Source organism: Paralichthys olivaceus, chromosome 3 (genome assembly GCF_024713975.1).
Source record: "Paralichthys olivaceus isolate ysfri-2021 chromosome 3, ASM2471397v2, whole genome shotgun sequence".
NCBI classification, from domain to species: Eukaryota; Metazoa; Chordata; class Actinopteri; order Pleuronectiformes; family Paralichthyidae; genus Paralichthys; species Paralichthys olivaceus.
Window position 1 is genome coordinate 7069051 of NC_091095.1, and position 248864 is coordinate 7317914.

General features: G+C 41.0%; 15 protein-coding genes and 1 long non-coding RNA gene across 40 annotated transcripts; 10 read left to right on the top strand and 6 right to left on the bottom strand.

Annotated features, from left to right (window-relative positions):
- The first annotated feature begins 1663 nt into the window (after positions 1-1663).
- On the top strand, positions 1664-14490 carry mknk2b (MAPK interacting serine/threonine kinase 2b). The gene is made up of 14 exons (XM_020098381.2): positions 1664-1824; positions 2427-2648; positions 3127-3217; positions 3437-3538; positions 3669-3766; positions 5962-6041; positions 6201-6274; positions 6438-6542; positions 6816-6871; positions 7060-7155; positions 10588-10782; positions 10898-11062; positions 11168-11208; positions 11321-14490. Exons 2-14 carry the CDS (start codon positions 2598-2600, stop codon positions 11592-11594), a joined length of 1428 nt encoding a protein of 475 aa, XP_019953940.1. The 5' UTR covers positions 1664-1824; positions 2427-2597; the 3' UTR covers positions 11595-14490.
- A 1885-nt stretch (positions 14491-16375) lies between these two features.
- Positions 16376-28810, top strand: rexo1 (REX1, RNA exonuclease 1 homolog). Of its 3 annotated transcripts, none has more exons than XM_020098379.2 (17): positions 16376-16647; positions 18081-18344; positions 19614-21493; positions 21574-21675; positions 23085-23292; positions 23426-23574; positions 23661-23798; positions 24001-24124; positions 24507-24632; positions 24753-24893; positions 25380-25493; positions 25595-25668; positions 25936-26046; positions 26341-26456; positions 26566-26704; positions 27023-27143; positions 27853-28810. In XM_020098379.2, the coding sequence occupies exons 2-17, from the start codon at positions 18152-18154 to the stop codon at positions 27939-27941; spliced, it is 3825 nt and encodes a 1274-aa protein (XP_019953938.2). In that variant the 5' UTR covers positions 16376-16647; positions 18081-18151; the 3' UTR covers positions 27942-28810. The 3 variants fall into 3 exon arrangements, with proteins under 3 accessions (XP_019953938.2, XP_069377819.1, XP_069377817.1); XM_069521718.1 differs by having other exon boundaries at positions 16398-16562; XM_069521716.1 differs by lacking the exon at positions 16376-16647 and having other exon boundaries at positions 18012-18344.
- On the bottom strand, positions 16520-17614 carry LOC138407170 (uncharacterized). Its single transcript, XR_011240584.1, has 3 exons — positions 17512-17614; positions 17294-17405; positions 16520-16547 (listed from the first exon to the last, which is right to left on the bottom strand). It is a non-coding gene; the product is annotated as an uncharacterized lncRNA (long non-coding RNA).
- A 5940-nt stretch (positions 28811-34750) lies between the features above and the next one.
- dmbx2 (diencephalon/mesencephalon homeobox 2) lies at positions 34751-39014 on the top strand. The gene is made up of 4 exons (XM_020098487.2): positions 34751-34890; positions 35654-35826; positions 37082-37257; positions 38024-39014. Exons 2-4 carry the CDS (start codon positions 35661-35663, stop codon positions 38531-38533), a joined length of 852 nt encoding a protein of 283 aa, XP_019954046.2. The 5' UTR covers positions 34751-34890; positions 35654-35660; the 3' UTR covers positions 38534-39014.
- A 598-nt stretch (positions 39015-39612) lies between these two features.
- Positions 39613-72825, top strand: csnk1g2b (casein kinase 1, gamma 2b). Of its 13 annotated transcripts, none has more exons than XM_020098479.2 (12): positions 39613-39769; positions 42720-43524; positions 56706-56775; positions 64309-64457; positions 64736-64970; positions 65129-65214; positions 67370-67454; positions 67556-67704; positions 67926-68006; positions 69526-69627; positions 71105-71211; positions 71621-72825. In XM_020098479.2, exons 2-12 carry the CDS (start codon positions 43297-43299, stop codon positions 71673-71675), a joined length of 1347 nt encoding a protein of 448 aa, XP_019954038.2. In that variant the 5' UTR covers positions 39613-39769; positions 42720-43296; the 3' UTR covers positions 71676-72825. The 13 variants fall into 13 exon arrangements, with proteins under 13 accessions (XP_019954038.2, XP_019954043.2, XP_019954044.2 ...); XM_020098484.2 differs by having other exon boundaries at positions 67559-67704; XM_020098480.2 differs by lacking the exon at positions 39613-39769 and adding an exon at positions 39879-40021.
- A 2309-nt stretch (positions 72826-75134) lies between these two features.
- LOC109636600 (occludin) lies at positions 75135-91278 on the top strand. The gene is made up of 9 exons (XM_020098373.2): positions 75135-75428; positions 79909-80507; positions 80757-80948; positions 81463-81630; positions 85642-85802; positions 88118-88336; positions 88976-89147; positions 89443-89484; positions 89810-91278. Exons 2-9 carry the CDS (start codon positions 79929-79931, stop codon positions 89909-89911), a joined length of 1635 nt encoding a protein of 544 aa, XP_019953932.2. The 5' UTR covers positions 75135-75428; positions 79909-79928; the 3' UTR covers positions 89912-91278.
- A 418-nt stretch (positions 91279-91696) lies between these two features.
- LOC109636601 (nuclear receptor subfamily 2 group F member 6-like) lies at positions 91697-101554 on the bottom strand. The gene is made up of 5 exons (XM_020098374.2): positions 99711-101554; positions 98592-98686; positions 95506-95840; positions 94882-95128; positions 91697-94277 (listed from the first exon to the last, which is right to left on the bottom strand). The coding sequence occupies exons 1-5, from the start codon at positions 99977-99979 to the stop codon at positions 94003-94005; spliced, it is 1221 nt and encodes a 406-aa protein (XP_019953933.1). The 5' UTR covers positions 99980-101554; the 3' UTR covers positions 91697-94002.
- Positions 99771-124558, top strand: babam1 (BRISC and BRCA1 A complex member 1). 2 transcript variants are annotated; one of them, XM_020098376.2, is made up of 11 exons: positions 99771-99910; positions 115832-115930; positions 117544-117629; positions 121260-121705; positions 121808-121866; positions 121951-122071; positions 122195-122273; positions 122393-122417; positions 122509-122638; positions 122747-122833; positions 123495-124558. In XM_020098376.2, the coding sequence occupies exons 4-11, from the start codon at positions 121274-121276 to the stop codon at positions 123693-123695; spliced, it is 1134 nt and encodes a 377-aa protein (XP_019953935.2). In that variant the 5' UTR covers positions 99771-99910; positions 115832-115930; positions 117544-117629; positions 121260-121273; the 3' UTR covers positions 123696-124558. The 2 variants fall into 2 exon arrangements, with proteins under 2 accessions (XP_019953935.2, XP_019953934.2); XM_020098375.2 differs by lacking the exons at positions 99771-99910; positions 115832-115930; positions 117544-117629 and adding an exon at positions 120418-120557.
- On the bottom strand, positions 111421-119930 carry ushbp1 (Usher syndrome 1C binding protein 1). Of its 3 annotated transcripts, none has more exons than XM_020098372.2 (14): positions 119693-119930; positions 118698-118912; positions 118468-118604; positions 117932-118095; positions 117493-117681; positions 117091-117338; positions 116251-116391; positions 116013-116101; positions 115775-115910; positions 115294-115528; positions 114823-114981; positions 113818-113915; positions 113080-113187; positions 111421-112972 (listed from the first exon to the last, which is right to left on the bottom strand). In XM_020098372.2, exons 1-14 carry the CDS (start codon positions 119696-119698, stop codon positions 112807-112809), a joined length of 2091 nt encoding a protein of 696 aa, XP_019953931.2. In that variant the 5' UTR covers positions 119699-119930; the 3' UTR covers positions 111421-112806. The 3 variants fall into 3 exon arrangements, with proteins under 3 accessions (XP_019953931.2, XP_069377830.1, XP_069377829.1); XM_069521729.1 differs by having other exon boundaries at positions 112577-112967; positions 115775-115907; positions 119693-119833; XM_069521728.1 differs by having other exon boundaries at positions 112577-112967; positions 119693-119833.
- Positions 124559-126566: 2008 nt separating the features above from the next.
- Positions 126567-132007, top strand: plvapb (plasmalemma vesicle associated protein b). The gene is made up of 9 exons (XM_020098349.2): positions 126567-127138; positions 127325-127501; positions 127704-127794; positions 128353-128554; positions 128647-128866; positions 130397-130546; positions 130758-130877; positions 131347-131454; positions 131638-132007. Exons 1-9 carry the CDS (start codon positions 126935-126937, stop codon positions 131644-131646), a joined length of 1281 nt encoding a protein of 426 aa, XP_019953908.2. The 5' UTR covers positions 126567-126934; the 3' UTR covers positions 131647-132007.
- A 2844-nt stretch (positions 132008-134851) lies between these two features.
- Positions 134852-147215, bottom strand: gtpbp3 (GTP binding protein 3, mitochondrial). 2 transcript variants are annotated; one of them, XM_020098272.2, is made up of 11 exons: positions 146877-147215; positions 145911-146179; positions 145515-145601; positions 144685-144767; positions 144043-144162; positions 140416-140488; positions 139315-139458; positions 138108-138273; positions 136599-136729; positions 136201-136375; positions 134852-135797 (listed from the first exon to the last, which is right to left on the bottom strand). In XM_020098272.2, exons 1-11 carry the CDS (start codon positions 146933-146935, stop codon positions 135566-135568), a joined length of 1539 nt encoding a protein of 512 aa, XP_019953831.2. In that variant the 5' UTR covers positions 146936-147215; the 3' UTR covers positions 134852-135565. The 2 variants fall into 2 exon arrangements, with proteins under 2 accessions (XP_019953831.2, XP_019953830.2); XM_020098271.2 differs by having other exon boundaries at positions 145911-146182; positions 146877-147183.
- A 3038-nt stretch (positions 147216-150253) lies between these two features.
- On the top strand, positions 150254-186308 carry ano8b (anoctamin 8b). Of its 4 annotated transcripts, none has more exons than XM_069521733.1 (20): positions 150254-150641; positions 168479-168589; positions 169052-169184; positions 172941-173079; positions 173161-173257; positions 173517-173633; positions 174228-174355; positions 174463-174624; positions 174718-174870; positions 175066-175192; positions 175356-175411; positions 175500-175574; positions 175725-175859; positions 177974-178221; positions 178687-178846; positions 178980-179369; positions 180283-180474; positions 181177-181308; positions 181849-181959; positions 182638-186308. In XM_069521733.1, exons 1-20 carry the CDS (start codon positions 150464-150466, stop codon positions 183367-183369), a joined length of 3576 nt encoding a protein of 1191 aa, XP_069377834.1. In that variant the 5' UTR covers positions 150254-150463; the 3' UTR covers positions 183370-186308. The 4 variants fall into 4 exon arrangements, with proteins under 4 accessions (XP_069377834.1, XP_019954143.2, XP_069377832.1 ...); XM_069521731.1 differs by lacking the exon at positions 150254-150641 and adding an exon at positions 165494-165710; XM_020098584.2 differs by lacking the exon at positions 175725-175859.
- A 132-nt stretch (positions 186309-186440) lies between these two features.
- dda1 (DET1 and DDB1 associated 1) lies at positions 186441-190200 on the bottom strand. The gene is made up of 5 exons (XM_020098583.2): positions 189827-190200; positions 189191-189271; positions 188940-188991; positions 188542-188603; positions 186441-188371 (listed from the first exon to the last, which is right to left on the bottom strand). Exons 1-5 carry the CDS (start codon positions 189833-189835, stop codon positions 188270-188272), a joined length of 306 nt encoding a protein of 101 aa, XP_019954142.1. The 5' UTR covers positions 189836-190200; the 3' UTR covers positions 186441-188269.
- A 1196-nt stretch (positions 190201-191396) lies between these two features.
- abhd8b (abhydrolase domain containing 8b) lies at positions 191397-198240 on the top strand. 2 transcript variants are annotated; one of them, XM_069521740.1, is made up of 5 exons: positions 191397-191537; positions 195078-195884; positions 196017-196187; positions 196339-196555; positions 197824-198240. In XM_069521740.1, the coding sequence occupies exons 2-5, from the start codon at positions 195088-195090 to the stop codon at positions 198106-198108; spliced, it is 1470 nt and encodes a 489-aa protein (XP_069377841.1). In that variant the 5' UTR covers positions 191397-191537; positions 195078-195087; the 3' UTR covers positions 198109-198240. The 2 variants fall into 2 exon arrangements, with proteins under 2 accessions (XP_069377841.1, XP_069377842.1); XM_069521741.1 differs by lacking the exon at positions 191397-191537 and adding an exon at positions 194158-194218.
- A 2031-nt stretch (positions 198241-200271) lies between these two features.
- Positions 200272-218138, bottom strand: ptprc (protein tyrosine phosphatase receptor type C). Of its 2 annotated transcripts, XM_069521735.1 has the most exons (30): positions 217740-218138; positions 213829-213849; positions 212916-213092; positions 212342-212356; positions 211698-211964; positions 211383-211598; positions 211178-211291; positions 209691-209825; positions 209456-209602; positions 209057-209197; positions 208569-208789; positions 208414-208474; positions 208170-208278; positions 207883-207920; positions 207375-207484; positions 207199-207289; positions 206616-206692; positions 206381-206417; positions 206173-206270; positions 205689-205814; positions 205414-205571; positions 204914-205049; positions 204423-204572; positions 204162-204252; positions 203941-204077; positions 203292-203417; positions 203079-203201; positions 202819-202970; positions 201999-202134; positions 200272-201063 (listed from the first exon to the last, which is right to left on the bottom strand). In XM_069521735.1, exons 1-30 carry the CDS (start codon positions 217801-217803, stop codon positions 200788-200790), a joined length of 3750 nt encoding a protein of 1249 aa, XP_069377836.1. In that variant the 5' UTR covers positions 217804-218138; the 3' UTR covers positions 200272-200787. The 2 variants fall into 2 exon arrangements, with proteins under 2 accessions (XP_069377836.1, XP_069377837.1); XM_069521736.1 differs by lacking the exon at positions 212916-213092 and having other exon boundaries at positions 217740-218109.
- A 3213-nt stretch (positions 218139-221351) lies between these two features.
- On the top strand, positions 221352-230394 carry LOC138407171 (receptor-type tyrosine-protein phosphatase C-like). Of its 2 annotated transcripts, none has more exons than XM_069521738.1 (12): positions 221352-221690; positions 226236-226256; positions 226446-226460; positions 226831-227097; positions 227197-227412; positions 227504-227617; positions 228695-228829; positions 228918-229067; positions 229326-229466; positions 229735-229952; positions 230047-230107; positions 230243-230394. In XM_069521738.1, the coding sequence occupies exons 1-12, from the start codon at positions 221627-221629 to the stop codon at positions 230353-230355; spliced, it is 1515 nt and encodes a 504-aa protein (XP_069377839.1). In that variant the 5' UTR covers positions 221352-221626; the 3' UTR covers positions 230356-230394. The 2 variants fall into 2 exon arrangements, with proteins under 2 accessions (XP_069377839.1, XP_069377840.1); XM_069521739.1 differs by having other exon boundaries at positions 228918-229055.
- The last annotated feature ends 18470 nt before the right edge of the window (positions 230395-248864 follow it).

Sequence of the window (248864 nt, forward strand, 5' to 3'; positions counted from 1 at the left end):
ATCACATACAACGAAACGTGCGAATGGCTATTGGGCACATGTGGACACACCTCCTGGTTTCAGTGTCATAATAATAATATATTTTATTTCATATAGTACTTTTAAAAAATGCTGAAAGAATGAATCAGTAACACCAATGTAGTGTCATTATATGACTGAATAGGAGTGAGTCTGTCAGCAGTGAGAGTAGCCTACTTTTATTCTTTAAACTATAAATACATTTTGATGCTCAAACTCATTCACTCGAACCTAATATTACCTTGAGATACTGTTACTTCTACTGTGCAACTCATCTAAATACTTCTTCCAATTGGAAAGTCATGTCACTGCCCCTGCAGTGTGAGAGACAGACGAAGCAGGCAGTGACTCAGACGGGGATTTCTTTGAACACCCATTTGGCCACTGCCATCCATCACTGGGTGTGAAAGTAAGGTTAAGGGCATTGTAAAATGCATTGGAAATGTGACAAGGGACACAAACTAAAAATGGCTAAAATGCTTATTTATAGACTTGCATTTATTAGGTTTTTTTAAAAGATTTAAGATCTGAAAAGTAACTTCTACCTTTGAAATAAATTCATCAAGATAAAATATTTATATCAAATGAAATTCAAATTTATTTGTATCGCGCCAAATCATAATATACATTATCTCAAGGCACTTTAGAAGGTCAAGATCTTAAAAATTATAGAGGAACTCCGAGGAGCACTTTGGCGACTATGGAGAGAAAAAACTCTCATTAACTGAAGGAAACCTCTAAAACCAGACTGCTAAAGATACAGTGAAGTAGGAATGTAAAGTAGCATAAAATGGAAGTAAACCCACGTGAATATGAAAGATTTACTTATTATTATTGAATATTGAATAATATGAATAACAACCATAAATTGTATATCACAATTTTTTGTATTTCTACTATATAAATACTGATAAAAATAAATAATCAAATTATCTTAAATGAAACATTTAAACTAATTAAGGTGCACAGATCCTATATCACACAAACAGAACAACACTTATAGAGAAGAAAACCTAATTATTACACTATTGTTGTTAACAAGTAACTCAAAAGTGGTTCAGTGCATTAATGGAGTCAGTGTATTTAGTGAGGTGGTGCAGGTTATGTCTTCTTCCACTCCTTGCTTTATATAACCGGATGCTGACCAGCAGTTGTTTATGAAGGGCTCTTGTTTGTGCAGCAGCTCCACCATCACACAGTGAACTGGTGGATCTGGTCCGTCCGCATGTTGATGTATGTCTGCCTCCGCTTGCACCGACATCAGAACAGCCTGGAGCTGCTCATTGTGCCGATGAGCACGTACTCGCCATTTCGCCCCTGCACGTGTCCCCCGAAACAAAATAGAGCCCCACGTCCGCGTCCAACTCCTGCAGCCTCTACCCATCCTGTTGCGCGGGGCTTGTTCACAATTCCAATCGCTAACATATAAACCCGGTTCAGTTCAGGCTTCGATGGGTTTGGACTTTTCTTCAGCACGTTGCAGGGGGGGGGGGGGTCGCGATTTTGAACGTCGGGACGCTTCGTAAAGGAGCAAACGGAGCGAAACGGAACGCGTCCTTCTAGAATCTACGTGACGCATCCAGTGGTGGTGACGCGATCCAGAGGTGGAGCCAACGGGGGGGTGTAAGAGAAGGAGGAGTCAGGGCCGGGGAGGTTATAAAAGCCCCCACGCTGCCGCTGCTCCGCCACCTTCTTCACGCTCTTACGATCAGGCGGCTCCCTCCCCCCGGCGACCGTCCTCTGCGGCTGTTGAAGCAGCGGGTCAGACAACAACGCCAACACTGGAGCTGTAACACCAACGACGGGGTGAGTGCACGAGAGAGACACGGAGAGGGGGGAGGTGTAAAGACATAAAGTGTGGAGGGGGGAGGGGGGGGTTAATCCAGAAAGCTGTTAATGGCGATTTTCTCTTTTTTGTGTCGTCAGCCCGACGCAGCGCTATAACACGGTGACGTTACCGTTTTAACCCTCGAGCTAACGGCCGCGGTCTGACGGGTGTAAAAGTTGAACGTGTCCTAACGGTCAGCTCCAGCGTCTTACTGCTAGCTTCACAAGTGTTAGCCTTCCTGCTGCTAATGGAGTCTTCGCAGGTTTAACCAAACACGACGCAACTCTCCGTCTTTGTTTCTGTGCGTGTTTTTAACTGGTGCTCCCTGCGCTCTCTTCTTAATGTGACATTCTGAACGCTAAGCTAGCAGCTACGCTATAAGTGGTTGGTGGTGTGTTTAGCAGCTGCCCGTTGTTTTAATCACCACGGACATGTGATCTGTCACAGCGAGGAGCTCTCAGCTTGCCCGGTTGTTCATTGTAACTTTGTGTTAAGGTTCAGGTGATGTGGGTTCTGCGTGTCGGAAGTTGTGGTGTGTCGCGTTTTGTAACGCTGCGGTGTTTTTGTGTGTTGTCCACAGGGCTCCCGTTTAAAAGCTGACCAGCCAGCGCAGTGTGATCACTTGCGACTCTCTCTGAAACCACCTTCTGTTTCGGAGAAGTGCAAATTGACACCCCCCACCAAAAACCCCACTGCTGCCGCTGCCGCCCACCAGAAGACCAACCACCCCCCCACCCAAATCGAAGCCAGAATGGTGCAGAACAAGATCACCGAAGTCACTGGATTCCACCGCTCGTTCAAGGTGAGATCTGTGGCCAGGCCTCTGGGAAGAGTCTATATCAGAGCACATTTGTCCGCGTGCATGGAGGGGGGGGGGGGCTTCACCTTGCTATATATAAACACATCTGTTACTCTCTCACATCTTATGACTGATAAACACATCACGTGGCCCGCCGACACATGTATGCGCTTGCCCACTGAAGCACGATTCCAGAAGATTATAGCATTTAAAGGAAGTAAAAGATTATTTTTTTATCTCCTGCTCTGCACACACCCTGTTATGATCATTGACTTATATACCTGGTAGCTGTGCATCACACAATTTTAAAAGTTTCTGTCCCTCAGGTGTTTGTATTTTATAATGTAGTATTGTAGTAGTTTGTGGTTGCAGGGTGGGAGATAAGAGAGGCACTCTTATCTGTCATAAATAACAACTAGTGCATTCAGCATCATTGATAAGATTGCAGACCTTAACAGGCACATTTGTTGTTTCCTCCTAGGGTCAAAATCCCTTTGAATCAGACGACTTCACTAAAAATGGATCCCATCTTATTGATTCGTCCTTTAATTTTGATTCCTCCCCAAGACATGGTGAGTATTTTAACCTGCGCAGTGCAATTTAAACAGTAAATTATCTATGTCGGTTGTTGATGCAATCCATAATACATTAGTTGCAACATAGCCAATCTATTTATGCTTTCTCCAAATGAAATGTAACATTTTATCTCAACAGATGTGATTGCCCTCAAGTTGTTTGTTTTTCTTGGGTTTCTCTTGCTGATGATAATGTGGGCACTCCTGTTTTCACAGACATGCCTTCCAGCCAGCCTATTGACATCCCCGATGCCAAGAAGAGAAACAAGAAGAAGAAGCGTTGCCGGGCAACTGATAGTTTCTCTGGGCGATTTGAGGGTAAAAGCTTTTATGTCCAACTTAATATATTGCACTCATGATCAAATATTATCTGCAGCAACTTGTGACATTCTCCTTTCATCATGATTGAATTAGTCATTTTTCTAACCTAGTAAACTTTCTGCCACAGATGTCTATAGACTGCAAGATGAGGTACTAGGGGAGGGTGCTTATGCCAGAGTGCAAACGTGCATTAACCTCATCACCAACAAAGAGTACGCTGTCAAGGTAAGACATTTTTCACCATGACAAGTATTCAGTATGATGATCATATATAATTTGTAGGATCATGTTTTGAGGTCTGTGTGGCGTAATGAAATGTCTTTATACACGGAGCAACCATGTGCCTTTATATGAAGAACTAGACTGTGGGATGTGGGTCAATGTGTGCCAGCTGCCTGCTGTTCCCTGGTCATTCTTTAGAAATCTTGTCATGTGTAGTTCTGGTCCTGGGGCCGGATACTTTTCTCCCCCACTAGTTCAGCTCTCTTAGCTGGATGGCTGCAGGCTCTCATCTATGTTGTGCTTTTTCCTTTTTTCCCCTGAGTGTGCAACACTAGCTGCTGCTTACAGGCTCTTCTCCTCACTGTTTTTATAATTTTTCAGCCTATCAGAGGACTGGGAGTGATATACCCACCCCCTTTCTTTACCCAGTTTGCCTACAGAGGACGCTAGTGCTGAGAACATTGTGTACTGGCAACTGCCAAAACAAAACCCACAGTGAGGAAGGAGGGGGGTGCTGGGTGAGGGTTGTGACCCAGGGTGTTTACGTTGCTTTGTTCTCCTTGCTTGGTACATTTTTACGCTTTCCTTTCCAAATGGGGTGTGGATGCATGTCTTGACTTGTATTGACTTCCCTTTTTGCTTTAATACAGATCATGCTCAGTTCCTCATTTTTAGGAACAAAACATTGTGAGATTATTTTCTCTGTTGAAGTGCAGCAAGAGCTTTTTATACAAGTTCTTGGCCTGTGACCTTTAATTCCATTGGGACACTGGATGTAAACAGTAATCTGACTTTTCACTTCTAAATAATTCTTATTTCCTTGGGTAATTCTGCTTAAGTTTGGAACTGTGTTTAAGGCTTGTTTCCCCCCAGAGCAAGTGTCCATATCATACCAATTAATATTTCAGATGAATAGGAGACCTGATTCTGTCATGTGACCATGATCTCTTGGTAGTGTTTATCCTGGGATGCTTTGGTAGATCCCTTGGGACTTTGCAATTCTGGGGGTGGAGACACAGGGGTCTGCAGTTATTGGAGGTCATTCGGGAGTCGGAGGGGGCTCAGACTGCTCCTGCCAGATGTCCCATCTCTCCCCTCCCCCTTCAGACTGGGATGAGATGCATGTGTGGGCTCCTTGTTTTGCAATTGCAACAAAAGCATCAGCACCAAGGACTAACAGGAGGGTGTGCATTGCAAGCCCTTACTAAAGGTTGATGTTTGAGCCTGCAGTGTGGCTTAGTGACTTGTTTTGCAGCTGGCTTATCATTTTGGTAATTCATTTGCCAGCATTGTGTTGTGGATTCTTCTTTATCAGCATGACAGTATCAGTGTGGGGGGTTTGTGTTGTGATTGGGAGAAAGTGAGCTGATCAGGGGCCATTTGCTTTGCTGACTCAGACTGGAACAGTGCAGAGGCTTTGGCCTACTCACAGGCCTCTTGTCTGTGCATTAATCCTAGACATACACTGTAGCCCTGGCCCCAAAAGGCTTCAATAGCAGCTGTAATCCAGCAACCAGGAAGAGAAACACGCACTGCCTCCCAAGCAGACAATAAGCGGCAGGGCTGGAAAATTCGGGCCTTTTGCTCCGGTGTCAGCAATCTGTCTTTCTGTCTCTTTTTAACCATGCAGCTGGCCCTTCGGTGTTTATTTCCAGGCAGCATTAAGGTTATTTTTAGGAAAGCTTTTTTGATATCGTATACACGTTTAGATTAGCTGATGGGATATACTAATGACTCATTATGTGCAATTTAGATTTACACTTGATTGCTAAATATAGAGATGCTGTGACTGTTCCAATCTTATTTTGTTATATCTCTGCTTTGGCAGCAAGCACTTGAAAGTAGGTTAGGCTATCCTTGCAACTGTGTCACAGGGTGGGATAAATGTTGGCAACATGGAAAATGCAGGTCTGGTCTGGAAGGCGACCAGTTAGAGGGCACTGTATATGGAGTATGTAATCTGGGCCATACCGCCTGCTCTACAGTAAACATAGACACGGATGGGGTTTTGCGGTGCAGTGTTAGGGGGATGGCCTTCGCCCAAATATAAACTCTCACAGATGAGCTGGATTTTTCTTCAGCAGTCAAAGAGCTAACCTCATTTTCTTTCATCCAACCTCTGTGAAAAACATAGATGTTACATGTTTATGGTTTATTTTTAGAAAATGAAGCTCAGCCATTACGTTGTTCTGTTTCAGATCATTGAGAAAAGACCAGGTCACAGCCGCAGCCGTGTCTTCCGTGAGGTTGAAATGCTTTACCAGTGCCAGGGCCACAGGTAATGTCCTCTGTCATGTCCTGTTAAACATAATGCCACCTAATGATGAATGTATAGATATGGTGCGGCAGGCTGACCCAATACTGTAGAAATTGTATGAAGCTTTCCGTTAGAGGACCTGGTCACCAGTGGCTCATGGTGTTTTTTTCCACTCTAAAGTAACATCCTGGAGCTGGTGGAGTTCTTTGAAGAGGAAGACAAATTCTACCTGGTGTTTGAAAAGCTCAGAGGAGGTGAGTGAATTATAGCTGCTGCTGGATGTGTGCATCATTATCCCTTTGTTTATTTAGTAAGATTCCTGTAATGTATGTTTACTGTCTGTGTGTGGTAAGACATTCATTCTATGCTTTTCTGCTTGTAAACAAAGCTGATATCCTCTTTCATTTCCCCTGTTAGGGTCAGTCTTGGCGCACATTCACAAGAGGCAGCACTTCAGTGAGCAGGAAGCCAGTGTTGTCGTGCAGGACATTGCCAGTGCGTTAGACTTCCTGCATAACAAGGGTAAGACCATTTACACAAAATTACAAAATGGCAAGAAGTTACATTACTCCGAATGATCGCCAAATTTCCACAATCACAATCAATGGATTTAGATTTCGGATTTAGCGATGCCATTCCTTAAATTAGATAAATTGTTCACATCGTTATTTCTTGTTCACATTTACCAAGGGACACATTAGCTTATTTTTCTAAGAAAGATCTGACTTGCTTCATCCCAACAGCATGGCCAGATGTTGTTGACAAAACAATTTACTAATTGGTTCCATTTTTTAGGAATGGCACATAGAGACCTGAAACCGGAAAACATTCTCTGTGAGAGAGCGGACAAGGTGAGTTTACTGCAACATGTTTGAGTCCCAATAGTTCAAGGGGCAAATAATGTGGTGATAAGTTTGATGAGTTGCTCAAAGATTGGTGATGATAAAGGACAGTTCAAATATCTGCTCCCACAAGTTGATATTATATATACAAAATCCAGATGAAGTTGAATAATCCTGAATTTGTATGTCTTTGCCAGATTTCCCCAGTCAAGATCTGTGATTTTGACTTGGGCAGTGGGATCAAGCTGAACAGTGACAGCTCACCAATCTCCACCCCTGAGCTCCTCACTCCTGTAAGTCCAGCTGCTCATTTTCTTGTTTGCCATACAGTTTGAACAACCCTAATAAACAGGAGATAATTGCTTCTCAACGAAGCTAATCTGATATACAGTCTGAGTCACGTTTCCCAGTGCTCCTTCATGTTTGTGGATAAGAACGGTGTTTTTAGGCTGTAAAACGTCTTTATCAAGTTCAACTAGCTGGTTGTCTATTGGGCAGCCCTGGGTGGTGCCAGCTGCAGGACAGCTCGCTGATTGGAGGAGAAAAAGTTGTGTTGTGAAGTTATAGTACTTCAGTGTTTGGCTCTTTTCTCTGAAATGATGTTTAGGATTGTTTCCTGAATGTCCCTGTTTGGCAGCTTGTAACCTCCCTTATCGTACTGAAGTATCACTTGGGTATATATCCCTCAGTTTAACGTCCACGTCCTGTTGCTTACTGGAAACAAATATTTAGGCCCATGGGTTTTGGGGGGGTCATGAGTGTTTAACCCTCCTGCTGTTGTCACAACACAAACGTCCTCTTAAGGCACCCAGAAAAGCAAACTTTGCAAACTCAGAGAATTGGTAAAGTTGAACGGCAAGCTTTCTACTTGTCAACAAACGCTGTCTGTTGGTTGGTTGTTTGAGGGGGATGGGACTAGATGGAACGGAGCAGGTGAAGCATAGTGGTTTAGCCTGCATGTGTGGGGGGTTTTCAACACCGGTAACTTCATCTTCCTTTAGCAGAACTAAAGCACAGAGAGCCCATCCCTGAACTATTTGAAGGCCTCACGTGTTTAGTCTACATGGGTTTCATAGCTGAGACTGAGTTATTGTCTTTTTTGTGCAGTGTGATGCACCTTTGGGTTAGTCTACATGTTTCTGTAATTATTAAATAACCAGGGAGTTTTTGTACATAACTACAAGACTTGAACCAACAAAGCATTTCCAGTGGAACAAAAGATGATCCCTGAAATCAAGACACTATGTGGTAGCCCTGGAATGTAATAAGACTTCAGGGAACACATTTTGACTTTACAAGGACAGTCGCATGGTTTGAAAAAGTTGCAATGAAACCAAACACAAACTCCTGCTCATTTCCTTTTTCTCTGTGGTATGTGAGGAAAAAAACATCCACCCTCCCTGTTTAGTCTCCGCCCAGTGGCCCCAACCACAGCTTGTGCTGCTCTGCGCTTTCTTTATGTTCTTTATACAAAGGCTGTGCATAAGGCTTGTTCTAGAAAAATTTAGTCTCTCCCCCCATACCTAGCAACTGAGATGTGATTGGCTGTGCAGTGGGAGGGGGAGGAAAAGTGGGAGGTATGAACACCCAGTCTGCTCATGCGCTCTGACTTGTTTTCCTTGCCTTGATCACAGGGACAATGTTATCTGATTTTCATCTCACTATCGGCATTCTCACCCTCCCCCCTCCTTTGCTTACATTCCTACAGTTGTCGTTTCACAATATATAATGTAATGATACAGTTAGTGCACAAGTTTCTGATCCCACTAAGTCCACTTTATTGGCTAAAGTTTGCTGTTAAAGATTTATACGTTTTCTGTGGATGTGTTCATGCGGTCTATAAACACGAAGAACGCTGGGAAGAGGAGAAGGACTTTTCTAAGAAATAAGCTAATTATAGTTTACTGAATGCTGCACAACTGACTGCCTGCCCATGTACTTGGCATGAACCAAATCTGACTTCTCAATGTCATTGCACATGCACCGCAGCTGTGAACTGGGTGCACTACACAACTCACTCAGTCTGTAATTTGTTCTTGTGACAGTTGCAGGTACAGCTGCATGACGACAGAACAGGTCCCCTCTCTGTAAGCTTCCTCAGATAATCCTGCAGTTTACGAACAGCAGAGGTGTGAGTCATCGCTGCTGTTAATATGGTCTCATTTGTCACATGCTCGCTGGAAAGCCCCAGGTTACAATACCAAGCAACCCTGCGGCAACAGCAACTGATTATATATCTGCAGCTCACAGGGAGGTTTGAGGCGGCTGTGATTGTAAGTGCAGAAGACGTTTTCAGGAAGAATAAACCTGAGGTTAGGTTTTAGACCAAAGAGTCGCGATTGCTTATACTCCACTTGTTTTCAGCCCCTATCAGTGGCAGTGGCAGGCAGTGCTAGACTGGTTCTTTATCCTGAGTTGTCTTAGATTGGCAGTATGTCCGGGCAGGTTTTAAACAAGATTAGCCTCGATAACTGATTTCGATAGGACAGCTCTCTCATTGCCTTTCTGTTTTAGGGCACCTTGGAAGGCAAAGATGTTGTTTGTTTATGTATGTGTGGGTGGGGGCTTCGATTGGCCTCAATCCTGGAGGCTTGTCTGTGGATGCAGCCGCCCCAGACATGATTTTGTCGATGCAATCGTGGGGGTTGGGGTGTTCTCTCCTGACAAAAGCAGCTTTGTCTGACTCTAGATTCCTGTGCAGCAGATTTCATTACATAAGGTTGCAGTGGGGAGGAGGAGGAGTCAGGAGACAGCTGGGTTGTGGTACTGGGTCACAAAAGAGAGAAAGATTCAATGTAAACATGCAGATGGAAGGAAGGATACAGGATGGGGGGGGCAGGTTTGCCAGGATGCAGTTTTTAACAGATGTTTATACTGATGTGCTTGACTTTGTGCTACAGTTTCAGAAATAGCTGATGAGATATTCTCACTCTAGACCAGCAGTTGTCTATAGTAGGATCCTCTATAAATCTCAAAGAATCCAAACTCTTAATTGTAAAAATGTTTTTATTTTTAAGGATGTAAAAGTACTTGTCATGAGGTAATGGCATAAGTCTTCAATAAAACATCCTGTCCACAAATATCTGCCCTGCTGAACTACCGACCTGCTCTTTTCTGTACTCTAAGTATCAAAACAACATTTGGTGTTTCCAGGTTATGTAACCGGGGAAGGTTCAGCCCAGTCTCTGCCTCTGCAGGACAGCCAATCCTCTTTTCCCCGCTCAGTGTTTGGCCTAATTTCCTTCATAGCTACATAACAAGGCACCGTCAGAACTGAGCCCATCCTTGCCATCAGCCTGTTTAGCCTGGCTTGTATACAGTTAAATGGTCAAAGCAGTGACTCACTGCTGCTGCCTACCCACACTAACCTGCATCATTATAGCCCAGCTCTTCCCTTCTCCACCCTTTATTTGTAGCTGTAAACAATGTTTCTACATTTGTTGTCAAGACATTAAGAAAAGCTGTATAGCTCATGTTAAATGACCAGCACTACAGATAAGCATGTGACTGTCACATAGGCTGCCCCCCCTCCCTTCTCAGTTGCACAGACCAAGAGAAGGCCTCGAGCTGAAAGACTTTTTAACATGAGGTATCAGCTGAATGAAGGAATGTGCAGAGGGGCCAGTTTTTCCTTCTTTGTGCTCTTTTTCTGCTGTAGTTAGTTTTTCTTCTCATCCCTTGGGCTGACAGACGTCTTCTCTTTTGCTCCATGTGTATTTTTACAGTGTGGCTCAGCAGAGTACATGGCACCTGAGGTGGTTGAGGCCTTCAGTGAGGAGGCTACAATTTACGACAAGCGCTGTGACCTGTGGAGCCTTGGAGTCATCCTTTATATCATGCTGAGTGGCTACCCACCATTTGTAGGTCGCTGTGGTGGTGACTGTGGCTGGGAATCGGGGGAACCCTGCCACACCTGCCAGGTAAAAATCTGGTTCAGCTCATATCTTTTACAGCACATTAATGAAACTAGCTCAGTGTCATTCTTTCCCATTCAGGTTAAGTCAACTAATTGAAATTTTTTATGTCCATTTCCAGAACACTTTATTTGAAAGTATTCAGGAAGGGAAATACGAGTATCCAGAGAAAGACTGGGCTCACATCTCCTCAAGTGCCAAAGACCTTATATCCAAACTTCTGGTTCGGGACGCCAAAAACCGCCTGAGTGCCAGCCAGGTGCTGCAGCACCCCTGGGTGCAAGGGGTAAGTCTTAAACTAGGACTCCTTTTCTGCATATTTTTGACACACATTTGAATTTTTTATGCTGTGTTTCAAGGCAATAAAATCTCTTATCTTTTCCTTTTTCAGGGTGCATCTGACACTTTTCACACATCCATTTTGCATCAAAGGTGAGAGGACTTTAGAATTAAACTTTTCTACAAGATTCCTTCCTATTGACACTGATAGAAATAATTGCAGTTTTAACATAAATTTCACATTCTCTGTTCTTGTCCTTTTTAGAACCAGCAATGCCAGGGATCTGACTTTCTTTGCTGGAAAGGCCATGGCCGTGAACCGGCAGCTGGCTGAACAGGATGACATGGAAGATCAGCAGCAGCAGGAAGTCCCATTTGTTGTTACTGCCGCTGGTTCTTCTATGCACCTCTCACCTCCTTCCAACTCCAAGCTGGCCAGGCGCAGGCAGCGAGGCAGCCAGCCCAAGGGAGGACCTGTCTCTGCTGCAGAGCTCCGTCAGCTCTTGGCCCCTCTGGTTATCATGGGAGACTGTGCCTGAATGTCATCAACCCTGACCTCCGACCTTCCGTTACGATTCAGATCTAAGACTGCCCTGAAACTCTCCCTCCCCAGTTCTGGCCACTCTCTCTGATTCTAGCTGGCCTTGATTCCTCTGCCATTCAGGCTCTATTGCCTCGCTGTAAAGGAAGATGCTGCTTGCAGCTATTCCTCTAAATGCCTTCTGCCCTTCTGCAGCACTTCTGAAGCACATTAGCCCAGGGCCTGCATATAGCAAATGTGCACGTCCAGGTTGGGGAGGAGGGCCAGGTAATGGTTTGGGAGAGAGAGAGGGAGAGAAGTATTTTCTAAGTTATGTTTTGTTCTGTTTTCATACAACTCGGTTCAGAAGAAATCAGAACACTTATCTTCAAAACTAAGCTCAGACACCAAAGGACAACCTGTTGTGCTGCTCCCACATTACAACTGGATCCACTGTGAATTAAGTTATCTGGAATGTTCTCTTTGCCTGTATGTGTATGCATGAATGGCCTATACGCAGATACATACAAGCTTATGCAATATGCCAAGATGAAGGCTGTTCCTGTCTTGAAGGGATTCAGTATACGGGGCTGGGAGGGCTGAAAGTCAATGCTGTCCGTGCCTAGTGCGGTTCATTATGTGGCTGGGGACTCCTCAAAGATTTTTCTTTCCTCCTACATTTAAGATAAATTCCTTACAGCTGAGCCTCTTCTGTAAATGTCTGAGATGAAACGCGCACTCATCCGGCACTTAATGCTCTGGAAGAATGTTTTTCTGTACCCAGCCAGCTATGACTTACTGTCACCAATTCGTACAGTTTTTCATGTGACAATAAGCCAAATCATCAGGGGCCACATCGCTCAGTGTTTAAGAGACAGTCAGGCAAGTCTGATAGTATTAAATTAAAACTATTTTTCTTGGGCCATGATACTTGGCCACTGCAAATTAAAACCTCTGAGCGTGTTCTGAAGTTAACCTGGTATGTTGGTACACGCTGGTTATACAGTATGTTGAATGGCTAGACAGGTGAAAATAGGCAATTTACTCTCTCTGTAAAGACTTAGTCATTTCCCCTTGCCACAAGAACTTGTTTTTGTTATTTTGTAAGATTTTTTTTCTACAGATCAAATGATGCATTAGAATTAACCTTAGAACTTTTGGCAGTAAAGGTTAGAGCTCCTATCGGGGTTTGAAAAAGCACATTTTGGCCGATGTGACCGAGTCTCATTTGTCGATCAAATACATTTACCATCATCTTTTTTCCAGGGTTCACTGTTCTTTCTAAAAAGACCCACCCATTTCAAAACAAATGACATTTGACAAATTTCTCTTTACAAATTAAGAGGCAGAGGAGATTTCTCAAAAAAAAGAAAGCGTAAAAAAAGAAAAACATTCCATAAAAAGAAAAACAACAAAAAAAGTCTTCCAAGGACGTGTAGCTGTATTAAGTTTACTTTAATTTTCATGTTTGAAAACTCCATGTCAATGTGCCACACTGATTTACCCCCTCCCGTTTTTGTATGGCTGTTAATAAGCTTCTATTTTCTATGTGGTGGTTTTCATGCAGGTGCTGTACAGGGAAACACCAGACCTTTTTACTTTTTTTTTTTATGTTTTGTGTTTTTAAAAGTTCGGAGTATGTGGTGTATGAGGTGAGAAGATGGAGAGAGTTTATTTGATCTGGAGCGTTCATGCCCAGTGAAGGCAAGTTTTTAAGTTGTTTAAGTTTTTTTTTTGTAAGAGTTGGCAATAATCTTTTCGTTGTCGTTTGTTCAGATTAAGTTAAAGCTCATTCTGAAACTGACAGGTAATGGACTGGTGATGAGGTGGTCTCACAACACTGTAGCCATTTCACCAAAGAGGGTTCATTGAACATGTGATCCATCACCTAGCAGTGACAAGTGGGAAACTTCTGATTGTCCATGTCCTGTTGCCAGCACTGCGGCGATGGTACTCTGGAAATGGTGTCAAAGGACCCATAATGCTGATAATAGGACACTGTATTAGTTCTAAAAATACCTTTCTGCAGATGCATTGTTATGGGGTTTTATGTCTTATAATAAGACTTACTTGAATTTGTGTATGCAGCTGTTTCTTATCTATTTGGGAAACTACTTGGTTATCGGTAATCTCAAAGCATTAAGCTAATGATCAAGGCAATCTTGGGGTTTTGAAAATGCCTATACACTTCAGTATTCTGCCTTTTTCCCCTTTCGAGCAGCAGACAAGTTAGTCCCTACTTTTTTGATAGGGTTGGATACTCAGAAACGCACAGACTTTGGCCATACTCAGTAATATCCTCAATGGTATATGGGAGTTTTCTTGGTCATGACCATTTCTACTTTTTGTCAAATGGCAGTTGCTTTTTTTTTTTGCTTTTTTTTTTCTGACTGCCCCTTACTGGTGATACCGGGACAAAATGATATCCTAAAGCCTCACAATTTTTATATTGTATGTCATTTTGAAGAAGGAAGTGTTAAAATTCAGTCATTCAATTAACCAGTTCACCATCATCATCATCCACCTCCCCATAAATTGAATGTAGCCCAAAGGCAAAAGCATTTAACAATCCAGCAACACTGATCAAAAGTTTTATAAACTGTTTGTTTCATGGACGTGCTGTGGGGTTATTCTGTCTGAGTGGATCCAGTCTGCAAACATTTTTTTGGGAACTACACCTGATTTTTAACACTGTCTGAATCACCCAAAACCAATTGTGTTCATTGGGAAGAAATCTGAAATAAATACATCCTTTAAATACAAAAGATATTTTGATTTAAAATAAGCACTTTACTGTACCATCTGAATGATTGCAGTTCACTCAAGGCAACATTTATGACAGTTGCTACAGATTTTTGTATTGTTTTTCTAAAAAAAAAAAAAAAAAAAAAAGCAATAAAATGTTTTGAACTACACACTCGTCTGTTTGGTTACTGTGGTCTCCGGATATTTAGTTCAAAACCAGAAATGCTTCAGTGAAAACAACTGTACTTTCCCAGATATGAGCTCTCTGCTGTATCACTAGTTTCTTATTAACCAGCCGTCTTATCTCTTGGCCAAGGTTGAGGTTGTTTCATCTGATTCTGTGCTGTAAATCCTTCTATCAGTAACACTCCCTGATATCTGAGCTGACTATGTCACATATGTCCTTGGCAAGTATGAGATCAGTTATCTCCTCACACACACACACACTGAAATGTGACGGCCATGTCACCATCTGTTACTCATGCAGAGAAAACGCCGGTGGGAGGCGCTGCAGCCACGGGCCTCATCTGATGAGACTGATGCAACCTGCTGCAAGAGCTCCAGCTCCAGTGTGACACCTCATGATCTCCCTGGTGATACACAATGACTTCTGCTGAATAAAATAAGTTCCAGTGTAGTATTTCAAAACTAACACGAGTCAGGATGCTTCATCCTGTGGCTAAAACCAGCTGAGTACACAGAAATGATGTCTGTAGGAATTTCACTGGGATTTAAAGGGATAGTTCCCCCAAAAATGAAAAGTCACTCATTATCCACTCACCACTATGGCGATGGAGGGGTGGGTGAAATGTTTGAGTCAACAAAACACTTTTAGAGTTTCAGGGCTAAACAGTGTTACAGACAAATCCAATACAATTGAAGTAACTTCAGATGTAAAAACACAACTTGGCTCCATACTGCTCCTGCTGTGTCATGTAAGTTTCGATAAGCCCCAACATTTGGAGTTGAGCCAGAAACGGTGTCATTTTCACCACGTTTTTAGTCTAAAAGACTGTTTGAAGAATTTCCACCCCTCCATTGCTATAGTGGTGAGGAGTGAACTTTCATTTTTGGGTGAACTATCAGTTTAAAGCCGGATATATCTGTCAGCTGATTTGACCCCTTTGTGTGTGTGTGTGTGTGTGTGTGTGTGTGTAAAAGTATCACTTATTAAGATTTCTCTATTCATCCCATGAAATTTGAATTTTCGTCACTTTTTACAGAAACAAAGTTCAAGTTTCTCAACAAATCGAGAAAAGCAAAACAAAAACCTGTTTATTGCTCTTCTACTTCAGTATTGCAAAAGTCATATGGCAGCAGGAAATGAAATGAAATGACGCAACAGCAGCGTTTTCTGTGCAGCCTCCAGAGAAACTCCACAAACTCTTGTCTCCCTCTACTGGAGAGTTTTCACATCTGCATGTGTCACCACACTGACAGGATTGAAATGAAAGTGAATCATCTCTGTATTTAGTAATACATAACTTTTTGATGCAGGTGGAGGTGATTGTGTCCTTTATAAATAAATAAATAAACCCATTTTATTTTACATGTTTTTCACCAGATTACACCAAACGTCACTGTTAAATGAGAACAAATCGATCTGTGAGCCACAGATCATGGGATTTCAGGTCATGAGATTGAATTGTCAGATCTGAAGAGAGTCAAGTGAATTCTATTTCTGCACTGAAAACTGAAAACAGCAATCCTCTCTGACCCAGTTATTTTTGCAGACTGAGATGAAAATTTATCTGAAGCCCCCCCCACTATGAAACCACATTTAAATCTGCTAGAGTTGGAGTTTTATTTGGATTCACAAACTCATAGGTATCAGTCTCCTAAATATGCCTGATGTTCATCATCATTCCCTTGAAACTAAAAAAAGACTGCCCTATTTCTCTCGATGTTAAAGAAAGTGAAAAACATTTCTTAATCTGCCACTTTGTCCAGTTTAAAGGCAGAATTTAATGGGTCATTTCTTGGCCCATGTCTCATCCTTCCATGAAGTTTCATTTTTGTTTTCCTGTTGTTTTTCTGACAAACTCAAAGAGGAACAAAAGTGAAAATATAATCTCCTTGGTGAAAGTAAAAACCTGACGGTGAAGCCTGTGTGTCAAAATAACAGAAACTACATGTGGGAGGCAGAGCAGTATGTGAAGTTCACTTCTGAAAAGAAAACCTGCTTTTGGAGCCTGTTGCTGTGTCGCTGATCATCTGAGCAGAACACCTGAGGAGGATGAAGGTGATTGGATCAGATGTCTTTAATGGAGAGCACAAAAAGCCTGAGCACATGTTAGTGTGAAGTTTGAGAGGCCAACTGTGTGGAGGTAGGCGTCAAGAGGTGTTTGAGGAAGCTTTGGTAAAGGGATTTTGTGGTAGCTGTTATATTTTTAAAAAAAAGTCACTGATAACATTCAGTAACTTAGATGCTGTAATACAGATGGCAGATGTATTGTGGTAATGGTTCCTAAATGAAGTTGCAATACTAGCCTAGGTGTACATGTTTTCTGTTTGGAATTAAATGTTCTTAAGACCTTCAGTAAATGTGTTCAAGATTTAAAGAATACCAACGAATGTGTTCATCTCTAAATCCTGTAACTCCTCTAAAACATATCACTGAGTTTAGCTTGTGTTCAGGCAAAGGTGACTGAATGAATTGATCAGATTAGCATCTAAAGTAATGGTTGGACATCTGAGGAAATGTATTTATTAACTTGATAGTGGGATTCAGCTCCATATTTGATGTAAACTGAATGGTTTTGAGATTCTCAGATGCTGCTTGGGCTATTTTGCTAATAAAAGTGTTAACCTTTTAATGTTGTAACTGTTCTTTAAATGTTCAGAATTCCATGTGATTATTTGGGCCATGGAGTTTTCCAAGGGACCGGGGGGGACATTACATTGAATTTAAGCCTTCCCCTCCCCCCCTAAAATGATGGGACGTTCTAGTCTTCAATCAAACTATAAAATCACCATTGGCAGAAAGTTGGTGGTGTGGATCCTTGTTGATGGATCTCCATTCATGGTGTCATTGCAGTCTCCTGTACACAGCTGTCATAGAATTGAAGTTTCTTATTCCTTCAGTCTCAGGTTGAGCGGGGGAGGGGGGGGTACATGAAGGAACAAACAATTTCAAGAAATCAGGAATGTTTGTATATATTTGTGATTAAAAATATTTTAAAGGTTCTCACAGAATTGTTGCTGTGGAAGCCATTTTTTTTTTTGAGGGGCCCTCTCAGCTCAGGGCTCAGTCACACTTCCCTCCCTGTTGCAACGGCCCTGCCATGTTTCCCCAGCAGTCGACCTGAGGTCGAGATGAACCCCCACTGTCCTCCTGTCCAATAAAACATTTAATCAAATGTTTAATTTACTTTTGTGACAAACATCAGAGCTTTGCTACTGGAGGCACACTGGAGGCTGCTTGATAAATGTGATAAAGTGGAGAAGAAAGTTAAATCTCGAGCACCTCAATGAAAAAAACATAAATGAAAAGCAGACATTTTTATTTTCAGGAGAATATACTGACTTGTTTCTGTAGCTCACTTTTAGCAGGTTTGCTTAGCTGGACAAACCGGAAGTTAAGCTAGCGGAAGTTAACCTAGCGGTAGCCAGTTCATTGCCTGTGTGACGTCAGCAGAAAGAGACGCTAGACACCCCCCCCTTCCCCCTCCCCTCCTCGTCCTCCGACTCCTCCCACCGATCCAACATGGCGCTGTAGGGACGTTGTTATTGTTCCGTCGCTCTCTCTGGTTCTTCGCAGCTCGACGAAAACTACGCGGGCGAAACCACCCGAGCGAGTCCACGCGGGCATGAGAGCAACACCCGGAAACCATGTTACGCTCCACCGGCTTCTTTCGAGGGATCGACTGTCCGTTTTACACCGAGTCCGACGAGGGCAGCGGCGGCAGGAATGGGTGTAACAGAGCCTACTGTCACTTCAGGCACAGCCAGCAGCGGCGGCCGTCCTACGGAGCTCCGCCGGCGGATGTGAAGAAGCACAGGGAGCCGCTCTCCGCTCAGAAAGGTGCTCCTCCTTGGTTTTGCTGGTGTTTTCACTCCATACCGTGACCTCTCAGGCCGCTGGGTCGGTGGTTAAAAACTCGCGAGGACCAGACATCAGTGTTTCTCACGGTGTCAAGTGGTTTTCTGTTGTTAGCTACGTTTACATCGAGCTAAACATCTGCACTGGATTCATCTGATCCCTCCATGGATCCTGTAAACCGAGAAGTTCACTAGAAAGCACATGATTTTCTTTATTGTGTTTACCTGCCAGGGAAGTTCAAATGCATAGTGTCAAATATTTAGAATTTTTTTGCACACAAAAGAAGATGAAGACAGTTATAATGATAACTGTTTTCAACTTTAACTTGTCGTTTGATTTTTTTTTTTATTGCTTCCAACTTTCCAACCTGTCCAGGGACCATTGTTGTCGTTCATGTGATAATGATAATGATAACTCATTTGTCTAACATTAACCTAAACAAGGTTATAAAGTGCTTCATAAAAATCCAGGGCAAAAAATGAGCTAAAATAAAAGATATTCAACTCAGTTCAATTTTAAGCACCAAATCATAACATCAACATCAATTTATAGAGAAACACAGCAGTTCCCACAATGAGCAGCACTGTGGAGAGAAAAACTCCCTCATTACCAGGATGTTAAGTCGCACTGTCCCTGAAAAATATATATGTAATAGATACAGAAATTATAAAGTAAAGTACCAGATACTGTTGGCTGGCATACTCTCTGTTCTCAGTTTATTAGGTACACTTGGACAAAGCTGATTCAGTCATACTGTTCAATCAACTCCTCTTTAACACTGTTTCCTCCAAACACAACATTGAAACCTCCAAAATGGAGAAAGATCCCTCATTAGATGTTCATATAGGAAACATAACTTTTGCATTGACTCTTAAACACATCAAACATTAAGCACAGCTGGTAGTTAAGACCAAAATGAGCTAGGTGTCCCTAATAAACTGACCCCTCCTCTCTTTTAAAAAAAGACATGTTTCCAGAAATATTTTGCTGTCCCCAAAACATGTGATCGACATTTTCCTTATAAAACTTTCCATAGGTAGCATGAGCTAATTATAGTTGTGTGATGTGTTGAAAGGTTTGAGATGCTTTATTAAAACCCAGTGTGAAAGAAAAAATGTAATTGGTTTGTCTAGAGCTTTAAATCACATTTTAATGGCAGCTTGTAACTTTTATCAGAGTCAACAGAAAACTCGAATGTTAAATTAGTTTTGGTTCAGGTTTAATGCATCCATTCCCCTTGTGTCCCTGCAGAACAAGGTTATGATCCCTTCAACCCAGAAGTGGTGAGGCCCCAGGAGCAGCAGAATGGGAAATCGGCTGAGTCAGGGGACTTCAGCGGTGCCCTGGAGCTGGTCAACAGGGCCATTGAGGAGGTCCGCAGTGAGGTGGAGTGGGAGAAGAGGAAGCTCTCTCGGATTGGGGATGAACCATACAATCCCAGTGGGAGTACCAGTTCGTCTTCATCTCGTGCCACAAAAAGTAAAGCTGCATCTTCACACATGGCCTATGATCCTGGGAGTTATCAGATCACATCAGTGGGTTATAATCCCTCCCCCAGCTGCAGCAAGTACACCTTGGATTCAGACAACCAGGGGAACAACAGTAACTCTATGGAATATGTTCCTACTTCATTGAAAAAGCCTCCAACTCGAACACAAACGCATCAACTCCCTTCTCCCCCTCCCAGCCCAAAGTATTCAACCAGCGCAGTCGCCTCAAAGTGTAAATACACTGTGGACAATTCAAAACCTTCTACAGACATGGAGTACGACCCACTCTCCAACTACACAGCCGGAATCGCAGTGAAAAGCAAGAGGGCTGAAGGTGCCAGGGCTGTTAAGACGCATGGGAGCAAGACACACAAATTACCTGTGCGGGATTTATCAGATGAGGAGTACGTTGTAGCTGTGAAAAAAACACAGCAGCCAAGTGTAGACATGTCGAAATACACTTTTTCTGACTCTGAGGGTGAGAGCTCTGGAACAGAGTATCGACCCACCTCTCTTAGAAATCTCCAGCAGAGAAAAGGCAACATGGGAACAGCTGGTGTCGCTTTTGCGAAGGAGAAAAAGGAGAGAACTGAAAGTGTAATAAATGCACTGACACAAAGGAATAAAGAGGACTCTGCACAGGACTCGGATGTCCAGGAAGACATTAAACGAAAGGGCAATCCAGAGAAAAAGAAGCTGGTTAGTCGAATTAGTCATGAGAAAAGTGGCAAATCTGATCAAATCCATAAATTAGAAAAAGAGGCAAAGAAAACATCAAGTAGTAAGAGTGGTAGCAGCAGTCGTAACGACAAAGGTTCAATAAAACACACAAACCAGGAGTCTGCAAAAAAAGAGAACAAGAGTCTTGGGAAGAAAGATGATAGAAAAAACACGGTAAAGGATAAGACGAGTGATAAAATCCAGAGGGAGGGAAGGGACAAAAAGAGAAGTGATGGTAAAATCAAGGCTGGGGAAAAAATTCAAACAGACTCAAGCAAACGGGACATAGACACAGAAAATGGTGCGAGGGAAAGAAAGAAACCCAAAATATTAGACAAGGAAAAGGAACTCAGCAAGAGTAAGGACCGGCAACATAAAAATGGTAAACTTGATACGAGTAAAAGAGAAAAGGATTTGAAGAAAATGAACAAAAGCAGCTCTCATGGTGGGAGCAGTAGCAGTCACAGTAAAGGAAGTTCTGCAAACAGCAATAAGACGAAGCAAAGCATCAGCTCATCAAATGGGAAAAGGACTGAGAGCAAGCGTCAGAGTCTGAGCCACGCAGATCTGTTTGGAGACGAGAGTCCCGAAGAGGCTGAGCCGATGGAGGTGGACGACGACGACGACGACGATGATGATGATGATGTAGAGGAAGTTTTGGTGAGAAAGTCAGCTGATGCTTTAAAGAGGACGTGTCTTAACAAGAGGAAAGCCTCGGAGCTGACTCCGTCTTCCTCTGACGATGAGGGTGACGTGGAGGGAGGCAGCGCAGCTAGGGACGAAGTTGATGATCTGGAAATCGACATCTCCAGTTTCCGGGACGATTTGGACTTTGACTCAGATCCCATGGAGGAGTGTTTGCGGATCTTCAACGAATCCAAGGATGTAAAGAAGGAAGACAAGGGCAGGCAAACTAAACAGGTATCTGACAGATTCATATTTTGCTCATGCCAGTTGGTGGAATTTGATTTGAATCAACATGCTCTGTTGTGCCCTCTCAGCCCTCTAGGGATTCAGAGGAGGAGAAATGCACAGAGGGCACTTTAACCACTCTCTTCCCCGGTCAAAAGAAGAGAGTCTCACATTGTGTTGCCAAAGGAAGTGTAAGTTTTTCATCTTTCTCCATCACACAAAGACGGGCATGAGCCCTGCATCTTTAACTGTGTGGTAAAACGGTATCACAAGTTGCAGCAATTCAGAACATCCTTTTATACAAAGCATGTTTTTTATCATTGTGTATCAGTATCAGACATTTTTACTCTTTAGTATCGGTACTGGCAACGGCCCGTAAATATCCATATCGGTCAGGCTCTGCTGAATAACTTAATTTTCTAATTTGGTTGTGATGCTTAAGTAAACTGTTCGCACTGGAGGATTTGAATCCTGACTCCATACAATGTTCGAAAGCTTCAGTTCATAGTTTGACTCAAGTAAAAGTTTACACTTGAGTAAATGTTTCAGGTCAAACTTCATCAGTTTGTGTTTTTCTTTGGTCATGAGACTTTCGTACACTCAAAGTTGCTATAAGTGACTCTACAAACCTCACAGATTTCACCGAGTAGTTGTGTCACTGTTCTTTGGAGATATATGAGGCAAAGAAATGACACAGGGACTGAATTAAAAACATGCTGAGGCTGGTTACAACAAACAAGGAAGTATGATGTGAGAATATTGTGAGCTGAGGCAGAACACGGTGGTGGAAGGGGTTTTCCAGTTCATCTGTTTGTGACAGTTAACCAGCTGTTGTTGTTTCTAAAGGTGTAGTTAGCTAATCAGTCCGATGAGGATTTGGTAGTTTGATCAGTGATCGTGTGACTTTTCCGGACTTCATCATGAGAGGCTGTATGAAAGGTCTGAAGGGTTGTTGTTATATAATCAAGCTTAAATTGTATTATGAATGATAATCTGCAATATGTGTATTTCTCAGGTGATCATAATTGAAATTATAGACTTTTACTTTTACTTGTGATGTAACAAACAAGTAAACGAATGATAAATGCGTCAGCATCAGCTTGATTATTACGTGAAAGACAGATTTAACAATATATAGTAGTGAGCAAAAAAAGTAAAGTGTAGATACAGTAAAGAGAAAAAACAAAATCAGATCAGTGTTTGTGTTTCTTCATGTAATTCTAATCTGACTCCATGATGTTGCGATCGGGGCTCTGTGGACTCCTTGTTCTGCTTGTCACTGGTGATTGTTCTCTGTAAAGCTGGCTGTGTGTTTGGGGTCGTTGTAGTTCTGCAGAAATAATTCACGAACAAACAGACATCTCCCTGATGGAATATGATGGATAATAATCTGAATATTAAGTGCCTCAAACCTTAGCACACTATCATGTAAGCTGTTTAGCTTCCAGCTACTTGCTTTGTCAAAGAGGAATCGCAACAAATACTTACTAGTTGCGTTCTTATTTGCATTAGCAGACTTTCAGTCAGATGCCGCAGGAGGGTCATTTACTCTGAACGTCTTGGACATAATGAAAAAGACTTGACTGTTCCTGTTTTTCAGACTGAAGCACCTAAGACTGCAGTACGACCGTACAAGAGACCCTCAGCCCAGGAGGCCTGCTACCAGCGTATGCAGCTGGCACAGCAGCAAGCTGCTCAGCTCTCTGCTTCAGTCAAAGCTGCCTCACAGAGCTCCAGCTCCAGCTTCTCTGGAGAGAGGAAGAGGATAGCGCACCGTCCCAGCCCACAGATAACATCCTCCAAAACAAGTATGAGTGCCTCTGTCACATGTAGCAGCCTTCAGCTTTGTCTACAAGTTTGGTGTTTGCTTGTAGAAACCGGAATAGCTTGACTTCCAGAATTTGTGACATCTGTGTTTGTGTGTGTGTTTTATCCAACTAGGTCCTGCAGATGCTAAACCAGCTGTCAGTCGAGTGTTATCCCCCAGCCAGACTCATCAGACTGTCAAGACTCAAACCACAGCCGGTATTTTGTCCAAGACTATGTCCACTGTGACGGCGAGGAGGGTGGCGCACACTCCCACCATGAAGGTATCCACAGGGTTCTAAAGCCTTTAAAACAAAAACAAGTATAATCTGTCAAATCTGATGTTTTCTCTGTGCTTGCACTTTTTCAGAGTACTTCGATGAAGCGGCCCATCATCCCCACTGATTTTGGGGCCAAAGTTCCTACCAACGTCCGCCAGCGCTACCTCAACACTTTCATAGATGAATGTGTCAAATTCTGCCCATCAGAGGACGCTGCCTTTCAGATGGTATGAAAAACATCCCCATGACACTTCAAACTGGGATCTGACTAACCCACTAATTTCTTCTCTCTTGTAGCTTGTAACTATGTTTAGTTCGTAAACTGTTTGGGAGAAGATGGTTCCTACATAAAAAGTAGGGCCTCTCGATTGTTTTCCAGTAGAACAGGCTGAGGTTTGGACAGTGAGAGAGGTGTATTTCTTGTTTCAGGGCCTTGATGAAGAGAAGCTGGTGTATGAGCGCAGTAGCAGTAAGAACATCTATCTCAATGTAGCTGTCAACACCTTGAAGAAGCTTCGCAGCAAGAGCAGCTCCTGTCCATCACCTGTCACCAGTAAGTCACCTCAACATACCATGGCCTGTTGGTCAAATCCGGAGAATTGGCTCAGAGTTTACCTGCAGTTTGCCTTTCACACTTGCACAACACAGCGGGAGTATTTCTGCACAGACACATTCACAACAGCATCGAATCCTCTGCGTTACTTATGCTAGAGGTGGTGCAGCAGGAGAGGCAGGAAGCAACACATTACCTCCGCTGCGGAGATCACAGGATTTTTCTTGACAACACACAGACGCCGTCGTCAGCTCTTATCACCACAGACTCTCTTGACATCTTCGTCGGTGTCTTCGACGTGTCTGTCACCGCTTTTTCACCAGGAGATTTTTTTGCATCAGTTACACGTCATCAACCTTCAATGTTGTTTTTTTTTTTACAGAGGACCCGGGGGTACTTCCTAACAGGAAGGCTCAGTCCCATGAGGAAGTGCTCGGGGGTCGCTTGGCTGCTACAACCAGCTTCACTGTCAACAGGATGGGTAAACAGCAGGAGGAGAAACTCACAGGTGAGGGACAAATTCAGTTTTTCTCTTATACCGGGCTGAGCTAACAGCGGGCACCTTGGTCACGATGACGTGAAGGAACATGATTTCGGTGTTTACACTTTTTGCGCCGTCTCTCTGTAGGAGTCACTCTTTACAGGAAACTGAAGGCGTACATGATGACAGAGGAGCAGCTGCAGGAGCACGGATACCCAAGAATTAACCCAGAGGCTCCTGGCAAGGCAGTCGTATACAACGTCCCAGAGAAAAAGGCCGTCACAGATCGTAAGTATCTCATTATAAGAATATACAGCATGTGGTGCAGCAGTTATTTCATTTTCAGCTGAGTAGTCTCATGCACCAGATGTAGACGGCAGGTATAAGCCTGCAGTTTGCCATATGTCTCATTTAACAGTCTCCATGCATCCTGTTGCTGTTTGCTATAAGAAACAATAACATCCTCCGAGCACGAGCAGCCTCTAAGTTTTGAAGAAGATCTGAATTGTGCAGTTACACATCAGACAAAAGCCTTTTCCTGTTTTTTGTTCACATTTTCTTTTTTAAGGATAAGTGAATGTAACGACAGTGATCTCTTCCCCACTTGTTCCACCAAAATAAGTTCCTCCTTGACAATATTTTGCTGGGGCACTGAACCGGGCGTAGCGCTGCTCCAGATGATTGGAAATGTCCCCATTCCTCCAGCGCAGACTCAGAACTGCAGAGGTTCGTCTGTGTGAGACTAACTGACAAGGCTCTGTAATATTTTCCCAGCCTTCAACAAGATATGCTGTCGATGTGGAGCAGAATATAGGATCAATGTCAATGGCAACTGTGTACGGAAAGAGGAATGCAGTTTTCACTGGGGACGTCTACGGAGACACAAAGGTAGGTTTGTTTACATTCATCGTTTATTAGTGTTAATAGCTGTAAGACCAGATTTGTTTCTGATTTCTGTCTCTTCTTCTCTCTCTCTTCTTCTTCATCAGTTGCTGGAGGCTGGGAGACCAACTACAACTGCTGTGCTGCTGCGGTGGGCTCTCCAGGTTGCCAAGTGTCCAAGGTATCATGAGAACCTCACACAGTGTGAAATGACTGAGCCGTGTTTTTGTCACGCGTGTCAGTATCAGGAATACAGTTAAATAAAACTGGAAACAACTTTCCATTTAACCACTAGGGGTCAGTCTCTGTCCTTTATTTCTGTTCTTTCCAGTTGAAAATGTAAATAAACCACTTCCAGGATAAATTCTTGTTTTCATATCATGTCCAAGTTTTTTTTCTTTTAATTTAGATGTCACCCCTTGAGTTCACACGTTTCCTGTTCCCACAGCAACATGTTCAGGACGGGCGTAAAGAGTCGTTAGACGGCTACGTGTCAACGTTCAGTAAATCTCCACCACCAGATGGCAACGGAGGGGTGTTTGCTTTGGACTGTGAGATGGTGAGTGAGAGGGTTGTTTCCAAAACATGAACCTACTGAAAAACTCCAGTGTAAATACAGACTTGGCCTCGAACAAGTATTCTTGAGTTAATTTGTTGAACAGTTTTATTATTATTGGGCGTGACGAGTCATTCAATCTTTTATTTCTTCACACTATTTTTCCATCTGGTGAAATAAGATTGTGAGAAGCTATTTGTCATTTTCAGTGCACTGTTGTGTGGCTGTCTGTCCTAAGTTCACAGGTTCGGTGTCTATCTTGTGTTTTTGATCTTTTTCTCTGTCCTTGTGTCACAGTGTTACACAAAACAAGGCCTGGAGCTCACAAGGGTGACGGTCATTGACTCAGAGATGAAAGTTATCTACGACACCTTCGTCAAACCTGAAACCAAAGTGGTGGATTACAACACACGGTGGGTTTGTGCCATGACTAGTTTTACAGATAACTGTCAACTGTTGCCAGTGTTTTAAACAACAGTTCTAGAAACAGTGTTGTAAACAGAGTTTATGTGTCATACGCAGATTTTCAGGAGTGACGCAAGAGGACTTGGAGAGCGCCACCATCACCCTGAGAGATGTTCAGGCCGTGCTGCTCAGCATGTTCAGCGCTGAATCCATTCTCATCGGACACAGTCTGGAGAGCGACCTCTTCGCTCTGAAGGTGCAGTGACTCGTCATTTATTAGTTTTTCAGACACTCTATGTCACAATTTGGTTTAGTTTGCAAGTGAATGTTTGATATGATACAACTTGGAAGATGTCTCAGTGACAACCAGAGATTTTTCACCATGCCGAATGTGAATTTGAATTTTTGGAAAAACTTTAAAAAATCCCTTCACGTCATTCTTAATTAGATCCTGAACCTTTGAGAATCACTGCTTTAACATTCATTTACTTACTTTGTGGACAAATCTAAATGTACATAGGATCAACAACAACAACTTTCATCACTCCATCTCTTCCTGTCTCTCATTTTCCAGCTGATCCACAGCTCAGTGGTAGACACAGCCATCGTGTTCCCTCACCGCCTCGGCTTACCCTACAAACGTGCCTTGAGAAACCTGATGGCTGACCACCTCAAACGCATCATCCAGGACAACGGTAAGAGTTGTGTGATCATAACCCACCAGAAGGATTCAAATAGATCAATAAAAATATAAATCCAGATCAGTGATTTCCAATAAAAAAAGTCTGGTGAAAGTGAGTCGATGAAATTAAATTGAACTTCAATCAATCAAAGATTATAAATGTGGCACATTACATCTTGTGACTGCAGTGTAGCCATGTCCCCAGCAGATGTCGCTCAGCTGCTCTGTGTTGATTGTTCAGTTTGCTGAATTCCCTCATAAACCTTTCTTCATCCCTGCATATAATGTTTTTCTGAAATATCAATGTCTGTCCATAACTAATGAAAACAGTTTACAACCATTTACGGTAGTTTACAACAGTTTACTTCAGTACAACACTTCCTGAGATGCAGCAGTTCCTGTTTCATCTCTTAAAGTGATTTAGTCTCTGTGGCTGTGTTCAGACCTGGTGCCAACATCCTTCCTGAGAGACTTGATCAAGTGGTCAACTTTAATATCGTTCAGACGTTCAGACCTGTTTGTATCGCTGACCACTCGTGATCAGATCCCTCAGGAAACATGTGAATAAAAGATCTGAGCAGAGTCTGTGTCTGTTGATTTGTTGTTCTTCCATCTTTCACAACCATCATCCAGGTCATCTTTATAATTCTGATAAAAGTATCTGAACAACTATTACCTGGAAAAAGAATCATTTCTAATATAAGATGTTCCTGTGTCTCCAGTGGAGGGCCATGACTCGAGCGAAGATGCGTCCGCCTGCCTGGAGCTGATGATGTGGAAGATCAAGGAGGACGCAAAGGTCAAAAGATGACCTCTGACCCCTCTGCTCCACTTTCCGCATCATGACTTCCTGCGTTCGTTTGTTTGCAGGGAGGCAGAAGTTCAGGAGGCCTGAACCTGCTCTCAGAGAGTCTCAGAGAGTCTCAGAGAGGAGAGATCAGAACAGAGGGAAGTTTTCATCAGTAAAGTCTGATTCCTTCTGTTTCTGAAAAGTAAACTCCATCAAAGCAATAGGAGGCGGAATTGACAGTGTTTTCATTTGTTTTGTATTTCAGTTCTTAACGATGTTAGTTTAAAAGTATTTCTGTTATTTGAGTGGTTTCTTTTAAGGCCTCGAACAGTCAATGAATAAAAACCTTTCTATAGAAGAACTACTCAAACGTCAGGGCATTGTCCGCTGACCGATGACGATAAATATGATATTCATGCCGGGCTCGACCCTCAGCCGAAATTGCACTATAGAAATGCTCTTGTTGTATAGGGCCAAAGTCTTGAGTACCTCATCTGTGTTATACTGCATTCACTTCTTATGAATAACACATGACTTGTTCTTAGTTACACTTAAGTGCATTGATGTCTTAGTCTGTCAAGCATTGCTGTGTATACGCACTTTTCAAGATGCACCTCGTTTGGCGTCGCTGATGCTCTGTCCATGCAGCGGTTCTTATCAAGTTCATTTTGTTAGTTGGCTCTCAAACCTGACTAATCCTATAATACTTGATCATCAAAAAAAAAAAAATCCTCAGCAGACGTTGTAAAGTCTCTGCTGCTACCTGTTTGGTAAAGTTGATGGACGATATCACTGTATTTTATAGATCAGATGAAATACCGACTAAATCGCCACCGTCTCTGTGTCAAACGTTGCATGAGATAAAAACTTTTCCTTCATAAAGACAAAAATAGGCTCAGTGTTGAAGAATTAAACCTGGATTATGGATCACTGACAGTTATCATTTAGTGTGAATCAGCTGTTTTATGTTGAAAATGACAGAAAATTTAACCAAGTGCTGTAAATATGCATTTTCCTTTTGTATTTTTGGTTGTTCATCTTTTTCTATTAAAAGTTATTAGTAAAAAATAAGATGTCGCTCTTTGTTTATGCTCCTCTAGACGTCTGCCTTCATCCTGCTGCCATTTCCTCCAGTGTGTCACCGTGAGTTCAAAACTTTGCATGTTTGCATGTTCTCTCCGTGTCTGCATCGGTTTTCTTCAATGATTCCGACTTCCTCTCACGGTCCAAAAACCAGCAGATAGGGTGTGAATGTGAACTGTCTGTGTCTTTAAGTTGGCTCTGCAACACACGGGTGACCTGTGCCTCAGAGGATAAGCTGGAGAGATAATGGATCAATGGATGTTTTCATGGACCTGCTGTGCTGTGTCATAATGGGGTGTTTTTTTCTGCTCATCCACAAGACTCGTGTTCTTCAGTCGACCGTTTTCTACTTTTCAGGTGCTCGCCTGTTTTTAATGCCTCAGTCCCGGCAATGACGAGCAGCTGGAGACGTTATGTTGTCAGGTTGTACGTCTCTCAGTCCGACCGTTGTGCAATAAATAGTTACATCTCACTTTCATTTCTTCTTATATTGACGATCTAACTTTTTACCAACTAAAGCTGAGACTAAAATGTAGAATCCATTATTTTATATCTCATTGTACGTGGTGAAGCTCAGATCCTGAAGAATAACAAATGTTTTACTTCACTGTCAGTCTCAGAACTGAGCTGGGGAATGCTTTGTTTTTCATTATAAACAGAATCAACCATGAATTACTTCATTATTAACATGTTTCCAGTTATACACAGGCCTGCAGAGGATTTGGGCTCTTTAAGTAAAGTGAGGATGTTTTCAAAAATAATATCACATATATTTTTAAATTACCAATGAACTTCATGCAAAGTTATTTTATATATATTTAAATACATTTTAAAAAATAAAATATATTTATAGTAATTTGTTGTAACCACCTTCACCTTTAAAACAGCAGATCCTCCTCGTGCACGTCCCCTCACAGTTTTTGAAGGTACATGGAAAAATGTTGTTCTAGGCGTCTTGTAGATTATTTACTAGATCTAAAACTAAGAACTAGAAATTGTACGACACCAGTAAAACTTGTATATGAAGTTAAAGTTCACACTTAATTCCAGTCGTTAAAACTATTATAAGTGCAATCGAACAACAAACATCAGCGATTGTGTGTCTGCATCACAAATACTTTAACTCCCGATACTTAAAGTACATTTTACTGATGATGATTATTTACCTTTACTATCATTTCTTTAGTATTTCCCCACATTTTGGACTTCTACTCTTCCTGCAGTAAAAGAAAGCCGTGCACACTTCTCCCACCTCTGCTGCACAAATAGTTTTTGACAGTGTGACAGCTTTTTCTCGGTACAGTGCCGGGCCTCTTGCCGTCTATATGTCTCTTTAACAGCAGGTGCAGCGGCCGTAATTCTCCTTTCTTCAGCAGATGTGTAAATTGGAAAAAAATGGGAGAGAAATGCTAAACTGAGAGGCCCATCCTTTCTTCGGTGTGTTTGCCTATTAAGCTCGTCCCGTCACATGTCAGGATGCATTTCCCCAGGCCGGGCCGCAGACCCCAGGTATTAAAAGAGCCAGTTAGCTGGGATCAATACCTACACAATGTTCCACTGACAGGGAGGGGGGCTTCCTAGTGTTTATCGAGTGTTGCAGAGATTTTGAACATGTGGAGCAAAGCAGCTTAGAGGTCGTCTTCATTATCAAATTCGATCAGTGCCTCTCTTTCTCTGTCCCCCGTGATCACCTTTGACTGGTGGGGGTCACGAGGGGGAAGCTGCGGGCTGAGGCCTCCACACTGACCCCATGCTGGGAGATGGAGAGCTGCATTATCTCCTGTGAGAGCTTCAGCAAAGAAACATTTTACTGGGCTCATCCCAAACAGACCTGAAGCACTTCATCAATCAGTCGTTCTTCAGAGAAACTGTTGGATTATCAACTGGGCATGTTGGGATTCTGAAGACGTCACCTTGAAAACAAAACTCCAGACATTTCTCCAGACCAATCGATTGACTGAGAACTAAATCAACAGCTCGTATTATCACCGGGCTTTAAAACACCCGCAGTCTGCTTTCTCTCTGTGGTCTGAGTTAAACCCTGCACCCCAGTGTGGCCCGTGGTGGGTACCCCTGACCCCCGGGCTACCCACAGCTGCCTCTCTCTCTCTCTCTCTCTCTTTCTCTCTCTCTCTCTCTCTCTATCCCTGTCTTTAATCAATGGTACTTTCCCCAATTAAGAGTCTGATCTTTGCTCAGTACCTCAAATTGATCTGCGGGCGGAGCTGCTTATTGCTCTGCTCCCGAGGGCCGTTCCGCAGATCATAAGAACCTAATTGGAAGTTAATAAATCTCTGGGTCGTATAAAGGGGGAATGATTATAGTCCGATGCATTTCCATAAGACTCAGATCTTCATTCTAGATCATTAAAATCGCACTAGTGGTTCGGTTCCTTCACTTCAAACCTCGGCTTCTAGCTTTCCTGAAATTACATTCTCACTCAGCCTATACACACTCTGAAGCAGAGCCAACTCAGTGTGTGTTTATGTTTGAGATTTCTGTGTGTACATGTTGTGTTTGCAGCCAGGTCAATGTCACTCTAAGCCCTGAGTGTGTCACAGCCAGTGTCAGGCCTCACAGCATGATCCTGGCACTCAGAGGGGCTTAAGAAGACCGGCTGACCTGCCGCCCGCTCTGCCTGTCCCCCTCAGGTCAAAGGCCAGCCGGGCCCTATTGATGAAGAAGTCTTTAGCTTCTCCACCCGCTCTCGCTGCTCCGGCCCCCACATGCTCCCGGACTAGGCCCCGAAAAGGCCTCTCGGTTGTGTTATGCGTGCCGATCGATCCACTTGGTGTCCAAGGGGGCCTTCCTTTGAGATAACTGACAACTACAAAGGTCCCCTCCTGACAGGCCCTTGTCAATACAAATTTCTACTATTGATAAGTAATTAAAGAAAGCCTGAACATAAGGGAGCGCTGCTTTATAAAACATCTGTTAAACAGGAGACATTAACAAAAACGACTTAAGGACAAGAAGAGAAAATAGAAAAGAATGGACTCCCCCTCTGTCCTCATTCGTCTCAACAGAATCAGTTTCCATCATTGCATCTATCTTCTAAGATATAGAGTGGACTCACGCACAGAACGGACCAGTCGAGAGATGATTGACTGATTAGTCAAATGATGAAGAATAATTTTGCCAGCAACACTTTTTGAAACCAAATATGTTTCTCTGATTTCAGCCTCTCAAGTTGTACAGGTTTGTGATCACACACTGAAACTGGTTCTAGAGATTCATTATTTTTCAGTCAGTATTTCACCAGGGTCCATATCTTTAACCTAAAACCACAAAATAACAACTCTGACAGTACAAAGCTGTCAGCAGCAAAATGATAGACGGCCAAGAGCTTCCAAAAATTGGTCAGAAGTTCCAATGACCTGATGTTAAAAGATTAAAAGCAGTTTTCCTCATTGTTTACTGCAGCTTATAAGATGAGAACTTTAATAACTTCATGTTATTTGACACGGTGCAGGATAAACACTGGATGTTATGATGGTTACTATTCACGCTGCAGTGAGGTCTGTTTAATTCCCTCCACTCTGACAACGGTTATTAAACCTGTGAGAGTTTCACCTGTTTAGCGGTGAGACTGTCGTCAGTGATGTGGCTCAGCTTTTTGTCTTTTTCTCCCTTTAATCCATGCATGTGTAAGTGGATCCTCTGAGACCAGGATAAGTCCTTTCAAGCAGTTTTAAACACTACAGGAGGGACTCAAATCCAGTATCCTCTCATTTACCCCTGCACCTCAGTCCTTTAATGCAACATACTTAGAGTATATCCTGGTAATTAGACCTAATGCACCCAGGCCTGTTTCGTAACTTAACTTGAAGACTAATGGAATATGACGATAGTGTTGTTTAGAGTTGCTGTGGGGACTTTGAGGGTGAAAGTCCGTCAGCAACTTTTGGACGACTGAGAAGTGAGGAGCTAATTAAAGATTGAACCCTGCTCGTCTTGATGGGTACAGGAGGTGAACCCGGCCGAGCCCTGCTGGCCTGCAGAAGGGGAAATGATCCGGAGGGGGGGGCCGTGCAGTGATGGGGAGGGTCACACACAACCACACTCTTTGTGTGCCTCTAATCCCCCCAGCCAACACAGCTTTGGCCAGGTTTCATCATGAAAGTGCCATGAAATAACTACTTTTTTTCTCTCTTCGCAGTAAATCTCCCCTAATCCTGCGGGCTGCGGAGACAAAGGCCTCTGGGACCTAATCCTGGAGCTTTTAGTGGGGCTGAGGGGCTGGCCGACAGAGGCTCTTCTAAATGACTTATTTCTATCGGACACTAATATAGCTTGACAGCCAAGAACAGCGAAAGGAGGCGGAAAAGAAAAAAGCCAGGGGAAAAAGGAGCACAAACATTTTCACATATTTTGGGAGTCTGAGCTGTTTATTGTGTGAGTGTGAGAGGAAGAAGTGAACCATGGTTATTGGTATATACACCCTCAAGGTACACAGCAGTGGAGACGTCTCACGTATAGATTTAAAGTAATAAATACACAAATTCTTTATATGCAGTTGATGTCGGTGCAGGAATGTACCTGTAGATTCTTTCTGAGCAGGTTTGATGAGAATCTGCCTTGAAACTGAACACAGGTTAAACAGCTCCACAATTAAACAGTTGTCCTGCACTGACTGCAAAACATTTTTATACCAAATGAAATCTAGACTAGAAACATTTCACAATGGATGAAAGGTTTGTTTTCATCACTATAGCTGAAGTTCTTACAAACACATTTCTACATTAGAGGCATTCAAAATGGATTTGTATGAAAGTAAAGTCTCATTTAAGTTTTTATAAAATGCTCATCGTTCACTGGGATAAGTTTATTTTCACATTCCAAACAGTGTAATGTAATGCAATAGTAGGTTTCTCTCTTTTTTTTCCAATAAAAGGGTTTTGGAACGACTGATCATCTAAAGATGGAACCAGATGTATTTTGGGACAGACAGGTTTTTTTGCTAAATCGTTTTCTACTAAATTAACACATTTCTTAATTGCAGTTTTATTATATGACTGCGTTGAGACATTTCCCTTCTCTGTGGACAAGGCCAATTAGCTACAGGAGAAAATACTGACAGCCGCTTAATAACACAGTGGTCAAAGTATTCAGTTACTTTAAAAACTTTTGAAATATGCTGCAGTTGGAAACACTCACATTAAATAAAGAATCTGATGAAAGCTGTTGGCCCCTGTAAATCCAATGTTTTATAATAAACTGCACCTTATGGAAATGGAAATGTTGGAAACTTCTCCTCTGATGATTTATTAAAGGTTTTTCTCTTCCTGAGAAATATTTCTAATTTAGCTCGGCTGCATCTTAAGACCTTGTCCTCATTGAGCAGGCTTCAGATTAACTTCACACGGTGACAGTTTATGGGCAAAATATGGCGCCTGTTAGCAAAACAAACCCTCCGAGAAAACCCCCAGTGTATGGGAGAAAGAGGGCCGAGAGGGAGAGGACAATCAAAGGCTGTTATTTTAATCTGTGCTGCCTCGGAGATTAGCCGACCACATTGTTTTAATTGTTTTAACGGGGGAATGAAATGCTCTCTTATAGGGGAGGGGGGGGGGGGGGGGATCCTTGGCATAAATCTCTCAAGTTCAATAGTTTCAAAAACTTGAGCCCCTCGCAGCCCCCCTCTCTTCCCTCATCCCACCTAATCCCGGCTAATACCTTTCTTTCTATTGGCTAATGGCTGAGGGGAGCCTGGGTAAATGCTTCTTAAATAGTCGTGGGTGAGAATGGTTTCGGGGAATGAGATGTGTGGCTCGACAAAGAGGCGCTGCTGTGTGAGGATTTAAGGCCCAAACTGAGACTAAACACCGGACCACGACTGGACCTCTGTGCGTAAAGACGCACCAGGACCACAGCCCCCGGAGCTCAGGTAAAACAGCCGAGGACTGAAAACTGTGTCATGAGAAATGTTTTCATCTGTGGGTGAAGGGTCAGTTCTGCTGGTGCTCATCAATTGTTGTAATATCTGAGTTCAAAATGCAGTTTTTATGGCTGTTGGATGCAAAAGAGTTTGGTTTGTGGTGTGAATGTGAATTAAAACCTGTTTGAAAATGTCTTTGCCATTTTTACTTTCGTATTTTAATCCACAATTAACACAATCACTAACTGGAGGGATTAAAATGTAGGGATTGAGCCAATGCTGGTTTCTCTGCTCTTACGAACACATTTCTAAATTAGAAAGTGATGAATATGAAAGTCAACATGGTTTCATTCGAGTTTTTATAAAAATCCTCATCGTGACCTTAGTTCACTGAGAGAAGTTTATTTTCACTTTCCAGTAAATCAAATTATATTTAAGTAAACTTTACTATCACACCTTGAAACTAAAAATGACTCATCACTCAACTAAATTACTATCCAAAAGTTTTTTTAAACAACTTCTTGATTCTTCATTGTTTGTTGTGTTGCCACAATACATTTGTATTGGTCAGTAAAAGAAAACATTTAAATAAAGGGATAAAACAGAGGAAATAGTTTTAATGTGACCTGATGTTGGTTCCTGTGATCGTTATTTCTCAGTTTTACTTTTTACAAGTGGAGCCATGTAAAAATGATGTTAAAGCAAATGACACAGACTTCATGTCTCTTTCATATGGATTTAAAATGGCACCTTTCACTCTCTGGTTCTTTAGATCCACCATGAACTCGTTGAATTTCTGCGGGACATCCAGCGGTGGAGTGTTTCCTCTCCACGGTGCCAGCTCCATGCTGTTCGACCTGCACCAGCAGATGGCGGAGCAGTACCACGTTTACTCTGCAGCAGGGCCCACGGTGCACACCCTGTCTGTGGCTGAGAGGCTGGCAGGTGGGTTCCCTGGCTCCTGCTCATGTGGAATCTAAAAGTTCATTCTCTCATTCACCCACCTCATCGCTTTTAAAGAATATAATTCTATAAACTATGTAATTTACTTTGGTTTTAAAAAACCTAAGTAACTTTGGAAGTGGGGGGGTTGAGAGTTTTGAGGTCACATGTGAGGGTCACATGAGTCGTGATGGGGTGATGGGGTGTTAAGCTGCCTGTGGAGGGAACTCTGCTCGCTAACTTAAAACCCAAGAGTCGCAACAGTGGAAAGTAACTCTCCTCTGAAATAGCCCACTGTCAGCTACTTGAGATTTTAGGTATTTTTAGGATACCATCGTTACTGTAATAGAAATAACAAGTGACAGAATTTTTAAATATCATCAACAGTAAATTTAACAGTTGAAACTAGATCCACTTGAACCAACAGTAACGTGCCAGGTTTCCCTCAGTCTTAATAATCAGATAATATAATGTGTTAAGCACTTATAGATATTTTTCTGCATGAATACTTTCTATATTCACCATTCAGCAACTCTCCCTTAGGTGACACTGTCATACTTTTTCCTCCACTTCATAAGAAGAGTAAATAATTGTTGAATATGACTTTAATAACCTACAATATAAACTAATACAAATGTTGTTTTATGGGTTCTTGCCTCTGAGGACTTTCATAGAACTGTCATTCATGCGACACAGCTTCTTTTAATAGATAATAATGTGCATATGTAAAGATTGTGTCAGACAAAAAAAAGGAGGATGAAGCTTATTCATTAAAATAAAAAGCCGAAAAGTAAAATTTGTGAAAACTGAGTGGCGCTAAGTCACATTTCTATGAAGGAGTGTCATGGAAACAGTTGTAAAGCATTTCATTCATTTATAAATATATATAGACAATAAAAACTGGGGGAAAAAATAATTTCCCCAATGAATTTAAAGAAATTTACAAATGAAACATTCATCTATCTATAAATAGTCCAAATAAAAAAAGATTTTTACTTAAGTAAAAATAAATCGTTGAATTTATAAAGAAAATGCAGTTCATGAGAAATATTTATCTGAATCCACATAATGAATTAACAATACTGGTTTTATTCAGCTTTTTACTCTTTTTACTTTACTTTTTGAAGGAACAACAAAAGCTTTAAATCAAATGACCTGACATATGCTACTGACTAATTACTTAGGTGGCTCCTTGTCAACCTCAGACATTCTGCTGACTCATGTTGTGATGGTTATTTTCTTCTCCCTGTCCTATCAGAGCTGATTCTGGAGGCTCGCTATGGGAACCAGCAGAAGCAGCGTCGCAGCCGCACAGCGTTCACAGTGTCCCAGCTGCAGGCTCTGGAGAAAGCCTTCCAACAGACACAGTACCCAGACGTGGGCATGAGAGAGAGGCTGGCTGTTTGCATCAACCTTCCTGAGGCTCGTATTCAGGTGAGAGAGCAAACTCCACCCAGCAGCACCTGACTGCTAACCTGACACCAGTACTGCCAGAACATTTAGCTGGAAACCATGAAGAAAACCCTGCTGCAGTTACTGTGTGATATTAATGTTCAATGAGGTGAAGAAAGTGGATCATATGAATAATGGTTACTGCATTATATAGATATAATACAGAACAGCAAATATATATCTACATGTGTACAGGTATAGAAGTGCTGTACAGTTATTTTGAACACCTTTGCTATTTTGATGAAGCACTTTGCCATTTCTATACAAGAAAATATACAGTTCGTAATAGACTTACACTAAACAGACAATTTAATATATTTTTATTCCTGTTTTTTAACATTTTGGTGTTTTTGGGGGCTTTTATTTATTTTTACTATTTTATTTTCATTGTCATTGTCCTTTTCTCACTTATTTCAATCCTTTGTGTGTGTGTGTGTGTGTGTGTATCTTTTTTCTCTGTCAGTCTATATAAATAAATTTCTTCTAATAATGAAGTGATCGTAAAAATCAAATTTATGATCTTGTTATTTTCTGCTGCCTTCTGAAGTTTTGTTATGTTATTTATTTTCATGTCATTCATTTAGATCAGGTTATTTCCTCTGAATGTATTTATTTGCACATATTATCTTTAATTTAATCTTTGAGTTTGTTTTCCAGATTGTTTAAATGTCTGTGAAGTCCTGAAAAGTGAATTAAACTGAACAATAAAATAAACAAACTTACCGTGGTGGGTTTCTCTCTCCTCCAGGTGTGGTTCAAGAACAGGAGGGCCAAGTTTCGTAAAGATCAGAAGTGCTCATCGCTCTCCAGAGACAACAACAGTCTGGAGGAGACCCCACACCGCAGGAAGGTGGCTCAGGAAGAAGTGAGGCCTGATGACAAACAGGAAGTCATCACATCATGCACTGACAGGCACAGCTCTCCTCCTCCTCCTCTTCTTCCTCCTCCTCCACATGTCCGGGATGTTCGGCCTCCTCTCACCCCTTCAGACTCTGATATCTCACGGTGCCCCCTCCGACTACACTCCCCTCCACTGTTCCCTTTCATGACAGGGGAGCGCTACAGCCTCCCACCTCACCAGCCGGTTGTAGGAGTGCTGTCCGCCGACCTCGCCCTCCCCCCGGTGTTCTGGCCCATTATACGACAGCATAGCTCCACCCTGGGGGTTCCTCCATCATCGCTTACTAAAAACTGTAGCCTGTCCCTTCAGACTGCTTGTTCCAGTAAAGCTGTACCTCACCCTCACCTGGGGCTGTAACAGAAGTGGATGTATACACCCATATGTTTTCTCTTCTCATGGGACATCTGAAGAGATCCTATGTGGGAGACACCAGGGCAGCAAGAAGGAGAAGGCCCCTTCTTCCTTGTTTATGTGAAACTGACCACAGACAGAGCAGAGAATATGATTTTTAATTTAGATGTTGTTTCTATTGAACGCCTGTTTGTCTAAAGCAATGTAAAAGCTACAGTCACATATTCTCAGACATTATTTTAGCAGCCGAAGTCTCATCTGGGTCTGGTTTAAACATCTACACTTTGGTTGAAGTTGGCCTGTAGTGTGAGTTTGCTTGATGTTTATTCCATCACAGACAATAAGCAGTGTCAGCACCACATCTAAAGATATTCCTGTCTCCTTCAGCGTTATTCAGCTACAACGCCAACAAGCTCAGTAGTAATAATGAGAAAAGCCCCTCATTGTAAGCACTGTGAAATACAAATGTGAAATAAAATTATTTGTTGTGGAATTTTCCTTGATTTTGTGAGGATATGTAAAATACTGTATACAAGATACAAAATACATAAAACTGTTGAGTAATAATATGTGTAATAAGTTACAGATCGTACAGAGGATGTGTGATAGATCAATTCATCAAGTTGATAAACTGTCGGAAAATAGTAGAAACAAGGCCCAACAAAAGATGACCCCGTCCAATATAAATAGATAAACAGTATAAATAAAACAGATAGAATGATGTACATGGATAAACAGGATTATTCGGTGTAAATAGGAGCAAATGTCAATATATAGTGTGTTTACTTGTAAGGGTGAAGTCTTCAGTTGGAAAATATGAACAATAAAACAAACTCCTCATCAGGTTTTCAAATGGAAGAATATGTGAAGCTGTTTGTGGCCATGATAATAATCCAGCTGTCGTGTAAAGCCCCATCATTTAAATATTTTAGTGTAAATCAGTACTTTGTGGGGAATCTTGTGTGTGTGTGTGTGTGTCTTAACCTCACGTGTGGGAAAAGTTCAAATCTGATCACACTCATCGATCAGTCTGGCGCAGATGCTTCGCCCGCCCGATGTTTGGACTTATTCACCAAACCAGTTGCGTCGGCTATTCAGCGTAGCGCCAGTGACGCCGAGTCTCTCTGGGCTTAAAGAGACAACAGCGAAATCCTGGCAAGTTGAGGACGAGAGAAGCGAAATGAGACAGAATCTGCACAAACCACAACAACATGACTGCGCTTCGATAGCGGACGTTTGAAGGTAACACGCTTTGCTTTGTGGACGGACATTCAGCCGTCTGTTATCGATTATCACAGACGCCATGTATGTGGGCGCTCTCCTCGGGTGTTTCGTGTGCTAGCTTGCTAAGTGGCTAGCTACTGTGCTAAGCGGTAAGAGATACCCCGGCTGCCGCTGGCGAGCAAGTCGGTTGTTCGGGATTAAGGAGTCGCCCGGCGGCGGTCAGGGAAACGAACATAGCCGGAATCTGAAAATTACAAACCACACATTCAGGTAAAACCATTCATTGTAATGTTGCTCCAGCTGATAGCTTTAATAACGACGTCGCCAGGGACGCTGTTATTAAGCATTTACTAACTGAGCACCTAGCATAGGTAATGTCAATCAATGAATATTTCATGCTGCGTTCCGACTCAGTTTTTATTGACACTGGTTCAGTCATAGTCATCTTGGTGGTGTTGTAAACACACTGGTTAATGTTCCGTCGGGTTTTAATCAGGCGCTGATGGGGCCGAGAGGAACGCTGTGTTTGGTAGGAGCTAGCCTGGTTAGCTGTGTGACATGCCGACTGAGCTGTAGCATGAGGGCACATCTCTACTTTAGATTCATTCTCTCTGCATTGCGACGTGTTTATAAACCACAAGAAGTGAGTTCGATAGAAACGAACTGAGCTGCGATTGAACGACACCAGGCTGACGGGAGCTAGCTAACCAACGCGAGGATTGCCAGAGAACATTTGGCCTTGTCCGCCGAACCAGCTGGGGTAACGTTACCGCTACATTTTCTCTGCACGCGTATGGAGTGGACCGGCTTGTACGATTTTCACGAGCTATTTCTCACCTCGTATCAGGAAGCAAACTTTGTGCAAACACACGGAGAGAAATCAGGTACTTTGGATCCACCGAGTAACGCTTAGTGACAGCTGCCAGCCACTAGCCAGGTAGCTAGCAGCTATAGTTAGCATAAGCTCAGCATTGTAGATATTTAGCAACACGTACGAGGAATATTTGGGAATCTGGCCTCGGCACTAGTGTTTGACTTCACGTGGAGTCTTCGTATTTGATGTTGTTTTCATGTTTCAACGTCGGACGTCGTCTTGCGTCGTGTTAGTGCTAGCTAGCTGTGTTGAGGATAATTGTAGCAGGCTGTCGTTGTCTGACTCGAAACGTTCTTGTCAGGAGGTAATATTCATAGTGCTTTTGTGTCTGAGGTTCATAAAAGCCACCTTTACACTTGGCACGTATGGATGTTCACTTAAAGTGTTGTGTGCGCAAGTAGCTTGGCTGATATACCAAACAGCTGATGTGAAAATAACAATATACAACTTCCTGAAATGAGTGATTAGTAAGGTATTAATAAGTTATTGGCTTTTTACTTTACTCAGATCTTAATTAGTTTCTAGGTTCACCAATACTGCCACATAATCCAACTTGGCCATTTGGTTTTAAAAGAATTCACTGGAATTGTTTTAGGTTGGTCTCCTATGATGTCATACAGTATTTTCATGGTACAAGGAAGACATGACAGTGTAGTGATTGACTGCATACCCGGCTTATGCATGTGCTCTTCTCCTCAGGCGTGCTGGGTGCTGTAGTCAGATTACAGGCATTTTATTCTCAGTGGCTCTTTGTGGGCTGTATCATCGTTTATTTCACTCACACACTAATATGTTTGCCTCCTCAAGGAAATGTTATCTCATCCATTATTTGTGGAATAAACTTGTGATGGATTAAAATCAGCATTATACCCCAAAATGATTTGGATTAATATTGAATTGCATCAAAATAATGCTCACTCATCATTGGCAGACATATGACTGATCATTTTAGTCCTGTTGTGATTACATTATTTTCTCTGTCATATACAGCTGAGCTAGCAGTCCACTAGACTGTATGCAAATCCAACCAATAATGTGCTTCCCAATGATGAAAATGTTACGATGAGATGAGGCATTACAGCAGCAATTGATCCGTGTAAGTGCCTTTCCATAGGAAAAAGTAGCTGCTCATTGCTAGTGCCTGCATTACCTGCACTCTTCAGCACCACCAACATCTTAGCTCATGGGCATGGGGGAGTTAGGAGGGCGGCGGAGAGACATCTGCATGTGATTGTTTTCAGAAAGCTGCACAGAGATGGTCAAATTACACTCAATATCATGTTGTCAGTTGTGCCTGGCATAGCTTTTATTATAGTATAGTCTGCTTTCCTGTCACTTAGTTACCAGAGCACGTTTTGCACCGTTAAACATTCTTGTGAATAAATATTTGTATCCTGCTGTGTGCAGATCTTCATTCACTGTTCAGATTCTCTGTTCTCTCTGTTTATTTTCCACACCTGAAGAATAAGCCTGAAACTTATCCCAGTGTCTCACGGTATAAGTTGCATATGTCTCATATATTAAAACACAACTTTGTGATCTACAAAATCTCCCTGAAAAATAGCTTTAATTGCAAAAGAGATATGTTTTTTTCAAGTCTGAGTTCCACTGTTAAATTATTATGCTCATATTGATTGCTTTATTGAATTTGCCTTGTCTGGAGCAAGCTCTCATTTCAGCTGTAGTGGGGAAACAGCCACAGTCGACATAATTTGATCTTCAAGAAAAAAGAAATTCTGAAAGTTTTAATCTCCTAATGACCATAAAGTGTTATGGTGACAAATAATGATATATTTGCCTTTTTAATGTATTTTGACTCATATTGATTGCTTCACAGAAAATACATGTATAGTATTTGGCAGTGAGATTGTAGATTAGGGTAGCAACTGGAGAGGCAATCTTATTTGCAGTTAGTAAACACAACCCTTTTTTAATATTCAAACAAGCCGCAAGATATAATAGATGTAATTAATAAGGGAGGTTAGTCTGTCATGCTTAAATGTTACAAATGATCCACACTCTACATGCTTCTAAGCTACATGAAAACCAGCATCATAACAAACGGTTTGATTTCTGTGTTTTTTACTTTTTCAGATATCCATCAAATCCATCTGTTACCCGTCTTTCTCATCGCCCTGTTCTCTCAACTTCGGGTTGCCTTGTCTTTTGTGGCCCTGCAACATGGAGTCTAACCACGGTGTCACTGAAGGCTGACCAGAAGGAATGAGGCACTCCAGGAGATGTTTCCAAATCGGCGTGTGGATGCAGTAGCTGGGTTTTGGAGTGCTTTTTTATGACTAGCATTGTATGTGCATCTGTGGGCACCGCCTAGCATAACCTGCCTATTCCTCAGGCAGGGAAATGCTACTCTGAGACTGGTGCTGGAGACACGCACAAGAAAAGAGCCCCTCCAGTAAACAAGGAACACGAAGAAAAAAGGGAACCCTCAGCAAAAGAGCTGTCTTGATCGACGCACTTCAACTGTAGTTTGAGCTTGTTTTCTCAATGGTCTTGTGAACCATTGCACATTTTAGCAGCAAACACCTTTCCTCTGTCCTGTGAGATTTATCCTCCTCCCTCTCTCTAAAGTGATCTCAGTCATTGTCATTGGGATTTCTATGGTTTGCATGGCTGGAGAATAACCGTGGAGAGGCCAGGGTATCACAAGCTTATGGATTTTGACAAGAGAGGGGGCAAGGGAGAGACAGAGGAAGGGAAAAAGATGTCTAAGACAGCAGGCAGCAGGACTGGACATGGGGGCCGGAGTTCAGGGACCAATTCTGGAGTTCTTATGGTTGGTCCAAACTTCCGTGTGGGCAAAAAAATTGGCTGCGGGAACTTTGGCGAGCTGCGGCTGGGAAAAAATCTCTATACTAATGAATATGTGGCCATCAAATTGGTAAGTGCATCCTCAAGGTTGTTTTATGGACCGAGACTTCTATCTATGCACCGTACCATTGTTCTGATCCACATCCTATGAGCAGAATCATAAACCTCATATTTATAATGGTGTTTCAGCAGCTTAAGTCATGATAAATGTTTATTGTAATATGCAGCAGAATGTCTTAGACTCTTTGACCTAAGTGTGACAGGCACAGGAAGTGCATTTTCCCACAGCTTGGTCTCATGCACTGTTAATGAGTCAACCATGTTCCCCTTTTGCTTATGAAAGAGGTGAAGAACAGTTAGCTCAGATTGGCCTGAATCTTTAATTTTTCTATATTTCAAAGTAACAGCAGAAACATTTTAGTTTCGTAAATTAGATCTTAATATGTCTACTAAGACTTAAATGTTGTCCTCTAAGCTGAAATTGATGCCTTTAAGGTTTTATGTGAAACAAATTTCTTTGTTAAAACTGAATCCCTTCTTTTCTATTCCCTGTTTTCTCTAGTCAATAGAGATAACGTCAAATCATGTGGAATCTCTCCCTCTGATAAGCTCACACCAGACCCTATGAGCAATCAATAATTTACCATGTCTTTATGTTTTGTGTCAGCATGAATGCTTTTTTTCCACAGCGCCCGGTTTAGTAGCATTTAGACCGAAAAACCACATCAAATGTTGAGGCCAGTTTGTTTACCAATTTTTAGATTGTGCAGCAGCAGATCACTGCTCACTGCTCAACCATTTCCTCTGCACACAAACATTTCTCTACATATCTTTTCCTTTGCTATAAATGTGTTGCTACTTGTAGTACTTTGATCACTGGCAGTTTTTTTCTTTCTGTCGCTGGTAATGACTCAATGTAAGCAAGGCCTAACTTGGACTCGGCCATAGTGAAACTAATGGAAGCTAGGCGTCATCTCCACCACAGCTCCACTGGTCTGTGTATGATTATCCTTACATTTGTATCTCTCAGGGAGGTCATTATCTCCATACAGGCATCCATTGAAGGCCTTGCTAACCACATAGAAGGCAGAAGTTAGCAAACAGCTGTAATTGCAGTTCTCCTCTTTTCAAAATCTTTAGTTGTGCTTGCTGCCTCTCCCCCTTTGCCTGTGAACCCTCCCATCTGTTTGGGTATTTTTATCGCCATGGTGTCCAGCTATATCTGGATCTGGCATTAGGGCCATAACACAGCTCCATAGATCTTGTGGCCCACTGGTCCCAGCATTTATCTGGGTGTGCAGTGGTGAGAGGAGGAAGTGTGCTACTGGTGTAAACAAGCTCAACGAGGCCTGATTGACAGGAAACAGGTTTATTTAGGATTTAATTTTGGAACTAATCTCCGATGAAGATTTATGTTTTCTTGTTACTTTTATTTTTTGAGGTTAAATGATGACGCAAGTTTGTTCCTTTTAACAATCACAACATTTATCTCTTTTCAACAAACCAGACAGATTTGACTTTAATTGTCTAAGTGGTTTAATATGTGGGTGTTGCTGGGCCTCACATGGACAGGGCTTCTCCCTCGTCAGCTCTCAGGCTAACCCAGATTTTAGCACAGTTGTCTGTCCACATGTTTCTGTCCCTGGTCTCGCACTTCCCTGGGGTAACCCTGTGAATGTGACTGCCTGTCTAGTAGGGCATCTGTTTTGTCACAGGCTGTTATTGAGCTCCTGCTTATGGACTAAAACAAACAACAGCTCTGTCATCTTTCACCACCATGCTTGACATTTGTAGTGACTCCTTGTTGTCTGTCAGTCATTTCACTTTTAAATATTCAGATGTATAGAAACTACAATGATAGTTCATATTGTGGAAAATACAATTGATGTTGTTTATGTATTATAGTGCATTTTCAGAATCAGTCAATATTTAATCTTCATCTAAGTTTCTGATGTTGATAATAATAAGCCCTATTTGATGCCTGGTTGGTGACCAGATGACAAAATGGTCCTTGACTATACCAACGAGTCAATAAAGCAGCAGTATACTAAAATTTAACGTAATTTCAATGGTAATTTGACTTTGCTTGAAATATCTGTTGTAAATAATTGTGCCTGTTTGACTGTATACCACGGCACTAGTGTTGAGCTGGTGCCTTACGTGTTGAGTGTCTTGTGTACCGACTTGATGAGTTGGAAATATGGGTGGAGCCTGTCTGCACCTGGGATAAAGGTGAATCCCAGTGTCGCCCTGCTTTACCGCGTGATTGCAGAGAGAGAGAGAGAGAGATATGTGGCAGGCCAGGCCTCTGGGTCCTCTGGCAGTGGTCTTGAACTGCTGTGAATGTTGTTGCAAAAAGCAAGAGAGAAGTGGGAAACTGAAAGGTGGTCTTTGTTCGTAGGCCTTGTCGACACACAGTGGTTCAGTCTTTGGTTCAGCTGGGCGCTTTCTCACACTGACAAACGCCTGTGTGATGGAGGCAGGACCGTATAGCCACTGCTGTAAGTACACTGCAGACTTTACTCCCATGGGGAGATCCCAGTGCCTTAAAGAAACAGCAGCATTTAGTGTGTGCCTGCTATCACGGCTCACTTTAGAAAGTCACACCCACCATCTCCATCAATACATTCCCTGCGGTGGTGATGTAAATGTGCACTGGAAAAAAAGAGAATTCAATTCAATTCTTTGCATATTTCTGTTGTACTACACATCCTTTTATTTATTTTACTGCTCTGTTTCTCTTACTATATGATACTATCTAAAGGGTTTTGTCTTATCAAGGTCATCGTTTTTGCCTCGTTTGCAAGTCACATGCACACTCACGTCATCCATCCATTTTCACTGACATTTTCACGGGTCCACTCAGAGTTACAAACTTTACAGCTTGTATTTCATCATAGCCCCTCTTCACGTCGTTGGTCATTCAGTGACATGTAAGAGGTGCCTTTGAGACGCACCGTCTGCAAAGCTGGTATTATCAGCGACAAGTAATAAACCAGTTGGAGGCTCCTCTTTGTTGTGATGGCTATCTTTAACTGTGACAAGTGGCCATTATATTTTTCCCACAAGGGAGGAGAGCAATAAGTGAGTGTTATAGTGTTGAGACTTATTGTACAACCTAGTGCCTCCCTATAGCTCACACAGAGGGAGCTGCTATAGGAGTGACCATCTATGGAGACATACACAGCAACCACAGAGACTTATTGTACATTTGTGCCAGCCGTCTACATTCAGAACAGGGTCTTATCCTATATTGAAAGCAGGAATAGATATCTGATTCGAAATACTATTGTCTTTTGGTACCCAAATATTCATTGGCCGTCTAGGCGTCTTAGATTGATTTTTTTCCCGACTGAAATGCATTGTGGTCGTGGCGAACATTTTCTGCCAAAGCTAATTGCACAAGTTGGACAAACTAATAAATTTAATTCTTGGTTGTTGTCAGACTTGTAAATGTGTTCTTGCTGATGTCTGTACCTTTCATACCTGAGGATAAAGAACACTACTGAATATTTGGTTCATAGCATGTTTGTAGGTAGCCAGAAACTATAATATTGCTCCATTTCTCCAGGATAGCATGTTTATTAACATGCATAACAGTTAAAGACAATATAATAAATGTGTTTTCAGAGATTCCACTATATTGCTGTGAAGACATTATACCATCTTTGGTTATTTACAATGATGGATGATGTGAATTGCCAGCTTCCACGAATCGGAGACGCAACGTGTATCACAATAATCTAGCGTCTGTGCCACCACCCTGGCTCTCCCTTTTACACAGACGTCAATTCGGCTCTGTGACTCCCTCCACTGCATACATGTGTGTACCCTGTCCATTACAAGGCGGAATAAAGGTGAACATTTGTGCCTCGAATACACTGTTGTTTAGATTGTTGTGGAGTTCTGCTCCCAAGTGGAAAAAGCAATAATATGTTTTGCTTCCACAGACAACCTCCATGATATGCATTTGCAAGGTATGTTTGGTGAAGGGTGGAATGCCTCTGGCACACGTCTTATTTTTCTCTACCTGAGTCACTGATGTGGAGGCGTAAATGTAAGGGAGATCAGATGAGCAAAGCCACTCAATGCCGGTCAGTCGTGATGCTCAGAAGGAAATCTGAGGTGTTGTATCAAACTCTCTTGTCTGCCTCCCACTGTAGCTTGATAAGCATCTCTTGTTGCAGTCTTTACTCAGCAGCTTACACCAGCTTGCCATGAGGCCGTTGTCGAAGGACTGTGCAGGCACAAGAGCTCCATCAGCATGTTTGGTGAGAGTTGAAGTGACATTTTGATGATATTTAGTTCTTGACTGTTATGTTTGAGTTCTCCAGAGAGCGTGATGGGCACACAGAATGAAGAAATACTTCCAAATCAACAGTATGGTTGAGCGATCTGAAGATTTTACTTGGTGATTAACCTTGAAGAGGTCCGCAATCAACATTTCAAGTGAATCATAGGGAGCGGGATAAACAGAGTTTACATTTGCTGGAATACTGTTTGCTGGAATTATAAATGATTGTCTGTTGGATGAAAATATTGTTGGACTGTGTGTTTAGTCATGTGACTAGGTATGACTCTGGATACTAGCACAACTCAGACATATTAAAGCAAACAAATCTTTATTGTTTAAACCAATTGATGTTGTAATTACTGAAGCCAAGGCCAGCAAGACTACAGAATAGTCTAAGGCTTCTAAAGAAATGGAAAATTCACCAGCCAAAAAAGCCATAGGATGATTTCTAACCTAGTATGGCTGGAAAGTTCAAATGGTGATGACATGGAAAGGTGAAAGGAATCGACAAAATGTTCTGTGCCATTTATAGGGCAGGTAGAACAAATGGTTTTACCGAAAGGTCAGTCAGTTTAAAATCCTCTGCTCTTGCAGAACATGGTCATTGCTGTGACCGTGCACCAGCTGTTCATCCACAGATAAGTGTCATGGCACGCCACTCTGAGAAGATGATCAAGTTGAAAAACACACTCGTCACACAGCTGAAAGTTGTTTATATTTTGGCTGTCATCTCCTTTTGAAACATGTCAAGTTGTTTTTCTTTATGGCTGGAATTCTGCAATATTAACGTTGACAAGTGTTTTCGACAAGCTGCTGCAGGTTTACTGACGACAAAATATACACCTAATTGAAAGGCAAAATCCACCATCATGCAATCAGCAGGTAATGGCCGTAATATTTACTGAACAGAGATGTACTATTGTAAACTTTGTCACGGCAGATGTTTGTTCTGTCAACTGTAATATTCCGGAGCAGATTCAGGTCCCAACACGTATGGATGGATCTGAGAATTTGCTATTTCCAATCACTTATTTTTCTTCTTTTTTCACAGTTTGCTTTTTAGAACCTTGACACCATTAAGAGGATGAGACATTGATCAGAAACACTGGGTTCTGCCCCTCGGCTGGCTTCTGGAAATCAGCCAATCAGAAGAGAGTGGGTTTTTAGGGAGTGGGGCCGAAAAGAGCCCAGAGCTAATATTGCCTGTTTCAGTCAGAGGCTTAACTGAGGGGTTGTATAACAGGCAGCTTGGGATAAAAAATATTTTTTTAAACTGTGAATCAAAAAAAGCTGCTTCAGCTGAGTTCCACAATAAAAATATAGAGTTGGAAATGAGCAGGACTCCCCTTCAAGGAGTAACACTGAAACTGTACGGTGTTTGTGTTTCAGTAATAATTAACTAGTTTCTCACATTGTCTGATTACAGTATCTGCCGTTTATTTACAATAAACTACACTTCACTTAACTTCCTTTATAGCATCAAAATTGAAGAGGTAAACTGGAGCCAAAATAACCAAACCAGAATCAGATGATGGTAATTTAAAAAGGGCTGAAGCCAAATTGACCTCAGGTCTATTCTGAGTTTGCAGAGGAAGACAAAATGGCCAGGTTTCAGAATTTAAGAGTCAGAATTAAAGCAGCTTTGTACCATGTGAGAAATTAAGTGATGTTGCTGGATGACCAAAGCTTGACAGGACATTACGTCAGGACAGATGGAACTTGATAGTGACAAGTTTTTTGTGTGCATTCCAGTTTAGCATAATCACTTGAAATAAAACAATGCACCGCTCTCACAGCATACATTTTGCTGTGTGTAATTAATGCTATTGATAAGGGTTAAAGGAACCTCACTATTTTGTTCTGACAGAGCCCCATGAAATTCAGCTTTCAGTTCAGGGTGTAGCCACATCAGACCGATGGTAACACATCTCCCCCTACTACACATACATCCCATATTTTAGGGTAGCAATTTTTAGGAATCAACAGACTAAAATTTGGTTGAAAATTATCTGCCGGGCCTGTTCTCAACCCATCTTTCTTTCCTATTCTCTTCAAGAGTTTTTTGCTTCCAAACATTCTTCATCTTATTTTGGTTCGACACTCTTGATGCTGACAACTTAACCTCATTGTAAAATATAAAATTGAATATATTACGTTCAACAATAGAAATGACTGTCCTAGTGTTTAGTGTCTGTCCCGTGTCATTACTCCGAGCTGTGTCAGGACCCAGCAGAACAGTTTATATTGGGTGAAGCCTCAAAGTTAAACAAATAAGTGAGTACTCAGAACAATACATTATATTTATGCTCCGCCTCTCTCCCGTGCTAAATGACAAAGGAGACTTGCCTCTCGTGTTTATGGAACTTCCCATGACTGTGTTTGTCACTGGCATCATTGTGCTGGCGTGTTTGTCCTGTGACCATATCAACTGAGCTCAGCACATTTATTAAGAGCCAGACAAATTTTTACAGATTTGTAAAACCTGTGAATTTGACTGGTGCGTTCAAGATGGCAACTATAGTTTTTTTATTGTTGTCATGGAAATAAACATGGAGGCTTTTTAAATATCCATAATCAATACTTTTATTTATTATTTACATCAGTTTACATCAGAAGAAATTCAGTTTTTATTTACCGTGCATTACAGCTTTTAGATCCACCCAAGGTCTGACGATGATACCATAATCTAACCTTTGTGGTGGCATCTTGTCTGTACCATTTTCAGACATGAACTCTAAATCAGACACATTCACAACAACAGGAAAATGTCCAGAACTTTCAGGTGAGGAATGGCATCTTTACTGTTGAATAATTAACTTTTACCACTTTTCTACCTTGAGTTGGCTATGTCATAAACCTAGGTATAAGGTCATGATTGCCCCTCTCCAGTCTGTACAAACGTTGCTGCAGAACATACAACCGATGTCTTCTTCTGTCTAATTCTAGCAGTGACAGTAGGTTTTTGGAGGCAGCTGAGGGGCTCATCTGCGTTCATTGAATCTGAGCTGAAACTGGAGAAGTGCTGGACTCAGGCCAGCTGTTGGTCTCGGACAACTCTCCCTCCTTAACACCTCCTCCCAACCTTAGACACCTGATCATAAAGACGGCTTTGACAGAGAAACACGCACACAAAGAGTACCACCCCTGTAATCGTCTCCATTTGTCTCAATCTCACAGTAAGCGTCATTAATGCCAAATAAAGATGCACTGTGTTGACATTTGGGTTTGTTCTGTCTCGAATGAGATGAGTCACATTGCCAGTTGCATTTTGTGAAATGGTTTACTGGGAGTCAAGCAAAGGTCAGGGTCTATTCTGGTCCTTGCGCGTAATACTGGGTCTGTTGCCTTGGACATGTCACACAGGCTTACACATGCAGACGCTGAATATCACGCTTGCTTTTACTAAACAACACATATTTTTATGTTTTAGGCTATCGTATCATTTCAAACAGAGCGGAGGAGATCAGAGTCAAACAGAACTTTCATGTGCTTTCTCAATGAGATTATAATTTATACTAATAACTAATACTTTCCATGTTGGTGTGTGAACTGGATAGTTGCTGCATCATGACAGTAAGAAAAAGAAATTACTTAGGCGGCGCTGGATTGATTTGTTTCATTACATTAATATAATATCAGGAATTCATTTATTAGATTATCTTATGGACCAGGATATTGAAACACCCTATTTAATAGCAATCTATTCACTGATATTGAGTCTTTTCCAATATTTACCTTATTGTTGATTAAATATGTATCTTCTTGACACTGAAATAACAATTTTAGCCGTTGAAAGCTGACACATCATTCATCATCACAATCAGTGTATTAATTACAGTGTGAACATACTAGACTTGATGTTTCAGGGGGTATGTGGTTGTGTGCGTAGGCGAAAAGGGCTAAAAAACTGATCAGCAATATCACATTGTTGAAATGTCTTTTTGTTTTTCAATTTGAATTCATAGTCAAGGTTTTGACCAGAGATTAATTTTGGGCTGTGACTGTGGTCTACATTTGTTGGAGTGTATTTTAATTTCCACCCTTTAATGATGACTTCTTATCATTTATAATTTTCCTTTTTTCCCTCATTTTGTTTCGTGGTCATTTCCTCATCCAGTCACCAAGGTCAGTTCTGATCTTTCTCAGCTGTGTTGGGGCAGAGATCAGATTTAGATGAGATGACATCATATGCAGGGTTGGCTAATCCTAGGAAGAGTACTTTATGTGGTGCCGATGGCTCGCTCCATCCCCACAAGTCTAGGGAGGCTGCCACAGGTTGAAATACAGAAACCACCACCTAATCCACGATGACATAATCACATATTTGTACAAGCTTCAAGTGTTTAACCCTAAGCAGGGCCCTTGAAATGGCATGTAATGTTTCATCTCACACCACCCCCAGCGACAGGATTTGATCTTCCTGGAGCAGTAGCGCTTTCATCAACAAATCTGTAAGCCTTTTAGCTGTGAGCAGCAGATAGTCTGTTATCACTGTTTCCGTGTCCCTCTTGTCCATCGTCCCCACAGTCTTTGTCATCATTTCATTAATGAGCCAGCCAATGGCTACAGAAATTGTCGGATCTGTTTGGCTCAATGTTTTTTTTTTTTGGTTGCGGTGTTTCATGTTTATCAGCATATAGTTTTGCAAGTTTGACACTGATTTACATTACAGTTGAAAATGACTATAAATAGTTTAATAATAATACAACTTTCACATCTTTCACGGTACCAGAGGCTGCTTTACAAAGTTTTGAAAATAAAAAGGAAACAAACCATAGGTAAAAAAATAATAGTTGAAATGCTTGGGATAATGAAACTAGTGGCTAAAAGCCTCTGTAACTTAAACTTCTCAGATGTGTTGTCATACAAAGTGTACAGACTTCATGACAAACGTAAACTGGAATCACAGACGTGGATCATTCGATTCAACCCTAAACCTAAACAGAACATGAAGAATTCATCACAGGCTTTTATGCCTTCGTAAAATAATAATTGTAAAAGCTTTTAAGTCTGAAAATGTGGTCTGGCCTTATTATTAACTCACTTATTATTAACTCACTATTATTAACTCACTCGCAATAAGGAAGAGCTATGCAATATGGTCAAAAGTCAGGATAAAAAAATATTCTAAGCAGTCAATAAAGATAATTATGATTATAAATGTTACATCATTATTTATGAGTTTAAAGGCTGATTGTTTGCCGAGTGAAGGTTAGGGTTGTAAACTCTTCTTTATAAGCAGAGAAAGACAAACACTTGAGAAACAGAACATTTTACAAATATTAGCTAGTTTAATTGTGTTATACTTCCTCACTGTGCTGACACATTATATCAGTAATATTTTGATATAAAGTGGGCTTTTGTGATATTGAGGTGATGAAAATTATGTTGAGATAGTTATGATATTGTTTTATTTCCCAGGCCTGTGATATAATGATACAGAATACATCACAATACACAAATTAGGATACGTTATTTAATTTGCTGGTGTCGTGGCAGTACTTGATATAGGTTTATTAAAATTCCCTAAACTGAATAAGCTAGAGAAACTCAAACAATCCACTATAATACAGCATGTTAATGACAGTAGGCTCCAAGCTTCCAAGCTGTAATTAGAATTAAAATTTCCCATTCGGCGCTTGTCGTCTTATGGGTTTCACCATCGTACAAGGACAGTTTTGTTTCAGATCAAGGTAAAACAGGCAGCTGCAGTGTGGAACAGCTGAGGTGGAGAGCTTCCTGTAGCAGCAGGTCAGACAGGAGAGGGCCCTTCTAGCCTTCGGGTCAGCTGTCCTGGACACAGGCCTGCATACTTGGCAAAAAGCTGTTCTCTGCATGACACCACACAGGGAACCCACAACGTCCCCTCCACTTCAGTTATATCTTACAAACAAGATGATATTCTGAAACATGATGCCAAGGGCCAGGTAATGATAGGAATCTAGAAAAAGCTGTTCAACTCTCATTTCATCTATAAAATGTTGCAGCGCTGTGTTCAGGTTTTAATGATCTGTAGACATAGACAGTTGAAATAAACTTTAAATGCTATTCCCTTGTAGCATATTGCTTCTGCACGAGCAGCTCTGCTATGTCAGGGACGGCCCACTCGTTCTGAACATGTCATCCCAGAAAGCAGATCAGGAAATATCTGATGAGAAGTAGCTGAGAAAAAATCCTTATCATATAAAAAGATGTTACATCAGACATTTGCATCGGCCCTGGTCATTTACACAGCCATAGCTCAGCCCATCTGCTGGGAATAGAGATATCTCTTAAGTACGTAAAGCTGCCATAAGCCTCTGTTTCCTATTGTAAGCTGTTTTAAAGGGTCCTGTGGCTTGTGCCATCTGCTTTGACTCATTATTTATATATTTTATATTTTCTTCCCCTCTCCTCCCTGACATGGCCTGACTTGTGAGGGACGTGCTCATTGTCCGTGTTCAAGTGGGAGATGGATGACGCTACAGCAGTTCCCCACTCCGCCTCTCAGACCCGTCACGTGTCCTCCTCCCACTGACTCCTCTCTGCTGCCTCCTCTCTTCCACTCAGTTTCTGCCTCCTCACATACACAGTCACTCCTTACTTCCCTGGCAGGCCTTCTTGTTGGTATCTTATGGGAGCGTGATGCTGAAATAATTTTTTCCATAAATAGAAGAAAAACTTCAAAGTTTGTACTTTGTGTGTGAGATCATCATAGTATTTTGTAGGGATGTTTTGAAGTCACTTTAATTCTCTCCATTTTCCACACTGCATCATCATAATCCAGTCATTTTCACCATATGGCTGCTTTTTCTTCTTTTTGTTTGCAATCAAAATCAAACTGTCAAAATACATAGTTCCTGCACTGCTTGATAGAAACTCAGTATTATTCATAAGAAAGAACTTAAAAATGTCCAACAAGGAGGTTATGTATTCATCAGCGTTTGTCTTGTCTGTCATGAATTGTTTTCTCTTTCTTCAACATGGCATTTGGCGTTAGCTTTGGTCAAAGAATGGCTTCTCCAAGCGTCCTCTTAGTTTTACTATGTTTAAGTGGTGTTTTTAATTTTTCCTGATAACGACTCTGATACCTGGGCTTTGGATCTTGGCCATGTACTAATCTAATACCAGTGCATTAAAAAATAACAACTTGTATAACATAAACTATAACCGTTTCTAAGGCATTTCCAGTATGTGTATCGAAACATCTGTTTATGATTTACAGTCTTAACTCTGTTTAAGACACTTCTTTAAAAAAAGTGCTGAAACTGTGTGAACCACTTATAAGCGTATTACTTCATCTTTTGAGATTAGAAATGAGAAACACTTCCTTGAAAAATCTACCATTGCTCTCATGTTCAGATTTTTTTATTTTGTTCTAGGTTGTAATGTTGACTTTGTAGATTATCAGTAGATTAATACATCACAGCAAAGTACAACAGGACTGTGTTGTGGCCAGACTCCAGAGTCAATCATGCAGGCAGGACATAGCAGATAGTTATGTAAGACTACAAATCACCGGTCAGTGGAAAAATTAAGAGATGCTGAGGCTTTCTGAGTTCTTTCTTTATTGGATCAATAATTCTAATGACTTAGTCGGCTGTTATTGTTTTGTAGAAGGCAGACAGAATGAAATGAGGATTGTCTGCAGATTAAAATCCAGAGCTGTCTGAACTAAAACCACAGAAAAACCAGTATTAGACTGAGAACGGTCATCGTACCCTCATTGTGTTGAACGTGGCTCATACTGTGTGTGTTCACTCCTACACACTCATAGGGCACCAGAACTGAAAGCAATCCTGATTTGATAAAGGCCTAATGGAGTGAATGTGGGAGCTTAACAGCCTTTCGTCTATCAGTTTATGTAATTTAAAATAGAAGTGCTTTGGAATTAGATGCACATGGCAAACAGCTTTTAAGATTAAATCTTACTTCAAGCACCTCTGGAGAAGTTGCTAGGCTAAATTAAGTTTGAGGCATTTTTGCATGTATATTGGTAAGTTTAACACACACTGGGGCTAGCTTCACCTGCAATCCATTTTTTATAAAGTGGGCTGAAACTAAGCTGTGTGTGTCACCCTTGTAATTGAATGGAAATATCACCATCATTTACATTTAACTGACAACAAATGTTGCGTGTGGCTGTTTATCAATGTTGGACATTTATGTACTGAAGTAAAGCCAGTGTCTGTAGGCAGTGTGTGTGACACTGTACCTACTCACACTGTAGATTAGGGCTTTAACACAGGTTATGGCACAGCTATTGAAGATTAAGTGAAGGATTTAAGTGGGTGTGTTTGTTCCCTCCTCTTCACGTTTGTCTATAATGCCCTTGTCATCATGAGTGTGGGGCTAATCAGATTACATTTTAGGTTGTAAAGCTGAAGCTAGAGATATAATGAACAATATGTCCTGGTGGGTTGATTATCAGCCATGTCATCACTTAAGCCTGCTGTTCACCGGCTGGAACTTCTCTTTATCCTATCACATCCCACCAGTCTGACCTGAGACTTTATTAAAGTTCTGTAAGGCATGAAAATAGGGGGAAACAATCTACTGTAGGTATTTAAGTCAAGAGCAGGCCGAGGTAATCGTAGTGTTGTGTTTGCAAGGTTGTCACTCACAAACTACTTTCTTCCCTTAGGATAACGTTCTTAACACATTCATCTGTGGCACCTGTGCTGTTGTAATTAGTGCATGAAAAAGTAGTGGTTTTTCAAAATGACAAAAAATAATAATACAAATACTGTACATTGCGTTGTTTTCTTTTTACTGATTGGAAATGCAGAAATATGAATTATATAATATGTGCATTAAATATATGTACAAAAAATATCAATGAAAACCAGACAGACATACTTTGACCAGTGTGACTGTGGAATTACATTTTTATTATTATGTCTTGTGTCTACTCTAGTTTTTACTAAAGAATGTTGACGTTGTGCATTAACTTTTTCTTTTTATCTCATCTCTTTCAGGAACCTATAAAGTCGAGGGCGCCACAGCTCCATTTGGAGTATAGATTTTACAAACAGTTGGGAAATTCAGGTAAGACAGAGTGCAGCTGTAGATTGCGACTGATAAACAGCGATATAATGATGTGGATGGGTTTGTCACACTAGATTGTGAAAACATCATCCATTCTTGTTCAGATCGTTTGTGTTTTGATGGGTTGTACTTATGTTAAAAGGGCAATATTATTATTATCATCACAGTGATTTTAATGTTGGTTTTATAAACTGGCTAAAGGGTGATCTATTTCCCTGTGTACGACTGAGCAGGTCGCAGTGGTCTCTCCTTGACTTGCAAGTGTGAATATTTCTCTTGGGAGGTTACTGGTTCTGTTTGTCAAGGAATACTGGCTGCAAAGACATTGATGCTTTTTATATGTACAAGTGCTGAAATGGGAGAGAGACAGAGGATGACAAAGATTTAATCCCTAAAAAACATTGACTCTGATATGGAGGTGGCTTAATCAGTTGATTTTACTTGGCTGAGTGGATTTTTTTTAATACCTCGCCATTAGCAAAAGCGCTGGCCGCAGGCATTGTACGTTTGGGTTGCTCAACCATTTGATTCTCATGAATGGAATTGTCATTCAGGAATGCCTTGAGGAGGTTTTTCAAATTTGACACAAAAAATGTCTTGATATTACACACAAGATCAGCGATTTATTTGTTGTGCAGTTATTGATTTTGTTGTTTTAGAACAATGAATTATATTTTTACCTTTTTGTGTAGTCATTCAATTAGAACAGAACAGAATGCCTCTTCAATGCAGTGTAATGACTCTTAATCTGAAAACTGCCAGCCAGTGGATCGAAAGCAAACATGGATAACAAGGATTCATATTCAAATGTGTTTGCACAAGTGTTGACAGGTAACATCAGGCAGCAGAGAAATGATACCAGCTGTAATTTATGTGTTGTTGTTTGCAACCTCTTTCCTGAAACCACCTCCACAGTTCTGAGAGTCCTCATTCTTCCACACTGCCCAGAACATGCAAATGTGCTATGGTGCATAACTGAGGCTCTAGGGCATAACTGAGGCTCTAGGGCAGCAGATCTGTGATCTGCTCCGGCTGGTCAGCTAGTTACGGAGGAGAGAGGTGGAATGAGTCAGAGGGTTGCAGGGATAGTTCCTGGTTTGCTGTCTGTTTGAAAAGGCTCACCTGTCATCTCTGTGCATGCTTCGTAGATGCATAATTGCATAAGTTGATTTGACCAGCTTACAACACCCACGCATATTTATTAATTCAGAATCATGTGCAAACATCACAGCTACTTGGTCAAACTGACAAAAGCAAACAGTACAGCCTAATGGTTCAGTTCTTATAGAATAATCGCAGGCTTCAAGCCCCATTTTATATTACATAGTTTAGCCTAAAATACAGTTAAATGAGATTAAAGTATATACATGTTGGCATGTCTGTACTATACTTGAACCTGTTAACAGTGTCATTTTACACAACAGTAAAATTCCCAGTGGTTCAACAGTCTTCCGAAAACAGGCTGGGTTTGTTTTTTTTTTAATCAATGAAAACGTCATGGTAGACATGGAAAATGTTCAGCCCTCTAACAGGAACAAGTCTGAAGAGTGGAAGTATTTTGCTGATGGAAACTTGATTGGTGCTAATCTTGTCTGTGTAACATGCAGAAAGAAAACAAACTTTGAATGCAAGACAAGAATACCCTAACCTCAATGCACAGCATGGACATGTTGGAATAAAGAAAGTATCTTGGTTTGTCAGACCTATCTGGTCACACTGGCCACCAGTAATACTGAGAAATGAGAAATCATGCCCGATGTTAAAACATCCATAATTTGTAACTGTCCCTAGCAGGCTGGCAGAACTCGCCACCACACTGGTAGTCTCCACTTAAGCTATATGGGTTCCTGCAGTTCTCAGAAGGCAGTCAGACCTGGCTTCTGTTTGCTATGCAATCACAACAAGCCTGCGCCTATGCCTTTTTCATACTGTTTCATCTGTAGCCTGTGTATTTACTGTTTTTCTCTATCTGCTGTAAATGGCCTTATCATGTTGTTGCAGTGATCCACTCGTGTCTGCAATGGTCTGATTCAGTGACACATCCTTGTGCCAGAGCAAAAGCCCTCCACTGTTGATAAGGAGGTGGGGCAATAGGGCAGTCCTTGACTATTTATAGATGTCCCTCTTCAAGCAATTGGGCTGTTATGGTGTCTCTACTTGGACAGCTTCCCTCGCCACAGAGATCCTCTGCCTCCCTGATTGACTTTGTGCTGCCTGTGGGGATAGCAGGGAAACTCTCCAACATGCATTGCTGACAGGGTGTGGCTTAATTTGCTTTACACTGAACTTGTTTTAATCTGCTCTGTCTGATCCCTGAGCGTATCTCACACAATGCTAACCACACATTCATAAACCCAACTGTTACCTGTTTGTCATCTCCTACAGTTACTTTGATTACATTAGAGGAGTCCTCCAGTCCAGGCTTGTTCCTCTCTGCCTTTGGTTGTTGCCTCCAGTTTATTAAATATGTCCTTATCATCCTCTCTTCCATTGAGACCACTGCTGTAACTCCCCTGTCATTGTTCAAGGTCTGGGGGTTGTACCGTACATATGTGACGTAACGAGAGACAGGCAGTAATAGTGCACTAGGATAACAAAGCAAGCTAATGTGATGCCTCTATAGTGTTGATGATATAAAAGATTGACATGAGCCACTTTAGTTGCTCTGAATTTTATTAATACCATAGTCATGTACGCATTATCTTCTTTGTAAAACAATATAAATATGAAAATAGCATTTAATAGCAGAAAATTAACTCTACTGAATCCTGCACAGAATCCAGTTTGCATGTATTTACAGAATGTAAGGGCTGTACTTTCTAATCCTTACATGTACACACAGTATATGATTATCTACTGTGAATCCATTGAAGCTATAGTAAATCTGCACATCCTGTGTCACAGTAATTACATTTCATTTTAAAATATACATTAGTTTTGTTGAGACTTGTTGAGGCTACATTGACTTATGCCCACTATGTTACAGGATTTCTGTCTTCCAAAAATTGAAACATAAAGGTACAACTGCCCTCAATTTTGTAAATCTAAAATAAAACATTAAAAAATAAAAAAAATGTAAATGTACAATCACAATGTTATACATGTGATGGCAGGGCCAGAAAGAGAATCATTTTCAGTAATTTAATGAACTAGTATTTATTAAATGCACAATCAAGCCGAGAGGCCTTATCTCCTACAGATGATTTGCCACTTCATCATGATATGACAGGATAGCTCACTTGCCTGTAGAGCATGGGAGGAATCAAGGCAATAGATTAAATCTACTTATGTTGTCAACTTGGCTAAATGGAGACATGTGACCCTGTTAGTCCTGCATAACCCAGGAGCCTCAAATATGTCACGCCCAGGAGGAGCTTATCTGCACACTGTTAATTCTCTCTTGTCCTGAACACATCCCAGCTGTTGGGAATACTGCCTCTCCAAAATGTTGTGAAAACTGATAATAGACCTGACATGCTAGTGATAGAAAAGCAGGTCTTTCTTTCTCTCTGTGTGGTCTTTGTCAGCGGTAGAGCTTCAGATATATCCTCCAGCATTTATGGACCAACTGTTATATATTGTATATTAATATTTCATAGTACAACTTATCTCATGCAATCATGCATCTGTGATGCATAGATATTAGAGTAATTACCGCTCATACATTTATAAGGAGTTTTCCTCTATAAAATTATTCAGTGATGGATTTCAGTGTGACTGTGAATATTCATGAGCTGCATCAAGGCTTTTGATTGCATGATATGATTTACCAGTGACATGGGATCTATTTTGATCTTTTTATTTCATGCATATCATGGACTCTTAACCATCCCATGTGAATAATGTAAATGAAAAACTGTTGATGTGGTTACTCTAGGATAGATTGATGAGATCATTTAACAGCTAAAAGTAAGGGGCCCTCAGAAGCCACACCGAAGACATAAAACATCTTTAACCATATCTAGGCTTTACTCTGGCTGCCCAACTATAGGTAGATGAATATGCCCAGTAGTCACATAAGTGTAATAAAGCCAATTAGGTCAACAGTGGAACGTTACATGAACCATTGTGCTGCTTGATGGAGAAGGACAAACATTTTCTCATGACTAATCTTAAATACATAGTGGCAAGAATAAATTGCTTAATTGAACCTACTTCTCACTGGTTTGTACACTTGCATGAATGAGGAAAGTGCTGTGTAGCATCAGAGAAAATAAAACGACTGCCCCAGTTTTAAATCTCTAAAATCTGAAGTATTTGGTAGAATTTGGAATGCATCAAATAAGCCAATAACCATTTAAAAAAAAAAAATAAATAAATAAAAATTCCGGATAAGCATTCAACCCTGTGGCTTCTTGTGGGGTTGTTGTGCTTATATGAGCTATGTTGTGTTTGTAGCTCCAGGCTCAGTCTGTGCAAGCCCGAGCACTGATCACATTTCAGCCTTGTGAGAACATCTCCAGAGCACTGGGCCTAATGGAAGTCACTGCTCCACCTCCTCCTCCTCAATGCTCTCCACTCCATGATCTAAATCTTTAATACGCGTTCCCCCTCCTCTCCCCTCCTCTCCCCTCCCCTCCTCTCCTCTCCTCTCCCCTCCTCTCCTCTCCTCTCCTCTCCTCTCCTCTCCTCTCCTCTCCTCTCCCCTCCCCTCCCCTCCTCTCCTCTCCCCTCCTCTCCTCTCCTCTCCTCTCCTCTCCTCTCCTCGGACCTTAATGCTGACATTTCATTGTATGGCAACATTGTCTTCAGCTGCCATGATGCAGCCTTCCCTCGTATACTGTGACACTGACAGGGCCCGCCTGCCAATACAATAGGCTGGATTGTCCAAAATTGTCAAGACAGCGGGGATCAGGGCATAATTTAGTTTGGCCAGCAGGGAGAGCATTTCGCACAATGTTGAACCAGCTAAAAGATGTGTTTTGTGACTGGACTTTATTATCGCCCAACCCATGTATCAGTTGGGCAATAATATCGGTCGATGTGAGACTTTCACAGACAAAATGCTGCTGCTAGGATTATTACTGGTTTAAGAAAACATGACCATGTAACACCGGTTCTGGCCTCACTGTATTGGGCTCCTTTTTGTATCATCTTTGATTATCACATTTTAGTGCTGACTTTTAAACACCATCTTAGATCAGCTGATGGTCTTCTGGCTGTTCCCAGAGCCAGATTGGTGAAGATTGTTTTGTAGTTTTGGTTGAGTAAGTGAAAGTTGAATACATTCTTTAAAATCCTATTGTGTACAGCTATAGTGGGCAAGCTGTGTCACAGGATCAGACCAAAATCACCCCCAGAATGTGCTCTGTTGGGCGTTTTCTTTTTTCCCACCAGTCATTTCTAGACCGGTGCTTACAGCTGCTGTAAAGCACCAGTCTTTACAGATGAAAGATGATAATACACAGTCACACTATGCTCTAACCTCTTGTGATGACTATGCTTTGAATGCCCTCTAGATTTGGGCCAGGCTTTGATGAGTCAGCCTTCCAGTGATCTCTTGCCACTGCCTCATTCATCATGGGCATCATTACCAGGACAATCCTTGAGACTGAAGTGCAGATAGGTGTGTCTGGTTGCCCTGTTGGACCAATGTTTAGGGGTCATGTGGTAGATTAAATTGATAACTTCCCGTCTCCTGGTTAGCAGCTGATACACAAATAATCCAAACAGAATATTATAGATCACATAGAGCTCCAAAGTTTTGCCCTTTTGTCAGAACTAATTTATTGAATTTATCTTTCTTATACACAAGTTTAAATGTGCTTGCCCATTCTCTCGGTTTTCTTCCTTTTTCATGTCGTGTTTTATTCTTCAGACTCTCTTCCTGTCTGTGTCAATGTCTTTTTCTCTCCGCTCACACAACACGTCAGTGCTGCCACCACAGCAGGCACAGCAGTACTGATGTGGTATCCTATGGTTAGTTGGGTTTCAGGGACATGGCTGCCTTGTAGACAGTCCTACGCCTTTGGCAGCACAGAATGGTTCAATGGTCCCAGGATGACTGCCTGATGAGAGAAGCAACTCATCACGGACAGCCTGACCCAGATCCCTGTGAACCTGGGGACCGGGCCAGAAGGTGGTTCATTTATATTTTGATTGTCAGAAGTGAAAGGCTTTTTAACTTCTCTGACAGTTGATCTGAAATGCATGTTCAGGCTTCCATTTCCACTGAATTTCAATGGGGATGGGCTGACAAATAAGCCAGTCAAATGAATCACAGTTTTGCGTCTACGTAATGTGACAGCTTTTTCTGTAGTTTTCAGGGCTGGATACAACATTCAAGTTTCTATTGAAATCTGATTTATTTATTTGTATTGACTGAATGATTCAGTATCAGTCTTTGCATTTGTGCCTTTTGTTAGTAAGTCGTAGTTAGTCGGTGCATGATTGTTGTTATTATAATGTGCAAAGGTTATTTTTAGATTAAGCAATTGGGTGGTGGCAGCTTTATGAGGAACTTGGTCTTATTAACAAAGAATTATGACAGTCCACGTGGTGTAATGACTCAGCTAACTAGCTTACCTGGGCTTCTTCTAAACTGAGGTGCAGATTGCATCTATTAGATAGAAATTATCTGAACTGAAGTTGAAGAGATATTATCTCTGGCTGTGACATATGAGGTCATGGGAGTCAAACAACTGTTCTGTTTGTTCCTACCAGATAGAAAAAGATGTCAGTTGTCTGTCGTTGAAGCATCTGCTACCGTCGGTCTATGTGTGACTGCGCTTATTTTTTTCTCCTGTGAGAGGTGCAGGTTTTTTCATATTCTTGCTCATAACTAAAAAATATGATGTATCGTGTTTAGGCCAGTTCATCCTTGGTCCACATATTTATAACCAGGAAATGTGTTTACAATTCAGACGATAATGTGAACTCTACATCATTTTATATTTAAAAAATCAACAGTTTTACTCATTTATTGATGTTTATATATTTACTTTAGATGAACGTGAAGCGCTTACATTTCATAAATACATTCAAGATTTTGTGAATTGAAACCAGATTATATCAGTAAGGTTCTTGCTTATATTAAGAAGTTGTTTTTTCAGTGCTGATTTACATAAAGCAGGTAAAAGCTTTTATATATTTCTTTTGCAGAATCAGAAACACTAGTGTGTGCCTTATTGTTGCATTAGAGGACCATTTGTTTTGTCTTGTTGCACCTCAGTTGTACACTATCATTGCATCACTGTGATTTTACTGATATACTGTACATACAGTACATAGTACTGGGTAGATCCAGTAACATTCTTCAGAAGTCATACACACAACCCAGAAGTGGGTGTGGAGGTTTAAGAATCTTTACAGTTTCTGATCTTGTGTCATTCACGTTTTACTAGTGTTTTTTAAGACACCTTTAAAAGCAAAAGAAACAGTGATTCAAGATTGAAGTAACACTTCAGTGTTGTACATTTGATTCAATCAGTAATTATTAGATTCAGTAAGTGGTATTGGTAAACAACAGTAGTTATCAATGTATTTAGATTTGACAAATTCTCAAATGTTATTTGTGTTTGTGTGTCTCCACAGAGGGAATCCCTCAGGTGTATTACTTTGGTCCTTGCGGGAAATACAACGCCATGGTGCTGGAACTGCTCGGACCCAGTCTAGAGGACCTGTTTGACCTCTGCGACCGCACCTTCTCCCTCAAGACCGTCCTCATGATAGCCATACAGCTGGTGAGACCTGGAGGAGGGTGATGGCTAACTTACCTGTAGATAAGCTGGCATGTCGGATTTGAACCTGCACAGTAATTGTTGTACAGCTTTGAATTTTTGAATAGTGGAAGAAATGTTGTACTGTATGCAAAAGCAAAGGGAATCGGTGTGATTGGCGATTAAGACATAATGTAACAAAACTGGTAGAAAGTTCAATAACTGCCTGGATAACTGAGTGATTGAAATTGCCACAGGCTAATCTTGATTTTTTTTTTTTTTAAATTTCATTGCCCATGTAGATAACACGGATGGAGTTTGTCCACACCAAGAGTCTGATATACAGAGATGTGAAGCCAGAGAACTTCCTGGTTGGGCGGCCGGGAAGCAAGAGGCAGCACACCATCCACATCATCGACTTTGGTCTGGCCAAAGAGTACATAGACCCTGAGACCAAAAAACACATCCCTTACAGGGAGCACAAGAGTCTGACTGGGACGGCACGCTACATGAGCATCAACACACACCTGGGAAAAGGTAAGAAAGTCAGCCACACATGCTCTATGGATGAACTGTTGCCTTTTATACCGTACGTGATCCATTTTCCACTGCCCAGTTGCCTGTTTTCCTTCTCAGTTAGTTATAAGATGAATTTGTTTCTAGGCTAATTTTCCATCTTCTTCTGTTAATTCCAGAGCAAAGCAGAAGGGATGATTTGGAGGCGCTGGGTCACATGTTTATGTACTTCCTCCGAGGTAGCCTCCCGTGGCAGGGCCTAAAGGTACTGTAGTTTGTTTTGTGACATCCACATGTTGACACTCACTGATTAACATCAGAATGCAGAATGCTAGTATAGAGCTAGACCCTTTTCTTACTGCACTGGCCGTAGGGACAGAAAACCTGGTGTTTTCCAATTAACATTTCAAGATGATAACATTTCAACGTCTCCCCATCCATGTGCCTGTTTCTATTTAGTTTTAATTTAAAAGACTAAGAGGTTCCTTGTACAGAAAACATTCAGTATTCTTTGTGCATTTGCTGTTTTTGTATCAAACAAACCTGATATCATCTGTGGACCTTATGCACAATGTTAAGGTGTTCACACACCAATGTTTTCTCCAGGTTTTAGGATTGTTCATATCATACAATTATCATTATAATATTTGTGTTAATTTCTCACAGTACACTCAGATGTTAGCAAGAATAAAAGCAAAATGAATATGCTCACTGACAAAAGTGAAAGCTATATCCTCCAGTAAGAATCACATTTTTGTGAGTTCGCCTGCGCACCATACAAAGTATCGGTAGTAAAACAAGACTTGTATAGTAATTACATTTTAACTAAGATTTTCTCCTGTAGCCATCTGACACTTTCAATTTATAATTTCAGCATCAGATAATGTATTGATGAGATACTTACATAAGAGACCTTTTTTATTTGATGGATGTGGGTGCTACCACTGGTACACAAAAATTATCTAGAAAAATTATATCAAAATATGAAGCAAATGCTGGTGCCTGAACATCATGTAACTGCAGTAACACTAACTGTTGGGACAACTCTTGTTGACATTCCTACTTGTCTTTCCATTGACATCATAGCCACTTGCCAACTAACCTGCCATACAGTTTGTCATCAAATCAATGACGCATGTCACGCATTTGGCTACCTAAGAAACAAAGACTTAGTTCCATCCCTTTGCAAATGTCTTGGTACATAAACAGTCAGATGCCACAAAACAAACCCACCTCCACTCTTCCACTGTGCATTCATTTACTGTTTTAACACAGTTTACTGAGAAATAACTTAAAGCACTAAAACACGGGCTCGATCACGTGTTCCAGGAGGACAGTATGATCTGTTTTCTTCTTTTTGAAGGATTATAAAAGGTGTACGAAGAATAGACGAGAAGACAAGACACCTCATTCTGAACATTTGTTATGTGGGAGGAAGCTCTTGGTGGATGAATGTGAGAGATGCATGAATGTGGGGGATGTCGGGTGGCTCAGGCCAAAACAAGTTCTCATCAAAATACAATGAAGGACCAGAGACCGGATATTTATTAAACCCTGGCAGGAACATTTTCAGTGGCTACTGTTCGTGAGGGTGTAGCAAAGCTCGCATAAGAGAAATTAGATGTTGATAATGGTGGGTTCAGTCTAAACTCATCCAATCTCATCTGTTGATACAGTCAGACATGGCGACAGGAGATATATTATACTCATATTAAGGTTCATAATATTAATTTGGCTTATTACTTGTTGCATGTTTTCATGCTCTAATGGTTAGAAAACGCATCACTTTTCTCATTCTGTCTATTGCTGCAGCTCCTCTTTTCAGCCTCTGTCTTGAACACCTGGTTTTAGCTCCTGTCTTTTTAAGGCCCCCCTCCTGATGAAACCCAGTCTGCTCTGATTGGTCAGATGCCCACTCGTTTACTTGATGCTGCGTCAGACTAGCTGCTAGACGCATTATGCAAATATAGCGCTTTGTCATGCCACATGACATCATGATGATGCAGAAGTATTGGCGGGGCTACTGACAAGGCAGGTTTATTTTTCTTTACCATGGACTTTGGGCTTTTTAAGCATCATTTGTCATTATTAAGTGCATTCAGCAATCACACAGGCAGTCTGGTAACAACCACAGCTTGACAAGGCTGGAGAACCCTTCAGGAGACGTGATGAATATAAACTTTTAAACAACAGGGTTTAGGCAAAGCTTTAGGCATAATTGTTGTTGCATAGCACCATGGCAGACGAAGCTGGTTTTCATCCTCACAAGGCTCAAGTTCATCTGTGTAATGGTGACTCAGTAATTCAGAAACTAACCAAAGGATTTGCATCTGTAACATTTCATGATTATATTCAATCATTTACTCCACCAACTGCTGCTGTAAAATATTTGAGTGTAATGTTTGTATTTCTTCCTCCAGGCGGACACTTTGAAGGAGAGGTATCAGAAAATTGGCGACACCAAACGAGCGACACCAATTGAAGTGCTTTGTGAAAGCTTCCCTGGTGAGTAGAACCAGCAGGTTTCCTTTTTCACTTGGAATTCTGAATATCTCATTGGAATTCCAGTTTTCTCTCATTTGACATCATGTTCTGTTTTGTTACAGAAGAGATGGCCACCTACCTGCGCTACGTGAGGAGGCTTGACTTCTTCGAGAAGCCTGATTACGACTACTTGAGAAAGCTCTTCACTGATCTGTTCGATAGGAATGGCTACGTCTTTGACTACGAGTATGACTGGGTCGGCAAATCACTTGTGAGTGCCTCTTAGTGAATCCTCTCGTCCTCTTCCTGGTCTTTCTCGGAAATCATTTGATTGGACCATGGCTGCATGGTTGCTTCCCTGCTCTCTCTAGGCATTTGTCATCAGATCATAACTAATTATTTTTGCAAATTGCACACACAAAGATCATAAATTATTTTGTCGAATTCAAAGCTGCATTACTTTTGACACTTCCGTCTTTTCATATGTTTCAGCCCACACCGATAGGCCCCATCCCCAGTGACACGCCCCTGCAGCCCAGCAGAGACAAAGCACAACAGCAGACCAAAAACCAGGTGAGGTCTTTATCAGCATTAATAACACGACAAACACCACACCCATTCACCTGCGTGTCGGTCTGATTGACCGACCAGCAGACCGACCAACCCTGTCATTCAAGTTCCCCTGCCAGGCTACACTTGTTCTGGCGAACTGCAAGCAACATCCTGGACAAAATGGCTGCCTTTCAAATCCAGTTCTCCTTCATTCCTGTTCCTTTTCTATCTGCTTGGCAGTGAAGTTATCTTTCCCTCAAAGTCTTTGACAGATGATAAGACTTTAAAAAAAGTTGCCTCAGTAATTAGTAACTGACATGCACAGTCGTGAGGCAGACCTCCAGCTTCTGCTGTGAAACACAGCACTGGTTTGGCTTTAATTTGTTCTTCACATCTTGTCACTCTAAGCTCCAGTCATTGCATGCATGAGTTGACAATGCAAATAGCATTGTTCATACCAGTAATGACAAGCTAAATGCTTAGTGTGTGACAAATTGTAGAGTTGATTTTTTGTACTGGCATGCTATCCGAGCCTTGTGTTAGTTTTAAGAGGGTAATAATTCAAGAGTTTTATTATTCAAAAACAACAATTAAATCACTCTGACGGACAGGATCACAGTAGAAGTCATGCTGTGATGAGTCAAAGGCAGTGCATTGCATTTTATGACTGACTTATAACTGTGGACTTTCGCCTCTTTTTACTGCTCTCTATCAGGATGGGAACAACTCTCTGTACCAGGCTTATTGACTGTAAAAAAAAAAAAAAAAAAAAAACTCCAACAACAGCCTGGTCAGAAGAGTTAACCACATCAAACTAAAAAAATATCTGCACTGACCGATTATATCCCACTTATCAATGAAGCTATACATTTTTACTGTATATTTGAAGTATTGTTAAACTAGGAGGTCACTCATTGGCCACTTATAACCATATTGTATGTACTGTACATGTATTGAGATCAGATACACGCAAATCCTTATATGGATCTGCAGCAAATGTAACCTATTCATTGATATTGGCACTGTACACATGAGTTTTTGATAAAGAAATCAGCCTTATATCTGAGAAATTTGCCCATCCAAAAAAAGTCACCAAGTTTTGTGTAATCCTGCTAAATAACAAATACAGATGAAAACACTATAACCATTGTGGGCGACAGTCTTTATTTAATGCAGATACCTGCTTCCATAGACAGCGTCAGTGTATTTAATATGCAGTGTTAGCTGAGGTGATCAAGGCTGTTTTCTTTTACTCCTGCATGACGTTATTAGTGTGTTGATCTGTGCTTCACATAAAAATTTGCTTCCCTCTATTTCTCTTATTAACATAGTTTGTCTTAACAAGCCTGCTTCTGCTTGGGAGATGTCTTCTATAATTTTTTTTTTTATTCACTTCCCCTCCTCCCTCCACACCCCCCTCCCACCACATTGCCTCACCCTCGCCCCCCTGACCCCTCAACCCCTCTCCTCTTCCCTCCTCCCCCTTCTCACCACGCTGCCACCACCTGCCTCCACCCTTTTTTTTGCTCTGTGCATCAAGTCTCCCGAGCCCAAAGGAAGTGAGTCTCAGCCCACTCCCGTGACCAATAAGGAGACTCTGGGGTCGCACCTCACAGCTGAGCGGCTGGGGGGCTCTGTTCAGGTACTGCTGCTGCTGCGACTGCTGCTGCTCACATGGCTAATGCATGAAGCCACATAGTTTTGTATGTGCCCCACCCCCGTCGTCTCTCAATGGCTTCACACTGCCCGCCCCGTCAGGTGCTTTGTCTCAACTCCCGTCCTGCATCCGACTCCTTGAATCCCTGTGTGTCAGTGCTCCGCCTGTTCTGTTTGCTCTCATTCACCTCATGTGCTCTAGGCTGCTCACAGGAAGGGCCTTACAAACATGACATCCAGCAGCAACTGCAATGCAAACCCCATGAAACACAGATTCTTGTATCATTACAAAACACTACAGTAATTTACCTTTTGTTTCAGCCCAAACTGATAAACTAAAGTATATTTCCCCTTTATTTAGACAAAAAACATTTCTGTAGCATCAGGATTCAGTGGCCTTCATAGTACTAGTGGGAGTACTGTGCCACCTACTGTCTGATGATAGAATTGCAGCTTTTAAAGGAAAGGTTCACATTTTTTCTGTCTCTTAAAACAGAAAATATTATTTCCTGTTATATTTTGCTTCAAATTGGAGACTTAAATCACAGTTTTCAATACAAACATATGGAACTAGTGTAAGTATTGGCTCACCTCAGTTTTTTCAGATTATATTAAATAATTAGACACCTCAATGCTTCTGAATTCCCCAAAAATTCAGGTGGCCTCGCTCTCACTTTCCGTCCAATTCATCTCAAACCAGCTCCAGGTCTGGAGACTGTGCGGCTCCTCCATTGTGTGAAGCCACACTCCGATTCGTAATAAATAAACAGCACTACTTTAAACCACTGTAGGAATTCATTTTGTCTTCTTGCTCTTGTTTTTCAATGCCTAATTTTCTTACATTGCTGCAAGAAAGCTGTAAGTTAACAAATTTAGTGAGTGGAAAAATGGGTTTTTAAAACGTTTTATTGGTTGTGTGAATGTATCCAATCGATGAAGTTAATGTGATGGCTGTCTTCTCAACGTACAGTTTGTTTTTTAAAGCAAAATTCCATCGACATTTCCAGTTTTCGTACTGAGGTGCAGTAGAGACGGACTGTGATTTGAAAAGATACTCACTTGATGTTTCTATGCTTGTTTCAGGTTTCTGAAACTTCATATTATCTTAACTTCAGAGTGTAGATTAAGGATTAAGCATTTTGTCCCAACCTTTTCACGGGTAGCACGTTTTCAAAGGAATCTCATAAGAGCAGTACAAACAGGATGAATGATTACAGCTGGTAAATAGTATTTAAATATCCATTCGGGAAAAATACTCTGAAAAAAATGTGGACATGTCCTTTGAATATCTGTGAAGTTGCTTTAGTTGGGGCAGTCCAGGTTCAATGTTTAACATCTGACCGATGACAATAATCAAGGTTATATATTTTTATATGAATGTTCATCTCCACCCTGCTCAGTGGCTTTAAGTCTGTGTGTGTTTGTGTGTGTCAGCAGTTTTGTGTTCTTTTGTCCTCCTGCAGGTGATGAGCTCAACGAATGGCGAGCTGAACACTGACGACCCCACAGCTGGACACTCCAACGCTCCCATCACCGCTCCCACCGAGGTCGAAGTGGCTGACGAAACCAAGTACGACACAGGCGTCCAGATGCACAGAGAACATTTGTCTGTCTTTAGCAGTGCTGCTAGCTTTAGCGTTGGGACTTGTTTCTATTGAACTGGATCCAAATCCAGCTTTGAATAGGTAGCAAATGGACCTTAGCACAGGAGATGGTGAGAATAGAAACACCAATAAGAATAATCATTTAGTTAAGATACAATAAACACACAAGGACATTTAAAAATATATATAATTACAATGTTAACTAAATATTTCCAGCATGACTGCACATATATTAATAGAAACAGCTTTAAATTAGGCCGCGTGTGACCTGATATCAACAACATATATACATCAGTGTTGAATTATTCCTTCAAACACCGGTGCGTCAGTATCTCTGCTCTTATGTTGCTCTCTTGTTCTTCTGTTTTCCTGCAGGTGCTGTTGTTTCTTCAAAAGAAGAAAGAGGAAAGCCCTCCAGAGGCACAAGTGAAGAAGAGAACGGAGAGAACTTGAAACATTGTGGTCACTGTCAAGTTTTAAATGGAAGCAACTACACAGACCCCCCCCCCCCCCCCCCCCCCGCCTCTTCTCTCTTTCCAGCTTCCCTTCCTCACCTCTTTACCCCTCTCCCCTCACTCCCCCCCTGTCACTTTGTATCCCCCACCCCCCTCCCCACCATGCTCTCTCTTTCTCGTTCTCAGTGCTCCCCGGCTACCGGCGAGTTAAAGGAATGTTGCGGACTCCACAACAGACTCTGATTCCTTTTATCGACGAAAATAAACGTACCTGCATTACAACGGGGGGGGGGGCTCGAGAGAAAACGTTAAAAAAAAGCTGTAACAATGAAACTCGAATACCGTGGCGTGAATATGAAAAAAGATACTGTTTGAAACAGTTGTTGTATTCTAGATTCCATAACGGACGTGTATTGTTCCAACAGTCAGCTGTTGATCAGGGGGAATCGTTCAAGTGAAAGAAATCTGCTCCTTAGGAAAATGTATTTTCTTTTTTTCTTTTTTTTCTTCTTCCTTTGGTGTGTGTTTTGGGATCAAGGTTAAGAGGAAAGGTGAACTATGCTGATGTTAATATGAGCGACACCGGAAGCATTTCATCTACTGTATGAAACAGAATTTGGAGGATTTTTATGTAAGTTTTTTTTTTTTTTTTTCTTCTTATTTTGTAATTGAATCCTCAGTTTTCGAAGTCAAATTCCTGCATTGAAAACTTTCTTTTATGTTGTAGTGTTCTGGAGTTCAGTTCTTTTTCCTCACTCTGGCTTTCTTTTTGTCTGTCAACATGGACTTTGTAGCACAGTCACTGGCCTCAGGTACTGTGGAAGATCGAGAGAAACAGATATTAAGCTCTCTTATTATTCTTGCACTTTTGGAAAAAAAAAAGATTAAGAAAAATTACAGTGGAAAACTTTAGGTTTGAAATTAACAATTAAGAAAACAAACTTAATAAAGACTGATCTAGGAAGAGTCCTTCACAACGCTTATATCGGAGTTATGGTCGGAAAAATGTTGTTGATTTACATGAAAAGAGAAAGATATGTCTTTCGATTTTTATTTCTTACATCAAAAATAATTTACCAGGAAATCATAGTTTGTGCCTTTCTAAGTAAAATGTTTAAAGCTCAAGTGAGTGTCCCGCTATGACATTTTATCTAATCTGTCCCAAATGCTCTCTGGATTACTGTGTGTATGTCTGTTTATGTGTGCGTGGATGAAAATCCGGAGGTTTTTGTAAGTGAACTTGACTGTATGACTACACATCCCTTATTATCACCTCGTCTTATCAGAATACTGTGCGTCCTCTTCCTGAGCTGTGACAATCAACACATCTGTACAGTGGTGGTGTGTGGTTCAGAGACAGAACAGGACTGTGTGTGTGTGTGTGTGTGTGTGTGTGGCTCAGACATCCAGCAGACACGTGTCCAAATCTGTCTGAGCTACCGTTTCATTTTGTCATGAGGTCACAGACATGTTTATAAGGTACGTCGTCATGTCTGTGAAATGATTAGACTGTTTCTAAACCTTGAAAAGAGAAAAAAACAACATTCACTGGATTGGAAAAATAATATTCACTGTTTGAGTTCCTTGCTGTTGTAAACAACTGCAGCTTCATCATGTACTTTATCTTTTCAATCATTTACTTTCATGTGCGTCCTTTTTGGTGCTCTGTGTTCAGGATTGTGTGCAGCCAGTTTTAAATCTCCCCTTAAGCCTTTAGAGTCATCAACTTGTACGGCCCTAAGTTATTGAAGGGAGTACTCCAGTGATTTTTAATATTTTATTAAACGTGGGCACGAGTGCTCGTTTAAAAAAAACAGATAAAATAATGCTAATGGGTAAAATCAAGGCAGCGGGAGCCAAGATGTCCTGATTTGACTTCCTGCCGGAGACGACCTGCAGCCACAGCCAGAGTTTCACTCCTGACTCCTGTACTCACGACCCTCACTCTGTTTTTGTTGGAGCAGCCCAAGTTTCTAAAGTGTGAAATCCACATACAAATGTATATAGACAGTAAATACTTGTATTCATGGGCTGAATCAATGTTTAATGATGCATTTTGTTTGTTTCAGCCTGATTTCGTTGTGATTATCTTGGCTCGATTACTCTCTTCTTGCTCTGATTACATTCACTGTGTTATAATGCAGAATAATAATCAAATATTAGTGGCCTCAAACGTACCACGTTGACCAGCAGCCATTAATCAAGTTACTTTGCTGCAAATAAAAATAATATTTTCCAGTCATATCATCCTCAGACATAATCAACATATAGAGGCCACTGACGGCAGCTGTGCGGTGAGGTGTGCTCAGTTGTGTTACAGTAAAGGGAAGTTGTCTTCTACAAACTCAGTTCTGCACATGATGGTTACAAAAGGGAAACTCTTTAAATCAGACACCAGTTGAGTAATTTAAGAATTCATATCAGTTTAGTTACTTTAAATTTCAACACATTTCATCCAAACAAATGAAACTAAAGATAAATGTTGAAACTTTTAAGTCACATCTGTCGCAGACATTTATGTCATGTATGCAATTAATTAGTTTTATATGAAATTCACATTTTAGCTTCTTAAACTTCAAACAAACTGATCTTGAGTTTTGGAAGAAGGGCACGTGAACTGATCCCGCCTCTCTAACTTAAAGTTTGGAGCGTAAAACAAGTGATGGTGCCTCCCTGTGGAGAGGAGGAGATATTTAGACAGACAGATAAATCGCTAGCTAGCCTATGCTCCATGCTAAGTTTTTTTGAACTTGAAATACATGTTTATATACCAGTCAACATTTACATATTTGTAAAAGAACCACTGACTCACTAAGGGCTTTTATTTTGTAGTAACATTTGATTGACAGCCTACTTTCCCTGTTGAATATTCTAAACTCAGCAAAGATTCTTGGAGATGAACAACAAGAAGAACGTTTTACTGTGATTCAGCTTCTCTGGGTTTAGAACAATGAAAATATGAGACCAGACAGTAAATGAGGAAGTGACTTTCGGAGGGAATCTACCAAGAGGAAGAGAGTCAGGCCTCAAGGCCTCACCTGAAGGTAAGTCGCTTAAAAAACAGTCAGGGGTCCTACTACTGTAATGTTGGAGGGGTCTTACTACTCTAATGTTGGAGGGGTCCTACTACTCTAATGTTGGAGGGTCAGGGGTCCTACCACTTGGAGGGGTAGGGGGTCTCACTACACTAATGTTGGAGGGGTCCTACCACTCTAATGTTGGAGGGGTCCTACCACTCTAATGTTGGAGGGGTCTCACTACACTAATGTTGGAGGGGTCCTACCACTCTAATGTTGGAGGGGTCTTACTACTCTAATGTTGGAGGGGTCTTACTACACTAATGTTGGAGGGTCAGGGGTCTTACTACACTAATGTTGGAGGGTTGACCGTGTAAAGGGCGACCCCCGGCGGCGGCAGCGCGGCAGTGTGGAGGTGTTGTCCACCGGGGCCTCATCACCGCGGACAGGCGGGACAAAGCACTCGTCCGGAGCGGAAACCGTCGAGTGTGTGTTCGGAGCTTCGAGCGGAGACTCGGCTCCTCTGGTTCTCTCCTCTGGTTCTCTCCTCTGGTTCTCTCCGCTGGTTCTAAACAGAGTTCACCTCCATCTTTATTCTCCAACGGTTTTTTTTTAACTCTTCTCTTACGGACTTTTCTTTTTCCTCCGCGCAGCGACACTTTTCACGGGAAACAGGGACGAGCCGCAGTTTGAGTTTTGGATTCTTCTCAGGTAACACGAGACTTTAAGATGTTTCAGTAACTGTAAAGTCTTTTCATGTGAATTATTAAAGTCAGTGTCAGCAGCCTCACACTGAGGCTTTAATAACGGTCCGTCTCTAAGTTCACTAACAGGTGGATCTCGCGTTATTTCCCAATTGTTTCCCGATTTAATCTTACGGAGAGCAACGAGACAATCTTTAGAATCGAACAGTAATCGTCTTTTTTTTTTATCAGTGTAGCATATGATGCATCCCAGTTTCAAATTCCTAATAATGCAGCATAGATACGTTTAAATCAGATTTGAACCTGCGATCATCAACAAAGAAAAGAGAAGTTAACCCCACAGTCCAATTAAAAACACATGTTCAACATTCCCCACCTGTAATCTGCTCAGGTGTCTGGTTTGATGATGGTGTTGAAGGTAAACAAAGCGAAATCATTTCAAGTCACAATTAAGTGAAGAACAGCAGGAGTCGAGCCAAAGTGCTCCACAAGGGAAAGGGAACTCAAGCTCAGGTTAAAAGACGATGTTAGAAATGTTAGAAATACAATTTATAGATGTTCAGAAGATGAGTTTAAAACATAACATAGAAATAACTACTCTTCATCCATTAGTGTTGTTACCACTTTATATTGTATCTGTAAATGACCAGGATACATGAATGTCTCTAAAGTGCAGTTCTGTGTTTTAGCTGCTGTAAGGACTGATTCATTACACTCAGGTGTCAGTTTATTAGGAACACCCAGCCACCTCTTATACAGCAGCCCTGCAGTAAATCCAACACCCTCATGAAGGTTATAATGTTCAGCTGGCATTAGGTGGATGCAAATACTAAGGCTGCTTGATGATTTTCTGGATGAATTGTTTTATTTTAATGTTCACAATGTCTTAGTTCCATTAACAGTCCAAAACACACAGATGTGATCACTGTTGTAGGAGAGAAACAAAACCAGCAGCTTGAACAACTGAGAAGTTGGAACAGTGTTTGTTTGTTTACTTCAAGAAAATGGGCAAAAAATATGTAACATTTAATGCAGATTAATATTCTGTCGATTGACTAATTGATTAGTTGACTAATTGCTTCAGCTCTGCAAACTGTTAAAATGCATTTCAATACAAGTCAACAGCTGCACACAGCGACGTCTACAAAACAACCACAACACTTGTTTTAAACGTTTTCTGTTTCTGTGATAGTGAGTTGAGCTTTAGTTTTGTGTGATTGCATTTCACACCAACCTTTGTGTTTTATCTACAGGATTTAATGAGTTTAGTTTTTTAAGATTCATTTTTTTGTCTGTCTTGCTTTTTTTGGGGGGGGGGGCAGGAAGTCTTGGCTGACTCCTGTGTGTATGCCAGTGGGTCCAGTCAACATGGGGCAGGGGCCTAATTGTTTTTGACAGATGTGAGACATGTGACTGGAATTCCTTCATCGGCAGCCGATGATAGAGTCTCTGTGTTGTAGTTGAGCTGAGGCTGTGGCTGGTGGGTGTCTGACCTGACCTGTGACTGTCGTCCTCTCAACTCTGTGCCCAGCTTCAAAAACAGATTTGTGAGCCAGTTTTTAGACAAATACCACTGTACTACTGCCACTACTACTTCTACTACTACTACTACTACTACTATAACCACTTCTACTATTACTGCTCCTGCTGTTCTTACTGTTACGCATACTTTTGCTAATATTATTCAGCAGTCACTTTGAGTAATTATACACTAGGTTTCCCCCCCAATTAGCAAATATCCCCAATAATTCACAAGTACATTGTTCTTGTCCAGGTGATGATTTTCATTGTTATTCTGTTTATCCATACAATATTTGAAAAAGTTGAAACTGCTCATCTAACTTCCAAACACCCCAGTTTAATATCATCAGATCTCTTGTTTTGTGTAATTAATATTTCCAAAGCCAAACATATTCAGTTTCTAGTAATGTTACAACAATAAGAAGCAAGAAAACCCAGAATTCCTGAAGCTATAATATCACATGTCTCCACTTTTGCCTGATAAGTGTTTATAACAGTGTTGCAGCTCCTGCTGGTTTAAAACTGATTTCTGAGGACCTGAACAAGAGCCAGGATTGGGTTTGAAATATTTTAGATTTCCCAATGTAATAAAGTGGAAATTTACTGAAGGGAGTGTTTTACAGTGTTGTGAGGTCTTGGAAAGTAGATCCTTCTCTTCCTCACTGGAACTACTTTGCCTGGAAAGACCTTGAACCTCAGATTGTTTCCTGCCAGTCAGCGATATAATAACACTGCAGTAGTAAATAAGACCCAGTGTGTTGCGGGACCTTCTGCTGATCAACAGTAAAGGACACCTGACACCCATCCACCTGTCCTCCCCTCTCTCCGTCTCTCCCCCGTCTCCCTCCACTCTGCAGCAGCACAGAGGAGCTCTTGTTTGATCCTCCCTGGACAGTGCCCCAATTTTCCTTCTTCTTTTTTTCTACTCTTACTCCATGGCAACACTGTTCCCGTGACGAGCAGCCTTGACTTTTGCCCCTCCTGCTCCCAAAACAAAGGCAAGAAGTTATGGAGGGATGGAGAGATGGAGGGAGGGGGTTTGTGAAGGGGATGAAGGATATGGAGGAATGAGGGGAGGGAATAATGGGAAGGTGTCTAGGATGGAGGCTCTGAGGCGAGACCTCTGCTGCTGTATGTGCCAGACCCCCATAAAGAGAGAGGAGTTATTACCCAGGACTGTAGACTTGTGGGCAGTGCCAGAGACTTTCTCTGTCTTCATGTCTGAGCCTCTCAATGGTTGGGCATCTCCACCATTACCTCCCTCACAAGTCTCACAGAGCTGAAAGATGCAGAGGACAGAAAGAAGTGGCTTTGTTTAAAAAAAGACCTGTGGTGCCAGTGGTGGACAGACAGTAGAAGAGGAACTTTCGCAATGTAATTCATGAATTGACTAGACAGGAACTCAGTAGAGAGCATACCTCAGTGCTGTCAGCATACCAAGGCCCAATGGTCCACTTAAAATCAATCAAGCTGCACCAGCTTTCACAGATTCATAGATATCAGTCTCATCAAGATCCTTGAATGAATCCCTGGAAAATCAGGGAAAATTGATCTCACAATATTAAAGAAATCTAACGGCTTCTTCCCTGACAAACAAACCAACCATGCAACAAACAAACAGTCAGGGGTGAAAACACAACGTCCTTGCTCTATGTAACTACAGCTGGAGTTAGAAAAGAAGAATCTAGGGCTGCAACACTTGTTTTTTAATTTAAGCTGTCAAATTTCTCTATTAGTCATTTTGTTATTGACATTTCAATGATTCATTTTGTCCAGTCCACTATATTGAATAATAATAATATCTATATTTATATAAAACTTCTCAAAACAAAGTTACAGTGTTTCACAAATTACAAAATCCATAAAAACAAGTCATAAAAGAAAAAAATCTACAAATGTTAAGCAGAATCACTGATTACAATATTAATAACAAGAATTAGGTCAAATCAGTTCATGTTGCAGATTAAAAAAAAAGCAGCAAATGATTATTTTTTAGAAGCTTTAACTTTCGAATGTCTCAGTCAACACACTAATCGATGAATCGACTGTTCATTGCACTCTTTTCCACAGTTTTCTGACAAGTTATAGACCAAAAAATGAATAAACGATAGATTAATTATTAAAGCAATGCTTAAAGTAATGCCTGTGAATCAAGGATTCCCTGTTGTGTGGTGTATGAGCAGAGCAAGCACAGTGCTCTCACCATTGTGTTCCTATCAGGCTGAGATTACAGTAAGAAAACAAGGTAAAAGAGGCATTTAGTTCTCATTGTTTTTCCTCCACAGTAACTTTTCCCTGTTGTTTTCACTGCAACATGTAGGCAGCCCACTCCCTGTAGAGCTCTGTGTAGAAGAATGGGCATTGTTGTTAAGTTGTATCCACTGTGACCTCGGACATTTCTCTATAAGATATCTGACAGAAAGAAAACAAAATGTGTAGCAGGAGCGAGGGATTGGAAGTGTTCAAAGTCTGGCTGGACATCGTGGAGGCTGGAGAGAGAGAGAGAGAGAGAGGGAGAGACTCCTAGAGCCTGTGAAGAGGCAAAAAATGAAAGTATTGTTGTTTGGCAGCGCTCTCCGTCCTGGTACGGACATCCCCACAGTCATTCTGATTTGTCTGGTTCAGAGACCTCAATGCTAAGGTCATTCCTCTAATTCTTTTATTTACTGTTAAGCAGGTATCCGTGAGAAATCTAATTTACTTTACCTGACAGAAAGAGAAAATTGCACAAACAGCCTTAACCTCATAAATCACACTCCCCTGGAAATGGTAAAACATTTACACAGTTCTGTTACTGAGCCTCGTTACTAAAGACGGTCACGCCTAACTCTCCCGTATCTCTCTACGTAACATTATTGCTCATATCAGGGCTGCTGAAAGGCAGGCAGCTCTCCGCAGCTTCGTGCAGTGCACCTCTCTCCTGCTTGTCCACAAACCCTTCTTGTTTTGGTTGTTTCTTGTTACAGTTCCTGGGATCATTGGAGAGATGTTCGACAAGCAGCACTACGGGAGTCCGCCTGTTTACAGTCCTCCCTTCACCCCTCCATCCAACAACGGCTTTGGCCCAGCAGCCAGCTTCCATGGCCCTCAGAGCGAGTACAATGCGTACCCACCTCCACCAGGATCGTACTACATCGAGGACAAACCGCAGCACTTCTACAAATGGGTGTCGCCTCCCGGCATCATCAAGGCCATGATGGCTACGGTGATTGTGCTGTGTGTGGCCATATTTGCCTGCGTGGCTTCCACTCTCATGTGGGACATGCAGTATGGATATGGTATGGGAATGGGTTATGGTTCTGGGATGGGCTACGGCAGCGGATACGGCGGGGGCAGCTACGGTTCAGGATATGGAGGATATGGAGGTTACGGAAGCTACGGCAACCACCAAGGTTCTTACATCTCGCCTTATTCGGCCAAAGCCGCCATGATCGCCTTGGCAGCCATTAACTTCATTGGAGCACTGGCGTTCTTCATTGCCAGCTTCTCTAAATCCAACATAGTCCGCAGCAGGAAGTTCTTTCTGGCCCTCCTGATAACCAGCATCATCATGGCTGTTCTGCAGGTGAGCCACATTCAGTTGGAACAGTTTGTCAACTTAGTTTAATGATGACCTCAGATGTTTCCAGTTGATTCCATCTGATTAAAGTATTTATTACAGATCAAATGTAAAACATGAGTTAATAACATTTGTTAGTCCAAAATAAAGCTCTTTGTATTTACAGTAGGTTCACTTGTTTGATATAATGATATCATCTAATTTTTCATATTTAGAAATATAAATATGACTGTAACTGTACTGTCTCTTCCTCAGGGCATCATAAACATTGTCTACATCGTCGGAGTGAACCCCATGGCCCAGGGCTCCACCAGTATGATGTACAATCCAATGCTCATGATGTGCCAGAACCTGTACCAGAGCGGCTACTCACAGATGGGAGGAGTTGGAGGTTTCCCCATTTACAACCAGTACCTCTACCACTACTGCTTCGTGGACCCACAGGAGGTTTGTAGTTTTATGGATTTAGGATTAATCCAATACCCAGAACAATGTCATCTACATGGAGGAGTCCAACACTGACCTTATTTGATGTTGATAACATTATTTTCAATTAATTGTGCTCCAGTTGGTTATGTTTATGTTAAATGAGCCTTTATTTGCATATAACATGACCTAAATTATTTCATGTTCGGTCTTTTTCTTTTTGTTTGTATAATGTAACTCATTGGAGTAAACATGTGTAGGATTAGCTTTTGTTAGATGAATAATGAGTATTCAGTTGGTGGACAAGGTGTATTACAACCTCCTGTATTAGTAGTTGTGCACTAATTGTATCTGTCCTGAACCATTTGTTATATTTCTAGTACATTCAGAACACAAGTGGGATGTATGTTTCCCCCACTGACATCATGTGCGTTTGTGTACCTCCTGTACCAGGATAAAGCAGCTTTATCTCTGAGCTTATCTGCTTGAGAACTTTACAAATTTCATTCCAACGTTTTTTATTTTTTATTTTTAGGGAGTTGCCATGGTGTGTGGATTCCTGGTCGTAATCGCTTTGGGTGTTGCAGCTTTCTTTGCACACAAAACCAGGGGAAAGATCTGGCGCTACGGTAAACCAAACATCTACTGGGAGGAGCCTCTGGTCGGAGGGAAGGGCTCGGAGGGCAGAGATGTGGAGGAATGGGTAAGAGAGAACAAAATGATGGCCACTGTTAAATAAGACTGGGTTTATATGGGATTTACAGAGAAAAATCACATTTGCACGCACCACTTGAGGTCGAATAAACCGGGGCACAGAGGGTTTAAATCCAGCCTAAGGAAGTTTGATTGATTATAATGTCCTCGGACAGATTTGATTAGATGATGAAATGATCGACTGCAGTGTTTTTTTGTTCTTTTTGTGCACTGAAGATTCAGCCGTCTGTGACAAAATTCCGTGACAGTTTTCAAAATAGTTGCTTGGCATTTTTTATGGTGTGAAGAAGGTGAGTAGGTAGGTCATCAGTGAGTCACTTGAGTCATCAGTTGTAACGACAGGTTAGGTGATTGTGGTGATACAGATGTAGTAAATAGCCTAGCTGAGACCTGCACATTGCCATGATTGGTTTGTCTCATGGAATGCTATTTTTAAGATAAACCTACGCTCTACATTCAGATAGACTTTGAGATGTTTTGCAATAGTTTTACATCTCTCATATGTTTTCATCGACCATCTTTATGAGCTCAAAGTCCAATAAGTGTGTCATATATATATTGATCCTTATCATTTTATGGGATCCACCAGGGAAATAGTCGAACTGTCGTCGGAGCGTTTCCTCTGACTGAGTCACTTTGTTCAGGGTCAGGGCTGATAGCAGTCGGGGGTTGTTTGCTCATGGCCTACCTCCTGGTTTCACTCTGAGTAATCATTAACCACCTGAGAAGATATTAAGCACGCAGGTGGTTTCTAGAGAGGCTGCCTTTGGGTTTTCAAATGTCAACAACACTCCTGTCATATCAGGCTGTTACCTGAGATACAGGCTGTTTATTGAACTCTCTTTAAATGATGCCAGTTTTATACGTTGAGTGATAATACGTTGACATCAAAAACTTAGGTTTAACATTTAACTGATGTCATAAACAGCAAGAGATAATTAAGTTAGAAACTCAAGTTAATCTGTATCTATATAAAAATAGTTCTGAAGAGTTTGTATCTTTAAAAATGGATCATCAGTCTGAAGAGTATTTCTTTTTGTTGTGTTCATGCACATAGTCACACTTATCATTAATTCTAATTCTAACTGAAAAAAAGAGGCACCAAACAGACATGGTGTTATTTGGATTATATAGAGCTGTTTGTTTTTGTGTGGCTGTCGTCGTCTGGAACATGGCATCATGCACACAGAGGTGTACAGGCAGGGCAGAGTAGACGAGACAAGCCCAGAGTGAATCCTATGACTCGCTCTAGTGTCGTCTAATAATGGAGCCATGCTCCCTGGTGTCATCACACTTATTGTGTTACACTGCAGTAATTAACTCTACGCCTAGAAGCTCAGCACTTATAACGTAAATACAGCCGAAAAAAAATATGTTCAGGATTTAAAGGTTCAGGAAAAGATGGCTGTCATTGCAGATAGATAAACAATAGAAAAATAAAGGTTTTCATGTCAGCAAACATTAACAAGCTTTAAAAAGCTCACATCAGCTGATATTTCTGCCCTGGTTGTAGTGTGTACTATATACACTGTATGTAGTGCAGGTTGTGAAACATGTATAACTTTACTGCCTATAGGCGTGAATCTCTACAAAAGCAGGTTAGTGTGTCATTATTATATCATCATGTTAACCATAGGGCCGACATACGTGTAATATCCTTGGAACAAACAATGCTCTGAGTGGAAGGGTTGCCACCTTGCTGGGGTTATTTTTTCCATCTTCCACCTGAGTCTGTGCCACAGAATGAGTCATGGTGTTGGTTTGGCCTGTGACAGTCTCAGGCAGTGGTCGGTTTGAGATTTGACCCGTCTCTGAGCTCGGGGAGGCCTGGCTCGCTCTGATGACCTCACACACTGGCCTTATTCAGTTCACCCATGACGGGGGTTGGGGTGGTGGTGGGGTGCATTGTGTCTGCTGCATGAGGTCATCAGAGTCGGGTTCTGCAGTGCGCTGGAAACTCTGAAGTGCTGCACACATGTAAAAGCATCCTGGATTCTTTTCATAGACATTAATGTCTCTGGTTTGATTCTTGTGTTTGTTTTATGATACTTTGAAAAGGTATTGTCATACTTACAGTTATTCCATTATCATAGAGTACTTCCAGTTGTTTTTAGGAAAATATACAATAATGATTTTTATTTGTCTGACCAATAGTGCAATTGTATTTTAAACAACAATCTGACTACTGACCTGATACTGAATACAGTAATACTTAGATTATGGTGTTTACATGAGATGCTTATAGAATATAAACAGGCATGGAGCACATTCCTGTTTACCTGGTAAAGAGCATAGTGTTATTATGAAAACTACCTCATGCATCAAGCAATCATAACTGCTGTGTCGATGTCACAAAATGCTGTAAAAACTCCAATAGGATGTTAGAATATGAAACACGTACACGTCTATATAATGTGACTAACAACGGAATACTCCACTTCTTAATTCAATTATTGCTTATTGTGAGCTCGACCTTATTTGGGTTAAGGTAATCAGCATAGTCTTATTCAGACTATTGTCTTAATATTGGAATATTTGTGTCCATATAAACAAGTTTATTTCATTTCAATGTCTTAACTTCAGCAGGTTCAGGACTCTAACACGTTACCTCTGTGCCTAATACTCAGCAGCTGCTGTGCCGCACACTCAGAGGGCATTTTTGGGATTCTTACATGAACTGAGATAAATGAGGTTCTCCCGCAGCCAAACACTCCACCTACAGCGAATATTGTTTTTCAGAGGGATAGGCTGACGTTCTGATCTGCTCCTGCATCGTGAGGAATTTAGGAGAGTCTCAGTAAAGCATCATCGAAGAAAGCAGAAGAAATTATGTTTTGTCTTGGTGCGTCGTTGTCAAGCAATAAACTCTCACCTCTTACTAGTGCCCAAGAGAAACGTTTCAGTCTGTGGCCATGTGGCTTGAGCTGGATACTGATTAAGAGAAGTTACAGCAAATATCCATGCGTCCCTGTGCAAGGACAGTAGAGGTCAGATCTCCAGAGGAAAATAATCCTGCACTTTACTCCTGCACAGATTTGATGATTGATGTTTTGATGTTTTTTTGAAGAAATCACATTAAAAAAATAAAAAAATTGCATTTCATGTGCAAAGGCAGATATATTTCACCAAGAAGAGCCTCCAACTTCAAACTTTCTGCTAATATTAAACCAGTCAGCCTTCCAGGTTGCAGAGAAACAATTCAGTTTAGACTCTCCTGCTTTGTTCAGAGGTTTTGGTAAAGGAAGCTAATGATTGATAAATTTACTGCAGGAAAACAGTGACCACCCCTAACGCCTTCATTGTGAGGAATTCCCTTGTGTGGGCCGTCTGACCTCACAGGAAGGGGTTTAGGCAAAAGTATTTATCTGACGGACACCGTTTCCTTTTTGTTTGAAGGAAGAAAGGAGGAGCTCATCCGTTGCAGGTGTCCATGAAGACGTAGCATAACAAAAAGAAGTGAAAGCAAAACTCTAATCATTCTTCATCATCTTCTCTGTGTACATTATATCTTGAGGATTCATTATTTTAGGTTAGAAGGCTGTCAGAAACAGATTAAAAAAACTAAATGAAACTCTGTATATAGGAAAACATCAATGATATTTTATGATATTCTTGAAGATTTTGGTTTATTTGTGGTTCATGTATGTGCATTTTTCAGTTAGCCTTTAGTCGTCCTTTGTTTTCGTTCTCATGACCTTTTCGTGCTCTGTGAATCAAGCAGATAAGCCACATTTCAACGAGGAGTTGAACCACGCTCCAATTATATGCCTCACAGCTCTCTCCAACTTTAAGAACTAATTACCAAACTTCCATCCCAGTCGTAGAGACACTTTCTCCTTACCCCCTCAAGTTTACAACCAGGGAAATGAAGGAGATTCTAAAACAGGATGTCAGTCAGAAAACGAGCCTGTGGTGTGTGTCCTGTCTCCTTGGGAGTGTTTTCGATTGTTTGTTTGTGTTTACTGAGTCTGTTCCTCCTGTTTTTTCCTTCTTGCTGTAGGTGAACAATGTGGAGGAAAGCCGCAGTGTTCAAGACGCTCCAACCCTGCTGGTGTCTGAGAAGGGAGGCGGGCCGCTCAACGCCTCGGCCAACAGTGTCATCTCATACCCGCCGGCCAAGGCAGACAGCAGCTCCTACAATGGGGACACCTACGACAACCAGTGGGTGACACTGTCTTCTCAGCTCCTTTCTTTTTTACACATTTTCACTAGGTTTAGAACAAATCTTTCTCAAAGGTTATTCTCTTTTCCAGTTAAAGAAAAAACGCATCTCTAAATTCCTGTCAAATATATCTATCTAATAATTCCAGAAATCTCTGTCTGTCTGTATGTGGCTCTCTAATCCATCTATCACCGTCACACAACATGTGTGTTGAATTTGGTGTGATTTGGACACACAATATATTAATAAACCTTAAATAAAAAGACCACCAGCACTCTGTGGCAGCAGCCGCTGGAACTCATCAACGTAAGTGAAGATGTCGATCATGACAAAAGCGTGTTTGTGACAACGTTAAACGACACCTGATACTCCAGTTCATCGGTTCTGTGTGCGGAGTCAAACTTTGAATAAACAGGTGAACAGCTCTTTGTGCAGCAGCAGTGGTGGAGCTCCAGGGTTCTGTGGTTCTGTGATCTGAGCCCAGCAGCAGGTCTTTACTTGCCTTAATTACTGCAGGTCACTTACAGCTTCAGAAAGAAAGCTGCATCACCACAGGACAAGAAAACAGCCCATTCCACACAGGCAGGTTTAGAACAGGGACTGCACTAGTTTCCATTACCTCATAGAAAGTGGGTCATATATAAATAAATAATTCTTGGAAGATATATATATAAAGTGGAATTAACCAGTTGTGCAAATAACATTTGGTTTTATAAATCTATTATATGCGGCCCCAAGTACAAGATAACCCAACAAAAATATTCTCTCAGACAGAATAAAGGATTATAATAAACAAATTCTCCAAAACTATTTATTTGAGTTATTTGAGGTATAGACAAGAGACAACAGAACAGTTGACACAAGTATGGAGGATTAGAACCTTTACAACTTTTACTGTTAATTTACTCCATTTTCGAACATTACATTTCTATTTGTGTGAGTTCACTGTAAAGCTCCGTAAGACACCCACACACATGCAATATTTAATCACTGCTCTGTTTGAAAGCTCATGAAACATATTGTCCTGCCCACAAAAAGTGAGCTGTGTGTGACCTTTGAGCCTGTGTTGGATTAATTTGTCCATGTTTTGTTTTTTTATCATGTTCATTGAATTCTCTCAGGAGGAGAAAAAGCAACATGTTGAACTGATGTATTAACTTTCCTTCAAAGCTAGAAAGGATTTGTGGAGCACCTTATTGCTGTTGTCCTCAATATTTCAGCATGTGTGTAGTACACTGCTCTTGCTCTTTTGAAAAACAAAATCATCTCATGTCAGGAGCACAGTCAGAGAGACCATTGAACTGCTCATACAGTAAAGATAGAGAAGAATATTATTAATTTGATGATTTCCTCTTTCACAAAGTAAACAGAGCTGTCGTTTCTCATAAGCTGAAGAATGTTAGCCTGAAGACTTTTTCTAAAAACTTGTAATATCTGCTCCACTGGATTTGGAATCCTCCATAAATCCCTACAAATCTACAAAAATGAGCGCGTCTCCCCTGTTGTTATTAAAGAGCTGTACCTGCTTCCTGGTCCGAACCCTCCATATGGCACAGAGTCAAATTGTCGGGTGTGAGCAACACAATCATTAGTGGTTCAAAGTGTCTACCTTCCTCCATATGGTCTCTGTCTGGGCCATATCAGTAAATTATTGTTTTGTTGAGTCACTGTCTCATTTTATCCCAGTCCTGTACTTCCTCTTGTTATTTGGGTCATCATGTTCTTGAAGGGTTTTTTTGTTTAAATGTTAAAATCTAGCTTAATTTATTTTCAACTGTATCATACTTCATTAAAATAACTGCTACCGAAATTGAAGTAATAAAATTGGATGGTTCTAGAACATATTTAATGTTCAGACATGACAGTAGTTTCACTTCTCATTGAGATCTCTGCTAGATAGTGAAACATGTATTTCCAAAAATGTTGAACTATTCCTTCAAGACCCTTAAAGTATTTTACATGTGGATGCATAAGTAAGCAACAATCAAAGTTGAATTAAAATGTAAAAAAAAAAAGAATTATTATTATTATTGACGTTGCTGTCGTTGTTATAATCAGCTTGTCAGGACTCTGTAGAAGTGACTTTATTGTATTTGACAGTGCTGCCATCATGGATGTGAAATGTCTCATCTGTCGCCAGTTTTTGATTCAAATCAATCTCTACTTTGAAATGACCAAAACTGTGTCTATCCATTCTGTGTTCATCTCCTGCGTATCAAAAGTTTTTCACTGCCTTGTTGTTCATCATCATCTCTTAAAGTGGTGCCAGTCCAGTGTTTAATCATTTTATTGTGTGTTTGTTGCTTCCCTGCAGGTACTCGGATAAGACCACAAGCCGACCCTCAGAGGTGCTCTCCCACGGTGGAGGGAACAGCTCCAGCCCTTCAGAGGAGATGAGCGGAGGCCGCAAACCCTCAGCCAACCGGGGCAAGAGACGCAGACGTAACCCGGAGCTGGACGAGTCTCAGTACGAGACGGAGTACACAACAGGAGGAGAGACGGGCAATGAGCTTGATGAGGAAGAGTGGGAGAGGTGAGAGCTGAACACCACTGCACGGCTCTATCTCTGGATTACAGATGGAAATGTTGTTTAAAAAAAATAAAATGTCGATTACAGTCAAATACTGTGGATCCCTCAGGACCAGACCTCAATTCACTGATCTGAATGAAAATGAAAGCTCGGAAAATCAAGCTCTTGTGAGAGGGACTTGATTTAAAATGAAAGAGCAGCTGGAATATCTTTTGGTCTGAAACATGCAAGAACGGAACAGTCAAATAAACAGATGCTTAAACAACAAAGGGCGGAAAAGTCTACAGTCTGTGTATTCCTTACTCTGTCGGGGAGAGTGGTTAATCCTCTCAAGCATGCAAGTTCACATGGACTGTGCAGAAGGATAATGAGAGAATTGGGCCAAAGGTACGACACATGAGAGTTAATGTAGTTTATGAGGAAGTATTCTTATTTGTTCACAACGTTATTGAAAGCAGCACTTACAGTAACAACTCCTTGACCTCTGAAGCGTGTCATTGTGGCTCAGCAGTAAACTTGATAACCTCACTGAAAGTTCCAGTGACTGATAAGAGTTTATCTCTGACGCTAAGTCCTGTTTTTCTTTCTCTCTTCACCCAAATCTGCCTGTTTTTTGTCTCCCTCCTGTTCCTCCTCCTGCAGCATGTACCCGGTGATAACATCTGATGTGCAGCGTCATGACTACAAGAGAGAGTTTGATTCCGACCTTAGAGAGTACAAGCGCCTCTGTGCTGAGATGGACGACATCAATGATCAGTTGAACAAACTCAGCCGGCAGTTGGACGCACTGGATGACACCTCGGCCAAATACCAGGTCAGATATGCTCAGCACTCGCATCCAGAAGTCACGAGACAGACAGGGATTCATTTTCACAGTTTCATTAGGTTTCTACAAAGAAAACTCCAGTCAAACCCCTTCACCTTCCCCGTTACAGTGTCCTGAGCACGTAGCTGAGTTTACGATGTTGCTGGTGAATCGCAGTCCAATGTGTCTCCCATAAATCCTGAATCATCAAGATCTTTAGTTCACAAAAACATCCGTCAACATTCAGTTTGTAATTTATGGGAGACGTGATGATAACAAAGGTTTTTTCCTGATTTTTCCTCAGGCTGTAGCGGAGGAATATAATCAGCTTAAGGATCTGAAGCAGGTGAGGAAAGATCTCTGATGATGACATTTAATAAAGTTATCTTAATAAAGACTTAAAAAAACATATTGCTTTGTGTTCTCTTCAACTGTTGTATTATACAGTCTATCACAGAGCTTTATTACATTTTTTGTAATTGTGCAAAAACACAGTTCAGGACAACATATAGATACAGTGCAGATCATTTACACAGTAGAGGACGACCTGAGTTTAATCACTGTCTTTTAAGTTATTATTGAATAACTACTTGTGTTGTTGACAATGACTACACACGTATAGACTGTGCTGTAGGGTTAAGTAACTCATCTGTGCTCTCTCTGCTCCGCAGACACCAGACTACCGTTCTAGGAAGAAGGAGTGTCGCAGGCTAAGATACAAACTGTTCCACATCAAACGCATGGTGAAGAACTACGACAAGAACCACTCATGAATCCACTGAGTCCTGACTCAGCTCTGTGGTCGACACAGACACACACTCACAGACATGGGCCAAGATACACTCCAAAACACTGCAAAGACCCTGGGACACGCTGAGACCAAAGTTACCTTCACAGCACACACTGGATACAGAGGGACACATTTTAACACACTCACAGGGAACATAATAATAATGATCGACGCTTGTGTTCATTATGTCTGATCAGAAATGTATCAGTAACTACTTCTCGGGAAGAAAACGGAAACAGGACCGTCAGTTGTAGCCACTGCCGCAGCAAACACTGCCATTTTTAAAAGGTCCAGCTCATTGTTTGCAGAGTGCATTCACACGAGGGGTTGTTTGAAAGTCGCCTCACCTTCAGTCACCTGTGATAACACTGTGGTTGGGTTTCTGTGGCTGTTTGCTCTCCAGATTGGAAACTTTTCTTTGTTTTATCTCCACAGATAAGAGGTGGTACAGTATTGTAGAGAACGTAGTAATGGGCGCGACAGCTCACGAGGATTGATTGCAAGTAAATACAATTTCTTCCAACCGTATGCTTGACGTTATCTCTGCTCCAAATTAACTTTAGTTAGCTTTCCTCATCTTCTGCGTCAGTGTATTGTGACTAACTTCAGTGTCAGTGCATTTAACTGCTCTCTGCTGGGACCACGAGTATTTCTCTCAACTGAGATATTTATACCGATTGTCATAAAAGCGAGTGAGACCAAAAAAGGGGACAAACTGGCCAATGAGATATGTGTGATGTTGTTGTGTATATATGTTTAATGAATCTTGTTCACACTACGTACCCAGAACAAATTGTGTAGACTGTAACCGTCTGTTAGAGTCAGCAGATTGCTTAGCGTTTGTGATGTTATCTGTACATACTAAAGACCCATAGAGGCTTGTGTTTTTTTAATCAGTTGTCATTCAAAATAAGCTAAAGCTATGCAAAACGGTAAAAAACAATATGCTTTTTATACATTGTTTATCGTGTATGTTCCTCAACAAACATGTCTCACTGTTTCCGACTGTCTGTAAGCCGAGCATATCTTTTCATTTGATTATTTACCAGTGAAAAATCATCATCATTGTCATCAGTGATCTTTTATAATAATCCACTTCATGTGCAAAGTGTTACGATCTGCTGTACATTATGAAATTGTTAAGACACACTTTTGATTTGTCACTCATCTGTATTTTTATGAAGAACATTTTCATCATTTTACAAACCGTTTTGCGAGCCATTTATTTTTGTATGAATTTATTTTCTTTGATGCTATTATAAAATACCATTTTTATGCTTCCATATGGAATGATGTCTAAAAAGTATTGAATTCAGTAAGTAATAAACATTTCTAATTCTCTAAAACTTACATAGGTCTGTATCTTTCTTTAATTCTGGCTCTTGGAGATTTGCAGATGTGTGCATCTGCAGTGAGCTTCCAGCAGGGGGAGTAGGAGTACTAGTTGAACCTTTAAGGTAAGCTGTTACCGCCCTCTTTTGGTCAAAAACATTGACATCATTTTACTAAAGCTGAGAGTCATGCTACAGAGAGCCTGTATTTACTATTTAACTGTATCAGTTGATAGTAAATATAAAACCATCTGTTACTGCCTTTGACCACTTGTGAATAAAAAATTATTTTCACATTTGCTTGATCAAACCATTTAAAGTATTAAACGAGGATCAACATTGACTCATTTTCTGACCCAACTCATCTCATCTTGTAGGAACTTGAATATTAAACTTACTGGGAAAGTAACATTTAACACTGAAGTCATCCACAGAAGGAATGTACAGGATTCTTCTTTTATTTCCAATAATGCAAAAATAACCAGTCAGCTATATGAACTTCTTTTGCATTAGTTTTTTTAAGTTTTGGCATGGTCATAGAAACAAACTTCTTTTAAATGCAAAGCTAAACAGTCAAATCACTAGTTTACATTCCAACAAATAACACAGAGTGATTCAGCGAGAGCACGATGAGCTGCTTCAGGAATCATGGTCATTGATACCTTTGTTTATGACTTAAGAAAAGGTGATACAAAACTTTAAAAGCTACAATTGTCTTTCACTCAATTACTCTGGAAAGATAAAACACGTGTGACATCGAGCTGCTGTTCATGACATCAACACTCATGAACTACGCTGTACCGTACCGTTTATCTCAGTACCAACAAACAACGTTACCTTTAAACCTCAACACGCAACATGCAAGGACCTTGCGTAAGCAGGTGATATGATAGTAACCGCTGTCCAATAGGACATGCTTTTGAAAGGGGATCAAACATGTGACAAAATGAACCACCTCTGCCCTTATAAAAGCAAAATAAACAGTTTGCAGAGATTCAACAGAAAAGCATGTGAGTAATTTGATGTAGTGCAGCTCCCTGTAAGATGATACGATAAACTTCAGGTGTCCTCTTACATCAAACTTTACATTTTTAAAACATTCAAACATATTTTGGCTGAAGTCTGGAGGACAGACGGCTCTTTGAGAGAATATTATTTTTGTGGTTTCTGCGATAATGATAATTTGATCCCTTTATATATTATTAGTACATGAACAGTTCACTATAGAATCTTTGATGTATAAAACATGAGGTAATAATGTTGGACAGGGATGTGACTGAGGGAGCCAGGGTGTGTCTGAGCATATTCACCTCCACTTTTCTTTCTACTGCAAGAACTCTATCGTTACTACATCGAGGGCAAAGTTCAACATTTAGGGAAATAAAGTTGTTGGCTTTATGGTTGAGGATGAGATAAGAAGATTGATTCCACCCTCATCTCTGTAGAGTAAATATGAGGATGGAACCAGCAGCTGATTAGCTTAGCTTAGCATAAAGACTGGAAAAAAGGGGAATAGCTAGCCTCGTTTTGTTCATAGATAAAATATCCACCGGGATTGCTGCTAAAAACTCTTAATAACTCTGACAGAAACAAAAAGCGTAAAAAACATACTAGTTAATGCAGAATTATGTGGAACTACTTCGACCAGTAACCTTCTCAAAAATAGTTGCCTAGTGTAAAAAATTATTTCAGTTTCTCAGTTTTACAACCTTTTTTTTTAACAAATTGGGAAAAAAATTTGAATTGCTTGTTAGCATCAGCTAGCCATCTAGCCAGACATGAGATAAGTGTCTTTGTATCTAACCCTCAGCAAGAAAGCAAGTAAACATAATCCCCAAAATGTTTAACTCTGCCCTTAAACATATACCAGACAAAATATTTCTTGGTAGTACTCAGTGTTGCCAAATGTAAGATAATCATCATATTTCTACGATATTTGATGACACTTCAGTTTCAATCTGATCGTGAGTGTGATGTGAATCGTGGGCATGACGACAGCGCCCAGATCACTTTGTTCCCGCAGTGGGGGAAGGTACATTTAGGAGCAGTGTTTCAAAACAACAGCGTTTCAGAATCTCGTCCCATTGTTCAATAATTGTTCTCAAAATACAATCATTTTAAGCTTCTGGTACGATACTACATTTCCCATCTGGCACACTGGTAGTACTTTACAGAGTAGAACCTGCAGTACAATGCTCACACCTATCTTTGTTTTAATTCTGTGCAAGGTGATATTTTTCAGTCTTCACAGATACATTTGGTAACAACGTCTGATATTTCATCGACATATCAAACATGACACAACTTGAACGGTGTCCGTGTGACGATATAAAGCTCTGTCTGTGGAAAGTGGCTTCAGTTTGACTCAAAAACAAAGCAGAGGGAAAACACTCAGGCCTGGGTTCAAACTGAGTCACATATGAGGTGATGTGGAAGGAGGTAGTATAGGCACATGGCCTCATGTTAGAGTCTGCATTTTAATTAAAGCCCTGTTTGTCTTCTATCCAGAGTGAGACCAAGAGAGATCGGAGGAGAAAACTGTCAAGTGCCTCAAACAAAAGTACATTTTTGTGTCCCTGAAAGCAGCTTCGGTGTGACTACCACCAAACTTTACAAGGCTTATGTGAGGAAATACTGATGTCTACACTCAGTTTGTATTCATAACATTCACTTTGTACTCGTGTGTCATCTCTGTGAGCTTCCCATCTGATCTCAGTTCATCTCACTCTGGTGCCACCGGGGTTTACTGTCCCGGGACGTAGGGCCAGCTGATGGAGCTCCCTGATAGCTGCATGTCTCGGATCAGCGTCTCGATGGGTGTCTTGCCCACCAGACGCATGAAGAAGAGCTGAGAGATGAGGTTGGCCGGCACGGCGCGCAGAGCAGGGAGACGCAGCAGTAACCGGCCGAATCTCTGAGGCTGGTTGGGGTACTGCATTCTTTCATACTCTGTCAGGGCGACCTGGGCCTTCTCCTGCAGGGACTCCACATGGGCCGGGTCTGTCAGACCACATGCATCTGTAAAGCCGAGAAAAAGAGGATATTGACATTTTAATTTCCTGCTTCTCTCCTTTTGCATGTTTAGAGTTTATTTCAGAAATTTAGTCTGTTTAAAACTTTCTGTTTTATGCTTGAGTCTTCTTTTCTGCTTTGTGGGCTATATTTAGAACATTTTCATGGTAAATTCCAGAGACTGAATACAAAGATAATCGTTAACTGTAAAGTCACACATTGTTTTTATTCACACATTAAAATAGTTTAATAAGATAATGAATGTGCTTAAAAGTTAGTAGGTGGGCGTGTTTCCTTGTTTCTGGTCTATGCTGAGCTACGATTGAGCTATTAATATTTTCATGAGACTCATGGTATGACAGCAAATCAGCAGGAGAAAAAAGTTATATTAAAGCTTTTTTCTTTTCTAACCTTCTGTCAAACAGGTCAGAGATCAAAATCAAAATTCCTCTACTGGCAAGGATTTAGTCTCTTGACCTAGAAACTGACCGTGTTTAACACAGACATTTGTGTTTTGGCTTCATATATACAAGATAGTTTACAGTAAATACATCCAGTTACTGTTGTTCTAATCACTTAGATAATCTTGTGAACCATCTACCAAACCTACCAGGAGAAAACAGTGCTATGGCTTTGAGGCAGCTGTACTCAGCTGAGTCCACCTGCAGCCGGTTCAGCTTGTCCACCTGGTCCTGGAAAACCCTGACCTGGTCCATGAAGGACACCACACGCTCAGCAGACATGGGAGACGAGTGGAAACCAGCTGCGGCCAACAGAGGAGCCATGTGCAGAGGCAGAGCGGACTGAGCCGCGTTCAGGATGAAGAGCTCGCTCCAGCTCAACCTCAGCAGCGCCACCTGTAGGAACAATTGGAAGTTAGGTTACTTAAGAGTTGAGGAGGGTCTGAATAGATGTTTTCACAGCAGAAACAAGTGTTACTGATAAAGTCATTGATGTTTTATTCAAGTGACCCAGTAAACTATGACAATGTGACATGTGAACAATGTCATGACCCTGAAACGGAAGCAGCTAAATGGAATTCAGCCGTTATGCATTTTAGTACTTTGTTATGGGCCAGATCATAACTTGTAGATATAACCAGGTAGGATTTTACATTAAAATGTTGGCTATGTTGTTTGACTGTCAATTTTGCAAGTGAATTTTAATGCAATCTGCATTGAAAAGTCAAACAAAGAACAGAAAAGCAGACATCTCAACATATGTCTCATCTGACCTGCTCTGAAACAGGCAGCTCTGGGAAGTATGGGATGTTTCTGGCCCACTCAATGGTGCTAAAGAGGAGCCGGGCGGCCAGCTCACAGATGCTGTCAATGCCCATGACGGAGGCCCCACTCGCAGATGTCTGCATCTGTGCCTGGCTGTAGGGGCCCCCGTAACGGCTGCTGGGATACGGCTCAGCCCGGAGGAGCTGGGAGATGAGATCTGAAACAGGCTGCCCGTTGAAATACTCTGCCCCGAGGTGACCGGGCCCCACTCCTCCGACTCCACCTGCCAGGGAGTTTGGACTGATGCCTGAGTGAGACGGAGGGATGCGACCTCGCTGGACAGCTGCAGAGCAAGAGAGTGAGAATCTGATGAAGTGCCTGAACAACATCACATTTTTCCTTCACTCTCTACAAAGAGACATTCAGAATAAAACCACGTGTTTTTGAAGCAGGAGTGAAGTGTAACGACATATACTTAATTACTGTACTAAAGTTTGTACTGTGTCATCTGGTTCTCTTTTAGTTCAAGGACATAATAAAATCACAGCTGAAAGCCTTTAATTTGAAATGTTGTTTTTTAATTTGTGGAACATGAGTTTAAATCTTTGAAGTATCATAACTGAAAAGGGTTTTTATTTTTATCATTTACACTTTTAAAATACTTCTCACATCAGTGTTGTGTGAAATGTTATCACTGATAATATATGACAAACCTTTGATTGCATCAATACTAAAATAGTTCCAGGTATGAAATAAATTTACTTTCACCACCAATTATAATGAGGTGTAAAGAATCAGTTAAATACATGTATGGTGACACAGCTCTATTTCCTTGTAATTCTTAGTGATTCAAATCTAATGGCAATATCCCAAGGTGAGTGCTCTGTCTTGTGCCAAAAAAAGGGACTGAAGTTGTCAACGTGGCGGCTTCTCTGACAGGGTCAAAGGTGACACCGGCGTTCCAGTTAATGTGGAAACAGTGCGTCCTGCGTCATTGCCATGGTCAGCATGGTTCATTAATAACCAGGCCCAATATAACCGCTGGCACGCTGTCACCTCAGAGCACATTATGTATAGGAGTGGTTGAGGTGTCCACTGACAGACTGAAATACAAGAAGGGTTACGCTCAAACACAATTACAGACTTCACCGTCACCAGACTTCTTATAGACCTCAGCAGTAAATTCAAACACAGAAACATTTTGTGAGGTAATAATTAAGAGTTGGGTTGTTGATTGAAATGAAAATAATAACACCAGGCCCTTCAGGGTTCTTAATCAGCCCTGAGATGAAGAACATTAGAAACTGGAATTCATTTGTTATACGGCATCATCACGAGAGACAGACGGTGTGTTCTCACCAACTTGCAGCAGTTCTTTTCAGTTTTTCTATAGGTTCAGACGTGAACGCCTCCAGTTGCCCCCTCGTCCCTGAAGCACAACAGCTGCAGGGAGTCGAGCACCAGCGTGAAAACATGCTTTGGTTTACAGTATAAATATTGTGCTTGGATCAGTGGCAAATGTCAGCGGCTGTTTCTCTCAAAGAAGGTTTCTGTGTGTGTGTGGGGGGGGGGGCATATAATAATAATTGGTGATATTTAACCACTTGATACTATTTTATAACAGTTAATTCATAGTTACGATAACGTTCACTTATGTGAACGTGTTTGGAAAAATGACTGTGTTTTGAAAAATGACGTATAAATAAAGTTTAATATTATCAGCTCATGACGTGTATAATTGTATTTCTTCGGAAATGTGTATTTCATATTCACAATTTTGTATTTATATCTGTGTTATGTTTTCTTTGTAATCTTTTACAGTGACTGTATATATTTAGGTCTTATTGCATTCATATTTTTCTATATTACCTTATATTAGACTTTGCTGCTGTAATACTGTAAATTCAAATTTATATGCTTTTTTTAGGAATATAAATTGTGCATGTTGATAAGTTATTTTGTGGATTGTCTCTTTATTCATGCATGTGGACATTTTGTTTTTATGTCTTTAGTTTGAACTTGTACTGAAGCGGTTTATCTTGTTTGTACATATCACTGCTGATAAAGTTGTTTAAAGAAAAGACCTTCAGTACAATATGGGAGTTAGCTGTTAGCCGAGTTCCACTTGAAAACATGAATCTCGATAAGAAAAGTAATATGGCGCCATCAGAGCTCACCTCCGTCCTCCATCTTTCTTCCTGCCTCGCTTCCTCTACCGGAAGTTGCGCGCGCACACGCTCAAACAGGTGAGCACGCGGAGTACGGGTCGTTTATTTTGTTGCTAATAGCTAAGTCGCTAGCTTAGCTTGTTTGAACGAACGCTGCCTCCTCCTGTCACACGAATGTAAGTACACAGACAGAAGTATGACCGTGTAGAAATGGGTGTAAAAGATTTGTCTTCATTATTTGGGGACATGTCTTCGGTCCTTGAGGCAGTTCAATGATCCTGTGTGTTGTAAACGGGGAGTTTTTATATGACAATGTTCTCTGTAAACAGAATGGAATGGAACTGGTGGAGAGTGATGAGAGAAAACCAAAGCAGTTAAGTTGTGTTGTTCAAAACCAAAACTGTGAGTGGAAAGATGCTAAAAAGCTCCGTAGAGCTGAGTCAGGTGAAACTAGGACAAACAGTCCCCTTCACGTTATGATTTTAGTTTGGGAAAATGGCCAGAATCAAGACAAAACTCAAATATTAGTTTATTTCTTAGTTTAAAGATTTCTGCTCCCGAGTGAAGGTCGGGGTTTGAATCTCGTTTTCATGGCAGAGACTGACAAACAACAAACAGATTATGTGTTACACCTCCTCACTGTGCTTACACAATGTATTATATTGATATATATTGGACCTCTGTCACTTTACTATTGATGAAACATATTTTATTGCCCAGCCCTGTTTTAATTCAACTCATAGTTAATTAATAGAAATGTTGATTATTGCCGCTCTGTGTAGAATCTTAAATCTATGTCAAAGCTGGAAACCCAACACTAACCTTAGAGACTAATACGACATGATTCACTGCTTGATTTGTCTGTTAACTAATCCTGAAAAAACAATGTTAGTCTGCTGTGAACATGGGTGACAGCGATCTGATACCTTCTTTTCGCATTCCAACTCGGAAACATTTCTTCAGCCGACAGTATTGGCACTGGTTGCGGTGATGCTGGTCGATTTGGCATTCTCGATTTGATCTGCCCATAGGAAACAAAAGATAAAACACTTGAGCTGAAAAAAACCTTTAACAAGCTGTAATATTTCATGGTAGTAATTTGGAAACCAGTCATAGAGCTTTAAATTATTTCCAACATGAAAGTCTGCCCCCCTCCTCTTCACGCTGACCCCTGTGATGAGTGAACTGTGTGAGCTGAAAAGCTATCAAGGCTGTGACCTTTGTAAATCATCAGCCATACACGCCCTCGCGTTGCCATTTACAGCAGGACGAGGTCTGCCAACAAGAGAGCCCTTTTTTCCAGCCCTGGATGTGACAAAACCTCTACACAGACACCTTCCGTTCAGACAGAGCGTTATTATGTGGAAGAAATAACTGTACTCGGTAGCTGAAGGCTCTGTGTGTGAGAGCGGAGAGCAGAGTTGTGACATTGTGTTCCTGTGGTGAAGAGTAATGGGAATGTTGACCTTCTGATGCAATCCATCCTCACATGACTGTCTCTCAGGGCTTTCATTTCTTTTATTTTTTTTCTGTCCAAGGGCTGTTTGTGAGACATGTCCAAGGTTGGAACAAATCATTTGCTGTTTCCTTTGTGAATTTGAATGTCCATGAAATGGCTTGTTAAGATGTAAACTTCATAAACACGCAGTAAATTATTTATGACATAACGTATTTGTCTGCAGATTTAAGAACTTAAACATTAAGGATTTTGGGACAACTTCATCTATGAAGACATATTTTATGTTATTAAATATGTCTTTTACTTAAATATCATATATTATCCATTTTCTGTTTATATGGCAGCATCCACTTATTGTGTATTGTGTCCCCAGAATGAGTTATCATTGTTGTCAAATATATTGATTAACACTTACATGTTCTTAAAACTACAGTGTATTATTAAAAAATTACATAAAGGTCAAACTTTTGAGTCAAATGGATCCAAAAAGATGATAGATTTATTAAATGTGCCTTGTCTAACTCAATCTGAATCGTTGCATGTAAATAAAATAAGACATCGACTTCAATCTCCCAGCAGCCCCTACCTGCACGAGTAGTTGAGGTTCCGCCTGATGCTCCTCTTGAAGAAGCTCTTGCAGCCCTCGCAGGTGAACACACCGTAGTGCTTCCCACTGGACTTGTCCCCACACACCACACAGTCCACCACGCAGGACTTGTCATCGTCCCCGACGTCCACATCGCTGCTGCCGGCCTGGGGCGATCCGTCCTCTTCCTCCCTCTTCAGGTAAGCCTTCTCCCCCAGTCCATTAGTGTCCCCATTGGGGTTTCCCCATCCCCCGCTCACCATGGCCATATTCTCTGAGACGTGCAGTCCTGTGAATGGATCATTCACAGACCCGCCCTGTGCCCCCAGCTCCTAGCTACCCTCAAAGTTTAAAAATTGCTTCCACACTTGAAGATAGTGGTTCCAGGTTTGTAATTGTCCAAAAATGTGATGAAAAGTTGTCCTGGGCTCCTTCGTGTTGACCTTCCTCTCCTCTGCCGTCTGCTTAGACTGACCTGGAGGTCCTTCCCAGTGCTGTTTTCTCTCTCTCTTCTTTAATCCCCCTGCTCGCTCTGTTCTTGTCTTTCACCCCTCTGTTTTCTGCCCTGACCTCCGATCAATGGCTCCCAAGGTCTGAGAAAACTTCAGACACACATTTAGTGGTTCAGAGTTCAGGCAGGAGAAAAGGGCGCAGCCTTGCTCTTTTCACAGGAAACAATAAATTACTCCCTCTTTCTCCCTCTCACTTTCTCTCTCTGTCTCCCCCCCTAAAAGAAGTTTGAAAAAAAACTCACCTCACCTATCCATAAGCATAGCAGCGAGGGACAAAACAAGAGTCAGTGTTCAAATAAAAAAGGGTCAGCCCCTCTCTCTCAGCGCATGACTTTCTCCCAAAAGGACAAGCAAGTAGGAGGAAAATAACACAGTGCTCCTTTAGGCAGGGTTAAACTGCCCTGCCCTCTCCTCCAACTTATAAACTAGTCCAACCAGTTCCTGCCGTGCAGAGGTGTTATCTGCCGATCTGAGGCAGTTCTAGTCCAGACGCACTCTTGACTTGTCAAGGCTGTAATTGAAGTGATAGCGATGAGGAGGAAGAAATAAGATCTTATTTTATTTTGAAAATTTAATAAAATAAGTCTGGGGAGTTTTGGAATTGGATTCAGCCCTTGTCTTTGTTTTTTTGACAGGATACGAACACAGTGTGACTTTAGCGTTTATACACAAATAGCAGTTTGGCTCAGAAACACTTTTGTGCCCTGAAATGAAACATATGCAGACAATGATCCCACCTCTTGATATTTAAATCAGAAGCGTGGTGAGAAAGACAATACACTCTTTTTTTTAGTCCTGGAAAATGTGGTTTCTGCAGCAACAGAGTTCATGAAAGGACTTCGTGCTCTTCTGTTGTCTGTGGTGAAATTATGTTTTCTTGTGGCTCCTCCAACTCCCCAGAGTTTGTGGTGTCAGAGGCTCAGATGTCACAGAAAAAACAACAAGCCAAAACAAAAGCCGAGTTCAACAGTCTCCTCAGTCATAGACTCCTCTCTTCTCTCGTTTTGTCAGTGCTTGTCCATCCAGCAGTAACAACCAGAGGCCAGAACCGTTCTGCATTCCCTGTCAGCGAGTCACGGTGTTCTGTTGCACTCTTTACTATTCCGTCTGTCCTTTTTTTTCCCTGTCCGCCTTTTCTTTCTGCTGGCCCCCGCAGGAATAAATTAGGCAAACAAGCGCAGGAAAAACACCGTCACAGACCTTTTAGTGAAAGCCAGACGCTGTGGTGGAGAGATAGCCTCCTCTCCTGCTCCTCTCGATCCCCGCTCACTCGCTCTCTCTCTGCGTGTCTCTGCCTCGCTCCCTCCTTTCGAGAGAGTGAGCTGTGTCTGTGTGCTGAGGGATTTGACACTGCTATTCAAGCCCTGCCGTTGCCATGACACTGGATGCCTTATAAGGCCAGAGGAGTCAAAGAGCACAGAGTGGGCTGCAGCCACACACACACACACACACACACACACACTGGCTGCCTGTTCTCCTCCTGACCTCAGGCCAGCCCGGGACCAAGGGGTAGTTAACCTCAACACTGCCGCAAGACAAAGAGGGGTGGGGGTCCACTGGTCGACATACAGCGAGCGCATGGCACTCGCACTCATGTTCTCCACTCCACTCTAATCCTTAAGACTTCCTCCGACTTTGTTGACCCAATAATAACAGGGAGGGCCCGCTGTTGTTGAGCAACTTGTCAAAAGGTTATATGATACGCCACCGGCTCCTTTTCACACCTGCTGCACACTCTCACAGGTCAGTGTGAAAGAGGCCAGAGATCCTGGGGAACTGCAGGGTCCTGTATGGTGCTGGTTATACTTCTGATAAAAATGGTGCTTTAGAACTGTGTGTTTATAAAGTGTTTTTTTTTTTAAGAATGAGTAATATCAGTGAAGGAGAGGTCAAGATATCCTGTCTTTTTGCTCAAAATGTACGTATATTGGACAATTCTGCAATTCTTCTTGATTTATTTCCAAAATGTGGTCAGAGAAAATGCAGAAATTATGTTCTAAGACCTCTGATTAGAGGCTTGCTATAAATAATTTAATTTTTAATAACAGTAACCAAAATAGCTCCCTAACATTGACCAAATTATTTAGTTTCCTATATGTAACCAGATCTCATCTTGCTATATTTTATTTGTCATAAACAGATTCTAGGTCAGTATGCCTGTTTATACCCCTAGAATTACATCCATCCATTATCTATATACCACTCGCCCTTTGAGGGTTGCAGGGGAGGCGCCGAGGCTTGTGCCAACGTAGAAATACATGGTCCGTAAATTGTGCTGACAATAGCCCATTTACAGGAAGTTCACTTTTTGTGACTTGTTCTCACTTCTGCACATGGATGGGGTTGAAAAAACAACAAGTCACGCTGCAGAACGCGGTTTGCATCCTGAGTCAAGTTTGTGTGTTCACAGACGGTTTAACAGCTAAATCTCTTGAAGCACTAAAAACTGGTATTGATGAAATGTGAATAAGATAAGAATGTTCCTTTCATGTGCTCTAGAGTGAAGGAATCATGGTACTCAATGAACCTCAAGGATGTTTTGCAGTGCTGATTTGTTGGGGTCAGTGGCCTGGATCTGGGGAATGGGGTGGCTGGGCTGTATTTTTATGTTTTGTTATATTCATGTTTCTTTCAATTAAGTTGACATGTTTGCTAAAACAAAAACAGAAGGTTCTTTGCCACCTTTTAAGACAATGTTGAAATTTCATTCACAACTTCAACTAAATGCTTTAAGTTACATAAACACAACCACAAACAGATACATTAATATAGTAAACTGGCCTTAAAACTAGTAGCACATCCCTTTAACTTAGACTATGCATTATTCATTGTATAAACAAAAGCATTGTGTTACTGTATGTAACTCTTTCTGTTTTACAAACCCAATTATGATTCTCTGGGTAACTTATCTCTCGTCTTGGCATTAGGCACTGCTCCTGTGGAATTTCTTGCCTGCTTTGTCTGTCGTACCAACAGCACTGTCATGTGAAGGTCTTCACAAAAAGGGAGGACAAAATAAACAATCAGAGCCTGCAACCAAGGTTTCCAATAACAGCCTCCAAACGCAGGAGGGAAAAAACCCACAGAGAAGGTATTCACTGCTGCTTACAAACATGTCTGCTTAAAAGAACCTCTATGTACCAAAAAGTGTTTGCTCATCACATGGTCTTACAGGAATTCCTCCTAGATGACAAAACAGTTTGTCCCCTGGACCTTCAAATGAATATATGAAATGTACAGATGTTAAAGCAGCATAGAGTTACATAAAAAAAAACGTTAGGCAGGGTTTTTTTTTCCAGTTAGGTTAATTCAGCCTCTTTAATGTGAGCATAAGGCAACTTTAGCCCACATCCGTCACAGCGAGACTCATTGTGCATGGATAGGCCTTTTGTTTGGTTAAGAGGTTATCAGGGCCAAACTAAGCTGCTGCAAGTTGAATTACTGCTTTCCTCTAAGCCTCTGTCTATGTGTGTTTGCAGCGGTCAGACCCTGTGGAGGAGTGTTTGATATTTTCTCCTCAAACCGTAACAAACAAAAACAAGTTTTGGAAAATGAGAACAATATCTTAAAAGGAGGGATATAAAAGAATACAATATATTTATGCATAAAATATAAAAATATAAATATGTATGTTTTTATAATGTATATAGATTACAGGTACTTTGAAAAATCACCATTGTTTTCATAAGGACATTTCACAAAAACTTTGACTTTTATTGTATGATATAAAGTGGAACAAAATCAAATATGTGGTGCTCAGTATACTTGAGTGTAATATGAACAAATCTTTGACATATATATATATATATACATACACATCTTCAATATATAAAAATCTAGAGATCTTTTGATGGGATTTTGCGGAACATAATGACCAATAACATGTTGACATTCTAACCCAAGAGTACTGTAATCATTATTACATTAACACCTACATTAATTAAAATGTTATTTGGGAATGAAGTTTGGTGTTGTAATCGTGTTCCAGAGTTGGTTTAATCTCTAGGGTTAGGGTTTTGTAAACAAAAACCTTGACACAGTTAAAAGGAAAACACGATTTGCTTCTAATGTTCAGGGACATGTGGAATGATGTAATTGATCATTGTGGAGATTAGTGAAATAATCAAGTGTGATCAGTTGAAACATGCAGTGAGAGGAGGACCACATTTCTCAGAGGTCAGATCACTGACCTTTCTGTCTCCACATGTTTCTGTTGCAGGACTTTTCTTCAGGTTTGCAGTGTGAAGTCAGAACACGACTGTTCATGTTTGCAGCCCTGCAGCAGCTGCAGTGTTTGAAAGAACAGAGTCTCAGTCACACTTGTGTCTGACTGTTGTAGCCGTTACAGTTATCAGTTACAGCAGTTATACGATCCCTGTGTTTTTCATTGTGTGGTATTTTTTTTGTAAGAACATGCTGGTGCCCTTTTGCAAATGTACATATGCCTTACATACCTGGGAGTTAGTAGACGTGTGTGTGTGTGTGTGTGTTCCTTGCTCTTTGAACTGCAGGTCAGGAATGCAGCTGCTCTCAGCGTGAAGTCAACTGTGACAGAGTCTGTGCATTTTCTCAAAACAGTCAGTGCAGAGTGAAGCAGATTAATATTCAATGTACTCACCTGAACAATGAACAAACACTGTACCCACACAGAGACCTGAACGTACATCCCTGGTTAATTCACACTTTTTAATTTAGGTTTATTTCATGTAGAAACTAGAGGATTTTCACAGAATATTTAGTTTTTGATCCTGTGTTTTTCTGCAGCTACATAATGTGTTGCTTAAAATAATATATACAATCAGGACTCAACATTTACTAGTTATTGCACTGGATTATTTCCGAATAACAATGACCTCTTTGTAAGTGAATACTAGCAGGACAATTGGGTCTGAACATTTTCTTAAGTTTGCCTTTCACACATCAAATCAACTCAGACTTTATTGTCATTTTACCAGACATACAAAAGTAGTGCAGGGAGAATGAAATTACATTTTCCTGGAATCACTAAATAAGATAAGAGACCAAAACAAACCAAAAAGAAAAACACACATTGTCCTTGAGTCCCATTTATTGTTGATACAAAAGATAAGATAACATGCCCACAAGTCGATTTAAAAAATTAAAATATAAATTTCAAGGGGGCCTGAACCAGTTTAAATCCCAATGGATGCTAGTGCTGCTGCATTTTGATCACCTGTTCAGCAGAGATTTAGGTTTCTGCTTCTATAATCTTTTCAACCGAGGAGATTATAGAGGCTTGTGTCAGATGATATTCTAAGTAAACAGTGTACTCAATGAAAACTCATCCTCCCTGCTAAACTGCTTCAAAAAACGTCCTGCTGTTTTAAGACAATGCTAGAAAAGTACAGCCACTCGTATTTCATAGTTTGTTTTGTGCATTCCCCGAATTTGACCCTAGTTTGAGAGGACTGAATCAATTCTGTGTAGGTGGTGGACTGTATATTAGTCTGGTAGTGTGTTAACTGCATTAGTTAAAGTGTAGAGGAATTTGAGAACAGGGGTTAAACTTTAACTCTGAGGAGTAACTCTGAATGAACCAGCGAGAGCACATGACTCCCTGCTCCTTCCTCATTAGCCCCGCTGCCCTTTGACCCAGAAGAAAAAAATCATCTTCTCCCCTCTCACCCTCCCGTCTCTCTGTCCAACCTTCCTCTCACAACACGCTCTCCATCCTCGGGCCTTTGACCTCGAGCGAATGACGGAGCAATTTAAAATAAACAGGGCAGTGGAACCTGCCACAGAAAAACATCTGCTGGGGTGACTCCGGAGCAACACACGGTGTCCGATCAATATTTGCCCGCCTCCCCACCCAGGACCTGCTGTAGGTGGTGGGAAACTTCCCATTTGGTGCGTTTTGTTGTCATTCAAATCAGCTATCAAGTGCTCACTGTGAACGAGGTATCAGCCCATTGTATAAAGAGGAGTCAATAGACGTGTTTACTGTAACGGCAGAGAAGCCTTTTTCCATGTGTTTGCTGTAAAGATAAGAAAACACTAAATGAGGCCAATGTTAAACAGACAGAAAATAAACCGTCACTCTTATTCAACCTTGATCCCTGATATTCAGTATTGCTACATACAACATTGTTTAATACATAATCCTACTTCAGTATTACTACATGCAATATTCCTCTTTAATTTCTGCTTATTAACACGTTCTGCAGGAAAAGTAACATTTACTGACGTCACTGTTTTTCAGTTCATTTTAGCAGCTTAATCTAATTATTACTTTTCTTTTTTTTTAATATAGCCTCCTCCATTGTCACCTGGTTACTTCCACTGAAGAGGTAATTGTTTGTCAGTTAAGTTTCCACAAAACTTTGCGAAATGATGGGAAATGGGTCAAGAAAGACACCATTAAATTTTGGCATGGACCCGGACAATGAGGGGAACTTTTTCACCAATATCCCAGTGAATATTATAGGATCTTAATGAAAATAGTCAGGTATATTTAATTGATATCTGTAAGTGTGCAATTTGGTGCGGCTTGATCGATGTTGAGGGGACTGTTGGGTACTCTGGCTTCCTCCCCCAGTCCAGAGACATGTGCTGGGGTTAAGGCTCTAAATTGTCCATTGTGTGAACATTTGCATGGATGGTTGGTTGTCTCTGAATGTCAGGCCTGTAATGGACTGGCTACCTGTCTAGGGTGTGTCAGTCCCCCGCTGAGATCTTCTAAAGGATAAGCGAGATGGATGAATGTTGTATTGTTTTGTCTAAAACTTGAAATGCTGCTGTCCTGTGCAGGTTTCTCTTGAAATAAAGGTTGTTGACCTCAGTGGGATTTACCTTGTTTAATAACGTGGACTATTTTCAGCAGCTAGTCTCTTTGCAGTTTGGTGGTTTCCTTTGTATAAAAACAGGTTCCCGCTGTGTCCAGAAGTGAAGCTGATGATCGGTGAGAGTGAATTAAAACAGAACGAGCTGACACACACTGGAACCCTCACTGGGGCAGAGGGCAACCAAAGATTCGGGTGATAATGCTCTGTGGGTTCATCACTACAAGTGACACTTTTCACAGTACATGTGCCCTTCTCATTTGACCTGCTGTTCATATAAAATTACCATGTACCAGCGTTAGTTGACTCCTACGGGAAGTCCGATCTAATTTATGTGAAAGTTCAGCAAACTGCAGTTGCAAATTTTGACCTTCTGTCTTCTGTAATGTTATTGTTCCACGTTATCATATACAGTTCTAAATATCAAATGCAAATTTTCTTTGGCCGCGCACTAAGCAAAGCAGCTCATGTAACTTTTAAAGATGTTTTCCTTGATAATTGTATGGATAGAGGCAGAGGCATCATTTTTCTGCAGCGGCACAACTAGATTTTTCCATTTTGAAGGCTCCTCAAAATGTGGCTGACAAATACAGTATGTTCTTTCATCCCTCAGAAACAAAGGCTGCAACAGGTGATTCCTTCTCAGCATTGAATTCATTGCGTTTTGGTTTTTCAAAGAAGTCACAGTGCCTGCAAAAGAGACGAGACGTCTGATGCTTCACACCGAACAGCTAACCCATGCTGAAAAACCAAGGGGCATTAAAACTTTCTCGTCATGTCCAACTGCAGCTCAGTTGCTAGGCGAAAGTAGTGTGGACGGGACAAGCTGGTAATGCTGATCACATAAAGTCGCTGTAAACCATCCTTCACAGTCTATGTGCCCCATGAAGATCGTCTCCTTTGTTCTCAGCCATGGTGTATGTGTTGATAAAAAAACAAACTCAGATGGTTTGAATTGTTATTGTGTAGACAATATAGGTGTCAGCTGAAAAGGTTGAAGAGGTTATTGTTATTCAAAATAAACTTTGGAGCTAAATGTTTTCCTGTAGATGTAAAGTGATTACCATTGACTTGTTGTCAATATATTGTCAGCAGATAACCCCTTTAAAAGATGAGCTTCTTTGCATATGAGCGCCAACGAAGCCTGACATTTTCAGACAGGGCATTAACCTAACACTTTGCGCAGCCACAACAATTTGATCGAGTTCCAAATTGCCAACTTCAATCTGTTGTAAATCTGCGTCCAATCTGTTACTCCCTGATGTGCCCTCTGCTATCAGACAGACATTAGTCAACTAAGATGCTGAGGATGACAGAAAATTAACCTAATCAGCTCAGTGAAGACAACTCAAATGCTTTAACAGGATTAGGCCCAGGCCACTCCCCCAGCCGCCTTTCCTCTCTAAACACCTTATTGCTGTAATCTACCGCACACAAGCTGACGAGCTGAGTGACCTCATTAGCTCATCTGCTCTGCAGATTGTTTTTCTTGGACTGGACACTGATCTGTGTAGTGTTTGACTGCAATGAAAAACACCGGCTCACTGAAGTTGTTTTCAGTCATCAACTCAATGTCCAGAAATGGGTCTATTCTACCGGGGGGCTGGCAGGACAAGCTGCGGAAAATGTCGAGAGCAACTTACTCTGACTTTTGTTTTCTCTTATACAGCCCCTTCCGGAAAGTTTCGGGAAAAGGCTCAGACTTCAGTGCACGTCTGGAAGCAGCTTAAGATTCATTGCAGTTGAGTGGTAGGATTCAGGGGTGAATACAGGTGAACACTCATTATGTTTCATAATCATATGATGAGAAAGCCACTTTGACAAATATTTAAAAAATCAATCTCAAGCAAAATTCAAGTCTCTGCAAGTTGATTTCCGTGCAACACAAAAAACATACGTTCCTCTGAAAAGATGGATTGCCCTGGAGGTGTAAGGCACCAACTAAATACCAAATCTATTCGAAACTAAGCTGTTTTATTTTTATATTATTGTGCAGAAGAGAGAAATCAAATAATAAAAGTCTAAAAAGGATGAATGTCAGGCATTAAACAACTTATTGACAAGCATGCAATCCTATGATAGGATCTTAGGCATGAAAATCCCATTAATGGGGCTTGTTCACCAGATAACAATGATATGCAACAAGGTTTCACTCTTTATGTGGAGGCAGTGTGACGCTGAGGTGGCCTTTTGGCTTGAGCCGTTTGCCGTCATTATTTGAGTGGGTGCCAGCACAAAGCGGACGTGATAGGCCGTTTGATTGAGGTCAAATCTCTTTTTCGCGCTCGTCCAACGCTGATAGCGCCCCATCGTCCTGACCTCTACACGGGCAGACGGGGTCAGAAAGCTCAGGAGAGAGGTGTCAGGTCAGCATGTCAGCGTCCCGCCGCACAGAGCAGAGAACAGAGAGAGGTATAGACAGGAGGAGGAGATGAGAAGGGATATGGAGTGGTTGTGACAGGTGAGCTAATGGCTTTAAGAAAGAAAGGGCACAGGGATGAAGGTACAAGCTATGATCTCTTTATACAGCTTACAGAGGAACAACTTATTAAAATGAGGAACGGATGCAGAGAATAAATTAGTTGACCCTAAACCCCTAGGTCACTTACCCCCCCGCGCTTGTCCTTGTGTGTGTGATTGCTTCCACCCCCACACTGATTGACAGCCCCTGTCGTCGTTTAATAATGCTTTGGGTATTTTTCCCAGGCTAAAAACACTGCCTGACTGGCTGTTACATGTGGGGGTTGAAATGTGTCCAGAAATTTGGTGAATAGAAGTGAACATGATGACATTGTTTCAGCTCTTAAATACCAGAATCATTTAGTTCTCATGCTGTTTAACTCCCTTATCGTACTCAGTCCTTAGTGCACATTTATAAAATGTTTTCCAATGCCAATTCTTCACAGACAGTATCTGCAGTAACGTAATCATGAGGGAGATTAGATAAGACCTTTTACACTTTCATGTGGGGTCAAGGTTAAACCAAGGTTACTTTAATTCCACACAGATAATGTCAAAACATTTTTAAGTGATATTTGTGTTAGATTGATATAAAACAGCTCCAGCAATTCCAAAGGTACCACTTTACTTGAGTATTTCTACTCATGTCAGAATCATTTATTCTTAGATTAGATAAATATGTATAAGCTGTGGTTGCTAGTCACTTTTTAAATTACAATTTTGGTGAAACTGTACAATATTGTATTGTTATTGTCATAAATTAAACTTTGTGCTTTTTTCCTATTCTGTTTTTGGAAACAATAAAGAATAAAAACAACACACTTTAATATACACGATATTTAACAACTCAAAATACAGAAATTTAACATGATTCAAATTCGACCAGTTAAAAATTTAAAATGCTGCTCCCATTAATCATCAGCAGTAATATTCTAACAATATGATAGTGCTGTATATCACTCACACATATAATTGAGGTATATATTCTGACATTTTGGCAGTGTCACTGTTGAAATCAGATGGAGTAGTAATTATATATCACCTCACGTGAGGCGGTACTAAATACTTTCACTCAAGTTAGTTCTATGCTGTTCTGTCTTATTCTACCTTTTTTTGGTCCCTTTCTATACAAGAGTCCCCCTGAGGTTACAACAGTCATGTCATCTAAAAAGCTTTGATGAACTCAGAGGCTCAACACAGACCTCAGAGAGAGGAAACACAAAATGGAACGATAATTGTATCATCTGCTCTAATGGCAGCTATCACAACAATAGCGATGCTGACCTGGAGGTATGGGGGCAGTGCAGAGGACAGGCCCTGCGAGCTGACCTTTGCTCGGGAAAGGGCAAACTCAGGCAAGAGTCAGGGCGTCAGGGACTCGCCACCTCGTCTGGCACTCTGAACCTTCCATTCACAGCATAACACAACAGCCAGGCACCGTTGTGACCCTGTGGGTGTGACACTCAACCTTTGCCTTAACCTCCTGACCGCCGGTCACAGCTGCAGCTGACCGGCTTGGGTAGGTCAGGGCACAGGGTCGGCTGGAGGGGGGAGAGGGGACAGATATGAGAGATGAGCCAGGAGAGAAGATGGGGGGTGGAGGGAAATTGAGCTATCAGTGAGATGTAAAGAGAAGAAGATGGTTATGAGGAGATTGTAAGAGATAAGCCTTCAAAGGGCTGACTCAAAGGCAAACTGGTTCTAGATTCCTCTTGTGTAGATTACTAGTTTTGTGCTTGTTTTAAGCAATCTGCATCATCCAAGACCATCAAGGTGAATTCCCTTTGACATTAGTGTTGTACTACATATAACTAGAATGGCACTTAGCAGAGCACATACGCCAATTCCTTAAATTCAATTAAGCTGCATCTAATTGCACACACTCATAGAAATCAGTTATAATATGTCATAGTAATCTATAATGTGCCTCGTTTGTTTCAATTAAGATCCATGAATTATGTGGGAAATCTGTGTTTTTTTCCCCTCTTTATACATTTGACATGAAAAAGTCTTAGTTGCACTGAATTACAACTCAAAGACGTGCAACCTGTGACTAATCCATGGTCACAGGTTGATCTGGATGTCTGGATACCACGAGAGATTTTTGTATACAATTTTGTTGATCTGACCAGTGACTGGAAGCAGAGAGAACAAGATGAAGAGAACTATGAAAGTGCAAAGAAGACAAATGGGCTGGCCGTACATTTTGTGTGCACTTCAGCCATTGTCCCGGCCCCCTTCCCCCCCATTTCTCGGAGCATTGTTACGGCAGCATGGCCGGCCAGCCGAGGCTTTATTGAGTCAGCTTGTATGGGGGGAAAAAAAGGAAAGGACATGTGCGCTGTGGAGGTCAGTCCCGCGATCCTCAGTGGGCTCAGTCCTTGAGTCAGCCCAACACATTCATGCCTGCATGACAGCTATTTCTCTGAAATGAGGAATGTGTCTTGTGATGTGTGAGTCCTGTTAGACAAGTTAAGCTCTGAAATCCTTCGGTTTATTGGCAACTCTCACAAGGGGTTGAACCGGGGGAATTCACTGCGTTTCCATGTTCTACTGCCCCACATACTCTATATTTACCTCTCCAGAGCTCAACCGACTGCTTTACATGTCATCACTGTGTTGACAGATATAGGGCCAAGGAAAATAATAACTAGTTTGAGTTGGCTTTAGCTGCTTGTTTTCAACCTCACTGTGCAATCTGCATTGTAAAATAAAATAACTATTGCCTATATTCCAAAATCACAACTGGCCTCATAGGGTTTAGCGATCTGTACAAGTTGCGACATCCTCTGTCCCTAACCCTCAATCAGGGTGAGGAAGAACTTGTGGGAGAGTGACATGTGAGGGATCTCTCTCCCAGGACGGACAGAAGTGCAATAGATGCTCTGTGTAAAAGAGCACATAAACAAAATAACAAGATTTAAAACATTCCTGAGAAAAGACAGTGTCCAACATAAATAGAGGTGTGAGGTGATAGCCACAGTACTAAATGATCTCCATTTAGAAACATGTTGTTGTTGAAGTCTGGACAGATGAATATCTACACTCATTGACTGGTTTGCTAACTCCTGACTTCAGTAAGCTTCTTGATGTCATTAGCCTCAGGGGTTCACATGCTTTCTCTGCACTGTGAATGTTTGAATGCTGTTATCAACATGGACAAGAAGAATACAAAGCTCTGTGTGTTATAGTTCAAATAGATTGTGCTTGGTCATAATTATCACTTTACACACTATCAGTAGAGGGAATAAGCAGGATATATAAGGATATAAACTATATATAGTTGAGTTAGACTGTTAGACTGTATAATTTCTAAGTGAAGAATCACAGAACAGTCTCTTCCCTCCTCCACTCCACGGCCTCCACTGCAGCTTTTGAAGCTCCACTCTGGTTGTGCTGACTGTCCGTCATGGCTGCCACTTTCTGCTCCAGCCTCCATACTTGCTCCCGATACTTTCTGCGAATCTGCCGGTACGAGTTCAAAGCTTTACTGGAACAGAAAACACACACACACACAATTTGTCCTTTTTTAGATTCAGTTTGGTTGCATGAAGATGAGGATGAAATGCTTCTTTTGAATACTTTCTCTCTTTTTACCTGTGAGCCTGTGTGAGCCGGGCAAACTCTCCACTGTCTCTTCTTTCAGAGAGAGCTGTGTTTGATGAGTCATGGACTAAAGCTAATCTCTTCTTCAGGGCTTGTTCCCTGAAAGCAAATGTAAGATCAGATGCAACAGAAGAGAGGAAGTACTGTCAAGATCTTCATGTTTGCTTGAGGCACCGACGATATTTCCTCAAAGAAGAATCGTTAATGTTTTAATGGTGTGTCATTGACCTGATGGCAAGACTGAAGACTGTTTACAGCAGCAGCTTTGTTTAGAAGTATTCACAGCTCAAGATCAGATGAGAAAAATGACGCTCTATGAAGCACCTGATTGACAGAATGAATGAGAAGCTGTTTATGTCCAAGGTCTGTGTTTTTGCTGATGTTGTTTCCAAGCAACAGATCAAAACCAGCAGTGTCAGATGATTCATTTTACACTGACTACATCCATAAGCTGCATGTTTTGAATCTTAATCAGATTTGATCAGGTGACAATGTCAGAGATTCTATAGGAACTAAGTCGATTGATCCTTATAAATACAAAGCAAAATGTCTTTTAAGGTTTTTACCTTTTTGAATGTATCTCACAACTAGTTCACCCACACATCGACTGTGTTTACTATCCATCTGGTTTGTATGTACCTCCTTTTGTCTCATTTTGCGAATACACAACATATCATTAAAAGAACCTGGTTAAATTTAGGATGCAGCATTAAGGACAGAATACCTCACCTTTGTAGGACGGCCTGCAGCTCTTTCAGAATGGATCTGGTTCGAGCTTCAACAATGTCTCCGTCACTACCCAGTTTAGCTGCAGCCTCACAGAACCTCTGAAACATAACATTCAGATTATCTTAGAAGCTCAAACACATTTACATTCAATCTAACAGAGATGAGATGAACATGGTTTACACACTCATCTAAAGCAACGTTTACTCTTTTCGGTTTGTAACCATCTAAACTGCAACCTTGAACAGTTCAAATGATTTCATTCCTCATGGACCATTTATTTAAAATGTTTTTAAAGGCCTGAAGAAATTAACATAATATTTACAAAAGGAAGGCAATATATTGTCTTGTTAATCACCCTGCAACTCTATAGATTTCTCTTGCATTATCTTTGCTCAGATCTGACCCTTGGGTCAGGGACAACTGATATAAAGGTTGGAAAGGAGAGTTCACTGAGCTGATTTTAGCTAAAATAATTTTCATCTAAAGTAGGAATCAAGAAGTGTATAGGACAAGAGATCTGACCATGTGCAGATCAAACCACTTAGTTAAAAGAAAATCTAAAATAAATCTTTATGAAGAAAATAGCCAGTTGTAAGGAAATTTAGAAGCACTCCTCAAAAAACTCTGCGGCTTCCAGAAAACCAAACCTGTGCGGTGTAAGATCACAGAGAGCTTGACAGAAAGTTGTGTTAGCGTAAAGTAGCTGTTCAGATCTACGTCATTCGACAGTGACAGAGGTGCATGGTGCAAAAGAAATCTTTGCTGCAGCTGCGACAGGACAATGCAGCAGAAGACCTTGTGGAACCAAAATATCCTTCGTGGCCTGAAGGGATCCTGCTTTGGTAGACGTGTGATTTCCCACGTGGAGCACCCAGATTTGAATCGGGTCGGTCACAGTGGACCAAAGTCCTGCTCCTGCTTTCTCTTTTCACCTTGACTTTGTTTTATTTGAATAAAAAAAAAAAAAAAAAAAACCTCTGTTGCTGCTGTACGAGTGTCTCCTACCTGTTTTTCCGTCTTACGATCCTCCTGTTCCTCTCGGAGACTTTCTGGCACAAAGACTCCAGCTGCTTCCTGAGCTTTCTGGGCCATTAAACTCCACTCTAGACACCTCAGCTCCTTCTCTTTGAGGCGGATTAGAGATCTCAGATCTGACATCTCCTCCTGAAACAAAACAGTTAAACCATTAACCACAATGTATAAAGATTTTCAAAGCTGTGAAGTAGGAATGTCCAAAATGGTGGACAGATCACAAAATGTAGCCATTTTATCCAAACTAGCAGGTTTTACCTCCATTTCCGAGTCTGTTGTGAAAGTTCAAAGTCCCCACTGCATGTACTTTTGTATGATTTTGATCTCATTCCATTTTAAATATAATTCTGTATTGTGTTCATGAATTAATTTCTCCCTGTAAAATAGAATCGTGACACTTCATTAAACAAATGTAAGCACAGACCGTAAGCACACAGTTCCTACCCTGACAGAAATGAGTTCACAGAAGAGGGATGCCTTCTCTTTCTTGGCATCAAGAGGTCTGAAGTTCTCCCTGGTCACATGTCCCTCTCTCGACCCAGCTGGGTGACTGGTTTCAGGGCTCAGCTTGCTCTCTTGCTGCTGGTTCGGTTTAGGGAGGCTAATGGCTGCCCGCTCCCTCTTCAGATGCTCAATCTGCTGACGGAGAGCAGTCTCTCGATTCGGCAGCTCAGGTGTCCTGTGGAGTTACAGGTAGTGACTGATTAGACAAAAACATGGACCAGGAAATGTTCATATTTGAGTTCAATACAATCTATTATTTTCCCACTGCACTGAGCCATCTCTAATATCTTTTAGTCTATACAACGTTACTCTTTGGTGGAGGGAGAGAATGATGTGTAGAATGTTTCTAAACATTCTTTCTCTCTTTTCTAACCAATCTTATTATGTAGCTTGATTGTGTAACAGTACTTAATGAACTCACCTCTGCCCTGTGTGACTCTGTGTTTCTGTCTCCTCTGTGACCCCTGCTGTTGAGAAGGAGGTGGACAGCTCATCACTTCCCATGTTTCTCAGCTCAGACGATGGACTGTCGGCCTGCTGCCTGTCAGTGACTTCTTCTGATGAGGGGAAAAAAACTGTGAGTCCAACAGTGTGTGTGCATGACCTGCATACCTATTGTGTATGAGTGCAAGCAGTATAAAAAAGTGGTAGTCAAACACCTGCTGGGTCCGTCTGCAGAGGAATGCTCTGCTGCTTCTTGGCCTCATAAAGGGACAGTAGCTCACTGTAGGCCTCCTCACACTCCTCACTGTCAATCATGTCCACAAAAACAACAGGTCCTCACCGGATGAGAAAAAGTCCACTTAATATTTTTAGATTGATTGATAGATTTGTTATTGTGACACACATCAAACGACTTTGTAACACTGGTGTGACAGGTTTGTTTTGTGCAAGTACCAGTATTTGAGAGCTGTCTGCAGGGCAGAGCAGTCGGACTCAAGTCTGCTGAGTGTAACGCTGATCTGCTCCGACTCTCCCTTCCTCCGCTCCAGAGCTGCTGTCAGACGTTCGTTTCTGGCCTTCAGCCTCTCGATGTACCTGCACGAGAGGGAGAATGAAAATCTTAAGAGGAAGTGATGGGCCGACTTCACAAATTAATATATTTGTGATTTCACAAATAATGCAGCTGTGGAAGAAGAGACACTTACACTACTACAAGATTGGTTGAGCTAAACCTCAGAGAATCACTGGCTTCTTAGATGTTCAGGGTAATTATTCCAGCCAAATTGTATTGGCTACTTGTCAAAATAGAACAAAAAAACCCATCCATTATCTATACCACTTATCCTTTAAAGGTCACAGGGAGCTGGAGCCAATCCCAGCTGACATTGGGCGAGAGGCGGCGTATATCCTGGACAGGTTGCCAGCATATTGCAGGACAGAGACAAATCACCATTCACACTCACATTGATACCCACGGTCAATTTAGAGTCTCCAATTAACCTAATCCCAGTCTACGTCTTTAGACTGTGGGAGGAAGCCAGAGCAAACTCCACACAGAGAGGCTGCGGCCAAACCAGGATTCAAAGAACCTTCTTAATTTGAAGTGCTGACCACCGCCATGTTGTTACTTAATGTTTTGTATCAGGCTTTAAATCTACTCTGCATACTTTATGTGTAAGTACCTCTTCAGTATCTCAGGTTATTTGATGTTTTTTATAAATATAGTATTTAAAAAACATGGTGCAGTCTCAACAGCATCAAGAAACATCCCGGGCTGCTCCTCCTCACACTCACCTGTTCAGTCGCTCTGTCTCGGTCTCCAGACCGATGGGGCTGGGACAGGGGCTGCCTGAGGTGACAGAGCCCAGCGGAGAGCCGTCTCCAGCAGCAGACAGAGGTGTTAGACCTCTGGATGTTCTTCTGCGCAGTAAAGGAGAACCAGGGAAGGGAGGAGAGCCCACGTCTGGACTGAGAGATCCAGTTGTGGGCCGGTAGGAAGGAGAGCGGCTGCCTGACCTCCAGGCCTTATGGAGACTAATCAGCTGGAAGACAAGAGAAGTGGGACGGCTCATTGTCTGATGTCTACATCACTCTGACTAAACCCTCCAATCTCATCTTTCTTTCTTTCTTTCTTTCTTTTTACATTTTTAACCTTACCCTTGTCATAAAGAAAACTGAAACCAGAGTGATTCCCACCTTGTTCCTTTCCTCTTCCATCTGGCTGATGGTGCTTTGTGCTCTCCCCAGCTCCTCCTGGTGACTGTGCAAGATGCTTCTGAGAGGAGAGCCGTGTTTCTCCAGATCCAGGATGTCCCCCTGATAGAGCTCCTTTGGTAAGACAGACGGGCATGATATCCCAAACTCGTTTTCCATCTCCTCTAATATCTGCAAACAGTGAAACAAAGATACTCAAGGGGCTGATGGGAGTCTAAGGAGAACCTGAACTTTGGTGTATTTATCTTTTAAAATGAACCATTCAATTTAGACACAGCAATACCTAATTTTGGATTTTTTTTATCGAATGGCTAAAATGAATAATTCTCAGGATCAAGTTGCTTTTGCAACATTTTTAGATAATGTGGCCTAATTTCAGAGGAAATGACAGCAATTGAAACAGGTCATGATGTATCAGCACCTGAGTGGCTTTGACCCAGCTCTCCTGAGCTGCTCTCAGATGCTCTTTGTGCTTCTCGTGGTCAGAGCTGGTTATGGGGGCGGCCCAGGTTCTTCTACAGCTGATGGAGTCCTCCACTGAAGCTAACACCTCCTGCAGCTGGGTCCAGACTACACCAGTGCCCACTAGTGGAGGAAAAGTAGATGTGCAGCCAAACAAAATGAGAGGCAGTTTAATATTTTTACAGGAATAAAATCTTTCTTTCATACAGAAATATGAGAATATCTTTTGCCATTCTCATCTTACTGTGTGTTTGCTTTTTTAAAAACATAACTTATTGTACTTTACAGACTTAGAGCGAAGATTATATTTTTTTCTTCTTTCAGACTTAGAGAGAATATTTTAAAAAATGCATTAGTTGTTATCTCGGACGTAAAACTTATTTTCAGTACATTTGTCTTGTTTGGTGGGAGGTAATATCACCATAGTACAGGTGCACAGGATTTAAGGATGAGGTCTACTGAACACAAGGAAGGTTACACAGTGCTGGTGCCTACCTCTGTCAGTCAGTGGAGATTTAGATGCGGCAGCAGAAGCAGTTTGTGTCTCTGGGCTTCTTCTGACGAGCCTGTGTGACAGAAGGTCAGGAACCAAAGGCCTGGATGGTCCTGGTGGTCTCAGGTCCCTTGGTTCACTGCAGAGGAAGAGTAGAAACCGTTTTTATTAATCAAACCCTCCTAGGCTACAAGCTTTTCTCACATCTCATCAGACACTCCATTAATGTTACCTTGGGGGCTTCAGTGACCCCATCTTCTTGTTCAGTTCAGCGATGATGCTGAGCAGCGTCCCCACTTCAGCCTCACACTGAGCCAGTTCTGCTGGTGAGGGCTCAAGGTTTGCTGTGGGGTCAGAGCCCTCGACGTCAAAGGTCATGTGGTCAATCACCTCCCTGTTACACCCTGACCCAGCATCCAGACTGTCACATCTGACCAGGCTGGAGTCCTGCAGGGTGTGAGAATAACTTTTTAGATCAATCAAAGTAATCTGTTTTTAGCAGTTCATTTTTAAACAGTTCTACTCATAGGATTACTTACTGCCTGTGTGCGATCATCCAGGAAAGAGTGGCTCATGATTAAACTTAAGGAAATTCCTCAGACTGTATTCACATGAACAGTCTGTAATGCTCTTGGACCAGACATTGTTGCTGTGCTGTTTAGCAGCTATTGTTTTGAGCAGCGGAAAGGGGGGGAAACTAAAACATCCTGAGATCCAACTTCCTGCTTTGCAAATATTTGTGGACCAAATCATCTTTTGTTTTGGAGAAATGTCCACTACTTAAAAAAAAAAAAAAAGAAACAAAACCAGAACCAGAACAAAATGTTTATGCTATAAAACCATAAATATCATTTAACACATACATTTAAACAGTCTTATTATTGTTAACAGCTTATTGTAGTGTGCGCTGGGCAAAAAGAAAAGCACCTCGAATACACACCGTTGCATACAAATTTTCTTACAGACCATGTGATGAATCTACTCTGGTACCACTCGGTCAGTAATACCACTCATCAAAAACCCTGCTGCTAACTCACACCAGTCTGAAAAGCTTTAAGTGGTAGAATTCTGTTTTGTATTGCATCGGGACACATTGTGGCTTTATCTTTATTTGAACTTCTGTACAAAACCTGACTGTTTGTCAGCTTTACTTTACAGATCATGCAACACAACATTCCAGATGTTTAAATGGCATATTTTCAAGGTAAACACAGACACGTAACTTACCTCCATGCTTCTCGATCTTGATCCCAGCAGCAGTGGTTTTGCTCTTGTTGTTTTTCACTGACAACAATGAGACATAAGACACAGTGAAGGGGTCCTCTGTTCAGACAGGTTGTTCTGCTGTAATTACATTTTCCAATAGTCAGTCGTGCGAAGGTCTGCTTTCTGCACGTCTGCTCGTCTCGTGTGATCAATGAAGTAAGTGGAAAACACTTAGAAAATCATCCCCACCCATTCCCTGTCACGCAGTGTCCTTTCCTGTTTTGGCTTCCATGTTGTTTCAGTGGCAGACTATGGCTGATGCTGTGAACTCTGGACATCCTGCTAAATGCTAAATATAAAATCTATATGTAATGTCTTTAGAAACATGTTGCTGTGGGAATGAAATTTATGATCATGATTATTATTAAACTAATAATTATGACAATAAACACTGGAGTGTTTGAGTATGATATTTCTCATCTGTCCGTGTGCTGTAAATCATTATTAATCATTATTTCACCTTTTCTTAAAACCAATCTGGAGCAGATCTTTCTTTACAAAACCATGTCTGATTACAAGCAGCTATTTTTTTTAAGTGTTGTTAATGTTTTATTGTATTTTATACTGTAATTAATCCCTTGATGTAGTAATAATAAACGATATTTCAATATTGCAGAGGAGCGAAATCAGGAGTATTGCGAGTTGCTACCCCTTTAAACTCCATTACCCACAAGCCCACCAGACTGCGTAGTTCCGGGTTCGGTCATTTCCGGTTAGGAAGTCGTCCGTTCAAAACAGTTGTTAGCCCATCGTAGAAATATTTTGCGACTTTCAATGAGTTTCCCGTTAATGAAGTTCTAATAGTTTGCTGCTACCTGTTGTTAACGTAAGTCTGCGATCTTCATTCAAACCCAACACGCTTCACACGTCACAACTCGTCTGCTTCGACGTATTTTGACGTACAGCTAACTAATGCTAATGCTATGAGCTCAGATGCTACTGTCACTAACATCTCTCTGCTCCACCAGATGTAATGAATGTTTGTTAGCTTGTGGCCTCACTGTCAGTGTCTATGCGAACGTCTCTTCTATTAATGCGTAGCTTCCTACGCTAAGTACCCGCATTGTGAATCGCATCTCTATTCTGTAGCGTTACCTTTAGTAGCAGGTTCATACAAGTGCGATAATGAACTTTGCGTGGACTCAGTGTGTTGACGTCATTCCTGCAGCTTCATTGTGATCATGTCATGTGTGTTGCAGTTCAAATCGAGCTCCTGATTAGATTTAGAATTTAAAACCTTACTTTTATACTTTGTACTGTGACTGGTATTTAACTGTAAGCTGTATTTGGTTCAGCCTACAGTGCCCCCCGTGCCATTTCATATATTAATAACGTGTTTTCTGTGTAATAAAACAAATGCCAATCTGAAAAACACATTTACATTTAGGGCACTTAGCAGACGCTTTAGTCCAAAGCGACTTATAATAAGTAAATTTTTCACAAGACACATGAATTTAGACAGCCAGGGTTTGTGATGTCACAAACCTAAGAAACCAATACTGTTGATTCATCATCTCCACTTCCTTAGTAACCTCTGTATCCATGGAGACACCAGAGCCTGGGCCAGCAGATGGAGAGGAGCGTCTGGTGGAGCTGCGACCTCGGACACGCTCCAACCCTGAAGGTGCTGAGGACCGCCGCAGCAGCACAGGCAGCCTGGGCGGTAACAGTAACCCAAACATTTCCCAGCCTGCGGTGGGGAGTCGGGTGGAGGGGGAGGGGGAGGCTTCGACCAGCGACAGTCCTCCGAGTTCTACCACCACGACTGTCTCAACAGCTGCAGCTCAGACTGTAGTTCCTCCTGCAGCTGCAGTGGTGGCTGCAGCCGGTGCAGCTGTGCCCCTGTCTACTGCTACTGTTGCAGCAAAAGAGAGGCCGAAGCCCACACAGCAGCAGCCCACGCTGACAACCTCTGTCCCTCCACCAGCAGAGTACCAGCTCCGTGTCCCCCGTGTCAACTGCCCAGAGAAAGTGGTAGGCCCAAGCTACTGTTCTGATATATGATTCTCCACATCATTTTAAAACTTTTACTCAGCTTGAAGTTTATTTTGTCCTGTGCTGTCTTCCTTGTATCAGATTATCTGCTTAGACCTTTCTGAGGAGATGTCATTGCCGAAGCTAGAATCTTTTAATGGGTAGGTTAATATGAAGACTTAACACTGTGAAATATTAACTTATGTTTTGTCACCACTGCCTAATTTTACTGACTTTCCATTTAGGTCTAAAACAAATGCCCTGAACGTATGTCAGAAGATGATTGAGATGTTTGTCAGAACTAAACACAAGATCGACAAAAGGCATGAGTTTGCCCTGGTTGTTGTCAATGACGATGCCCTATGGGTGAGTCCTGGAGCTCTTTAATCTCTTCCAGATGTTTCATGTAATGTCTGTCTGATGTATATGTGAAATATGTCTCCTCTGTTTTGGTTTGTCCATTTCTATTGTCTGTTTCTTCTTGTGTAGTTGTCAGGCTTCACCTCTGACCCCAGGGAGCTGTGCAGCTGTCTCTATGATCTGGAGACTAACGTGTGCGAGACCTTCAGTATCCTTTAATCCTTAAACAATTCAAATACATTTCATGCCATGCAAAGATGCATAGGACACAAGGTCAGTAAAGGAATTATAGTTCTTCGAAGTTTTAACCTTAACTATCTTCCATAGACCTGGAGGATCTTCTTAATGTAATGTAAGTACTGTCTGAAAACAAACCTTGGTCTTATAAAACACCTGAAAAGTTACTTCACCGTGGGTCATATCTTCTGCTCTTCTTTTTCTAGCCGGCAGAAGATTGAGCTTCCGTTGATGGAGAATGTTCAGACCATCCCACCACCTTTTGTGGTGCGGACCGTGCTCATCTACAGCCGACAAGCAGGACAGCTTCAGTTCAACCCTTCTGAGGCTGTTAGTGTAAGTACAACACTACTGATCTGTGCTTCCTACCCTGATAAAGTATTTGTTTTACTGTTGGCTGCTTTGAGCTCTGACATTCTTGCTTGTTCTTGTGTCCTGCTACAGAAAATGCTACAGTCTCCATATTTTTTCTTTGATGTGGTATATCTACACAACGGGGTGGAGGAGCAGGGCGATGAGACAAGCTGGAGGGTGAGTGGAACAGCTGCTGGAGTCGGTTTTATTTGTGTACAATAGTGACATGACACAATTCAGTAGCTTGGATTAAGTTCATCAAGTCTCATTAGATTACAATATATAACATCTTGCCTGTTGGTCCTGCACTGTATTTAAACAGGGTGACCGTGGGTCCTTACACAGTGTTTAACTGTCTTTGATTCCAATTTTAAAATAAAAGACCTTAAAAAGTATTAAAATGTCATAAATTCAGATTTGATGGGTCTTGTGACGTCTCCATGAAAATGTCTCTACATCGCCAGACTGAAGAAAAACAATTATTAGTTCCTGTATGCATTGTGCCATATGTCTGGATCTAGTCAAGTTAATGTGTAAACTAAAGTCTTTCTAGTCTGAGAGCTAGTTTATTATTAATGTGGAATTGAGCATTGAATGATAGGTGAGATTGATGTGTACTTGTGGTTAAAGCGTCTGCCTGTTAAATATGTTAATATGTTTACATGGAAAAAGAATATTTTCACATTTTATTTTGTATTTGCTTGTTTGTGGTAAGTGGTGTAAAAAAGGGCATGAAGAGCTTAGTCAAATGTTTCTTGTCCATATGATCAATCTAATTAATTCCCAGGTGTATTTATTCTTCTTTGACACTCAGTGAATTTGCATTTTCTGTCTCCAGGACAACTACACCTCTTTCTGCAACCTGGACTCGAAGGGAGTGTGTTATCGCTTTGAGGTTTCCCTGAGCGGACCTGCCATCGAGCTGCACAACTGCATGGCCAAACTTCTGGCCCACCCCTTACAGAGACCCTTCCAGAGTCATGCATCGTACAGTCTGCTTGAAGGGGACGATCCCCAGGACATTGAGGCAACAGTCTAAAAACGAGACGCACTCACAAAGCACTGCTTCTCTGTGAAATGTACGCACTGTAGTTCAACAGAAAAAGGCCTGGGGGGGGGGGGGTTCCCAAATACAACTTATTACTGAGGGCTGTTTCCCATTTCCTGCGACAGAGGAATAATTCTAAAAAAGGTGACTATCAACACTATCTTTGTGTTACAGTAAATGAGTCATTTATTGTTCTATGCTGGGAAATAATAAAACGATCTGGTTGTTAGCGGAAAAAAACTGAGTTTTCTGAAGGAATCCTGGGGATAAAGTGGATGTTAGAGACTCTGGGAGATGGATACAAGTAAAAAGAGATTAGGAAAGAATAAAAAAGTAAAATAGAACGGTTAAAGCATAAAACTTTATCACACATACTCCCTTACTGTTTGTTTTCCCTCAAATCTTAGACCACGCTGATCTTGTGTTTGTCTTAAAAGAGGAAATCAAACATACTACAGTGTCGGTTACAGTTTTCCACAGCAGGTCTTTTGGAACGTTAAAGTAATCATGTGTCATGGAGGCTACAACTTTCTCCTTGTTCGTTAGTCGTTTTCCACCTTTGTTGCCTTTTTTAAAATCTATTTTGTTTTATTTTACAAAGGGTTGTTTTTAACAAGTGTTCATGTGTCACTCCTGTATGTTACACAGACAATGAAAGTGTGTACAGTAATATAAATGTGGCCTCATTTGATTTAAATCGTTTTTCGTTGACCAGGATCTCTGTGGCTTCAGCGGGTTGATTGTGAAAAAGGCCCCTCGCACTTCTAGCTGCGCTTAAAACACATTGTATAGATGAGCTTTTTGAAGCTGTTCCTGTATATTAAAAAAAGACATATGTTTCATGTTGATATTCAGTACGTGTTGAAGTGTGTGTTTGTGCTTGCTGCTGTTTTGTCAGGAGATGGCAGCAGAGTCCCTCACGAGAGAAAACCTCTGAATTCAAATGCCTCTTCAGAACACTGGTGCTCTGTGGGAGTAGGGAGGAGTTTCTTATCCATAGGTAGATATTCAATATTCTATATTGGCAGTTTTTATATAATTCATTTGCGTCGATCAGTGTTGAGGTGATTTTGTACGTTTTCTGCTTAAGTCATCACTGTCACTCATTTTGCTGAGTCCAGAGCCCGACATGACAGAATGATTAAGCAGCTATTCCATCTATTGTTGAAAATCTTATCTCTTATCCACCTATCGCACGAATATTACTTCAATGTTAACTATATATTTTCCTGTCACCCTAAAGGTCTTTGGACCTAAGAGGTGTTTTTATCTCAGGCTACTCATTAGGTTTCCTGTTTTTGTCCAGAAGTTGATCCGACATCTGTCCCGACTCCTGATAGTCACTCATCTTCTGTCACTCTAACATACCTTCATAAATTAGTTTTTTTTCCGGTGAGGACAGGTTGTCACGGGGACAATGGGGAGCAGGAAAACCCTGGGCTCCGAGGACCTTTCCCCTTTCACACCCTTCCCCAGGCAGAGTAGACTGTTCCTCACGTCATCAGTGTGGACAACAGTGCGAGGGGGGGATCCATTACATCTGTACTGCAGGGAGAATTTGTTATTCTCTCATCCACGAAGACAGGTCCCTATTGTTTTCATCCCTTCACTCCTCCACAGCCATGGCTCCTTTCCGTGCCTGCTTGGAACAGGATATGGTGGAATTTTTGGGGGGTTGGTTGGTTTTTTTTTTCTTCTTTTTACTTCGTAAATGGTTTACATTGTTCATCTGGAATTCTATAACAATCTGTAGCAGCTATATTTAAATGTGCAGTCACGGGTGATCTTTCCTGGTTTCTATCACATGCAGACTGTAGTGGAAAATAACCAGGTACATTTACTCAAGTACTGAACTTTACAACAGTTTTGTAATACTTGTTCTTTACTGGAGTTTTTACTTTTTAATTTTATGTTGTACCTCTACTCTGCCACAATTCAGAGGTCAATCATTTTTACTGTATTCTTCATTTTACTCCAATTATGTGACGTTTATAGTAACAAAATATTTTTCAAGTAAAATTTTAAGATTAACAACACGATCATCTTAAAACTAAGATTTATTATTATGGGCTGAAAAATCCAATTAACCTCTGAGATGTTCCTGTGACAGATTTTTTTGGATCTTCGTTCTATACCCAACACCCAGAGGTCAACCAGTGCTCCTGTGCTGGAACCCTGTGTGGTGCTGCACGGACACATTTTGTATTTGTATCTTAAGTTGTCTTTTTTTTTAAATCTCATATTCTCTCTTTTTTGTTACTGTACCTCCTCAACATCTCAGTGTTGTGGAGCCACACAAGACTGTAACTTAAGAAATGATCCATTTTATTTGACTAGTTACATCGTGTGAATTCTCTGAGTTGATGATGTGACCCATGTTTTTGTTCAGTTAACAGCAGACACACAAATATTGCAGCATTATAAGGATGATCAATAAGCCCAGATGTGATATAACAATCAATGTGTCTATTGTCAGATGCAGAGTCAAACTTCTGTAATAATTCCAATAATTCCATGTTAAAGATTCTGGCTTTTTCAATGAGGGAGAAGGATTAATTATAAATATATCCACCCATTATATATACCCCCTCCTTGTTGGGTTTGAGGTGGGACACACCCATGGGTACAACCAGGACAGGTCCACCAGAGACAAACAACCATTCACACACAAACAATTTAGAGTCTCCAATAAACCTTCACCTGCATGTCTTTGAAAAAGTGGAAATTATAATTAAACATTTTTTATCTTTAAGTATTGAAATTGCGAGATAGAAATGTACCAGTAACAAAGTACTACTCCATGACATCAATCTTAATTTTTCCACACAGTAGGAAAACTTGTGGAGGATTTGGAGGCTGTAACTGTGACAGAGGTCAGTGAGGGAGGGGAGGGGAGGGGAGGGAGGGGAGGTGAGGGCTGGGCCAGGATGGCCTGGAAGTGTGCCTCCAGCAGCATTTATAAACATGGCCCCCTGGCAGACCTGAGGGTCATTGTTTACATCCATCTTTATGTGCCATTTCTGGCTGTATGTCTTTCGCACCCTGACAGTGTAGCTGCAGGAGACTGTCAGGATTCTTCCTCTTCTGTTTGACAGCGTTGATCTTGAAGACTGTTCCTGTTCTGCAGGGAAGAACACATCATCGGGAAGTCTTGTGGGTTTTTGCAACCACAATAATTCCTGTTTAGATCTTCTGAATACCCAGCTGCCACAATTTCGCCTCCAACAGCCATGTACAGCTCCAGCTACTCCCAGGCCAAGTTTGGTCTGGAGGCAAGGGAGCCCCTGCACAAGTCCAGAGGAAAGAGCTGCGGCTACTACATGAGGATCGTCTTCTTCTTTTCCTCCCTGATCCAGTCTCTCATCATCGTGAGTCTGGTGCTTTTCCTCATCTATGGACAGCCAGAGAAGTCTGCAGAGGAGAAGAGGGTTGAGGTCAGTGGTTTCTTCTTCTTCAGAAAATCTGTAGAGATACGAGTAGAGAAGTCTCAGTTTTATTTCTTAAATATTAAAGATCACAAATACATTTGAAAATATTACAATCAATTACAAGCTTTTTAATCAAATGACACTTTACTGTGTGAAGTGATGATGCTGAGTGATCTGAATGTTCCTCTGAAGGAGCTGGAGCTGAACTTCAACAGGCTGAGTGAGAACAACATCCAGCTGAGGAAGGAGAAGGGCGAGCTGGGAGCTCAGCTGGCAGCTCGCACAGGCGAGAAAGCTGCTCTGGAGAAAGAGATGGCAAAGCTGAAGACCGATGCCAACAACACAGAACATCAGCTCAAGAATAAAGTGGTGAGTAGATGATTAGACAAAGACAAAACTACTGAGAAGCAGCAAGTCACAAACTATCAAGTAGTTTTTAACACTCTTATGAAATCTTCAAAACTAAAATCAAGGTTAAAAGGTTTTATTGAACAGTTTTCTTTGGCTCACCATTGTTTTAGTTATAAGTGACAAATCAAGAATAAGGTTTTTCATCTTTTTTCATGTACAGGCTGCCTGTGAGAAAATGAGTTCAACAACACTCAGCATGTTGAGGCGTCCCACTCCTCCGATCCAGTTCCCTGTCCCTGTCACTACCAGCAGTACGTGCTCCAACACCACACTAATACTTAGAGAGACAAAGTATTTCTGGCAGTATTTCATAAATTAGTATAATAATGTTTGTTGCCCTAGCAAAATGACTCTAACTGTTTCAGATACAGATAAATAAAAATGAATATAGACACAACTCTCTAAAGCTCCAGAACTTCTTATAACTTTTAATATCTTATTTATTAATGGTTTGTAAATCACCTATAAGACAATAATAAGCTTTTGAGTTTCAGGTTTGGGAAAATATTTCTTGCTGTTTTATCATTATTTATTAATGACTTATTAACATTTATAATAAAAATCAGTGGTTTATTAGAAAAAAATTAACTTTTAATTAATTTACTTTCAAAAGTAAAGTTTTTCTTATTAATCTTCTACAGCTGATCTACAAAATATTGTTGAATTATTTATTAACAATTAATATTGCCATTATTTACAACTTGTAAACCCTAAATTGTGATCTTTTAGAAACTGGCAGTGTTAATAAGGCCAGAAAATTGAATAACAGGTTTCCTGCGTTAACACTGTTGTTCTCTTCTTCTCCCCAGGTGAATTAAAAACGATGCAGAGCCTCAATGCTCAGCAGAAAGCCATGATCAATCTCATCCAGGCAAACTTCACACAGACGGTTCAGTACCTGAGCCAAGAGAGAGACAATGCCCTCAAAGACCGAGACACACACCACCAGGACGCCATCAGCCTGCGCAGGGAGAACACCATGCTGAAAGAGCAGCTCACCACCTACACAAGGTATGTGTGTTGGTATGTGTGTGTGTGTGTCTGCTCGCTGCGTGTATCTGGAAATACTACGATTAAAGTGCTTTTTATTATTCTCTTCCCAGGAAGTGCAAAGAGGACTTTGCCGGGTCTTTGGACGGGATCACGGCGGTCACCAGGGATTTCCTGAACCGCATCAACGACCTGTTCCCGCACCAGCTGACCTTTCACCTCACCTGTGACAGCCAGCAGGAGCAGATGGAGAAGATAAGAAACAGCTGCACAAACCTGTCCAGAGACGTGGAGAACAAGTTCCAGATATATCTGGACAAAGTGGGCAACAAGGTGTGTGCATGTTTTGTCATTCAAGTATGTGTGTGTGTGATCCTTGAAGTTATTATTTGAACAGATGGACGGACTAGAAACGTGTTTGGAAGAGGCAGTGAAATAGCTCAGTTTTTGTTTTAACAGAAACTAGATCAACAGGTAGAAGAGGAATTTAATGTCTGCACATGATAAAGAGCACGATAGGAAAGTTTTTTTTCTCCTGGCTGTGAAGAACAAAATAAACCACGTGAGGAGTGAAAGCAGAAAAATACCACCAACCGAAAAAGAAGAAATTAAATTCCACCATATCCTGTTTCAAACAAGCACGAGTGACTACACACTGTCCTGATATTTACTCTCCACCTCTGTTTATGTTGCTTTAACTGTTCAGAGTTGATATTTCTCTCTACGGTGAGGGTTGGTGGAATATTCCAAACAACCAACTGAATGGGAAACCGGTTTCTCCAGGGAGGAAGTCTATGTGCAGCATCATTTGTGATAAATCTAGTTAAAGAGAGACACATCCTCTGAGGTAAAGTCAGGGTCAAAGCAGAGGTGAAGTGTGTGTCTCTGCTGATACAGCAGCTGCAACACAAACACAAACCCTCAGCAAGTGTGTTTAAGCAATATTTCATGCGGGTGTGAAACTCACTGAAGGGTCCAGAGTCGCTCTTTTGTTTGCCATGACTGCAAAGTTGGGAATCTACAGGAACTTAGAACCTGGTCGATAAACATTGAATTTTTAATATGACATCAGACCTGGGCTGAGTCCTGGAAAAAAACAGGACATGACACAACCTGAGTTTTCAAACCGTACATTAAAACTTACGAAACCTTTACGTTACGTGGCTTCAGCTCCATATTTGGTCAAACGTAACGACTAGCGTCTGAGGCCGTCGACAGTTGATTCAGAGCAACATTCATATATTTTGTTCCCTCTGGGAGACAGTGAGCACAGCTTTTGTTTTTACCTCAGCTACACAGCCTGAACACCAGCATGACGTTGAGGAAACTTATTTGCATTGCCAAGATTTGGATAGAAATAGGCACATGGTCAACAAAAACAGGTACAATTATGTAAAGGCGCCATCTGGAAACCCATTTGGTACGAGAGTGTGACACATTGTTCAACTAAAGCCCATTATCTCTGTCTCTCTCTCTCTCTCTGCCATCCTCTCTGCTGACGTGTCCAACAAAGCAACTAAACACTCAGTAGAGAGCACAACTCCGCCAAGGCCCAACAGTGCCCTTGAATTCAATCATCCAAGATCGAGATCCTTGAATCATTCTCGGGGAAATCAATCCAAAGTAGAAAAATGGTTTATGTCCCAATTTTTAAGAGGGGGGGGGGGGGGGGAATCCCGGATTTGCCACCAGATCCAAACCAACGTTGAATGAATTCTCTCTTGTCCAGTTTTTTCATAATCCTGCTTACAAACAAACTAACTAGGGGCAAAAACCAAACCGCCTTGGCCCAGGTATATGTTTAAAATTGAATTCATGATGGATCAGTATTTCACATTCATTTGAATTACTTTCTTCGTCCAGGTCTCAGAGATCCAGGCCCTGTCCAGTCGTCTGGAGGTGCAGACGATACATTTGTCGACCGATCTGCAGCAGTGTGAACACAATCGCAGCAAGACCATCGCCGAGACGGCCAGGCAGCTGCAGCTCAAGCAACAGACTCATGATGACCAGGTAGATTTTGTCTGAGCTGCGATGAACACAATGTTCAGATGCGTGTGTGTGGCTGTGAAACCAGCAGGAATCAGTCTGTCCTCAGTATCTGGCTATAAAACGTACTGACGTTGTAACATTTACTGTTTGTGATAATCTCCTCCTGTTTTATATGATAAAGGGGAAAAGGAAATATGTTAATATTCCATTAACACATGAATATTTTGTTCAGATTGAAAAGTTACTGAAGGAGCAGAACAGGTTGAGGGACGAGAAGAAGCTGCTGGAAGATCGTTTGGCCCTAAAAGACCAAGAAGTCAGGACCCTGCTTTCTGCTCCAACGGCTTTTAAGGTAAAATAAACACAGATGATGTATATAAAGGATACAGAGGATATATGACCACTTTGTTATTTTGTCTGACATGAAATTAATGATGGAGAGGAAGTGCCTTGATACTCGAGACAGAAATCCATTCAAGTGTTAAACTGCTCTATCTTCACTGAGGGGATAGACGTTAGCAAACATCAGGTTAAAAAATCCACTGCTCAAACCTTCAGGCTAAATGTCCTGAAAGCACAAACCTTACTTAATATTGTGTGTTTGAGTTTTTGTGCTTGTGTTCATAAATAAGATTTTCTCCTCTGATTATACTAAACTACAAGAGTCTGCGCGCTGCAGCAGGAAAGACGGACGAGGCGAGAAAACAAAGGGAAACTAATTTTAAGTCATGAGTTCACAAAACAATCTCATCTCTGATTCCACAGTGTAGGTGTTCATGAAGAGTGTGTGTAATGTTATTTAATGTCATCTTGTCTTGCAGGCTGGTTTTCCTAAACTGGGAGGCCTTCAGGCTGCGTCACAGCTGGACAGACAGACGGTGCCTAACTGGCCGTCTATTGGTGCAAACGGCATCAACAAACCTCCAACGGTAAACTAGAATTTAAAACGTGCAAATGTACTATTTATTAAAAGGTTTTAATATTTTCCTGTTTTTTTTTGTTCACTGTAAGAATCAATTTAAACACTTTCATTCTAGTGTTTTTGATTTTGCGTGTTTTATTGTATCACCTCACTGATGGTTAATTCTGGTCGTTAATGTTTTGTCTTCCAGGGGAGATGAAAGGAAGCAGCAGAGTGTATATATGAATATCGTGATCCTGCCCAGTCCATCAAACACAACCTGTAAATACTCAGCTTCCTGTAAATGACATAGTCACTGTGGTGCATGCTTTGTTTAGCTCGACTTTAAACTGAACATTCTTTTGTGTTTCACTCGCGTTTGAGTTCATTTACTGTGAAAAGTCTTTGTATCTTTACTCTCAGGTAAATGTAAAAAAAAAAAAAAAAAAAAAGGTCAATGACACTGGTGTAAATATTTTCTCTTGTGTGTCACTCACTGTGATCGATGTAGTTTAAGAAATGACACTGGAACTTCTTTGTATTGCCGATGAATTAAAATGACATGAACTGAAACAACTCTTGTTCCGCCCCCCCCGGCCTCTTGTGTCTTTGTGACAGTATAAATACAACAATACACTCGTCCACTATAAACAGAATAATCTTAAAATAGCTGCATTTGTGTTTCCTGCCAGTTCACACGTTTGAATTTCTCCCAGATCCCGGATGACAACACACACATCCAGCGAGTCATAAACACTTCATCACAGAGTCATCAGTCATCCTAAACAATGTACAGAGGGAAAAACGAAAAGGAAGAAATGAGGCGTGAGCTGGACCGATCGTTGTGGTTTTTATTGCTAACGAAACAAAGACAAGTTCGGACTGGGAGTTTATTAATTGGCATTTTAATGGCGCATTTCAGCTCAGTAGCTGTTACATGAACTTCCCTCAAGCTTTACTACTTCCGTTCATTTTCCTTTCATAAGCACAAAGCCCTGAGCACATACAGTCGTGTAGCTGGTGTTTCCTATTGTATGAATGTGTTCAATCATAAAGTATGAAACAACAGGACACAGAATTAATATAAATGTCAAATAAAACAATTGCATATAGTTATGTGGACAAATGCTATAAATTGTCATGTTTAAGAGTTGATGTGGCCGGTAATGATTTTAGTATCTGAAAAGTTCATTATCATTTCTTATGTGAATGCTGGAGGTTTATAAAATCAAACCAAAATGTAAGTTGAAGTAAAAACCTGAAATGATGTGACCTGTTTTGAATAATTTAACTTTCAATGTTACACAGACAGCAGGACGTGCAGTAACTAGGGGTAGGTACAAAAGGTCTTATACATTTCTACATTGGTTGTTTTTCAACTTTAGATTTTATTTTATTTTATATATGTTTTATATTCCTTTCTTCTGATCAAAGACTGTACTTTGCTTTAATGAGAAAGTTTAGTTTCTTACACTCTTGGCTCCAGCCCGTCTGTGACCTCAAAGTATTTTCTGTAGACACTGCAAGAGGTGAAGCTGACGGAGGGATGTAATTTCTCACATTGTGAAACTCTGAAGTTAGAGATATTCATATTTTAGATTTGCCTCCATTGTTCATCTCAAGAACAACAGATACATGTCAATAGTGAAGATTGTGAAAGTAATATCTCTATTCTTTATTTGTTTGATCATGTTGTATTTTATTACGCCTGAGAACATCTGACGTCTCCGCTTTAAACCAAAGAATTTTCCTAAACATCAGACGGACGTGGAAAAATAATATTCTCGTTTAGACTGAACAAATATTTCAGATGCCTTCAATGTTGCATAAGAAGTCATGAGAGTAAACTCACAGGACTGAGTGTTACAGGTGAGTCTGTCTGTCTCCTCTCCTGAGGAAATCCTTTGTTTAACATCAAGTGTTTTCAGTCTCACGTGGACCTGGACACACTCTAGAGGGACATTAAGCAAAACCACAGGAAACTGACAGGACAGAAAACGAACAGCTCCGGTCATTTGTCAGCACTGAACAACCGTCTGACACAAAAATGAGTCAAGTCACGATGAGCGTCAACCCTTTATATTTTGGTTCTTTAATTTCATACGTTTAAAAGTACAAATGTATTATTTTTGTTATGAAAAATCTATATTGTGTGACTTTTTTTTAGAACTTAAATTGTTTGACATTGGATTACATTATTGATATATAGTCACACGTAGTGATTTCTAACTTATCTTTATATAAATGTTATTCCAGTTAAGTGTATTCCAGCTCTGCTGTGACAGTCAGTTACTTAATCAAGACTGAAATACAATTAATCAGTGGATTTACAAATCTTGGACAGATGTTAACTTAACTGGCTTTTCCTCTGGCAACCGTGATGCTGACATTTCATTTTACAGTGCCGTGAAGATGATCGGGTCAAAACTTCACCTGGTTCTTGAAACAAGTGGAGGGATCACCAAAAACGTTGCCGATGCTAACATGCTGATGTTTAACAGGTATGATGTTTATCATGTTAGCCATCTTAGTTTATCTAGAGTTAATCAAATCGATCCTTAAGGGATCGTAAATGTCTGTGTTTCTTTTGTCAAATCATTCAGTAGTTGTTGAGATGTTTTAGTTGGACCTGAGGTGCTGGAGTGTTACAGCCTCAGTGTTCATGAAGCTGAACGGCCATTAAGGATAAATCAGGTTAAATAACAACATTATTTTAGTAACAATGCACCAAAGGGAAAACAGTTTTGTATTGTGGTCAACAGAACAATCTTCAGGATATTACACACAAACGCCTCCTTTGAAACGAACCAGGCCCCAAAATTTACTGCCTCTAATTTGTACGACAGCAAGAAGCACTTTTAGCTTGAACTTCCCTCGTGTCGCGATCAATCAGAGAGAACATGAAAGAGGAGAAAACGGCTGACAGAGCAGTGCGGAAAGAGGAAAGGTCCGGTGACGGAGTCGAAGGAGACAAAAAGCCAGCGTGATGGGCAGCAGGGCTGGTGTACAGTACGGTGAATGTCGTCAGAGACTGGGAGGCAAGAAACCAACTGGGGAAGAAGGGTGAGGAGGTCAACAGGGAAGCATAAATATTTGATCAAGGCCAGATTGACAGGAGAACAAAGGGCACAGAGAGCATTGCCTCCTGAAGCAAACCTTTCCCACAGAGGGGACCTGGGTCTGTCTGACTGTCTCACACAGGTCTGGTATGTTTCACTTTGTGGGGGGAGAATGAAGGAGAATCGTAGCCTCTAATATATTTTATCTTTGGAGAGAACTGACTGAGATCTGTCTGCTTACAAATATTGCATCCTGTCAGATGGATGAGTAAATAGGTGAGTAACTCTTACAACTACAAGATAACATCTTAAAGTTGCCAGTCGGCCCCAAGACACATTCGATTTGTTACAAAAACACCCACAAAATTATTGTGACATCCAGAATCCACTGGAACTTTTATTATTTATTAAAACTTTCACCAATTTTAAATGGTAGAATTTTACATAATACAACAAATAGCACATGTGAAGTAAATTTCTCATCAAAATCATTCTAGGGATTTTGAGTTATCGCAACAACTACACACACACAGACACACGCCCACAAACACTCGCACACACACTCAGCTGAAATGATACCTGCTCCCCAAACAAATCCATCATTGTCCCACAGAACAAGTAAACATCCAATCATCGAGTGTATGACCTTGCTGAGGTCTGTAGCTGGCTTCACTTTAAATTATCTTGGCTGTTGTGTTGTGACCCTAGAGCCTAATACATGTATTCACATATCAAAGGGTCTGAAATTCTATTTTTAAATTACGACTCAAGACGAGCCAAACACTGGTCCGGCGTATGGGGCCTCTGAGGTACCTGTCGTCACGCTGAAACTATTTCAGTCCATTAAAAAGCATCGACAGAAAACAAACATGTTTGTGTCTTGGGAGCATTTTCTTCAGCCAAGAACAAGTTTTATTCTCTTCACTCTGGCTAAGCCGAGAAGTTTGGCACGAAGCCGAGGTTGTGCTCTTTTGTCTCGTTTTCTTTACTGGTCCAGCTGGCACAGCAGGAGAGCACAGCTTTCCTCTCCGAGCAGACTATTATCACATGTTTTCCATGTTTTCACTGCTACTCATCTGACTATTTTCCAATGCAGAAATCTTTGAAGATGATGTCCAGGATCTCCTCTGCCCCGACTCGTCCAGTGATCCGGCCCAGGCTGGTGAGAGCCAACCGGACGCCTTCGGCTGCCAGAGCGAGGTCGGTGTCGCGGTACAGCTTGTACTGAGCCAGGGCTGCCAAGCACTGCTGCAGGTGGGCCCTGTGGCGAGCCTGGGTCAGGGTGGGGGCACCAGACAGGGGATCGCCACACCTAGAGAGGAAGTTAGAGAACAAAGTGAAACAGATGAGCAATAAAACTCAGTATTTTGTTTTTGGTTTGGAAATGTTGAAAACCAGACACACACACCCCCTCTACAAAAATCGGATTTTTAAAAGGATCAATCTGAAACAGAATCATTCTGTTTCTTTAATTTTGTTTTAATTGAATGTGCCACAGAGCAGGATTGAACTTTTCTGAAACCAAATCTTAAAAACTGCACAAACATCTGTGAGGAAGATGCAGATATTGTGATCCAGATGTAAACGTATGAACGTTCAGTCATTTATCATTTGTAGTTTTAATCTTGATATAAATGTAAGAAATGAGAAGTATTGTCGATGAACCGTTGATGAATTCTTAGTCCTGACACAAGAGAATGAATATTGGTGCTTACAGAGTTTTGACAGAGCTGTGCAGCAGAGTGAGGAAGTCCTGCAGCCCTTCATCAGTGTGACACGAGATGAGACAGACAGGAGGAAGTCCAGAGACCTGTCTCAGCTCCTTGTCCAGCTTCTGTCTCTCACCTTCAGGCAGCAGGTCAGTCTTATTCAGCACCAGGAGACACCTGTCTGCAGAAAATTCTATCACAACTGAGGAAAATGATAATGACTAAAAACTTTAAGTCAAATTGTATATTTCATATATATATTATTTCCTGCAGCATTTGTTACAGTTGTTGATGTTTATGAGTTTATATATAAAGTTAAACTTATTATTTTATTCTGTTTTCTTGTGAAGAGCCTTAAAGTCTCTTTGAGAGTCTCGATAAATGAAGATGCCACAGTATGATACCTGTGTCCGTCTGCTCCTGGGCGGGCAGCACGCTCCTCAGGTGTCCCTGAAGAAAAGCTGCAGCCTGCTGAGCGTCAGTGGCGACGAGAGCACAGTCCACAACCACCAGAGTCAGATCTGCCTGCTCCACCCTGGAAACACAGAAGTAATCACAGAACATTTTCACCTTCTCACACTGAATCTCAATCATGTACTGGTATAAAGCCAGGAGAACTGATACTGACACGAGATAACCAAAGATAAATATCTTAAGTTTTTGATATCGTATGATTCTCCTTCTGTCTTCTAAAAGTTCATTTGAAGTTTTTGAAATTGATTTGTTGTTTAATATTAATATTCTTATCAAATACTCTGCAGCTCTGTCTCACTGTGACGCAGCAGCAGCAGCAGCGGATGCTTGTACTTACCATGTCCTTCCTGTAGTGACCCAGGTCACGAGCCTGTGACCTGCTCCCTGCACACAACAGTTCCCCACAGAACATAAACTGCCCACCCTTCCTACACTTAACTTAAACAAACAGCCTAAGAATTACAGAATATTTGCACTGAAAAAGACATTTTAGTCATCTGATATTCATCTGTTTATTTTTCATTGATAGTTTCCATCTGATTCTGTTACGATTCACCAAACAATATTTAAAATGAATAAAAAGCATTTTCAACAGTTTTATTTCCCATTGAAAATTGCTGTGTGATGCTTTTCAACTGGCCAGAACTGTGGAAAATATTTACCTCCACCTCACTCTTGTCCATTTGTTTGTCAGCTGGTTATTTAGCAGGATTACGGCAAAACTACTGGAGGAATTACCACGAAACTTGGTGGAAGGATGTGATTAAATGAAACTACATCCTCTGGAGCTGATCCAGGATTTTTAAATAAAAAAATCAGACATGTTTAGAGGACAGATATTTACAGTGTGAGTACATGTATGAGTCAGTGTGTACCAGGCTTCTACTGTCTGTGTATGATAAAGCCGTGATGACGAGTGCCACGAGCTCGGCTATTCTTCCTTGATGTAAACAGTGGAAGCAGCTGCTGCTAAATGGCCATATATGTCCTCTCTCTGCATCGCACATGAAGAACCTCTCAACACTGGAAAAACTCCACAACGAGGAAGGTGGCTCTTCCTTACGCAACCTCCTGAGAGTGTTTGTCCCGTGTATTTATAACTGTGGCTCAGCATAAAATAAACTCTGGAGGTTACACAGACATTACAAAAATATAGCATGATGTACAAGGGAAAACAATTGACTAAGTTCTTCCTTTCTTTGTTCCCAGTGACATATTCCACTGTTCCCCAGCCTAATTTGTTCTGTTATATTATACACATTCAAACAGCAGAGCAGTTCTCTACACATTTCTATTGTCCTGTGACGTTACGCTGCATCCTGGAGTCAAACATTCTAAATATTAGCTGTGATTTCTCAGGATTGTTGGTCGACTTCATCAAAATCCTGAAAGAAAGTTATGTAACCGATTAAAATTTTCCATTTGCTTCTGCTCCCTACCTCTCCCGAGCTCTGCGGACGCCCTCTCTCTCCACCAGGTCCGAGCTGTCTCTGAGGCCTGCCGTGTCACTCAAGAGGACGGGGAAGCCACCGATGTCCAGAGCCGTCTCCACTATGTCCCTGGTGGTCCCAGCAATGGGGGACACAATGGCAGCAGGTCTCTGGCCTGGATTAAAAAAGATGAAGGATGAGGCTAGTGATTATCTGGTTTTCTTTTTTGGATTGGACTCAAATCTTTCAAAGTTTCTTCTCACCAAATCTGTAGTTGTCAGCCCTGAGGTCAATTTACTGGAGATATGAAAGTTTCCATAAACAGTTCAAATATTTACAAATTCATGGTGAAAAAACAAAGGTCATTTCCTTTAACAGGAGTAAATAATGAGACTATTTCCATTTTACGCTTTTTATGCTCTTGTGAGTATTTCAGAGGAAAGTTAAGGTCATTGCATTTCTGTGGATCAGCCATTCATGGGCTTGCATTGTCTTCCCTGTATTAAAACGCCTCCGGACAATAGTGGCGCTCTCTAATGAAGACATTAGTCAATTGTTTAAAACCAATTGTTTTCTTGATTTTGTTGCATTAAACTGATCATTAATGAAGAAGAAAGGATCTTTTTTCTGTGATAACAGAACATTAACTCTTCTACTACTTTTTTTATGCTGAGGTTCTGTGCTATCCAAACACAACAGGGGATATTTTCTCGTCATCCTTTCCGTTTTTCTTTATTCAGGAACTCACGGGTCCAAGACTCCAATGAATCCCACATCCACTAACGCTGACAGCTCATTATTACTTGTCTGTGCCTTCTGGACACAGTGAAGAATAATCAGCACAGGAAAAGATAACAGCATTTTATCTTGAATTTGATAAATAACCCTATTATTCTGATAGGAAGCTGTGAGGAGCCCCGGCCAAGCCTCCACTCTGGATAGTTTATATAATGTGCTTCCTTATGATTTCAGGATACAATATCATAGACAAACATAACCTCACACCATAAACAACAGGGGTTTCATTATGACGACACCAACGACGACAGTGATTCTGTATCGTTTGGCCTCTATTGTCTGCTTCAACACAGATTATTATTCAAAAGTCACACATGATAACTGTGTGTGTGTGTGTGTGTGTGTGTGTGTGTGTGTGTGTGTGTGTGTGTGTGTGTGTGTGTGTGTGTATATTCACTGGTTTCCTTTGTTCTCTTACAGAGTGTGTTAAGGAGGCTACTTTTCCCCGCGTTAGTAGCTCCAGCGATGACCACCTGAACTCCACTGCGAAGCCGCTCGCCCTTCCTCTCGTCCTTTAAGTGTCGCTCCATCTCTGCTTGTAAATGGCTCACCGATCTGTCCACTGCGAGGGGCGAGTGGAGTTGGAGACAGAGGAGGGAACAGGACATGACGACAGTTTCACGTTCAACTTGACGTTTGTGGCCTTGGAAAAGGAATTTCTGTCCTTTGAAGGAAAAAAGCCTCTCGTCCTGCGTCTGACACCCTTCGTCTAGACGATAAATGGGTCATGGACGCGTCTCTTTCCCCTCTGACTGAAGCGGAAAAAGTGTGTTTGACAATGCACCGCGTCAACAATAAGTCATTTTTCTTAAAGAGAATGAATTTTACTTCTTAAAGATATAGACTTGAGATAAAACTTCAGATGTGACAGAAACCATTTGAAACGCTGTATCTTTGAAGGTGGAAATGGAAAGTATTTATGCCAGATTTTCTATTTATGTACCACAGTCTTATTAGTATTTGCTCGGAGGCATGAGCCAACATTTCGTGCCACCACAACAAACACTAGTTCCCAGGGTTTATTGTGTCACAACTTCACAGCTTGTGAGGCTCTCTGAAGAGCTGTGCCAGTGCCAGACAGTAGGCGACAGTCTCAGGGGGGACATCCCTCTTATGCACATGCACATCTACACGTATAGACACACACACGCTGCAAGCATGGTAAACCTGGCCATACAGACAACCGTTGGGCTGCAGACGATGCTGCTGGCAGCGTTGTTCCTGTGATTGGCATGGCAGCTTCCCTTTGAAGGTAAGACGAATGCTTTTACTGTCCCCCTGCTCTTCCATCCACACATCCTAAAGGAAATTGCCCTTTGAGCAGTTTGATGTCTATAGCTTCTCCCCACTGTGCAGCAAACTCACACGATGGCACATCAAGATCCAAACAGGAAGACAGCCAGGCTCGTCTCTCTTTAGAGAGAAACAGAGCCATCACACCCGCATGCCTCCCTCCAAAGCCCCAGAGACGACAGTCCTGTTATTTTTCCCCAGCACACAGGACAACGTGCACACATACCTTGGTTTAAGACCCCGTCCTCAATGAGTTCATCCTCGCTGAAGTCGATGAAGGCCTCGACATGAGCCAGACACTGTGACACAAGCAAAACAGAGACGAGACATGAGAAGAAAAAGAAATATGTCATCTATGTCATATATATTTCTTCTATTTCTAAGTTTATTTGTGTGCTGGCAGTGAACAGAAAACTAATGTAAAAAATATATGTAGCTATTGCCACAGCAGCTCAAGTGGATTTATTATAGTTAAGCAGGTTTAATTATTTATTTAAACCCAGATAAACTAATTAATTTAAGATAAAACAGTCATACTCACAGACTAATACTTTTGGCTCTCATATTTTTATTTGTAAGTGTTCACCATCACATTTATTCAGTGTAGGTACACGCTGCATTTTGACATTAGATAATAACATATAAAAGACTTCCTCTGGTCTTTTTCCAGGACTCAACTCAAATCATTGCAATTCAATTATCTGTCTGTTACTTTACATCACTTCCTGAGATTTGTGTGAATCTATATAGATAATATCTTTATGATATCTATCTATAGATCATCAGTGTATTAACCATGGCACCGCTCAGTATCTTGAGTGACATTGCTGGACAGAAACACAATAGTGGTATAGCAGCACAAAAACAGGAAGCGTCAGATTCCCATTCTTTAATCCTTTCACAGAAGTGGGAAGCCCAAAAAAGCTGCATTGTTTGGGTGTCAGATGAGGGTTTGACCCACAGCATTATACAGATGGTATACTTCCTATGCATTTCCAGAAATCTGAAAACAAAATAAAGGCCTGGTTCAGATTGCTTCTTGGAACTTTCTTAAGAAGGCTGCTGACAAGCAGCTCAACAGAGTTTCTCAGGGGAGAAGACCTGGACCACCTTTTCTGATCCGGAGCCAAAGTGTTGCAAGGTCCCTCGTCTTTATTTTCCAAACAGTCTCATAGTTGGGGAGGTTTGGCTCGAATCCACTAAGTCTAAGAGCTCATGTGTGGTCAGTGACCTGCTGCTCTGAAGTGACTCTATAAAGTAAAAGGAACCCTCACCCTCTTTCAGGAGTTGTAAACAAGAAACACCTAATGTCACTGAAGTCATCATATCAGGGTAAAGAGCAGCCTGTAGCGTAGCTGGAAGTCTTATTAAAGAAATGTGATGTAAGTTATCTAACCCAAACAGTTTATATGCAGAAAGTTCAGAACAACAAAATACAGACAGGGCTTTGACTCAAGTATCAATTGGTGCAAGACAACCATGCATCTGAGTCTGATCATTACAATGACCAGACATTATGAAGCTTTCAACAACAGTACAGTCACAAACGCCTGTTTGAAATTTTACACTTCCACCTCCACTAAACATATTGACGTCAACACTGACCAGACTCTCCCTATTCATATGTACAGTATATACAGGATACTGTGTAGATAAGGAAAACAATACTGCTGCACAGAACACATCAATATGATGATTTACTGCCTGTCTATGTGTGTGGGTGTGTGAGAGAGAGAGTGTTTGAGTGTGTGACAGTGTGTGAGAATAATTCATGGATCTTGATGATGAGCATATTTAGGGGATTGATACTCAGTTTGTGCAATTTGGTGCTGATCCAAATTAAAAATCTGGATCAAGTGAGTTTAAATGTGTTTTCATAAAGGGACTGTTGGGCTTTGGAGGAGCTATGAGCTCTACTGAGTGACATTCTAGGACCAAAATGCATTTTTCAAAGCATCTCTGCCTCCTGTGGGACTATAGACCTAAAGTTTCTATAGATACAAGAATAACTCCTCATGATATGGAAGGATAATGACATCCCACTTCTTAATGACATCATGATGACCTCATTATGATATTACATTAATTCAAACGTTAGGTTTGCCTGATTAGAGTTTGTACGGGGCACGCAGAGTACATCACCCCTCTGAGGCTTTTCATTCATCTTTGATTCATCCAAAACAATGCAAAGCCAGATGCCCAGAGGTGGAAAAAACATTTAATAGTCACTTGAGGGAAGGTGGAACAGCAGCATGGTACATTGCAGGCGATGCTTTTTTAAAACCTCTTGTTCTTTGAAAGTCAAAAATAGAGCTGAGACACTGGATTCTTACTGGTGGCTTTCCTCAGGAAAGTCCAAATTAACCCCTCGACGGGTCGATCAGCGGCTCAGATGCCAAGACAGTAAAGAGTTACACCGAACACTTGTTTGTACTCACGACAATGTTTCTAAACAGAGTCACAGTGCTGAGCAGACGTCTCTGCCATCTGACATCATCACATGATAACGTTCATGGATGAAGTTAATTTGCTCCTTCAGTCATGGAAGGAATCAAACTCTATCTTCAGGGACGTACATTTCAATATAAATGAAAACAGGTTTACTGGAAAAACTTTTCTGAAAGTTATATAAAATGTTTACACTTATATAATCACTTATATTTTACTATTCAAACCACTGTACTTAGTAATAATGGCAGCAGTAGTAATAGTATTCCATTTAATAATAAATATAAAAAATAACTTTCTTTCAATTGAATAGACTGATGTATTTGATATGAAATATATAATTTATAAAATATCATCAAGTAATTAATACGTCCTATCAGTATGTCACCTGTGTCCTCTTAACTCCAGACTGGGTTTCCTTTTGTAGAGTAAAAGTTTTTTCTTTTCTTTCTTTTCTTTGACTTTTGCTTTTGTTTTATTTGTTTACTGTTATTTTTCCAGGGCAGAAAGGGATGTAAGATAAATATCTACATGTGCAAACACATCAGTATTTTGATTCTCAGTATTGAACAGAAAACAGACGCGCTTCACGTGTTAGTCACATGAAAACAGGAAGCCTCAGAGTCCAGTAAATGAATCCATCAACAGTGTGGAGCAAGAGCAGCTGCAGAGTTACAAAAAAACCCAGAAAGCATTGTTTGGGTGTGAAAATACTGAGGCCTGACCTACAGTCATGGTACCAGACACGAACATGTCTCTCCAGGGAGAGCTCCAGGATTTTGGCTCGTTGCTGCTGAGAAGCTAACGCAGGATTGGACACATTTTAGGTTTTTTTTTTAAAAGACAACTTGTAAATCTGTCAGTTCAAAGACAACATCTGGCAGAGTCTGAGTCACGTTACAGACCAGAACACATCAAGTGTGATCACAGGTCAGAGAGAAACAGAGACATGTGATCTTCAAACATACTGAAGAACCATTAAATACACAGGTTTCTAGAGTAAATATGAAATGACTGAAAGATATCATAAGTAAAATCTCTACAAATAACAAGACGTATGTTGAATATTTTGTTGACATATCTGATATTTCCTGTGGATATTTCCTGTGGCATATGACGTATGAAGAAGGAAAAACACAGTGAGCCAATTAGCCAGTCGGCTGTTTCTTCCATCCACTGTTTGTATAGGTCACTTTTAATGGTTCACAACTATACATTTACATTTGCTGTGTAATGTGAATGAAACCAAGAGATGACCTAATCTGTGAACATGATGAGCGTCTGCGTCAGGTAGATTTTCATCAGTAATCCAAATGAAAGCATCTGTCTGCATGTCTAATTGTCCAGCATGTATAGAAACCTCTGTCTCTGTCACCAGTCTTTCGGGTACAAACGGTCGACCTACCCGTTTCAGTCTGTGGCTCCAGTCTTGGTAGAGGCGTCCCAGATCTCCTGACATCTGCCTGAGAGCCTGTCTCCTCTGGGCCTCCGTCTCAGCGTGGATCAGATCCCCGAGTCCCTCCACCTTCAAGCAGCATTATACAAGTTAACGACAGAAGTACCTGTTATACATTATTATGCTGCAATATCTAGTATATGCAAATATTTTGAATAACAAAATGACTCAAAAATCATGTTCTGGGTTATCAAAACAACTGACTGCATGGTTTTATAAAGTTGTATGTTCTTTTTGTTTTACCCAGGAAACAGTTTTCCTCTACCCAAGTCTTCCTTCCTTGATGGAATTTTAAGAAGCATTTTGATAATTTATTTGCAACTAATTTTATTCAATTGTCATAATAAAAAAAGAAACACCAACAAAAGTACTGAATAAGTAAACCTACTGTATAAACACAAGGCAATATAAAAAAATAGAGGTAATATATTCAATTTAAATAGAATATATAGAGAAATCTAAATCATAATAGTGCTAAACATTAAACATAGAATATCAACAGCCGCTTATTAACACTTAGAGCTTTACACTTGGCTGCTTTAAAATGTCCTCAGAAAAGCTCAGTGTTTTTAAGTGTTCATCTTGACCGACCTCTGTTAAACCCAGTTTCCCAGCTTGAAAGGCCCTCCGCGTGAACTCCCCAGCTTCAGCAGGCCTCATGCCAGGCACGCTTCCTGAGAAACACAAACACAGCATACAAAAAATGTATGAGGTACGAGGAGACCATGCATCTTGCACACAAAGTGGGCTTGTGCGCACACACACACACAAACAGAGGAGGATGAAACACAGGGTGTCAATCAGGGTTACCGACAGCGCAGGTTAAAAGGTTACATTTTCAGTGTTTTCTCAAACGTTTTTACAGGTCTCATCAGGGGGAGACAATGGTGAGCATAAAACCATTTGGCAAATGGAGGTCATGATCTGTTAACAACGGAAAAATATACTATTCAACATTCTGCTGGCTGGTTATAACCTCTCCAACACTGTCAAAACATTTTAGTTTAACAAAATAAGAATTATTCACAACTTGTGACATCACCTGAACAGTGAGAACCTGATATTGACTGATGGTTAACTTCTCTCATTGTACAACACTGCCATCTAGAAGGTCTGTGGGAGAACTGCAGTAAAGCTATGACTTGTCAATCACAGGAGGAGCGCTACACTTGCAAAGACAAATCTTATAAGCTTCATAGAAACAGGAATGCAAGTGTCAGACTCCTCTTTGAAGTCACAGTGATCGACGGTGACAGGATTCCACTAGAATCTGTATTTAGACGTTTTCTGCAGGTTTAGAGGTTGGGGCTATAGAGACAAATATACCATCAATGCCTTGCAAAGTAATGATGCATCATTGGAGACTGTTTGTTTGTATTACACTGGATTATATCAGACTCATTAAGACATCTGGATGTTACCTAGACCCTGTAAGACAGCGGTGATGACAGCAGAACCACCGTGGATGTGGAACTCAACACTGTCCTCTCCTGTGAAACTATGAGGAGCTGGAGTCACAAGAACACAAGAGACACAATATTATTTAGTCTTTCAAATACAGCAGCTAAAGGGAGTTTAGATGTTTAGAAATACCTCAATTAAACTACAAGTGGGTGACACTGATAAAGCTTCAGATATTCACAAGGTTAAATGATATGATTAGATAAAATAAATCAGTTCTAGCTTGTAGATTAGGGACGTTTTCTAATATACAGTAGGACAGGAAAGACAACTAACATCTAATATAAGACTCATTTTATAATCCTGTGTGTGTGTGTGTGTGTGTGTGTGTGTGTGTGTGGTCCAAGGGAACAGACCTGGGAACCAGATGACGAGTCCTCGGTCCAACACTTCTTTGCCGTGGGGGTCTGTGATGCTGCGCAGCAGGGCGGTGCGAGGAGGAGGTAGGCAGTGTGTGAGCCCAGCCATACACCGCAGTGCTGTAGCTGAGGACGGACCGCTCACTCGCACCACAGCGACCCCACACCTGCCATGACCTGACGACAGTGCAAAGATAGTCTCAGCATCAGCCAGGGCAGCTGGGGTGCTGTCGTGGGTGTTCAGGAGCCTGAACGCTGGAGCTCTTCTGCTGGAGAAGAGGAAATAATAAGAAGACGCACTGTAACCTCTGATCTCGTGTTTAAATAATAACGTAAGTCAACGTTTGTTCTTATATAAGCTTCCAAAACATCGTATGAAAATAAGAAATAAAAGGCACAAGATAATAAGTTTCAAATCAATGAAGTCTCATTAAAGGTAAAGATTAAAAAGCTTTTCTCTTTGCTAATTGATTCAAGGTTGCAGGGAAATGTTTCTTCTTACACTTCATATCTGTTAATGTTGTGATGTATTGTTGTGATTAGGACATGACAGAAAAACATCATCAATAATTATCACAGTATAATTTCCATCAATAGCAAGATAACAAAAGTTCAATCTATATCTAATGTATTGAATATGCATTGTGCAAGTTAAATGAGCCAAGATGAACCAATAAAGAAGAGTTTCAAACCACGACCTTCACTCAGGAGGAAGAATCAGTCTGTCAACTCAGGAGAAATAAGAGAAGGGACATTTGCTGTGACAGTAATTGACGTTTGATCTTTATGTGATTGTGTCTGTGTCGTCCAGCTCTAGAATGTCATCGATTATATTTTTGTCTGATGATGTTTTGACTCACATTTACAGGTTTTCATTCACTTGAACTGTAAAGATCTAGTGTCGAGCACAAGGACAACATGAATCGAGGCTTGTGAGCAGAAGTTGACCTTCAGGGCACAGACCTGGTTCTGAGTGTGTGGACGGCAGCTCTCCACATCCCACGACCGACACTTGGAAACATGACTGAACGACTGTGAGACCAGACCTTCGACCTGAGGCGGATTCTAGAGACTGAAGCAGGAAAACCAACATGGTGAACAGTTTCCTCTGTGAAGCTCAGTCTGCACAAACCCGGCAGCTGAACGGAAACTGATAAATCCCTCTACATGTGTTTAATCCTGTGAGAAGTCTTCATTTACAGACTCATGCTTCTCAAACAACTGGTTCCGTCTCCATCGTTCACTTCGCGAGTCCGTCCCTCCCCCCGCTGACTGTGATTGGCCAGCGCAACAACAACAGAGACGGTATTTAGATTTCTATTCGTCAACAACCCGTCAATCTTATCTAAGACCCGCCTTACTGTACGCAGTTGAATTTCGTCCGTGTTGCTACTGACGCTTTGTTTCTACGTTCCTATATGATTCTGCTGCACGACTGAATATAAATAAAATAAATAACATTGAACTTCATTAAAAATAACGAATAAAGATTCGTTTGGACAAAGATCAATGTTAACTTTAATTTAGTTTCTATTTTCAACTTCTTTATTTGATTATTTTTTATAATAATTAACTCTAAGTTTCTGATTTCATTATTACTATTTTCCAGTTTCTACTATTTATTGATATTGTTAATTTACTACCAAGTCAGTCATTAAACATTAAGTAAGTAATAAAGTATAATTGCTGATTAATGGATACATTAGGTTGCAAATTAAAATGACATAGTAGATCATAAAGTACAACATAAAGTCGATCTGTTCCTGTTATTATCAATTTAAAATATATATTATATTATATATATATATATATTTGGGGAATACCAAGCAAAACAATCTGCTTCTTCAAATATATAATATTTTGTCTACATGTAAATCGGTATTTGAACAAAATAAAACAAATAAAAAAACATTCAGGGGTGTTTCTGATGTTATCATATAGCAAAGAGGGTAGACTAAACATTAGAAGCATTTCTCAGTATAATACTATGAGACATCAATATCACAAAGGACAGTCTAAAATTATTAGTAACACAAAAAATGGAAATTAAAACCATAATTCAAACTATGCCGTTGTTTGACTACATTGGTTTTTACATTGTTCATTAACCTGCCACTGAGTGTTCTGTTCGTTTCAATATATCAAGTTTCATTTTTCTGCCATAACATCAATCTAAAAAAAGAGAAGGCCCCACTAATTGTTTTATTATTCATCGCTTGGATTGTGTTTTTGTTTTTTGTACAGTATAGTCTGTAGTTTTTCATGAACTGCACATCATTCAAATCACAGAATATAAGCCATGTGTACTCCACTGCAGCTTCTTGCAGCTGTCAGCCCAGAGGGTGGTGAATAAGCACAATTTCTGCTCGCATATGAGATGCTTCTGAGTCCCTGAGCCATGGGGGGAGGGCTGCCAGCCTGTCAGTGTGACTGCAAAGTGAAACACAGCATCCAGGAGGGCCAGCAGCCAACGTGATAGACTGTGTGCACTCTGAAGAGGCATGGCCTGAGGCCCGGGGAGCAATCTTTAACCTGGGATCTCAATAATTTATAGACGAAGTTCAGTGTGTGTGCACAATGCGCGACAGCTGCCACCTCACAGCTGTTGAGCACCATCAATACAAAAAGACGGTTAATCAGGCAATTGATCTGAATACAATGACAAATTCTCTTTGTTAGGAGCAAATTACCCCCACACTCCTCACACACACACACACACACACACTGTGGTCATCTATGACAGGGATGCATATATTAGTAGAGGATCATCTGACTTAGTTGACACCATCCATGTTTATTTTGAAGGATGTGAGTTTGTATAAGGTGTATTCGTACTTTGACATTAGTCGACCATTGTTTGCCCATTCTGAAAGACATATGACAACTATGATTGGACACGACAACACAGTTTGACCTTTTAAGTACAGGAAGTCGTGTGCACAGTGAGTTGATGTGGATAAATGATAAATGAATTGTTGTCTCTTTTTGAGTCAAAGTATAGCATAACATAGCATAGCATAGCATAGTATAGCATAGCGTAGTATAATATAGTCTAGTATAGTAGGCCTATAATGATAAAATAATGAAATGAAAACATATTTTATACAATAAACTCTTATTATACAGCTGCTGCATTCTGAGTGTGTCTTGTGTCCGGTGCACCGAGAGGAGACATGTTTTGTTCCTGGACCTCAGTGTAACTGAAGATATTGTGGTATGAAACACATTTTTTACATTAATAGATAAGTCATAGTCTATTTAATCTTTGAGCACATGCAGGATGAAGTGATTACTGCTTTTTGAATTACTGGGAAGAGCAAACTGTAAATCTATATGTGAGAACAAGATGTTGTTAGTGCATGGTTGGGCATGTTTCCAATTAAGAAGGTTAAAGTTATCAGTGTGTAAACCACACATTTGACTTTATTTCATATATATATGTCGCCATGTGTTGTAGTTCTACCTCAACATTACAGACATAATCAAGCTGTAATAAAACTACAAACATGGCGGTGGGGTTTTGTTTTTTGATGTGGCCACTTCTCATCTTTTAGAAGGGTTAGGGTTTATAGTAGGATTAGGTTTATGTTAGGGTTAGGGTTAGGTTTATGTTAGGTTTAGGTTTATGTTAGGGTTAGGTTTATGTTAGGGTTAGGTTTATGTTAGGTTTAGGTTTATGTTAGGGTTAGGTTTATGTTAGGGTTAAGTTTATGTTAGGTTAAGGTTTATGTTAGAGTTAGGTTTATGTTAGGGTTAGGTTTATGTTAGGGTTAGGGTTAGGTTTATGTTAGGTTTAGGTTTATGTTAGGGTTAAGTTTATGTTAGGTTTAGGTTTATGCTAGGTTTAGGTTTATGCTAGGTTTAGGTTTATGTTAGGGTTAGGGTTAGGGTTAGGTTTATGTTAGGGTTAGGTTTATGCTAGTTTTAGGTTTATGTTAGGGTTAAGTTTATGTTAGGTTTAGGTTTATGCTAGGTTTAGGTTTATGCTAGGGTTAGGTTTATGTTAGGGTTAGGGTTAGGTTTAGGTTTATGTTAGGGTTAGGTTTATGCTAGGTTTAGGTTTATGTTAGGTTTAAGTTTATGTTAGGGTTAAGTTTATGTTAGGTTTAGGTTTATGCTAGGTTTAGGTTTATGCTAGGTTTTAGGCAGTTATTTGTGATGGTTAGGATAGTGGGAATATATTATGCAAATAAGTGCCCTCATTCAAATAGAAGTATTGTACAAAGAAAAGTGTGTGTGTGTGTGTGTCAGACCCCCTCCCTCCCTCTCTTTGTCCCTCCTCTCTCTCTCCCTCCTCTCTCTCTCTCTCCCTCCCTCCCTCCCTCCCTCTCTCTCTCTCATCCTGCTCCTCAGCCCGGTCAGGATGATCCGCGGCTGCACCGTCACCACCGACGACCTCCGCCTCAACACCGCTCTCATTTAACCCCTCGCTCGGAGCTCCGCACACTGACCCCCTCCATGCGCTGCCCTTCTCCTGAGATGCACAATTGGGACACGATTTCCCGAAGCACATCTCCGTCGTGCGTCGCCCCTGCTCGCTGATAGAGAGCATGCCCGACACGGGGACCGCGGCGGCGGCGGCGGCAGCAGCTGCCAGCGGCGCGGCCACCGTCGCCGGCGACGGCCCCGGGAGCAGCCGGCACCGACACCGAGCGCAGCAGGGAGACGCGGAGAGGCCGGAGCCGGGCGCCGCCGCCGCCGCAGCACCAGCCTCCTCCGGTGTACTGGGTGAGTGGAGGTCGCCTCTTCTTTGGACGATGCGGTGTTTTTAGGGACAGACGACAGGTGAACGTGGCGCGTGCATCACACAGCACCGTTCTTTTGTTTGCACGAGGGCGTCTGAGAATTACCCACAGATCCAACTACAGGCCTGTAAATAACCACAAGTACTTTGTGTTGTGTGTTCACTGAACTGATGCTTCACAAAATAACACACGATTTTTTGTTCCATTACAAAACGCTTTGATTCGGGCTCGTCCCGGTGTCTGGGTTTGACCTTACTCTCTGTTACCGCACATCACCCTCTGTCATCCCATTGGCAGTTGTGATCATCGCTGCTATAGTTCCCCCCCCCCCAGCATCCTTATACAGGCTGCTGTGATTGGCTGTTAGTTTTTTATTAACGGGGTCCCTGTGTGAGATCTGCCAGCCTCCCCCCTGGTAACCAGATGTGTAACAACTTCATGATGTCATCCAGGGGTTTCTAAACTAGTGACTGACACAGGCTGATGTCTGCCTCCGCTTCATTGCCTCAGCAGTAGTGGTCATGCTCTTGGAGACAGGGCAGGTGCATGTTAAGTCGTTTTGATGGGGTCAAAGCATAAAGGCCTCTCTTGTACTCATGATTTGCTCCTGTGTGCGTATGTGCTGTGTGGTCACATTTAACTGTGGAATAACTAAAACGATACCTTTAGTACGCAGAGCAAACGTCTCTGTTTACTATCCATGACACCGATAGTGGATTCAACACCGACCATATCATTTGTTGGAAGAATTGCGTGAGGCTATTTTTGGACCAGACTACAATATTAGCCCGGGTAGAGCGCCTCAGCTGCCTGGATTGTTTTCCTGTGTGTGGGGTGCACACTGCACAGACGGTCCCTGTGTGCTCCCTGTGAGCTCTGCAGCAGAGTGATGCAGTGGGCTGTCAGCGGCCGAGCGCTCCTTTTCCACACTTGGCCGAGGTAACCTGAGCAGTCTGCTGCTGACTGGAAGAGCAGCCTGATGTCACCCTGTAGAGAGGGTGGCACTCAGCTCGGGGCCTTGACTGGGTGGGACGTTCAGCCAAGTGAAGGTTAGGCCTCATGGGACAAAGAGAGTGATTGGGAGTCTAAATCTGCAACTCTGGAAGAAGACAACAAACATCTATGTATGGACTTAAGACTAACAGTAGCAGTCTGTGGGTTATAGTTGTCCAAAATATCAAAATCCAATTATCTGACGTCACTACTTTCTTGTTGACTGAAATGTATCTGTATGATGAAAACTGTTGACTACAAAAATACCTGGTCAGGTACATAACCTTGTTTCCTTATTGTTTGACCAGAGAGATCAGATCCCGAAGTGAGAAGTTTGCAAATTTAATTAAGTAGGGTATCAGTATACTACTCTAAGTATTTTTTGGGTATCAGGACAGGAAATTCAGGTTTTGTCTGTGGTCTTAATTCTTCTTCTGAGGAGAGGCTGTTTTGAAAAATATTCTGGAAATGAATTCACACTTTAAGTAAAAAGTAAATATGTACCCACAGTACATGATGACGAGCATGTACGAAAAGCACATGGGTGGATAGTATACCTATATCTTCAGTATGTCAGTACTGAAAGTATTTCCATGAAAGTTGCTGTAATGATTTGTTTTTAGTTTGGGAAGAATCGATGAAATGTTGAGTGCAGATCTGCACAACGAGGTGGAGCCCGGTTTTTTTATCGCTTCCTTTAACATAGTGACAAAAGCCCTTTTAACATCATCACCATTTTCCCAGTGAACAATTCAGGGACCTTGAGGAAATATTTAGGGGCCTGATATTTGTGAGTGTGTGAAATTTGGTGCAGCCTGATTCAATTTAAGGTGACTCATGGGCCTTGGTGGAGTGAGTGCCATTCTAGTTGCAACTGTGATCATTCATTTTTTGTTTGTTGAAGTATTTTATGTCTGATGGTGACTAAGTTTACATGGAAAACAATAATATGACTGTCGACCTTATTGTAATTTTATAAAAGCTTCAACTCACCGAATGCAATGGGATTAAGAGGTGACTGTTTTGCCTTCATGGAACTTCTTGCTCCCTCTTGTCTTTATTATTTCCTTGCATGGGTTATGAGTGAGAAGAATCGGGATTGGGGCTGTCGGTGGGATTACCATGATATCACATAACCACCCTCACATGTGTCAGTGTCAGTCAGCTACAGCACAGCAGCAAGTCAGGGTGATTTTTCCATGCGGCTGAGGTTTTGGTTACAGCCTTTAAGGATTTTCCTCACGAGAGGCTTGGGTGCTCGATTGTCTCCGGGCCTCCACCATATTTTCCTAATCCCTCAACAGTAGACTGGAGTGACTCTGATCCTCTCAGCCTTCTTCCTTCATAGCTCCAGCAACTCACAAAGCCGGCGTTTCAAAGATTAATTAAGCGCCCATCATCAGAGAAAGAAATGTAAAACTCTCACCAATTAGTTTGCGTTCCCTCCGAGGCCAGTGTTGATACGATTCTGTGTTCGGGAAATCAGGTCATGTAATTTGTGTTTGCCCTATCACAGCACAGAGGTTTAGGATTGAGGACATTTGTTATAGGATATAAGTCGAGAATGATTCTGACTTTGAGAAATCCATGATATCCTGACATTTTAGCCTGACATTTTGTGTCTCTGTGTATGTTCCTGTAAATCTGATCTGATTTCAACTTCCCCTGCAATACTTCCTCATGTATGAGTATTCATCTCAACAGCTGTAACAACAGCCCTTGATTGCCAATCGAGATTAAAATTTACTCAAATTGTAGGTTTTCATCTGAGTACCTGATACAGAATAAAAAATATCACGGTATGATAAGGAGCATAGAAGTGTCAGCAGGCCATGCAGTTAAAGTCAGGCTTGTACTGTACCTCTGTCACACCATTACACACATTTTTTAAATGCAGCTAAACCTTAAAAATGGCGATTCACAAAAGCACCAGAAACTGAGAAGTATTCTCACCTTGCCATCCTTGACAGTTTTGCATCTTGCACAATACGAAGAAAAAAACTGTTGTCGCATGTTGTTCCCAAGATCTCAAAAACATCAAGTACACCAAAGTTCATCTATTGACGCACCAACTCCCAGAGAAGTTTGATGAACATCACAAAGTTGCACCGCAAAAGGTGCAGCATCAGCTTCTAGACTGCCAGAATGAGGAAGATGAAATTTGGCCATTCACCCGGTGCCATGTTTTAATCAATGCTGATTGAAGCCAGAGCCGATTAAAAACCTGTCGAGCGGAGCCGTTTGATCCATGAATGAATTGTATCAATTCCCATTGCAGACAAAAGCCAGATGTTTTGTGGGTTTCTTTGATGGGGAAAAGGGCTCTTTCATTTAAAAAACTTTTTTCACCTCTGAAAGTGCAAATCTTACCAGAGACAGAGGTGAGATCTGATGGGGCTATTTTTTATCTACGTAAATGTATTTAACTCCATTCTTGATGCCTGGCTTTAATAAAAACACTTTCCAGTCTGCAAAATATATGAGAAAACATGTATTAAGCAGGGATCTGCACTCATCCATAGACTCCTGGCCGAGGCTCTGCTCCCTCTCTCTCTGTCTCTCTCTCTCTGTCTCTCTCTCTCTCTCTCTGCCTCGGAGGCAAGTTGAATACCTCAGCTTTGCTTCAGAAAGATTTAGTCAGGTTCAGTGTCACACAGGTTGCTTTAAATACAGCAGTGTAAGGCAGGGCGCTGAGGAGAGGGGGGAAACATCACAGAGAATCTCCTTGAAGAAGAGCTGCATGCAGCCTTACTGAGCCATATGTTTGTGTCTCACCCCACAGCTTCCTAAAGAAAGAGGCTGATGAATGTAATGCAGAATGGTATAATGGCAGCAGTGTGTTGGGCCTAATGACTCTCAACTTAATGCATCTCTCTGGATCTTTGCTTGTCTCTCTTATTCATTGCACTGATGTATTTCCTGTTCTCCTTCTCTTCTCCTCCTCTAGAGCGAGTGCCGAGCTGCACATTAGCTGCATTAGAGAAAGAGGAAATTCTCTATGTGGGGGTGACCTTGCTGTTAGTAATACCTGAGCTTTATTAACCTTACCTGAGCTTTATTAACCTTACCTGAGCGGTCAAACATTCAAATGGCAGATTACTTTGGTGAGCTGACTTTTGATGGGGTGGTGACATTTCATGCTAACGTAAAGCCAGGTTATAAAATGAAATGGCCCACTCTTTACTGTTACAACACTTCACATTTCCAATGAGCAGCTTCCCTTAACCAGATGCTGGTTAGATGGTGGTAAACACTGCAGTTGGTGCTGCAATCGTTTCCAGTGATTTTCTGTTGATGATGTTTGTGTGACCGGTTCACCTTTCATGTTATTTGCTTGTTCTAACAACACAAACTGATAAACTGAAGAAACATGGGTTTTCATCTTTGACAAGTAAATTCCATCTTCTACATCGTCTCAATCCATGTCTCTGCTATCAGTTACAGTCATTCAGTCAGGGGTGTTGACTGCAATCCCTGGCCTTGTTTGATATCTTGATATTTTTGCTGCAAGGGCAGCTGTGGCTCAGGAGGTACACCATGTCATTCGCCTATTAGAAGGTCAGTGGTTCAATCCCCTCGGTCATCCAGTCCACATGCCAAAGTGACCTTGGGCAAGAGCATAGAATGTATGTAAAGATGGACGACATGACAGCTCCAATGAAAGTGAAGTCAAAGCACCTTGGTCACCACCTGGTGGCTGGCTGCAGTAAAGGTCATAAATCCAGCCTCGAGCATGTTAATGGATGGGACATAGATCTAAATAAAAAGTCAAAGTTCAAGTCAAATACATTTTTCTCAAAGATAGGTTCTGTCATTTCTGGCAGTTACACACTGATGTACTGTGGCTCCACCCCCTGATCACTACTGCACAGAATCTGACTACAAATGCGCAAGATGGCAGCGCTTGTATCCAGGGAGCAGGTGGAGGCATGTTGTCCATCTTTATATATGGTCCTTGGGTAGGAACCCCATAATTGCCCATGACAGATGAACCTGCAATGTGTGAATGGTGTGTCAAAGTGCTGTGTGAATGGGATGAGACACGGTCCCAAATGCTTTGGGATGTTTGCAGATTTTAAATTTGGGAAAAGAAAGATCAGTAGTTCTGAAGAACTAAGTATCTAAAAGATTAGATCAGAGTTGCCATCATGTTTTTAATCAGTAGATTCAAGGACTTATTTCTTGGATCAAGTTAATCCAAAAGCAAACAGAGACGCACACTACGTTGAATTTATATCCGTTTAGTGACGGATGACTGTGGCTACTCCCTCTATCCAACAGCTGTGCCTTTTTATTACTGGATTCTTGCTGGCTTGTTTTTTTTCCACATGCAGAGATGAACCCATACATGTACCACCTGTGCTATCAGACACCTTCAGGGGATGGTACCCCCTCATAATTATGCAGCTTTTTAGATACATATCCACGTATCGTTAGATGTGGGATGCGTAAGGGGGATACAAACATTCCCTGAGTTGTGATAAACCATCTGTTTTCCATGTGGTGATTCACACGGCCTAGATTCTCAAGTTTTTTTTATAGTTTAATCTTATCAACGATAAGGCTTCTTTGCCTCCAGTCAACCATCTTCTAAATCCCCATTCATGCCCTCTGGAAGTTTACACGTTCCCATTTATATCCATGAAGATTATCAAGCTGTAAGCAGAAAACGATAATGCACACTCTGGAGCTTAATGCATTCCAAGCACAGAGAGCGCTGCTGGTGTTGGCCGTCTCATGCCTTGTGTGAAAGCAGTGACATGAGACCATATCGGTGAGTTTAGGATCCATTCGATCAAAGCAGAGTCAATATCCACCCTTGTCCAATGCGTACCTAATATACCTTTCCGTGATAGATAAAGTAGGATAAAGGTGCATTTGGTCACCCTGTCCTTAATGCTCTCTGACTGTACTGATGAGGCCTGGATTTGATTTCTTTAGTCGCTAAGCTACGCCAGGAGGATCACAATGACCATGGTAAAGAATGCTGTTTTTAGCCCCAGTCGTAGGGAATTGCTCCACATTAGCCACTGTGCAGCCTCTAGAGAAGGCTAAAGGCCTATGAAAGTGGAACGTACAACACATGGGGGAGAAAAGATCGTTCCCCTGCAGCTAATATCCAGACGTATTATCCATGTCGGTGTTAGCGAGGGGCCACTCAATGATAAGCAAGGGAGTTTTAAAACACCATCTGCTTTGAACACTTGTTTTGTTTTACCACTACACTTGAAAGATGCTGTCAGACATGCAGTGAACCCCAGACTTGTTCCTGGAATTTTACAGATGTGAGAACCCAAATGTCCAAGTCAGTTGCTCGATTTTCTGGAACCTATCCCTTCATCTCCCTAATAAAATGTCCCCATTAAAAATACGTGAACCATACATGTAGAAGACACCAAAGGGTGTCAAATAGAAGCTCCAAGAGCTAGGGTATGTGTCGATGTGTTGTGGGCAAAAATACACAATTTCTGGAGCAGAATTCACCATGTTCGACCTTCTGCTTGCTCTACCCCGGCGCCACCCTTCGCCTTAATGTTCCAGACACGTAACATTTTGATGACACTCCCCTGCTCTGTTCCTAATGTGTGAAAGGCAAACAATGTTCTGGACACTTTCCAGAGTTCATGTCTGAAAAGGATTTAGACTTGTTTGGCCGGTAGAGTTCAATCAGTCCTCATCATCTTCTCCTCATTACCCTCTGCAGCTGGCTGAATGTCAAAGTTAAACCTTAGAGAAAAAGCAGCATAATCTGTTTGTTCCGAGTAATGCACCCTCAAAAACACTGCTGTGCACTCAGACTTTCTCTGACGATGACTTTATACCTCAGGAGTCACTCTTCTATTGCTTTTTATCTTTTAGTTCAATTCCAGCCTCTTTGTCCTGCTCAGTGTTTTATTTTGTTTGGTAAAAGTGTTGAGGAACAGAATCAGTGATGCATAAACTCCTACTGTTGACGCTATGTTGTTAAAGAAGTGTGTTATACTCATGCAAACCTTTATGTGCATAATAACTATAAAGATTGTGTTACTGAATGTATTACTTTTCTGAGAGCTACACCTCTACTAACTGCTTTAATTTTTCTTTTATATTATTAAAGCAGTTTAGTGTGAAACATATCAGGAGACACAAAATGCTTTAAGATCATTTTTAAAATACACAATGAAGACATGTTATGAGCAAAATGTTCAAACCCAAACTGCATGTTTTTATGGTTACAGTGGAAACATTCTCGTTTTTTATACACATTTCACCTAAAACCAGCTTGATATCTGTGAAAATGTTGACATGTTCACTATATTTTATAAATAATTTCTGTGTTTAAACAAAACTTAACTACACAACATAAGTTTATACTGACCGATCCACTGATGAGGCGGATTACTCAGATTGTCAGAATTATTATGCAAAAAGTTTTTTTCTGGAAGGGGCATACAAGTAATCATTGAATTGTTTTATTTACTCTAATGAGTGTCCTTAATTAGTACAGGGGCAGTTTTAACTCTTCTCATCTTTTTTTATTGCATATTTATTTCCTTGTCTGAAAAGACTTGTCAGATTCTGGCTCCTGCCTTTAATAGTGATTTGAATGTGAGTCTCTCTAGCTGAGGGGGAACATTCTGTTCCAGCTCATATATTTGCACATCGCCAGTGTTGACTGATGAAAACCTACAATGGTGAAGCTCAGGCTTTTATTGTGGTGCCCCCTCATATACATTCTCTACCTTCAACCGCCTGTTTCTTCTCTCCAGTCCACACATGCAAAACAACATATACTCACATATGATACATTGTCATTAACATCATCATGTCTGTTTTGTTAACGACACGTCTTGAAATCATGTGTTCTGCAGCTTTTAGTGTAAGATGCTGTGAGAAGGTTTTGATGTTTCTGATGATGCCTGATGAAAATGGCTTTCAAGGAAATTACACTGCTCTGCCACTGCTCCAACACCCATGTTTGCCTTTGACAGAGAGATTTCAGCAGTATATCTCTTTCCTCATGATCAGTGTTTATTGAAGCGAGTCAACAGCCTGTTCTGGTGTGACAGACTTTGATTTTCTCCATTCAAGTAGAGAAGAGTTATTCGTTCGCCTCTTTTAGAACTGGCGAGGCTTTAAAGAAAAAAAGTGTAAAATCTGTTGCTGCAGTTGGGTTGAATTTGCTGATTCCTGCACCACTACCACAAATTAATCAGTCACTTTATAGTTTAAAATAAATTACAAAATGGTTAATTTACACTTCCCACAGCTTCCACTACTCATGATTGAAAATGCATTAGTTTTTTGATCTCATAGTCATTCTGTAACACTTTTACTGGCAATCTGCAGAAGAAACTCCAGAGCAAAGTAAGGATGAAATACTGCATTTATCTTCCTCTGGTTTCGTTTTGAAAAATCAAAGTCATCAATTTACATCTTCCTCTTCTTGTCATTGAGCTGGGAAGGAAATGGGAGGAATGGTGTAGTAATGTAGGATAATGACTGGTTCCTCTGAGCATTGATCTGACTCGGAGCCTCCCTCCCATCTTTCCTGTCGAGGGATAGAATATCATTGTGCAGATCAGTTAGTCCACAGCCATCAGACTGAATGACTCACTGCTACAGTATCTTGTCTTTGTAACTCTTCTCTTATCATTTCTTTCTCAGTGGCTGTTGTACCCAGTTTAGTTTCAGATGTGAATAGAAATACCCAGTTTGCCTCAAAGTTATTGGAACGCCCACTGGCATCTGTACAGCTCACCATAGGAAATGCGTGTAGCTTTTTTCCACATGTAAGATACTGTTTTCAACCCTGTCTCTGTTCTTATGTATGAACAAAATAACTCACCAACAACCAAACATGTGAATATTACTTCGGAGGGTATCTCCAGATGATTAACTTTTAGAACTGACCTTTTTTTTTTTCTGGGAATGATACACAGTACGTTCTTTTAGATGTCTGCCCATGAGAGGTCACAGCTCTATTGTTTTGAAGGGCCACTGACTCAGGCAGGAAATCTTCCGGTGCTGATGTGTTGAGTGAGAGCAATCTTTGCGAGCGAGAGATGTTTGAGATTGTGTAAAAAATGTTTGTATCATTATAAAACTGTTACAGGGGAAATGAAGTATTATATACATATAAAACATTTGCATATAAATATACAGAACATGCGCAGGGGATGTATCGCCCCTCCATGATTTTACTATCCAAAGTATTTAGCCATGTTCCAGCAAAGCTATTGAACATATCAATTTTTAGGAATGGTGTGGCTCTGCAGCGATCTTAAACCTTCACAGAAATGACCACGTGTATAAGCTCACATCGTCGTTGGGTCTAATTCATGTCCCATTGTGCTGCATGTTCATCAGAAAACCCTCTTTCCACTTGGGCAGTTGCCCGATGCTCAACAAGAAGGTCTGTTTGCTCCACAATGCTGCCATTCACTCCACTATATTCATCATCACCAGTGGCTTATTCATAATTTGTAAAAACCCAACCCCCCCCCGTTCTCCCATTCCTACGCAACAATACTCAATTCAGCCAGTTGGATAACCAGTCTGTGGCACTTGTCTGGAGGAGTAGTCTGCATCGACTGAACATGAAAGGATTCAACGCTGGCTTCCATTCGTGATTATTACCTGACTAAATAGAGCTCAGCATCACTTTCCTCATTTAACCCCGGCTTTCTAGCAGATATGACGGCTCAATCCCTGCTACTTGGCTTCTTCACTGACGTAGCTCACACAAATAAACCAGCTTACCAAGAATGTAGCACCCATTACCCGACCTGGAAGAAAGAAAGCTAGAGTGGGAGATGAGGCAGATTTTGTAAGCTAAGTGGGGAGCGCAGACAATGAGTGATGTGAAGGAGAGAAAACAGACTGGAAAAGTGATACTTCAACTATTCTGCTGTGAGAGCACTGTGGTGGTTTTCTTTCTACACGGTCTTACCTCGACCTCTCGTTGGCTCTCAGCCATGGGTGGCTCCGGTGTCATATGCAATCTTTGTTATTCTTGAAGCCAAGGACGGGTCCCTGTTATCCTCCCTGTGCCTGTTAATGAGGAAACCAGAGTTCTGACATTCAGCAGCATTGACATCTTCATCCCATTTCGTCACAAAGGCAGAACAGGAGCCTCTTATCTCCCTCCTGCAGGAAAAAAATCGTCTTAATCACGTGAAGGTTCTCTAATTGTGAAACAGGTGTCTCTGGTGATGTTTATAGCCGGACGGTACTAGCAGCATGGCTCTAGGGATAGCAGTGTCAGTCAGTCCATCATTGTCATCCAGACTGAATTATCTTCCCAACTTCTTATTGGGTTGTATGGCTGTTCATGATCTCCAGAGGATGAAGCCCACAGAATCAGGGATCACGTGACTTTTCCTTTTGTCCTTTCCTTGCCACCTTTGAGGTTTCTGGGATGGTAACACTATAAAAGATGATGCACATGATTAACATTACATGGCTATACTTTCTTAGTCGTGTCTGTCTTTCTTTTATCGCTCTATCGTTATAATTGAGGCAGATGCCATGCAAAGTGTGTCTCAGTTGTATTTATTGATTTTTGTAAAAAATTAAAATTGTAGAAGCAGGTTGATTGTAATACAACTACAGGAAATGAGTTTTGATGACTTACTTTTCAAAAGTGCATATCACAGGTAATTTGGGGAATGTCTCACACTCATTAACCATCAGAACCAAGGCTTCACACGTCATCACACACCTGCAGTGCTGCTGTGAACAGAGTACAACAAAATCATAGAAAAACAGAGCAATAGGTTTACACAAAAACTATTTGACTTCAGTAAATGTTAAGTAAAGAGCAAATAGTCACCAGACTTTGGAATGAACAAAAACAGATACATAAAGCATATATATATATATATATATATATATATGTGTATGTTTATACTGTATATGTGTATACAAACCTTTGACTGAAATAATTCATTATGAAAACACCTACAGATAATATTGAACCTTGCTCTATGGAGCTTGTCTGTGAAAGGAATTAGTGTGATCTGTGTTTATCTTCAGTTCTCTCAGTGGCAGTATTTACAACTGAAGCACCAGCACTGTGTTGACCTCGCTTTATTTGTATCCCTCTTTAGCATTCCCCCCTCTTCTTTCCCTAGTTTGAAGACATCCCCCATAGAAGCTCCATGTGCACAAAGATGTCAAATACCTCTTGAACCTCTTGAGACCGTCTGAGGGAGAGAGAGAGAGGGAGAGAGAGGGGAGAGCTGAGAGAGAAATGGATAAAAAAAAAGCATGGAGAAAAGGAAGAACAAACATTTTGCCTGGGGGGGCTGAAAGAGAGGATTTGAGTGAGAGAAAGAGGCACCAATGGTAGTAGCAAAAATATATAAAGAGAGAGAGATGGAGAAATAGAGACTTAGGGGGCTGTGGTGTGGAAGAGAGGAGCCGGTGGAGGTGAAAGAAGGCTTGGAGAGACAGGAGGAGTGCTTTGCTGCAGTGGGAAGAGGAGGTTTCATATCATCGACAACACATCTGCGTGTTCAGCTGTCAGTGGAAAAGAAAGATGCAATGAGGAATTGGAAGTGTTTGTGTTTGTTGATTTGGAGCCTTGTGTGTACGACACCTTGCACTGGGAGGACCAAGCGAGGTGGACGTTGCCATAATCGTGAAGCCGTAGTTATGTATGCATTGAATTCTTGCCCATATTGTTTCCGGTAGCGTGTGTGTGTTTCAGTGTGTGTCTGTATGTGAATCTCTGTTGTGTAGACAGACGTGGAGTTGGGAACAGGGTTGTGTGACTGGCTGTTTATTCTGTGCAGGGAAGTGAGATTCAGATTCGACAATAGATGGAGATGATTCTAATTAAGGAAATAGTTTTGTCTTTGAATCTGATTCGACTCCATGTCTCACTTACTGATGTTATCGTTCTAACGGGGTCAGTTTGTTTCATTAGCACACTCGGTGACGATGGAATTCTTTTCTCAGGCTCTGTGTTAAATAACATTCTCTCTGTCTGTATTACAGTATGGCTGCTTGTTTGTGTCTAACTCTCTCTGCTCTACTGGATAAATAAGAGTCAAACTTCAATATGACTCGGGGCTGTGAAGATAACGATTCTGCTCTGGCCTCCAAGGAAATACATGCTGCTGCCGGGCAAAGGCATCTTTTTGTAGAGGTGTATTTTGAAAGTAAAAAATCCTCAGGAAATCTGCACTGCAGGCCTCACAAAGTCAAACAAGGAAATAGGGTGTCCCCCAAATGATGTCACCTGTACGTTGACATTAATATAATTATAGAACATCTGTGCTAATTCAGCAGACATGCTATCTCGTGATTGGATAATTGGTGAAACAAACGGAGGAACCTCATCAAACCCAAGGGTTTTATATTCAAGGGTTCTCCCATCTGTGATTTTTCATAAAGAACTAAACACTTAAAATCTGATGTCTTACTGTTATTATGATATTAATGGGCACTATTGTAATTATCTAAGTGTTTCGTCTAAAACATTGCAAGTGCCTTGAGGGTGTGTGAAATCCACTTTGCTAGTTTAACGGCATTAAAAAACGTTGCTGCTTCAGGAACATGGTCGTACCTCGTCTCTAAATGAATCATGGTTGTGCAATAACCACACATACACATAAATCAGAATGTCATATCACATTAAAAAGCCAAGTGTGTTGGCATCTTGACTATTTGCCAGTAAAGGTTGTTTCTCTGCAGAGGAAACGGATCTGTTCGTGTGTGTAACAGAATGTGTGTGTGTAGGTGCATAGTAGCCATTCTCTTGATTATCTTCAAATATCAGTGAAATACTGCACCACCATCATTACTCCGGTTGTTATTGGTTGGTTTCGTAATAACTTCCTGCTGCCTCAAGTGAGCAAAGCCCAACATGTGTCTGACTCCTCATTTTAGGTCCACGTGTGCTCACATGGATACAAGTGTATTTGCTATTTAAATATATTTATTTGCATCATAATTGCATCATATCTGCTTTACCCATGGCTTTGTCTGTCTGTTCTGAAACTTCAGGGACAAAGACATATGACCAAAGAAAAACACACTGCGAGAAAGTTAGTCGATTTTTCCTTCCGCTGGTTGTATTGGTCACTTGTAATTGTTCTTGTTTCTTCATTGCCGTTAGCTTCTGCTGAAACAGGTAAATGTTCTTCGGCAATGTTGGTGAAGACAACTCCCATGATCCCACGCTGCTTCACAACATTATCAAACTAGGTCTGTTGTTATTGTTTTGATGAGTGACCACTAGTAAATTAAGTTACATTGCATTGCACTTGCCGTTGCTTTGCACCGGTAGGGCCTGGTGTGTTGTACAAGGGCTTACCTGGAAAATATCCCCTATTCGATAGAAAGTGATGTGTTCTGTAGCTACTGAAGCAACTTGTTTGAAAATAATAAGATAAACTGTGCAGCTAGAGTCCCTGAGTGGCTCCTGCGTAAAAACCTAAGGCAATTATTCTCAATCATTAAAATGAATGCCTGGAAAGAAAGAATGATTAAATGATCACTTCAATTGACATTCATTTTTTTTCTCTTACACAAAATACTGCAGAGCTTACTTGTGTTGCCGCAACGTTAATGCAGGAACATTCAGTAGAAAACTTTAAACAACTTCTACCTGACTGAACTAAATCTTCAATTGACCCAAAGCTGCTGCAGCCAAGCATAAAGAGCAGCCTGTTATCAAACCCAGTCACACTGCCAGCAAAGGCATCATCAAGTCTCTCCTTAAGAGTCTGTGACCTTCTTCATTTCCGTATTTCGCCTGAGTTTCATAATCACTTGCACCCAATTAATCCCATACTGTCTATCTCAGGCTCACACTCATGCACATCATAGACAAATACCTGCATGGTTACACACGGAGTAAATACCCCACAGAAATGCCAAAGAGGGCGACTCAGATCAGAGAAAGACGTCCTGATTGTTACGACTGCCTGGCTGCTGTCTGATAAGCTGTAGCCCTCCAACTGTCATCTCGCCGTGAAGGCCGTGGGTCGTACAGGCTGTATCTGTATCACTGCTCGTCCCTAACAAGCTCGTCTACGTTGACCTGGTTTCTGTTACGGGGCCAAAATGAGCTTTTCAAACTCGTTTCTGCTCACGTAAACAACATTTGGGATAATTTTCGTCTGTAGGACTTACTCTGCAAAGTGTCTTGAGATCCTGCCTCTTGTTATTTTGTGCTATACATATAAACTCATAGATTATATAGAGACTGTCATTTAAAAGATACATAAAACATGTAATTTTCAAACTGTAAACTCTTAGATCTTTTGAAGACAGCAAAATGTGTTTGCAGTGTAAAATCCATCTTACGCTGTGTGCAAATTATTTGCGGCACTTGCTCTTTTCAGAATGAACACTAATGAGGTACAATTAGGTGAAAGCTGTCAATACAAATTGATTACCCTTGCTTAATCAATGGGGGGTGGAAATAATGACACAAATGGGTTGAAAAAGGATTTTAAGTAATGGACTGGAAACTAACAAGACGTGTTTTCACTGAACTGCACATTCAGAACTCAGAAAAGTGTTTCCAACATTTTCAAGAGGTTGCCTTTTATGTTAAGAACGCAGCAGTAGATTCTCCAGGTCAGAAGGAGCACATCAACACCAGCATCAGCCCTTATCGCCAGAAGCTTAACAATGTCTTTTTACAAGTTGATTCTTTCCGAGATCCAATAGATCCAGAGAAACCGGCTCTGATATTTGTGTTCTCACATGCAGGAGTGTGTGTGTGTGTGTGTGTGTGTGTGTGTGTGTGTGTGTGTGTGTGTGTGTGTGTGTGTGTGTGTGTGTGTGTGTGTGTGTGTGTGTGTGTGTGTGTGTGTGTTGCCCTTAGCAAATAATACAGGGCTCATTAGAATTGCTGTCATGTCGCAGCACTGCCTGCAGCATTTCATTCTGAGCACAGTGAGGGTCCAGTCTGATTTCAGGATCCGGAAGAACCACTCAAGATTAGAAAGAAATAAAAACTACCTGGCTGCGTTTACTGTTGGACTTGTTGGGATGTTTGAAGATGTTCTTCGAAGGGGAAGAGCAGTGTGGAACCAGATAAAGTTGTCACAACCTGTTTGTAAGTACTGAAGAGAAATCCTTTAAATACTAATGATACCTCCGAATCAAGTGGAGTTTGCTCCTCCAACATGTTTTGATCTTTCCTGACAGAAAATATCATCTTCAGCGAAATAAGTCGATGGTTGAGTTTTAGGAAAAAGCAGACAAGTCGGAGTAGATACAAAATACTGGGTATTCCTTTTATTTTGTTGCCACAGTATCTCTGCTGGTGCTAGTTTTTACATGATAAAGCAAGATGAGGAAGTAAAATCTGCGATAAATTAAGATGAAGTGGAATTGCCCCTGATAGCTGTTCCTACAGAGTGTGAATGTTGTGTGATCGAAGAGCACAGTATATGGTAACACTGTGTGAACGTGTGTGTGGGTGAATTTGACTCATAGTGTTGAGTGGTCAACACTAGAAAAGCAATATTTTAAATGCAGTTCATTTACCATTCACAGAAAGGCTAAAAAATAAAGTAAAAGATGCTCAAATATTGTACATGCATAGGAACATGACATGTGCAACAAAACGATAATATGTAAATCTATAATAAATGTTGAGATTTTATTTTAATGCTACTTTTTATTTGACATAAACCACAATTTGTTGCGGTGGACCTGTTGTCTGGATCGTATATGTCCTGTAAACATGGAGCAGCATTAACAGGAATCAGAATTGTATCTCTGACCACCTAATGAATGAATTCAATATTCACTCTCCTTTCAGCTGTTTTGGTCTCGACCATCCATCCATTTTTTATACCACTTATCCTTTTAAGCCGGCATCAGGCGTGAAGCAGCGTAAACCCGGGCCATGTCACCAGGATGTCACAGGAACAGCCATTTTCACTCACATTACACTTACGGCCAATTTAGAATCTACAATTAACCACACCCTGTCTTTGAACTGTGGGAGGAAGTCTGAGAACCCGGAGAGAACCCATACAAACATGGGGAGAACAGGAAAAACTCCATCCAATAAGACCCCAGGTAAAACTGGGATTGAACCAAGAAGTCAGGCAACAGAGCTACCCACTACATTACCGTGCCGCCCTGGTGTCGACCAACTCCTGAATAAAATATCAGGCTCATGCTTAATCAGCTAAATGCATCGCTGGGTTCAGACACTGAGTTTGTCTGCAGGTTGGTGCTGTTCAGGCTGGTAACTCTGGGTCCATCACAACATTTTAGCCTAAAACAGCTTCATGCTGTGACTCGAGGGAGGTTAGATAAATCTCTGTTCAGCTGAAGGGTACTGCAGAGTGTTTGGTGATAATTATCTGTAGATCTCTTTTAATGCTGTTTTAAAATCATGGAACGTGCTCACAGATCAGATCTTTATAAAGTGCAAAATATTTTCTTGCATTTGGCTTTGTGACTTTGTATGTGCTTCAGATTTGTGATGTGTGTATGTGCATCATTTTCGGGGAATCTCCCACGTGTCCCTCTCTGTCTCTGTTTCCAGGAAGTGGAGGGGGCGGGGGGGGGGGGCACACTGAGTTCCACAATGATGTTTTTATGTGACATGTGTTTATTGGTGCTGCAGAACGTGCAGAGAAACCCTGTGATTTACAGCATCAGGTTAGCAGTGGAGGTGCCATGGTTCAATTTACAGCCTGCTGTGGTCATGACCTTCTGAGGTGCATGGGTGTGGATTCACTTGATACCTAATCAATCAAAGTAAAACCATATTCATCCTTTATTATTTTAGTTTTTGTCCTTTTCTTGGACTCTTAACATTTTCAACAGCTTTCCTATAAACATTAAAAAAATCTCTGCCCCACTTTCTGTCTCCTCTGACGCCCCACGCCTCGGTGATCACAGGGCTGTTATGGGAGAGGCATCCTCTCCAGGCCGCTGTCATTATGATTCAGGACAGTTGAGGACGGGAACGGTTTTTACAGACTTTTCTTGGAAAGCTCAACGTTCTGGTCACATAATCACTTTAGTCCTGTTTGAACTATCTGTATCTGCTGCCTCTCTGAAGTTCTCATTGGTGGGAATATGAGACTCAAGAGCGTCAGTTGCAGATGAATCAGGTGTCAAAGTGAAGATAAGGTTCATTTGAGCCTGGAGACCAAAACTGAAATATAACTTTTCCTTGACGTAACAGGATCCAGAGGATATATACACTGTGTGTTATTTACCTTCCATCTGCTGCATTGAGGGCAACTGTGTTATTATATGAAACTACTGTTTGGCTATAGAGATATTTTGGGAGGTTTATTACTACAGGAATAGAGAAAGGGAAATTCTCCACAGGACCTGAATACCTGACTTGAGTTGAGCTGAGGAGTCAGGACATGGCAGAAGACGAAGTGAAATAGCTGCAGTGACGTGATGGGTTGATTGAGCTGTGTGTGTGTGTGTGTGTGTGTGTGTGTGTGTGTGTGTGTGTGTGTGTGTGTGTGTGTGCATGTGCGACAATTCAGAGAGTGTTTGGCTTCTGGTGTCGCCAGATTACTTCTCATGTTGATAGGTGAAGGGGCACGACATTTATATCTGTCCCACCGAGGATGGTGACTTGTGTGTGTGTGTGTGTGTGTGTGTGTGTGTGTGTGTGTGTGTGTGTGTGTGTGTGTGTGTGTGTGTGTGTGTGTGTGTGTGTGTGTGTGTGTGTGTGTGTGTGTGTGTGTGTGTGTGTGTGTGCGCGATTGGGCAGTGTTGCTCTGAGTTTGGCGGGGGTTGTGGAAAATGATAGAAATGATATCGCTCCTTACGCTGTTTAACTTTGAAAAGGTGACGTTCTCTTCTCTCCTCTTTCTGTCCCCGTCTCTGTCTCAGATAAGCTGTTTGGAAAGCGGCTGCTGCAGGCTGGGAGACACATCATGTCTCATAAGTCTTGGATGAAAACGGTGCCCACAGAGAACTGTGACGTCCTCATGACATTTGCAGGTCAAGCACTCGACACACAAACACTCATGTCTGTATCTCTGTACTTCATTTTGTAATGGCTGTTACAGTGCTTAATAAATAAAGTTATTTTTATCATAACTGTGCAACAGAAAGAATCGATAGTTTGATGATATTGTTGACAGCAAAAAGGACAATTACAACTTTAATGTTAAGGATATTGGGACCTTTGTCACTTTGTTTTTTATTACAATATTATCTCTTAGCTGTCTCTCACAGCTTTAACAATAGAGAATCAGGCTTGTGATCAGTTTGAATCAGTGAACCAGCTCAGACGGCAGAGAGGAAAAGTCAATGTCTAGTGGTTGTTAGTACGACACTTCACCTCCAGCTGCCGCTCAGGAATAAATAGTACAAGACTGTGGGAGGAGTGAGCCGCTCCTGTGTATGATGATGCGTGGGTATTGATGAAAATGTGTTTTTCTTCCTCATTTCCTGCCACAGACAGTACAGATGACCACACGTTACTATGGCTACTGAACCACATCCGGCTGGGAATCCCAGAGCTCATCATACAAATTCGACATCACAAGCGCACACGAGTCTACGCGTTCTTCGTCACCGCCACATATGAAAAGTAAGAAATCTGCCCATAACCCGTGACGGTTATTTTCCATACTGATTAATCTGTAAATTACTTTTGCGATTCATCAGGTAATAGTGAAAGATGTTCATCACAGTTTCCCAGATGTCTCCAGATGTATTGTTTTGTCTGACTATCAGTCCAAACCCTTAAAATACAAAATAAGAGAGAAGCGGTGAATCCTCATGTTGAATCCTTATATTCTCATCTGCTCATAAGTGCATTTAACAACATTTTAATGTTTTCCTCCACATCGGTGAACTAGAATGTCAATCAGAGAGAAGATACCTCCACCAAGGCCCAACAGTCTCCTGAAGAAACCACATTTAAATTCACTAGATCCAGATTTTCTTGTGGATCTGCAGTCAGTCTGCTAAACGTGCCTGATGTTTTTCATCAAGATCCAGGCAAATGCTGGAAAGTGCTCACAATGTTACAGAAAATGGAAAATCCTCATCTGGATCTGCTCCACAAGTAAATGGGTTCTTACTTGGGTCATACCCCACCCCTCCACAAAATTTCATGGGAATCGGTTGAGAAGTTTTTCTCCTGTTAACTAACAAATGAACCCAGACAAAAAACAAACTTCCCAGCGATGTAAAAAAAACTTGAGGGCTCTGTCAGCTCCAGCTGTTGTAATATTTAACCCTGCTGAACACAACGATTTGACCTGTTACAGGTAGCTGCTGTTGAGGATGTATTTACGGTAGCGGTGTGAATTAATCACACTGTCACTCTGGACAAGACACAGACCAGAAGTTACAGATGTAACTTTCCTCCAGAGAGACGGGAAATGAACAAACTGGCTTCTGAATAATACAGTAGATCACTTCCTCCAGTAGTTTGAGCTTTGGTTATTTTTAGATGCTTCTGCTGGAGTTGGGATATTAAAGACAGAAATATCCCTGTTGTTTTGTGCTAGAGTGAAATAGTACATTCATTTGTCATGGTTTTTATATATAAATAACTGCAGCTATAATAAGCACAGCAGTTTAGCTCCTGCAGAGCGAATCATTAGTGAAGCTGCAGTGACACCAGGTGTATCAGCTCCACTCCTCTGCTGCTGCAGGTTGTTTCAAGTGTTGCAGAAAGCTGGAGGCAGGTTAAACACTATGGTGATTGTATTTATTCTGATAACAACACACAGACACAGTGTCTTTAAAAGAAGATCCCCGGGGGAATTGTGCAAGAGCGCAGGGTCGTTTTAATCTCAGCGTTGACTTTGGTGTATAAATACTGAGAAATCCAATCCAGCAGACGAGGGCAGCACTCACTGTTCCATATTACATTTCAGCACATGACAAATGTTGAGACCTCTCTGCGGACTGTGCATTTCACAATGAGACGTTTTTCCCTTGAATGGAACAGGAATGGACAGATGGCCAGGAGGAAAAGACAGGAAGAAATAAAGGGAAAATGAAAGAGAAAGGCAGAAACAGAGAGAATATAAGTGAGAGGATGGGGGCAGAGAGGACAAGGAAGGAAGGAAGGAAGGAGTGAGGAAAGATAACGTGGTGGGGAGAGAGAGAGAGAGAGAGAGAAAAGAGAGAGAGAAAGAGAAATGCTCAAGGAAAATGATTTCTGACACTCACACTCATCTCTCTCTTTTTCTCTGCTTTCACTCACTCACCCCCCCACTCTCTCTGCACACACATATACACACACACGCACGCACGCACACACGCACGCACACACACACACACACACACACACACACACACCTGCTGTCAGATAACCTACATTCCATGTGATAGAAAAGATAAAACAGGAAGTGCTCCACCCTCTCCTCTCCTTGGATAATTGTTCTTGAAGCACTGAGACTTTTCCTTCCCTCTTCAGTCCAGTTACAGACGTTGATCAGTTAAAGGAAAAATACCATTAAAAAGTGACTTAATGAGATGTTGAGTCTCAATGTGCAGCTTCACGGATTCTCTAAACTGCACAGGAGAGATGACCATGGTTCTTCATAAAGAAATCCCCCATGATTTGATTCAGTGATCCCGACAATAATATTGTGATATAAATCGTGATAATTATTGATATCAAATGATTTTTACCTCTGCGACGCACATAGCAGCCAAAGATCTTACAGCTCCACTATCTTAAATATTTGTAGCAGCCATGTAAATGTGTGTATTTTGTAATTTATATAACTTTCCTCCCCCGATGAACATAATGGCCAAATTTATAACTAGTCTGGTAACATGTGTGGTCTTTTTCGCAACACCTGTTTGCTTTGCCTTTTAAGTTGTCTTCCATCTTATCTGAGAATCCAAGCTGAGGGCTGCATGCTGGTTTGTGTTTTGTTATGATATCATCAGAAACAGTTGTTTTTACACGATGTGCTTGTTTTGAAGGTGCTCAGTAACCAGTGAGGGGAGCCTGCGTTGTTCACACTGGCTCAGTGTTGTTTCCTGATTTATTTTCAGAATGGCTCCATTTATTAATTAGGAAACAATTTAAAAAGCACAGTTGCACAGTTTGTGTATAGTCAACGTCCTCTGTGAGACATCTCCTTTTCTTACCTCATGTACATTCCATTACTCATTCATCAGCCATGACTGGGCAGTTTACAGCCGTTTGGTTTTGCTGAATGTCTACAACCTGATATATATTTGTTGAATTAGCATAAACCTTACATGCAGAACATCCCCTCAGAATTCTGCTGTCTAAGCTTAGCTTTGTCCACATGATGTGTTTGATTGCATCTCCGAATTAAGACGAGTGTAAAAGGGCGATAAAGTTAGAGAGGGAGAATCTCATTAAGATTCCTGGCAGCAGAAGGAGCCACACACCTCTGAGAGGCCCTGCAGTTATTGGCTTAGATTACTAAACAGTTGGTTTAAACAGATACAGCCTTGTTTTTTTCCTCCTCAGACAAGGACATTGTCTGTAACAGCTGCGCGCACTAAACACCATTCAGAGGTGATACAGAATCGTACACCTCACATTCCTGCCGCAATCCATCCTAGTGGCGAATGTGTCTCTGTGTCCTGCTCCTCCAAATGCCTGGAGCTGCATGATGGATGGATGTTACAGGCTAAACTACATGTACATGTTAGAGAGAGAGAGAGAGAGAGAGAGAGAGAGAGAGAGAGAGAGAGGGCTGAGCTGTCAGCCTGTAGGAAACAGAGGGTGTGGTACTGCATTATTACAAAGCCACTGGGAAGGACAGAAGGAGAGGTGAAAGGGATGATGGGATGAAGGAGGGGAGGAGGGGGGTCAATGAGAGAAATCAGGGGCATGAAAGGTTTGTGGGAGGGAGTAAGAGGGATGAGAGGAGAGAGGAGACAGAGTGACAGGGAAGATGGAGAATAAGGAGGAGGGAGGAAGAGAAGTAGACATGGAGGAGGGGTTGTTGGGCCATCTATCCATCTATCTATCTATCTATCTATCTATCTATCTATCTATCTATCTATTTATCTGTCTACATGTGTGAAGTTGAAACAAGAATATTGGACATTTTCGCTTAATCAATTCCTTTTATTTCAAAATTAATTTTCAAAATAGTGTCTCTCAGAGTCAAAAAACAGATAATTAAAAAGTGAGGACTTTAGTTTCTTCACCCACAGCAGAAGAACAGAAAGTATTTCCTCTAGAAGAGATGACTTGAATAACCTGCTGCTTTCTTTTGTCAGCTGGAATCAAACACATTAATATTCTGTCACCATCAACACTGCTCTCTCCACCTACATCCTGTACGGTATAACTGCGAGACAAGTTGAACTGAACGTTTGAGGTTTTTCTCAGTTTGTTGCGAGGTGCTGAGGAGATGGGACTGAGGAAAGCAGTGAAGCCCGAGTTTGGAGGAGGAACGCGCAGCTTCTCCTGCGAGGAGGACTACATCTACGAGAACATCGAGAGCGAGCTGTGCTTCTTCACGTCACAGGTCAGAGTCGCTAACACGCGTATGACAGGTGAACACGTTCTCGAGTACCCGTATGTGTCTCACTCCTTTCGTTCGCTGCAGGAGAGGCAGAGCATCATTAAATACTGGCTGGACAATCTACGTGCCAAACATGGGGAGGTGCTTCATAATATCAACTTCCTGGAGGGCCAGCCAATCAGTAAGCTGCTTCTATCATCAGTACGATGTTTGTAGAGATTTGGTGATGTTTGTCTTTTTGAGACAGAGGGGTGTTCCCTGCTCGGCTTTGGAGATAATCCCTTCATTGGTTTGGGTTTGAGGTCATGAGGAGACACGTGATGGATCTCACAGTTAAATGCAGTTGATCATTTTATTTCTATTCCCCCTCTGATCTCTCTGTGTTTCTGTCTTCTGTGCAAATCAAAATTGTTTTCCTCTTGCTTCACTATTCTCTTCAGTCCCAGAGCTGAGTGCGCGAGGTGTGATCCAGCAGGTGTTTCCTCTCCATGAGCAGAGGATCCTGGGTCAGCTGATGAAGTCCTGGGTCCAGGCTGTTTGTGAGAAGCAACCCTTAGGTCAGTATCACAAAACATGAGCACAGACTTCAATTACAATACAGTACACATACACAAAATAACTACATTAAACATGGACCAATTATCACCAAACTTGGTGTAAATATTACTTAGGAGGGCATATCCAGATGATTCACTGTTGGAGCTGATCGGTCAGAGGTCGACAAAAATATGATCAAAAAACTCCTTTTTCATGATATGTTTATGAATGAAAAAAGAGCTAGGGAGACAATCTAAAGCTTATATTTAACAATCATTTCTACTTCATTATATGTTAAATGTAATGTGATAAATTATGTCATGAAGAAGTTACAAAGAACCCAGAAAAATATGTCAAGCCTAGTTTTTTGTGTTATCTCTGCATCCTATCGGACAATAAGCGTCATCATAACATCACTATAAAATAAGGAAATCAGGAATCAGGCATTAACTTTCCCAACCAAGAGCCATTAAAGACACTATATACAGTTTATTAGGATTAATCAATCATTTGTTGTTGCAGCACACATAATGAATGCATGTGTTTCTTTTGTTGCTATAATGACTTCAAATGATCTTTCTCATTCAAATTTCTATTTTCCCTTGTTTGTGCAGATGATATCTGTGACTACTTTGGGGTGAAGATTGCCATGTATTTCGCCTGGTTGGGTTTCTACACCACATCTATGTTGTATCCCGCTGTGATCGGCTTTGTGCTGTGGATGCTCACTGAGTCAGATCAGGTGAGAGGAGATCCTGTCGCGGCCTAAAACATCTGTAATCAGCGGCCGAAAATATTGTATAACCTCATCACAGAGTTAAGCATCTGTTTGTGCTTTTGGGCTTTCAGACGAGCCGTGACATCTGCTGTGTGGTGTTTGCCCTGTTCAACGTCGTGTGGGCAACTCTGTTTCTGGAGCGGTGGAAGAGGAGGGGGGCTGAGCTGGCGTACAAGTGGGGAACTCTGGACTCGCCGTCTGAATCCCTGGAGGAGCCACGGCCTCAGTTCCGGGTGAGAGAAAGTAAAACCTTCCATCCTCCTTTCCTCCCCTCCTCTATATCAGGTCTGTTTAAACTCTCTCTATGTCTCTCTCTCTCTCTGCAGGGAGTCAAGCGCTGTAGTCCCATAACAGGATGTGAGGAGTTCTACTATCCTCCATGGAGGAGGCGTGTATTCAGGTGGCTGGTCAGCCTGCCCATCTGTATCCTCTGTCTCTGTTTTGTCTTCCTGGTCATGCTCATCTGCTTTGAGCTGCAGGTCAGTCAGCTGTCAGTCAGCTGTTTCACACGTCTCCTGCTCGTCTGACCGTAGCACTCATACTTAAAACCTTTGAATTACATATTTTTGTGGCGTGGTCCCTGCTAGTGAACTTCTCTTTCAAAGAGCTGAAAACAAACACATGTTTGATGTTTGTTCCTGGACGTGATGGATAAAAAATCTGTGTCTGTGCAGGAATTTGTGATGGGGATCAAGGAAATGCCTCGGCTAGCTCGCTTCATCCCCAAAATAATGCTAGCCATCACTGTGACGGCATGTGACGAGGTGTACAGGAAAATCGCCTGCTGGCTCAATGACATGGGTGAGGCTGTATAAAGATATTATTAAAGTTAATGATGCTGTCATTTGAGATTCTTGTAAACTGTAATTAGTCATTTACTTTGATTTTACAATATATTACATTGTTTATGAATGTTTCAAGAGGTGCGATAAGAGATAATTCACTGTATATTGTGTTTCAACAGAAAACTATAGACTCCAGAGTGCCTATGAGAAAAATCTCATCATCAAAATGGTTCTTGTGAGTCGCTTTTCACTGCATAATATTCAATTGAATCTCTTCAACATTTCCTTTCAAATATGACAGCTGGCATTTCTTTCTCTTGCAGTTTCAGTTTGTAAATTCTTATCTCAGCCTTTTTTACATTGGATTCTACCTCAAAGACATGGAGCGTCTGAAAGAGGTAAGAAACGTCTCTGTCAGTAAATCTCCAGACCCTCCACACATGTTGTTGTAATCTGCCATTCTTAAAATCCTCTGCTATCTTTGCTTCCATGCATTGATTCCCATAACCGTCCATCCACACATCCATCCATTTGTGTGTCTGTGGAAGATGCTGCTGGTGTTGTCTCTGTTAAGGAGTCTGCAGCGGCAGGTCTGGGATAACGTGCTGCCCTTCCTCCTCTTCAAGATCCACATATTTATGGTCTCCACCCCCTGGTTCTCCAGGGCTTTCCTCAGGTCCAAAGTATGAGCCCGTTCATCCTCTGGGTGGGAGGTCAAGGGTCAAATTCTGACCACCCCGAGCATCTCCTTGCATGGCACGTTTCAACCATGAATGAGTGAATGAACCAGCAGCCCCTTGTTTAGATTGTCTCTGTCTGGTGAAGGCGTACTTCTACAAATTGAATTGATTTCCTCTCTCAGCCAGTTCATGCATTGATATTCTAAGACTAAGACCTCACACCACATCCACCCATCTTCCCTCCATGGGACCACCTCACCTGCATCTTTCTAGATTTTTCTTCGACATGGGTATTTGGAGTCAACGTGGATTTCTTTAATTGTCTTCATGCAGTAAATCGTTTGTTCCAGCACAACTCTCACACTTAAATTTCTCACTCAGTCTTGCCAGTTTCTGTTCCACTCTCAGCCGGAGTGCCACTTCATTCATAAACTGATAACATCACCTGACTTCGTTGTTGTACCAAATAATATACGCACTTCATACTATATATACTACACAATACATTACCACACAAATGGTATATAGCGACACAACTTTTCTTGGATTTTTCTAGTTATTCTTCATACTGCAGTGTAATAAATAGAAAACAAAAGTAAAAATAACCTGGCTACAACACTGAAAACACAGAAAACCATCTGGTGTTGTCAGCTTGATTCAGACTCTGACATAGCCGTGCTGACTGTTCCAGTCGGAAGCAGCGGGAGCACACAATCTCCTTTTCTCCGTCTCCGAGGTCTCCCATCATTGACTGAAATGATTTCTGTCCGTGTCCTTGTCTGGGATTCATTGTGGTTTGGTGTCTGCATCTTGTGCATCAGCATTATTTGACTTGGAGACGAGATGAAACGACAGTAAAGCCTCTGTGACGCAGTTCATGCAAATGTTTATCCTCTGGGTTTATGTTAAACGGCTGAAGATAAACTCACTGCTTGGTTTTGAGTGTTAATGGATGATTCTGGTGTATAAGGACATTTTCTATTTTCATTTCTGTCAGCTCAATGTGTTTTATTACTGCTGGAAACACACATCAACATGCTAAAGCTTTATGCGGTGTTGATGTGTATCGGGATTTCAGCAATTAACTTACTGAGTAAATGATATTATTTCCTCTCCAAGGTTATGTTTTGGTTTTGTTTGTCAGTGGTTTTACATAAAAAAACTACTGGATGGATTTCCACAAAACAAAAAAAGATTTGATATGGGTCTGGAGAGAACCCATTGAATTTTGGTGCAGACACGGATCAGAGGGCAGATCTAGGATTTTGTTTCCCTTTCTTAAAGGTTTTTTTCAACATTTTCATTGATTTCTCAGAAAATAATTTGGGCGACATTTAAATTCACTAGATCTGGATTTTTATTTCGATCTGCACCAAATTGAACACATAAATATCAGTTCCCTTAACTTATCGGATTTTTTTTCTCATCAAGAACCATGAATTATCTTCTGAGAAATAAATGAAAAGGTTCAAACACGTGGTTACGCACCCTGATCAGGATCCGGACAAAAATTTAATGGAAATCTGCACTGTAGATTTCGTGTAATCCCGCTTAAAAAACTATAGAATTATTAAAGTAGAACTCAAGTTGTAGGAATTATATTCTTAATTAAGCATATTGGTTCTAAAATATATATTTTGCATTTGCTGTTTAAGGTACGAGTGATACTGAAAGGCCTCTAATGCTCATGTTCATCAGTGAAATATGCTTTCAGAGTTATTGGAGCATTTTCCCACAGTGAATCAGATGCTGCGATGTTGGTTCTTTCAAATATATTACACTTCTGGACACATCCCAATGAAGTCATGAAACTTTTAATGCACTGGGAAGCATTCCGCAGCAGGCCTCTGTCTTATGTGATTTGCTTGTGGATAAAGTCTGCATACATAAGTGTGTTATGATTGATTTGTTGCATTAAGAGTGTGTATCCCACTGCTGCTCTCAGCCTGTGATTCTAGTCTCTCCTCTGTCCAGCTGCTCCTCTTTGTTCCTCTCACGCCCTGCATCCTAAGTAGTTTGCATTTTGTTTTTACAGGGAAGCAATTATTTTAAAAGTTCTGATTAGTCATTGTGAGGCAGCTAATCTTTTCCGTGACTCTTTCTCTGCGTCATGTCAGATGCTGGCCACTCTGCTCATCATACGCCAGTTCCTTCAAAATGTGAAGGAGGTGCTGCAGCCTTATCTGTATGAGCGCCACAAGCTGGGCGAGCTCTCACTGCGAGCCATGTGGGACCTGCTGCTCTCAGTGCTGCTGAAATATGCCCGGCTGGCAGCTGGGAAAGCCCAGGTCTCTCCCACTGACCAGCCCATGCCAGGACCTGGACTGAGGGGCACTCGACCTGGGGTGGGGCAGACAGAGAGGAGGTCAGACTCAGTACTCACGTTACATTTGACATAAAAATTGGTTTATTTTCTGAATTCAACTCCTATATAACTGTAATTGTGTGAAATGAATCCTTTTGAAAATCAGCCAATATGTAATATCAACATTTATGTTTTCCATTACGCACTGATATAAAAGCTTTTATTATCGTGCAGAGAAGATGCATTCATGTTTGTTATATTTGCAAATATAGGTTTTTTTTATTTATATATATTTTTTTACTTAAAAATCCATATTGATGTGGCTTTAGACTTTTCCATCCTAACGTAAATTGATAGCCACTGCAGACAGACCTGCTTGTGTTCAAACAGACAAACACTTATCTACCGTTGTCTGTGCACATGTATACAGTTATGATTTACGCTGGGTTAGACACTGAGCTGTTGACACACGTTTTGTTTTGACACTTTTCTCTGTCGTCTGTTGGTCTCTTCACCTCCTCTCAGGGAAAAGAAGTGTTTAAATGGGGGGTGCGGGGTGCCCGACGAAGAGGAGGGAGGTGAGAGGGACGAGGCCGACAGTGGGAGGTTCAGTGAAGGAGAGACGGAGGAGGAAAGTCTGATCGACTGTGGATTGAAGCTGAGGAAAGTCAGCTTCATAGAGAAGGTAGTATACACTGTGATAAGATTAATGTCACTGTTAACCTGTTATTACTGTTTATTTAATATAGTGGTTATTTTTATTGTGTTTTTTGCTGATCTGTGATGATGATGATGATGATGATGATGATGATGTTAAGGTGGACAGAAGACCCGTCTGCACTGGACCCCCCATGGACAACAGTTTCCTGGAGGAGGGGAGCCCCACCATGGTGGAAAAGGGAATGGACCCGGCCTCTGTGTTTGAAATGTGTGACGACGACGATGATAATGACATCCATGATGTGAAGGAGTCTGGTGGGGGAGGGACAGGTGCTGCTGAGGGAATTAATGCTGCTGCTGCTGCCAGCGCTGCTCCACCTCCCTCTGGCTCTGAGAGCAGCACGTCACTGCGACACAGGAGAAGAGGCAGGAGCGTAGAGAGACCTGAGCCTAAAGCCAAAAGGGAATCGTGGATGGACCCACCTGAAGAGAGGGAGAGCACCACGCTCACTCAGGCTGAGATGGAGAGCTGCATGCAGACTTATGCTGTAAGGAGTAAACACCTCATCTGTGAACTGTGGACAGTGTGTCAACAGATAGACGTGGTATTTGTCACCCTGGGTGTTACTCTCATATTTTTGTCTAGCAGGACTATTAGGTGTAATAATACTTAGCACAAACCCAGGAAAGACTGATGTTAATTGGTGAAGCAGAGCGCCACTGTGTCTTGTGATGGAAGGCAAAGAAAACTGCACAATGTGTATTTTGTCATTTTATTTTTGCAAAAACTGGCAAATCATCGCTAATCATCATTGCTGCAACCTCTCTAGCATACACACGAGGTAAAGTGAGTGCAAGTCAAAACCCTGCATCACTATGAACCCACTAGTGCATGAGTGTGGGCTGGAAAGTTCATCAGGAAGTAGATCTACTTTTCTGTGATGTTCCCAGCAGCAGATTTCTGTGTTTCATCATGGTCAGATTACTTCTGAGATTATTTCTGTTTGAGTAGATTATTTGAAAAGCTGATTGACCCTTGTTTTCTAAATGTCTCATAACAGAAGCATGAGAGTAACCAGACTGAGTTTCTCTGTAGATCAGTCACATTATGACGTCATAACATAATCAGAACAGATAGAAAACAGCTACAAGAAAACAACCTTCTACTGCATGTTGTCAGCTGGGGAACACGCTGCCATTCTCCTCATACTCTGTTCAGCACTGCAACATGAATCCAACAGAATCCCTCAGCCTTCAGTGGCTCGACCGCACAAGAGCCCAGAGTGTGATCTGAATAACAATTGTGTTATTTTCAAAAAATGCTCAACTGTCATTCTTTTCTGTTCTTTTGTGCCGTTGCTCATTGATTTGCTCCAGACAAACAAATTCTTCTTCTTTATTAGTGAAATAGTGGCATTCGGACCAGAGCTGTGGTGTAATGATCTATTTTGTCCGTCCCAGGACACCTTCCAGGACTACCAGGAGATGTTTGTCCAGTTCGGATATGTGGTGCTCTTCTCCTCTGCCTTCCCCCTGGCGGCCATGTGCGCGCTCATCAACAACATCATAGAGATCCGCAGCGATGCCTTCAAGCTCTGCACTGGCCTGCAGAGGCCGTTTGGACTCCGAGTGGAGAGCATCGGCCAGTGGCAGGTGAGGAAAAAGTGAACATGAGCTCATGAGGTTTTTCTGCCAAGCCTGAACGTCAGCTGAATATATGTCACTCAGAGACAACTGGAAATATTGTAGTTATACATCCATGTGCACAACCACAGTCTTTAAAAGTGAAAGAGAGTTGATAACAGCACAAACCTTAACTACTGTATGTAACAGTGGAATTTGAATTTTATCAAGAACTAACATCAGGCTGAAAACAATGACAACTAGACGCCAGCCACTTTATCACCATATTGCATAACAGTACAGTACATGTATTAATATCAGATAAAAATACAGTTTACAGAATATATATAGTGTACAGAAATATACTGCAAATCGCTCTTATTAAACACAGGCAAAATATCCATTCTGATATCCTTATTGATATCCTTTTACTGAGATCCTTATTTTGATTCACAAAATCAAGAACTGCTGCATATTTCACCTTATACATAGATATGAACACTCAACACAGCCCTCTAATGGAGTCCACTCCAAAAATCAATGGGTTCTTCTTTGGTCAATTCTCCACCCTTCCACAGTTTCAAGAAAATCAATTCTGTAGTTTTTGCGTAATCCTGCAAACAGTCGGACAAACAGCCACGAAATGAACTCAATTCCTCTGTTCTCTGCAAATCACAAAACCACTTTTAAGAAACAACAAAGCTGAAACCTGTTCTCTCGTCTCGTGCACAGACTGCAATGGAAGCCATGGGCCTGATCGCCATCATAGTGAACTGTTACCTGATTGGTCAGTGTGGTCAGCTACAGCGTCTCTTCCCGTGGCTCAGCCCGGAGATGGCCATCATCTCCATCGTCATCCTCGAGGTTTGTTCCCTCCCGTCACTCAGAAGGGCTCAGAGCTTTTTCAAACTTCCAACACCACCGCCCTTTTCTTATGATCCAGCACAAAATGTATGCTACTCAGAGGGTGTGCCATGTATTCTGAATGCAAATCAATTTACAACCTTGACTTTGGACTATTCATTAAATGCTACAGATATTTTTAAAAGTGTTAAAAGGAAGATGTGTTGGTCGGTCAAAAATGTACATACATCACATGTTATATTCTGAAGATAGAGTATGTGCACCGATGGACCATAACTGAGCATGAAGGCTCCCTCCATGTTTCCTCTTCTTGGAACATACTTTGGTTCACATTGCCTCTGTCAGCTGTGCACTCTGTGGCTCTATTTTTGGAAAAGGGTAAACAGCCTGCAGGTCTGTGTTGCCCTGGTAAAAGAGTCGGGCCGATCAGTAGAAGAATCTCACAGCCCAATGTTTGTTTTGTGCTCTGTTTCTGAGCGTGGTTGTACTTTCTTGTGTATTGTCGTGTGTAAGTGTCTCTGCCTGCTTGTTTGTCTGCAGCACTTTGCCATTCTCCTGAAGTACATCATCCATGTGGCCATACCTGACATTCCCACATGGGTCCAAGAGGAGATGGCTAAACTGGATTATCAGCGCAGGGAGGCCTTTAAGGTAAATGATGAGACCACTTGAAATTAAAGAAAAAATTTCTGGATCCGCACCAACATTTTATTCATGCCCCACCCCTCCACAAAATGTCATGCAAATCAGTGTTTTTTTCATAATCATGCTGACAAACTAACAAACAAATGTACTAAATGTGCCAACATTTTTTCTCATCAAGATTTTGCGTAATCCATACGTGGACGAAAACATGAATTAAAAAGGAATCGGTCTGATAATCTACATGACCTAAACTGTAGTTTAAGAAAGTGAAATTTCTTTTTAAACTGCATCAGTAATAAAAATGTATGTTCAAACCTTCCTCCAGGTTTGGTGGAAATCGGTTCAATAGTTTTTGTGTGATCCTCCTGAGAAATAAACCAACAAACTAACGCAAAAGAAAACATCACCTCCTTGGCAGAAGTAGAAAACAGTCTGTTTTGCAACGCTGCAGTTTTCATTTTAGAGATTCATTCTGCTGATATTTTAACAACAACACATTTGAGAAATATAATTTCTACGACATGGCAAACAGAATAAGCTGTAGTTGGCCCTGTTGTTATAATGCAGGCTTATTACTACAGTAAGGTATTTGTTAGATCGTTAGCACTGCAGTATTGTAACGGTTTGCTGGGTTACTGCTGATTCTGATAAATGTATCATGGCGATGTTTCCCTTCCTCTGCAGAAGCACGAGCGACAGGCGCAGCAGCATTACCAGCAGCTGCAGAGGAGGAAGAGGGAGGAGGAGGAGAGGCAGAGGCAGGCGGAGCATATGGCCCGGAGGGAGAGGGAGCGGGACGACAGTAAGGGTGACTCCTCTGGGGATCACCACCATGACAAAAGTCACAGCAGCAAATCGCGCCCCGGCGGTGGAGGAGGCGGGGGGTCCGACAAACCCAAGAGGCCCAGCTCTCTGCTGGCCAACAACAATGTGATGAAGCTGAAGCAGATCATCCCGCTGCAGAGCAAGTTCTCCTCGGGTGGCGCCCGCTCCCCACAGTCACCCACCGGCAACGAGCCAAAGCTTCCTGGGTTCCTGAGCTTCAAATTCCTCAAGTCCCCTGAGAACAAGAAGGACGGTGCTGTGGCGTCTGCATCTGCCGCCACAGCCACCAATTCCACCGCAACGGCATCATCATCATCATCTTCATCATTAGGTAGCAGCTCTCAAGAGCGTTCTCAGTCACCCAGCAAAGCCTTCAACCCTGGGAAACTGTTTAACTTTGGGAAATCAGAGGGAGGGACGTGTGTGAACGGGGCTCCGCTGCCCAGACCCGGGGAGGGGGCGTCATCACAGACATCAGAAAGACACATTTCCAGGTCTGACTTGAACGGCGTTCCAGACGAGATCCCCTCGCCTGGAGGGGAAGAGTCTGAGAACGGACCTTCAACAGACGTGGACGGCTCTAAAGTTTAGTCGCTCCAGAGAGAACAAAACTCGTCTCAACTGAGGAAGCGACGTGTTTACTGTGAGCAGAAGCTTGACCTACCTGCTGAATCGTCATAGGTGGCGTGTAGACGTACCTGAAGCAGGGAGAGGAAACAATGAGATGATGAGAGGTGACTGGAGTGTTGGTTTATTTTGCTGAGAGACAAAAAAAACAGGCTTTATGAGAAAGACGTTGCTACGATGACCGAATAAACTCACATGCTCACAAACACACACACGATCCTTTACACACACACACACACAGACAAACATACAAACCCTTCCTTGTCTGCAATACATAAAGAAATGCATGAGCTGCGTTTCTTATATTTTCAAGCCTTTAAAGCAGAGAGCTGTGTTTCTTGATTTTTTTTTTTTTTTTTTTAGTCAGAAATTGTAAGCATCTCTGTGGCCTCCCACTCGGACATATCAGCATGCTGCAGAGGAAAACAGTTTTAAAAACGTGGTGTGAAAGGATCTACGATTGTACATGCGATAACTACTGAGAGTCTTCTTTAGCCCTCACAACACCAGTGAGGAATTCTTGGGCCCCTCACTTTTGTATTGAAGTGAGAAAAAAAAAAAGTAAAAGCAATATCAATCAATGTTTTTAATTATTCCTATCAATCATCACTCCAAACCCTCCCTTTATAGACATCCCCGATAAATCACCAGCTTTATTTTCAAAGCAGAGGTGATGTCTGCGCTTCACCCTCTGGCAGAATCAGATTTGTTCGAAGAGAAAGTAGTCAAGTGAAGGAGAGACAAGAAAAGGAAAATAAAAACATTAATAAAATAAAGTAGATGATGAAAATAAAACTGGAGCACAGAGGCCTGAGCGCTGTTCTCCATCCACGCCTGTAGACAGACGGAGCTCCATTCCACACACTCTAACCAGACTTGGCAAAACGAGCATAGAAAAAAAACATTTGCACTAGACCCTGACGCCCTGCATAGAAACAAACCTCTCTCTACCGGTGAGAGAGCGCTGTCACCAGCCTGCCTCCTGACATTATGCAAAAGCTGGATTGTTTGTTCCCCTCCTCTCACCCGTCCCTGCTCTCAGCTATATGGAACTTTCCTAAATATTCAGAAGAGGCTTTTAGAAAAAACAAAACAAAATAGCTGCTCTTATTTTATGTTGAGCTTTATCTTTTTTATACGCATCATCTGCTGATGTTGGAGATTTCCTTTTTTTTTTTTTTAACCAAAGTGTTATTTTATTCGGATTATACTGTTATCCCATCATGTATTTTCTGTAAATTCTGTTTGTAAAATAGATTTTCCGCAAAGTACGGAAGCCCATCATCATCTACCATTAATTAAACCGGTATTTCTCTTCTACAGTCTCTCCAGAAGGGGGCGCCACAGTGAACTGTTTAAACAGTGAAATGGGTACAGAGTCAACCACGAGTAGAAATAAGCAGTTAGTCATCAGAGTGTCTGGTTGCAGGAGGACTGTGAAAGTGAAATGCATCATAGCGTCTAACACAGTAACAAAGGTTTCAGTGGCCATCGCCCTGTAGGTTGAGACGCAGTAACATTAACTATGCATTTCCACGCTGTCACCTCTGGCAATGATTTTGGCAATAACTAAGTTGTTGAAGACTATTCCCCTCCCCCCCATGTGCAGCACCACTTCCTACTGCTATACCCCGAGCCAGACTCTATGCATCTTTTGTTTTTTGACGTTCAGTGACAGCTCTGTCAGCCCCGTCCCCGTCTCATATTTGATGTGCAGAAACAGTTAATCTCATCCATCCCCAGTTTTGTGTTTACAGAATCCGCCCGTCCTAGGGGTGCTGAGGACACCGGGCTCCAAACTGGTTTTTATGTTGCGTTGCTGCTTTCGTAACTTTACAGTGAGCAAAGTTAAACTTAGTCATGCGCCAAAATAGAATTCAGAAACGTACTTCCACAGAAGGACAAAAATATCTTGCTGACATTGAATGCAATAAGGAAAACAGAACATGTGGGTGGTGGCAGTATGGTATTACTGTAAATCTGCAGTATGTTCTTTTTATATTCGGGAGTTATGTTCTTTGTAAGTGTAAAATGAGAAGAGAAAATGCTGAAAGACATTTGATATCCTCGGTGTCTCCTTGTTTTGTTCTCACTGGAAAACTTCAGAACAGCAGCTGAGCATAATTTCATCCAACCTTCTATTCTTGCAGCATCAGGGACGAATAACTCCATGATGCAAAAGAGTCGATTCATCATCGTTTGGATGTTTTTGTAGAGAGGACAAGCCAGTGCTCTGGTGGAGGTAACTGGAGTGAGAGGGCAAATATGAGGGTGTTTGCTGACTCCTGAAAATCACAGGGGAGTTTAGATCATCCCTTGATTTGTATGTAGTTCCTCCTTAATCAGGGAAAACTGGGCACAATTAACCAATTTTCTTCCTTGAGCTATTGTTAGCAGCAACAAATGTTGCATATTGTTTAAACTGAGGTCTTTAAATTTGCATTAACTGAAGTAAAGTATCAGATTTTGAATATGTTAGTGACTCGGGCCAAGCACAGGCGTCAGCTCAGACTTCATCAGTCGTCTTTAATTCACTATCAAAGCAGCAGCTCTTGTAGGAATTTACTGTATCCACACTTTACAAGTCAAATCAGTGGGAAAGGACTGAGTGAATTTAGTAAACGTTCTGTCTACTGGACGATAAGTGTCTGAACAGGTGAGATTCTCACCACAGCTTCATTAAAAAAAAAAAAAAAACCCGACCCTCAACCTCAAAGATTAAAAGAAGTCATCTTTGTGGAAGCCTCACTTACTGAACATCACACGCTCTTCCAATGTACCACTGTACAAAACAAATCTTTTAAAGAAAAATACTGGGAAATGGGACTATTTATTTCTTTTAATTTATTTTGTCATATTTTTGTAAGACCTGAAAAATAGTTAATAAAACTATTTCAAATGCATTTTATGTGTTGTGACTGATGCTTCTTTTTCTCCTTCGAAGATAAACCTCAAGATTTGGATATGCAGAATCCACAAGTAAAGGATTTAACATAAGATGACATATTTTAAAGAACCACATGACAAACAAAAACCCCAGTTTCAATCCAGTTTTATTTCAGCAAAGCTAAAAAGAACACATCTTATCTAACACACATGAGATGGGGGCAAGGCCTGGGGTGGAATAGTAGAACAGTCTATCAGAGCAGAAGCATAACATGGTTTTTACGCTTCAATAACAGATGGTGTATTTATACTGAAGGTAGCAAGTTGGCCATCCACGCTATCGACCCACACTGCAGCATCAACCAAAACAAGGACAGGACGCTTTATTGTGACTCTGATGCGCAGTGGTAAGAACATTTAAAAAAAGAAAAAGCTTCATTCAGTCATGTACATTAAGACTGATGCAAAACTGAATCTCTGGAACAAGGCAGGATGGCGACAGCACTTTGCTGTGCATGCTTATTGTGCATTCTATGGCTGAAACAATAACGCCCCCTTCAAACCCCCCACCCTCGTGTTCATCAAAACCAGCTCTCAGATTAAAACCATGCGGGGCTGTCACACAGACGGGGCGAACAGAACAGCTATCCCGAGCAAAGAGAGTCTGAACAGCGGTGACAGGTTGTAAGGCCTCGAAGGCTAAAACCTTCTGCAGTCACATGAGACATCACCACACCCCTGCACCCCCTTCACTCTTATTACTGGTCCATGGAAATAAAACCCAGCCATGAAAACATCAACATGCCAGATAACATCCGCTCAGCTCTTAACACTCACATGGGTCATTTTCTATTGTATCCACAGGTATGTAATATTTTACAAAAAAATGCAGACACAAAGATATTCCATGTTATTTGTAATTATTTACACAAAATAATGTATTGTTTTCCCTTTTCCTTTCATTACTATACATATTCTTCTTCACTATCCGTGCTGTTACCAACTGGTGCAGCTGGAAACCCAACAACATAATAAACAATTTCATATTTGGATGAAACTTTTTCCATCTTTTTTTTTCTGAACTGAAACTGAAAGCCTTTCTTACTTACTACCATTGACTGGCCAGAAGGTGGTGCTAGATGTACAAAATATTTCTCAGAGCAATAACACAACATTTTTCCTACAGAGCACAAGCCCCAGAATAGAATGAAGATATGCATATTCACCATACACACACATCTAAGGGGAAGAGTTGCTTCTACTTTGTGCTGTTCTTCACAGTGCTTTCTTGGTTCTGTTGATTCTGACAGAGTGGAGAAATGTGGCAATGCCCCCATGTGGTCGCAGAGTGGGCAGTGAAACCGAGAGGGCGGGCACTGTGGCTGGCAGGAAGCTCATTGCCGTAAGTAAAAAATAAAAGTTATTTTAATAAAATTAAAACAGTAACAAAAAATGTTATCGTTGCACTAATCAGTACAGACTCTCCAGGAGGCTACACGAGTCATGTATGAGACTGATTTTTAGGGTAAAGTTTCATCTTTCAAGTCCATCGCTGATCCCAAATCTACTCCGACACGTTTTCAACTGTTGACTCACCTCACACACACGCACACACACAGTACAACGCACAACTAACCCACAATCACAGCTCAGCATGCATACAAGCATATACATTTATACTGACACACACAGGGAATAGCCAACATTAATTAAAGTAACACCAGTATAAGGATCCCTCTCTGATGGTGGTTATTTCTGCCGATCTTTTCATGCACTCAAATCTTTACACCAGTTGAGGCTGCTTTGTTGGTAGGAATTCCCCCAATTCTTTGTGTGTGATTCTGGCATCCTGCCATAGTATTCAGGTTGGCTTATCCTTTGAATTTGTTGGTTTGTATTAGCTATACCCTGTGCACGCAAACACACATACATTCATTCACACATATATATATATACACACACACACACACACACACATTTATGAGTCCTCATTCATTTCTTGGCTATCTGTCCTGGCGATCTTCCTTGGGGGTGCGGGGCTGTCACCCTCACCTTCCTGTTCCCTTTTCTTTGCTGCATTCTGTGTGACACAAAGAATCATACAGCCATCAGTAAATTCACACAGTTTGTTTTTATAATAATAAAACAACCAAACACCAAAGATTATTCAAAGTAAAAAAACTTATATAAAAAGGTTACTGCCAATAAATGAAGCCTTAGGTAATAAACACCAGAGGAGCACAATCTCACCTTTTTGTCCCACTGCTGATGGAGGTAACGCAGAAGGATGTTGGTTTTCTCTGTTACGATAACTGTAGAGGAAACAGCAAATACATCATTTTATGTTGCTTAGTCTCCACAAAACAACCACAGCATACATTTGATAAACAGATAAATACATTCCCTTGATTTTAATAAGTTATTTAATGCTATTAAACCACAGTGAAACGTCATGAAAGTGTTCATATCTGGGTTATTTTGGAAGGAGGTGGAGACACATTGTCCATCTTTATATAAGAACTATGACATCTATCTATCTATCTGTTACAACAAAGGCTTGTACAAACACTGGTTCCAGATACATTTATGATGTATTTAAGACTTATTTCAAACTTTTCCAGACTATTCACTGTGAGCTGGGAGCTTACTCTGTTCAGAGGGGTATTCACGTGTCGGCAAGTACACAGAAGGCCTTCGATTCTGTAAAACAGGTCAGAGGTTACGAAATATTATATTTGAACAGCCCAAATGCAGCTGTGAATTCTTCCTAAGCACTCTTTTGTTTTTAACTCAAGTAACAAATCAAGTATCTTTTATTTTGATGTGTGAGAAATCATTTTTGATAAATACAGTTAAACATATAATCCAGAGCAGATAAACATTGTGGAAGGATACTTACAGATGCTTTACAGACAGAGTCTGCGTGGAATCTGCTGAAGTTGCTCTTATTGTAGACAGGAAGTCCTTTCAAGAAATCAGCCTGTGGGGACAGAGGTTTGATAAATGTCTTTCCTTCCATCATGCAGTTCATGTGACATCTGTGACCTCCACACATGTTCATACTTGTAACAGATTTGCCATTCACCTGTGGCAGTTCACATGACCGGTGTGTGCGTGTGTCAGGAGGTTTCTAGTGCATGTGCCTGACAGGTGGAGGTGTCCCTGTCTGTCCCTGTGGATGGATGGATGGATGGATGGATCGATGGAGGACACCAGGCTCGGTGCTGCTGGGCGTTCCCTCCTCTCAGCGGACCCTGCTCGCCACAGGGCCCCGCGGCTCTGCCCGTAACTGACCTCCGGCGACAGGAGGCGATGATGTCCGATAAACTACACGACGAGTGGCTTCAAATGAGCGAGTCAGAGCCGAGCAGAGACAGATGCTGACCCGGCCTCGGTCAATGCATTTCAAACAGAAGGAGCAGGTGTGGCTAGCAGCTAGCTCGCACTTAGCGTGTTCGCTGTTCCTACGCGAGCTAGCAGGAGCTGTGTGTGTTGTGTGTCTGTGTTGTGTGTGTTGTGTGTGTGAAATACGAACCTTCTCCATGATGACTCCAGAAACGTCGAAACACCGACTCGTGGACTGTGTGTGTGTGTTGTCGTGATGCCAGAGGCGGTGTGTTACGGTTAGCCGCGCTAGCTTCGCGGCTAGCTCACCGAGCCGACTGTCCTCCCGACTCCTCCTGGCGAACAAAACGACGAGCTTCAATCACACGTTGTTGTTTCCATCCTGTGTCCCGGCGTCAGTGGGAATAAGAGACAAGTCGACGAGGACGATCGCGCTGGAGACGTCAGGACATGAGTTAGCAGAGCGGGTTCCACAGGACTCCGGCAGCTAGCATGATGGCAGCGATGCTTCCTCAGCCCCGCCCCGAGAGCGCCCATTGGCCTACACTCCATCCACGTGACAGCAGCTCGACAAGAGAGCCAATCATCGAACAGAACACAAGCTCGGTGAATGACTAATGATCTGTTCTGTTCATGATGAGCTCCACAATAAAACACCAGCAGACACTCACCATATGTTTCACAAGGTTCTATTCTATTCTATTTTACTTTATTCTATTCTATCGTATTCTATTATATTCCATGCTGTTCTGTTCTGTTCTATTTTACTTTACTCTATTTTATCGTATTCTATTATATTCCCTTCTGTTCTGTTCTATTCCATTCTATTTTACTCTATTCTATTCTATTCCATTCTATTTTATTTTATTCTGTTCTATTCTATTCTATTCTATTCTATTCTATTCTATTCCATTCCGTTCTGTTCTGTTCTGTTCTATTCTATTCCATTCTATTTTATTATATTCTGTTCTATTCTATTCTATTCTATTCTATTCTGGTCTACTCTACTTGATTCTATTCCATTTCATTTTATTCTATTACAAAATGTAAGAACAAATAGTATTTCACACATCATGATTTAGTTTAAAGATCCTCGCCACACATTTTTTAAGACAAATAAAATAACATTCTCAGATTAATAATTTATAAGTAAATAACAAAAAAGTTTTATTACCCTGTTAAAATTTCTCCCTCACTCAAAAATTCTCCAGAATCTATATGAAGTGGCAATTATTATTGAGTCTTTACATTCAGCTACTTCATATGTGCAAAGCAGGCTTCAGTTTTCTACATCTCAGTTGTGTTAGTTAAACATTGGACCAGGACCTGCATCCAAACTTTATAAATCACGCTCAATATACACACCAGAAACCTTCTGGTTTTACAGGTACACACCAAAGCATAAAGAAACTTCCCCCTTCCGCCAGGTGGAGAAATCATTATTATATTATGTTAATTTATTAAAGTCAAACAACAACAAGCAAAACACATTTCTGAGTGAAATGACAACTACATGAACAAATTATACACATTGGTTTCATTATCTGAACAGATTATGGGGATGAGAAAAAGATTTATTATTTCATGTGTGTGTCCAGAGGTTGTCTCCGTCATGCAGCAGCAGGGGGCAGTTGCAGCTCCACAAACACACACACACACAAACACACACACACACACACACACACACCCACACCCACACACACACACACACACAGACACACACACACACACACACACAGACCTCCTCGCAGTGGACTGACAGTGTCTGCCATGTGGAGGCTACAACAGAATCCAGATAAATTAGATTATTGGATTGGCTGCGGCAGATTATAGCTCTCCTGCTTCCTCGGTGCCTCACAAGAAATCCACGTATTTTACGCTGAGTTTTCTGGAATACAGAGGTGGGTGTTTTCTTTCCTTACTTGTATTTATCTTGCCTTGTGATTGTTTTGATCAGGATGGTCAGATTTTGGAAGTATAGACACAGAATTAAGCTGTTCTTTGTGTGTCTATACTGCAAAATACCATGGTTGCATTTCAATTCATTTAAAATAACTCTAAAATAAAGGAGCAAACCTTCTGGCACTTGCCTCATTTGCACCATCAGACGACAATGAGTGGACTATTCAACTCTTTGATTGTAATAGTGAATAGATGGGGCCATGTGCTTTACCAGACATGTTTCATCCCAAATCAGCAACAGGCAGAATGTAGCTGAACTGCTTATACTCCTTTATTGTCGCCCTTATGTTTGAATGGTTGCTCAATTTATTAGTCTAAGTAGCCTTTGCATTTTCCATAATAAATGTCCATTATGTATGATCCATCAGTTTTGCACGCTACATATTTACTCGTCTTCCTACAGCATTTCAGCATAAAACTGTGGCTGAATGGCTGAATGTTTTTTATTAGTTCTGTCCAGATCATTTGTTTTCATGTGCAACATTCAGACATTGGTGATTTATTTGATTTAAATCATGCAAACAAAAAGTAGACCCCAAAAAGTATCTTTAAAAGTGAAATATATATGTGTCAAATAACTGAGGAGGCCTCTCAGCAATGAACTTACAGCTCTGTAGTTGTTTTTTTAATCTCCACCAACGTCTCTACTCTTTTCTGGGCATCAGGCCCCACTGTGATTGTGTCAGACGTGCGTAAATCGTTACATAACAGTCTCCTGCAGCCACTGTGACAACTGAGAACGCATGTAGAGAAGGTAACAAGAAGCAAAGCCACAGATTTGATAACAGTGTGTCTATGATGTCTAAATGAAAAGTGTCATGGAGGAGATTTACTCCCACAATTCTCTGGGATATAATGAGGGATCAAACAAAGTTTTCGATAGTAACTTTTCCTAGAACAACCTCATCACCTTCCAGTGAGCTGCTCTGAAACAAGGCAGTTTAACAGTCCCTTTGTATGTATTCAGGATTGAAATAGTGTGGTTTGATTATTATTATTACAGATATTTTAAATAGTGTTTTACTTACCTGGATGAAACATGATATGCAATTTTACAAGTGGGTCTTTTTTTTGAGGCGTTATTTGTTCTGTGATTTTCTAGCTTCAGCTTGCAAACATCTCTAGTACTGCAAAAAACTCTCCACACCTTCTCTACCCCTGCTTTTTAAATAATATATGTGGCCTAGATTTAAAACAGAGACAGTGTCCAACATTCAAACAACCTCATCACACAGCACCATCTCTGTATTTAGACACTATCACCAAAAATAAGTTGGCTATCAAGTTGATTTAGTATGTGAAGTCGATAGATGGATCAGTGGGTAGATGGATGGATGGATAGATGGATAGATAGATTGATGGATGAATGGATAGATGGATAGATTGGAGGTTTCAGCTCTAGATAAAGGGTTTATATTGGTGTAGACCAGAGTAAACACACAGTACATATTTATTTATGTCAGTGATTAAATTGAAATGAATTCTATGAATCACAGTGTCACTCAAAGGTCGTGGCAGACGGCTGCTCACATCGAGTCTGGTTCTTCCTGTTGATGAGGGGGTTGTTGTCTCTCCACAGCCACCAAAGTGCTGCTCATTGTGGAAACTGTTTCTCTATAACCTTTACAATGTAAAGTGCCTTGAGATGATGTTATAATTTGATTGATTTGAATTAAACAGAACAGAAACAAACATTCCATATGAAGCAGACACATCTTGTTACTGGATAATGGATGTCCTCTGATGTGGGAGCAACATCTGAGGTGAATGTGTTGCTCCCGGTGGAATCAACATGTCCTGCTCAGCCTTCTTCAGTCAGTGCACATGTACAGCTCTGGACATCACTGCTGTCTGAATTGGAGGATGTGCAAGTATAAGCAAAACGAGAACAGCCAGCAAAGCAGGAATGCTGCATTACATTGTGTCCGTGATCCCCGGATGAAAAGCAGGAGCTGATGGGCTGCATGTGTAGAAAAAGTTGCAACAGTAAAAGTGTTGTCACTGTTTTGACCGAGGGAAAGACAGATTGTGTTGTGTAGACAGGGAGCATAATCCCGTCCAGCAGGGAGGTAGGTTAATTCCACCGGCACAGAGACTTTCAGACCCTGTGTGGCTGCTCTGCTGTTGCCATGGCTGGTAATCAACTGACAACCTGACAAACTGTGGAGCACACACACACACACACACACACACACACACACACACACAGCTGCTGCGTGTATGAGATGTGCAGTGTTCACTGTCTCATCCATTCTCTGGATATCAACCTCCCTGGCTGTGATAATTAAATCCATGTGTATTGTATTTTAACACGACTAAGACCATGTGAACGTGTGAATTAATGTATTTTCTCTCTGAGCCAAATTTACACCAAAGTAATAAAGTCTCTCCTCTCTAACGTGGCAAAATATAAACGTCCATAAAACGAGCCACTCGTCCTGAGTTCGTTCTGTGACTGACAGTACGTCGGCATGTGTGCGCTGCTGCAGAGTGATCACATGGCGGGCAGCTTTAACTCACAGAGCTATTACTGTCCCCGTCTATTAATACCCCCTAAAGGCCGCACTGAGGGTAGATGCTGCTCGGTTGCGTCGGACAGAAAATCGTGAGGGTTTAAGTTGTAAGTAGACGCCAGATTGTAAAGACACAAGACCTTGTTCGCCTTTTGGTGCACTTAAGATTCCCAAATGCTCATTTGACATAGAGAACATTTCGCTTTGTAATGACAGCAGCAGCTTGACTGAATTTAAAGGGTCTGCTCGACCTCCTTAAGCCCGCAATTCAGCAGCTCGACCTACATGTACACTCAGTCAGAGAAAGCCAAGTAGAATTAAGAGTACATCAGTTACATTCTAGTTCTAAAATATAGGTTTCCTTCTCATTTATCAAATGCATTCTTCCGTGTTTGTACCTTTTTTTCATTGATACATGAAAGTTCTGTCTCACACAAATGTTAAGCAAAGATACTTCCATGGCCCATGCATCCTTAAAGGAAAAGCTGATTATTTTAGTGAAAAATAAAAAGGGAAATACAGGTTTCCAGTGGTTTCCTTCTGATTGCATTCTAAAACGTGCAACACTCAGCTGACATTGGGGAGGGGGTCAGGTTACACCATGAAGAGATCATCAGTCAGAGCGCTAATGTCTAATGTAGAGTTAAACTAACCCGCATGTCTCTGGACTGTGGGAGGAAGTCAGAGGAAGAAACCTACACAGGCTCCAGGAGGACATCTAAACTCAACACTTTATGTTCGAACGCAGATACTTCTTGCTTGAGGAAACAATGCTAACCACTCCCCCACCGCTTGATGTAGTTTATCTTCAGGCTCCAGAGATATTTTATCAATGTCATAATCCATATAGTTTGAATGAAGTCCTTACTTTTAACAGTGGTTCTTTTTAAATGAATGTGCCTCTGGATTTCTGTGACCTTGTTGTAGTCACATTTGCATGTTTGTTCTGTTCTGCCTTCCCTCCAGACTGGCAGCCATGCTGACCAGCTTTATGGAAGGTCTTCTCTGCTGCCTGACCTCAAAGTCTGCCAACATCGTGGTTCCGGTAGAAACTTCAGAACCTGCTGATGGCTACGAGTTTGTGGAGGTGAAACCAGGCCGCGTCCTGCGGGTTCGACACATCATCCCTGACCGGCCGGTGGTGGAGGAGCCCACCGGGCAGGGTGGGAGTGTCAGCTGCAAACGAAGGATCACAGTGTATCGCAATGGACAACTTTTCCTGGAGAACTTAGGCGACGCAGCGAATGCAGAGCTGAAAAACTGCCAGAATGGAAAGACAGAACCGAACAGCCCGGTTGAGGTTGAACTTACAGACTGTGCCAAAACCTCACCGCCCGTCAGCATCCCTGAGGCCCGGTCAGACTCCATCACAGTTGGAAACAATGGGGCATCTGAAGCAGGAGTAAGAGACGTGGCACCTGCTGCTGAACAGACCGACCAGTTACAGCAACCAAGGATGCGCAGGCGGAAACCCAAACGCACGGTGGTGATCGACTGTGAGAGGAAGATCTCAGCCTGTAAAGGGACACATCAGGACGTGGCTCTGTTTTTCATCCATGGAGTGGGAGGCTCGCTGGACATCTGGGGAAGCCAGCTGGACTTCTTTTCTCGGCTGGGCTACGAGGTCATCGCCCCGGACCTGGCAGGTCACGGGGCCAGCTCGGCACCGCAGATCGCTGCAGCTTACACGTTCTACGCCCTGGCTGAGGATATGAGACTTATCTTCAAGAGATATGCACGGAAGAGGAATATTCTCATAGGACATTCTTATGGGTACATTCTACAGAGAGATTTATCATCGTAACTATAATTAGATCATGTTTTGTTTGTGGTTACTGTTGCAACTAAGTGGAGGTAAAATTGTCTAGCTTGTCTTTTAACCAACCTTCTGTTCCCCTCTCCCAGAGTGTCATTCTGCACGTTTCTGGCTCATGAGTATCCGGAGCAGATCCACAAGATGGTGATGATCAACGGAGGTGGTCCCACAGCTTTGGAGCCCAGCCTCTGCTCCATCTTCAACCTGCCCACCTGCGTGCTTCACTGTCTGTCGCCGCTGTTTGCCTGGAGCTTTCTCAAGTAAGACAGCCTGCAACAGGGAAAGATAAAAATATGTGGAGACTGCAGCATCTTTGTGTCATTCATGTGGACCTCAGTGTTTTTTATTTCCACCACAGTTTTGATGTTTTGGAGCAATTCAAGTGAATCTCCTCTGCTCTGTCTGCTGCAGGGCGGGCTTTGCTCGGCAGGGTGCCAAAGAGAAGCAGCTGCTGAAAGAGAACAATGCCTTTAACGTGTCGTCCTTTGTGCTGCGCGCCATGATGAGCGGGCAGTACTGGCCTGAGGGGGACGAGGTCTACCACGCTGAGCTCACCGTGCCCATCCTGCTGGTGCACGGCATGCATGACAAGTTTGTTCCTGTGGAGGAGGATCAGCGCATGGCAGAGGTGAAGAGGTCAACCCCATAAGTTCAGAACCAAACTGAAAACTGATCCTCTAAAAACACGACTGTCATAGAATGAGTGAACTGAGAGAACCAGACGGCGGAAAGTAATTGAACAATTTGTTCAAAAATATTTGTAGGGGTCATGAGAATTAATATCAAAATTTACTTAAAACATGATTTCTTTTTTGAGACCTTTAGCTCCTGAAGAGCCATTCATTTTTCATCGATTGTGTTCAGTGGATAAGCTCCAATCTTTGAACTTCAGTTTACTTGTCTGCCTCATTTAAAGGAGTTAAACATGTTCTGCTCATATTTAGGTTCATAAATTTAATTTGAGTTATTACTTGTCAGGTTTACATGCTCTAATGTTCAAAATAACCCATTACTTTCTTCAAAATTCGTGTGGAAATATTGGCCACTGTCACTTTACCTGACTTTGTTAGGAAAATACACACTTGTCAGCGTTTCAGGAGCTTCAGTGTTTTCTGTGGGAAAGAGGAACTCCCTTTACTATGGACTTTGGCTTTTCAAGTTTGAAGGAACTTTTTAGTTACACAAAAAAACCTTTATAGCAGGAAAGAGGAAAGAGAAACTGTAAAAGCATGAAATGTCTCATTTAAGATTAAAAAGCACTTTGATTTTTTTTAAGGAAGTCAATGTAACATAAAGGCTCTGAAAGGCAAGAACTCACTAAAACCAATGCTTTGGTCAACAATCAATAATAAAGTATAAAAATTGCCAGTTAATAAAAAGTAAAAAGAAAGAACTCCCCTATGTGCTAACACTAAAGTGCAATGTCCCAGATTTGAGTCCAACCAGGGACTTTAACTACATTTCATTCCTCATCTCACTCTGCCTGTGTTTCCTTTCTGTCTCCAGCTGAACACGATCAAACAAAATAAAAAATGGCCAAAATTGTGGTTAAAGGATTAAACAGTGAGAAGAAACTTGAACTTCAGGGGCTGCGTAGAATCACTTGCTCAGAAGACAAAAGAACTGAGCACGTTTTGCACTAATATTATCGGGGTTCCGTTCTTCGCAAGCCATATCAATTTAGAACGTGATTTCCTCCAGCTACATTAAAAACTCAGAAGCATAATAATTTAGCAGAAGTGTCTTTTTTTCTCTCTTCTTTATGCAGCTTAAGTTCTGAGACGTGGGCAATGATTCAGAGGTTGTAAACTTGGCTTGTGCTTTGGCACAAAACACAAAGTGTTGGGTTTTGTTAATAATTCTTTATCCAAACTTGTTTTTTTAACATTTTGTCAGATCCTCCTAATGGCCTTCCTGAAGTTGCTGGAGGATGGAAGTCACATGGTAATGATGGAGTGTCCCGAGGTCGTCAACACACTCCTGCATGAGTTTTTCCTCTGGGAGCCCGCCACTCCTCCACCGCCAAAGAAAGAGTCCAAAACACGTCCGGAGACTGCCAAAGCCAACTCTGACGACGCCAAGGCCTCGTCTGAGCTCGCCAAGGTCCGACCGGCGACTGCCAGGCAAACCTCATCAAACTGCGGTGCAGAGGAGAAGCCAGGCAGCAGGGCCAAGAAATGACTGAAGACAAAAGCTGATGCAGATTGAAGCTGAAACTTCCAGTGGTTGTTTCACTAAATCACAACTGGCCACGCACTTTGCACATCCTGGACAACGGAGCTGGTTGGAGCTGTTGAGTCTGATGATGAGCCAAAGGAGCCAATTCATCTGAAGGGGTTCGACTGACGTTGGACACGACAGAGACCTCAAATCTGATTCCAGTCGTGTCAGTTGACGGACGGAGGAACGGGAGCTCCAGTAATGTGAAAAGACAAAGATGGACCATTCTCCTGTCCTCAGCAGGGATGATGTGGTTGTGCCTTGAAGTGATGATGTAGGCGGAGCAAGTGGCAGAAACACTAGCATGATGGCAAGAATGAAAATTAACAGTTATCAAGCAGTAACAGTCAAATTTGACGTCTGTGGATAAAAAGTGTCAGCTGCTTTACAGAAAGGTTAAAGTTTGAAAGTCTTTTGTCTTTTGTCTGCTGATCCCAAAGCAAAACAACTGAATGACACATGAACCCAAACCATGTCAATCTAGCTGGATAGACCAATTCCATCATCTTCACCACTTCTCTTTAGAGGATCGCAGGAGGAGCTGGAGCCAATCCCAGGCAGGAGTTTATTGAGCTTAAATATCAAACTGTGACACACTACCTGTGAACTGTCTACATGGATATTGGAATCTGAACCTCACTCGTTGCAGTGATGATAATTTTAAAAAGACAAAATGAAAATATTGTGATATGTAAAATGCAAAGATATCTACTGACTTAAATGCATGTCTCGCATTTTCTTTTTCATTCTTTGACACCTCTTTGGACTGAGCCACACACACACACATACATATAATATATAATCATATGATCAGGAGTAGCCTCACCTCCCACTCTTCGGACTTATGGGATTCAAGCAACTGTTTGCAAAGTTTTGTTCACACTAGATTTCAGTGATTTGTGGACACAATCGACCAAAGATATTTTTAACAGATTAAATATAGATGACGATTTTAAACCCATAACCCAATACAGAGGCTTGTATAGATATGCAAAAGCAGAACGTAACACAAACTTAATCTAAACAGTCACTATCTTTCTAATGAGGTAAATTTTTGTATTGTGCAAATAATGATCGTTCATTTTGCATTGAAACTTGCAATGGTCTTTTTCTACCTAGAGAAGATAGTTTCTAAAGCAAAGTTATTATAAAGATGTATTTTGAGTCATATTATTGAGTCCAATGTCTGAGTCCGAGAGTTAAGCTGAGAACGAGCTAAGAAGTGTTGACTGCATTTGTGACATAAGTCTGAATTTATTGACAGTTTATATTGACTCCAGTCAAATCATCAGGAAAATATAAAATCCACTGTCACTATTTTTTCAAGCCCACAATACCTATAATACAGTAGTGCTTGTCTTTACATCCATTAACATGTTCTTCCATAATTTAAGTATTTATGATGTTTGATTTGTAGAAGATGCGGCTGAAGCAGATATGTTCATTGTTTTCTCTGTAGGTTCATTGTTTTTGATATGTTTTATACATAAAATATACTTTTTATACGTTTTAATTAGATTTGTGATGTATTTTTAGAGATTTACAAGGAGCTGTATTCAGAGAAGAAGCAGTTCTGATCAGAGAAATGAAACAGGTTGTCATGAACTGAACTGTTATTTTTATATCTTGTGTCTTATATTTTATAACTGTTTGCCTTTGACAATGATGATGCAAATAAACTGCTGATTTAGAAAATTTCTATTATTTAAAGTTAAGAATGGAATTTTGCTTTTTTATTTGATTTTATCTTTGACCGGTGTGGTTTTCAGAATGTGACTCTTCTTATTGAGAAACATCTTTCTTCACACAGATATGTCTGATGATTAATAATCAATTATCATAATTACTATAATAATTTATTGATAAATATTTTTGGAATAGAAACATAATGTAAGGTAAGGAACACATGTCGTCAGTACCGTTACAAAAAACTTGAGCTTTGCTTGATGATTTGTATTGTCAATAACTATTTATTAATAATAATAATAATGTAATAAGAGGCAAACAAAGTCAAAGTTGAGAAGTTGTTATTCTTTGAAACATGGAAAAACCTCTTCTTGAAGCATTTATAGTATAACTTTATTTGATAGTGGAATAAAGTTAAAAACAACACTTAAATAATAATTCTGTTATTGTAAGTATCTTTTAATGAAATATTTCAGTGTCACATTACAAATTTTAAAATTATTTATTTAGATATATCAAATACATATATGTATAAATGGAGAACATAGCATCTGTTTATTTAGCAAGAAAACCAAAACATAAACTAACTCTCTCAACTGAAATGCATGTTACAGTGGAATATAAAACAACATATTGTATATTTGAAAATTTTGTTCTTTTACCTTTCAATAAACAGTAAATCCAAAGTCTGGAGTTTGACCACAGCATTAACATTGTTCACACTTGCATCCTTACACATTTAGCTACTAAAATATTTATAACTTACTCAAACTATATTTTTCTCTCTTTGGAAATTAAAATTAAAACATTTGATCAAATTCTTCAACACTTAAGAACTTGAACCACATTGAGTTTAACAGTTTCTATACATTCCTGAAGAAACTGAAAAGAGAGCATTCAGCTGCAGCAGATATCTCCACAGGAAAAGGCCCAGCCCCTGCGTGCCCCTGCTCCTCAGATCTCCAGAGGGACAGTGGAGCTGTTGCTGGTGTCCTCCATCAGCCCGGAGTCTTTATCAGGCTCCACATTTTTCTCTTCCACAATCATCAGTTGAGTGCTCTCTGCTGCCTCCGGCTGCTTGCTGCTGGCAGCGCTGTCTGGCTGCTCCTCTGCTTTGGTTTCACTGATAATCTGGATGGAGTCAGCTGGAGAGGCCTGCACTGCTTTCACTTCCCCATTCTGGACGGGGAAGACCATCTGCATTGTCTCATACAAGAACTGGTACTGCTCCTGAGAGAGACACACAGGTTGGAATATTAATCCATGTTGTTGAGTAAAGATTTCAATGCAGACTGTCACACAAATCCCCAAATTATAACAACTAAAACTATAACTAAAACAGATTGAAATGATAAAGTGATGTAACAAGACAAACACACTTATATCTGTGAGGCCAAACCATGATACACTACAGCTGATTCCTCTGTGACGTAATACATTAACCTGGTGTCATCACATCAGAAAAATAACCTCCCCACAGAGAAAATTCACATTAGCACCACCTCAAGTCAAACAACATCAGGCAACGTGTCCGAACATTCTGGTATGAGTTTCTGACGTCATCGCTTGTCAGCCAATCAACGTAATTTTACAACCAGCTCTAAATATGAGCTTTTAATCAGAAAATTTTTTTTTAGAATATAGGACAAGATTGTGAATATCTCTTGTATGTTTCAAGGTCAATTCAAGTTGTAAAATACTCTAAACACAAGTGACACATTTTATTAAAAGTGCCCATGTTTTTTCCAGGTTTCGACCTCAAAGCTCATAAAAACACAGAGGTCGGAGCAGCGACTTCACAACTCAGGAAATGAGAGCTTCTGAGGAGAACGTGACAAAAAAACACAGATAAACTCCTACTGTTGTTGAACCATGAAGATGAAAATGAAAAAGACGTACATAGTTTATTTTTTGTAAATCACACTTATACTGTCATGCTACTGTAAATTCAATGAGGCTTAAATATGCTGCTTAAAATTAGAGAAGCAATTGGTAAACAGAAAAGTGCCCAGCTGCTTTAAAACTTGATTCACAACATGTTTAGCTGCTTTAAAAATTAATATAGTTTTTAAATGACTTGTTTTTGAAGGTTTACATCTTCCAGGAAATCATGAGCTTGCGTGTGCTACAACACTCCTGACACATCCAGAGTTCCTCTTTCTTACCAGGCTGGAGATCATGTTCTGTCTCTCCTTACGTAGAGTTTTGACCACCTGGAAAACATCCACCAATTTCTCCGTCTGAGCGCTGTCCAGCATATTCCACAGGGCGCAGAAAACCCCGGTGCGGGACGAGCCGTCACTGAAGAGAGGGAGCACACAGACAACCCTCAATCCCTCCAACTACACCAGGTCATCATGGACATTTATTTACTGTTCTCATTATTATTATTATTTTTTATCATTATCATCACTACCTATATATGATGAGGAAATAGATAATAATACATGTGTTGTTAATAATTATTAGTCGAGATGTTCTCATTCCTTAAATTAGCAAACATCACAAATATTAAAATATGAGGATTTCTTTAAATATTTAAACAATGGGATAAACCATTGATTGGCTGTTATACTGTGGTGTAAGTCAGAACAGTAGAATGATAGATAAACTTGTTGCTTTTTGGTCACACTCAGCAAATACAATTTCTTTTTAGAGGATTTTCAAGTATTATTAGTAAAAGTTTGAGAACATGTAACCAAGTATTATAAAATTAAAATGCATATACTTGTACATACTTCTTATTTATATACTTTATTAAAATGTATCATAAATTTAGATCTGTTTATATTTCTATTCTTGATCGGAGCAATAATAACAAAACACAAAAACTAAAGTAGATGGGAACTTTTTTTTCTTCTGAAAGAGATTATAGTCTGAAAAGAAGGACTCTCAAAGCTTCATTCTGCCCCGAATGAAGCTTTGAGAGTCCTTCTTTTCAGGCGTCTTATTTCCAGAGGGCATTTCCTGTGTCTGTTGTCTTACTTGCAGTGGACCACGGTTGTCTGTGATTTACTGCCTCCACCGCTGTTCTTGATCTCCTTCATCATGTCTGCGAGACACTGCGGTGTCTCCGGCAGCTCCCTGTTCACCCACTTCAGGAACTGGAACTGTCTCACCGAGCGACTCTCTGTCCTCTGTTGACAGAAGTAATGTTTTAAACCACTTGTGATGTTGAAATGACTAATAAAACTACAGTCATCTACTACTACTCATCTACAGAGATGGATGAACTCCTGCGTTACCCTAACATGGCGGATCAGCAGGTTGCGGCTGATGAAAGTCGGGTTGGCGTCTGTACTCGCCACCTCCACCTCCAAGTCCCCAAATGTCCTCTTGTCTTTATCCCAGTACACAGTGTCAGACTCCTGTGAACATATATGTAAAGACAATGTATGATGTATTTTACGTTCATGTAAGGTTTATGTAATTACACGTGTGCGTAGTACTTTAGGCACCTTATTCTCCTCTGAGAGCATGACGATAGTGGACACCTTCTTCTGGTAAACCATCAGCCAGAAATCAGCCATGGTGTCTGGCAGTGGAGTCTGTGCTGCGATGAGGGCACGTGGGCCCCAGTATCCCTGCGAGATTAAGAAAATACCTCTACTGTTATTGTTGTGCATCATCCGGACAAAAGAGATGAACACAATCACCACCAAGGACATTAGTAATTCACCCTTGTCCACTTTTTTGTTGGTTTGTCAGAAGGATTATGTTAAAAACCACTGGACGGATTTCCATCAAACCTGGTGTAAGAATGGATCAGTGAAGAGCTCATCCAATGTCTTTAACGTTTGGAGATGCTAAGACGTCAGTTTCACCGATTCCACTGAAAACGATTCGTGGATCTTGATGAGAAAAATTAAGCACATTTAGAGGACTGATATCTGTAAGTGTGTGAAGTTTGGGTTGAATTTAAAAGGACCATTGGGTCTTTAAATTAAAAAGTCTGCGCTCTTGTGAGGGTCATTCTAGTTACACCTGTTTTACAACCAAACAGACTGTGTGAAGGAATAGAATCTGTTTGTCCTGGTGACTGCTCAGCTTTACACAGAAAGAGGTCATAAGACAAACAAATGGAAAGTGCAATAAAAATAATCATACATTGACATGGGAGGCATTGATGTATCTACTAGATTCTTCATCCTCTTCATCTGATGACTCCTCCTCATCATCTTCACCTGCTTCACTGTCACGACTGAGTCCTTCATCGAGCTTCAGCAGCACTCGGTTGTAGTCATCTGCGTGTTGATATGTTACTTCAGTTGTTATTCTGTCGTGTAAAATCCCAAAAGAATTCATCTCCGTGGTGAGCTGATACTCACAGGGGATGACAGACGAAGAGCGATTCCTCTCCTTGTTCTCCTCAGTGATCCCTGTGTTGAACGTCCTCCAATTTAGAAACGTGGGGAGTCTCTGAATTGCAGGAGAAATTTTCAAATTATCATCAACATGTTAAGGATCAAAATGTCTTCCTTTGTTAGAGGGAGGGAATACTGAAAAGCACAATGCTGTTCAGGTGATTTACTTTACTGTCTCACAAAATAATAATCTTTATATTATGTATTAATAAAAAAGTGCCATACGTCAAACTCCTCCTCCATCAGGGTGAGTTCGCTCTCAGAGCTTTTCAGTTTGAGTGTGCTCAGGATGCTGTGGAGTTCGGACAGAGGGATCTCAGTCTCTCCGAACTGGTTGTGCTCCACCAGAGCCTGATGAATCAGGATGTACTGGGCCTACGTGAGGACAAATGTACTTTATACACAAAAGATACACAATTCAAATCATAGTCAATAAAAAACATGATAAATTAAAAAATGTCTATAAAAATTACATTATTACGTTTGATTTTTACAAAACTTCAGTAAACTCAGAATTACTGTGTGTCTGCTTATGATACATGATTATTTCCTGCCTGTCCATATGTACATTTTCTTATAAACTCTCTGTATATTGATGAATTGACTGGATCTTCTGACAGTTCTCTGCAGATTTTGGTTTAATGTATCATCAAAGTTTTATCTCTAATCAGACACACATACTTTCACACAGATGTGGATCTAAATGGTTATTTTACCTCCACTTGAACCATGAGGCATCTCTGTCTGCGGAGTCTGACCATGTAACCGTAGATGTCCACTCTGCCCTCCGCCTCCAGAGCCTCCATCATGGCATCAATGCCAATATAAGTCCCTGTTCTACCCACTCCAGCACTGGACATGAGAGAAGGACACTGTGTTAATATGTTTCATTAATTCCATTGGTTCTAATAGGGAAATAGAGATGAAATGGTCTGATGACTCCTTTGATTCCTAATGAAAGCTTTTCAGTATCATTCTTCCAATTCTGGAAGTCACAAGGAGCAAATTCAGAGAGGCAAACAAAACATAAAAATAAAAATGACAAATTAAAATATCTGATAATATTTACAAGAAATAAAACTATTAACTGGAAAGATGTAATATAGTAAAAAAGGATCATGAAGTAGAACGTCCTTGTTCTTTGAATATGTTTAGTGACTTTCTACCACTGAGTGTCGTTCATGATGATCATAATTCTGAAAAGAGTGACCCGTACCTGCAGTGGAGGACAATGGGGCCGCTGAAGAAATTCTTGAAACTGTTGACGCGCCGCCTCAGTTTCAGAAGGAGGTGTGGCTCCGCTGGGACGCCATGGTCAGGCCAACTCATGAACTGGATGTGGGTCACCTCCCTTTCTGAGGTCTTCTCCCTCTTCTGCTGACACACACAAACATGCACCAAAGTATACACACAATTAAGATCACAAATATCCATACACATACAAAACATTAACACAATTTTAAATATTAAATTCTTTTAATGGAGACCCACGTTGGTTATGATGAGGTGACGGATGGTGTAATCGGGACAGTGTTCCTCTGAGTTCAGCTTCAGTATAAACTCCTCAAAGATCTCAGTCTCCCTCTCTGGAGACGGCCAGTACTGCGCACACTTGACCTGTGACACAACCCAAAAGTCAAATACGCACTCAGTGAAAACGTAAAGCCAATGTGGAAGAGTAGCTACGATGTGAGTGGAAGACTCAAACCAGACAGTTATGGAGTTAAAAGCTCTTTACGTTTTCCCACAGTAACTCATTTTCATTTAGTAATTAAAAAAAATCTTTTGTATTAATGTAACATCAGAAGCTATTTTTTTATAGTATAGGTCTAGTTTGTCAATTGACTTCACTAAGTATGCATTGTCTTAATTTGGTCCTGTCTAACCACTTGCTTGAGAAAAAACTTCAGTCCCTCACCCTGCAAAGTTTCCCTCACACCCAATGCCAACTAAAAGTTAGAACTGCCGCTCTTACCCGGTTTCCCTCTTCACAGCGGGTTACCATGACGATGATAGATGACTGCTGCTCCCAGACCATCCTCCAGAAGTCACTCACAGTCTCATCCTTTGGGCCTACAACACACACGGAATGTAAACGCATGCAGAGAGCCACACACTTGTATCACAGAAACATGCAGCATCACAAGTTTAGTGAATGAAAGAACATGAGAACATGATTGTACCTTGAGCTGCAATGTACTTTTTAGCTTCCTTGTACCCCTGCAGTCAGAAAATAAGTCAAATGTTCATCGACGGAAAAAAGACATGAACTTTGTGTCGACTAAACCCTCAAAATCAAAGTTCGAGCTAATAATGTGACATCTCATATTTTATCTTTTTCTGAAGCTCAATCTTCTCAATCAAAGCAATCGTGGCGTTAACAGGGAAAGCAGTTGTATTACGATCAGTGTTCCATACATCAATGAAGCTGGCGTTGATGTAGTCACATCCTGCTTCGCCGTTTCCTGTGGTCAGCTGGACACGGTTATAATCATCTGGTTCAAGACAGACAAATAAAAGAAATACACATAACAGGGGAAACTTCTATTATCTTCAAATACACAATGTGTGAGTTTGTGTGTAGGAGACAGATGTCCCATGTGGGTGATCCTGATAAAAACCCTCTGTGTAATTTTTTATCACTATATTTATGGCTATAATTATATTTAATACCTAAATTTCAGGCTACATAGCTCACACTGATGTATTGTCCTTGTGAATCCAATATTGCCATGAAGCAGCCACCAGGTTGATCTGCAGGATTTTACCACATTGGTTCAACATATCCAGAAATATTCAAAAGAATTACCAAAATGGAAACTATACTAAGATTACTGTGTATCATCTTACACATGCACCTTAGTCACAAGGATACTAACTGATGATGTTATTTCTCTTTATGGTAAAAAGGAGTGGATAAAATCTCCCTCATGTGCTCAGTGGTTTTTTATCTCTTTTATTTAAAAAGGCTTCACATGTTGTTGGACACGTTCCCACTCACAGGGTAAGATGTCCACGTAGCGGTTCTTGGGGACATTGCAGGGCTTTTTGGCCTCTTTCACCGCGTGCCTGGAGAAGATTCTGGGGATGCTCTGAAAGCACAAACAAATGTCATATAACAGTGATCTAACAGTAAAGAAAAAAACGTCATCAAAACCCACAAACCAGTAAAAGTACCTGAAACTCAGCCAGGAACAGTCTTCCTTCATCAGCCAGTTTCCTCTTGTAGGCTTCCAGCAGCACCTCTGCTGCAATCGGCTCGACGGGCAGCAGGTTCTCCTCATCATCTGCGGCAACAAATATCAAACACGTTAAACATATCAGGAAAATCTGTGACCATTACCCCTTTTACTGTATATTTGGAAATACATAAAAGAATGCAACAGGCAAAATAATGACTATCTTGCTGACATGTTTTAAAAAACACTTATTTTTATGATCTTATTATCGTATTATTTTAACATACATTGTCTTAATTTGTTCTGTTGTTTTGTTTTATGTAAGCACATTGAGCTGCATGTTATGTGATGAAAAGTATATAAATAAAGTTAATGAATGAACATTTGTAATAATAATCATAATAAAACTTTCCTAACAAGGATTGTATCTGTGTTCATGATGTGAAAACAGTAGTTAACTGCTAAAATCACACTGAACAAAAAACAGGAAACCAAAATCTACTCACTTGCTGTTGAAATAAGTATCATGTTCTCACTCAGGTCACTGCAATGAAAATAGTGAAGGTTGTAAAGATTAGATAAAATGAAATACAGAGTAACAGTGATGATGTTCCTGTGTGAAGTGAGATCAATTCAAATGCAGTAATTATACCTTTCCTGTAACGTAAATGAGATGTTTTCTTATCAGTGGAACAAAATCTGCAGGTTTTTTCATCTTAACTTAAAAAAAATAAAAACTCTGAGGCAATCTGAGAGAAACACTGATGTAAGATTTATGCAGAATCATTCTCACTGGGACTTCCTGCGCTTCAAGACGAAGATCTTGTAGATGACCAGCAGCAGAGCCACAGATGTGAAGATGATGAGGAACACGAGGAAACCGATGACAGCTTTGTCATTATCTGTCGATTGAGGTTGAAGAGAAAAGAACATCAACTTAATGTATAGAAATAGATGTGTAAAAAAAATTAAATCTGTCAAATGTATTAACGAAGCAATGTTAGATAAATGGAGGCGTTGATCAAAATGGTACATACAGTCAGTAGAAATAGACTTGATCTCGGGTTTGCTCTCCAACTCACTGTTGACAGCAAACACCTGGAAAGATGGAAACATTTTCTGTCACTTATTAGAGCATTCAAATAAACACAGGGTATAAAACTGTGACGGCAAAAAGAAGGATGACTCAAACCTCCACTTTGTAGCTCGTAGAGTAGTACAGGTTGTTGAATTTAAAATCACATCCTGTTGAATTCTTCTCAGTGACCAACTGATCAGTACCATTATACAAAAGTCGTGCTTTGAATCGTCTTTTAGGTCCATTGAATTTTCCAACTTGTGAAAGTTTGCAGGTCACATTGATCGTATTATGCTCTTTAACCATCAGCTTCAGTTGAGTAACTTTCTCTGGTACTGTAAGAAAGTCAAGAAAAAAAAATACAACACTGTATGCATACTCACAAAAGTGATATTTTAACACTTATAAACAATATACAATAAAGTTAAATAGTGGACTTATATTTATTTAAGTGCAGATCCAAATAAAAATCCAGATCTAGTGAATTTAAATGTGGTTTCATCAGGAGTCTGTTGGGCTTTGGAGGAGGTAGTAACTCCACTGATTGCCATTTTAGTTGTGATCCAAAAAGTACAACTGGTTTCATTCTGTTTGTCACTGACCTCCAACCTTGGTTTCCTCTTGAACTGGAGGGGATGTGTGTAAGAAGTTGTTGTAGGTGGCTTTGATCTGGCAGCTGTAATTGGTGAATGGACTCAGACCTGAAATCTTGCAGGTTTCTTCTGAAGGCCTGGGTGAGTTCTCTGTGACACAGTTTTACAAGCTGTTAGTTTATGTTCTAGACAACAGACACAAAATTATAGAAACAAAAAACAGCACTTTTTTTTTCTTCTTCTTTTTTTAGTTCAAGTTTCCCATTCAGTAACAAAAACATCATTGAAGCAGTTTATATCATCCATGCAGCTTAAACTATTAATAAACAGACAACTTTAAAAGATGAAATCCTGCAGAAACAAGGAAGAATAAAAGCATTAGAGAAATACTCTGAATATTTCACTTACCATGCCATTCATGTCCGGATGGAGTTTTACAGCTGCAGTAGTACGAAAGCTTCGGAATCCCGGCTTCACAATTCTCACTGGTCGTTTTCCAAGTCAGCTCAAGGGATGTGTTGTCAGAGGTTCTTGTTGTGATGGTTATTTTGAGATCTGCTGGGACACGTCACACCTGAGTACTGACATCACAGTCATTCAGCATCCGAGGATAAAAGCTGTCGTCCAGCGAACATCTACATACCACAGTTGATCTGGACGAGAACTTCAGTTGTTTTGTTTATGGGGACATTGTTGTCCTTGATGTGACCGGTACAGCTGTAGTCCGTGAAAGGCTCCAGCTCAGACAGTTTCTTAATCTCATTTACATTTTTCTTTTCTGAGGAGAAACAAAGACGACACAAGTTCTTCAACAGCTGATATTTATACCTCACACCCTCTGAAGGAGTACGACTATGCATTCTTATTCGGACTTATTCATAAAAATCTAGAAGTGATTCACAAAGAACACAGTAATATGTCACTCTCCTCTTCATCTGAAACACAACTTTGGTTCTTGCCAGGTTTTTTTTTTATCATTATCTACAAACACAACTTTACACCTAATAACTATTTTATACAGAACCAGAAGGGCTCTCAGTTCAGAGTGTGCCTCTGCCAACAGTCTCCTTATAAGAACACATTTCAATTCACCAGATCTGGAGATTTTTATTTGGATCTGCACAAAATTACACTCACTCATAAATATCAGCCCCCTAAACATGTAAATGGTAAATGGTTGTATTTATATAACGCTTTTCTAGTCTTGAAGACCACTCAAAGCGCTTTACACTACAGTTTTCCATTCACACACACATTCATACAGTGCTTCTATAGCTAGCACTTTTTTGATGTTCTATTGGACAGTTTTGGGGTTCAGTATCTTGCCCAAGGACACTTTGGCATGCAGATGGGAAGACTGGGGATTGAACTTCCGACCTTCTGGTTGGAGGACAACCGCTCTACCCCCCCTCAGCCACAGCCACCCCTATGTCTGTTTTTTTTTTTTTTTTATCAAGATCCATGAATTATTCTCTGAGGAATCAATGAAAATGTTGAAAAACTTGCAATGTTAAAGAAAGTGAAGCTGATCCAGATCTTCATAAAAAACATTATCTTTTAAAAGATTCTGTGAATTATTATATATAGATAAAGACTGTAGCTCCTGTAATGACAGGAACCTGTTGTACATTAGTTTTGTTTCACTGCCCAGCTGTTGAATATAACGACAAAGTTTGAAGATTGGACACATCAACCCACATTGATTACGTGATTAACAGTTATTATTATACTGTCATAATTATCACAATGGTAAAATTCCTCATTCATTGATGTAAATTCACTAGTAGGAAACCACTCTTTGTAGCATTCAGCAGGGAGTTCAGACAACACGTCGAGGAAATTCGACATTCTACCAAACAAAAAGAAATCAAAACTATAAATGCTTGTAAGAAGGCTTTTATATAAATATTTTATATTTTATTCTACTCTTAGTTATCCCCTAATATTAAAATGTGTATATTTTCATTTTTGCACTTGAGCGTTGATATTGTCACGAGTAATTAAGAATCTTAAAAAAAAATTTGGGTCACTTCAGTTTAAAGTGAGAATGCAAAGTAGTACATTTATATCATAAAATATTTCAATGTTAATCTATGAGTTATGTTGCAGACACACAGAGACTCCACTTACTGTGACAGGTGTAATCAATGGAGAGGTTTTTGCATTTTGGAGGTAATTTTGCTGTTATGTTTGTAGGAAATTTGTTGAGAAAAGTTTCTTGAATGTCTTTGGGATCTAAATAATCTGTGGAAAAAGAAGAGCAGACATAAAACAAGATGAAATAAGTTCTAAAGGGCATGCATTTCAAAATAAAAGTACAAACTTTTGCACATACCAAGGTTGATGTTTCTGGTGAAGGGAAAGGAAGTGTTGCAGCTTTGTGATGTGAAGGTCAAAGTCAAATCAGAGCAAAGGTCAGCATAATTAGGTTTGACACAGACGCTGTTGTTAACAACAGTCCCATTCGTTTGAACAGAGATGGAGTTGATGTTCCATTCAGTTTGGAAACACACAGATTTGTCGCGGCCGCTGAAAGCAATGTCATCTTCATCTGAAATACACAAGTGATTATCAAATATCTGCTTGTTTTACACAAAGTACTATTCTTTTGATTTGAAAAATTGAACCAACATACATTATTTAGACTCACATATTTCAGATGTGCTGGTGTCATTTCCAATGATGTTGCAGGACGTTGTTTCGTTACTGTAATGAACTTTAACATGAGCATTATATTCAGTGCAGGGCTTCAGCTGCTTGATGGGATGAGATGAAGTTTGATTGAAACGAAGAACTGTGAAGAGTTGTTTAGTCTCTGGTTTCCCTTCTTCATTAATCTCTATAGAGGCTTTAACAACTGCCGAGCTTGTGATGTTAATCTGGATGCCATACCTGATGGGATTTACAGTGTAAGAACCTGCAGACAAAATCAAGAGAATTAAAAGATAATAGTTCATAGGTCACACAGACACCACATAATAACAATATGATTACCTCTGCCAAGGAGGTTATGTTTCATTTCTTATCATTAGTATTTTGATATATTACGTATTGTTGTAGAAACTTGTTGCTAGAAATTTAAATTCTAATTTCTTGATGAAGAAATTCAATCATGTTTAGGGGACAGATATTTATGAGTGTTTGGTGCAGATCACAAATAAAAATTCACATCTGGTGGATTTAAATCTGGTTTCATAATTGGTAATTCATAGAGGTATGTATTCTGCTAAGTGCCATTCTAGTTATAATATAAAACTTTCTAGAGAATATATCACTTTTTGAACTGATACTCACACTGTACAGGGGGTACTGGAGGACGACACATTTAAGGGAGAAAAGAGGAAAACAAAACATTAATACATGATCATGCAACATCTAAAACCATCAGTAGTAAATAAAGCAAAATATCATCAATCTCAAACTCACTTGTAACAAACCAACTAAGAACTACTGTTATAGTCCACCACTTCCTGCCTGACACTAAAACTTAGAGTCCCCTCAACACTTAATCCGTTTGGACACATCCCTGGTTTTTATAGAAGCACAAATGGACCTTTTCTGTTACAGCCTCGTTTTTAACAAATGAAAAACTAAACATCACAAAGTCTTGTTTAAGATAATATTTGTACTATATGGATTGAATGTAAAATGAAAGCAATGAGAAATTAGTATATTTCAAATCTGTACATTTGTTTTCAAAGTGATGTAGAAGATTCAACTTGTTGCTTTAGATCGTATTTTGGCAACAATTCACAATTTCTGAATTATCAAACCGGCTCAGAACCTTCATCTACCTTTGCTGTCTATATTCATATTAATACGACCATCTAATGTTTAAGCCTCACATGATAAATGAGAAAATTCCAACCTTTGGGGGGTTGAACCGGGGGTTGCTTGCTGGTGATTGCAGCTGGGCCCAGGTCTGGAGAGGATGCTTGGTCACTGGTTGCATTTTGTGGCTGTGTAATGGATGTTTGATCACTGGTTGGAATTTTTGCTTGTGTAATGGATGTTTGATTGCTGGCCATGGTGGGGGCATCAGTGGCTGCAGGAAGGAGAGCACAATGGAGGTCACCTTCACATGCAAACACTTTACTTCCAACAGTCTTTCCTGATATGATGCTTAACTTCAGTGGCTGAGACGTCCCAAACAAACGTGTTTTCACATCTCTGCATTACATTAACGCTCAGCTATACCTGCATATTGGAAATACTCTGGATACTGTGAACACTTGCACATTGTACTACTTAGCTGTACTGCTCTTCTTATTTTTCTTTTTTTTTTACTATTAAAACATACTGTGTATATATTTTTACAAATTTAAATTTATATTGTTAAATTTTAATACTTGATTTTCTTATCTTATATTTAGAGATGTCTGACATGCACCAACAACACCAAAACAAATTCCATGTATGTGTAAAAAACTTACTTGGCAACAAAAGCTTTTCTGATTCTGATTCTGATTAATGAATAACACAAAAGAAAACCCCAAAGTAAACCTGCTTAAAATCAGATTCTTGTCTATGTGAGGTGTGATGGTACAGGTGAGTCGATTCACTCACACATCCATGACTTGACCACTTTAATTGTTGTTGCTCACTATCATTGTGGTTGTCTTTCTGTTGTGTGGATCCAACGTTCACGTTCTGGCTTATATGGTGTTGTGGCTTTGAAATTGTTACTTGGTGTTTGCAATTAATTTCTCTTCACAGAATACAAAAATAAAAAAGCAACAATTAAATTGAGTTTGTTCGTTAACTTGTGTTTTCTCACTCACCTGCTGTGCTTGGCAAGTCACCTGGAATCAAAGAAGAGAAAAAATGTTTCAACTGTTGCATTGTATTTTATATATTTTATATATTTTTCATCATAGTTCGGCTGAATATAGAAGAAAATATGTCAAATATATGTTGTTGTTTTTTTTAACAAATCTTCATTTGAACTTTTTATTAAAGCATTTTCTTCCCATTGGTCAATAAAACTGCTGGGAATGATCAGGCTAAAAGAGCAAAGCCACCATTTTCTTACTCTTCTGTGTGAGGCGGTGCTGAGCAACCTGGTTGTCATGACGATGTGGCAAATAGCCTCACTTGTTATTTCAGAAGACAAACCACCACTTCCTGCCTGACACTAAAACTTAGAGTCCCCTCCACACTTAAACCGTTTGGACACATCCCTGGTTTTTAGAGAAGCACAAATGGACCTTTTCTGTTACAGCCTCGTTTTTAACAAATGAAAAACTAAACATCACAAAGTCTTGTTTAAGATAATATTTGAACTATATGGATTGAATGTAAAATGAAAGCAATGAGAAATTAGTATATTTCAAATCTGTACATTTGTTTTCAAAGTGATGTAGAAGATTCAACTTGTTGCTTTAGATCGTATTTTGGCAACAATTCACAATTTCTGAATTATCTCAGAACCTTCATCTACCTTTGTGTAAGTTAAATATCGTGGAGTGATCAAGTTGTGGATTCTTCTCTGTCATTGTCCACGTATAAAAAGAAATGCTCTGCTGTTTAAACATTTGCTTTGTTTCAAACTTGTGCTTTTAGTTTTTCCTGCTGTATTCATACAAACATACTAATATGTTTTCAATTTTCTCTTATATACCGTTAATAAAACCTGTATTGAAGATTTTTTTTTCTTTGTATTTTTTGTTTTATTTGGATGTGGTGGAGCCATAACTGGTTTCTACCACACCCCACATGTATTTTCATATTTAATGTATGTATTTTGTATTTATGTTGTATGTTTGTATTCACCTTCTGTGAAAGAAACCGAAATAAAGATGTGTAGTTATTTGGTTCTCTACGGGGGTTTGCAATGAGTGAGCAGGGGACAGTGAAACAATGAGTCTCAGGATGTGGTTTGGCTCGTTCTTGTTTTACTGCAGAGATGCGTGCTCGCTCTGTGCAGTGACATCTCACCGCCCTGTGCAACCTCTTCATGCCTCGTGGTAGCAAAAACAACACCGGAAATAGTTCAATGCTTTGTGAAGTTCCATCACCACTGATGAGTCGAAGCGTTCAATAATGTCACAAAGCATTGAACTACAGCCAGTTCATCACTTTTTCGCTATTTGCAGTGTATTTCTGTATTTGCATGTGTTGTGTCGTCAAACTGATGAAGTCATTTGCAGTGCGTTGAGCTCTCTCGGCTTCCGTAGACCAAACCAGAGCAAAGAAAAAAAGCCCACTGTAACTTCCTCTTTATCCACTTTTTACGTTTCATTTTCAACATCCAAGCTGTAAGTAAAGCCTTCTCTGTGTTTTGGGTACTTCCTTGTTCTGTGTCTTCAGGGTGGAGGATGAAACAAAGTTGTGACATTAACACTGTTTTATCAGCCTGTTCTTTCCAGAAGTAAAGACATGTATATACACTGTGTGTCTATGGACACAAGTTATATAGTTCAATGACGACCATGATCCCTGTCCCTGAATCCATCTACATGTCAGATCGCTCATGTTTTCTCTCAGTCAGAGATTTTTCTGTATTTTACATGTTGCATACTTCCCAGATCACAGTCCCCTTCTCTGTGATGTGAAGCTCCCCCTCCTCCCACAATCTGCTTCAATCGTGCAGCATGTTTAACATCTCTGACCTCACTTCTTCATTTTGAACGCGGCACTTCCCCTTTTTATTTTTTTTCCTCTCCAGGCTTTCTGAAGTAATTTACTTCGTCTCAGTCTGTTTGGCCCGCGTCGATCTGCTCTACCAGGAAGTGAAGGCAACTCAGAATGGAACACGGAAGTGGTCAAATGTTTGATCACACAACTCCGTCCTGCTTCATCTAAAATAGACTGGGGGAGAGTTTAGGCAAATGAAACTGGTGCTCACACGCTTTTTGGCTTTTTAACGCTGATCTGACAAAAATAAGTCTTTTGAATTAAATCTGATTCTGACAAATAAGTTGAATGGTCTTATACTTATATTTGTTGTAGTCTGCTATTTAACTATCTGGTAAAATCCTATCATATATACATATTTACCTATGTCTCTCTCGATAAAACAACTTTAATATCTTAGACATTTATCTGGTTAAGTGATTACAACATTTAGATTATTAAAAATAAATATTTTAAAAACGTTTTAACCCCTAATTTTGATTAATATAAACTATGTTCATAATTATACCACTTCTATTCTGTTCTTAATAAAATAACTACATAAATGAATTCTGTAATATGTTTTTGATTTCGGAAACAGCACCAATATGTACCAATACATATATATATATACAGGTATATATTACACCAAAATATTCACAGGTACATTAAATGTTAGCCAAGCGTATATATCTAGATAAATAAAATTTGGTGTATACAATGGATCATATTTGAATTGATCGTATGCTGTTGGAATAGAAACATAATGTAGTATACAACTATGATACTAGAGTACATTCAAATAGTATAAATGTACAGAACTGGAGTAAATGTACTTCTATTATCCATCACTGGTTATATGTTACTAATGTTATAAAAAAAAAAGTTTGGAGTGAGTTTTAATAATGAAAAATAATGTTTCATCAATGGAAAAGTTAAAGATGCTTAAATGACACTTGGACATTTGGTTTAATCTATACCTGTGTGCTATTCTGAAATGGAGAACGGAGATCAAGTGAATGGGAATTTGTGGCCTTCTTCTCTGAGACTGATTCATTATAATATCTACATTTGCTTCGATGGCAGCCGGTGCTCGTTTTCTTTAACGATCCGTCAAAAAGTCACAAACAGAGTTTATTTCAATGCATGTGAACAGACATCTGATGCTGAAAATAGCAGAACATGCTCCAACAGCAGCAGAACTCTGAGTGATGCTGGAGGCTGTGAGCTGGGTCACACACACACACACACACACACACACACACACACACACACACACACACACACACACACACACACACACACACACACACACGTGTATCACATACAACACCCACAGTCACTGGGGTTGAAATGAAGCATTTGCAGAGACTCACCCCCAAAAAACTCTGTCATATCTGACAGACAACCCCCCAACCAAACATACATACCAACATATATGTATATACATATACAAATACACACACACAAACACCCACACCCACACACACACACACACACAATCGAAGCAGAACAGAATCATGACTACAAACATTCCCACAGCACTTAACCAAATGAAAGTGTTGTTTTAAGGAGACTCGTCTTATTAACATCAGTCTTTGATTGAAGCACAGCTGCTTCTTCTTTTGCAGAGGGGCTCGGGAACCTGTCACTTTCAGGCTCCTCACATCACAAACACACGCACTTGTTCTTTTTCGTGTTCTTAGGTTTGGAAAGTTTAAGAAAGGTGAAGTTGCACAAACTCAAAGACGTGAGGTACAGTATGTTTGACGTTTCTGCCCTCAGCTTTTTACAGTTAGAGTGCTGACGTGGAAAAGAAGAAAATCTTCTCGACTGACACGTTCATGTCTCTGTCTCAGACATGGAGGGTTTTTCAACATTCCTCATGGAGACGATTAAACTCTCAACAACCAAACTTCGAAAACAGTCAATTTAGGAGTTCAGAACATAAAACCTCATCGTGTGCAGTTGATTATCTTGTTTTACGTCATTTACAGATTGTTTGTACTAGTTTTTCATACTTTCATGAAACGTGCAAGGACTCAACGTTACTATTACATTACAGAGGATTACTTACATTTGCCCAAACCAATGATTCCAGCCCAGAGCAGCAGGATCTTGACACCACAGAGACCTGCCATATCCAGGAGTTAGGGCGTGTGCCTGCCACGACCATACAGCACAGGCCTACTGGGGACCAACCGGCAGATATCAAGACGCCCGATCGAAGCTGTATTTCCAATTCTCAACACGACTCTAAGAGAGAAATAAGTTCTCAACGTTGTCTTATTTTATGCTTCATATGTTTTCTGTCTTATCAGTTGCTGCAGCTTCCTGGACTTGTTCCCCAAACCCTGAACCTCGCTTCTGGTTTCAAGCCGAGCAAGTGCGAGTGATGTCACACCGAAAAGAGGCTGCCTTCACCTTAATGTTCAGTGACAGGAAGCTTCATTTCAGGCGGCGCCACCAAGAACAGGAAGTCTCACGTCGGATCTTCACTTGCTTTTGCGAAAATTGTGAAAACCTTCAATAGTAAAAAGAAAAAGAGTGAAGTTTAGATTCAATTCAACGGCTTTCAGGTGGATTAGACTTTTGGATAGATGCTTCACAGCCTGCATAGACAAAACTAAAATAAAATAGTGATGTTAACACAGGGTATTGTTTATGCTTGACTATTCTCTGTTCATTTATAAAACTAGACTCTTAAAACAAGAAATGTGACATCTGAGAGACGACACGTTCAGCGGGGGAACTTCTTCAAGCCCACAGTCGCCCGACCACGTAGTCAAAGCAGACGAGTAGCCAGCCCTGCGACGAGCAAGAAAGGAGATGTGGCCTTCTCCTTTTTTTGTGGCCATTTCTTCACGTCTGCCGTTCATTCTGTGTGAAACACATTCATGAGAGATGTCAGATCTCTTCAAAGTCATTGATCGTGTGCGTGGTTGTTTGATCATTGTGCTCTGCCTCGGAGCCCAAAACTGCTTCACTCCTGTTTACATACACAAGAAAAAAGGGGGATAAAAGAGGAAGAAGAGGAGCAGAGAAACTCTCCAGGGAGTGAGCCTCACACACTGGGTGGTGAGCTGATGTGAATCTGGATGAAACACACTCAGCTATTTAACAAAGTGATGGGAAAATAATACATACAGCTAAGCAGAGGTCTGTTTTATTTTAGACAGTTTGGTGCTGAGCTGAAGTTTAACACCAGTTATAGAGTCGATCTCATGTGACGACGAGTCTACGAGACAAAGACGAGAACGCAGAGATCACCTCAAACCTTCAGTAACGCTTGGTTTCACACTCCACCTGCTCTCCGTCTACAGGACATCAAATATTTCTGTGGAAATAGGTTTGAACCTGAAACCCATTATAGGAACGTACTATGTTTCCAACAATGATCTCACATTTCTAGGACGATGATCTAAATCTGAATTTCCTCCACTGAAACACATTTTGGTATTTGGTTGTTTCCACTTCAGAGAGCATAATGTAGATTTTTGTATCAGGAAGTGGCTCTTAAGCAAGCAGCATCATGTTCATGCAATCCACCTTAGACTCTTATTACTGTTTTACCTCCATGTTGTTCAATGTGTGTGTCCAAGTCAAACAACCCTGTGATAGTTTTTAAAGCTGTCAGGCTCCTATATCTGTTCTATGTGCATGTACTGATATGGTATAAAGAATATAGAGATCAGACAACTTTAAGGTTTTAATGTTGTGATGGATCAGTGTTCATCAGTGTCCTGTTTCCAAAGAGTTCTTTCTAAACCATCTATAATGTGAGTTTAAACTTCTAATCTCAGTCATTTTCCACAGCTCCATGTGTCGAAATATAATCTGCCCCAGTGTGAAAAATGTGTTGCTGTAGTGATAGCATCATGGACTATATCAGTTTAAGTTGCACGTATCTAGTGTGAACTAACTCATACCACATCCCTTAATTAAGTTTAGTGGTTATCTGTCCCGCAGTTTTTGTGAAATTTTCAAACCAACACATAAATGGACAGGGACATAACTTACTCAGTGGAGGTAATAAACAAAGTATATGTAAACCTACTTTTCCCCCAGCGTCCATTGAAAAATAATGTTGATTGTTCTGGGTTCAGTCTCAGGAGGAAAGAGAAGTTAACCAAAAAAAAAACCGTGTCACTATCAAACAGAGAAATGTTTTATCGTCCTTGGACGTGTTAACTGCAGGAGCTGGGTAATCAGCATCATATTTACTTTTAATGAGCCTCAGGGACTTTTAGCAGTGATGCTCTGGGTCAGTGGGCTGGATGGGGTCCCCTTTTTATAGAGTCTTATAACTATTATTATTACTATTTGTGTATCGTGTACAATGGAGAAATTAGGGCCATAAGAAGAAATACAGAAACAAAACTTATTGTCTCAAACTTTGGTCTAAATCACATGGTAACAAGTGTCCAAAATGTCCATGTGGGTTTCTCGCTACCGTGTGACAAACTAACCACAAACAGAAAAGAGGGCACACGTGGTCGGACTAATGATTAAGTCACTGTCAACTATAACCACTTTATTCCCCTGCAACTCTCTTTCTTTCTTTTTTCTTTAGAAAAAAAAGGAAGATTGATATTAACTGGAACTGAAGCTCCATCATAGCAATGTTAATAGAAGAGACAAAAATAGCATCTGGCTGAGCTGAACTACACATGATGCTGGTATCTACATGACCAAGTCTCTTTGCATCATTTGAATTATTTTATCCACACGTTCAAAGATTCATCCTTCACTTATTTCTGACCAGTTTCCCTGTTTTCCCTTTCAAACATGAAAAAGAACCTGTGGTAGCTTCAGTTGTCATAAAAACTCAAAAGGTGTTTAGTTTGTCCAGTCTGGACTAATGTAAAAAACATGGCGGCCTTCGTAGAGAGGGTCCCCTCCATGTAAATATAAAGTATTTAAATATAAAGGGTCTTTTCTGGGGTAAAGAAAACTACAATTCATATAATTTAGATGAAATGAACGAGTAAAAACATCATGAGGATTAAATTTCTGCCAATAGTTTCCTTTTGCTTAAATCATACACACTGCACCTTTAAGGTCTGGACCACAGACCATATATTACAGTAAGATGCATGACATGACAGCTCCTTAAAGGTGATGCCAAACCCTCTAGATCGCCACCTAGTGTCTGGTAGCGGTTCAGGTCTCAAACACTGCCTCCTCCATATTAGTTGATGGGATGTTAAACACACTTTTTTCATTTTCTTTAACATTGGAAGATATGACTTTGGGTTTTATTACAAATTCACAGTTTTTTAAGGAATAATCTGTGAATTTGGATGAAAAAAAAAAGCTTATTTAGGGCACTGATATCCACGAGTGAGTGCAATTTGATGCAGACTTAAATAAAAATGGTGAAGGTAGAAAAAAGCACAGTAGAAATCCAACCTCCGTCAAGGCTTCTAGTTTAACAGTGATGATTTCACATCCACCACAGAGAAACTTGGTGAAGATTCTCCTCCCACATAACAGATCCTCCTTTGTTTAGTTAGATACACCAAAAATAACCGTTGAATTGAATCTAAACTTCACTCTTTTTCTTTTTACTATTCTGAAGGTTTTCACAATTTTCGCAAAAGCAAGTGAAGATCCGACGTGAGACTTCCTGTTCTTGGTGGCGCCGCCTGAAATGAAGCTTCCTGTCACTGAACATTAAGGTGAAGGCAGCCTCTTTTCGGTGTGACATCACTCGCACTTGCTCGGCTTGAAACCAGAAGCGAGGTTCAGGGTTTGGGCAACAAGTCCAGGAAGCTGCAGCAACTGATAAGACAGAAAACATATGAAGCATAAAATAAGACAACGTTGAGAACTTATTTCTCTCTTAGAGTCGTGTTGAGAATTGGAAATACAGCTTCGATCGGGCGTCTTGATATCTGCCGGTTGGTCCCCAGTAGGCCTGTGCTGTATGGTCGTGGCAGGCACACGCCCTAACTCCTGGATATGGCAGGTCTCTGTGGTGTCAAGATCCTGCTGCTCTGGGCTGGAATCATTGGTTTGGGCAAATGTAAGTAATCCTCTGTAATGTAATAGTAACGTTGAGTCCTTGCACGTTTCATGAAAGTATGAAAAACTAGTACAAACAATCTGTAAATGACGTAAAACAAGATAATCAACTGCACACGATGAGGTTTTATGTTCTGAACTCCTAAATTGACTGTTTTCGAAGTTTGGTTGTTGAGAGTTTAATCGTCTCCATGAGGAATGTTGAAAAACCCTCCATGTCTGAGACAGAGACATGAACGTGTCAGTCGAGAAGATTTTCTTCTTTTCCACGTCAGCACTCTAACTGTAAAAAGCTGAGGGCAGAAACGTCAAACATACTGTACCTCACGTCTTTGAGTTTGTGCAACTTCACCTTTCTTAAACTTTCCAAACCTAAGAACACGAAAAAGAACAAGTGCGTGTGTTTGTGATGTGAGGAGCCTGAAAGTGACAGGTTCCCGAGCCCCTCTGCAAAAGAAGAAGCAGCTGTGCTTCAATCAAAGACTGATGTTAATAAGACGAGTCTCCTTAAAACAACACTTTCATTTGGTTAAGTGCTGTGGGAATGTTTGTAGTCATGATTCTGTTCTGCTTCGAATGTGTGTGTGTGTGTGTGTGTGTGTGTGTGTGTGTGTGTGTGTGTGTGTGTGTGTGTGTGTGTGTGTGTGTGTGACCCAGCTCACAGCCTCCAGCATCACTCAGAGTTCTGCTGCTGTTGGAGCATGTTCTGTGCTATTTTCAGCATCAGATGTCTGTTCACATGCATTGAAATAAACTCTGTTTGTGACTTTTTGACGCATCCTTAAAGAAAACGAGCACCGGCTGCCATCGAAGCAAATGTAGATATTATAATGAATCAGTCTCAGAGAAGAAGGCCACAAATTCCCATTCACTTGATCTCCGTTCTCCATTTCAGAATAGCACACAGGCAACATCCAGGTATAGATTAAACCAAATGTCCAAGTGTCATTTAAGCATCTTTAACTTTTCCATTGATGAAACATTATTTTTCATTATTAAAACTCGCTCCAAACTTTTTTTTAAATTCTATTTATCTAGATATAAACGCTTGGCTAACATTAAATGTACCTGTAAATATGTTGTAATATATGACAGTATTGGTGCGTATTGGTGCTGTTTTTGAAATAAAAAACATATTACAGAATTCATTTATGTATGTGTGTTATTTTATTAAGAACAGAATAGAAGTGGTATAATTATGAACAAAGTTTATATTAATCAAATTAGGGGTTAAAAAGTTTTTAAAATATTTATTTTTAATAATCTAATTGTTGTAATCACTTAACCAGATAAAAGTCTGTCTGTTATTTGTTTTTCAGCTGGATTCAGGTGCAGAATCTACATGGAGTTAATAATAATACATTTGGGAGCTTAAATCTTTTCAGTAAAAAATGTTCTGACCTGTGACACATTGAGACTGTGCACTTGGAAAATTAAGGGAAGCCACTTTCCCATCAAAAGGAAAAAAATATTGTCATCTTTAAAAAAAGAAAAGATTGATATTGCTAAATTGCAAGAAACACACCTGAATGATGAGAAGCATTTAAAGCTGCAACAGTGCGGCTTTGATCAAGTTTATTTTTCATCTTTCACCACCAAAAGCTGAGGGGCGGCAATACTCGGGAAAAAATGACCACTTAAAGTGTCAAAATGTATTAGATAAATATGGACGGTTTGTACTTATATCAGCCTCCTTACAAAGGGGAAAATTTACTTGTTACAGCAGCAGAAAGAAAGTGTAGTAAACATTACAGAAATTAAAGATGAAAAGGCAATAACACAAAAAAACAGACAGAGATTTCTGTAACCTACAAAGTAAAAAAGAAAACAATCGACCTGCAACAGACAATGTGCAAAAAGGTACTGAGGATAAAAGAGTGGCATGATATAAAAATGATTGTAATATAAAGTGACCATAATATAAGTAATATTGCAAAAGTAAGTGACCATGACCTGAATAATACTGCTAGGCAAAAATGAAATAAAATGAAATAAGAAAATATTACAATGTAAGTGACCATGATATAAGTACTGTGGTAAGGTAAGTGTATCCATGATGATATAAATAATATTGTACATTGTAAGTGGTAATATAAATATTAAAAATATTAGAAATATTAGAAATGTAACTACAGATAAATAAAAATACAGCCATGGTGAGTAGTAGTGAGTCGAGAATACAGTCGAGTTATACAAGAATCGATTACTTTTTTTCTCCTTGTTTAGCTCCCACTGTATTTCACTCTGTGTTGTATACCTGTCACATTTACCTATCACACATTTTTTTTCAGGAACTGATCTTTTTATAGATATTAAAGTTGTTTTATCGAGAGAGACATAGGTAATATGTATATATGATAGGATTTTACCAGATAGTTAAATAGCAGACTACAACAAATATAAGTATAAGACCATTCAACTTATTTGTCAGAATCAGATTTAATTCAAAAGACTTATTCTCATCAGATCAGCGTTAAAAAGCCAAAAAGCGTGTGAGCACCAGTTTCATTTGCCTAAACTCTCCCCCAGTCTATTTTAGATGAAGCAGGACGGAGTTGTGTGATCAAACATTTGATCACTTCCGTGTTCCATTCTGAGTTGCCTTCACTTCCTGGTAGAGCAGATCGACGCGGGCCAAACCGACTGAGACGAAGTAAATTACTTCAGAAAGCCTGGAGAGGAAAAAAAATAAAAAGGGGAAGTGCCGCGTTCAAAATGAAGAAGTGAGGTCAGAGATGTTAAACATGCTGCACGATTGAAGCAGATTGTGGGAGGAGGGGGAGCTTCACATCACAGAGAAGGGGACTGTGATCTGGGAAGTATGCAACATGTAAAATACAGAAAAATCTCTGACTGAGAGAAAACATGAGCGATCTGACATGTAGATGGATTCAGGGACAGGGATCATGGTCGTCATTGAACTATATAACTTGTGTCCATAGACACACAGTGTATATACATGTCTTTACTTCTGGAAAGAACAGGCTGATAAAACAGTGTTAATGTCACAACTTTGTTTCATCCTCCACCCTGAAGACACAGAACAAGGAAGTACCCAAAACACAGAGAATGCTTTACTTACAGCTTGGATGTTGAAAATGAAACGTAAAAAGTGGATAAAGAGGAAGTTACAGTGGGCTTTTTTTCTTTGCTCTGGTTTGGTCTACGGAAGCCGAGAGAGCTCAACGCACTGCAAATGACTTCATCAGTTTGACGACACAACACATGCAAATACAGAAATACACTGCAAATAGCGAAAAAGTGATGAACTGGCTGTAGTTCAATGCTTTGTGACATTATTGAACGCTTCGACTCATCAGTGGTGATGGAACTTCACAAAGCATTGAACTATTTCCGGTGTTGTTTTTGCTACCACGAGGCATGAAGAGGTTGCACAGGGCGGTGAGATGTCACTGCACAGAGCGAGCACGCATCTCTGCAGTAAAACAAGAACGAGCCAAACCACATCCTGAGACTCATTGTTTCACTGTCCCCTGCTCACTCATTGCAAACCCCCGTAGAGAACCAAATAACTACACATCTTTATTTCGGTTTCTTTCACAGAAGGTGAATACAAACATACAACATAAATACAAAATACATACATTAAATATGAAAATACATGTGGGGTGTGGTAGAAACCAGTTATGGCTCCACCACATCCAAATAAAACAAAAAATACAAAGAAAAAAAAATCTTCAATACAGGTTTTATTAACGGTATAAAAGAGAAAATTGAAAACATATTAGTATGTTTGTATGAATACAGCAGGAAAAACTAAAAGCACAAGTTTGAAACAAAGCAAATGTTTAAACAGCAGAGCATTTCTTTTTATACGTGGACAATGACAGAGAAGAATCCACAACTTGATCACTCCACGATATTTAACTTACACAAAGGTAGATGAAGGTTCTGAGCCGGTTTGATAATTCAGAAATTGTGAATTGTTGCCAAAATACGATCTAAAGCAACAAGTTGAATCTTCTGCATCACTTTGAAAACAAATGTACAGATTTGAAATATACTAATTTCTCATTGCTTTCAATTTACATTCAATCCATATAGTACAAATATTATCTTAAACAAGACTTTGTGATGTTTAGTTTTTCATTTGTTAAAAACGAGGCTGTAACAGAAAAGGTCCATTTGTGCTTCTCTAAAAACCAGGGATGTGTCCAAACAGATTAAGTGCTGAGGGGACTCTAAGTTTTAGTGTCAGGCAGGAAGTGGTGGTTTGTCTTCTGAAATAACAAGTGAGGCTATTTGCCACATCGTCATGACAACCAGGTTGCTCAGCACCGCCTCACACAGAAGAGTAAGAAAATGGTGGCTTTGCTCTTTTAGCCTGATCATTCCCAGCAGAGTTTTATTGACCAATGGGAAGAAAATGCTTTAATAAAAAGTTCAAATGAAGATTTGTTAAAAAAACAACAACATATATTTGACATATTTTCTTCTATATTCAGCCGAACTATGATGAAAAATATATAAAATATATAAAATACAATGCAACAGTTGAAACATTTTTTCTCTTCTTTGATTCCAGGTGACTTGCCAAGCACAGCAGGTGAGTGAGAAAACACAAGTTAACAATTTAATTGTTGTGACTATAACAGTAGTTCTTATAGGTTTGTTACAAGTGAGTTTGAGATTGATGATATTTTGCTTTATTTACTACTGATGGTTTTAGATGTTGCATGATCATGTATTAATGTTTTGTTTTCCTCTTTTCTCCCTTAAATGTGTCGTCCTCCAGTACCCCCTGTACAGTGTGAGTATCAGTTCAAAAAGTGATATATTCTCTAGAAAGTTTTATATTATAACTAGAATGGCACTTAGCAGAATACATACCTCAGACCAATTATGAAACCAGATTTAAATCCACCAGATGTGAATTTTATTTTTGATCTGCACCAAACACTCATAAATATCTGTCCCCTAAACATGATTGAATTTCTTCATCAAGAAATTAGAATTTAAATTTCTAGCAACAAGTTTCTACAACAATACGTAATATATCAAAATACTAATGATAAGAAATGAAACATAACCTCCTTGGCAGAGGTAATCATATTGTTATTATGTGGTGTCTGTGTGACCTATGAACTATTATCTTTTAATTCTCTTGATTTTGTCTGCAGGTTCTTACACTGTAAATCCCATCAGGTATGGCATCCAGATTAACATCACAAGCTCGGCAGTTGTTAAAGCCTCTATAGAGATTAATGAAGAAGGGAAACCAGAGACTAAACAAGTCTTCACAGTTCTTCGTTTCGATCAAACTTCATCTCATCCCATCAAGCAGCTGAAGCCCTGCACTAAATATAATGCTCATGTTAAAGTTCATTACAGTAACGAAACAACGTCCTGCAACATCATTGGAAATGACACCAGCACATCTGAAATACGTGAGTCTAAATAATGTATGTTGGTTCAATTTTTCAAATCAAAAGAATAGTACTTTGTGTAAAACAAGCAGATATTTGATAATCACTTGTGTATTTCAGATAAAGATGACATTGCTTTCAGCGGCCGCGACAAATCTGTGTGTTTCCAAACTGAATGGAACATCAGCTCCATCTCTGTTCAAACGAATGGGACTGTTGTTAACAACAGCGTCTGTGTCAAACCTAATTATGCTGACCTTTGCTCTGATTTGACTTTGATCTTCACATCACAAAGCTGCAACACTTCCTTTCCCTTCACCAGAAACATCAGCCTTGGTATGTGCAAAAGTTTGTACTTTTATTTTGAAATGCATGCCCTTTAGAACTTATTTCATCTTGTTTTATGTCTGCTCTTCTTTTTCCACAGATTATTTAGATCCCAAAGACATTCAAGAAACTTTTCTCAACAAATTTCCTACAAACATAACAGCAAAATTACCTCCAAAATGCAAAAACCTCTCCATTGATTACACCTGTCACAGTAAGTGGAGTCTCTGTGTGTCTGCAACATAACTCATAGATTAACATTGAAATATTTTATGATATAAATTTACTACTTTGCATTCTCACTTTAAACTGAAGTGACCACATTTTTTTTTTTTTTGATTCTTAATTACTCGTGACAATATCAACGCTCAAAATTAAAATATACACATTTTAATATTAGGGGATAACTAAGAGTAGAATAAAATATTAAATATTTATATAAAAGCCTTCTTACAAGCATTTATAGTTTTGATTTCTTTTTGTTTGGTAGAATGTCGAATTTCCTCGACGTGTTGTCTGAACTCCCTGCTGAATGCAACAAAGAGTGGTTTCCTACTAGTGAATTTACATCAATGAATGAGGAATTTTACCATTGTGATAATTATGACAGTATAATAATAACTGTTAATCACGTAATCAATGTGGGGTGATGTGTCCAATCTTCAAACTTTGTCGTTATATTCAACAGCTGGGCAGTGAAACAAAACTAATGTACAACAGGTTCCTGTCATTACAGGAGCTACAGTCTTTATCTATATATAATAATTCACAGAATCTTTTAAAAGATAACGTTTTTTATGAAGATCTGGATCAGCTTCGCTTTCTTTAACATTGCAAGTTTTTCAACATTTTCATTGATTCCTCAGAGAATAATTCATGGATCTTGATAAAAAAACAAACCAGACATGTTTAGGGGGCTGATATTTATGAGTGAGTGTAATTTTGTGCAGATCCAAATAAAAATCTCCAGATCTGGTGAATTGAAATGTGTTCTTATAAGGAGACTGTTGGCAGAGGCACACTCTGAACTGAGAGCCCTTCTGGTTCTGTATAAAATAGTTATTAGGTGTAAAGTTGTGTTTGTAGATAATGATAAAAAAAAAAACCCTGGCAAGAACCAAAGTTGTGTTTCAGATGAAGAGGAGAGTGACATATTACTGTGTTCTTTGTGAATCACTTCTAGATTTTTATGAATAAGTCCGAATAAGAATGCATAGTCGTACTCCTTCAGAGGGTGTGAGGTATAAATATCAGCTGTTGAAGAACTTGTGTCGTCTTTGTTTCTCCTCAGAAAAGAAAAATGTAAATGAGATTAAGAAACTGTCTGAGCTGGAGCCTTTCACAGACTACAGCTGTACCGGTCACATCAAGGACAACAATGTCCCCATAAACAAAACAACTGAAGTTCTCGTCCAGATCAACTGTGGTATGTAGATGTTCGCTGGACGACAGTTTTTATCCTCGGATGCTGAATGACTGTGATGTCAGTACTCAGGTGTGACGTGTCCCAGCAGATCTCAAAATAACCATCACAACAAGAACCTCTGACAACACATCCCTTGAGCTGACTTGGAAAACGGCCAGTGAGGATTGTGAAGCCGGGATTCCGAAGCTTTCGTACAACTGCAGCTGTAGAAGCCATGAATGGCATGGTAAATGGCATGGTAAGTGAAATATTCAGAGTATTTCTCTAATGCTTTTATTCTTCCTTGTTTCTGCAGGATTTCATCTTTTAAAGTTGTCTGTTTATTAATAGTTTAAGCTGCATGGATGATATAAACTGCTTCAATGATGTTTTTGTTACTGAATGGGAAACTTGAACTAAAAAAAGAAGAAGAAAAAAAAAGATCTGTTTTTTGTTTCTATAATTTTGTGTCTGTCGTCTAGAACATAAACTAACAGCTTGTAAAACTGTGTTACAGAGAACTCATCCAGGCCTTCAGAAGAAACCTGCAAGATTTCAGGTCTGAGTCCATTCACCGATTACAACTGCCTGGTCACTGCCACCTACAACAACTTCTTACACACATCCCCTCCAGTTCATGAGAGAACCAAGGTTGGAGGTCAGTGACAAACAGAATGAAACCAGTTGTACTTTTTGGATCACAACTAGAATGTGGAGTCAGTGGAGTTACTACCTCCGCCAAAGCCCAACAGACTCCTGATGAAACCACATTTAAATTCACTAGATCTGGATTTTTATTTGGATCTGCACTTAAATAAATATAAGTCCACTATTTAACTTTATTGTATATTGTTTATAAGTGTTAAAATATCACTTTTGTGAGTATGCATACAGTGTTGTATATGTTTTTCTTGACTTTCTTACAGTACCAGAGAAAGTTACTCAACTGAAGCTGATGGTTAAAGAGCATAATACGATCAATGTGACCTGCAAACTTTCACAAGAGCGATTCAATGGACGTAATAGAAGATTCAAAGCACGACTTTTGTATAATGGTACTGATCAGTTGGTCACTGAGAAGAATTCAACAGGATGTGATTTTAAATTCGACAACCTGTACTACTCTACGAGCTACAAAGTGGAGGTTTGAGTCATCCTTCTTTTTGCGGTCACAGTTTTATACCCAGTGTTTATTTGAATGCTCTAATAAGTGACAGAAAATGTTTCCATCTTTCCAGGTGTTTGCTGTCAACAGTGAGTTGGAGAGCAAACCCGAGATCAAGTCTATTTCTACTGACTGTATGTACCATTTTGATCAACGCCTCCATTTATCTAACATTGCTTCGTTAATGCATTTGACAGATTTAATTTTTTTTACACATCTATTTCTATACATTAAGTTGATGTTCTTTTCTCTTCAACCTCAATCGACAGATAATGACAAAGCTGTCATCGGTTTCCTCGTGTTCCTCATCATCTTCACATCTGTGGCTCTGCTGCTGGTCATCTACAAGATCTTCATCCTGAAGCGCAGGAAGTCCTATTGAGAATGATTCTGCATAAATCTTACATCAGTGTTTCTCTCAGATTGCCTCAGAGTTTTTATTTTTTTTAAGTTAAGATGAATAAACCTGCAGATTTTGTTCCACTGATAAGAAAACATCTCATTTACGTTACAGTCTGCCTGTTGTTTAAACTACTTTAAAGATGCTTTTATAGATATTCTGCTCGTGTATCCATCAGGTTTAAACCACCAGGATGTATAAAGAAGTTTGAAACCAGCTTTTTAAAAAGAAAGCAAGTTTATTAGAGAGATTCAATATTTATTATAAGTTTCTGAAACAGTCATAAAAGAACAAACACCTTTTATTTTATTTTTTAAACCTCTGCCATAACTGAATGCCCATTATTCTGTTTGAAAGTGTTTGTGTGAGTTACTGAAGTGAAAGTATATGATACTAAAAATGGGTTTTAGATGATGAAAATCCTAAAATACAAAAGAAATCGACAGTTTTACAGTGTGGAGTGGCTGTTGCACGTTTAGCCACAGCTCTCGGTTGGCTCTCATCTGGCTCTCCTCTTACAAAGTCCAAAGAAGTTGTCACTGTTTGATAGCAATAGTATGAAAAAACTAAAATAAAGTCCTCCTGCAGCGGCCACAGGTCCGGCTCTGACCCAACGTCTCCCCCACTCTCTCACTGCCCTGTCAATAATGGCAAAAGGCCCCAAAAATGAAGGAAGTGACTTTTATAGAGTTTTTATCAAAATCAAATCAAAATCATTCACAAAGAAAAACATCCACATTCTGATTCTCTCCAGATCTAAGAGTTAATCTAAACGGAGACAACTTGTGTTCATCAGAAATGCAGAATTAAAGATTATAATCAGGACAACTTCTTTACATTTCCCCTTTTTCCTTCCTGTCTCCACTCTCTAGCACACACACTGTAACACAGTTTGACTGCATGCGTCCTCTCCACTATCTTAGTCTTTACTATATGAATCTATACCGTCCGGCTGTGTCTAAAAAAGATAAATTACATCACTTCCTCTTCTCACGTCTCGGAGGTGAACTATAGGCCTCGTGTTAGTTCACCAACAAAATCAAACCTAAAGAGTTTCACATCATATGTTTTGTCCGTGGTGGTGAATCAGCTGAAAACCACTGGAGGGCAGTGTGGCTTCACGTTGCACCACAGCCATTTCCCCTCTCTCCACACGCATCCCTCCCCTCGGTTGTTGTTTGGTGGGGGGGTATCGAATTGGCTGAATGCATTTTACACACACATCAACACTTGTACACACACACACACACACGCACACACACACACCTGCACAGTGCTGCGATTTGGACTCTTTTTGGTTCCTCTCTGCCGATGACTGGCAGGTTCTTAACGAGAGCAGCCTAGAGCGTTTGCCCTGCAGGCCTGTACATCAACCATCAACATACAACACACGCACGCACGCTCACACACACACACACACACACACACTCTGGAGCATTCACGCCCTCTCCCATATTTATACACACAAACATATCATCCACACAAACACACACATCTACTCCGTCTCTCTGCAGACATTCTCTGTCCTCGGCTCAATCAGTGTGTCCATCGCTGAGAGAGTGTTTGACAGTCACTGGGAGACGCTTCGGCTTTAACACTATTATTAGGTTTCTATGAAGCAGCCTTATCCAACGCAGAAAGAATGTCAGCTGCACCGCTGTTCAATGAGCTTCAACACAAACACATTACCACAACACAATGCTGCCGAGGGCCAGGTGGCGTGCACGCACATGGATGTGTGCGTCTGTGTGTGGTGATTGTGAAGGCCGCAGTGATAAGACGACATAGCTGGGGAGGTGAGGACGGAAACCCTGAGCAGCACATTTTCAACCCCCCCTCTCCAGCCCTTCATGATTCATCCCTCCTCTCACCCCTGTTCTCTCTCTTTTTTTCTGTGGAGGAGAGAAAACCCAATTAAAATACTATGTGGATGGATACGATGAAGAAAGACATACCTCCTCCATGACATTCTCTCTACCCCCCGTGAGGTGACAGATCTGGTGCATTCAAACTGAGGTGAAAAAATGTGCAGGCTCCCGCCCTCCTGCTGCCATTAAATGTTGATGTATAATATAAAAAAAATAAATATTTATTTATATATACATATACACACACACACACACAACATGGAGATGAATATATATTAATCAAAATCTACCACAGACTCACAGCACACACATGAATATGCTGCGTGTGTGTTAGTGTGTGTGTGTAAGAAAGACAGATTCCCATATGCCAAACAAATACCTGATGCAGCAAGAGGTGTAGGAAGTATCCATTTTTTTACATTTCCCACACACACACACACACACGTGAATACATGTCTTCAATGTATATCTCTTTCTCTCTCCTCTCCTCTTCTCTTCTTCCGTTCGTGTTTCCCTCTCCTCCTGACCCAACATCCGGCCCTCCCAGGAGATCCTGCTTTCTGCTGCCACACCACCACACCTGTACACACACCTGTACACACACACACACACACACACACACACACACACACACACACACACACACACACACACACACACACACACACACACAGGATCTCTCTCTCTGTGGACACATGAACTGCCAGTCAATCCAGCAGCAGCTCTGTACAGACCTCACAGTCCCTGTTGTTGTGGGGGTCAGGGGCTGGAGTTGAGTGCAAAAATGCGTGTGTCTCTGCATGTTTGTTTGTGTGTGTGTGTGTGTGTGTGTACAGATAGAGAGAGCAAGAAAGAGAGAGACAGGGTCAAGGGGATGGAAGAGTGTAAGGACTCTTCTATTCAGGCCTACTAAATTCTGTATGCTGCTGATATTTACCTGCTTCAATATTACAACAAAGCCCCTCAGGAGTTTGTGTGTCTGTGTGTGTCTGTGTTCATCTGTGTCTGTGTTCATCTGTGCGTGTGTTCATGTGTGTGTGTGTGTACACATCCCCAGCAGAAGGTGAAGAAACTCCACAGCTCAACTCTCAGTCAGCAGCCGCGCAGGTAAACAAACGTCCCTATTAAACATTTCCCTCCATGACGACACGCTGAAGGGACTTGTTTAACTGTAGCAAACAGCGAGCCCTCGGTGAGAAAGTCCAGAGAGACGGCAGCAACACCGGTCTCACGCCCACACACACACACACACACACACACACACACATACACACACACACACACACACACACACACACACACACACACACACACACACAAATCCAGTTCCGGGCTTTGAGTGGCCATTTAGAAATCTGGACGGCAGTTCACTGACCCAGCACTAACGAGGCAGCTATCCTGGCCTTCGAGGAGCAGCGCCTCTTATCTAGTGACCACACAGCGCTGGCTATCTCCTGACCGTGTTGGACCAGTGGTTAAACTGATTAGCCTGTCGTCCAGTCAAGTTACAGCCACAGCAACGCACCGAAATACATGCAAAAAAAAATGTAGGGCTGCAACTGTGTGAGGTGTATTTTACTCAGAACAGCTCAAAAGTGTGTCTGCCAGTGTGATATAATAAAAGATATGATAGCAGATACAAAACTCTGAGCGTTAAACAATGGCTCGGCCGCTCCACGACTATCTGTCCAGTTGAATCGGACAAACGGTCAGTGGTGGAGAAACAGGAGAGTGGACGTGTGATGGCCAAAGTGTCAGGGACTCTGGATTCACCCGTTTAATGAGAATCTATGGCCTGGACTGATGAAGGGCCTGACTGAGAGACTGTGACAAGTCCTAATGCTCACATGTATAAATGATGGGGGCGGGTGGAGGGGGGTGTCCTGGTGGGACGTGGCTGCATGGAATCAATCCACAGAGAGAGACGAGAGAGACATGAGAGACGACAGGGACAGAAAACCACAGAATGCACAGAAGTGAGAAGAGTGAAAAAGAAAATGACAAAGAAGAAGTGAAATGAGTGAAAGACTGTTCAGTTTGGCTCCATTATGAGGCTACACCTGGTTAGCTTAGCTTAGCAAAAAGAGCAGAAACCATAGACTGTATGTAAAGATGGACGACATGACAGAACCCAAAAATGAAGCCACATCATCATGCTTAGTTAAGCTGGCAACAGTATCAGTCAGAAACCCTGCCTCCCCCATGTTAGCAGATGGGACCAAACTTAAAAGTAAAATTGATTTATCTCATAAAAGGGTTTCTATCATTTTAGGTCATTCTTTTCACACCGATGAATCTTCAAGTCTCTGATTTTTGGTTTTAATTCGTTATTTGATGCTTTATAATGGGATGAAATGTCACGATTGACCACTGAGACTCATGCTATGATCCAGAAACAACTCGGAACTCAGGTATTCCGTCTTGAAATGTTTGACTTCCAAGTGTTCCAGCGTAGACCAACATGGCTGCACGCGAGAAGCTGATGTTCATTTGGCTCGTGATGAGACAATTCTCCTGTGACATTGCAGCCTCCGTTCATACAGAAACAAAGCAGAGGAGGGAAAATGACACATGAGGCAAAAGACACCAGTACAAATTTAGTTTTACTGCACTTTGAAACAAGAGTCCAACAGAGACGGACCTCAGCAATACAGAATCTAGAAATTCCATTCACTATGAGCCTGCACAGATTCTAAATGACCCGAAGTTCAAGACGGCAGCAAACGATTTCTGGACATTTCGGCCGAAACAGGAGGAAGTGGTGGAAGCAAGTCCGTCTTTATATCCAGTCAGGAATCAGCCAGCCAGGTCAGTCCGACAGCGTCAAAATCTCACCAGCATCTTCCAAGCTCACCAGTTAACATGTTTTATTTCATTTTCTTTAATCCAAACAAAAACTGAGGAACTAAAATTCCAGTTTTCCCATTTCTAGGAGGAGCAGTGAACCAGAGGTGAGAGTTGCTGAGCAGCCTGTATAGATTTCCAGAAATTAATGATCCAGCACAAGCATATCATGATTGTTTTGCTCAGATTGTTGGACTATCCCTTTAAGGACAAACTAAATTTGTAAAAAATGAGAAGTATATAAAAATGTAAATTGTGATTTTTATTTTGATTTGTGTTGACTGAAGTGGCACATTTGTACTCCCCTGTGTGACGGCTATTCAAAGGGCTACACATCTGAAACAATAATCCAAAAAGTACACACACACACACACACACACACACACACACACACACACACACACACACACACACACACACACACACACACACACACACACAGACTTTGTTATGTTGAGAGCGTTTGTCTCTGTATGGCTCCAGCAGAGAGGGGTTAAAATCCGATTGAGTCGATATCACTGGAGAATAATACATGCAATGCAGTCTCTGTGTGTGTGTGTGTGTGTGTGTGTGTGTGTGTGTGTGTGTGTGTGACTGTGTGTGTTTGTGTGAGAGCAACACGGAGCCTTGGGACTTCCTCCCTCTCTCTTTGCAGCCCTCAGTTGAAATGGAATTGAATAGTCTGAATCCTCAATGGTAAATGTTCACAAAGTCAATACCAACTGTTAAGTCTCCCCTGCATTGGGGTTAAGGGCATTACCATTTCTGAGACTTCAGGAAAACACACACACACACACACACACACACACACACACACAAGGAAGGCATACTCACCAGTTGCCCCATGAGATGATAAAATATTTTGAGTCTTTTACAAAATGCTTACTATACATTCTGCTTAAAAATTCCCTTTTACTGTAAAATATTCATGGAAGGCTTGTTTTCATTTCTGTTGACTAATCTGTGAACAATAATCGTGGTGGGCGTTTTTAAAGTGACATCGGTGCCTGAGGGACGGTGGTTTCACTAATCTGACTAAGCACCAAATTTAATTCAATTCAACAGTGTTAAAGCAAACGGATGCAAAACAGACTTATATTCATATGAACTGCATTAAACACATGATCAAGAGAAGAGATGTGGTTTGATATAAAATAATAATCAGGAGTACATGTGAGTGTTTCATTGGGCCAGAGCTCCCACAGAATAAAACCATACATTTTGTGTAAATAACAGGCTGTGTTATTGATGCAGGTTATAGGAATTCCAATGACTTAGAGAATTATATGCATATTTTATTATTATGTGGTGTAATTCAGTGGATTGTATATTTCCAAAGAGAAAACTAAAATCAACAATGTGTTCATTTGAATACTTACAGACTTTTCTACATTGTTTGCGTCTTCGAGCCCATTTAGTAATACTGAAGCAAATGTTTCTATAAAAGTGATTACACAACAATTAAGTGTGATGATACGTTAATTCAACCAGAAGACTTTCTATCAGTTTCAAAATGTTTTGATTCTAAAAATATCCGTAACAAGTTCACAGTTTACTGTCCAACAAAAGTGCAGGATTCATTTATGGTGAGTACAGAATTATTAAACTTCTTTAAGCCCTGACAACATTTGGTTATGTTTAGGAAAATGCTGTGGTTTAATACATGGACTGTTTCTAAAGATGGATGAAATGACAGCACCTAAAAGTGAAGCAAATGCGTCTTGATTGCCACCTGGTGGCTGGCTGCAGTATAGTATATATATATCTATATATAGATATATATAGATATATATATATATTGTCAGTTCTTTTAGGTAGCTCTTATCATCTGATGCATGTTCAAGTTTGCATTTCTCCAGTAAGTTTTTGATGCCATAGAAATGGGACAAAAAATTAAACAATTCTGACTCAAAACTGGCTGAGCGGCTTTGCTGTCTGAGACAATTAAGCTTCATCTCTGGACAGTGGGAGGAAGCATCCTTATAAAGGGTCATTGAAATACCTAAAATAACAGAAACCAACTTTAAGGAATGTTTTCGTTTGGTCCATGTCCCATCTGCTAACATGGAGGAGGTGAGATTAATGACCTGTACTGCAACCAGCCACAACGGGGCAATATCATGTCGTCCATACAGTCAGGGCTTCAATACAGAAAAATCCTCACAGTGACTTCAGACATATTTTCATTTACATGAACTATAAAATGTGATCTTTCTCTAAATGAAGCAAAGAACTTTCATCGCCTAAATAACACAGATGTGTGTTTTCTTACGTACAGCAGTTGTGTACATGTTCCGATAGTGAAGGAATTTAAGGCTCTATGCTGCTTTCAGACAGTTTCTCTTCGGAGCAGGTCAGATTCAGGTTAGTACATTGTGCTGTCGGTTCACACACGGTGCGTCTGCCTGGAACCATGATAAGTTCAGTTTGGGCAAATTTGCTACCGAGTGTGGTGGCCGGCTTTACGAGTGGCGCAGCCTCTAATTCATCCTGCTGGTCATTAACGGCGGGCCGACGTGGACCTTTTACACACAGCACAGTGTCTCATCTGAGCAGCGAGCCATAAAACCCCAGGCTCTGTCACTCAGTGTCATTTAAACCGGGAGTGATTGGAACTATCTCTGGCCTTTGCTTTCCCACCTTCCTTCCTCGCTCGCAGTCTTTCGTGGTCGCTTCATGAATAATGAATGAGGATATATGCAGGCTGCAGCTCAGATATTAATGGAGCTGAAAAACAGAGGGAGAACCATCCTTTGTGCTGCCAGCCATTGCTTCCCTCCCTACCCTCCCGAAGCTGCCCCTTCCCCGCTCGCCCTCCTATTTTTTTCTACCTTCCTTTTTACTTCCTTATTCCTCCTTTCCCTCCATCTGCTGCCAGTGGGTCCAGATGAGATCATGCTCAGTTTCTCTTTCTCTCTCGCCCAGAGATATTCACTCCTCTCTTGGCTGTCACAACGAGGGCAAGGGTGGACAGTGACTTTGAAATGAGAGAGGCCAACTTTCAAATTAAAAAAAAGTAGGCAAAACTGGGAAAATGCAAGGTGGACATTGTCCGTCGTTCAAGGGCATGGCAGTGAGCATCCTCCTTTGTTTACCCCCGTCCTGTCTTTCTTCCAGCCCTTACATGATTTGTCGGCTCTGGCCAGAGAAGCTCCGGCCAAACTGCGGCGGTCAAGGGCGAGAGGTGCAGTGCAGTGGGGTGGAGGGCGGCTGAACGAACACTGGCCTCAGTTCACATTTTTAACCAAGTCCTGTCTCAAATATTTCATCATTTTCGACTGTTATGATAATAAAAGCTGTCAGATGTTAACGAAGCGAAACAGCTCCATTGTTTTGACTCCCATCACCTTGAGACCAACCAATAAAAGCTTGCTGACATTGTACAGGAGGCACGAAGGGGCTGGCAGTCGGCAGAGTCCGGCCCCAGGCTGGCACAGTCGCTGCACATCCTTGGATGAGTCGCCCAAACAGGCCAGAGGGCACACATAATGGGCAGAGTCTTCTAACCCTTTGTTTGTGCCAGAATGTCTCTTGAACGACGTTACATCCGCACCGTATAGAGTCAAACAGGCAGAGGATCATTATTCAGTCCAGAGAACTTTGAGTTGGCCACGGTGGAGAGATGAAGGATGAGACTCAGACCAGGTCGACCTCTGACCTCCGACCTGCAGAGCAGCATCTCCTCCCGTGTCTCCTGCGTCTCATCCCTCACATGTCCAACAACAACCATTTTATCTGAGCTTCTTTAAAAACATAAAATAAACATTATACTGATCAGCTGCCGGAGACTAAATTCAATTCTATTGTTTTCAAGTAATAACAGTAGTTTTTGTAATCTGATGCTTTTTAAAAACGTCTCTATAAAACCGTCACGTGGCCCAGATACAGACCTGTTTGTTTCAGAGGAGTCACTGAGCCACAGAGAAAAACAGCTTCAATGGAATAATAGAAAAGGCGCAAATCCATATGAAAATATCAAGAAATGCTATTGCATGCACATGAGATATAATTCAATCCCACCATTTTGATTAATATCGGAACATGCAGGGGCTGTCATTTGATTGCGTCATATTCTCACCTTTAATGGAAATGTTGCAGATGTTAAATCTTTATTGAATTCAAACTGTGCTTCAAGTACAGTTGATCAAATTGCGTCGGACATGGTCAAAAAGGATGCTTATGACTGTACAGTAAATATATACGTGCTAACTCTAGAATGACAGTAGGGTGCACACTTCCGCCACAGCCCAACAGTCTCCATAGATCCAATCATGTTTCAAACACTCATAGAAATCAATCTCCTAAATATGCTTGATTCTTGAGAAACTCACATAAATGTCGAAAAACGTTGAAAATAGTTACAACAAAATTCAGCCTCGATACAGAATGTGTGTGTTTTTTCGTGTTTGGCCACTTCAGAGCTGCGTAAAAGGTACAATTCCGAGTTTTTAAACCATCGGTCAGTGAATCCAATTACTCTGTCACTGCGTAACCATTTCATCAATATATTTGTGTATTCTCACAGTCGTGACTTTTTGCATTTGAACACTTTGCACAATTTTAAGTTTCCGCGGCTTGTTAATGGGACTCGCAGGTTGGCAGCACTGTTTTGCTGTCCACGTACTCCAAAGACTCACATGAAATATAGTTCTACCATGAAGCAAGGTTTTTGATCTTGGAAGTGAAGTAGTGTGTCAGTGAAAAGACCGTTAAAAAGGAGTACGGTTCAAAAAGTTGAGAATTTAACTTTTTTGTGCTTGCTTGGGTGAGCTTTTCAGTTAATTACGCGCAAATCCCTGACGCTCGCTCGCTGCTCCAATCCACCAGCACCGCTGTCTCGGCAGAGGACAAAGAAAACAAAGGAGACTGACAAACAAACAGTGAGTGAAAAAAAATATAAAAGAGAGGAAGCTTTCTTTCCATATAGCAGCTGAGCTGAGGCGACAGTGGCGTTTAATCAGTTGGTTTTTCCAGCGCCGTCAGCGTGAGCAGCCTCGGCGGTGCAGCCCTCTGATCAGCGCTGGGAAAGGAGCTCCCCGCCGTGCTGCTGCCGCCCCTGAACCACAGGTCAGTCCTTGGTGAGTAGGTTTCATTCTGCTGTCGCCTTCATAGAACCATCTCCTTCTCTCATTAAGATACAGCGTGTGTCTGTATTAGTGTGTGTTTGTGTGTGTGCACATGCATGTATTTATGGCCTTGTGTTTGTTTCTGTTTGTTTCTCTCAATGTGTGTGTGTGTGTGTGTGTGTGTGTGTGTGTGTGTGTGTGTGTGTGTGTGTGTGTGTGTGTGTGTGTGTGTGTGTGTGTTGTAAATGCACCCCAGGACTAGCCTAAAGGGGATGTGGATTCCCGGCCTCCGCTGAGATCCGGCAGCACAACTAGGATTTCTACCAGTGGGGGGGTTGTGTGGGTGTGTGTGTGTGCGTGTGCATGTGAATGTGTGTTGGAGGCAGATGCAAGATGCATCAAGTGACTCGGTGCCTCGGGGTCAGACACACACACATGCAGAGAAGGAGCTGGTGCTGCGGCAGGGTAAACAAGAGCAGACTGTTAGATCTCATCAGCCTCATCACACGCTTTATTATGCTGATTTGGGAGCATACTGTAAACTAATCAGAAATCCAGCAGTCACAGGGGGGCACTCGGCTAAAGGTTAGACATATAGAGAGAGTAAAACTTGCTCTGCCTCCGAGTTCTTAACTTTTGCATCTTCTTATTTCTCTTTTTCCGCTCAGCGAGGCTCCTCCGCTGCCACGATGCAGGAGGAACTCAGGGCTGGAAGGTTGAAATCTCTTCCCCAGGTTTGAACGGTTCGCTTAATGTCTGCCGTGGCTCATTTCAGAGGTGTGGGGTGATTGACGGGCAACAGAGAACCCAACGTGGACCAGGAATTTTGAATGGGAGTCAGGAGTCGAGCCTGTCTGTCGCTGTATGCTAATCTTGGCCTTTAAACAAATTTACAAAACACACTTCCAGCCTCGTCTTTGTTCACTTGCATAAATGCATAAGATTCCTATTCTGCGGCGAAACACCTACTCTGACTTCCACAACAACGTGACAGAGGGAAGTTATAAAGTTCACAACGTCTATTAATTTTGAGGCATCTGAATAACATCTCAGTGTTTATTGGACCTGGCTTCATAAATAATGAATAAAACAGTCGCCTCTCGTTGTGTGGACACGAGTCTCTAAACATCCCTGGTCACGACTTTCTTTGATTTGATCGAGCGTCACTCGATTCTGCAGCTTCTCTAAAGCAGCTCGTGATAGGGAAATGCACACAACTTTTAATTTCTGTCCGTGCGTGATCTCGGCTCCTCGGTTTTGGCACATTTAACGAGCACGGACAGAACACGCACTCACACAGAAATGTGGCAGATGAGCGAGTTAGAGAACAAGGGGCGAACAAGGAGGCAGGCTGGTGAGAAAAGGCTGGTAAGAGGTGGGAGAATTACCTTTTCTGGTCATGGTGACAGAGCGGAGACGAAGGTGTTAATTGAGAGTTTGGGGGAAACTGCATGTCATGTGCTTTGCTGTGTGATCGTACACAAGCATGCTCACACATAGAGATGCACACAAACCAAACAGTGGTGAAAAGTGCCTGGGAATATTTCCTCAAGCAGTTTTGAGGTAATTTTCTTCAGTAAATCTATTTAAAAAAACTTTATCACATCCAGTAATTTCACAAATGCTTTAAAATTAGAAAAGAAGTTTGTGTAGCATAAATAATATTTTCCCTATTTCCATCACAGAGCTTTAAAAGGCTCATTTCACAAATGTGAATAAGTATAAACGACTTAATAATATTATATATTAGATGATATTAATATATATTGTTAGATAGTTTGTTATATAGTTGAAAGTGTGCTCTTCCCCACTTAGCTGGGGCCTGTCTGTGTGGACCCTAAAAGGATAATATATTAAAAAGACAACAAATAAAACAATACAACACTTAATAAAAGTGGTAATGGTAAATGAAAAGTATAAGATAAATAATAATAAGAAATAGTTAAAAGACATTGAAATATTACTTAAAACAGGGTTGAGGCCTTTTTGCTTTTTTTACTCAGCTCATAAAACTTCTGCACTTTTACTCTTCTACACTTTTCCCCACCTTCTTGTTTTATACTTAAAAGACGCGTCATTCTTTCACCACTGACAATGACACAGAAAAACACACATGAACTTCCCCCTGAGCCGCCCCTCTGAAGGATCACAGTCAGTGTGGGTTTCAATCACCCACAAAGCATTTGTGTCAACGCGTACAAAACCCCTTCACGTGCACTTGTGGCCGAACGGAGAGCACACCAGTTAGAATCTGCACCTGCGTGCACTTGTGTACCCGCATATAATCAGCTAGTCTTGAGAGTCTGTCATCGTCAGACTGTGTTTGTGTGTTTGTGTTGCTGCGCTCTCCTCTGAGGCTCAAGTCTGTCGTTTAGGACTCGTAAACAAGAGTCGAGGGTCGTGCTGCTCTGGTGTCTCCTCTGAGCTGTCAGAGAACACACGACACGCTGGAGAGGAAGACAGAAGGAGATGGAGGAGGACACGTCAAGAGAGAAGGAGGCGGGACTGAAGAAAGCAGAGGAGGAAGTAGCAGGAATAGAGTGAAAGAGGAACACAGACAAAGAAGGACAAAACTGAAAAGAACAACAGAGAGACAGATGGAAGAGGACAGGACAGAAGAAAAGACAGTAAATCCAAAGAAAACTAACAAGAAATGACTGAAACGAAACAAAACGACAATGGAAAGACGGACAAAAGAAGGTCAATCAAAGACGGAGGAGAACAGTACTAAAGACAAGGACAGAGAGGTAATGGCAGGAGTAAAGCAGTAAATCAACATAATGAACGAAAGAGAAAAAAAACATAACACGACAAATAGAGAAATTTGGAGAGGACAAAAAAGAAACTAAGGAGAACTCTGAAGAGACTGAGTAAGACGGGAGATGACAGAAGACAAATGAAGGAAACAGGACAGAGACAGAGACAGAAGAGGACAAGACAGGAGCAAGTCGACAAATCAAACGATGGGAGAAGGCAAACACAATCAATCAATCGTTATTTGTACCACCTATATTCACAGAGTGAAATCCTCTGACCTTAAAATGAGGGAAACTACCAAGAAAATCCTTTTAACAGAGGAAAGAACGCAGGAGGACGGACAGACTAAATGTGCATGTACGACAAAAAGAGGAGGATGAAATGTAAGAAACGAGACCGAAACAATAATTAAAAACAGAGGAGGACAGAATATAACCAAACACAAGCAGATCGAGAAGAAGGAGCAACTTAAAACATCAAATTAGATCATCACAGACGTGAACTGCACAACACAACCACAGAGAGAGGTCGGAACAACACAACACACAGTAACACACAGTAACACACAGTAACACACAGTTACACACAGTTACACACAGTTACACACAGTGTAAGACAGTGGCCAACAAGTTGTGTGATGACCTGCCAGCAAATAACACAACCTTTTGGCTCCTCTCTCTGTGATTCCTATAAAAAGTGCTTTTGTTTTGGAAAAACATCGGCTCTCTCACACACACACACACACACACACACACACACACACACACACACACACACACACACACACACACACACACACACACACACACACACACACACACACAGAGCTCACCTGGAGGTGGTGGGTGGGAGTGGGAGGATGGGGTCTGTGTTTAGCTGTGGGCTCTGCAGACAGGGCGATCAAAGGCTCCTCAGTCTTTGTCTGCTAACGTTGAATAGACAATAGTAAAGAGGGCCCGCTTTGATTCCAGCTCACTTTTATTGATCACAGAGGAGAAGGGATTGAAATAAGAGAGACAAGCCTGAACTGGATTCTTCTTTAGCTATTGATTATATCCAGAACAGACAGCATTTCACAACCATACAAGTTTTTATTTCATCCTCTTCTTCTCCTTTTTGTTTTGTTTTTTTTTGAACTATGAAAAAGTGTGTCTGGCTCCTCGCTCGTCTTTCAGGTAATAAACTCTAACTTTACCAGACGGTGCCTCGTCTTCGCTCTCGGGTTTAAGCTGCTTCTCAAAGTTGACGTCCAAAACTTATCCGGGACGTGCTAACAGGACCCCCCCCCACTCCCCTCGCTCCTCGTGTTTACGCTCTTTCATCCGTCCTCTCCACAGAACCTTTAAAGAGCTTTAGACGGATTTAGACGAGGTACAAGTCAGTGTCGTTAGGCGGCGGGGGATCAGACCGTGGGAACAAGGAATTATGGGACAGCCAGGTACAACATCACTGGGCCTCGGCTCACCTCACGCCTGCTGCGCTTAAATCATCCCCGAGATTCAACCTGCGTGACCTGCAATCAGTTTATCGTCCTGTTTTACTGTTATGAGGTGAGAGATCTGCCTCCGAGCTCAACTTATGTGCATGATGGTTAAATTTAACTTGTAATAAAAGAAAAAGAGCCAGTACCTCGTGGCGCAGTAATTAGAGAGAATTGGAGGTATTATATAATTTTTCATGACAGATGGATTCAGACAGCACCTTTAATCAGTTCGTTTGTTTCAGCTAAAGAACGAAGAAAGAACATTTTAATTTGAAAAAGTATTTCTGAACCCTGGTTTTAAAGACCAGAAGTGTAATTTTCCTCGTCTTGAGGAAAGAGCTGATCGTTTCCTGTGATGTCTACTTTTCTCCTTTTCACGGCAGAGATAAGAATTTCCTGTGACTGCGTCTGTGTGCAGCCGGCGAGCTCCCTTCATCTTTAAAAGTGACTCTTTAGGGCCTGTTTAAGTTGAGCTGACAGATGTGGTTATTTGGGGACAGCTCATTGGCAAGTTTATGGCCAGAGCGCTTATTTTACTGGAGCCGAGCACATGTGCCTGTGACAGTGAGGGAAATCCTTTCGGAAGTCTGGCATACGGTTGAAGTAAAGGAGACTTAGGAGGACATAAAACCTGCCTGATGTTTATCGCAAAAATAAAAAAGGAATAAAAAAAAAAAGAAAGTGTCAGAGTTTTGTCCGAGAACACAAGATAGAGTTTGACTGAGACACTGTTGGTGTCAAAATAAAACTGGGTTTTAAAGCAGCGTGTCGTCAGCAGGATCTTAATATCTGATAAATGATGGACTCTACATCATGAAATCACTTCCTCCAGAACTGGATGAATTCATTGATTTGTTTAAAGAAGAAATTTGATTTTATGGTTTTTACTGGAAGCTCACTGCGTTTATTGATGCACTGATTTTATCCTCGAGAAATAAAGCAACATTCAAATGTCATTTTAAAATCAAATATTATTATGATCATGTTTTTGAGTTTGTGTATCATGTTGCACCGTGGACATTTACATACTCCATCACACACACACACACACACACACACACACACACAGACACACACACAGACAGACACACAGACAGACAGACAGACAGAACATCTTTACAGGCTGTAGTCTGCTCAACACTGTAGGGAAAGAGGTGGAGTGACTTGGGTCTCACACAGGAAGTAAAAACCAGCAGAGTGTGTGAGTGTGTGTGTGTGTGTGTGTGTGCTGGCGAGGCCTGTCTACATCTGACACACCCCCAGCCACATGTAAAGCCTTCCTCTGAGGATCACGTTTCTTTTGAACAAATTTTAAAGACGACATTTGCTTCCAGTAGTTTACGGTTTGTGAAAACACCCGTTCCGGAAGGCCGGGCCGGTGCGTCCCACTTTAGTTTTCAGGGACGTTGTTTTACAAACCTCCTGTAAGGCCGCTGGACGGACCAGGGAGAGGCTGTGCGTGCCTTTTTAAGAGCCCCTGACGGGTTTAGTGAGCCACACGGCTTTTTATTTTGGCTCTGCTCACTGCAGGCTGCTTGTACTTTACTGTTCCCCCTCTGTGCTGGCCTGGCGGTTGCAGATGTAGGACATGCAGAGTAAGAGTCGCTCATTACACCAGTGTTTTGTGTGTGTACACACGCTTATTATGTGTGGTGTTTAGCGTGCGTGTGCCTGCCTTCACATGTTAGTGTGTCAGGAGCGGTGCTGATGAGTGACGCCAGTTGCGGCCTGCTGGGTGTAGCTTCCAACTGATAAATGACTGCAGGCACCGTCTTTCTTTACCTGAACCTCACCATGTTCTCCCCGGAGAGCGGCGGCTGACAAATAATCTAACCCTGAAAACGGAGCGAGGCCTACAAGACAACTGTTTCATTCTAAATATGAGTTTAACCTGTTTAAAGTTACTCAAGTTCAAACAATAGCAGCTTTCAAATGATGAACAGGACTGTGCTGCTGTTCCCGCTCGTGTTTGGAGACTGTCCCTGGTGATTCTGCTCTCCCAGCAAACTAATATGTTTGAAGCTCGGGCTGCCATCGCCAAGGATGCGCCACAAGCTATTTCAAATGTGCAAAAATATTGATATTCCCGGCTTCTAAAAACAAAACAAACAAACGGGGGAAAAAAGGAAAAAAAAAAAAAATCCAAGTCAATGTCCTCTGGAATGGCCCCATTTCTACGCCTCAGAACAGACAGATCACCTGGGACAAATGATGAGCTCAGAGAATATTCTGCACTGTCTTTAATCTACACACACACACACACACTTATAGGATCCTGATGTATTTCTGCTCAAACCCTATTTGAAGTACGAGTGTGTGTGAAGTTCAAGTGTGAGCATTAAAAGCACAGGGACTTTGGTTACACATTTCACCTCCAAGAATATCAGTCGATGAACTAAACAGGTTCAGAACACTGAAGGTTCATTTTCACATGTTAAATCTAGTTCATTCATTTTTTCATACTTTACGTCCATTGTTGTGTTAGTATATTTACTCCGGGGGAAAATACAAGGTTGGATAAATATAAAAAAGCAACGTTAATCTTTCATTTCGTCTCTAGTACAGCTTGATGGATGAATGAGGAGGACTAATATATTTGTATGTGCTATTTATAAATAAATTAAATAGAAATATTTATGTATTAATAGGACTCAGCGGGGAAGAAAACTGCAGTGAAGACTTTTCACCACAAGATGGACTTGGGTGTGAATGGATTTGGGATGTATAGTAAACAACAGGAAAAAATATCTGAATGCTCCCTAACTTTTTTTATCATTACACCCACAATGCAGAGCCAGTTTCTAGATATATATAAATATCTGTATACTTTCAGGCCTTGGGGGCGCGGCCATCGATGCTGAGAAGCACCAAACAACTTATGTATTAATCCCAGATATTTACTTTTGTTTGTTTTCACTGTGTTCACGGCTCCATGGGAGCAATTTTTACCGTGATGAAACTGAGCAGCCGTCCCCGTGGAGTTCATTACAGGGAGAGAAACCGGTGCCCACCCCCACTGCTCCTCGGCCAAGAGGGATTCAGAGGTCCCAGAGGGACGGGTTAGTTTGGTGGGTGGAGTAAATGAAACCTATACTGAATGGAGTGAGGGTGTGACGGGAGGAGGGGGGGTGTCCTCTGGGGAACACTTGGGAGGAAGGAGAACGTAAACACTCACGTAATGACCTCAAACACACTAACAACACAGTCGAAATTAATGAAACCACGCAAATGAGAAAATTCCCTTCTGGAGCAAACAGCAGAATGTTTTCTTTGTTTACACTCGGAGAAAAGAGACTGTGGGTTCTTTTGTGTATTTATCGATGGATACTGCAGCGACTTTACTGCAACTTTACTTTTACAGTTAAAACAGGAAAGAGTTAACAGAGAGGGAGAAGGAAAATGTTTACCTGCTGCATGTTTAAAGGGATAGTTCACCGAAAAACGGATTCGGCTGCAACAAAGTTTACCCCTTAAACTCCAGAAGTGTTTGTTTCAAACACTTTCAACCATCGCTCCATCGGCACAGCGGTGAGTGGATAATGAGTGCATTTTTCGGTGAGCTATCCCTTTAATGTCTCAAATCTAAATCTTGTAATTCAATCTCGGAGCGATTAAACTTGTTTTAGAAACAGAAAAGTACAATCCAAAAGAAAAAATGCTGTGCAGAGGTCACAGCCTGAGTTTCAAACCAGAGACTCAGGCTTTCATCCAGTCCATGAATCATTTGTTCATTAGCTTGGAATGAACCGTTTCCATCTCCGTCATGATGCAACACCATGATTCTGACCGAACCAAACCGACTGAAGAGATGTTCTTCTTTCTGCTACAAGCTTTTAAAGGGAGCATGAGAGGTGGTTCTCAGTGGATTGCAATATGTAACTTCAACACTAGAGGCCACTAAATCCTACACACATCAAAAGAATGCTGCGTTTGAAGCTGTGAACTTTTTTTTTTTTTGCATTAAAGTATATTTTCTGAACCTCAACAAAGTGTCCAGAGTACCTGAACAAAATAAAAAAGTAAAAAAATGTCATATTTCAAGATTTAAATCATTTGGCAGAAAACTAATTTGCTGTCTGTGAATAGTTCATGTGTTTGTATTCTGCTATGTTCATATATTTATAACATATTTCAGTATGTGGCTGTTATACTGTTATTGTATAGAAACGTAATTTTAACTGTTTACTTTGTTTTTTTCATCATGTTACACATCACTCATTCATGACTTGAATAAAAGCTGCGATGTGTCTCTGACGGGTCAGACGTGAAGATGGTAATTAATTCTTATTATTCTGTTTGCATATCTTCACCTCAGACTCCTCTCTTCATGGCCACCTCCTCCAAAATGTCATACATCACACATTTGACATTACAACGTATTGAGACCATGCACAGGGAACATACACGTGTATGGTGAATACATGTTTACAGTAATTATAGATTTCATGAGCTTGTGGGCACAAACCTGTCAGC

Coding starts and splice junctions, on each gene's coding strand:
- mknk2b (XM_020098381.2), top strand. CDS start 2,598: ATGGTGCAGAACAAGATCACCGAAGTCACTGGATTCCACCGCTCGTTC. Junction 6,872..7,059: donor TCTGTGAGAGAGCGGACAAG/GTGAGTTTACTG, acceptor TGTCTTTGCCAG/ATTTCCCCAGTCAAGATCTG. Junction 7,156..10,587: donor CCCCTGAGCTCCTCACTCCT/GTAAGTCCAGCT, acceptor GTATTTTTACAG/TGTGGCTCAGCAGAGTACAT.
- rexo1 (XM_020098379.2), top strand. CDS start 18,152: ATGTTACGCTCCACCGGCTTCTTTCGAGGGATCGACTGTCCGTTTTAC. Junction 23,575..23,660: donor CGCACACTCCCACCATGAAG/GTATCCACAGGG, acceptor GCACTTTTTCAG/AGTACTTCGATGAAGCGGCC. Junction 25,669..25,935: donor CAGGTTGCCAAGTGTCCAAG/GTATCATGAGAA, acceptor CTGTTCCCACAG/CAACATGTTCAGGACGGGCG.
- dmbx2 (XM_020098487.2), top strand. CDS start 35,661: ATGAACTCGTTGAATTTCTGCGGGACATCCAGCGGTGGAGTGTTTCCT. Junction 35,827..37,081: donor TGTGGCTGAGAGGCTGGCAG/GTGGGTTCCCTG, acceptor CTGTCCTATCAG/AGCTGATTCTGGAGGCTCGC. Junction 37,258..38,023: donor TTCCTGAGGCTCGTATTCAG/GTGAGAGAGCAA, acceptor TCTCTCCTCCAG/GTGTGGTTCAAGAACAGGAG.
- csnk1g2b (XM_020098479.2), top strand. CDS start 43,297: ATGGATTTTGACAAGAGAGGGGGCAAGGGAGAGACAGAGGAAGGGAAA. Junction 65,215..67,369: donor TCCCGTGGCAGGGCCTAAAG/GTACTGTAGTTT, acceptor TTCTTCCTCCAG/GCGGACACTTTGAAGGAGAG. Junction 71,212..71,620: donor GAAGTGGCTGACGAAACCAA/GTACGACACAGG, acceptor GTTTTCCTGCAG/GTGCTGTTGTTTCTTCAAAA.
- LOC109636600 (XM_020098373.2), top strand. CDS start 79,929: ATGTTCGACAAGCAGCACTACGGGAGTCCGCCTGTTTACAGTCCTCCC. Junction 81,631..85,641: donor GCAGAGATGTGGAGGAATGG/GTAAGAGAGAAC, acceptor TTCTTGCTGTAG/GTGAACAATGTGGAGGAAAG. Junction 89,485..89,809: donor AGCTTAAGGATCTGAAGCAG/GTGAGGAAAGAT, acceptor TCTGCTCCGCAG/ACACCAGACTACCGTTCTAG.
- LOC109636601 (XM_020098374.2), bottom strand. CDS start 99,979: ATGGCCATGGTGAGCGGGGGATGGGGAAACCCCAATGGGGACACTAAT. Junction 98,687..99,710: donor AACCTCAACTACTCGTGCAG/GTAGGGGCTGCT, acceptor TCCTATGGGCAG/ATCAAATCGAGAATGCCAAA. Junction 95,129..95,505: donor AGCTGCCTGTTTCAGAGCAG/GTCAGATGAGAC, acceptor TTGTTCCTACAG/GTGGCGCTGCTGAGGTTGAG.
- ushbp1 (XM_069521728.1), bottom strand. Junction 117,682..117,931: donor GCTGGGTCAAAGCCACTCAG/GTGCTGATACAT, acceptor CACTGTTTGCAG/ATATTAGAGGAGATGGAAAA. Junction 114,982..115,293: donor GTGAACTCATTTCTGTCAGG/GTAGGAACTGTG, acceptor GTTTTGTTTCAG/GAGGAGATGTCAGATCTGAG.
- babam1 (XM_020098376.2), top strand. CDS start 121,274: ATGGAGACACCAGAGCCTGGGCCAGCAGATGGAGAGGAGCGTCTGGTG. Junction 121,867..121,950: donor AAGCTAGAATCTTTTAATGG/GTAGGTTAATAT, acceptor CTTTCCATTTAG/GTCTAAAACAAATGCCCTGA. Junction 122,834..123,494: donor GCGATGAGACAAGCTGGAGG/GTGAGTGGAACA, acceptor TTCTGTCTCCAG/GACAACTACACCTCTTTCTG.
- plvapb (XM_020098349.2), top strand. CDS start 126,935: ATGTACAGCTCCAGCTACTCCCAGGCCAAGTTTGGTCTGGAGGCAAGG. Junction 127,795..128,352: donor TGTCCCTGTCACTACCAGCA/GTACGTGCTCCA, acceptor TCTTCTCCCCAG/GTGAATTAAAAACGATGCAG. Junction 128,555..128,646: donor CAGCTCACCACCTACACAAG/GTATGTGTGTTG, acceptor TTCTCTTCCCAG/GAAGTGCAAAGAGGACTTTG.
- gtpbp3 (XM_020098271.2), bottom strand. CDS start 146,935: ATGTTTCCAAGTGTCGGTCGTGGGATGTGGAGAGCTGCCGTCCACACA. Junction 136,730..138,107: donor GTCCGCAGAGCTCGGGAGAG/GTAGGGAGCAGA, acceptor CTGTGTTTCCAG/GGTGGAGCAGGCAGATCTGA. Junction 136,376..136,598: donor CCAGGAGCAGACGGACACAG/GTATCATACTGT, acceptor AATTTTCTGCAG/ACAGGTGTCTCCTGGTGCTG.
- ano8b (XM_069521731.1), top strand. CDS start 165,509: ATGTCGCAGCACTGCCTGCAGCATTTCATTCTGAGCACAGTGAGGGTC. Junction 173,634..174,227: donor TTGTGAGAAGCAACCCTTAG/GTCAGTATCACA, acceptor TTGTTTGTGCAG/ATGATATCTGTGACTACTTT. Junction 181,960..182,637: donor AGCGCAGGGAGGCCTTTAAG/GTAAATGATGAG, acceptor CTTCCTCTGCAG/AAGCACGAGCGACAGGCGCA.
- dda1 (XM_020098583.2), bottom strand. Junction 188,992..189,190: donor ACTCTGTCTGTAAAGCATCT/GTAAGTATCCTT, acceptor CCTGTTTTACAG/AATCGAAGGCCTTCTGTGTA. Junction 188,604..188,939: donor TGAATACCCCTCTGAACAGA/GTAAGCTCCCAG, acceptor TTTCCTCTACAG/TTATCGTAACAGAGAAAACC.
- abhd8b (XM_069521740.1), top strand. CDS start 195,088: ATGCTGACCAGCTTTATGGAAGGTCTTCTCTGCTGCCTGACCTCAAAG. Junction 195,885..196,016: donor CTCATAGGACATTCTTATGG/GTACATTCTACA, acceptor CCCCTCTCCCAG/AGTGTCATTCTGCACGTTTC. Junction 196,556..197,823: donor AGGATCAGCGCATGGCAGAG/GTGAAGAGGTCA, acceptor ACATTTTGTCAG/ATCCTCCTAATGGCCTTCCT.
- ptprc (XM_069521735.1), bottom strand. CDS start 217,803: ATGGCAGGTCTCTGTGGTGTCAAGATCCTGCTGCTCTGGGCTGGAATC. Junction 211,599..211,697: donor CACCAGCACATCTGAAATAT/GTGAGTCTAAAT, acceptor TGTGTATTTCAG/ATGAAGATGACATTGCTTTC. Junction 204,078..204,161: donor CTCTTCGTCTGTCATCCCCT/GTGAGTATCAGC, acceptor ATCAACACGCAG/ATGACTACAACCGAGTGCTG.
- LOC138407171 (XM_069521738.1), top strand. CDS start 221,627: ATGGCAGGTCTCTGTGGTGTCAAGATCCTGCTGCTCTGGGCTGGAATC. Junction 228,830..228,917: donor TCTCGTCCAGATCAACTGTG/GTATGTAGATGT, acceptor GTGTCCCAGCAG/ATCTCAAAATAACCATCACA. Junction 229,953..230,046: donor CTACGAGCTACAAAGTGGAG/GTTTGAGTCATC, acceptor CCATCTTTCCAG/GTGTTTGCTGTCAACAGTGA.